The sequence below is a fragment of the Cinclus cinclus genome, chromosome 4 (assembly GCF_963662255.1).
Source record: "Cinclus cinclus chromosome 4, bCinCin1.1, whole genome shotgun sequence".
NCBI lineage: Eukaryota > Metazoa > Chordata > Aves > Passeriformes > Cinclidae > Cinclus > Cinclus cinclus.
In genome coordinates this window covers 40,223,560-40,462,565 of record NC_085049.1, presented here as the reverse complement: position 1 = coordinate 40,462,565, position 239,006 = coordinate 40,223,560, and the positions used below count along the sequence as shown (strand labels likewise).

Here is a 239,006-nt window from a genome sequence, read left to right as displayed (position 1 = left end):
AAAATGAGAAAAGAAGGGGAAATAAAGAGAAAGGAGAAAAAAAGCACAGAGAAAAAAGTAAAAATAAAAGGAGAATATGCTTTATTTTTTTTAAGAAAAGGAGAAGATAAAAACATTTAAAAAAATATATAGGCTTGTTAGTATGGCAGATTGGGGTTTGGAAATCTACTTAACCAGACAGTATTAGGTGACATATCTCTAAGAAAGTAAAAATGTGTTTAATTATTCCTTTAAACCCCAGGAGACCTTTAAACAATTCAAAAGTATTAGACATTTGTTGACATTTTGATGTAAATTTTACCACTCACAGTAGAAAGATGAAAACATTTTGTGTGGTTTATGTAATCTGTATATGAATATACATATTTTCCCTGTACATAAATTCCTTTGGTAAATAGGATTTAGCTCATAATTTAGACTGAATAAGAATTATTTGGTATTTTTAATGCAAAGGATTAATACACAAGAAAATACGCAAGTTCTGCTCAGATTTTGCCTCCCAGTTACTTGTTTTAGTCCCTCGTAGATGATTTCTCAAAAGAAAGAAAAGACTTCACTTGCAGAAATGACCTTGTAGCACTAAAAATTTAGATTTGCCAACCCAGTACAGAGGGTGCAACATGGAAAACAGTTCTGTGCACCACACAAGAATCTGTGAAACAAATTTGTGGAAAATTGATCCCCAAAATAGATGATGTTGGTCCTTTCTTCTGCATATTGGAAGCAACAAGGAGTGTACTAGTACAGTGTACTAATGGAGCTTCCAACCATTTCTCCTCCAGATCCTCCTACCAAGAATTAAAAAAGAGGCTGAATTCAACCAGGAGAAAATAAAGGGTGAAATCCTGAACATTTCAGTCAACTGCAACCAATTTTTTTTCCTTTTTAAATTTACCTTCTTGCCTTTCCAAACCTTACCCACTGAATCCACTCCACCAAAGAGGAAAAGTCCCATATTGTCCTGTTGAAGTGAGGTCTACCTGGAGCTCTAATAGGCAGACGCCCAAAGTTGTGAAGTTCCAGTTTCTCTCAGTGCCTGGAAAGCTCCTTCCTTGACCCCATCTCATGTTGCTTACCAAGGAAACCCCAGGCAGAGACACACACAAGAAGTGGCTTTCACCAGTTAGATCTCAATGCACGTTGATTTTACAGGGAAGGAAGAACCTCCAGCAACTTAAAGTAATGGCAGAGGAACTCTTGTGGAACTTCCCTTTAGCAGCAGATAAGGAAGCAGGACTACGCAGTAACTTTTAAGGGGTCTGCTCATTGTTTTCCCTTCAAATGAAAAAACTGGTTCTGACCGTAAGTTCTGTGTGCTGGATAATAATATATTTTTGTGTTGACTGGCACTTAGAGGTTGTGTGTTCATTACATTTTCAGTTTAACATCTCTTCCTCTGTCTCTGTCTGCAAGGAGCACTATTTCCCCCCCAGAAAATAACAATCCAAATGCAGATTATTTTTGCCAAACACTTGAGTAGAAACAGTTTATTTAATTAACAGAAGAAATGGTCCTATAGGTCTTTACAGGACCCCATTTGGCTGTGGAAATAATCTCCTCATGTTCAGTGTGCTGAAGTAAGGGAACTTTATTCCGAGTGTGTATTTTGAAGCTTTTTTTCTCTGCTCTCAGGCACTGAAAATGTGTTATCTCTGTTTTCAGTGAGGCAGACTGGTACTTAATCTACCTCACAAGACTGCAAATCCTTTTGTAAATAAAAAGAATTCAGACTGGATACAACCATTATGCAGAAATTATTCAGATATTTGATTTTGCCTACAAGGGAAATGTTGTCTCATGGACTACTGAAAACAGAGGAAAGTTAGTGGTGCTCTCTCTCTCTCTCCAAAGTTCTGGCAAGACTTCCCTCTAACACAACACAACCCAGGGAAGATATTAAGTCATTCTGCTTCAAGTGTAGAAGTAAGAGACATTTTTGTAATTTTCTGAACAGGAAAATATTTACTGTTACACATTTTGCACCTTCATGCTAGGAAGAGAAGATCCATTATTTTGATCATTTCAATGTAAAGTTTTGAGGATATGATTAGGTTAGAAATGGAAATATTGTCATTGCTTTTTATTCTGTCTAAGCAAATAATTGTCAGTTTACAAATATTGAAGAGACAGTCTAAGCCTAGGGCACTGACTATTGAAGAGGCAGGCTTTCCTTACAGGTTACCCATAGTCTTGAAATCCTTTCGTGGGCAGATGTCTTGCTACCATTGATACACAGAAAAATGGTGTGGCTTTTTTTCAGGATAAAAAAACCAGACTCTGGATTTCCAGGAAAGGAATGGTACTGCTGCTTTCGGTTTTTACACTGTAACTTCCAGTAGATGCAAGCATTTTAGTTTGGTGTCACACCTGCTTGACTATTGCAAGTTGAGTCCAAAGCAAGTTGAATTAGCTTTACCATATACATTCTTCTTCACTTGGAAGCTGCAGTCCAGGATTTTGGCCACAGCTCTGTGAGAAACCTGCCCACAGCCCTGAATGATTGTTTGCCAGCTGTCTTGTCTGCTGGACTTAGTGTGCAGCCTTGTGCAAAAGCTGTTCCTGGAAATGCATTTACTGAGTTCCATTGTTGCAAAGGAATGTAACAGGATAAGAGGCTATAGCTTTATTTTTTCTTCAGGCCTCTTCATTAGGCAAAAGATTGGACTCTGCTGTCAGACTGTTACAAACTGGTATATGTTACTAATCTAAGTGTATTGCTATGAGAATACATATTAGACACTACATCATGCCAAAGAAAAGCATCCTACAATGTTAGAATTTGTGTGCTTTTGGTTTCTGCATCCCTTTTCTGTTCTCTCCATCACCAGAAATGAGATACATTACCCCTGATAAACTCTGTTCTGGGCTCTGTGAGCAGTCACTGTGTTCCCTTCACTGCTGACAGTGAGAAATACTTCAGCTAAAATTTGAATACATTATTGGAATTAAAATTTACAATGTAAGTAAAAGAGACTTTGTGATCCAAGATACGCAGCAAGGCTTAACCTGGAGAGTTTGCAGAGTTTAATGCTGGGGAATTGTGCAGAGTCTTTAAGCTTTCTCTTATTTATTTGGAACACTGCAAACTGAGGAAAAAAATAGGTTGGGTTTTTAAAAAATTATTTACAGGAAAGTGCAGTAGAACAACTGTCTAAGTGACTATTTTACTAATAATAGTAGTTATATAAATATTAGAATATATCTCAGAAGTTACACATTCCTTGTTTACAAATGCAATGCTCTTCTTCTGTTCTGTAAGAAACTTAGTGTGTGTTTACACTCCTGCTCTCCAGACCCCTGCATCATATAGAAGATTTTCAAAATAACTACTTCCTTTTCAAAACTTGCATAGACACATAGGTCAAGCCCTCATGTCTAGCTGAAGAGATATACACTGGAATAAAACTTACATGTATAAACTTCCAATTTCTGTATTTTTCAAGGTTTATTATTTTTTCTAAATATGTTGTATAGTTTTTATGTATTTTATATATACATGTGCAGATTGGTCTTATTCCTAAGAAGAGGTTTGTTATTGTTTTTTTTTTTTTCCGCAGAAAAGTTGGGAGACAGACAAAAAAATCTGCAGTCACTTATTCTGGAGTGGATTTTTATATTCTGAATGTCAGTCTGCTGCATGCCAGACTGATGTCCAGACAAATACGTTATGTGCCACTGAATATGGACTGTTCTTTCTCATTGAGGTAGGAAACTTGGCACATATGGTTTTCTCTGGAAAACACCAATGTCTTCAGGCCAAATGAGAACAAGAAGTCACATAACATACTGCCCTGAGGAGCTTAGTGATTAAAGTGAATTGCATGGTATGAATTAGCAAAGAGGAACAAAATTGGCTGATTACAGCTCTAACCCTCATGCTCCAAAGATCATGCCATCTGAAGATGTTATCTTTCCCCTAGCTACTGAATCATTTACACCAGATTTCATGAGGCATCTGGGTTGAGCTAGACCATAAAAAATAAGAGCACAGGTCCCCCTTAAAGCAGCACATCTCAAATTCTAACTAAATTGCTCCTGAAATGGGGTCTAGAAGACTTAAATGATGATCAGGAAGCTATCTAAGGTTAACCAGTGGAACAAACAAGGCAAAAAAAAGCTTAAACTCATTACTTTTCCCTTTTGTTGATGTATATATTTCAATACTTCATATACCATTTGTTCAAGAACTAAGAGCATATTTCAAGCCCTCCTCTATGTGTTAGGTATATTCATGATTTAAAGCATACAGTGTTTCCTTGGGGATTTCACCCACTGCTCAAAATAATTTCTGACTTTATAACATTTTATTTATGCAACAATTACTTTGATTCTCATTTGAATCATAATTGTGTTGTTTCGTTGTAGTTAGTTTTCCTACAGTTGGAATAGTTAGGTTCAGATTTTAATTGACTTTGAATTGCTAGCTTCATAAATTTTCAATAAAAGCCTAAAAACCTGCAGAGTTGTTGTTTTCTTTCAAGGCTGCAACATATGTTCACCAATCACAGACAGCATGAAGTAACCTTAGATGGTAAAGTCTCTTTTTTCTCCTTATGATCTGTTAGTCTCTGGTCACTTTGCTCGCATTAAAGTGGGGAAAAAGACAACTACAATCCTGGATATTTGAAACTCTTCACTGACAGATAGAGAAAGCTATTTTTTTAAATGCCCAAGTCAAATTCAAAGTGGAACAGAGTTCTATGTCAGAGAAGAGGTTACTTTTATTTCACTCAGTACAGATAAAATTTAAGCTCAAAATTAAGGCAGACATGCATATTCCTGCACTAGAGCTGCATTGTCATTAGGAATCCTTGACTATAATTTTGGTGCCTTTGGTCTTAAGGTAAATTGCTAATGGTGCTGCTACTGGAAAGTGCCAGGATCAACCATATACAGCTTCTCCAAGCAAAGCTTTGAGATGTATCAAAGTTCAGGTATTATATTGGAATACATGAGGAGTTCAGTGTGCTTTCCTTCCCTACTCATGAAAATTGAGTTAAAAATTTTAAAACACAGAGAAACATATTTCTCAAAATAACTTGAGAAAATTAATTTAAATTTAAAGGATTACCATGCTTTATTATGTTTGAATGATTAAATTAAATGTTGAACCACTAACTTTCAAAAATGGAGGATGAACACCTAGTATTACTGTGAGAGGCAGCAAATGGTGAAATCACTAATAACCTTGGCAATTGCCTTGGTTTCCCATCTTTCTCTAGCAGTCACAACAGAGATGTCAGTGAAACAATTTGTCTCTTTGCTTTTCATGGCCACTTCCTCCATTGTGCAGCCTGGCTTGCAGTCCAGGCTTGAGTGGTCTGGAAATGTGGATGAGATCATCAACTGGCTTTAGCAGCACCACTGCTGTGGGCTCAGTTTTCACGCTGGGCAGGGAGGTCTCCACCTGAGTCCTGCAGTGAGACAGCCACAGCTCAGTGCAGTTTTTGCTGCCAGCTGTGGATGTTGGACCAAGCTAAACCAGTTCCATATCTCTCACCATCTCCCTGGCCAGCAAAGGGAAGGCTGCATAAGAGAATAGGAGTTTCTACACAAAGCCTCTTTGGGAAGAAAGGTACCCTGAGAAGAGGACCTGTTCTCCATCTACCAATCAATCTTTAACTAACCACAGAAGGAGGGAGAAAATTGTAATTTTTGCAATTGTCCTTGTCTGCAACTGGCAGAAAAGCAGGCAATGCTGCTCCATTGCTTTTGTTTGCTCACCAAGAGCAGAGACCAGCCCTTCTGTCCCTCTGGAGTCCCCAGGCAGGTCAGGGCCATTCTTTGTTCCCATCACCTACAAGCACATACTGATAAATGCCAGGTCTGAATGATGTCACGCATCACACATGGGAAATTTTCCCTTTTATTTGAAGTAAAAATATTTTTTTATTTCTGCAAAATTAAATAAAATTAGTAACTTTACCAATATTTATTTTGGTTAGTATTTCTGTTTCCCATTTTAAAGGCAAAACACACACTTCTCACAGAGTAGCTTCTCTTCAAATTATTTTGTTGGAAAACATTTTGCTTAGTCATTAAAAGAGAAGTTGGAAAAAAAAAATAGGTTGCCCATTGGAAAAAAAAATAGGTTCTTTTTAGAAATGTGTTTTGCCACTTCCAGAAAGCTAATCAAATTGTTATTTATATCTACATTTTATTCTTCTAACAATACAAAATGGAGACAATAATAAAAGCTCCTTACCTGCAAATAAAGTTTAATATAGCAACATTTCAAATGCAGTGTTCTGGGCTTACAACTGCAAGCCTATGAAAAGAAGTTAAATAATTATTAAATAAGCTGTTGAGCTGCTGATACCTGACTCCATATGAGTTCATAACTTATAATGAATTATGATTTAACTTAATTAGTCAGATGAAACATTAATTACACACATAAGTATTTCAGGGCTATACTAAAAGTGAGAAATCTCATTCACTTTCCAATAAAATTTTTGATCTGTCAGTACTGGAATCTCAGACACTGAACGAATAAATTCTTTGCTTCTCATATGCAAATATTCTTTTATTGTGATCTAACAGATTAAAGAGGTTTTCTTACACATAGGTTTTTCAAGGTCAAAGGTTAATGATAAGTTATGATAAATATTATTAGCTAGATATGACATTTAACACACATTAACGCCATTAATCTTTTAGGACATGTAGGTAAATTGTGGAGTTTATTATACAAGGATGCATTGCAAAGCTATTTCATACATGGGGGAATTTCAAAGTCCCGCATGATGACATTGATATAGTGCTACTACTCTGTTATAATCTTTGTATATTATTTAAGTATAACAAATACTTCATTCACTGCCTGGCTGAAACTTTGCATTTGATGACATTCTTGCTGCTGTGTTAATATCGGGTCTATTAAGCTGGACCTCATGGTCCATTACCCTTTCTTTAGGCCTGACCCCATGAAGTTTAAGGGTCTTGAGCACAGTGTGAAAAAGCAAAGGGTTTCACTCTCACCCAAGGAGCTCATTAGGACTTTATAGAAACACAAAAAATACTCACACAGTACCAACATTTGCACTGAGGGATACTCACCAGACAAACAGCCTGGTGTCAGGAGGTGTTCATTGTTCCCTTTTTCCAGGCCTGCACACCAATTTAGCAGGCTAACTAAAAGGATCACTCATTTGTAATCCCCCATTTCAGCCTTTGTAGCAGAGATTCATTTACCAGCATCTTTTAACTCTGCTTCCTTGAAATTCCCATTTCACTTAGGGCAGTGCATCTGAAATCAACTGGCTATTTGAAATACACTGGCTAGGATTACACTTGCCAAATACTACAGTGGGATTTAGAGGTTGTCTTTGTTTGCTGCCTCAAGGCAAGCAAACAGTCACTCACAGTACATCTGTAAAAGGTCTTTTCGCAAATCATTTACTGTCAGAGGGCCAGGTTCTGCTTTGTTTACCTGCCTTGAATAATGCTCCTTTTCTCCTATATTGTAGCTGACCTACTGAAGGAGTAAGGAACTGCAAAAGCTGCAGAAGGCTGTCAGAGTCCAACCCTAAACAAGATAAGAATAAAGAACTTCTCTCTCTTCTGCCACTAATGAAACAAGTTTGCTTTTCTTGGGCTGGAGTCTGTCTGTGCACCTGTCTCCACCAAGTGTCAGCATCTTTGGCAAGTATGCTGTGTGCTGTTAGTGGCTGATAGCACAGTTCACTATGACTTTGGGTGCAGTATAAAACATCTCCCTATATCATCAATAGATCATTAAGGCTTTTACAGTATTCAGTCTCTGAGCATAACAACATAGGCTGTGTCTAAACCATATTTTAAATGTGTTTTCTTTTATATTTAAGATTCTGACATGAAACCCCAAAGTACTGATTTTAAATTCATTCTCATTTTTTGAAAATTGATGCTCATTGCCTTGGGCAGCAGCAGCCAACTGTCTGGGTGGCAACTTTTCAGAATTTCTATACTTCCCATAAACCAGAAACAACAGATTTTCAGACCAAAGGGACTCACTTTACACCAAATCCAAAGGGCTCTTTTTCTTTATCAGGCAAACAGAAAAAATGTGCAGATATTTTTTTCCGACAAAGATTCCTTTTAATATGTCACAGTAAGGTATGTTTACATCAGGAGAAGCGATTTACCATCCTAGCCATTTCTTACATTCTCTGTGAGATGTTTTGCTCTAAGAAAGGGCAACTGACACTAAAACACATGGGTTTAGCCATGTGTGAAATCTGAAGTAAGGAAATTGTTTGCACATAAATGGCATTTAGGTGGGTATTCCTACTATTCCCTTACGCTGATATACATTGCACTATGAAATCAGTGGAGAAACTTATATCAAGAATTTTCTAATTAGTTTTAATATAACAGCAACAGAAAAGTAGCACCTCATGACATCTGTATATTTTGGTTATGAGCAAAACTAGTTTTGTTAGTCCATGTGTAATTTTTCTACTTCAGAAAGAGCTATCATGTAAGTCAATTTGGTGCCATCAGTAGGTATGATGTAAAATAAATACAAGAAAAACAGTCTGCTAAGGAAATATCATATCCCTTCAGAATCACCAGAATAGATTCGGGTCACCACTATAGCTCAAGAATGCTGTATATTTGCTGACAAATAAGTTCACAGTTAATTCTTGGTCAATAAGCCCTGAATGCAGTATTAGGTGGGATTTATTCACTATTACAGCCTAGTATAGAAAAGCTTGTGTACTGCTTGTTTGTCAGCCATTTCAAAGCTAAGTCCTCCAATCTCCATGGTCACAGTTTGGTTACTTTTTAGTTCCTATGCCACCTCTATGTCATTTTCTCGACTCATAAATTTACATCTCTGGCAGTTTCTTAGCCCCACCCACAACTATTTCATCTCTGTTTACCCTTAATTAAAATAGCGAATATAATTTTGATAGGGATTACATCAGGGGATGAAGAGGCCAATGAAAAATTCTGCACCTCATTCAAAAGCAATCCAAAGGCCAATTGGAAATGTTGAAAAGGAAGCAATCAGATGAGGTAGAAAAGGGAAGGAATCACTGGTCATCTGGGTCACATGCAGTGTAAATGGTGATTTTTTGATGATAGCAGCCACCTACAGATTTTCAATGCCTTCAACAAGTGACAGGGCCAAAGGACAAAACATGAAACCAGTTAACAGCAATTTCAGCATAGCCTCTAACAACAGCGTGTCCAAAATGGCTCATGTGAAGACTCATACTGTCCTCATTGTGAAGTCACTGAGTTTAACCCAACAGCTTTTTGCCAACAATTAAATTGCTGATATTTGGATTCAGGAAGTTGCAGAGCCAGTTACACAATCAATTTTGGCATCTCTGGTTTGGGGATGTAGAGAGAGGGGGCTTGAAGGGGCAGTGGTATTTAAAAAGTGTAACTTCTCCACTGAATATCTGATTGTGGCCTAGGACTTTGGCCTTTAGCCTCCAAATTTATTTAATCTGAGACATGGTCAAGACTCTGTAAACAGGAAGGCTCCTGAAGCTATCACATCAATAATCTGTAAATTTCACTTTGTTCTCTCACAAGCAAAACAAACAAACAAATGTAGAAGCCATTCTTCCAGCTGCTGTTGTTCTTAATTACAATGCAGAGGAAGAGTTGAGTCAGCAGTTAATTGAATGGAGTCCAGTAAAAGTCATTATTTTTAACAGTAAATGTATACTGCTTGAAAGCATGTTAGATAAAATATAGCATAAAAATCAACTATAGGTCACTGACAATTTTAATATTTCCTGTATGGATTTGTTTGCATTCTTAAACAGTAAGAGGCTGTGTGTAATCACCTTACACACATTTATCTTTCAACATTTTTCAGGGTAGTATTTGTATCTTCGATGAAATAATTTATTGAAATAAGAGGCATCTTTACTTCTGGTTTTGCTGTGTTCACCAGAACTTCATGCCCAGGTGCCTGGGGCCAAGTTCTTGGTGAGATGGGAGAAATTAAAAAATAGCTCTCTATCTGACAGAACTGCTCAACCTGAAAGTTTTCTTCAGACTTACTTGAAAGTAAGTAGAAATAAAATGAGTAAAGCCAAGGCCCACCTGGAATTAAATCTGACCAAAGATGTCAAGGACAACAAGAAGGGCTTCTTCAAATACATCAATAACAAAAGGAAAACAAAGGATGGGCCTATTACTAAGTGGAGGGGAGGACCTGGTAACAGAGGACACAGAAGGCAAATGGAATCCTGGGCTGCATTGGGAAGAGCATTGCCAGCAGGTCCAGGGAGGTGATCCTGCCCCTCCACTCAGCCCTGCTGAGGCCACATCTGGAGCACTGTGTCCAGTTCTGGGCTCCCCAGCACCAGAGAGACATGGAGCTCCTGGAGTGGGTCCCACAGAGGGCAACAAGGATGATCAGGGGAATGGAGCATCTGTCTTAGGAGGAAAGGCTGAGAGAGCTGTGCCTGTTCAGTCTTGAGAAGAGATGATGGAGGGGTGACCTCACCAATGTCTGTCAGTGTCTGAAGGGAAGGGGACGAAAGGATGGAGCCAGGCTCTGCTTGGTGGTGTCCAGCAATAGGACAAGAGGAAACATGAGGAAGAACTTCTTTACTGTGCAGGTGGCTGAGTAGTAGAACAGATTATCCAGAGAGGTTGTGGAGTCTCCCTGCAGATATTTAAGATACTGCCTGGATGCCATTCTGTATGATGTGTTCTAGGATGATCCTGTTTGAGCAGGGAAGTTGGATTAATAATCCACTGCGGTCCCTTTCAATCTTACCCATTCTGTGATTCTGTGAAATTGAAGTTTCTAAGTACTCTCAATGAATAGTTGCAATGTATCCATGGTTAAATATAACTCATACTGACTTTTGTGATTGCTCTTTGTACAATGGACCATGACTAGCCAATCTCTAGACCTTCCATTATTCCATATTAACACCAAAAATGTAAAAGTAATAGAGTATAGTAAGAATAATATAACAGCAGTACTTAGGATAACTAAACCAGAATAGGTGTAAAATAAATCAATACTTTCCAGTGTTAATTTTGTAAAAAATAAACCAAATGTGCAGTACCTATAAAGGATCATATACAAAATTCAACAGAACCTCAAAAAATGGTATGGTCTCATTCAATAATATAAGAGTAGTAGATATTCTAGTGTGGTATCAAATGGCAAAAAAGACCATGAAGGCCAGTTTAGACAAGAACAAAGAAAAGGATGATTACGTTAGATTTGAAGTGAAGAAATTAATGCATGAAGTGCAAATATTGGGCTAAAGTCTAATAAGGGCAAATGATGTTGGGATAATACAAAAGCATCTTCAAGATGAGTTACTATACTAAAAGACAGCTATGGGTTTGATACCTAGGAAAAAATCAGAGAGGTAACTAGACTTTGAATCAAAACACCATAATATTTTTAAGTTGGACACAATAACAAAAACCCCCGTATTGTCAGAAGCTGATAAATGTCAAAGAAAAACCTGTAAGTGACAAAAAGAAAATCCTGTAGCCGTGGCTGGCAATAATATATTTCAAGTAGCTTGAGAATAAAAATGACCTCCTGTTAAAGATGGCATGAGGACAGTCAGAAAAACACACAGTCATAAATCCTGAAAGCGGTCTATTTTCTTGATCACTTCTGACATTCATAAATTGCATTCCCAACCTGGGACATTAACAGTTCCTACACAGAGAAATTTCAGGTAAGTGTTGACCCTGGAATGTGTAAGTGATTTAATGTTTCAAAGTGTGAAATTTGGTATTTTAGCATCAAATCAAATGTTGATGGTAACATAATACAAATTTTCAGTTTTGTTAAAGAACTTTTAGGCAAAAATGATAGTGGTATTTTCAAGGGAGTGTTGTCCAACTTAAACCATTTTGTCAGCAAGTGGTTCACAAGCTCTAATGACTCTTACATGACACCATTAAGATGTTATTCTCTTCTTCAGAGTATAAAGTAAGGCATTTAAATGACATGAGTGTGTGGCAAAGAAAGAAGTGAAGAAGTAATTTTATACAAAGGAGTAGGTGCTAACCAAATACCTGGCTAGATTACAATCTCGCTTAATTGAGTAATTGATCACATCCTTTTGACTTATATTTCAATGAGTTGAGAAGAGGGTTTAAAGAGAGGTTACTCGGTGCAGTAACGTTCTTATAGGGGGATAATGCAGAATCAAAGTTTATGTACATGGGACTGACAGAATTACCAACAGTGATAGGTTAAATAGCAGGTGGTAATGATGTCAGAGTGCCTTTCCGTAGCAGCTACACTTCATTGTAACATTAGTGTATCCCCTAAATAATTTCTTCCTGTTGGCCCAGAGTTCCAGTTATCTGATCTTCCAAATACGTTCTACCTAAGTATAATTTGTTTGTTAAATAAAAACCTAGCAAACCACAAAAATTATTTCAGTAGTTACTTGGGAAGATAACTGGCAAACATGAACGGATACACACTAGTCAGCATGGATATAAGGGAAAATTGTGCTTAACACAATTAACTTCTCAATGGGAAAGACAATGACAACTGACAGGTGTGAAGTAGGAGACATCTGAAGTTGACCATGAAGAGGCTTTTTGATTTAGCATCACATAAAAGATTAATATGTACCATCATTAAATGTGGTATTGATAGTGGCATCTCTACACTGGGGAAAAATGGTTCCCTAAATGAGAGAACTGTATTAAATGGATATAAATTTAGAGATGTCATAAGAAATGTAATGAGAATTAGGTTTAGAATTTCCTCCAGTAGTATATAAACACTCTTTAAGATATGCACACTTGTGCAAAGCAGAAAAAAACCATAAGCTTGAATTCTAGTGAAAAGAATGTTTGAAATATTGATATTTTAAAGTAATGAATCTTAGACCATATTTATTGTCAAAATTTATTCTTGCATTTCTGTAAAAATAATTAGAGAAAATATTTTAGAGTAATAACAGAAACTCAAATACAATACTTGATACCTGTAAAAATTTGGGAAAGGAAATATCTTCTTTGGTTTTCTTGGAGACAAAAATATAAATGAACAGCTACAGTTTGATATGTTAATTTGGCCTTACTTCAAAAGCAGACAGGCAAATAATGCAAAACACACAGAGTATAGGTAGTAACACAGTGTATCTCATATATGAGGAGCTTCTAATCTACAGAAAAGGTAATTCTTTCCACGGCAGCCTGCAAGGAATAAAAAGATGAAAAACATGATTTCTTATATACAGTCTTGTATTTTCACCATAGCATAGTTTATGCTTACAGCTTGACATTCTGAATCTCATAGTTTTAAAAATATTTAAGGTATAATCTTAATCTTAAGTGAAATCTTATCAGTATTAACACATGCTTGAAACAAGGGTCCATGTCAGGAAAAGGACATCAGTACGCCAATAAAAATGAACCAACTTTTTGTTATTTGAAAAGTATTCCTAAAATAGATAATAATATTTTCATTAATTTTGACTTATGAATTTTCTAAGTGAAATTCCCAAACTGGGCATAAGACCCATAACAGAGGTTAGACAGAGCCTTCATTTTTATATTTGTCTTCATAAAGCCTATGTAATCCTGTGGTTAGGACAAAAAATAGCAATGCTGGTTCACATGGCTTATAAAATAGTTAATTTCCAAATGTAAATACCCTCCTACGGACTATATTTGTTTTTTGCCATTATTAGTTCTAGCAGAAATCCTTGGAAGTTTTAATCATACAGTTTCAGCCAGATCCTTACTAGACATGGTAAGGATGGTAACCTTTGAAGCATGATTATACATCCCTGTGTGTATGGCATTGGCCCAAACAAATCTCTCACCAGCTTCTGGGCAACTACAAAATATGTATTTTCAAAGGTTAAACACCTCATGGGCTCTGAGTTCTCCTGGACTATGGGGAACTGTCACCCCAAGGTGGAGGTTGTGACCCCCATGTTGGTCACAGGCCTAAGCCTTCACTGGAGCTCATACATAGAATCTGTTTCACGGAAATTTCATTAAGTGTCCTTTTTGTTCAACAGGATCCAGGTGTGTATAATGAATGGAAAACCAGATTAAACATAGTAGTTAGGGCCTCCTTTAGCCAAAAGACATTCAGTTACAAGACGATACCCATTTTTATGCCTTAGCCAGGTGTACAGCTAGTCAGCCTCAGGTCAGCTAATGCTAAGCCCAGAAGCAATCCCACAGCAGAATGTGAGGAGATATCCCCAGGTCACAGACTGGGGCTTTTCTTAATGCCTTCTCTCCTGTCCCACAGAATTCCTAGTCCTCACCATGCTCAGTTTAAGTGCCATGGAATGTGACGCACAAAATAAAACAAAACTAAACAGTATTTTGGTTTAAAAAGGGTTATCTGCAAAAATAGGAATTAATATTTTTTACCTAGAAGATGCCCAAATACATTAGGACTTGAGGTTTTGTGGATCCTTGTCTTATCACAGTACAAGGACCCATAAATAAAGGTTGTACAGAAAGATCTAGACATACTGTCTCTTTACCACCTTCTCTCAGCTCAGGGAGCTTCCTCTTGAGGTCCAATACATACTGTAAAGCCTATTGTATGGAATACTCACAATTATAAAATGATTGAAAGTTGGTTTGATGTTGCAGCCCAGCCTACACAGACCTGTCATCGGGAACTTTGCTCCTGAATACTCGAATAAAATCATAGGATAATTCAGGTTGGAAAGACCCCAGGATAGTCCAACAGTCCAATCTCCTGTACATATCAGGGTAACTTCTCAGTTCAGACCAGATTGCTCACGGTTTTATACAGTTAGGTCTTAAAAATCCCTGGGGATTGAGACTGCACAGCCTCTCTAGGCAGTTTCTACCACTGCCTGATTGCCCTCATGGGAAATTCTTCTCTTTCTATCCAGTCTGAATTCCTTGTTTCAATTTATACCTGTTGCCTCCTGTTCTCTCTCCATGCTCTGCTGTACCTCTCCCCAGAGGTACTGGGGGTTTGTTGCTTCCCCCCTGAGGCTGTTGTCTGTTTCAAGCTGAACAAGCCCAGTTCCTTCAGTTTCTGCTTTCTGTGTAAGTGCTTCAGACCCCAATCAGCTTCAGGACAATGCTGAACTCACTCCAGTTGATCAACCTCTTTCTTGCATTGGTGTGCTCAAAGCTGGAAGTAGTACCTAGATGTAGTCTAACTAGCACGGGGGAATTGGGAACAAATCCCTTCCCAAAGGCTGCACCCCTAATCACACCCGAGGCAGCCTGGCTGTCCTTGCTGCCCGGGCACACAGCTGCCTGCTGGGCCCCCAGGGTGGGCCATTCCTGCAGAGCTGGTCCCCAGCCTGGGCTGCTGCAGGGCTGCTTCACTCTTGGGGACAGCACTTCAACTTTTCACTTGCTGAATCTCACAAGGTCCTGTTAGCTCTTGTAGTTTCCCAGACTGTCCTTTTGGGGGATGGTTGCAACATTTGCCTTTCTTGACCTTCTCCAGCTGTTAGGGGCCTTTAAGTCTCTAGGACCTATGACAACAGATAATAGAGAATCATGTTTTAAACATGAGGACATAGTTAAATATAATTTGCTCCTATTTGCTCCAGAAGGGCAAAAAAAAAAAAAAAAGTTTAACCATGGTGAAATCTAGGCTCTCTGGAAGCCTCTGACAAAGATCCTGCTGCCCCCAGAGGGAAATGTAATGGCATTGATACTTTGGTCAGGGCTTGAGTTTCCTTGCTCTGAAGCTGTATTTGTCAAAATGATTGAAAGCAATTTTTTTTTTTTGAAAGGTACTTCTGTTTGCTTCAGGCATAACTCAAAGTCCCTGCCAATGGAAAGACTACTTTATTTAGGTTAGATTAGATCAGATATTTAATGTGAAATTTTCTGTATTTAATTAACCGTGTTAATTAAGGGAAAAATAAAAAATCTGCAGGGAGCTTCTTACTGCTGTACAAAGTTAGGAGGGTTTGTACTGTGTACTGTGTCTTTGCTGTTAGGTATTATTTTAATGGCAAGAACAGAGGAAATTTTCAGGAGAGATTAAAATGATGTAATGAGTCCTATTTTTCCAATTAATCTCACAAAACTATGAAGATTTTACTGCTGCAGGAACTCTTGGGCAAAGCGTATTTATTTTACTTAGTCTAAATCTAAAAGTTACTTTATCTAAAATTGTCTTTCTACCTGACAATCAAAGATTTTGTGTGTTCCTGTAGGGATTAAGTCAGGAAGCAGTTTTCAACAACAACAAATTGAAACGTTTACACAAGGAAGTGTTGCTTTTATAAGTGATGGGAAACTTCAAATTTGATTACAAGCAACCTTTGGCTTCCTATCTGTTCAACAATAGGCCATGTTGTTAAGGGCAATTTCCATGCACAGCATGTGGGTCCCATTTTTTCATCCTTAGACATGGTTGTTTACTGTTCAGAACTGTTTATGCATTTTAATCAGGCTTATTCAGCAGCCCTTAATAAATCACCACTAAGTGAATGTACCAAAACAAGAACTATTATGCAGGATTTGTTCCCCTTATGCAGCATTTGCTGCCCTCAGGTTCCACTGGATATAAAAATAAAGAGTAAATGGGTAATTGAGTCAAAAGAATAATTACGAGACATATGATTTTAATGCCTTTTGCTGAGAAGTTGCCTCCAGCAACTTCCGTTAGCTACAGGAGCCTGCCTTTAAATTCAGCTCGGGCCAGAATGACTTAACAATTGGAACCTGCCTTCAGCTCATGGCACTGGAAGGCTTTTTGACGGGATGAAGCTGACAGCCCAGTTCCTTCCTGGCAGACGTTTACGTGAGACAAGGCAAAAGTCACAGAGATAAGTGCTTAAACATTCAGGTATCTTGGGGTCTGCAAACAACGGAGGAAAGCACTGTTAGTAAGAAACTGTTGCGAAGATGAAAATAGATTATTTTAGTTACTCATATAAAAAACAACCAAAGAAGAATTCTTTTTGCATAGTCTGGTGAACAAAAACTTTCCAAAAGAGTTTCAATAAATAGCAATGGTTGCATTAATAAATGTTTTCTGTGATAGCTCTTCTGCATAAATAGAAAAATTTCCAGGAAAGAAGGAGTATTTAATCTTGAAAGATTTTTTTTCAATCCGGCTTTAACTGGATTTCACTGGATTACTATCCCTTCCTGTGACAAACAGGGGAATTTTATAGACATATAGATCATGTGCAGGAAAGATGTGACACACATGGCATGGTGCCCTACATATGTCAAAAAGTAATGTCTGGGAAAACCAAAGTAAAATAAAAGGACAAAAAAGGCTTGTACTATGTAGGGCAGAGCTTCCCAGAAACTACTGTTGAAATGCAAAATAAAATTTTGGAGATTATTTTGCAGGTTTCTTGTCTTGATCTGACAGTTTGCCCTACTGAGGCCACTAGGAGAAATAAGGGTGGGTAAGTTTGGGCTCTATTTCACTTACTCGCAGAAATCGTGCTTTCCTTTGGGTCAGAGTTCTTGGTCAGACTGGCCAGTCCCGATGCTGCTCGTAGCTATAAAAGCTTTGTCTAGCAGTCAGCAGCCATGCAAGATTCCTCATCTACTTGCCTGCTGGATCATAACCCCTACTGCAGCTTTGCAGACCTTTTCTCCTCTCCCCCAGCCTCCCAAATTTTTTGGGTAGCACTTATGCTGATTTCCTAAGAAGCAGAATATTTGGGGCTTTTGCTTCAATCTGTTACTGTGTTAATGAATGTTTGTGAGCAGAAAAAATGCACAACATAACAAATGTGCCACAACATAACAAAACTCAGATAGCTAAACAGTGAGATTTCCTTTGGGAAATGATACAGCTCACTGTTCCATAAGCATAACTATTATAAATTATCATCTTGACTTTAGTGGTGCTCAGTTATCATGATCAGCATGGAATCTAACTTTTCAGCTAGCTGGATCAAGAAGGCTCAAACCTTTCAAGTATACCACACCAAAATACAGTTTTCTTCTGTAACACTTTGGGTAGACCTACACAAAAGATGGTCCCTGAATTGCACAGATGAAGTGCTCAGTTACCAATATCAAACTGGCAATTGTGCCATTCTTCCTTTGAAAATAGGTTACAGTCATTTCACCCACAGAAAAAAGAAAGGATGTTGTCCTTTGATAAATGAATAACTACTCAACAATAATGCATTATTAAATTGTTTGTTCTTTGGCAAAATGTGGCCAAACCTGTTTCTTGTACATCATTTGCAAACCATGCCCAACTCAGACCATGTTGGGCTCTTTGCCCTGAATTTAGATTTTTTTTTTGTTATTCTAGTAACAGCCTTGCTTCCCTCAGTGAAATAATCACAATCTCCACTACTCTGTTCTGTGTGCAGTAAAGAGAAACTGTCAGAAACCAGTCCACCAAGTTTCATGCAATGTTACCTGAGTGGGATTTTACTTAACTAATGGACCTTCTAATTGTATTGTAATTGTTAGGTTGAGACCTAGATGTCATGATTTTACTTTTTTCACAACTGCAAAAGCTGTATGTGTTTTTCTTTGCCTTGAAATTTCATTATATTACCTAACACTTCAGTTAGGAAGTGCCAGAGTCATCCAAGTCAGCCATTTGGGACCTAACCAAATTGTGAACCTTCACCTCAGTAAAACACTTCTGAATGCAGTAACTCACCTTACATGCTCCCCTGCATTATGTTACAAAGTGTAAAAGAATTTAGTTAAGTGAATAAGTGGACAAATATTCTTTTTTTCATAGATAGAACAGTACTTGAAACCCAACTATTTTTTGGGAAACAATTATTTCTAATGTTTATGGACAATGTTTTAAAAGATCACTGAAATTTCTCATTTCAAAGGAAGCATGAAGAGAGTATGCACCCTCTGATAATACGATGGTGACTGATTTGTCTCCTAACAGATTTATCTGCATGAAGGGCACTTCCAGGTACAGTAAAGAAATTAGTACAGTAATTGAAATATATAGAGGGAATAGAAAAAGACTGTTTATCTGTCCCAGTTACTTTGAGACAGACTCACCTGTGATGGAGCAGTGTAGCAGCATGCTATGCCCTTTGATCTGAAGATGTTAAAGCTTTGGAAACTCTGTCAGCAGCTGTAAAATAGGAAATATGGGACAGGTAGGCCAAAGGAGAGAATGGACAGAGGAAGTTGGTGGGAAAGGAAGGAGAGTTGCCCTCTCACATTCTTTAAACTACTAAAATAAATAAATAGAAGAATATTTAATAATTAAGTCTTTTATAGAAACATAGCTTGAAACTATGATAGGTAAGAGGACCATGGTGCTCTGATCACAGAAGCAGCTGAACTTTTGACCACTACGTGGATTTCAGCTGGTTAATCCAAAATTGAAACACTTTCCCTAAAACAATTACACAAGTTTCTAACACCATCACTATCCCCAGAGGACCAAAGTACACAATAGAAGTTGTGTGAAATACCCAAGACACTCAGAAAACACCTTGCTCTGATTTTTATATCACCAGATGCCTGAAGTATCAACACTGCTGTAAATCATGCCATGGTGTATGAAACAGTACTGGACAGACTATTGGATAAGCTCTGCATTTCACATCAGCCGAATTGTAAATATGACTTATTCTTAGGAATATAAATCATCTTCTGAGAAAACATTGTATGTTTTAGATATTTTTTTCCTGAATCCTTTGTACCAGAGTGGGAAAATAGATTGTGCTACTGTCTAATTTAATACGAATTACAAGTTCCTTTATATAAACTTCCTCACATGCTTTGTGCTATTCCTGATATATCACAAAAGTGAAAAAAAAAATCCAAACTATGAAAATGAAATTTCCAAATAAAGTCCTGTAGGACTGAAGCATTCCATTGTGGTTTCTTCAGGAAGAAGGATAGTTTTAAAAGTTTAGTCACATCCATATATCTAGCTTTCACCACGTGTTAAAATCATGCACAGAAGTCAGAGTGCAGTAAGATTTTGTGCACATCTGCAACATAACTTGACAGGGAATCAATTTCTTTTCACACTTCAATATTTCACTTCTGTGTATTTTTTTGCAACTTGCTGAGCTCTAATGCCAAGCCAGATTTGACGGAAATTACTTCAGTCATTTGAAACTGAGCTCTTGAAGCTTTTTATGGAACTGGATTGAAAGAATGCTAATTCCATCTGTGTTTGTTCAGAATGATGGCGACTCCTAAGCACCGCAGTTTCCTGGTGAATGGTTGAGTTCAGCCGGGAGTGCTGTGAAATTCTTCAGCTAAATCTAGATTTCTCAAAAGCCTGACTAACCTGGCAAAGTTTATATTCCTTTCAGGATGTTAGGACTGCAAAAAAGAAACAGCGGGAGGTAGGAAGAGAAGGAAGTGTCAAGGCAAACCGCCTCCTCAGAAATTAAAATGGCAACAACAGGGTGCCCCAAATCTTCTAATGTTGCGGGCTGGATGCCAGTTTTGCTCCTCCCTCATAAGGCAGCTGCGGCTTGCAAGGATTGGGAGGCTTGCAAGTGGCTTGTGTGGGCAGCTAGAGCAGAAGCCAGTATCCAACACGAGCCCACCCAGGCTCTCCCCGAGGCTGCCCCTTGCTGCTGTGTGCAGAGCAAGACAGCAGCATAGTTTCCTACTCTGTTTTCTGAATGTGGACTACGTCTCCCAGTGCACAGAAAATATTTACAAGACAAACGGAGAAAATACTGAGCTGTGACAGGACTCGAGCCTGATCAGAGTGCACAGATCTAATTTTCCTCTCTTTTCACATCCTTCCTTTTCCTTGAAAGACAGACCAAAGGTTTCCCCAGGCCACCTGTGGTACACCCAAACTTAAAGTGGGGCAAGTAACACTCATAATACCAAAAGCCTGCACAGTGCAAGTCACCACAACATTTTTTGGTGCCAGCTATGCTTAAGAAGTCAGCTTATAATGGGTTGATGCCCCACATCAGGCAGGAGTCATAACTTTTATTTGAACTGTGTCCTAAATTTCATGGTAAACAAAGCAGCAGGTGTAAACCAGATTACTTTGGGGATGGTACAAGAATGTAGAAATTAAACTTGTAGTCAAAACTTAATTCCCTCCTGCACAGCTGGAGTTTTGCTCCTAGTTTGCTGAGTGTTATTTTTACCAGCGCTGTTCTGAGGTATCTCTGAGTTGGAGCTTATCTGAGTGGTTTGCATCCAGGTTAGCATAACCTGACAGTGAGCTACTTTCTTGGACCAGAACACCCACCAAATGCTCATCACCAAAATTTCAAGGCAGCATTTCTGAAGGTGGAAATTTAGAGCAAAATTTGCCTAAAAGTTTGCAGCAGTTCTGTAGTGATGACATAACCCAGACTCAGATTGCCAAACTTGGTAATACTTTGAAGAACATACTGTAAAGACTGCTGTCTAACATGCTCAGGTTAGACAAAACAGTGTGAGACAATTATTTCCAAGAGTGTATAAAATCAATCTAACTGGGAAAACAGCAGATAGCTATGTTATTACAAATACATTTCAATGTGTGAGTCCAAAGCATTTTTTGCCAGAGAAATTCAGGATCAATGTCAAAAAATGCTTTGATAGGATTCATGTGTAATTCCTTTGGCTAGAATGTATCACTCCAAAGCTTACAAGGAGAAATGTAGAGAGCATGGTATTATTTTTACTGGAAAAGCAAAGTTGGAAATAATTAATGTGTTCAAATAGATGTTTCCAAAGTGTCGTACATAGAGTCCAGTTAAATTATGACTGCCTTTAGCACACCTAAGCAAAGACAGCCTTAGAAAAGACCTGCATTCAATTACCTCATCTCTGTCTCCTGCAAGTGTGCATCTGTTTCCATACCAAGATCCTTGTTCTTGGCTTTGTGGAAGCTAAATGGCTTCCATAAAGTTTGGGCATCTCAGGCTGCTAAAGAGGAACATGGTGTGGACGCATGGAAGCAGATGGCTCACACAATGTCAAGTCTTCACAACAGAAATGGCAGGTGTGCAGAAGCTTTTGCTTATCTGAATTTAATAGAAGGTAAAGAGTATTTAAATTACCAATTTCTCTTCTTCAATCAATTTTATGCATTTTATCCATGCTGATTGGAGGTGCCTTTGGGAAAACTTGTAGTCAGGAAAAACAGTGTGAATTTGCCCGGGGCTAGATAGGACCTCCCCTCTATTTAGATTATTCTTTTGAATTACAAGGTTTTTCAGCTGTTGCTGTCACAAGCTTTCCAGCCTCTCCTGAGACACCTATGCTACCAGTTTCCAGCACATCTTATGCAGTAAAATAAAGAAGCCTCTCCATTATCCTCTGGATACCTTGAAGTAATGTCATTGAATCACAGAATCATTAAGGTTGCAAAAATATCTGTAAGATCATTGAGTTCAACCATAAATCCAGCACTGCCCACTTCACCACTAAACCATGTCTCTCAGCACCATATGCGCATGTGTTTTAAACACCTCCAGGGTTGGTTGACTCAACCACTTCCCTGGACAGCCTGTTACAATGCTCAACAACCCTTTCACTGAAAAACTTTTTTCTAGTATCCAATCTAAACTTCCCCTGGCACAACTTCAGGCCAATTTATCTTGTCCTATTGCTTGCTACTTGGAAGAAGAGACTGACCACACTGTGCTACAACCTCCTTTCAGGCAGCTGTAGAGAGTGATAAGGTCTCCTCCAAGCCTCCTTCCCTCCAGGATAAACAGCCCCAACTCCCTCAGCTACTCCTCAGAGGAATTGAGCTTCACCCCCTTCACCAGCTCGTTGCCCTTCTCTTGATATGCTCCAGCACCTCAATCTCCTTGTTTTATGAGGGGCCCAGAAATGGACACAGGACTTGAGGTGTGGCCTCATCAGTCCCAAGTACAGGGGGACAATCACTGCCCTGGCACTGCTGATAACACTCTTGCTGATACTGGCCAGGATGCCACTGGCCTTGTTGGCCACCACACTGCTAGCTCATGTTTATCAGGATGTTGAACAGCATCCTCAGGTCCTTTTCTGTCAGGCAGCTTCCCAGCTATTCTTCCCCCAAGTGTGTAGTGCTGCATGTGCTTCTTGTGACCCAAATGCAAGACCCAGTACTTTGTACCTCGTTGAACTTCATACAATGGACCTTGGCCCATCAATGCAACCTGTCCAGATCCCTTTGCAGAGCCTTCTTGCCCTCCACCAGATCAACACTTCCATCCAATTTGGTGTCACCTGGAATATGACTGAGAGTGCACTTGATTTCCTTGTACAGATCATTGATAGTGATATTAAACAGGACCCGCCCCAATACTGAGCCCTGGGAAACCCCCACAGTGACTGGCAACCAGTTAACATTAAACACCAGTCTCTGAGCCTAACCATCCAGCCAGCATTTCACCCCATAAATAATGCACCTGTCCCAGCCTCGAGCAGCTCAGCACCTTTGAGTGGATCCCATACACCCCCAGGGACTTGTGTCTGTCTTAAGTTGTGTAGCAGGTCACAGACCATTTCCCCTTGCATTATAAGGGCTTCATGCTGCTCCCTGCCCCTGTCTCCCACCTCAGGAGGCTGGGTACTCAGAGAACAGCTGGTCTGACTACTTAAGACTGAGGCAAAGAAGGCATTGATTACCTCAGCCTTTTCCTCATTCTTTGTTACTGCATTTCCCCTCCCATCCAACAAAGGATGGAGAGTCTCCATGACCCTTCCCTTGTTTATCACAAAGGTATTTATTGAACCATTATTATTGTTTTTTATCCAGTAGGCAGGTTAAGTTCTAGCTGGGCTTTGGTCCTTCCAATTTCCTCCCTGTAAAACCTCATGATATCCTTGTAGTCCTGCTGAGTTGCCTGGCCCTTCTTCCCAAGGTCATCAACTCTCCTTTTTTTTTTTCCTGAGCTCCAGACAAAGCTCTGTGTTCAGCCATGCCAGTGTTTTGGCACATGGGGACAGCCTGCTCCAGTGCCTTCAAAAGTCCATTCTTGAAGAACATCCAGCTTTCCTGGAATCCTCTACTCTTCAGGTCTGCCTCCCAAGGGACTGTACCAATGAGGATCCTAAAAAGGACAAAGCCTGACTTTTGGAAGTCCAAGCCAGTAATTCTGCTGAGCCCCCTCCTTAGTTTTCCAAGAATAGAAAACTATCATTTGATGACTGCTGTGTTTAAGACTGCTGCTGATTTTCATATCGCCCACATCACTCTGTTCACAAACGGCAGGTCCAGCAGGGCAGCTTCCCCAGCTGGTACACTCACCAGCTGTGTGGGAAAGTTATCTTCCATGCAATCCAGGAAGCTCCTTGACTGTTTCCTCTACACTGTTTTGCATTTCCAGCAGACATCTGATAAGCTGAAGCCTGCCACAAGGACAAAGGGGAGAGATGGGGATTTACTGGAGGGCAGACCTAAACTTTAACTGTTTAAATCTTAAAAAAGTAGAGGCTGCTAATATGTATGCTTCCCATTAAGCATCAGAAAGGTTTGTAAGAAAAGTTCGAAGTAATGGCAGGATTCAGCTTCATGGGAATTGTTCTAGGGAAGGAGTTGCAAAGGAGAAGGTCCCTGGGTCAAGGATGCAAATGCCATCTGAGAAAGGGCAAAGCTGAAGTAGAATAAGGATCACTGGGGAGACTTTGATGTACTTGCACAGATCTTGTGCTTGGTATGTTACATAAATTGTCTGCCCTGTCAATAAGACTGTACTCTGAGTAGGGAAGGCTTAACTGAGTGCTGAGAATTTAATGTATGTTCCATGTACCCCATTTTTAAGTTTTGCAACCTGAGAAGCATATCTTTATGTTTTCCAAACACCTGATACAAGCCAAGATACCCAGTGAAGGCAAACTTTCTTCTCCTTTAGTCTGATTAAGGTAAATTAATACATTGACAAAATCCAAATGCAGAGCAACTACTTTCCGAGTTTGCATATTTAAATGAAAATAAATGAAAGCTACTCAACATGTTAATACCATGTCAATGTTATCTTTACTTTCTGAATGTATCTGGATGTGTATTAACACATCCAACAACTTTTCAGGTCTATGGCTAAGGATCCATTTGACATGCAATTCCAGGCTGAATTCACCAGAAAGGATCTGGTGATTTTACTCTAAAATCATTCCATACTCCAGGATGTATTTTCTTGTGCAGTGCTCTCCAGCTTTTGACAGCTAGCAACTCTTGGGCCTGACTATACCAACAATCACATGCCCAGAATTTGGTAGCTACTCCTCAGCAGAGCTGCAGATGTGTATCCAAAGGACCAAGTGCTCAGAGGCTGCCCTGGTTTAATGAGTTCATTTCACTATTCTGCTCTACCACCCTTGCTTAACATCACACAACCAGTTTGAGGTCTCCACTGGGAATCTCTTGAAAAAGAATATTTCCTGTCTTATTTAAAACCTGAGTCCTGTGATTTGGTTCACAGTGTTTTTTTAGCACAGCTGTGACAGCAGGGTCAGAACAAGGGTGAGAGGCCACTGATAGATGAAAATCAGAGAGAAGAAAGGGACTGCTTAAACACACATTGTAAAGCATGGGTTAAATCCTGGAACTAGAGATGCAACCTTACATGAATTGTTGACATCGCGTGGCCGATCACTGTCTTCCATGCAGTCAAATGCTACTTTGGGGGTCCCTTCTCCAAATCAGAAATGTGTTGCATTATATTTCTATGTCTTGTGCTTATATTTCACAGAAAAATGCAACTTGCTAATCATACTTTACCAAACTACATAGCTGAGATTAACACACTAATAGCCACTCTGGCATTAAAAGTAGCCTTGGAGGAAACCAAACCCCAAGTCTGTCTTTGAAGGCTACGGTCTTTGACAACCATCATTTCCTTGGTGAATACCTTTTATTCATGCAGCACAGCTGGATGGATTAACTGCACTTCCCAAGTGTTGAATTATGGTTTTCAGTATCTCAGGCCCTTGGGAATTCTCTGAGAATTTGATCAGTAAAATGAAAGACAAAATAAATCCTTAAGTGTGAATAAATTTATGAGGGGTAATTGGAAAGGCAGCTACTTGCAATGCTCAGAAGCGGACGCCCTCCTGGGAAGACTTGTTTCTTTCCCTCAGAAACATAATTTCTGCACCTTATACTACAACAATGCATAGTAGCTTCAAAGGTAGTCTGGGATACACAGCTTGGATTCTGTCCATTCTACAGCAAGAAGCAAAAGTCTCAAAATGCTCACAAGTAAAATACTGCATTAATATCTTTCGGTGAAGGCCTTCAGATTTGCAAATACAAGTGCTCAAGCTGTGGAAATTGTTTAAGCTGAGAATAGTTATGGGAATGTATCGGGGCAAAACTATCAGACTCTTCTTGGACTTCTTCCTGCTTACAGCCACTGCTGTAAGATGGAAGGTCAGACTACATGGGTCTGTGGCATGAATCAGCCTTATAAACTCTTAGGCTCACATTCACCACATCTTAGTATCAATGGAGTTAAGTTCCAAAACTCTAGCAGGGCCAACCTACTCAAAGATGTAAAGGAAAGCTTCAGACACATGAATATAATTTATATATCCCCAAGGTATTACTTAGTACCACAGCAGTTAAGACATCCTTCCCATTTCTCATCTGAGGGCAGAGATGATTCCACTAGTCCAGCTGGTTTTAGCTTTGAACCACCCTGATGTCCAAGGGTTATGTCTCTGCTGCTATACAGAAATAAGGGATGCACCTCCTCCAGAGGATTTTGCAGGAATTATCCTCAAGATTAGAGTGGTGAGCAGCTGCTTTGGAATAAAAGGATTTCTCTGCAAAACAGGGAGGTGCTTTCAGGACTTTGGAACAGCATCCACTTTTAAGTTTCTGCATGCATGTTTGAACTGCAAAATGAGACATCTTTGCCACATTACGTGATTTGTAAGTAAATAAAGAGGAATACATGCAAGGAAGTAGAAATGGACTAAGCTATTCCGGACAAAGAATGTTTATGCCCACACAAAGCTTCGTCCAACATCTCGAGAAAAACATGATTAACAGTACGGTGCTGATCTTAATCAGATTTATTAAGACAAATGTTGAAAATCCAGCGTGCATGTTGTGTGTGGTTAAGTAAAGAAAAAAAAAAAAAAGGGCGAGATAAAAATGCCCAGAGGGAGTGAGCTAATGACTATCTTCCCATTACCTCATGGGATCATTAGGTCGACATGATCTCTCCGCGGCCAACACCGGAGCCACTTCCCCGCCGGGACGGAGGCCAGGGGCCTTTCCCTTCCCCTGCCGTCCCCTCGCACAGGTGCACCCCCGGGCTGGAGGCGCGACCCGCCGCCATGTCGGGGCGGGCACGGCGGGACAGCCACCCCGGCTCCCGGCCCTGCCCCCGCCCCGGGGGGCTGCTGGGCAAGGCGGCATTGTTGGCCGCGTCCATCACTCCTCATCCCCGGCTGACATAATGAATGCGCTTGGACACACCTTCCAGCCCGGCGAAGAGGCGCCGCGTCTCCACGGACAGCCTCGCCGAGCTCTCCGCTCCGCTCCCCATAGCCCTCGGGGAGGCGCCCCGCCAGCCCGCCCGGCCCCATAGCCCGGCGCCCCGTCCCAGCCCAGTGAGGGGACGCGGCGGCCGGGCCGGGCTGGGTAGGGCAGGGCAGGGCGAGGAGGGTAGAAGCCCTCGCTATGCTTCCCAGCGCCCTTTACTGGGACCTGGTGGGCTCCTCGGCTCTCCTCAACCTGCCGGCGGCGCCGGGCTTCGGCAACCTGGGTAAAAGTTTCCTCATCGAGAACTTGCTGCGGGCCGGGGCGCCGAGCCCTGCCCAGCTCCGTCCCCTGCCCGCCAACCCCGTGCCCCTCAAGCTGTGCCCCGCGGCGGAACAAATCAACCCCTCAGGGGGTTCCTTCCCGGCAAGATGGGCTTTCCAAGCGCTTAACCCCTCTGCGGCGGACGGCGGCCGCCCGCCAGCGCGGGCCGCGGCGGCGGAGAGAGGCGGCATCTTCCCGCCTGCAGCCACAGGTGAGCGCCGGCCCTCTCCCGCGCCCCGCCGCCGGGGAGAAGGGACCGAGGAGCTTTTTCCGAGGGCTCGGCCCCGCGCTCCGCACGGCGGAGACGGCGGCTGGAGAGGCGCGGCCGCTCCGAGGAGCCCGCAGGCGGCGGCGGGACCTTCCGGGTGCCGTGAAGCCAGGGCTGCCCTCGGGGATCCGGCCGAGATTCTCGCCCTACCGCGGGTAGCGGGACGCCGAGGCGGGGCCGGGGGCCGGTGGTGCGGGCCGCCGGGCGGCGGCTCCCGAGTGCGGTCGGCCGGCTCACCTGTGGTGCCGAGAGCGCGGCAGAGCCCCGTGATGGCCGCGTCGGGTGCTCTTAAACACCCCTAATCGCAGTTCTTCCAGGTCTTGACGTCCCGCAGCTTCGGGGGATTGGTAGAAGCTTCGCCGCCAACGGGCGCTCCGAGAGAGTCTGAATCCCCAAGTTTTGGGAGGAAGGCGAGCGGACCCACCCTCCTAAGTAGCGATAGCTCGGGAGGTAGCAGCCCCTTTCTTCACACTCCCTACCTTGCGGGACCAGCAAGGCGTAGACGATCTGGCTCCTCCTGCCAAAAGGAGAATTTAGCCATGTAGAGCAGGCAGTTTTCTGGAAGTTTTGTCGAAACCACGGACGGGGGGAAAAAAGTTTTAAAGCGGTGTAAAGGTGCGTTAGCCGTTCGGCCCGGTGTAACGCTGAGAGCTAGCGCCCTGCAGGGCGGCGGGGACCAGCTCGCAGCCGCCGGGGGCCCGCCGGAGCCCGTGCCATCAAAGTGGAAACAAACAGGTTTACAAAACCCATTATGTTTCTTGAATGTGCGCATTTTCGTATAAATACATTTTGAGTGGGCACGAGCAACATATTTTAAGAATTGTGTGCTTCTGTTAGTCAGGGAGCTGATTGAAGTTGTAGTCAATTCATTAAATTCGCTATTAGAGTCGTTATTTATATTGTATTTTGATTTTCTGTTAGAATACGTAAATTTATTTTGATACTATGCGGTATTTTAAATTTTTTTATTTATGGTCACACAGTTTTAAATGCATTTAAAATTAAAATTAGACAAGCAGAATTGTATTTATTTAATTAAGTCTTTGATATGTGAAACCAAAAGGCTTGTTTTGAAAACAGAAGTAATTGTTTTCAAATAATTTTATTTCAATTAAACCCTGCAAACTGTTCTTCAGAATCCAAAGCAGTATTTGATCCTTTAGCATTATGTACTTTAAAGGTAGGCAGGAGAGAGTCAAAGTGTACATTAACGTTTCTAAATCTTCCTGACCTCTCAGGTAAGTGTTATCTTAAGCATATCAGTTACTTAAACATGTTTGTTTTAACTACCTGTAGGCTAGGCCAGGGAACAGGACAAGTATCATCTTCCTGCAATTCGATGAATATTATCCCTACCTGCCCTTTGCCCTTACCCTGAAAAAAGTTCTAGAGAAACTGTTGTATTTATTTCTGAAGAGAGATAGCAGATGCCTCAGCACTCTTTATTTGTGAGAGGTAAAGGTATTTTGTTAGGTTTTATTTGTTGTTGTTTGTTTGTCTGAGTTTCTGGTTGTTTGTTTTTAAAAGCTATAGGTAAATTGCTACAGAAGTTTCTGAATGTCGAGTTTTGCAAATGCATCTTGCTTCCAGAATTATTTCTTCTTTTAATTGACCCATAGTAGTAGTTGTGATTTTAGCGTGGTAGGTCTGCCTAGTGGATTGGAGTCCAGTCCTGTGCTTCTTCTGATTCCACAGCTCCCACAGATCTTGGTAAAAGGCTCTTAGATTTGAGCAGGGAGAAGAACTAGTGTTTCCTCATTGGTTGTGCACCCAGAAGAAAATTCTCCTGTGACTGTACTCTTGTGACAATGACTTTTATATTCTAACAGGGATCTGTTGGCTTGATCTGACTTGTATGTCTTACAGTGTTGAGAACGCTTGGTTGTCTCAATGTTCATAAATTTGAATTAGACTGGAACTGTCTTGCTGAGCCAGTTTGTGGTTTCTAAGGAGTCTCTTGTCTCTAATGTAGGCGTATACTGAGGAAACTGTTCAGACCAGACACTGCATTTGTGAGTAGGGTTGGGGTGGTCAGGCTCTGTGTAATGTTTCTTGTTTATACAGTAATAGGGCAAGGGAGCATTTTGGCTGAACAACAATTTAGCCTTCAGGGAATAGTGAAGATATTTTAGCTGAAGAATTTGTACTAGTTAGGGTTTTTAAATTTACTGAATTTTTTTTTTTTTTTAAGAATAAACTCTTCTTTGGAATCCCCAAATCACATGGCGTTTTGGAAAATATTTTTCAAAGTCTTTATTTAGATTATTCAAAATTATAAAGGAAGCTTTTTTTGAAAAATCTTTCTGAACTAGCAAGTGCTTTATAAATTATGCAGGGATTAAAAGTCCCCTAATAAACTAGCTTGGCATAAGCAAAGCTTTTTTTTTTAATAAAAAAAACTAAAGGGAATTGGAAAAGTATCAGACTTTTTGGAAATAGTAGTGTCTATTACTCATGTACTCCCAAATTCTGGTGAGGTCACCAAAAGTTCTCAAAAAGAAGGAAGTGTAAAATCACACCAGGGACTGAACTGAAAAGCTGAACCTTTTTATATGTATCCACAGTACCTACAAAGGAAAGGCATGAAGAAAGCACTCCATTTTAGGGTAGCTTTTAACACTCCATAAACGTGCTAAGAAATGTAAATCCTGTATTCTTTCTGTAAATTGGAAAACACTTCTCCATGGTGGCAAAGGAGACTAGGTGGGATGACATTCTTGATCTGGGCTGTCTGGTCATGGTAATTTTTCCTTTTGTAACTCCTCAGCAACTGAGTTGTATCAGCAAGTTTCCTTCCCATAATTTATAGGTGTCAAAGTATTAATCGTACTATTTCCAGTGCTTGTCTGCATGTGTATTTTACATGTATCTCCTACAAAATTCTGGTGAATAAAGAACTGAACTTTTCCTTTAGGAAGGAAAGGCAGAAGGAGCGTTACTGCTATACGATAAACTCGTAAGCCTTCTGCAGTGCTATGCTAATTTATATTGGCTTGGGATTCCCACAGGCTTCCTTGCACTTTGCTTGAAGCCCCTTTGCTGTGTCCTGTCCTCAATTTCTTCTTGCTAATCTGGGTTTTAGTCCCTTGACTCCAAGGCTGTTGTTATCTTCTGGATAAATTAGAAGACTTGACAGTTTTCTTCAGTGTTTTCTGACATATAAAAATTGTCCAGACCATGCTGAGATGGTCTGTCTTGTAGCACAGGGGCTGTAAACTCCACATATTTCCTCAAGACTTAGTTTCCAGAAGTATTGGCTGGCACTAGAGCTGAGTGACCTCCTTGGGAAACGCCAAGTAACTCTGCTACCTGAAATAATTTTTCTGAATGTCGCTGCTCTTCTTAAGTAATTTGCCCTGAGGAGTTTGGCAGCAAGTGCTTTACAACTTGAATATGGTCATGTGGAAAGAATCGGGTTTACTGCTTTATTTTTGGCTTTTTTATAGAGTAACAGAGAAAGAAGATTAAAAAATTCAACAAAACAAACAGTGAGATAATTCCCACTGAGAAATTTATCTTGGGGTATTTTTGCCTAAAGCATCAGAATACACTAGAGCAGAATGAAGGACAGCACATGAAACACAAAAGAAATCAGAAGAAATATGTAGTAAATTTAGATTTTACTTATGGTAAACTCTATAGATGTATTTTATACATATCCAGATACACTTGTGCTATAGACATGATTTCTTTCTGTAACATTTTAGTACTTTACATTTTGATGCAATTAAAATCACAATGTGTCAGCAAGATAAGAGAGATTTCTACTGTGTTGAGGAGAAGCTGGAGCAAAACGAAATGAGGTGACTTACCTAAGATAATACAGGAAACAGGTAGCATTGCAAGGAAATTAAACCAAGTCTTTTGCAGGCCAAGTCTCTGGAAAATATTGTCAGTTTTTTCCTTCTCAGGTGATGACAACAGTTCTATCCTGTAATACCTGAATCAAGCATATCTTATTTCCCATACTTAATAAAGTGTCTTGTGTTTCTTTGACATCCAGGAGATAATGAAATTACTGAAATTTAAGTGATATTTTTTTCTTTCATTTTGGACCTCTTCTTAGTGAATTAATGCTTATTAATTATTGATTTCAAGCCAACTGGCAGTCAGGGTGTGTCCTCAAGCGACATCTAACACTAGCATTTAGTAAAATAAAAGGCAGGAAAGAGCCCAATGTTTTGTCTTGACTCCCTCTAACTCAGGCAGCAGCTGGACTGACAAGCATTAGGATTTTCTTGTTTTGTTGGTGTTTTCTGAAGATAGAAAGCTTCTTTAAGGTGGGGAGATCTATTTGGCATCTTTTCTTACTCCCTGATTACCAGGAGTACTGAGACACTGTAATGGTTTTGGAAATTTGTCTTTGGAAGCAAGTAAGTTTTTGTAAGTATTAGAAATCACAGGGTCTGTCCAGCACGTTTCCTTTTCCAGTTTGTGAGCCATTTAATAGAATTGCCCTGGAATGCCCAGCATATCTTAAGAATGGCTGCAGAATGGCTTTTAAAGGACAAACTGTTGTCCTCATTGTGAGGTTGCCAGAGCTAGACTAGTGCCAGCTACTCTCCAGTCCAGCCACTAGTCTGGCAGTCTGTGCTCAGTGAGGAGTATGAGCATTGGCTGGACAGTGCTCCTTCCTTTGGCTACTCTAGTGTTGCCATCTCTTAGAAGGGAGAGATCCCGAGTTTGGTCCTTGGTAAGATTTAGGTACTGCCAGAAGATCTCAGAGCTGCGCTATGAAGACAAGTGGTGGAGTCTGTAGAAAAGAAATTGACTGAGGGGAAACCATGGAATCAGTCATGCCTACAGTTAGTGAGTTAACTTCTGTAAAATATATTTTCTACAGCAGAAAGAGCTGGTCTTCTGAAATCCTGTAGTACATTGCTCATGATTTTAGAAAACACATGACTATTTTAAGGATTAATCTCATTGGCAAGCTCAAGTGCAGATTACAGGTTTTATTGTGCTGTGTCTTTTTTTTTTTTTTCTGTTAAGAAATTCTCCTAAATTTTGGAAGGCAAGTTCTCTGCTTCCATTGCCCTCTGAAAGTGTTTTGTATTCTTTTATAAAGAAGCTCTGCAAAATAACTGATGTTTTACATGGTACTTTTGTGGTCAGTCATGACTCCACAGAAGAAAGGGGAGCTGTTCTTTTCAAAATGAAAACAGCTGCAGGTATATAAAGCAGTAGGAGACTGTTTCATATGCCAGATATGTAGACCCTGATATTTATAAAATCATGCATCTAAATATTTTCAGTAACCTGGACTATGTTTCTTTGAGGTGAGTTGTCACTTTGGAGAAATGGCCTTTGCTTTGTGCTGAAAAGCTTATGAAAATTTTTCATGAGAAGCTGTTTTTGTCTGCAGTTGCAGCACATAATTCTCTTGAGTTATCCTGAATGTACTGAGAATGTTACCTCCTTGTGAGTATATGAATATCTCAAATTTCAACTTGAAAAAATATTTCCTTGTACAAACAAAAATACTAGACCACTTGTGTAAAAAAAAAGAAAAAGAAAAAAGAATTCACCATGTGTTTTTATTCTAACACCATTTATATTATCTTGATACTTGCCTGTTTGGAGCTAGCACTACTGCAACAAGTAAAGACTGCTCCAAAGTAAAAAAAAAAAAAAAAAAAAAAAAAAAAGGCTAATCAGTGCATGCTGATGCACTAAATGGTGCATTTTGGCCTATTGTAAGATTTTGAATTAAGGCTGCAACAATGAAAAACCAGTGAAATGTCCTCTTGCAGCAGCTGACCCTAGTTTTGTCACACTTGAGGAAGCAATTTCTAAAGAAATTGTAGTATGTTGAAAATGAAAGAAAATAACTGATGACTTTGTAGCTGAATTTTTACATTTTTTAGAATTTTTATGGCAGTACAGATGATAGTATTCTTTTGATGTTACGTATGAAGAATAAGAAAATTGTCACAGTAATTCAGGTGTTTAATAAAAAGTGGGTGTCTTGTCTATTCTGTAGTCAATACAGAGAAGTGCCTCCAGAGGATGAGACACCTTCTGTGTGTGTTTTAAGGTGATGAATTGTTCTGTAGAGCTACTTATCTCTTCTTACTCACTGTACAGGAGGCCCAGATAAGGAACTCAGGCAAGACACTGAACTTTTAGACAGAGAACTGACAGCGATGCCTGTTTTGACAAGAACTGGTTATCATAAAGTGCTGAGGCACACACTAGAATATGGGCATCCTGAGGAAGGACAAAGCCAGAAAAAAGGCTGGTAAATCCACGGGTAGATTCCCATCTTCTCAACAGCAAGGCTGTGTACAAGGCACAGAGAAGGTAGAAGCCACTTTTACTCCTGACACCAGGGTGCCCACGGAGTCTTTGGCAAGCATTGTGGAGTTTGGTTGCTGCTTTGGGTTGTAGAGGTGAGATCTGACCATGTGTTGTCACCAGCCTCAGGCTGGTGTATTTCCTCAGGCCGTGAAAATCATGTACAACAAATTGCAACATAATAATTAGGCATGTGAATGATGCTTCTGAAAACTATCAGTGATTAATGTGGTTTTAGATAATCTGCACTGTGATGCTCTTGGCCATCACATTGCTGTAGATGCATGTGATGATTATGCTGTTAGCACATTTCAACCCCATTTTAGGGGCTGCTCAGCCGATTTTTGAAAGCCCCACCATGACCCAACATAGAAATGCAAGCCTGCTTCTTGCATCCATGTTTTGTGTAGGATTTATTTATATATGACTGTAAAACACTTTCTATGAATATTTGTATCAATTTTTAGAAATTGATCTGTGGATGCTACTCTGCTGCTTTGCCCTTTTGGCTTGACTTCCTTTGAGCATTTATGTGATTGTGTTTTACAGGAATAAATAGGAAGCAAATGGTAACGTTGGGAGTGCAGGAAAGCCATTTCTTAGAGGTCCTGCACCGCAGGCTCTTTCAGGAAGTTTTTCCAGTTCCATGTGATGGCAGTTGCTTTTGGGTGGGATGTGGAAGTGACTGCTGCTTTGTTCTTGCAGTTGGAGGCTCCACTTCAGCTGGTCGAAATGCTTTGGGGGTGCACAACTGCTGCTGGAATACTGCACTCTAAAGACAGTAACTGCTAGGGAGAGAGCCATGACTCATCATGAGGTCCAGGCCCTGTGGTTCAGGAACAGAAATGCAGCTCAGCTGGATCACTAAGCTGGCAGAGCTGCTGCTGGACTGTTTTCAGGGAGCTCTTCTTGACATGAAACTTTGCAGCTTTGCAAAAGTCTTCTTTAAACATTGGTAAGAAGGGATGTAGGTAAGAAATGTGGTAGTTGTACTGATAATTTATTTAAGTTTCCTGCCAGGGCTGAATCCTAGGCATCGTGGTGGAAAGCAGTTCATGTGGACTTAAAAATTCTTGGAGAGTTAGCGTTCATGCAGCTTGAGGTCTCTCTGGTCCTTGTTCTTAGTTTTGTTAGCTGGCTCTAGGCAGCATTCTGAAAAATTTTTTGGAGGTGTTCCAGCTCTCTTCACAGGCTGATACCACATTTTTATCAGTTATCCTTAAAGCTCCCCAACAGACTAGCAGCAGTCGTGGTGAAGGAGCCTGTATGAGTCATACCAGAAGTTTACCATCAGTTTCACTTTCCCTCAGTAGCCATTTTTCCTTCACCCCTTCCCACTTTCCTGATTACTGGAAGGCTACAGTCTTTTTACTGAGTTATTTCACAATAGTAGAATTAGGAAGAATAAACAGTATCCTTAATAATAAGCCATTTTCAAAGTTGCATGACTGAACTGGACTGTATTTAGGAACCTTATGGTCAAAATGAAGGATTGTTGGAAGGAAAACTTCTGATCCCATTGTTAGCATGACTTTTTATAATGGAAGGGCTTTTGAATATTTTCAGAGCAGGTGGTACATTTTAAAATACGAGTATCTGAACTGTTTTCTGAGTTTTAGCACTAGTTAAGCTTGAGGTCCATTTATACATTTAGTATTATTTTATTGTGTGTAAAACAATTTTTATTCACAAAGGTCAATGTAGTGAACATTATTACTAAAATTTTACATGGAGCACCAGAGTCAAAAGAATCTGTTTCGTGAAAAAAAAAACAACAACCTAGGTACTGAATACTGTTGTATATATGATCCAATACATTTTCTTTTATGGCTTATAGTACAGTTTTGGGAGGGCCAAAAGGCACTTACTAAGTACTTCAATAGTTGTGAATTAAAGACCTGTAAAGACTTACTTTTTGAAGCACTTAGTTCCACACAGTCTTGGTCTTTATGGAATGAGGATGTAAAGAATAAAAAGACTTGGGTGTCCTTAATACAAATTATTAGGATTTGGCCCCTGCTTTAAGTTCCTGTGCATCTTTGGGAGAAACAGCTGCCTTTTGGTTACTGTGTATCTCATTCTGCCCAAAAAATGGCAGAATTAATATTCTGACATCTCAGCAATTTTCAGCCTTATGTGAACAGCAGAGTGTTTGCTTTAGGTCTCTTGATCAACAGATACTGATAGAGTTGCTGTGATATATGTGAAAAGAAATTAATGGGTAGTGCTTCCTCTATGTTGTTCTTAAAACTGATAGGTATTATGTCATTTCTACAGATAAAAATTCAGTATGATTCTGAAATACATGTATATCAAATATATATTTCTCTGGACAATTTTAATTCTGTTAAATGGAGTTTTATACAGGTAGTGGAAGCAATTTAATGTGGTGAATTGTGTTGTTTTTATCAAAGATAAAAAAATATACTTGGATATGTTACATTGAAGCATTAATATTTTTCTCTACATAGAACTCCCAAGACAGAGTTGAGTATGCCTGTGTTATGTCACATTTTACTGATATAACTCTGCAAAACTGCTGCACATTGGTTTGAGTGCAACAGCTTCAGTAGTTGTAGGGATATTGTTTCATGTACATAATGTAGAATTCACCTGTGCATCAGTATAGCTGCAGCACATTAATGAAGGTTATGAACTGGACATACGTGTTGGCTATAGGCATAAAGAGGCATCATGGCATTGTTTGTTCCCCAGTATCTAAAGTAAATCTTGAGAAGTGAGCTCAGGAACCCCTTTGTTCAGAGTTACGTGAGGATATCACCTGCATCTTATTTCTTAAGCAAATATTCTGCTTCAAAAAGATATGTGCCTTGCAGGCAGAAAAAGCAGCAGTTGGTTGAAAGAATTAAGTAAAATGCCCAGGAAAGCCAGACTCATGATTTCCATCAACTTGAGCAGAATTAGGGTCAAGATCTCTTCTGTTTGCATCATGGTACTGTGCTAGTATATTAAATCAATGTCAGCAACTTCCACGGAAATATATTGCTTGTTTGAGTTTGCTTAAGCAAAGATTTCGCTTAAGTTTTTACTCTGATCCATCTTCAGACCTTTATGCTTGCATCTTACTTGTTGAGAGATGTGGTGAATGGGGGAAACTGTCCTTTCCTATTCCTGTTGTTACTTGCAGGAGCATGAGATCTATCTAAATCAATAGCTTGTTCAATTCTGGTTTATCCAGGTGTGTTCTGCTTTTATCTCATACCATTATGAACTGCATATTATCAAAACACAGCAAGAAACAAGAGTTACGAAACCACAAGAGGGAATATTGAGGACAGGACAACATGTCTGAGAAAAATTGCATGGCATTAATAAGGTGCTGGAGCAATGATTGGAGGGAATAGGGCATTATGGCAGCCAAGGAATATCCAAGACATTTAAGAAGAAAACTAAGTAATAGAGTGTGGCATCTTCTGTATCCTAAGTTATATTTTCAGATGTGGAGAGTTTTACCTGACTGTAAGGGCAATTTGATGAAAGTACAAGGCATGTGCCTCCTAAGGAAGGGAGGAAAAGCTCCTTCACCTGGGAGTCCAGGAGTTACAGAGGATAAAACATACTTCAATGATGAGCTCTTATGTCCGGGAGGTTGGCTGATATTTATCTTCTACAGCTCCTGTGCTTCTTGAGTTAGTCAAACCCTTTTCAGTTTACCCACTTCACCAGTTGCAGCATTGTAACCCTTTGGATACATGGGATAGGTAGTATTTGCTGTACATTCTTGACTATTTTAAGTTTCTAAGGATGTGGTTTCACATTTGATGGCCTTGTGTGGAAAAGAAGCTTTAGAATACTAATGCCTGGTGTAAATAATTCTTTTTTGTAAGTGTTTTGCAAGTATATGCCTCAAAACCAGGCAATTAATTTGTATTCCATTAGAAACAGCAAAATTTCAGTAGCAAGCTCTACCAGCAAAATGCTTATTATTCAGCAATTGCAAGTTAATACTTTAGAAATGTTTAGACTTTTACAGCAGTAGGTTTTTTTTTGTTTGTTTTGTTTTGGTTTGGTTTGGTTTTTTTTTGTTCTGGGATAACAGCAAATTTAAGGGTCAGAAAACTTATTTTGAGATCCTAATGTGTACTCAGAAACCTAATTTTGAGTGATCTTTATTTTTAATTCCAGTTGAAAAACTTCTAAATATTAGTCTCATGGCTTGGATACATGGATCTGTTTCCCTTTCTTTTTGATTGTTGATTTCTTAATTTTTTTTTAATATAAGTGTGCAGTTACTTTTTTTTTCACATAATAGGGTATTTCAGGAGAGTTGGACAACTACAATACAGGCTCTAGAGCCACTTATTTTCTGCCTAAACAAAAAAAAAGAAAGTGACATAGATGTTTTGATGTTGATGACATTTTACAAATACGCACTTCTAGCAAACATGATGTATCTTTGTTCAAAACAAAAAATATTCTAGGTTTCATAGTTGACTAGTATAAGCAGAAACTGATAGGTAATTAAGATTAAGGGAAAAACCCATGATCCTTACAGAAAAAAAAATAAGGGATAAATAGATTATGAAGACCTTTCCATGATTTGGAAGCACTTTTAAAATGAGAGACTTTGATTTTAAAAAATCTGTTAAAAATTTTACTAAATATTACCTAATTCTGTGAGTTGATTTTGCAGATTTTTTTGTTGTATCAAGCAGAGCATTCAGCAAGTGGTTTATTTCAATTTAGACCACTTTTCCAGCAAGACTAAGTTGACAGTCAGAATAGTAGAATCAGGCCCTGTAGTATGTCCCTGTAAAGCTCAGCTGTTTCATCTTATGGCATTTTCTAAATTTCTTGTTGAGGGCATTATTGGTTTGAGTGCTGTTAACAGCATTGGAGTACCAGCTGATTTTTTTTCCTAAGATGACATGCTTACTAGAGTTATTTTAAATAACTTTCAAATTCATTGCATTCATTATTTCAACAACATATTATTGAAACAATGTGTTCAATGCAAATATTTAGGAAACCCCCCCATAATTACAGCAATTACAGAAGGAAATTTCTAGTCAGCAGAGCATCATTCTTATAAATATAGGGAGAGTTTTGCATATTATAGCTAAGATACAGATGTAAAATAATCCTGCTAAATTAAAGAGCAATTAATTGGTTTATCATTGTTTGCCTTAAAAATATCACCACCTAGAAAAAAGGAATAAAAAGAACTTGTGGGGCAGGACTTTACACATTGACTTTTTGGGGGACTGTTGTTACGAATATCACCTAAACTCAATGGATAATCAATTAGATCTATGCTTTCTTTGCAGCTCTCTCCAAACACTTTTTTCTCCGAGCCCCACCATTCTACTCAGCATGCTGCGGTGGGTCCTGTCAGCACCCTGCATCCCCCACTGCTTTTCCAAGTAAGTTTTTATGCTTCATCAGTAATGCTTGAGTTATTCTGTAAACCAAAGCAGCAGGATTTAATGTGTTCTGGAAAACTAATTGGTGATGCAATGGCAGCAGCTAATTCCTTAGTAAAATCACAGCAATCCTATTCAGAGGGTTTCCAAAGATTTATCAAACTTAAGTACACTGAGCAATTGTGAGAGGTTTCTAATGGCATTGAGACATCCAGACAGAGCTAACCTAGAAAAGTGCCTTGTTTTCAGTTTGCTAGAAACAATTCTTTAAAATCAGTAACTCTTTTAAAAATCAGTGTCAATAAACATTTGCAAATAAGAAAAGAGCTGGAGGATCGTAAAATGCATGCTGCATTTTAATTTTATTACGGGTAAATTATGATTCAAGAAGGCTTAGCTTCATTTAAATACAACAGTCGTTCTTTTTGTAGCAGTCAAATGTGTGCACGTGTTTAATTTGTTTATCTTTTTTAATCATAATGTAAAAAATGGAAGAAGAAGTACGTTGAAGAGCATTTTGACCAGTGTTCAGGATTAAGAACTGGAACACACTTCCATTTAATCCAAAACTAAATTTAACCTTGATTGGGAAGACTGCATGCCATAGTTTAAGAATGGGCAGTCATGATTTTGTGCTTATGAATGAAAACAGAAGGAGCATTTCCTTTTTCTTCAAAACAGAAAAAAAAGGCACAAATTGCTTGTCAAATCCAAATGAAAATTAGAGGTTATACGTGGTCTGGCCTATATTTTTTTTATCACAGTTACATTCAAACCATTCCTGGTAAAGTGCATGCTTTTTATGAATGTTTCAGAAGGGCAGTTGCTAAGTTGAATGATTCTTGACAAGTGAGGCAGCAAATGCTGGCAGTTTAATGAGCTGCAAGTTTCTGAGCACCTCTTTAGGGGGCTGACACTTTCCCACAGAGCGTTTTACATGGCCTCGGCTCTCCCACAATGGCTGACAGCACCATGACCAATCACCACTTTCACTTTACTCATCCACACGCGACCTCACCACAATTTTTCACTGTGCAGATGAACTTTAGGAACCATTTTACATTGAAAAGGCCTGGGCAAGGGTCAGTTGCCCTTTTGTATGGCCATAAAGCAATACTCTATGTGCCAGTCTTTTCTCCTGTCTCACATTCCAAGAGATTTTCTGGACACCATTTAAAGCACTTGACTGAAAAATAAAGCAGTGAATGAAACTGACTTTTATAGACTCATTCTAGCTCATCTTCCCATATAACCCTGTCTACCTGAAAAGGGATTTAGTGGATGAGCTGAGTGTATACAGGGACTTGCTGAATACATAGGCCCATTATCAACTGTGGGGATTGTTTATTAACCAGGACTGATACACTACTATTTTGGAAGTGACCTATTAATTGTCCATTTAACTAGAATGTATTGAATTCTAATGAAAAAATGGAAACCATGACTAAAGCTTTTACTTGCTCCTTCGAGGTGGTCTCTGCCATGAAGGCAAATGAAGATTGTTCCAGAGATTAAGAGAACATTTATCAATATACATTAGGATACAGAGGAAAAACTTAACAAAAATGAAACCAGCAACATAGGAAATAGTTGGTCACGTTTATGTCAGCAGAACAGTGAACCTTCTGCTGCATGTTCAGGGTGATGAGCTGCAAATGGACGTATTTCATTTTGCTGGAATTGTTGAAATGTATAAATGACTGCTTATTCTGCTACACTGAAAAATCTTAGAATCCACAAACTGAGATTTAGTTTTTGTGTAACAGTTGGGTTGCATTTTAGAACATGGCTTATTTTTAAAGGGATTCTCTAGGCTACTCAATTAGTGGTAGGTTTCAGATTTTTTGACCCATAGGCTGTTTGTTAATGCTTCTGAGAATTCTGCTCATCGTTAAATTTTGTTTAGTTAATCTTTTAAAGTCCATCACATATTTTCCCTGTAGTGTAAAGATGTCTGTCTCACTGTTAAGTCTAATATAGGTGTTAAGCTGGACCCTAAGTACTGCCTGTACAGGAATTAATTGGTGCCTCGAGGCTCCAGCAGGAGGTTGTTTCCTTGTTGATTGACTGTTAACAACCAGCCAGGCAAGACAAATTTTAAGGGGTCACATAATTTGGCGTCCTCTGTCCTTGGCTGACAACTCCATTGTGGAGCAGAGGCTGGGAGGCAAGGACCAGCCCTGTTACGCCTCTTCCCTTGCTGGTGTCTCTCATCCCACAGTGGGAATGAGAGGTGTGAGTTCTGCTGCTGCCAGATTGTACCTTCCAGTAAACCTGGGAATGGCTGACAATTCAGCAGAAACTACTCAGAGGCTTCCTGGAAAAAGGTACCTAAACTCACTAAGTTTGAGCAAGAAAGAGAGAAAACATGCTTGAGGAAGGAAGGCTTCCAGTTTGCCCCCACTTTTGTGGGCATGATTGCAGCATGCAGTGGGGGCTATGAAGGGTTATGAAGTCCCCAGAGAAATATCAAACTGGCTTGCCCTTTGTGGAAACCTCTATTGTGGTATTTTGACTTTTGTTCTGCAGATTGTGTATTTTGGTTTGAATGAAGTGTGACTATGTATCACAGTGTAATATTAGGACATTAACCAATAGGTTACGATTTTTGTATCTGGTCTTAGATATAATTTTGAAAATTGAAATACATCTGTATAAATTAAGCATTATTTATGCTGTAACATCGTAAATCATAATAATTATTTTTTACCACACACTTGTTATGAGGGACAAATATAAAGAACTTGATTTCTTGACATGAAAGGTTCAAGAAAATAATTGACAGAATGCAATGGCCTCTAAATCAGTGATGTTTCAAGGTAGTCATGCTTTAGGGAATGGCCATTATAGACTTACTCAGCTTCTGATACTCTGCGGCTCTGAGCTGGAAGCAGGATGCAGGGATACTGTGTGTAATATCAAACCAGTAACACATGGCTACAAAAGTATTTAGTCAGCTTTGCAAGATATACAGATACACCCTTCAGTTTCTCATGGTTATCCTACAGTATACTCAGTATATGTGTGTTTGTTTTTCTGTGGGTATTTAAAGATATATATACCCATGTGTGTATATATGTATAATATACAGAAGTTGAAATGTGGCCCCAGTGAACAGTTCGTGGAAGCTGCATCTGGTTTTAATTAGTATTTTCAAGACCACTGTATCAATTGAAAAAAATGCATTTAATTTCCCCCCACCCCATTACAGATGACTAGAATAGATATACTTTTTCACAAAAAAAAAAAAAGTTTAGTATTTTAGAGAGTCTGCTTTTCAGGGGGAATTTGCTTTTGGCTTTGATATGAAAATGATCTGATCCTTTGTAGGAATTGAGCAGCAACACACCTTTGCAGCTGCTAACTGTGAGCTGGGAGGGCAGTCTAGGCCCATGGTCATGAGAAGGTGAGCAACAGGAGGGCAGCTTGCATCTGAATTGCCACTCCTACAGCAAGATTGTAGGTGTCAGTGGCTGTACAGCCATGGCACAGGTTTCTGAGCCAAAGTGCAGCTGTTTCCTGGCCTACTTGCATCTCCCCAATTACCACATGCTGTGCTTGATGATGATTCAGCTAGTCCATGCTCCTGCTTCCTGAGTATTTAAAGAAGCTGGGAGCACTGGAAGCATATGAAGCCTCACCAAGGACTGCTTCTCATACACCAAATCTTTCTAGGGGAGAGGGAGCATGGGAAAGCACTATGGCTTTAGGTTTTATTGGGTGTGAGGAACATGAGAGATTTATCTTGGGGTTTCTGTGCTCTTTATGTGAATACTTCTTCACTGCAGCTCTGTCCCCCAGCTTTGAGGCTGTTTTGCAGGGTAGGGCTCCCTCTAGGCATGAATTAAAGGGATGTGATTGGATTCGCTGAAAACTGCCCTCCCAGGACTTGCTCTGAGATGTCAGAGGATTAGAAACCAGGCTGAAAGAAGTAAGTCCAAGTGCTCTCCAAATCCTCTAATAAAGAAATTGCTGCAGTTTCCAGAATAAATAAGTGAATGATCGTGGATTTTCTAGGAAATAGTTCACTCTGAAAGCCTTTCAGTAGTTAAAAAATATAGAGGAAAGCCTACTTAGTTTCTTTGAGTCAGTATTACAGACCGCTTTTATGTGATCTTACATTCCACACAAGGAGTAAATAAACTCATAGGAAAACTTGTAGTTTACTCAATAGTGATGACTGGCAAAGGAAAATGTAGTTCCTCCCTGACTGTATTTGAATTTTGCAGTAGCATGGGCTCTGTCCTAATATTCTTCTATGAACTCATATGATTTACTTTATACCATGTCAGGGGGAGACTCTTGATTACTGACAACACCTCTAAATCCAAGTGAGGATTTAATCCTTAATGAACATGACTGAAGCATTACAACACACTTATAACACCAACAAATCAAAAGTGGGACAAGAGTCTGCAAGCATTATAATGAATAGCACTTAGTGTTTCTCTGATATGTGCTAGATATTATGGGAAACTCTCATTTATTTCCACCAGGGGAGGAAAGTGTGCTGCCGCTTCTGACCCAGGAGTCTAACTCCAAATCCCGGAGAGGCATATTAAGAAGAGCTGTCTTTTCTGAAGAGCAGAGGAAAGCTTTGGAGAAAATGTTCCAGAAGCAGAAATATATTAGTAAAACAGACAGGAAGAAACTGGCCCTTAACTTGGGTCTAAAGGAGTCTCAGGTAAGGAATGTCTTTTTGGGGAAAGATCTTTAAAATGGCTTTGAAGGAGGAAAATTGACCAGTGCAGGGGCAGCCTTGAGCTCTTTTACCTGCAAAGACCTCAATAAATCAATGGCAGTTTAAATTAGGGAATACTTGAACCGTTTTCTGGTTTATTTCCTGTATGTATACATTCAAAAATTGATCACTCCATTTTCACACAAAGAAACATGACCTCTGCATTTCATTTCCAACTCTCTTTTTTTGCTGTCTGACAGAGCCCTCTTGGAGGCTTTGGGGTAGGGAACTATGCTCCATCCCACTGCTCTAAAGGCAGTGGAAAAAACATGACAGCATAGATCATTCCTTCATTCCACTGGGGCCCTTTGCACTCACAGATGAACAACTAGGGACAAGGTAGTCAACAGCACTTCCTCTGGAACTGTTCTTCCCCAAGAGGCAGGCAACCATTCCTATGGAAAGACACTTGACTTCACGAAGAAAGAGATTTTCAGAGCTGAGAGATACCATAGGATGAAAAATTTCGCAGGGTGCCCTTCTAAAACACTCCCTCTTTACTTACCAATTCACATTTAGTGGGATTTTTTGCATGAATCTGAGTTGGTCTTCTGCAAGATTTTAGAGTTTAGCTGAGGGTCTAACACCTCCATTGAGCTGTTCTAACTTAATAATGCTGTTGAACAGCAGTAGCCCAGTCTGGAATCTTGGGTGCCCCACCTATCTGCAGATAAAAACAAAGAAAAAGTGCCTGGCTTGAAGAGCACAAATCTGAAAGAAACTGTGGAAAAAAAAGTTTGTGAGGGAATGTAACAGCAGAAAATGAACATGGTAGTTGCTGACAGGTGGGATTCTGAAGGTGCTGGAGTAGATGCAGCCTCTAGATTGCAGCTGAAATACTGAGAGGTGACAGTATAATTGTGTTTCTTTGCATGAAGTAGGAGTGAAAGATACGTGTGCAGAGGCTGTCTGGGAGACAGAAAAGCCTGAGAATGGTGATGAGTGCTCTCATCATCTTCATCTTGAAGATTTTCAGAACTTGGAATGGCTCTCAACAATTTGATCTAACTTTACAGTTGGCTCCGGTTTGCACGGGAGGTTAGATCTGGTGGTCTGTGGTTGTATCTTGCAACCTGATCACTCTGACACGATTGCAAGCACTGTGCAAGAATAAACAAAAACAAGCAGAGTGTGGTGTTTCTCAGTGTGATGTACAGAACTGTAATCTCCTCAGGAAAGCTATTTCAATGGAAATGTGCAATTGCACTCACCCGTGTGCTGCCTAAAAAATTTCCCAAAATGTAGTCAAATTCCTAATATTATAGTTATTTCCTCAAGATTATTTTCTGTGCTCAGTTATCAAGAGAGCTTCGGGTTGTAAAAAATAATGTAATGATACATAAATAACAGCTACTACTACAAGAATATAATTTCATGATAGTGACAGACCAGATGATATTTGTCTCTGTTTTTATTCCCCTCATGAAAGGAAGAGAAATTGCTGTGAAGGTTACTTCTTCAATTTTCTAACCAGTTATGCTGGAGGAGCAGTACCTGTCCTCTAAGACAGTGATTCTCAAACCTTTGAAAGAATAGCCCTTCTGTCTTTATGTCAACTATTTGAAGACTAGACCTAAGTGCAAATGTTTAAGGGAAAAGAGAACACAATGCGAATAATTTTATTGATTACCCTCACCTTTCTTCTCTTCATGTAAAACCAGTTCCTGGTTGTGTATTTGCCCAAGCTTTCCCCAGCATTTCATAAATGCGTTTAAGTGCTTGAGAGTTGCACTCAAAGTTTTCGAAAAGTTCATTTTATCTCAAAATCATGTGGATTCTAGGCAACTCCTGGAAAACTGTAGTCAGGCAGACAAAACACCTTTAAATCCTCAGTCTCGTCTCCTATGTCACAACACACTTTTCTAAGCTGTATGGCCAAGCTGATTTTAGCTGTTTGTGGAAGGGACAGTCATGCTTCTTACAGCCTCTGTTTAATAGAGGCCTTCACACGATCAGTAAATATCACTTAGTTTTCTTAATGTTGATACTAATTTTCTCTGAGAATTCTCTTCTGTCTAGAAGGATGTTGCTGTAGGAAACTCCTCTATCCCTAGCTATTGGGCTGTCCATTCTCCAGTCTAAGCTAAGTAATCGCTTGTTGTAGGTGGTGAAAGTCTAGGAGAGTATTTGTTCCAGGTGTAGTGGTGGGAAAATCCTCAGATAATGTCAGTCAACTGGCTTCACTGAATGTCTGCTGTAACAACATATGAGGAAGGAATATGAAACTAAGAGAATGGAAAGAAAAAAAACCCACTTGTTTGGGCAAAGTTGTTTATAGCAAAGAATGATAATGAACTCTAATTAATTTGCAAACAGGTGAAAATTTGGTTTCAGAATCGAAGGATGAAATGGCGAAACTCCAAAGAAAAAGAAGTGCTTTCTAACAGGTGCCTCCAAGGAGAAGGTCTTCAGGAGAACTACCTCTCACAGTCCACCGTGAATTTTACCTCCCCATGTCCATCTGTGTGGGAAATGTCTGAAGCACGGGCAAGTCCAAGGTGGAGGGAGAATTCTCCAGGAAATTCTGAAAGACTGACTAGTACACAACCATCTCCAAGAGCAAATTCATTACAGAGCCCACTCTATTTGTATCCTGACCAAGACACTGCAAACAAGGCATCGTCAAGTGTAAGGGGGTAGGGGCAGTTTCTAAATGGAGTGGGAGAGCACAGGCTTCAAATGAGCAGTCTTTTAAGATTAACAATACTTGAACATTGTAAAGCTAACTAGTTTATGCTTCAAAAATATGCTGAAGTCTAACACCATTAAAATTACAAACAACTAATGACTTAAGAAGTATTCTTCAATATTCAGTCTTTTCTTGTGTCTTTTCCAGTCTTGTACTGACCTTAAAAGCAAAATGTGAATTGATGGTCAGTAAAATGAATTGAAGAGCATGAAGCTGAATTTGTGCTCTGATTTATACATCTGTACTGTATGTGATGCTCATTAAAAACACACTAATAGAGAATCACTTTCATCTCTCATTGTAGTCAGTCCAGTTAATGCCTTCTGTGCATGAGATAAGAAGAACTCTGTTTCTCTTAAGACAATAAGTGGTTTTGAGTTCGTTTAGAAATTCATTAAATAACACACAGATTCATATGGACAAATACAAGCATTTTTGGTGTGTTTTCTCCATCTGTCCTCACCTATGTCAGTATTCAATTACCTTTAAATAGTATCACAGGTCAACTGATAACCTTGGTAAAGTATGTAATATTAAAAGGCAACCAACATACTCTATAAAATATTCCATGTTTAAGTAACTGATGAGAATGTGTACTGGAAAGTATAATTCACTGACTTCTGACTTTTTGCTCATGCATCAATCTACTAGTATTCTTAACTCTGAATTGCAGTGTCTTTTTTTGGCTAGAATCTTTTGTATTTCAAACCCATGATGACAGTGTGTAGAATTGTAGCCAGAATGCACTAAGCAACAGACCCATAACTGGAAGAATTGCTACTACAACCACTTCAGAAAATTACTTATGGAGATGACATACCACAGTAACATTATTCCTGACTTACTGCTGTTTAAACTAGTGCCAGTAAGGACACAGTAGCATATATCTGTATCAAAGACAGGACAGTATTTTGTGTAATACAAGTAGCCTCAAGTATCATTAAAGATATTTAAATTATTTGCTTGCTTAATCCAATTTAAGGAGATCAGTCTATGAATTTAGGTGTATCTTTCTTTGTTTTACTTGCAAATCTTTATAGCTCAAAATGGGACCATAGCATTCATTTTCTTTTTCATTTATGGATGCCTTTGTTGAGAAGACTAACGATACTTCATGTTATAGGCAAAACCTTTTGGAGAATATTATGGTTTTATAGGGACTATTTTCTTTCTGGTATTCATACATTTTTATAGGAGAAAGATTATGATAATATAGTCTGGCTTTTCTTATTATATATGCCTTGAATGTTCCTGACTATTCCTGCCTTGAGCTCCAAATCTTTTGAACTGTATTGTACATCTTTCAAAAAGCCACGCAATTGTTGTGGAGTAAATTGTTATTTAATGTTTTACCTTCTGATAGAGGATCTACTATTCCTCTTGTTACATCGTATTATCTGGGAGGTGAAGTTTAGATACATTTGCAGCTAAAAAACTTGAGATTTCAGTGATGATGCTTGTATCATAACATTTATGCACAATCAGGTGAGTTTTGTATCTTGCCTTCTTAGTGGCAAATTTGCAAATCACAAATTGAAAAAAAATTGCAAATATGCAGTCCTAGTCTTGCATTATGTGGCATTCCTTGCATGTGATTTCTTCTGCTTGATTTCAAGAAAAAAAACAAATTACAGAAGAATTAAGTTATCTCTTCCTGCATTTACAAATCTTCATTAGTGTAAGCTGCCTCAATATCTACCCTTAGAAAGCCCTTGAAAATATTACATATGGGTCAGTAATGAGAGGCGTTTATTCCTGTCTTACAGTTGAACTCCCAGAACCAACTCAGATTTTGTGATAAAACTTTGGGGGTGGGAGGGAAGTACAGACAGATTGTGTACGTATGGGAATGAATTTGGTGTTGAAGTTCTGCCTGAAGGACCAGCAAGGGTTAGTAGCCCAGATAGTTGTGAAATGGCATTGCAGGTACTTCCAGAGAATCATCAAATAATCAGGTGGTGGTATATATGTGTGCATATATTATTCATCAGTGGTTCCCATTTTGGAGGAAATCTGTATAGTAGGGGAAGTAGGGATTTTTAAATCTCACCTTTAATGGAAAGGTAGCCTCCCCAGCTGCTCATATGCTTTTATTGCAAGGTAATGAACCCTCAATGTTAGAACCAACACTTTTGGAGATGGAAGATGCGATTCAGAAATACTCCTTGGGAAATTCTTTCAGCTCATGGTGTTGCAAGCACAAAATGTGAACTACTGTCAAAACTGTGAGCTGATGTGCTGAACAGAATACATCTGAAGGTTGTCTCACTGAGGCAAAGATTGAGCAGGGCTCATGCAGAATTGGTTTCACAGTTGTAATATTACAGGTGCTTTAAATTCAACAAGTTCTGGTTTCACTGTAGCCTGTTAAACCATCTCGCGCTTCCCCAAATCTTTTAACACCTCCTAACAGTATTCTTACTCCAAAGCTACAATAAAATACTTCAGTATACCAGATAAAATGTTTTTTACCTGAAAATGCTGATCAAGCTTTTTAAAAAAACCTCTAAAGTATATGTGTAAATCTTGAATTATATCTAAATTATATCTGATTCAATTAAGATGTAGGCCTATGAAACATAGAACCTGGATTCCTCTGATTTTGTGCTATATAAAGGAGAAGTTTCCCTTCAGTCCATACTGTGAAAATTTACGGTGCCAATCCTTATTTGTGAAAGATCAAGTAATATTTGGTTTCTTCAAGTACGGTATGAATATGAGTTTTAGAAAGAATAAAGAAAGCACAAGTATGCAAAATGCCCAGCAGATATTTGAACTGCTTCATAATAGACACAGTGCAGAGGTGAAAAGTGTAGTGCCGCTGGTAGAAGGGAGTGACATGACGTACCAGTGACACCTAAGTTAAAACCAGCAACATGCTACTTGGGCTTCAAAGATGTGACCTGATGGATGATCTTGCAGCATGGTTGTAGGGTATCTGAGGTATTTCCTGTGTGTAGCATTTTGAGACTTGTTACTGGCTGTGGAATATTATGAAGGACATTTTTTGGGATCCTGGGACTGGGGAGAGTTCAGATACCTTAAACTGCAAACCACAGTTAAAAACCTCGTCTCTTCAGAGGCTGCAAACAAAGCAGATATCTCTACTTGCTGGACACCTCTCTGTTCTGGCAACTTACCAGTTCTAGTGTAATACAGAATGCAACAAGGAAAAGGAGGAAAGGCTGAGACTCAGTACTTGCTTTGTTAACCGAGCTGCAGACTTCTATGTTCTCAGGCTGTGCTGCTGACACAGAGATCTCACTGTCCAACCTGTCAGCCTCAGAAACAGAAGAGGCTTTTCTCATCCCACCTATTGAAGATCCTCTGTATGGGTCTGAATGTGGATCTTGAAAGTGTGTTCCTGAAGTCAGGCAGAGGAGCTTCCCTGATACCTAAGAAGAGGCTGCTGATTTCCTTCCAGACCTGGCTCTTGAGCTTTTAAAATGTATCACATGCAGATTTTTGCAGTCTGTATCAGGCACAGCCAGTCATGTTTTTCTGCATGTGAATAACTGTGAGCCTGTGAAAATGAGAGGCCTGCTAACTCCTCCAAGGGCCTCATATAACATTGTTCAAAGCTGGATTTGCTGACCACAGTGGTGTCAGCATTTAAACTTTGGTTGTACAGATTTACAGTATAAAATGATTTTCTGAAAGAAAATATGAAATTATTATCTTTTTTTTATTGATCCTTTGCCAAACAGAAGATGTGTTATGATCTGAGGAGAACAGGGCTGCTTTAAGGCACAAAACTGCATTACTAACTTCAGTGTCAGAACAGTAGTACAAAGATCAGATGTCACTCCTGAGCTGCAGTAATAAATCAGATTTGTTTTATCTCCTGTGATTTACTAGTATTGGGTTTTAAATACCAGTTGCCATCACTGTAGCCACACAGCTCCTCTGACAAATGTATGTTCTGCACAGTCGAAAGACCAACATAAATTAAGTACATTCACATACTTGAGCACTCTCTACCAACTAGATTGTTACTGATCTTACTTTTCACATACTAGAAGGAAGGACAAACCCATTTCATGATAGCTGTAAATTCACTGCCTTTAGAAAGAAACAGAGAGGAATTAGGGTCCAATTAACTTGAGACTCAGCTTTGAACCACGGTGAGACCAAAAAGTTCCTACAGAGAAAGATTCCCTACAGAGAAAGTGGATGAAATTGTTGCGGACTGAGGAAGTCTTTAAATGAGTGTGCTTCTAAGCTATGTACCTGGTGACTGCTGCTCACCTTTAGGGTAAACTGGCGTAGTTAAACCTGGGTCTAAAATTCTCCCATGCAGACTTGCATCAAAATTTATGCCCAGAAAATGACAACTCCATGTTTTTATGTTGGTTGTAATTTTGAGCACTAAAGCTGGGCATGGTGGACAGGGATGTCAGAAGGTAACATCTCTGTAGTGATCTTCCAGTGCTTGCTGAAGCACACATCTACCATGGAAACATCAGCACATAAAAGGTTCAGTCTAAATTTAAGATACCCTATCAAAACCATTTAGCACACTATGAAAGGAACAAAGTGAATTTTCAGTCACTGGGATTGTCTTTGTTGTATCCTTCATCATTCTGAAAAAAATTGAAACATTATGATGGGGAAATCTCTGATGTACAAAAGCCAGTTCTAATAATTGAAAAAAAAATAAAATTGGACTGCACAAAAATGCCAATATTCTGGGATTATCCTGCAGTGCTTCATGGAATAAGGTATGAAGAACAATGGAGAGGTTTTTAATTCTTAAATTTATTTCGTTGACAAGGAAGTTTAATGGAAACAGATTGTTTCACAAATGGAAATTATACCATTACTTACCTATTTTGTTGCACATGATGCTAGTGCTTACCTGGAAGCCAATCCCGATTTTCTGGCTTTCCATTATTTTACATAATTGTTTCTCCTAAATTAATATTCTGATATAAAAGTGATGGATTTTCGAACTCCAAAGCATTTGATAGTAGCACATGATTTTACATTATCAAATTCTCCTAATCAGTTGTGCTGCTGTCTTGTAGATGAAGTATTCCCCTGTGCAGAAAGCAACCATCTCTGTATTTCTGTTTGAGGCATCGGTGGCCACAGAGAAAAGCATGCCCTTTTCAGCCCACTGCTCAGTTGTTTCCTCAGTCGCAAGAGGAAGCAAGGCAATGCTAGCAATATAGAAAGGCTTTCGTTTTACCAAATGCCTCGTTTCAGCCGAAGGCAGAACTGAAAATATAACACTAATGAGGATGAATGACTGTGGGTAACACTTCGGTGCACAGTAGTTCCTCGTGTGCCACCCACTATCTCATTTTCTCTGTTTTCACATTTCTGTGCATCAGAACGTTCCCAGGGTTTAGCACTTGGGCGGAGATGAGAGGTTTTTGTATTACCTGCTCCGTTTACGACGTTTTCCGGCTGACCCCCAGCCGCACCCCCGGCAGGTCCCGCCAGCTGCGCGTACGGCTGGTTTCTGAGTCACCTTGCAATTCGCTTGCAATTACTTGCCGCCGAGCAGGACCGTGGGGGCCGCGGCCACCTCCCACGGGAACACGGCCACCTCCCACGGGAACACGGCCACCTCCCACGCTGTGGCAGCGCGGGGGGGACACAGCCGGTCCGAAGGGAGCTTCCTGCCGTCAGCCTCTGGGGCGCGGTGACCCCGCCCGTGTCTGTCGCCCCTCGCCTCTGATGCAGGGCGGATGCCGTGGCTGCCGGTTCGCGAGGCATTATCCTGCCGCCCCTTGTCTCCGCAGTGAAGGCGCGGTTGCCCCGCTGCCGCGTTTGGGAGCCAGCGGTGACCCCTCGCCAGCACGGGAGACGCATGCTGCCAGCAGGCTGCTGTATTCCGAGACTGCGGCTTCACCAGATGGCAGCACTAATGCTACAGCTATTAATTGCTACTACATCTTCTATGATCACAGGTAGATGCAGGCAGTGTGGGCATCCTGCTCTGGTTCCGTCTGTTTGCTTGGAGGAGTCTTCCTTTGCTCTCTTTGGAGCTGTGTTTTGTTTCCAGAATTCCCTCAAAATCTGCCCACGAATGCTACTCTTTCATTATGTTTGTTGCATTTTACTGCATAAGGAACTGCAGCTGGTAACTTCTTCAGGGCAAGCACAATGTAACCCACTTCCTTTCTACTATACCTCGCACAGCAGGGACCAGACGTGAATTGTGAACACTCACAGCCTCTGGCTGCAAAAGTACAGCAGCTATCTACCAGACAGGAGATATCTGAGGGCGTTTGCAGTTACGGGGATGTAATTAAAATGTTTCTCTGGTGTGCATAAATGATTCTTTGACGACTTTCTCTGCTAGGTTTCTCAAGCCCAAATTCAGTATAATTGTTAAATAATCATCAGCATTTTACTCCTTGTTCTTGCCTGCCTGAGTTCCTGCTAATGTCAGCAACCATCAAGATCATGGAAGGCCAGGAAAGAGCATTTAGGGTAATATTCAAGATATGTTAAATATTCAAGAACGTTAAAGATAAATCTGTGTTGATTATATCTACTTGTTCAAATCTCTCAGGCTCTGAATGCAAAGTTTTGTTGTATGCACAGCTAGGAAAATGTGATTTCCATAAAATATCTTACAACTTTCATATTTTTTTATTTGCAATGGAATTTGTCATCATTACTGTAAAACCCAAGTCCATGTGTCAGCATGTAGAATGGGAAAAAGACTTACTGCTACTCCCTGCTCAGACCTTAGACTGAAATGCTATTTGGACCAGAATTCTGACTTATTTTTCATGAACCTTTTCTTTAGGAGTTTACTGAAATCAGTGAAGCCATTACAGATATAAAAGAGCATTTTTCAAAATGAATAAAAATACTAGATTTTATGGGACACATATGAAAGCCCTCAGAAATCAGTAAAAGTATGGTGTGGATGTAAAAGTCTGGCATAAGCCCTGCCATTAAATGAGCTGATCAACATCAATGCCACTCTTCAGTGTTAAGCAATATTCTGCAGCAATACAGCAATATTCCTGTATGTGTGTAGAAATGGGGGGAAAGGTTTTCTTTAGGTAAAAATATACTTTATTGAGAGTATACGGATGTACCAAGGTTTAACAAATTGAATCTTACTTTCAGCTATGCTGTATACTGTAGGCTTTACACCTGGTCCCACTTGACACCCTCATCTCCAAACTGGAGAGATGTGTGTTTAAAGGCTGTACTATTTAAAGGTTAAGGAATGGGCTAGTTGGATGCAGCCAGGGAATTGTGGAGAGTGGCTGTTATGTCTAGGTGGAGGGTTAGTGACAAGTGGGTATCCCTCAGGGTTCTGTCTTGGGACTGGTGCTCTTCAGTATCCTCCTCAATGACCCAGAGAGTGGCATGGAGTGTGTCCTCAGCAAGTTTGCAGATATGAAGCTGAGCAATGCAGCTGACACAACAGAAGGAGGAGATCCAGAGGGACCATCCAGGGGAACCTGGACAGGCTTAAGAAGTGGGCCCACAAGAACCTCACGAAGAAAGTCTGAGAGAGTTGGCATTATTTAGCCTGTTGAAGAGAAGGCACCAGGGAAAATCTCATTGCAGCCTTACATTACTTAAAGATTGCGCATAAAGAAGAGGAAGAGTGGCTTTGTGCATGGATGAAGAGTGATAGGATAAGGGGGAATGGTTTTAAGTTAGAATAGGGGAGATTTAGATTAGATGTCAGAAAGAAGTTCTTTACTCAAGGGCATGGTGAGGCACTGGAATAGATTGCACAGAGAAGTTGTGGGTGGCTCCTCCCTGGAAGTGTTCAAGGCCAGCTTGGTTGGGGCCCTCACCAACCCAATCTGGTGGAAGGCATCCCTGCCAATGGCAGAGTGGGGATTGGAACTCAGTGATCATTGAGATCCCTTTCAACACAAGACATGACATTCTGTAATTCTGTGTATATATCTAAACTGTGTGAATCAGCCATAGTATAGTCTGCCACAGTGCAACATGCAAGAATATTTATTTATCTAATGCTAGAGTACTCCTTTTTATTGGTGTATTAACCAACATACACACATGAGGCTTTATTTAGTATTTCATCTGCATTTGTCAACTGTGTCAACTTCTGAAGGATTTCAAAAATGCTTTCCTATTAAAATTACTTCAGAAGTGATAATTTAGAAGTTATATTTTTTTAATCTTTGTAAGCAACATGCTGAAGACTACTCATCAAGGGATTAAAATTTAGCAACTATTTTCTGGCAAAATCCTACATTTGAGAATTTTTAAGTAGCTTTGTACTTTATTGGAATCTCTCCTAAAACAGTGAATGAAGTCAGAGTCACTCATCATGTTTGCTTCATTACTAATTGATAAACTAGTGCCTTCAGATGATGCCATTCCATTTAATGAATTGCTGATGATTCCCATTGACTGCATCTGTATTGAAAATAGGAAAATTAGTACAACTTGTAACTCCACATACAACAAGTCTTGAAAATACTACTGCAGAAGACAACTAAGGTGTCACTATATTGGGCTGTCCTACTCCAGATCTTTCACATACTTGCTGAAGATATATGTAAAGTTCCTTATATAGAATAACCTTGTCTTTTTATCCTTTTGGTATCTCTGCAACTTCTGAACTAGACTGAAATTTCTTGATAGAGTAGTAATGAATACTTCATCTAAGTGGAGGAAGTCCTGTTTTGTAATCCTTATTTCCTCTTAAAGTATTATAGAAAATCAGTCTTGAGATTTTTTTAGCCATTTATTTTAATATTTTATGTGGAGGGAAGCTCCTAACATGAGCATCCACCAGTGCTGTTTATTTAACCTGGTGAATGCTGCAGGCTGTGGTCACCTCTCAGAGTAGGTGTGAAGCACCTCAACAAAAGCAAATTTAAAATTTTCTGTTGTAACAGAAAAGCACAGATGCAAAATATGTAATGCATTAATTTTTGTAATTATATTTCTGCCTGGTGGGATATCCATGGTACAGAGAAGTCAATACTTCAAAGATTTCCCTTTTGGTAATACCTTCAAAGGTGTTTTAGAAAAAATAAAGTAGGTAAATATACCAGAAGTATGTAGCTAGTTTAGAGTTTGCTTCAGCTACAAAATGAAGCAAAGGTCAAGCTTTGAGGTGAACACTTCTGAACTTTAAGGCCGTTTTAACCCAGAACCATGGCTGCATTTGGATGGTGGAGTTTCCATTTGTAACTCGGAGTCACCCTAACCAGGATGCGTTTTATAGTAGGGTACAGTTCAGCCTATTCTAGTGATGAGCTGCTTACTGTTTTAGAGCTTGTATTCCTCACCTGTGTTCATAAAGTTCAAAGCTGATCTACTAGTGTAAGATATTTATTTATCACTTTGTTTATTGAAACAGATGGCCTGGAAGCGTTGCCACTTTAGAGAATGGGCACACAGATTTCATTTGTTCAGCCAAAACCAAGTTAATTTTAGTTATAAATTCACAAAATTTGCAAAGCTAGTAATGTGTAGCTAGTAATTCTAGCTAGTAATGAGAAGACAGAAATGGAAATAACAAAGAATTGCATCAAATTATTTATATATTATCTGCCATAATTTGGATTAGAGCATTGAAATTGTTTTGTGACTGACATCAGACTTAAGCAATGCTACTGTTGTCTTGAAGAATTTATCCCAGGATAAAATTATTGCCTTAGGAAGGAGCTCTTTGCATCAAACAGCAGTGATACTTGAATTACTAAGAATGCAAATCTGAATAAAACTTAACACAATTATTAAGCATTTATCATGCTCTACCCACATCTTCTCTATTTGCCTAGAAAACTCAAGTCATTGCTGGCTCATATATGAAGTTGTGGAGGGCTCTAGTCTTTGTACTCATGTGTGTTGTTCATATATTTCATATTAATAAAATACTGCCTCACAGATACGGACTCCTGTAATGCCATCTACATATCTGCCAATCTATAACTCAATCACATCCCCTGACAGAAAGATGACTGTATGTGTAACAAGTCCTGCATTTTTCTGAGACACTCTAAGCCAAAGTGGAAGCAGACATTGCCCCCTCCCCAGAGTCACCCATGCCACATAACTGGTATAAATAAAAGCTACATGAAAAATCTTGCCTTTTCTGTTACTTTCTCGACTCCAGTCTTCAGCTCATGTACCATATTGCTGATTTGCTTAGCCTTACTAAGGCTGTCATCAGGTAGCTCTTGATGGTGCTCAATATGCTGGTTAAAGTGGGAAAGTGGTTCCTTCCAGGCTTGCAAAAGTTTCAGTATCAGGTGAGTTAGTTCTTCTCTCTTATAAATTGAAACAGTAGAGAATGTCTCTGTTACTTTGCAGCAGATCATATGAATACTCTTAGTCTCATTGTGAAATCTCAGTGGAATTAAGATTTACATCTGCAATTCACTACTTAAACATCACTCTGTCTCTGGTTATTTTTATGCATATAATAACACCCAGAAGTTGTATTTGTCATGTTTTCAGCTAACACAAGCAAGGCCTCATCTGTCTTTGCCCTTCCAGGAGACCTTCTAGAAGGACATCCTGGGGGAAGCTCCTCATTCCATCACAACTAAAAACCAAAATGTTAACATTTGTCTTTGTCTGTCTGCTAGAGGCAAAATTTTCTCCCACTTGTGTATCCCCAACATCACAATTTGCTTTTTCTCTGTATGAACAAACTCTTCCTACTCTTCTCTGAACTAATGATGATGTTTTTTTCTCTTTGCCATCACAACTGTGATGTAAGCAAATTTGCTGTTCTTTTCCCCTTACCTAACTACCAATTCAGAGATTATGGTTAAGTCTTTATCCTGAATGCTTTTTGGACTTTGCAGTGATACTGATTAATTTAATTTCTTTGCCACACATATAAATTTCTAAATTTCTGTTTCACAGAGTTTGCCTCAAGAAAATCGAAGGATGTCTGTCAGTCATTCTGACAATGTAGTACTGCAATATCCTTATTATACCTAGTATATGTGATCCAAGCATAGGTAACCACATACAGATTTAAAATTAAACTAATTTAAGATTAATGTACAATACCTCTGTGATGTTAACCTGTTTGGGGTCAAAAGTTAGCAGCCTCTTTCATCCAGATTGTTGATGAAGCTGCAGAAGCATAAAACCCTGCCTATCTCCAACCCGACTGGAGTGGGGGACCATTACAGCATGATGAATGAGACATTTTGGGGTTCTGACAGGACAGAAGGTATATTCCTCTTTCCCCAGGGTGGGGAGAAAGAAGGCGACGTGACCCCCAGAGTCCTGCTCCCGCCCCGCAAGTCTCGGGGTGCCCCCTTCTGCCCCGTCTCTGCCCGCCGACGCCGCCGTTGCCCTTACCGGGATTTTTTGGGCGTATTCTTTGCCGTTGGGGGTCAGCATCCCCGACGTGTGGCACTTCCGAACGGGCCTTCCCAGCTCGTTGTCACGGGGAGGAAAGTGTTTTTCCTACGGGGGAAGAACACCTAAACGCACACCGAGAGCGCTACCAACCCCTACATTCCCCACCCCCATTTTCCCCTATCCCGCCCGTCCGCAGCCGCTCCCAGGGCAGCACAGCCCAGCTCCGCTGCGGCGGGGCCGGCTCGGCACTCACCAGCTCGGCGTAGAGCGCCGTGGAGAGGCTGTGGATCCTGCCCGAGTGCCGGATCACCCGGTCGAAGAGATCGGCCACGGTCAGAGGGTGACAGCCGGCGTCCTCCGGAGCGCAGACCAGCAGCCACAGCAGCGCCAGCGCCGCAACAGCACCTGCGGAGAGGCCGGCGGCGTCGGGGTGCGGGATGTCGGGGTGCGGAATATCGGGGTGTGCCCCGCCCGGCCCGCCCGTGCAGCTCCTCCCCATCCCTCACCTGCTCGGCCCACCGCCCGGGCGAGGGACACGGCCATGGGGCTGCGGAGCCCGTGCCTGGCACGGAGCGGCTGCGATCGGGCGGCGATGGCCCCGCATCTCCTATATATGGCGGGATCTCACGGCGATCACGGGTGTCTCCCCTGACGTGCGCAGCCCGCGGCCACCGTGAGCCAGCCCGCCCGGAGCGGGGCTCACGGCTTGGCGGGCGGACGGGAGCGTCCCTCTCATCGACGGGACCGGCTGCCCTCGGCACCCCACCGGACCCGGCAGGAATGGTCTCCCGGGCTCGGTGTTGCGGCTGCTGCCGACCCCCCCAGCCGCCCGCCCGTCACAGCCCTCCCGTGGGCAGAGCGGGGGGCGGCTCCGGCCCCTCACAGAGGCGGCGCGGCCAGGTCCGTCCGAGGGGGGAAGGGTCGGAGACCAGGAAAATTGCTTATGTCCGTGGTAATGGAGTTTACAAAAGGACAGGATGAGGGGTAGGAGAGAAGCCTGGTCTGATGACATTCATGTCTTAGCCATCTCTTCAAATCACAATGTTAAGATAAGACCTGCTTTCCCTGCTCTGTTGCAGGTGAGGAGAGGTAAGACTGCCGAAGATGTAATAGCTGTGGTTGCATGTTTGGTGGTGCAAATATAACTCGGGATGGTTGGTCCCATGAGGCTAAATGCTCAGGGAGTAGCATAGCAAAGGACTTAGATCAGGATCCCTAAAGGGATGCAAGTCCTGGGGGCATGGTTGGTGTCCTCTGTTTTGGGGCATGAGGTCCTGAGCAACCCTCAGGACACGTAACGAAAGTTGTGGTGCTGGTCACGAGGAAAATTTGTCGCCTCTGCCCTTCTTACTGGGGTTTTTTACTGCCAAGGGAAAAGTTTACTTAGAAATGAGGACACGTGACATATAATCTTTTCTCCCCAGCCATCATGGTGGAGTTATGTATCTATTCTCTAGCCCCTGAATCCTGATTTAATTTATGGAAAATGGAAGGAATTACCTCTGCCAGAATGATGAAGATCATCTCTCTCCCCATCTTCTAAGGACGGCTGGGTGACTAGAACTCATTCTGGAGGTAGAAGACATGAGTTTGACTAGTTTGTGGCCAAGGTGAAATGTAACTCTGTTACCCACACTCGGTGTGGATACTAAAAATAACCGGTAGAAAACAAGTAAAGAAAGGTAGCTACTTCTCTAGCCAGATCTTAAGTGTCTGCCACTGCTTCTGCATAAAGTCAAGAGGCATTTCCAAAGGACTCACTTTGTGAAAAGTTGATAGCCCAATGGGTCTGTAGGATACTTTTAACCCCTAATTTTTTAGAACTTCTAAAATTAATTTTAAAAACAGTTCCAAATGGGGACCATACCAGTATGACAATAGTTCTGAGCTTTCTGTTAGCTGATAAACTACTTAATGGCTTGTGGTCCAGCTGAAAGCTTGGAATATTAATACTAATTAATCATAATAATTATCAGAAAACAAGCAATCATGCTTATGACAGGATCTGAAAACCATTGGTAGTCTGCATTTAGAAGCACATGGATCAATGACTTATTTTTATTAGCCAATAGCCATTTTCTTTTATTTTTCATGTCTCTTGGAGAAATCCCAATATATGCATATCTTAAAAAGGTTCCTTAAAATATTAAATTTTTAAGTTTTGAAGGAGTAATGAACTTTAACTGTGGAAAATGTAAATTACTTGAACAGCATCTCTGCCTCTTCCAGTTTGCCAATGATTTATAGTGCAAGGTCAACTGGAGTTCATTATGTATTCAAATATCACTCCTGAATTTACACCATGAAGGAGTAAAAGCTGGAATGAAAATATTTGTTTCAACTAAATCCATGATCAATTTGAACATTTTCTTATAACAACAGGCACATTTTACAGCTCAAGAAAGGACACATACTTCTGCTCTGAAAGTTGATAATACAAGCTCTTGAATAAAACAGGACTGAAATTATATAACCTGGATCTTAGAAGGGAAATTGAAAAAAGAGTTGGCTATCCACTTAAAGAATAAACCGCTTTCTGAAAGCTGCAGCTCAGTTCTGTGTTTTTTCTGAGTTCTGTAAACAGAATCACTTCATGTAGAAGTGTTTGACTTTTCTCTTCTTACTTCTCTGCTCTTCTCTCTCTTCTCTATGGAAACAGCTGTGCAATTAATATTCTTTCAGGTAGTAATCACTTACTGATTTTGTCTTGTGTTGCTCTTGATTGTTGCAATCTTGGGACTTCAAACACATAGAGAATACAAGGTAAGTAAAAACGCATAGCATTTTTCATTAGATCTATTGATACAGCTGGGAAATGGAAACAGTGTTTTTAGGCAAAGTGAGCTTTTTCAGTGAAGCTGAAAAACTGTCTGCTTGATCAACTATCCATTTTAAAAAAATCAATTGTTTGCAAACCTCATCTTGCTCTGGGTTGTATATTTCTTGTCTTTGCATCTTTCTACTTCTCCTTCCTCTCACTCTCCACAGTATAAACTTCTTTTAGTCCCCTTATCTTAAAGCAACTGGTTCTTGTCTCCAGTGGTCACTCTTGGCAAAATCCTTCCTTACCCTCTGTATCATTAAATGACTTTACTCACTGGGAAGTTGCTTCTATTCACTAATTCACTAATCTCTGGTGGTGCATGGTTTTGCCTCTTGCTTCTCAGACAAGCTCAGGGTGATGAGTATAGACTGAGCTAGGGCAGACAAATCTCATTTTTTGTTTGCAAATGTAGTCCAGGAGCTGAGGGAGCATGTGCTTGACACATCAAATGGAGCAGGTGTGGTGCTTCTTTTTCTACTTCTCTGCTGGACAGCCTCCTGCAGATGTTGCATTTTTGACTCCCTTGGGGCTACCGAGAAGTCTGCTACTTGTGACTGATTGCACCACGCAATGAGAGAGAAACATGTTCTTGGAGCATCTGCTCTATTCCATCCCTCGGGAGGAGATTAGTGCCTTCGCTGGTGTACTGGCTACTCATGAGAATGAACTTCTGTGCTATTTTTGGCAAGACCTGTATGCACAAAAAGATTAAGTAATACTGAAGATACAGACCCACTTAAAAATTCAGGTACTTTAAGCTCTGGAACACTTCATTATTATTATTATGTGTTATTTTATGTCCTGCTAAACTGGTAGAATAACTTCTGTAAGAACAGATTGTGGTCTGTGTGTAGTGCCTCAGTAGAATATTGCCATGCTGAACACATATTACTGTAAATCAATGATTTTCACCATACTAAGCATCATGCAAGTCAAGTGGGACAATCAATGTCTTAATGCTTTATTTATGAAGTGTTTTTTTTTTTTTAGGATATTGTTTCAATTTATTTTTGAAGAGGAGAACATTTCTGCTCTCATCTCTGTTGACTTCAGTGGGCTTGCTTATATGTGTGAATTTAGATCTATCTGATAAAAATGTACTTAATATTTACTTGGAAGGACAGATTGAATCACAGGAAAAATAGGTGAAAACTATGATTTTCATTGGAACTTGAAAGGGTAATACACCCTGTAAAATCTTAACTTGGAATTTTAGGTCCTTTCCTTAGGTTAGACAACCTCTTTTTTGTAAAATTTAACTATTTTAAATTTACATTATCTATTTTTATATAGGATTTTGTATATTTCAGTTTTGCAATTGGTCTTGAATGTAGCCTGGCTAAACAAAATGTATTTGAGCATAAAAGGAAGAATCTATAATTAAAATATTTAATGCTATTTAGGCAATGAAACTTGAGGAGAAAAAAGTTCTGCATTCTGGGATGTTCAATTCCATTGAAGAATGTTCTTATTTATAAATGCAAAATATTTCTAAAATATATTAAAGCATTATTTTAAAAATAGAAATATATTAATGAATCCTACTACTTGAATATTGATGGATGTTCTTACTGTCTTAACATTACTGAGGGGGGTGAGGTGTCATATTTTACCAGCTGCAGATTTTGGGAAATCCTACAATGGAACTTCATCTTATCTAAACATCTGTAAAGGAAACCGGTCTTCTTAAAAGAAGTTGCACATTAGCTGTAAAGGTGTGTCATCATCTTTTCTAATTCCTACAGCATCCATATAGGATATTCTACATTGTGTCTGTGATGTGCCATAATAATACTAAGTATTTCAAGCTTAACTGTATTTCTCCTGATATGGAGTGTGTCACTGTTGTGTCAAGAGGATCAGTAGTAACATAATAAAAAGATGTGTTAAATTTTACAGGGGATGGGCTTGTATTTGAGCAATCACTTCTGTAGAGAAAAATAAAATTATGAATTCAGCATTTGTAAGTGTATCAATCAAAAATACATCTTATAGCTCATGATCAGGAATAAATTTCAGGCAAAGTCTTCACCTCAGTTCTAAGAATTTTGAGGAAATACAGATATCTCCACACAAAGGTGGCGATTTCAAGGCCATGTCCTGGTGCCCACTCAAGTCTCTAACTGGCTTTGGCTGACTTTAATAAACACTGGATTAGACCATCATGATGGTGTAGCTCCAACAACTTGGTGTATGTACTTTTGGTTCATTGATGTCACAAAGATGAGGTTTGGGTCCTGAGTCTATATTATTGATAAGCATTTGCAGTTGAAAATTAACTACAACCTCCAGGGTTTATTCTGTAATACCCATTTGGAAAGAATACATGCTATGTCCTCTGTTTAGGAAATCAAATTATTTAGAACATTTAGTGAAGTAGGGAAGAAGACACAATGACTGTCCACAGATATGAAATTATGCTTCAATTAAATTGTGACTTCCCACCTACCACCATATTGAAGTAATTATTATAGAACAGAATCTTGTCAGAGGTACCAAAGGTCCAAGTTTTCTATGAGTGTAGTATGGACATAACCTAACTGCAGTTAATTTAACATCTGGCTAGTGTCAGGTGTTGCCAAGGTGTGCCTTCCCCACTGACATAATAATATTTTACAGCATAGAGGAGTTGGCAATATCTCAAGATTTGTTTTTTTCATAGCAGTACTCACTGCTATGGAGGAAAAATGACATAAATATATAGGTCCTCCATTTTTAAAAATACTTTGTGGTATCTGCTACATTCTTTTCATACTCTAAAATATTATGAAGGAATTCGTTTTTATAAAATGTTCATTTCTGGAGCTGGAAATAATATCTATGCTATAGTATCTACTTTTGCCCTCTTTGTGCATAAAATCTAGTATGTTTAATGACATGACAGAATGGTATTTTTCTCATTGTTTCTACTTTGGCTTATTCAAGTGAATAAGTGGCCATTGAATTTTGGTTTGCTCCTGTTGTTCACTGTATGCTCTCATGGCTTCTTTACTACCCACTGTTTCAACCCATTCTGATTGCATAACCATTTTCCTTTTGGAATCTCTCTCTTGCTCCCAAATGTGTGTCTGTTCACACACTTTAGTTAATTTATTATCCCAGCATATTCCTGAGTTGGATGGATGAAATTACGTACTCATTAGGATAGTCAGTTTGTCATTCAAAGGATATGAATAGTACTTGAATAAAAGCCTCACATAAAATTATGAAAAGCAGTATCTTTACTGAACTCAGATATAAAAGTCTTTTGTTTGGGTCCCAGCTCTGATCTTCTGAAGATAACTTCCCTCACCACAACCACAGGTGAAAAATTAAGTAGCTTGACCCAGCTCTGGTTGGAACCCAGAGGTCTGTTTCCACTTTTTTTTTTCTTAAGGCAAGAAGTTGATAGCAGTGGTAAGTTGTTTTTAATCTCTGGGGAAAGGGTGAAGATATTTTCTGACACTAAGGTTGCACTAAGTGAGACCTGGGGATATTTTGCTCCATCTCAAGCCCTAAAAGGTCTGTGCTGTAGTTAGACAGAACTGTCAGTCTTGTTTCCAGTACTGAGGCATTGGTACATGGTAGGTATTCCCTTCACCAAATATTCCTAGTAGATGGATATTTTCTCCAGTTCTTCCCTGCCTTCTTCTTTTGAGGTTCCTATTCAACATCTCGCATGCTTTTTTCTATGTGTTTTATGAATCTTTCTCCTCAGATTTAGCTTCTAGTTATCCTATCTATCTCATTAATAACTAATCTTACTAATAAATAATATTAATAAATAATTCTCTTCCTTGCACCAGACTTTTTGCCCCATTCTATTTGCTTTCTCACTAGTCAGGCCTGAAGCTTGACAGAATGTACCTGAAGATTGGAAGGAAAAATTCAGGTCTGGTACACATCCTCCCTGTATTTGAACTGAGCAAATTCTTCTTTCAGGGTTTCAGAGTGCAGCATGGAAACAGAGACAATGCAGACGTGATGGTGCATGCTCTGAATTAAGTGTCATGGCCAAGATCTTTTATCCTCTGGTAGTTTAGAGCTGCATCATCTCTAGGATGAAGGGTGTTCAGTGGAGGGGCGGTTGCCTAGAAAGTTTCCAGCTAGTACCAGGAAGATTATATTGCATGTATACAAAGTGTTTTCCTTTTCCAAACAGTTACAAATTGGCAAAAAGAGGGTGAATTTGCACAAGAATAGAAAATACCTATTCGAGCTCATAGTTTACAGTTGAGTGGTCCATGGCTTCCGTGGAACAAGACCTGTTCCCTTAACTTAGAGGCTTTTCTATACCCTGTGTACCCCACACACAGTATTCAGGGGTTGGGAGAGGCAGTGAACCACATCTCATACTCCTAGGAAGTACTAACAGCACACACTATCCTACTTACAGGTTTGGAGGTGTGTTTCAATCATTTACAGAGGGAAAAAGCACTGAATGGAAAAGGGACTCTTCCCAAGATGGTGCAAGGAGTCTGTCCTTCTGGCTGGGAAAAACCTCCATGCCTTTCAGTTCCTGTGTTCTAACCTCAGGAATCCTTCCCTGGACAAAGTGCTCCATGCTGAGAAAAGACTAGTGCACATGCTTTTGACATTTATGTTGCTATAAATATTGTATAAAGTGTCAAATTATTCGGAATCAGAAAAGAAAAATTGCTCCTTCTTGTTCCCTAGAGGTTTTTTTTTTTTAGTGTGTGGGTCTTTCCAAATCACTGACTTGTACTTCCATTTATATTTACATGTTTATGAACTTTATTCTTGTGTCATCCCCTGACTGGGGCCATGTGACAGCATAGTGATAGCGAGAAACCCTGCAGGTTTTCTTAATAAACTGCTGCAAACCATGTAATAGATTGGAATAAGTGGCTAACCTTCCACTTTCTTATGTAAGATGATGAACATAGATTATTTATAGAGGCTGCTCTCTCTAAATTTGTTTACTGTCACATGGAATGTGTGTCTGTCTTTCACGTGTCTCTGTCAAACTCCTTGGAAAAAATAAACCTACCACCAAATGTAAGAACCCACTGGTCCTGTTGTGTGTTATAGTGGACAAGGATGAAATATGAGATACTTATAATAAAATTAATTGGAATGAGTAACGTATAAATATATATATAACTATCATGCTCATATGTTGACATCTAACTCTTGCCAAAGAACAAATTACTGTAATGTAACTTACTGCATCATTCCAGCATTTTCTAATAATCCTTATTGTTCCTAGGACAGGAATTATTTAAAATGGGTGGCCAGAATATCCTTTCAAATGGGAGAAGCAGTCATGCAAATTAAAATTTGCTTTCCTGTGTGTATTTGCTCTAACTGACCTTTGTTTGAAAGAAGTGCAAAGAAATAAAAATCCTCCTACCCTGAACAAGGTATAACCAGCCAGGAGTACAAAGACCCTTCCAGTCTGCTCTCCTCATCTTCTCATCTTTCTGAGAAAAGAAAGACATACACTCCATACTGGAACTGTAGGACCCATGGAACTGCAGGGTTCTTCTGGACTGTGCTGCCAGGACTAGTCTGTCACTTGCCAAGATCTCCACAGCCTTTCTTGCTCCAGCCAAGCTCAGGAGCAAGGGAAGCTGGAGGTAAAGCACTGCCCTTTCCTCTACACTGGTCCTCATCTGCTGGTCCTCATGCTCCATGGGTGCTGTGGCTTTGTGCTTGTCAGTGTGCTCAGTCCTGTAAGCAGACAGTGCTATTTGAATGGCAGAGTTCAAACCACAAGTGATGGGAAGAGTCCTTACCCCGACAGTGTTTCTGAAAATGCCTGATTATGTTCCTGATTTATATACCAGACACCCTATCACCTCTTAGTATGTATCTGCTGCCAGGGATGGGTTGTTCCAGCTGCAAGTAGGCAGGGTAGAGCCTGCCAGAAGAAAGGGAAATTGAAGCTTTAAAGCACACCAAAGCCAAGTGCAATGCTGTTACAGAGACTTCTGCTCCCCCTGACTCCTGTCTGATCTCCCTGACCACAAGGTGGAATAGAAGAAAAAACATTAGTACAGAGAAAGGGACCATGGAAAGATCTGCTATGGTTCAAAAGGGTTTGTGTTTATGACTAAATTAATGGTGTTTTAAGATTCCAAGCCTAATCAGTCTTGTGGTGTGGTATGAGGTCTAACTGCCCCATTCAACTTCATCCCTTTCCCAGGAGCTCCTAAATCTGTCTAATGTGTAGGTGACCAGCTGTTCACTAGCTCTAAAACATATCCCAGTAACATTCAGCTCTTTTCTTGTCAGTAAATCCAACAAGGTAAAGTCTGTGGTATTGAAAAAAAGTAGAAGAAAATTTCTGGAAAAAATTGACTTGTGCTGAGAGAAAATCTGAGAATGAAAAAGTAAACAGTGTTACAAAGAACATAAGCCCAGCCAGAAGGAACAAACAGCCATTCTTGCAAAAAAATATATCTAATTTCTTCTCTCTGCAATGACCAATTCAAATGTGAAGCTAGAAAAGCATGGGAGAAATAGGAAGGGAAGCCAGTTTGAGGCTAGAAAACCTGGTGAAAGGAGGAAGATCTCAGATGGTAAAAAATGTTCAGCATTTTAAACTCATTGCCCAGACTGCTCTGTCACTCAGCAAATGAGAAGAATGAGCAAACTTTTCTTCACCTCTGACACAGGCTAGAGAAACCTTCGTGTTCCCATCCCTTCTCATTTAAGTTTCCCATTTACTTGACAAGAGGCTGTTAATAGTATTGGGGATTTTCTTGGAATGTCAGTTGAAAAAAATCTGTAGGAAATAAAATTATAAGAAAATCTAACACTGTACTTTTCTCAGTTTTATTGTATGGATGTGTTATTGGACTTTTCAGTTGTTCTTAGGTACGCAGGTGTTCTAGTTGATATTTGTACAAAAATGAATGAACCATCACGTGGTCGAATGGAAAATTGTATCTGGCATTAAGAAATAGATTATAATAGTGCATCACCAGCTGTCAATGATCTTTAGGAAATGAGAATTTCTATCAGTGAAAACTTGTCCCAGATTTTGTAGTGGAACATGTGAACCCTGAAGGAACCATCACAGGCAGACTCATTAGCAAATGCCTCTTCCTTTAAACTACTGACAGAATATATTGACAGTGAAACTTAATTGCCAATAATGTATTTGATTTAGAATTACTGAACCAAAGACTGTGAGATTTTTATAAGGAAGTACATTGTCACACAATCTTTCTTATTTATTTGGGGCCATTAATCATCATGCTATAAACCTAAGGCTTAGCAAGAGCAGTTCTTGTGGGTTTTTAAATGTGTGTAGATTTTGAACTACAGCTACTTCCTCATTCTTCTCTGCTGACGTGACAGTAATATATTCCTCTCTGTCTCCCACTGTCAAGTCTATAATGTAAATGTATGTAAGTATACAAGTCACTAAATATGAGATTAAGTAGCCATACTAGTTATAGTAACTATTTGCTTGAATAACAATAAAAGCCTGAAACAATGTAATTAAAATATCGTGGTTGTCTGTTTATTTGTCGGTAGCAGAGCAGGTATTTAGAAGGGAAAAACTGTCAAAGAAAATGAGTATAATGACATTGGCTCTGCAGAGTATGAAAATATATCTGTGGCTATGAATGTCTGCTAGCTGGACTGATCAGTCTGACAGCTCCAGGATTATTTAAAGTTACTCTTGAGTACCTCTTGGAGTCCAAGCTTGAAATCTAAAGGGTTATATCCACATAAGACCTTCTGCATCTCTGGAGAATCCAGGCCCAATAGGGTGGTCTGAGGAACTGACAGCAGCAAGGAAATCCTGCAGAACCACCACTGATATTTTAAAAGATGGAAGCTGAAATTAAATACTCTCAATTGAGATTCGCCATTGTGCTCGGGATTCTCATTCACATCCAGCACTAATGCAAAACTAACTCCAGGCAAGATTTAAAACAAACTCTTCACTTGAAATAAAGACTATTAATAATATCAGTGATGTGACAAACTGTTGAAATTCGAATGAGGATTTTTTTAAGTCTGCAGGGATAGTGAATAGGCTGATTTGCAATTTTCTCTGTGAAAATGTGCGTTCTCTATATAATGTGCATTGTGTATCATTTAATGGCACAGAACTGTGCTTTGGAGTCACGTTGTTATCTAAATAGTCTGACATTTATCAGATGATATTTCAAAGGGACAAAAAACGGAGAACAGCAAAGAGATGGGAAAGTCAGTGGGAGCTCAAGTCAGGGTCTTTGATAATGCTATCTCTAATATTTTTTAGGTAATGTATAAATATTGTCTGAGAAGCTCAGTCTATTGTTTAACAAGTTAATATTTTGTCTTTGCCCATTAGCAAGTATTTGACTCATACAATTCAAATAATTAAATGTGTGCTTCAAGCATGAGCACGTGTGGAGCTAATTTTTGTCTAGTGTCCTTATCATGTGGTAGATTTTCAATGATTAGGAGACATTGAATGAGTCACTTGATAGGAGACATTGAATGAGTCACTTCATAATGCAAGGTTAAATGAGGATGATCTTTACCAGAATTTATACTGTCTCGAAGGGGAGGAGGTCGCAGCACAGGTTTTTCTCCATCATTCTATAAATTTACCTTATTTTTGACCTGTAGAAGTAGCCTCTAGTTAGGCAATAGGGAATTTTGGTTTTGTACTTCATTAATTTTTAGTTCTTATTTTGTCATTGGATGTTTGCCTCACTGTTCTTGTTGTAGTTTGTGGTATTTGTCTGCTACATGACAAAATGAAGTTGATATGAACTAAAGGCTACCAAAAGCCACTAAACTCAAGTCAACCATAAGCAATAAATACAAAGATGGTATAGCAGTAGTGGATTATCTGGTAACTAGATTTTTTTTCCGGCAGCCAACATATTTCTTATTTATTGCACATGGTATATATTGCCTTTACTGTCCAGTTTTTTATCATTGTAATTTGACACAGCACCACTGACCTCCATGGCCCTGTGTTTGCTTAATAGCAGTGGATCTTTCAATTCTGGCAGGAAGATCTGATAATTTGCCTCGTGGATTAGAGTTTCTTTTTCTCCATAACACTTCTGAAAAGAGGAAATTGAGGAGACCAGCAAACTGAGAGCTGGGTGTTGGAAAATAGAAGCAGGCGAAGGCTGGATATTAGATAGCAGATAATCTTTAGTTGTGATCATTTGCAGCCACCTTTACCCACACCTTAGTCAGCCCTTGACTGGCAAAGAGTGATGGCATAGCATTTTACACTCAATTTGAAGACCTTAAGGAGGATCAGTGACCAGGATGTCAAGTCTGAAGGTGATGGCAAAGTGTCGCTGGTGAACCAGGAACTAGTACTGAGCAACATAATGAATACAGTGACACTGAAGCTGACGAAACACAGCATCAAGAGGATTAAGAATAAAGTTTTATTCTTTAAAAAGATGCAAAAAACTGTAGTGGGAATGGGAAAGTATAACAAGCCCTGAGAAACAGTGTGACTGCCTGCCCTGTGGCATTGTCACAGGGTATTGTATCAGGATACCCTGACACAGAACAGGAGTACAGATACCCTCATCGGGGAAGCAGATGGAAGTAACATAGAATAGAAACTCAAAGGGGAGAGATAAGGCCATTCTGTCAATTTATTGGGATATTTGTTGACCAGGTTGGAGAGAAGAGCATTAAAAAATGGAGAAGTGGAGGGTTGGCTCACTTATGAGCAGAGTGGATCACTGGGAGTAGCAGAATTACTAGAGATGGACAGATAATGTTTGCTTTGGCTTGCTGAAGGCAGTAGGCCACCTGCTTTGATAAAAGTTGCACAACATTTTAGCACAAGTGAAAAGGTAGCTGAAATTATATGGAATTCAACAGCTGATGCGGAATCATTTTTTCAGTCCTTCTGGGAAGAATAAATCAAACCAAATAAACATAAAAATAAATACCAGTAAAAAGAAATAAATACTGCTACCAAATAAAAGTGTAGTTTCCAGGTGCAAAGGAAAGAACCAGTCAGTATTACTTCTACACAACCAAGTATTCATTTGGCCAAAGCAAAAAGCCATTCAAACAGTGTTTCCTTAATTGCATGCAAACATGCCAAGGCTCCATAATACTTGGAGATGTTTTGATTTAATGTGTATATATATTCCCTTTTCTTACACAGAAATGTAAAAGGTAAGAAGGGGTAAATTACTTCTAAACAAGCACTTTCACTGTTAGAAGAATTTAGCATTTATTCAATTACGAAAAAAAATATAAAAAATAATACGTACACCCATAAGGCTGTAATAGAAGTAGACTTCCTAAAATCTTCAACAAAGTGCACACTTTCTTCCCTTATCGATTACATCTGTCATTTACTGGAAAATGTTAGGTTTTGGGGGGTAGCTTTTTCAGCAGTGTATGCAATACAGAAAATAACAAGAAACACATTAAAGCTTTTGCAGACATTGTTATTACAAGCTGTGAATTGTGTGAAATGTTTCTAGAGAAAAAATTCTTTAACAGTTAAATGGTCTTGTTTTCTTTCAGCCAAATGACAAAAGAAAGAGCATTTTGATCTCTAATTCTGTATTGTGGTGACAGGCGACACTTGTGTTTGCAATCAAGGAGCTAAATGTCAGCATACTGCTTTTTATTCAGACATGAATTCAGAGGTCCTGGTGAGGGCTCTTCAGATATTGACCTACACATCTTGTGTGTTACTGATAATAGATTTTTAAAGACAGAAAGGCAAAAGAGAAATTGAGATTCAGACTTAGCTACAGCAGTTAAAGCAAAATGGTTGATGGGAAAAGGGTCATGGCTTCAGGAGTTGCTTCACTGCAAATTTGCACTTCCTGCCTGTAAGTACAGGTAGATAGTTAACAGACGATTGACAAAAGTGTAATGTAACTCAGAAAAGAAAAAAATCCCTGTGTCCCGAACAAGAAGATACATAGTTTTAAAATGTTGCATCTTTTTTCTTTGCCAAGCTTGGTAGTGAAGAGTTTGAACTTAATTTCCCTTTTCTCTCCTTCCTCCATTAAAAAAAAAAAAAAAGAGACAGGTTATTTTTAATTTGGAAAAAAACCTCCAGAAAATTAAGAGCAGAATGGTTTTTTTCCTCAAAAAAGTTGTATTTACATTAAGACATTCAGTTTTGTTTACTTTGATAGTCGCCTCCTTGAATCATGCAAAGTATCAGGGAAATACATAGGTATTTAAATGGCTGGAGCTTTACTCATTGTCTTTGATTTCTGTTGGACTCACAGGATATAAAAGTGCAGTTCTTTAGACAAGTGTTGGCTATGACAAAATATACAGTAAAAGAAAACTTCTTGGGAGAATTCTCAGCCTTGTTATTACTTTGTTTATATACCTTTGTTTATATTCTTTCCAAAAATGAAGTTTTAGTGGCTTTTTTCCCCTTTTCTTTTCTTTCTGGTTGCCGATCTTTTAATCCTGATGTACTAAAAGCATTTATTAATAATACTGTACTTCTATTCCATGACTAGATAATATGTCCTATCTCTCCCAAGAAAATGGCTATGACTGTTGTAAGGCATCAACAATTTTTATCCCCTCTCCCAATCCATATTACTCTTATCCTGCAATGTTACATTTAATTTTCACTTTTTCTACCTCTGTCCGTTTCTTTTCTGTCTTTTTTATTTTTCTTTCCCATTTTTTTTAAATCTGGTATCAGAGGGTGGTTGGGCACTGGAACAGGCTCCCCAGGGAAGTGGTCACAGCACCAAGGCTGACAGTTCAAGAATTTAGACATTGCTCTCAGGCACATGGCCTGACTCTTGGGGTGGCCTCTGCAGGGAAAGGAGTTGGACTTGATCCTTGTGGGTCCTTTGCAACTCAGCATGTTCTCTGATTCTGTGAAACATTGCAGGTATCTGCATCTGAATGAGAAAGATGTGGAAAGGATGGAGTCAAGGTGTGAAGACAAGCTGGTGTTGTGATCATCACACAGAAGAGGATGCTATGGGGTTTCTGGACTGGTCTGAAGGAAAGGTATCAAGTGTTGGACACACATAGTGTTGCATATGGTTCTCTGAAAGTAGCCAGGCTTTCCAAGAGTGCAGTGAATGCCAAAAACACCCTGAAGATGTGAAGCTGGGACTGTTTGTTTAAAAGATGGTACCTCAAGCTGCCTATATTGTCAAAAAGTCTGTGTGTTTCCACTGTTTAAATTATTGAAGTTTAAAGTATTTATGGGTTTGATGTCACAAGTCAATGGAATAAACTCTTGCCAAGAAGAGACCACCTCTAACCAGTAGGGAAACTCTTGGAGGAAATGTGATTAAGAGTAGAGAAAAATAATTATCTTCTACCCCTTCTTAATAAAAACTGTACCATTAATTAATTTTCTTTGTTTAATTTTTTTTATGCTTTTTGCTTAATTTCCGTCTCAGCTCGATTTTAAATGGCTTTTCTTGCCACAAGATGGCAGTGCAATCCTTTAGATAACAACACAAGAGGGTGGCAAACTTTCAGAACAAACCAACACTTTGAAGAGATTGTTTCTAGAGACTTTATAGTTTAAGGGAAAAACGCATGATAGCTGTTTTAACTGCTGTTATTCATAATTCTGACCAAAATAATTCACCTGATGTCTGAACATGCACCACTGCTGTTTAATTATTGGACAAATAAAACTAATTATATTAAATAGATTTGTACAGCAAAAGGAGGATTTTGTAGTGATACACTTTATATGCATCCCAGATGGTTGCAATATATATATGGCTTATTATAGTACATTTCTTTTGCATGTACCTAAATGCAATCTCCTGCTGCCTGGAAGAAAGTTGGATCTCAGAGTATGCCTAGCTGCTTTGTGGAATCAAGATACAAGACCACTTTAAAGCTTGACATCTGGCACTTCCTTAGCTTCCCCAACCTCCCTGCTGCAATGTAAAAATAACTGCAAGAGCATTGTTGGGTTATATTTTTCTTTTGTCAATGGCCCAGAAGTTTCCATCTAGATACCAGCTGGGATAAGCTCTTGGGAAAAAAAAAAAAAAAAAAAAAAAGAATCACAGCTCAGGAAATGATCCAAAAGCAGCAAGGCAACAAAATGGGTCCAGGACCACAGTGCTCTCCGTCATATGCTTCCTTCATAGAGCTGTGGCAAGCTGTATGAATTTAAAGTTCCATGAAGGAGCTTTTTACATACAGCCAAAGGCACAAAAGATAGTTTGAAAGGTGAACTTAAAAACCTGCTTTGTTGTTAAGAATTTAAAACACAATGCCTGTCATCATCATATAATCGGCATATAATAAAGGCAATTAAGGAGAAGCAATTCTATCTAATTAAGTATAATAAGGTATGTCAAAATGTCTAATTTTGTTGTTGCATTGATTTGCAAAAGCTTCTTTAGGTAGGGTATGGTAGAAGCCTGGGCTTGGCACTCTGAAGTAGCTGACTGCAATTCTGTTCACTGCCATGATTCCGTGTGACCTTGGTGTTAAGGAGATGAAGAGAAAAACAGGGAGAGTGGTCCTTCTCTCAGTGTGTCAGTCCTCATCTCTGAAAGGAGAATTACAATTCATCCCTGCTTTCTTATCTTAGGTATGTCACCTATTTTGAACATAAGTGCTTTAAATGCTATTGTTTCTGTACTTTTGCAAAATTAACTCAGCCAAATTGCATCTTCCAGCATTATGATGATACTGCTAACATTGTAATTAAATGCACTATCATTGTAAGAATTAAACTTGGATGTGACTTAGCAATCCTGTGTTAGAGAAGACATAATCTCATGGATTTATTATACTAGTTCAGTGTTATTCACTGTCCTTACTTAGATGCTTGCTGATATAGGATTATATTTTCCTCTCAGAAGACTTCAGTTCACCATTTTCTTCTAACAACAGCATACTTTTTCTGGCAGTACAAAGTGTTACAAACAGGCCTCTTATTTAGCTGAATTCCAATTGACAGTCAGGACAGGTATAAGTGAGGTTAACAGGAGATACACTGACCTACATGGAGGATTATAGTCTACTACTTGCCCTATAATTGATAAAACATTTCAGCTTTTGGGCATTGCTTTCATAAAGTTTATCCTTGTTCATAAAAACAACACACTGTTGGTGCATGAAAGGCACATTTATCTTCTAGTTTAAACCTTTCTAGGCAAGCAGGCCACAAACCCTCCTTTAGTGGCTGGCAAGGGCCAGATATCACAGTCCCTGCCCCACGGTCTGCCTCCATCTCCTTGACATATAGAATCATTTAGGTTGGAAAAGGCCTCCAGATCATAGTGTCCAGCCTTCAACTGATCACCACTTCATCATCGAGACCATAGCACTAAGAGCCACATTCTGCAGGACAATCCAGTCCTGTGCAGCATTCACTGCTCCTGCATCCAATGTGGGTGTGTGCAGATAAACCCTAGTTGCTGCCAAGAGGCTGATCCTGGCAAAAGACAGCAGTGGCCTATTAGTTACAAAATAATCACAGGGTTCCTTCCCAGCCTTCCCCAGTCTACTAGTTTGGGCAGGTCAGGGCCGTGGGATGGTTTAGCTGCACATTCCTGGAGACCCCATGCCACAACAGAAGATGGACAAGATATGGAGCAGCCATGCCTCAGGAGAGACAGTGACCCAGTGCCACCTCAGAATGAAATATTTACTCTGGGACAGCTGCTGGGGAGTATTCAGGAAGGTCTGGAAGGAGGAGGAATGTGGGTGCTTGTGAGGGTTTGAAGGCAAACCGGTGGGAGAAATTAACCCCACACAAATACCTTTCAAGAGATTTCAACATAGATATTCCAATTTAATAGAAATATTACAATAAATGTAACAATACAGAAAAACTGGCTTAAATACACAAAGACTACGGCCTGGCCCCTGTTTGTCAGGGTGGTGGTCATGGTCCAATTAAGCAGTGGTTGCAGTCCTGTTGAAATGGTAGTTGCAGTCTTGTCAAAAGCAGTTGTCCTGTGGAAAGTCTGGTCCTCCTGTGGAAGATATGTCCTTTTCTGGTTGTCCAGTGGTGGTAGTGGTCCCAGTCCCCAGATTATATATCCTCAAATCCAGGCAGGAATGTTCAGTACCTTCTCTGGGGCAGGGAGTTTCACAGTGCAGCTGAGTGAAGAGTGGTGTGAAGAAAAAACCATTCCCCTGCCTAGAAGGGTTGTCTCTTTTTCCTTATCTCACAAAAACACCCAGCTGGCAGCCTGAGGGGTGGCCTGTGCACTGGGCAGCTGTTGCAAGTTACCCACCATTAACAGTTCACCAGGAATAATGTAGATGGAGGTAGAAGACATAGTTTGGTTACTCCCATATTGGCACTCCTTCTGTAACCAGGACAGCATTGGGCATGCTGCGTTGGTTGGTTGGTTGGTTGGTTGCAGGCTCACCTCCTCTGTCTTAAGGAAATTGTTAAGCTGGGAATGGTTTATAAATAGAAACTAGAAGTTGTCAGGCCTATAAGTAATAATTCATATCCTTTTTCTCTTAACATTACCTTGTCCCCCTTTTTTGCACTGTAGGAGGAAGAGCATGAATGCATGAGACCTAATTAGAAAGAGCTGAGTTAGTGCCAAGTACACCTACACTTGTTAATGGAGTGTGAAATAAAATCACGTATTGCAGCAAAAGAAAATTAATATTGGCCATGAAACTTTCTGTTTTATAAATTGGAATAAGCACATCTGGTGCAGTATATCACTTTCAATAGATTACTTTGCTTCAGTATTCTTAGAGAAATGACTCTTTAGAATACCTGGGGCCTGTAGCACAAAAACTGTCTCTTTGTAAAAGACTATTTTAACAAATTTTTATGACCAAGTTAAAGTCTGTTCTGTTTGAAATCTTGTATCCTGAGATTACAGCCTCTCAGAAAAATTATTTTAAGAGTTTTGGATAAAGCAGCCTAGCCACTCACTGATATAGAGATTGTTTTGCCCACCAGTATGGCAAAGGAGACCGGAGACTAGGGAGTAGGGAGTAATTACTAGGGAGTAATCAAGGACATGATGAAAAGTTTGGATGATTCCAATACGAATGCTGAGACTGGATACTTCTTCACAGGAAGAGACAGACTGGAGAGAGATTGAAGAGAGGAATAAATTCTTCTGTAAGTAAAACTAGCACTGAGATAAGAAACTTGAGATATGGAAATGCAGATTTTCTGTAAAGGAAAGTCCAAATGTACTGAATGGAGAGGAAAGAGACTGACAAAATTGAGTGAAAATCAGAGGTACAGAAGTAGCAAAAGCACTTGCATTAGTTAGTCAAGAGCTGGAGAAGAAATAGCCTCAGGATATGAACAGGTCAGCAATAAGTAAGAAGCAAGTTTGGAGGAAATGGTCAAGGAAGATCACATAGCCCCTCTGTACTGGAAAGAGAATACCAAGACTAACAGCAAAGATCTTTAGTATGTCACCCATAACTTGTTACCAGTCTTATAATGTACAAAACTTCCTTTCACAATGTTTATTTCCCTCTTGTGCTTTTCTTAAAACAAAAACATATATATCAGACTCCAAAGGAAAGGTTTTTTAGGTTAGGGAAGGAATTATTAATCAGGGAGAGAGAAATACATACATGCAAAGGAGGTCTAATTTCCTACATATTCTGAACCCTCTCAGACAATAAATTTTTATTGTCACATTAAAACATCCCATATATGCAAAACAATCTTCACAAAAGTCCTATGAGATGGGACATGGGATAATCTTTTATTCCTCAGATGAAAAATATAAGCTTGAAAATGTAAAGAAAATGTACCCACAGGTTCTGAAAAGTTTAGGAACTGGTTTTCAGAGCAAAAGCTCTTTTCATAGCACTCTGACCAGCAGCTCCAGAATCTGCCTTATGTTTTGGCTGGAAGAATAAAGAAGAATTCTAAAATAGATGTAAAGAAATTAAAAAAAGAACTTCTAAAAGAAGAATAAAGAAGCTCTCCAATAGCCCTAATTTTTATCTGGCTTACCTCATGAAGCACATCCTGGCCCTATCAGAAATAGAAACTTTATTCTTTGGTGATGCCACTCATCATCATACCTGACAGAAGAGGAAAATACTGGATCCAAGCTCCAAGAGTCTGGCCCAAAGGCATGAGGTTGTTCATGTTGTTTCCTCCCTCATATTTGTAACTCTCTCCATGTTTCTTCACTCTGCAGGTACTCTGACTTTTTTGCTCCTGAAGTATTAGTTGATACAAATCACTGCAAGATGGTGTTTCCTGTTTGCTCAGTCTTGTTTCCCCTTTCTGACAATTTCTTCTGCAAGATTTTTCAGATGCACAGAACAGTGCAGGATGCATACAAACTGCCCATGGATGTTTGGCTGGACCTCTCCCCCCTCAACTAATCCAAAGTTCTTTGTCAGGCACTTGAATAAACATCCAAGCATTCCAAATATACCTCTCCTCAGATTTCTCTGTGATTTTTCCAGAAACTCCTCGTGTATGAATATATGTTGTATGCAGAGGATCAAGTCTAAGTAGGTGTAAAGAGCTGCCATATTCAGAAATGTACTGAGATTTGAAAATACCTGTTTAGTGCGCATGAAAACACCCACAGAGAAGAACATTAGATTTAAATTGCATGCATTTGTTTCCACTAATGACTTCTCTCATGCTTCTAGTAAATGCTGAGTAAGCAATAATGGTAAATTCACCAGGACTAAGACCAACCCCACACACCTTCTATGATGATCTTTGCTGTTTACTGGGCATTTGTCTTCTCCTTCACTGGCCAGCCCAGTCTGATGCCACCTGTGAAACATCCTCTTTCAATAAGGCTCTGTGCCAGCCAAGCCAGCAGGTTAAGAGACATCTGCAAAGCTCCTGTTGCATTTTGTTTTCTATCAATATCTACTTAAAAAACCCAGCCTATAGTTTCTAAACCCTACATCTATGTTAAACAAGGTTATTATGTCTAGAGGCTGAAACTTCACATTTAGTGACTTAGGTTGTTATTGTTTCTCTTACCTGTGAGCATGTTCCACACTAGCTGATGAATTTTTTTGCAGGAACTTCTGGTACTATGACATAAACATGCAGACATTTAGTAAAGGCTTCTAAAATTGCTAGATTGTTTTATTGTGGATCTAGTCATAAAATGACTTCAGAAATTAATGGCTGCATTGGCTTAATTTGAAGAGATTTTGCAGGAAATGGATAATACTTGGTTTAATTTTACCTCGTGTTGTTTCCGATTAGGACTGGGAAGATCATTAATTCGGTGTAGCCAATTAAATTCTGAGGAATTGCTTTTTTCCTTTCTGAACTAGAGCAATTATGCTGCTGCTGCATTGGCTGTAGTATCTCATGGTAATAAAAGCCTGGAAGACAAAGCCACAAAATCCCTGATGGTTATACAATATATTTTTTAATAGGAGGGAATTGTAAAGAAGGTGTATTGACCATATTCACCAGCATTATAGAGAAACACATAACAACTTCTGCTTTGTTTAGCTGAAGCGAGTTGAAAAAAACAAACAACCCCCAAATCTAGGAGCCCTCCCCTTACATCAGGGCAGCAGAACAAAACTAGGTTCATGGTTAACCATTGGAAATCTTTAAGCCAAAAGCTGATCATTTCAGTTTTCCTTTTCTGTACCACTTCTTGGTTTCTTTTCTTCAGCCACTCTCTTCCTTCATCTCCATTTGGGATATATTGGGGAAGACATAAAAAGCCCCCATAAAACACGAAATTACTGAAATGAGCAGAAGTATAGAAAGGAAAGGCAGCTGCAAGAAAACAAAACAGTCAAAGTAAATACACCATAAAGAAAAAATTCAAAGACCATATTAGAAATAATGACATGAATTCAGCTGACTTGTGATTTTTCATTTGGGACATGTCACCATTGCAGCTGAAAGCCCTTCATAGAATGAATTGTAAGTGTTTGGGTACAGCATTTGTTACCATTTCTAAAGGAAAGGAGATCTGAAAATAAGTTTAGTTAGTTCACAGCTGATATTTTCACTAGAGTAAAAATAGCTGTTATGGGGGAAGGGATTATAGAGAGTGGCAAAAAGCAGGGGCTAGTGGGTGTAAGCCTGAAGGACTGTTTGAGAAGTTGCTCTCTCTGCTGCAGCAACCTCCTTCCAAGGTGAACATATGCTGTGCAGCCTCAAAAAAAGCAAACAGTTTGTGGGAGGTTGTTTACAAATCACATTAAAAGATGTTCTAGCAAACCCTTTCCCTATCAGCAGCTGAGTGCACAACCTCCCTGCTAGTCTGTGACCCAAAAGGCTCATCATTGATTCACCACCTGGGACTAAAAGAAGCTGCAGGCTCTGGCTGAGGCTTCAGCAGACTGGGTTGGAGGAAAGTGAGGTGTTCAAATGACCTTTCTTTAAAATCTGGTGTGAATCTTTAGTGCACTCAACATTCAGTTTTCTCATGTCATTTTATCTCTGACACGCCCTTTGCCAGCTACAATTTGTTATTTTTTCTTAGAGGACTTTTAAAATGTTGAGCTTTTGGAGGTTCATCAGTGTCTAGTAAGAGAAAACTAGTTTTGCTTTATCTTCTCTAGAGCTTTAGGGACTTCAATCATTTAGTTTGCCTAGAAAACTTGGGAAATTTTATGCTTATAAAGACAATAATAATGGTTTCACCAAGGTAACTGGGCTGCAGAAGTTGACTGTCCAGATCTGGGGGAAAACTGAACAGAGTGAGTACTCCTACAGTATCTTTTCAAACTATCACTTTTTAGTTGTACTCCAGAGAGAAACAGCCAAAATTGGTACTTAGAAACTGGACTTAGTAGTATATACTTCTTGTTCACCTCAGTTTAAGGAGACACCATTTTTTAAGATAATATGGTGTTGATCAAAGCTCCAGTTAAGACCTTTAAAAGACTCAGTCCTTCAGAAAAGACCCATACATCTCTGGCAAGCACAGATGTCTCTGTGTAAGGCAAAGGTTGTGGTAGAACTTGGATCCATTTTATAACTTGCTTTATGCTGTAAAAACTTGCTCTGCCTGATGATGGATTTGTACACATCTAGGTCTGAGCTGGTGTCATGGTTTAATCCCAGGCATCAGCCAAACCCCACACAGCTGCTTGCTCACTCTCCCACCTGCAGGATCGGGGAGAGAACTGAAAGGGTAAAAACTAGAAACTCATGGTTTGAAATTAAGAGTAGGAAAAACAAAAGCTGCACATAAGCAAAACAAAACAAGGGATTAATTCATTATTTCCCGTGGGAAGGCAGGTGTTCAGCCCTCTCCAGGAGAGCAGGGCTCCATCATATGTAATAGTTACTGGGGAAGGCAAACTCCATCAGTCCAAAAGTCCCTACTTGCTCCTCTTTCCCCACACTGTATATATTGAGCATGATGTCACATGGTCTGGAATCTCCCTGTGGTCAGTTTGGGTAACCTGTCCAGGTTTTGTCTCCTACCAACTCCTCCCATGGGCACCCCCAGTCTCCTCCCCAGTGTGGCAGTATGAAAAGCAGAAAAGGCCTTGGCTCTGTGTAAGCCCTGCTCAACAATAACAAAAACATCTCTGTATTATCAACTGTGTTCAGCACAAATCCAAAACACATCCACATACCAGCCACTGTAAAGACAATTCATGCTACCGCAGCCAAATCCAGCACAGCTGGTCATCTAGACTTCCTTTATAAAGAGAAATTGGGTCTTCTGTGCTATTATCATTTTCACCCTGAAGCCAACATCTAAAGTGGGTCAGATTACTCAAAACCTAGAAATGCCTCCTCCAGATGAAGGGACTTTAGTGTGATAAGCTCAGATGGAAGCACTTGTATTGCAAATGTCTCGGGTTAGGTGAAATGAATATACCTATCTACCTTTTTTCCTGTGTTGTCCTGTAGAAGACTGAGAACTTTTCTCCAGAATTCAATCCTTAATTTATTTCTAATTTCTTTAGTTATATTGGGTCATGTTTCCCAGACTGTCTGACATCAATGGTTGTTAATAAGATCTTACTTCCCTAGAGTGCTCAAATCTCACTTATATCAAATTATTTTTGCAATAATCATGATACAGTTTATGTTGAAGAATTTTTTGTGGCATTCTTAATGTTGATCCATATTTACAAGAAACTATTCACTTTATCAGCTCTTCTGTGACAAGAGAAATATTGGAAAAAAAATTAATGTTTTCCTCCACTAAAAGATAAAGCTGCAAGCCAATCAAATGTAAACAGGAAGGTTGTATTATATCACAAGGTCTTATGCCCTGGAATGAGAGACATAAGTGCTGTAGCAGGTCATGCTGATGGTGAAGTAGGGTGGTTACAGCCCCTCTGAACTTTCCCTTCTAATAAATCCATACCTGCTCATCAATGGAAAGTCAATGTGAATGAGAGCTGGTATAAAAACATGTTGTGCTGTTCATCAGTTGCAGTGGGGCAAATACTCCTTCTTTTGGGGAATGCACAATGTCTGTGACCCACTTTTTTTGCCTTTATATGTAATCTATTCACTCCAAACTCATAAAAATGAAGTGTCAATCTACCTGACTCATCTTCCAAAGTGTACCACTGTGGCAGTCCTGATACCCCAATGGATGCAGTGATTAGAATCTGATATGAAATATTATAATCTTCCATAAAAATACTAACTTTCCACACAGGTTTTTAATCTGCTTTGTGTAATGTTCAAAGGCATGCATTTACTCTTTTTTCTCACAAGCAGCATTTGTATGACAAAGAAGTCTAAGCAGGTAGAAAGCTGGCACAAACAATGGATAATTGCAGAGACACTTAGCTGTCAGACAGGAGATCTAAAATGCAAAACTCTGGACATTCAGTGGATACCATGATGTGGTGTTCTTAATATTTTTAGAAACAAGTGCAGCATGTAGAATATATACTAGAAGATGAAACACACCTCTTTCTGAAGAAAATAGAAGTCACGTGGAAAGTTAACTAAATTATTTTCTTTCTTTCTTTCTTTCTTTCTTTCTTTCTTTCTTTCTTTCTTTCTTTCTTTCTTTCTTTCTTTCTTTCTTTCTTTCTTTCTTTCTTTCTTTCTTTCTTTCTTTCCTCATCTGCAAAGGAAAACAGCTTTTTTTCCTGCTTTCCTAAAAGATTGATGAAAACAATGTATGACATGCACATCAGGAAAATGCACCCTGACACTTTTGCACAGAATATGCATTGCATGTTGAGAGATTTTTGCTCTAAAACTGACAGTTATGGTGCAAGCTGTTCCTGCCATAACTACAGGGAATAGAGGGCAAAAGGGAAAAGTATGATTTACACTACACACATTTGAAATGAACCTGACAGGATACAAGGTGGCTCATGTACAGATAACGGAAGGTATCTAAAACTAGTCCCCATGCCTTTTAGAGAACAGCATCCCTAAATATTGTACTTGTAATGTACTGAACTGATTACAGGAAAATCACATATCTCTTTACAGATTTTCACATGTATTATAAAAGTACTGGTGTGGACCAGTCAGTTCAAGGCTTTCTGAGATTCCATTTCTTCCCTCAAACACTTGTAGCACAAAAGCAAACTTCCTTTAACAAATTTACATGAAAGAAGACTGCTTGTTTATTAAAAGATTAACAAAGCCATGCTCTGTCTGCATAGTTCTAAAGATCTTTTACAAGAAATAAAAATGGTGGCAGCACTTGTAGCAAATTAATCATTTGGCTGCAAGAATATATATTTATCACTTTTAAATGAGACTACATAAAAAATATTTCTTGTTGTATAAAGGTTATCATCTAAGCTATAATATATTCAAATTCAATACAAAATGTCATTTTACTAATAAATTCCTTATGCTTTGAAATTTCAAAGAAGTTAAAAGATCTCTAAAAAAAGCAATGACTAAATATGCAAATACAACCCTTGCAGCCTTTTTTTAATGAAATGTACCTTTTAGAAAACTATCTATTTGCAGAGAAATCTTCCTTTTTTTCTCATTTTTCTTCTCCGCCTCTTCCATTTTTAATGATGGATTGCTGTACAGTAGGCTGAACACCACACAGCTTCAGTCTTCCCTACTAAATTAATCTAGGGAAAGCATTAGATTTCTAATCTTGGACAGTCTCACTTCCATTCCCTCATTGTTTGAAGGCTCACCTGCTGTCACCTCAAGCTAAATCCTTCTGATTTATTCACATGAACCACCAACTTTCATGAAAATGCCAAAATAAATAAGAGCAGCAGGATATGGCCCCATATTTATTTCAGTAACTAATTTCTTTAGTGTAACTGCTACATCAAATGACAGTAGGGCTCTGTTCCTCACACCCACTAGTTTCTAGGACAACAACTTGATTTTTGTTTTCTTATAGTATGAAACTATTTAGTAAAGTTGTAAGAAATGTGTAAGTTAGAGATGTCTTCCAAACCCGACTCAATATTAGTTTTCCTTGGTATTATGGTCCACTGATATCTGCTCAGTACCTCCTGAGGCTCTCTTTTTCTCCTCTTTACTTTTACTTGACTGTTCTAGTTTGACTTCTTTCTAGAGGTCTTGCAATGGCCCATGTCATGAGTGACAGAGCTGCTCCAATGAAGTACCAGTGATTTAAGACTCAAATTTTAAAGCTCATTCAGATGGTGAGTGAGTATGACCAAAAAAAACAAAATAATAATAATAAGAAGAAGAAGAAGACAAAAAAGAAAAGGAAGAAGAATCCTTCACATTCAGAGAAGCTTCTGCACATTGTTGTTGGAGACCCACAAAAGAGCTGGAGCTCAGTTGCATCCTTTGGCACTCATCCCACTAGAGTGCTGGAAGTGAGTCCTCGAATACAGAGAAGAAAGCTGGGACTAGAACAATAAAGTGATTTAAATGCCTCTGTAGCAGCTTGGCATCCTCAAGACCTCATCTCTTGGAATCTTTTTATTGGGCCCCAAACTGTATGTCTACTCTACTAACCTGGAGGTTCTTCTGCACCTTGGGGGCTCAGCAGGCCACTACAGTCAAGGCATAATTGCAACAGCAGTGTTGGAAGTAGTGATGCACTTGACATTAAATTTGGCCACCTTTCCCTTCAAGACCCAGAGTCTGAATAGGAAAGGCAGCTACTGCCCAGGGCATGAGAGAAGGCTGAAACAGGGCAGAAAGGTACTCTGGACCAAGCAATAGCAGAGAGTCTTGGGCAATCCACCTGGTTGCTTTGCTTAATCACAGAGTTGTTCTCTGATTTACTTAAAGAGCCCACACAGGGTCTGTCTTCTCCTTCCTGGAGACACAGGGTATAAATCGGTCTCCCAGTGCTTTCTCTCCCTCCCTTCCCTTTGGGTTTTACTGGAGCTGCTGTGCTAAGTGTCCCAGTACTGGTGCCACCTCCATGCACCTCCAACACAATCAACAGCAACGGGACTGGGCTGCAAGGCACACAGCAGGGGAGGAAGGAGAGGTGGATTCAGCACAGCTGGCCCAGAGTGTGTGGGGAGAGACTTACAAAGCAAAATGCATCCTTAACCTTTGCCTTTTCCTGATGCATCTGGTCAACACACAGTGTTGCACCTTGCTAAAAGGCAAGGGCCAGAAAAGGTAGGACCAGAAAAGCTGCTGTTGCTGCCTGTCTCCACGTCTGATGTTGGGTTGTCTCTCTGCTAGGTGAGACCCTCTACTAAGGAAGCTGCTGCTAGCTTTGTAAAACCAACAGCAGTGGGAATGCAAATCCTCTCTCAGTCTATACCTCTCCCACAGGAAGTGATACAGTTTGAGGACAGCTAAAACTTTAGATTTGCCATTTGCTTCTGCAGAGCTGTAAGAAATAGACTACTGCAGGTCAAAATCAGAGGAGACAGACCAATACAAGACAGAAATGTGCTAAGCAATGCAAAAGAAGACAAATTTCTTTCCTAAAACCAGATTGCAATACTGACTGAAGAAATCAAGACTGTGTAGTAAGCTCAAAAATTGTTCAAAAATTATATTTTGAATGATATTGAAGTAAGGGATAATTATGAGTTAGAGAGCTCATTCCTCACTTTTCTGAGCTCAGTCATTACAGTAGCTTCATCTTGGCTACCTGCTCCAACAGGACTAGAGATTCTCCACGTCACCTACCTCCCTCACAGCACGTCACCCAGAGAGCAGAGTTACCCTGTCTCATAGGCTGGTATCCAAAACCATCTATGGCAAGTTACTGAGTTTTTGCAGAGCAATTATGAATGCAAGTCAGGAGGAGGTAGGAAGAAGTAGGAGAGGAGAGAAAGAAGTAATACTTATTGTCATGGAAACATTTCTCTACTGTATTTTTGCCCAGCACTGACAGATGTGGCTTATCAAATAGTGGCAGAATCCATCAGCACTGGCACATGTGATCCAGTGTCATGGTTTAATCCCAGACAGCAACTAGGTACCATGCAGCTGCTCCCCAGCTCCCCACCTTAATGCAACAGGGAGAACTGGAAAATGTTAAAATTTGTGGGTTGAAATAAAAACAGTTTCATAACTGAAAAAAAGGGTAAAATAATATAATAAATACTATAATAGTATCAATAATGAAAAGGGGCAGGGGGCAAGAGAGAGAGAGAGAGGAGGAATAAAACCCAAGAAAAACAAGTGATGTGCAATATAAGTGCTCACCACTCAGTGACCAGTGCCTAGTCCATCCCAAGCAGTGACTGGCAGCAACCAGCCAACTACCCCCCAATTTATAGACTATGGTATGGAATATCCCTTTGGCCAGTTTAGGTCCTGGCCATGCTCCCTCATGGCTTCTTGTGCAGCTCCTCACTGGCAGAACATGGAAAACAGAAAACTCTTTGACTTAAGCTAAGCACTACTTAGGAAAAGTTAAAACATCAACGAGTTATCAACATTATTCTTACACTAAATCCAAAACACAACACTGTATCAGTTACTCAGGAGAAAATTAAATCTATCCCAGCCAAAACCAGAACAGCATCCAGCTGTTATTCCATAAAATTTTTGTCATGACAGGTCCCAGGCTTTCCAAATATGTTGGAGCTAACCATCATCACACTTCCAGTCCTTTGATAGATATAGATATAGATATAGATATAGATATAGATATAGATATAGATATAGATATAGATATAGATATAGATATAGATATAGATATAGATTAGATATAGATATATACACACACTCATGTATATATATATTTACATACAGACAATCAGGAACAGATCATCCCTATTAGAGTTTGTTGAGTTCATTTAGTCTGTGATTTTGGGCTCTAGCTGGGTATCCACAGTTTTACTACTATTGCAATCAATAAACTACTTGATCCCAGTACTCCAAGACACTTGCAGTAACTTGGATACTTCACTGCTGATGAAGACAAATGTAGGATATCTGCAGACACCAAAATCTGCTGTGGAGCTGTTCTACATTCTAATGCTTGATTCTAAGTAATGTATTTTCTGACCCTGAGCCCTGCATTTATTTTTGAAGAAGCTTGAGAACCAGTTTCAAATTATTGGAGGCATAGCTGTAATCTCCATTTTCTTCCAAGCACATTGCTTTCAATTCCCATCTCTCCTTTCAGACACTTCCTCTATTAAATGGTCAAAGAAGATGAATAACAGTAGTGTGAATTCTTCAAAATGGAATTACATGTTATTCTGCTGTTTATTAATGTTCTGTGTTCTTTTATTTACGGTAACCTTGTGAACATTAAGGTAAGACGGCATCCACATGGTCTTTACATCCAGCTGAAAAATGACACAAGTGTATTAATAGCATCCAAGGATGGGAAAAACAACAAAAAAACTAGGAGAAAATAAGAGAAAGTATGTTTTAGGTGAGAAATTAAAGTAAGACTTTTTTTACTATGTTTTTGAATGAGCTGTTTCTTAGTTGTCCAGGTTTAAAATTTAGTTGTGTAATTAATGTAATTTTCAGAAGTTTATACACTTCACTTGTAACACCTATTGTATGCTATGTCTCCTTTCCAATTGATTTTATTCAGTCACTTAATACACACAAAAATGAACACTGCAAAATTTGTATTGCCTTTACTGGCTCCAAGCACAGTGTATCACAGAGAGCTTTGAGATCAAGGGAAGAAAGGTTTTGCTTCTATGTATTTTCTTCATATACTGGAGTGTTCCAGCATTTTCACCTTTAGGATGACGTGATCCATGTTGCTTATTTGGAGTGTCTTAACAGTATGGTAAACTTACCCTAGATGAGGAGCACACAGTAGTTGATTAAACCATTTTCTACATCACTGCACCGGTAATAAAATATTTCAAAGTCTATTACATGTGAAACTATGTTCTGTACCACTTTCCTGGCTTCTTTAAAACACTTTAAGGTCATGAAATCTGCTTCACCTCATGATTCCTGGTGCTAATGATAGAAGATAATTTGTAATTTTAATACAAGGACTGTGATCCTTCAGGTCACTTCTGTGCATAGGTTCACCTCTCCTTTCCTGCAGTACACACAGGCAATAAGTTGGCTTCAATGTCTGCCTCCATTTATCATGATATTGCCCCCAGGTTCAATTCTCTAAAATCATGGCTCAAACTCCAAGCCTCTTGAGGTTGTTTTGCTGGCCTTTAAGAAAAATAATTTCAGATATCTCCTCATTTCATTTCTTGCTTCAGAATTTTCAGCTGCATCTGAGTAATATCTTCAGGCTTTTATCTACAAATATGTGACAAACACTTTTTTGTTTCTTTTTTTTTTTTTTAATGAAAGCTAATAGTCTCATGTAATTGCTTGCTGCTAGCCACGGCCTTTATAAAACCAGCAAACATTCCAAGAATCAAAGTAAAATATGAGTGCTGCTGAGATAGCCATCAAAGCTTCTTTGTTTTTTAAGCATTTTTTTTAATGGGGAAACTGTATGAGCATGAAGGGCAAGAAAAGGTACTACTGAGTTGTGCAGGGTTTTATGGTGGGAATAAGGTACAGGAACAGAAGCTTTGTAATGAACAGAAGGCTCAGAGAAGAAAATATGTTTCTGTCAGAGCCATCTGTTGTGGATCTCCCCAGGCTCAGCTGTGGGTATGGGTGGAGATCTCTGTAAAGTGATGGAAGTATTATCTGTTGGTAGGAGTTTTTAACTTGTACATATAGTCTGGGAAGTTATGCTACCAGAAATTGTTAAGTCCTGGCATTTTTGGATGAGACAGTCTGCATGTTCTGCTATTAGGTCACTATATCAACCAGCAGTGATCCTGCTTTAAAACACAGAATCTTACAAAGCAACTGGCTGTCAAAATCATCTTTGATCAGGTGATTGTAAATCAGTTGAAACAGGTCAGCAACTAATGTTTGGATTCAGAATGGCAATTTTTGTGTGTGTGTGTGAAATAAGGCTTAGTGGAGTTAAGAGTTCAAAATTTTTAATGTGAAGGCTTGAAGTTAATTTAAGTTGGTGTATTATTTAAGAGTTTTCTTGTATATTGCAGACACAAGCGGAAAATGGTGGGAAAGGAAAGTTGACCTGCCTGGCAAAAATAAGCATCCTCCAAAAATGTTCAAGGGAAAAACTGCCTCTAATGGAAAAGGAACTGAAAGTGGGGATAGCATGGTCTCAAAGGTCAGAAAATGCAGAGATAAACTAAAAATATTCAAAAGCCTTGCTGAGCTGCACCTCATGAAGAAAACTAAAGAAAAGAAAATTGCAGGAGATACTGTGTCTTGTTAAATAAAAGAAAAGCTGATGACTGACAGATAGAAATGAAAGGTTAATCCCAGGTATGGCCAAATAGCAAATGAATCCCATTCCCAGGATCTGGGCTAGAGATAGCACTGGGATGTGAATGAGGATGGCAGGGTGATGGAAGTCATCCCTTCCCGAGGCAAAGCAGAGGACACGTTTATGCAATATGCTGCCATCAGGGGAGAAGCAGCTCTGCTGCTGCTGTGGCTTGGCCAGGTGAAAGGCAGCTGTGAAGTTGGTTCTGCTGGGCTTCACTGGTGTGGCTGTGGAAAAGTAAACCTTGCCCTCATGCAGCCCTTCCACCCAGCGCTGCCTGGCAGCTTGAGAGGCTCCATCCAATTTTGAGCCATCCTTAATGAAAACCTGAAGTAAGGCTGGCTTCAGCACCCACTTGGAAATGTGGGAAACTTTGTTTCTACCCAGACAAGCAGCAAGTGACACTTCCCCATCCCCAAACTCTAAGTTAGGCAGATGGCCTTGAGCAAACAGAAATTTTATTGTAGGGTCTGAACATATTGAAAGAGGAAACCTGAGCAATCTGCCATGATCAGGGCAAACATTTAAAATAATTTGCTGGCACTAATCCTGACTACATCTTCTCCACTATTGTGTCAGGTGAGGTGAGAAGTGTTTGCTGGCTGCCAGGTTGATAATTATACTGGGGTAGTGAGAGGCTTGGAGAGTTGATGCTGCCCTAATCTATACAAACTAAGGCAGCTGCATATATATAAAAAAACTCAACAAGTCCTGAGCTGTCAGAGCCCTGCATATGCATCTGCAAGGCAATTCAGCTGACTCCCACATCCAGTGGAGGAGCACTGGATGTAGAAGTTGGGCCCTTTGAACTTCTCCTGCTCATTTTTTTGGTGTCATTTGTCATTACTATTGTCATTACCCAGCAGTCCTGTCCTCTCTCCACTCTCTATTCTCTAAGTCCTCAGGCTGCAGTTTCATGCTGCTTTCAGCATGGCCTGGCCTTCAGCCCTTCCTTTCCCAAGCATCTTCCCCTCTATGCCCCAGCATTCTTTCATTATGGAAAAGCTGCAAGGATTTATATGGAGTCCTTGCCAGTACAGGGAGCTTTTCCTGAATGCTCTTTTCCTTCAGTAAGACTCTTTCAGGTTCTTTCAAAGAAATGCCCCCAATAATATTGAACCTGCATGTTTTTAAACCTATTAAAGATTCAGTGAAAAAAATAATCAAAAAACAAACAAACACAAAATTAGGATTGGGTGATGGCCCAAACATTACTTCTATCTGTCCTGACACTTCACCGGATCAGTAGCTTCTTTTCTCCCCAGGAGATGGTGGCAGAGTTCTTGTCCTCTGCTAGTAGTATTCATAGAGAGAAACAAACTGCTTTGTGACAAAAGCAAAAGAAAAGAGAAGGGAGTGTTTGAGGGACATAATCACAAATCCTATTTGAACACCAGAGAAGATCTTAGGGAAGAAATATGGAAGATAAAAGCAAATAAAAAGTGGAGTGAATCTCCCTCTCTCCTTAAGGAAAGCATTGAGACTGGGTGCTCTTCACAGGAACTAATATTTGAGTAAGAAATGACAGGGGATTAATTTTGACCTTGTAGAACAGAGGAGGCTGCTGGACAACAGGAGTGCAGAGCAATAGCTATGTTGTGTGTGAGGGCAACCGTGGGTCCAGTCTGGCTCGTTGTTTTCCTTTGTGACCTTGGTGTAAGAACTAGAAATGCACTTACAAAACCTGCCAATGCCACAAAGCTGGTATGTACAGCTAACACAGTCCAGAGGAAGACTTGATTATTATGCAGGAAAAATTAGATGACCTTGTGGAACAGCAGAACAGAAACAGCATGAAATTTAATAATCCAAAGTGCAAAATCATGCCCTTGAAGACTAATCACCAGAACTTCTGCTGTAGTAAATGGGTTCCTGAATTGGAGGAAGGAGAGATGAACAAGCTGATTGACCATAGCATGGCCATAAGATCCCCCATGCTATATGGCAGTGAAAACAGCTACAGATGATGCTCCAACATGTACCTGGTGAGAATATGCTGCAGAGTTGTGAAGGAATCAGTATCAGGGTAAAAGGTATTGAGCCCAGATCATATGCATTTCTGTGTTCATCATATGTTCATCTGTGTTTAAAAGATAATTTACACTGTAATAAATGCAGGGAAATGCAGGTATGTACAAGCAGGAAAGGTCAGATGAGGTAGCAGTGATTGCCATTTCTGTGTTGTGTGCCCTTTATTTTCCTCCCCCCCCCAAAGTTTTCATAAAAGGTTTACTGTTTTGGGTTAATGTTTTCACTATTGAGTTATTTCCATCCCCTAAGGAGCAGTTCAGTCAACAGGCAAAGAAGTGAATTCCCCTTTCCATTGGTGTATAATTTCATGATGGGAGTGAAAAAATGTTTACCATTATTTCATTCATTAAACCATAGTGACAGTAGGATATTAAGGCAAGAATGTAGAGCCTTCTCCTAGTCCTGGGAAATCAGTCTATGCCTGTCAGCTGTATCCTATTTCTGCTCAGGTTTGCACAGGTTTGAGCAGGACAGATGGACATGCCAGAAACACCCATATTGTGGGGCTGGGTGCTGGCAATGACAGCTCAGGACCTAGATGCTGGTCCTTCCACATGCCGCTCTCCGTCCCAGCCCTATTGCTGGACTTTGTGATTTGAGTCCATGTTTCCACTAGTGCAAGGAAAAGAGGCTCAAACCCAGCAAAAGGTTTTCAGTGCAAGTGCTTCTGTATTTTCCTGCTCTTTCTTCCGCCTTTCATGTTTTCTGGAGTTGCTCAGGGTCAGAAAACGGGAAGGAAATTCTTCAGTGGATAGGCCAAGAGGAGCTTCTAGCAAAGCCCGTTCCAACAGCACCGTAATCTGTGAAAAATAACTTGCCATATGGGAAAGCTGTTCATTTTTTTCCCTCTGTGCACAGTTTGGCTTGCCCCACGTTAGCAGAGGCTATCTTTAGCATGTCGTCGGTGTTTTTTATGAAGAGATATAAAAACTCCCACAGCAGGAGTCCTCTGGCTCTGAGACAGGGTGATGGAAGGAGGCTATGACAGACTGCTTAGCTGGTCCCACTGTTCAGAACCGTCTGCTTGCCAAGGTTTCTCAGCTCTGAAGAGAGAGGCAGACACTGCCCTTCTCAGCAGTGGTATGTCACTGTGAATATGGAGTACTACTCAGAGAGTAGGAAAGATTCAGACAAAATTAAATCCAAACTATTTGAATAGACAAACAGGAGATGTTTCCTATGGCTTTCTATTGTAAAATAGTCCCTGTAGCTGTAAATTAGAAAGAAAATATAGTAGTTCTCTCTTACATGCAATTCAGCAGGGCTCTCCCATAATTTGTTCAGAACCCCATTAATGAGTATAAGCAGTTTAAGCAGTTTGTTTAATGGCCATATCTCTGCAATTGCTTATGCTGAACATAATTTCCTTTCCTGTTGCTAACTTTGCAACAAGTCACAAGAGTTATTTACAGACACCTTTGTTTTATTTAATTTAACAGCTTTGTGTTGTCAGCAGTTTTGCCATCTCATTGTATCCCCTCTCTTACTGGTCATTAATAAATAGACAGGGCTGGGGAAAGAGTGGAATTATCCCAGCAGTGATCCTCTGGCACAGTACCTGTGGCATAACACTCTTACCACCTTTTCATCACAGCTCTCTGCCATTTATCCCCTTTCTTTTCTCTCTCTTTTAACCCACAAAAATCCTTATCTCCTACCCCAGGGCTACTGAGTTTCCTTAAAAGCCGGGTGGTGAATGATACTATCAAATGTCTCTGTAAATGCATATCTTGTGATTCTCTTTTAGTCAATATTTTGCTACCGCTTTATAACATTTGAACAGGTTAGAAAAGCACAGTTTATCCTCACTGATAAGTATATCAATTTATCTCTGCTGAGCAGTGCTGACTTGCAATTTATTTACCCAGACTTTTTTTCTCTCTCCTACATAACACCGGTAGGCATTTTGTAAGTATTTTAAATGATTTTCTCAACTATTTTGCCCATTAATAAATTAAGGCTTTTTAGATTTTTGTTTTGAGGGTCAGTCTTAGAGCTATTTTAAAGATTGCTACAGTATTGGCCATTTTCCAGTTACCCAGAAGAGTGGCTGTTTTAATGACGAATTACATAGCTTTAATGATAAATTATGGTAGGCTGAAATTGTGCTCCATTCTTAGGATTTTCTCAGAGTCTCTGATGAATTTAATTTGGTACTATGAGTTACTGGAACATATATTTCTGACTTTGTTACACCAGTGAAAATTTTAATATCTTTTACCCAAAAGGGCTTTCACATCATTGCATGCAACTTCAGAGTAAAGATTCACTCTCAGCCCTTCTTTTCTGACACCCAAATGAATCACTTACTTTCACTGCAATCTTTCCTCACTCTGTGATTTAATTCTTTGCACTTGGCAGTCCGGTAAACCTACACAGGTTTCCATATGTGATTTACTTGCATTGCTTCTTTGTCATCATGCCTTTGACTGGTTTTGTGTACTTTCTGAGGTTCAACTTTTATGAGTTACACCTTGCCTGTAAAATCTTTCATTTTATTTATTATGCTTTGAGTATCCTTTCCTCAAAAGATTCTTTGGGGGTAAAAATTAATCCTGGAATCTTACCATTTAATTATCCTATGCCTTTCCTTGTTTCTTTGTTCTGAGCTGTGGAGTTCTGCTAAAGCACAGGTTATAAATAGCCTCCACTCTAAAGTTATGAATAACATTTGAAAAAAAAAAGGAATTATTTCACTGGGAAAAAAAGGCCTGGTTAAATGCTTATATTTTATCTTAAAATGCTGATATTTTGCTCAAGTTATCGATCTTGAACATGAGTCTATTCACCCAGACTTGTAATACTACCAGCTTCAAGGTAAATATTCACATAAATCAATCATAATTATTCTAATTGTAATTATTGTACTTGGGACCATACTGTCTGAAACAAATTCAGTAGTTAATGAACTCCATTACACGTAGTGTTTCTTCATGCTTAATCATTTTGCTTCACGGTATGTGCTGTGTTTACAGCACTGGGTTTGGTTTTTTTCAGATCTAGAATTTTATGCTAAGACTCAGTTTTTCCTACACACTTTGAATTCTGTTCAGTGGGCTAGGTAGCACATTTTAACTCTTGCATTTATCTTCCTTTAGACAAGCTAAATAATTGGATATCTTTAGATATTCCCTTCCAATACGAGTTTTTTATTCAGATTTGCTTCATTTCTTCCCAACTTATTACTGGTTTTCCAATCATCAGTAACCCTCCCCTCCTCTATCTCTGTACTTTTTGTTATTTACACACCTGTGATGAATCCTCCTCCCCTCATCCAAGAAGGTGTTATTTTACATGTCTAATTTATTTCGCAAGATCACACTGTTATTAGATCTCAAACCCAAGAAGGCAAGGAATTTCCAGCTTCTAAAGTTGTTTTTCCATCAGTGGTTACATACTGAAGACATTGACCACCTCTGTCCCAATTAACAGTCTGCCTCCCACACCCAAGCCTGCTAAAATACACAATCTCTAGATTTATATGTGCTTGAACAAGTAGTGAGCAAAACTACAAGTGATGTTCATGAGAAATGCCTAGTGCTCAGACTTTTGAAAAACAGACCACTTCGATTAGGACTAATCAAATATTTTATGGTGAAAAATTTTCTGCTAGAAATAATTGAAGAGTTAGGTGCTCACTAGCAATAGAGACAATCCAGGATGAAGCATATGTGTTGTAATCAGATCAAGCGGGTACTTGAAACTGGTCATCCTAGCCCTAGATGCATTTTTGCTCTTAAGGGTAGAAGGAGTGGTATCTAAAATATGTATCTATGGATGATAGTTTTCAAAAACATACAGGCATAAATAGTTTTTTCCTTTTGTTTTTTTGGAAAGTTAAATAATGGAATTTATTTATTATCACATTCAGTAATGATTTTCCTATAGGAATTAAGAATTTAAATTTTGTGGCTTAAAAAGCAATGTCAAAATAAGGTAACATTTGCACTCTAGAATTTTGTACGAGATTGTTTTGGCTCTTTGGGATTGAGGTTTCTTTTACTCCTCTAGGACTAACCCAGGAAGTGTGGGCTGAGGTACAGCGTGCATTTCTTCTTCCTAACGATGCAAGTCAGGGTTCCTTTTGGCTGCAGGGAGATTTGGTGAGACTGGGATTGGGCATGTTTAGACTCTGCAGTGACACAGGGTTCAGAAATCTCCAGGCACTGCCAGAGTACAGTCCACTTCTAAGGCACCTCCTGGTGCCTGGCAGCCAAAGCTGTGTCCCAGCACTGCAGGACCTGAGCTGGCACGGCTTTAGAAGTCTCCTAGCAGGAGAGCCAGATGTGGCTCAGGCAGCTGCACCAGAATGCAAACACATCCCTCACTACCCAGGCTGCTCCCTCTCTTCTACATTTTTCTCATTAGGCAGGAGAAATCCAAAGTCCTTTAAGAATTGGAGTTTGATAATGTTACTGCTACTACACAATACTACACCATTTGAAGGCTTTCTTAATTATTTGATAGACTGGTAGAGTCATTGAAACTTTCCCCATTTGCCTAATATATACAACTTTGGGTATGAAAACTCTAGAGATGAAGTTTGAAAAGCCTATTATTTGTCAGGCAGTTTAAGAGATCCTGTGATACTTTTTCTCCTGATACTGCAGAAGCAATTAGACTATACTAGGACATGTGATTTGTACCTTTGAGGTCACCACCATGTTTTAAACAGTTTTTCACTCTCTCTACATGCAAGAGCAGAAACCTAGCTTAGCTCAAAAGAAAACTAAAGGGATCATAGCTGTTCCACAGCAGTCCCACCCAGGACACACCAGATAGACTGGATTCTTTTAAACTATGAGAGTTAGATTTGGTAAATTTGTTGACATGGCAGCTTGAGCACATGGAAAGGAAAGGAGAGCCCAGCATCACAAGTGTCTGTTCTTTCTGAGTGAGTGGGGTCTGGGGATGGGGCTGAGGTGTTGGGACAGGGTTTGGATTTGGTCCCTGATCCAAAGTTGCCTGAAATCTCTCCACTAACTCTGACCATTACTAAAGCTGTAAAACAATCCCCTCGTGTGTATGTGTCAAACACAAACCTGTGTTCTCTAAAATGGCATCTTCTTTTAATGGCAATAAACCTGGAGAATTCCTTGAGCCTCTTGCAGTCATTAAAAATTCTGCTATCAAGTATGAATTTGTTCTAATTTGATTCTCAAATACTAGATGTGTTTTCCCTTTGCCTTCTACAGAAAGTCTTCTATTACCAGGAATTCCCTCTCTATTTTAGTACTTGCCAGTGGAATTCTTATTATACTAGGTGGTGGAATAAAATTACATCCACCTTCTTTCAGGGACTCGTACTCCAACCAGTGTTTGGCTGTAGTAAGGGCTGTATAGACTTTTTTTCTATATTAAAGGAAAAAACATACAAGATTAAAGTCTTTTTATGCCAGCTTTTTATCATAAATATCTCTGATGGATATGCTGATTCATCTTTTAATAGGGGATAATACTTCAGATGAGAAAATGATCAAAACACAGAGCACAGTTAGGTCAAGGTAATTCAACTCTAATCTTGCCTAATTGTTATCATGATCTGGTCAGACAGAACTGAGATAATTAAATCTTGATCATGAACTATCCTCTTCTTATTTCATATGGTTCCATGTGCCAAATACAATGCCAGCAATATTGTGACATTTTCTGTGAAAAGACGTTTTTAGGCATCACAATGTGTGAAGGCTGCCAGCAGGGCAGTCTATCACTTCTACCTTACATCAAAGGGATGTGCACTCTCTTGGAGGAAGAAAATAAAGCTACTATAAAAAACAAGACTTTAGCAAGGAAGGTTAATGTGGGGACCTTGCAATTTGGAAGATTCTAAGTTCAAATTTGGGAAAAAGGCAGCACAACCAGCACTTTCAGATTTTCTTCCTTGCCCTGGAATCAAAGAAGAATCTTTGGGAAAAGTCTGAAAAATACTTTCATCTCTACCTCTCATTAATGTAATTGCCTCCATTTCTCTTTCTGCACTCAGAAGAATGCAGCTGTAAAACAACCCTGTGATTTCCACCATGTCTAATGCTGCTTCTCCACTGCTGACTACACCAGTCCACTTGCCAAAGCTGCAACCTTAGGCTCAAGGTGTGAAGCATAATCAAGTGAAGATGGTGTAAAATGTCAGGAGGACATGAAGCATTCAGAAACTTATGGTGTGTTCCTTAAATAACTATAGTCTTTGTTTCACTGCTCTATTTTCTGATGGCAAGTAAATTTTGCAATTACAAGTAGGGTGATATCAAATAAGTATGAAACATTCATAACTGTAGCTAAAACTGGGTGAGGTCTCCTCAGCTGATGCATGCTTGAGAGGGATGTCTTTGATGCCAAAGCTTTTTTACAGGGCTGATACTGTCATCATTGGGTGTGTAGCTTACTCAGTCTGTCAGTCTTTGCTGGAGCTTTGCCAAGTGCTGGATTCAAATCCCAAGTTCTCCTGGTCAGAAAGGCAGAGTGTAGCTTGCAGTGTGCAGGATGCTAATACTGGTACCAGCTCTCACCTCAGGGAGGCTGCAAGACTAACAAATTGCAAGGAGAAGAAGAGCAAAGGAGCTGCTGTGCATGCAAGTTTGTGTGTGAGAAGGAGGGAAAGAGAGAGCACCTGTGTGAGAGGACTTTGCTAAAGGGCAGAAAGTATCTGGGGAATTGGGAAAAGAAGACTGTGCACAGTCCTCTGTGCTTTACAGATACAAATATAGGGGCATATGCGCTGAAGGGAGAAGGTACTACAAAAGAAGTTCACAGATCTAGTCGGGAAGCTGACAAGATAAAACTATCTGATAAACAAATGGGGTTTATGCAAAAACAGCATCTGAGCTTTGTTCCTCACTGCTGAAGCAACCATTTAGAAAATGAGTGAAAATGGGTATGGCGGTCTCACTTTAGTCTCTCATAGCATTTTACACATCACCCAACAACTGCACAATTTTTACATACGGCTGTTTTCATAGACAGAAAATGTGGATCATAATGATATAATGGTGAAGACCGAAGTCCACACTGACGGGTGTTAACAGAAAGTGCTGCAACATAATTTGCCTCTTGCATTTTCCTTGACTATAATACAAAATCCTCATACTCAGCAGTATCAAATTTACTCAAATTAAAAATCTGCTTTTCTGTGACAACAGACTATTCGTCTTGTTCCACTTCAAAAAGTATTAATTATGGAACATCATGTTTTACAAATATTTTTTGTATAAATGCCGCATTAAAGCACTACTATATTGTTGAGTAAACAACTCTTTGTGTTTTGCAGTACACTCTCAGAAAATAGTTGCATCAGTGTTTTATAAGTAGGTCAGTGACAATTCCTTATGTATTTCATAAATTCACAAGATTCCAGCATTGAAATATATGGATAAAACTACTGTGAATAAAATATTCATGTTTTTCTTTAAAAATAAATAGACCCACATAAGCTGAAGTAAGAGGTAATGCTTTCCTGGTGCAGGATTGTCTTCTGCATGCTTTAAGAGCTCTACTTGGTTCAGTTTATTACCATATAATCAATATGAGTGTAATTAATATGAGTGTAATTAATATGTGCATAATAAATATGAAATTCCCTTTGCAATGGAATCATTCATGAATTTGGGGATTGTAACATATCACTTATTTCTTCATTTGATGAGAAAATCTTTGTAAATATTAGATAAGGTGACTGATTCCAGAGTAATCTCCTCAAGAAGCCTTTTTGCTTATACTTAGACAAAATGTGTCTGTGTTATTGTTGACATGTCCATTGCTGTGGGATTACAAGATGCCATTTCATCATTTCATCAGAGGTTTTGTAAAGAGAAGGTTGTTTTACTGTAGATGTAGCAATACCTGTAACCAGGTGGTATTTCAAAGGAAGGCCCAGGAGAAAAATAGCAAGTGCAAAAGATTAGTCTTGTCTTCTACAGATGTTCCCTTGAGTAATTTCACTCTAGCATTGGTGGGGTAAAAACGATCTTAGCTCATCACAAGCCAAACCAACCAAACTAACAAAAAAACCCAAACCAACTCAAAAAACCCCTCATCAATCAACCAAAAATCTCACAAAACCAAACAAAACCCAAATTACCTCTAATCTACATCTCGTCTCTGGAGAGCCTTGACAATTGCTGAAACATGAAAAGGTTAGTATCGGAAACGGGTTTCTTTAGACATAAACTTTGCTTAACATAGAAAACACTTTGGCTGACGCATGGTTATTGGAGATATATGCCACACCATTTCCTTAGGTCTGTCACCCTTTCCATGTGTGGAGTATATGAGGGTGAGCCTCAGTATAAGTTTTTGTAGTTCTCTTGGCTAAAACACATATTTTCCATCAAAAGGAACAGCATTCCAGCCATCTGAAAATATTTTCTTTCAGGTATTTTCATAATATTCAAATTTAAGAAGGGAGATGACCCCCAAAAAAACTGTGAAACTGTATGTTTTTGAGTGATCAGAAAGTGATTCCATGATAAGTATTTGAAACATTTAATCGTCAATATAATATTCATTGTGTGGGTAGAAATCTTCCTATTCCTGCTCACTTACTTCTTGGTTAGCTGAATACTGTCACTACTGACATTTCACACAGCAGAAACACAGCTCCATATAACATGTATAATGTCTGCCCTGGGCTCCACATAGATCTGGGGGAATAGGTAAAGCAGGTTGGGTAGTGTTTTGAGTGATTTTTTATGTATGTCAGTATGAGTGGCCACTCCTTGGAGACCTTTTCAGAAAGAAGTAGATTATTAAAGGGATGGGCCTCCCCTGATTTACATGCTTATGTTTCTTTGGCAGCCTTAGCAAATGGAAAATGTCATTGTCTGCTTGGAGCTGCAAAGGACTTAGGGCAGATGTTTGTCTCTTTTGGCTTGTTCTCTTGTATGCCTGACCCAACTGGCAGCGTGGCTCATTATGCACCATTATTGTTCTAGATATTGAACCTATTTCTTCTCAAATTAATTGCTTCTGGCCTGACTTATCTGTAACCAATGTGATTGAAATAGCATGAAAATAATCAGCGATATGTGTCTATCGCCTGTTAACTCTCCCAAGGAAACCTTTGTTGAGACTGCTTTGGCAGCCAGTGAATTTCATGAGTTTGGAAGTGCAGCTCCATGTCAGCAACAGGCTGTAGACAAAGCTTTGGTGCAGAAGAGGTGCTAGGCTGGTTGGCATGGCGGTGGGATGTCATTGATGACTATGACTATGCAAGATACAACATCAGGGATATTGTGTGACCAGTTATGCATGCGGTACAAGCAGCATTCGTTCCTTTACTTTTTGTTTATTTCAGAACAGTTGCAATGTGAAGTGGCTGTTGGGCACACTGGAACTGAACTCTAATGCCCTTTCGGTTGAGGGATGGATTGCACTTCCCACTTTCATGTATAGACACTCCTCTCTATTTTTTTTTCTTTCTTATAAGAAAGAGGATGTTTGCTTAGTATGGTGCTTAGTATCTCAATTGGTTAATTTAGTCCAGAAAGGAGATTTACCATAGACTCCCACGGTGATTTTGGTGGGGGGCAGGGGGCGGGGACAAAGAGATGCAAAGAACCACTTTCACTTTCAGCCTTCATAGTTATTGTTGAGAAAGATGGGAAAGGTTACTTGTAAAGATTTGATCATTTGTAAAGACCATAGAGGATGAACCTACGGGGCGGTGTGTGTGTGTGTGTGTGTGTGTGTGTGTGTGTGAATAAACAATACTGGAATCACCAGGAATCGTCAGGGTCTTACTGACATGCATGCGAAATTAGGGAAAAAAAAATCAACAAACCCTCCAATGCTTCATCCTGCAGAATTTGACAATCTGGCAACAAGACATTTCTGCCCTGCACATTGGGAGTCTATGAAAGGGAAGGGAAGAATAAGGCTATTCTTAGCCCCCTTTATAGGCACACAAAGTACGGCACAGAAATGTCACTTGCTAGCGGGAGGAGGGTTTGTTAAAGAGGACAGGACCGCTGTGCAGAATCGCCCTTTACGACAGGGCAAACGAACCTGCCGCTGTGAGCCCCGCGCCAGCTCTGCACATTCCCATCTCAGTCAGCTATTGCAAACGTCCTGATTTCTTCCCTTCCCCCCCGTCTTTCCCAAATTGTTTTTATTCGTACTCAAAGATCGGGCGAAAGCTTCGCCAGACCCTGGACGGCACCACCTCGGGACGGGAACCAAACGGTGACTTCAGCACAGGCAGACGGGAACTGCCGACAGACAGGAGAGCGCTCCTGGGACACCCCGGCCCTCCCCGCCCCTTCCCCCCGAAGTTCCCAGCGGACCCCTCCGCCCCCCCCCCAGCTGGTCCCTCTCCCTGGCGCTCCCCCGGCGGACGGGGCTGTGCGGCGGCGCCTCCCCCGGCCCTGCCCAGCCCTGCCCAGCTCTGCCCGGCCCGGCGGAGGCGGTGGGCGGCTCCCGTGGCCGTGGCATAAACCGGCGGCCCCTCCCGCCGGTGCCTCTGTCCCCGCTGGACGGCGGGGAGGAGAGAGGCGCTGCCCCGCGATCCGGGCGGAGGCTGCGGCTGCCGCTCTCCGGCGGAGGGGCTGCGGGCCGGGAGCTGCGGGGCACGGGCGCGCCGCCTGCGGCTGTCGCGGCCTCGCTCGCACGGCAGCGGCGGGAGCCTCCGCCGGGCTTCCCCATTGTCTGCCCGCGGGCGGAGAGCTGCGCTGCCCGCACGCCCCCCGCCCTCGCCTTTGTGTGCTCCGGCCGGCGGCGGGGCGGCGCGGCGCTCGCCGTGATGCGCTCTGCGGGGCGGCGCGGGGTCCGCGCCGCTCGGTGAGAGGCGGGGAGGGACCCAGCCTGTGCCCCGGAGGCTTTTCGCCCGCAGCAGCCGGAGCGGGGGGGGGGGGGGGGGGACTATGGACTGAGCGCATCGCTGTACCATGGAGTCGGGCATCCGCTTGAGCACGCTCTGCCTTCTCCTCTGCCTTCTCCTCTGCCTGGGGCCAGGTAGGCGGATGGACCCGCCGGGAGCGGGGCCGGCGGAGCTTCGCAGCGGCGATGCTCTGGCCGCCGGGCAGCCGCAGGTGCGGAGAGCGGCGGAGGGGGGCTCGGGAAGTTGCGGTGTCGGCGGGTGGGTGACGGCACTTTCCGGGTCAGTTTCAGGCTTTGGCGTGGACCCCTCGCTGCAGATCGACGTGCTGTCCGAGCTACAGCTGGGAGGCTCCACGGAGGGCGTGCGCCAGGTGCCGGGGCTGCACAACGGGAGCAAAGCCTTCCTTTTCCCAGGTACGGGCGCCCCGGCCCCGCAACTCCGGCCGTGGCCGTCGAGCCCCCGCGCCGCGCACGGGGCGCGCCCCCGCCCGCAAGTCCCCCCACCGCGAGAGGTTTGCTCGCTTTGGACCTCCCTTCCTTTCCTTCATGCTTTTCTTCCCCTCTTCTTTACAGCTCCCCTCCCATTATTTTATATATATATATATTTCCCTCTCACCCCATTTTTTTTTATTTTACTGGTAGACGCTTAATTAAAGTACAGCAGGAACGGGGAAGGCAGATGGCATGTTTTGCGAGTCGTGGGGTGCGGTGATGAATAATAGCACCACCCACTCTACTGCTTTACTTGGGAAACGCTAAACATATCCCAGTTCCAGCTAAGGAAAACCTCACTGAAAGTTTTATGTGAATCGAGCAAAATGCTGAAATGAAGTGCCCTGGAGGAGAGGAGGCTGGAAATAAGAACATCCTTTTTTTTTTTTTTTTTTTTTTTTTTTTTTTTTTTTTTTTTTTTTTTTTTTTTTTTGCCAAAGGAAAGTGGCCTTTTAGAGCTTCTGTGACATGCCCCTCCTTAGAAACAATGAATGAGTTTTGGTATTTCTTTAGTGCATGTGATTGTTTCTTTGTTAATGTTGGGAAGAAATAAAATAGTAGTCTTCTATCTTCAATAAATAGATTTAAGAGTTTTATTAAAGATTATTAAAAATTCCTAAACATTCTTATATTGTAAGTCACAAAAGACTGTAAAATAACTCTTAGTATCTCGTGAATATATTGGCATTGGTTACATTCCATACACTTGCTCATTGTAAGTGTGTTTTTGAATTACACTTTAACAATGTACTGATATGTTAAATGAAGCTGGAGTCAACAATATTTTTAGGGAAAAAACCCCAATGCTATCTTAATAAAAAAACCCCAAAAATGGCCTTTAAAGGCTATCTTAATAAAAGAAACCCCAAAATTGGTCTTTAGAAGCAAGTCTCTTCTCTGGAAGATGACTAAATGCTCCTTATAATCTATGACTAAGCAAGAAGAAAGAATGTGGCTCAACATCTGATGAAAAGCAAGCAAATCTCCGCATCAGGTTGTACTTTTAAGATAGGGGAACTTAATCGTTGGCTTATTGTGTCATGCTAGGAGTTCAGCTTGAATCTGAACAGATTTCTAGTGCAACAGGCGAGGCTGTGTTTCACATACAGAAGTTACGATTCAAGGGAGACAAGATCGGGAAAGGGCATTTCTTTTTCATGTTTGCGTTAATGAGATAATTTTTCAGGAAGCTAATAGTTGCCAAAGGCGCTTTTTTCTTTTTTTTTTTTTTTTTTTTTTTTTTTTTTTTTTTTTTTAAGGTGACCTCTCTAGCGGTGCTCTTCCCTGGAACCGCCAGCGTGTGTCACTAAGGACATGAATGTGGAGACACATGGGCATATGCATTCAGAAACACTAACACTAAAGCCACTAACTGGCTTTAATCATCTGTGATGGGCTTGTGGCTGCAGAGCAGAGACCTTTGTGAAGGGGGTGACTGCTTAGAATGGTGATGCATTTGTGTCCCAGTGGGATTGGGGTCCTAAATAGGTGTAATTTTTAAGGCGTGGTTCTGAGTTGAAGCCCCATTGTGCTATAGTGGATTGGGTTGTGGGAGTCTGGGGAAGTTAAAACTCACTTTGCCTTCAGTGGTAACAGGATTCGAGGCTTGGAAGAATAAGATTTTCTGGTATATTTTCCTAGTATCAGGACAAAAAAATACTGGGTTGCTAAAGAATTTTTTTTTAAGATTTCCCTCTTTGCAATTATAAGTGTACATAGTTCCCAAATGGGTTAGCAGTTTATTTGCAACAAAAGAAGGCAGGAGTTCTAAATTTTCACAGCATCCTTTTTATTTTGTTGAGAACAATCAGAAGAATAACAAAGGATGAAAATACTTGTGTCTAAATGGTGGTTGAAGTCACTCAGTGTCCCTTAGGAAGTCTTCAATGCCCTGCAGGAGTGGAGATAATTTTCCCTGCTACTGCATAAGATGACTACTGATTTTCTTATAGTAAATGGGGTCCTTACTGAGCTGAGATTTTCATTTTTGAACTTGCATTTATAAATAGAGAAATTTCCTTCCTTGATCAGACCACTGGGTCCACTTAGTCATTTTGTTCTACTCTTAGAACTTACACTTTGGGAGCACTGCTGCAATGTGTGCCTCTTAATGTATGCATTTGCAGTTTGTGAATTTCAAATACGTGTCTGTTGCCCTGAAATTTGGTCTATGAGCGTTTTTCCTTATCCAGCTAAAGCCTTTGTCCTAGACACAAAAGATTTTGTGAGAATAACATATAGATGATCTGTAAGCTTACTCTGGAAGCTCCAGCTTGTGATCCTTTGCCTCTTCGTTTCTTCAGATAGCAAATCTTGTCTTGTATCATATACGTATTTGCAACATTTTAGTATGTTGCCTTTTGATAGACCACATTATCAACTGATGTAAAGCCTTACCTTACATAAGCTTAAACTATTCAGATGTCCTAAATGCTGTTCTCTATTTTAGAAGGAAATTTTGAATGTGGTATGTTGAACTGCCAACATGTAATAGACAAATATGTATGATGGGAAAATTATACATATAGTTAAATCAGAATAGTCTCTTTACTTTAGTTTCTAGGCAAAAAGTCAATTTTGACTGCTTAATTAGATGTAGCATCAATTTTCAGTACAGGGGTTTAGCATCTGGTTGGCTGTTCTGGCAAATTCTTACTTGTATAATTGACTTTTCAAAGGTGCTTGTATTTCTAGGCCATATAAAACAATAAGCAGTTACTGTAAAGATAGTTTTAGTCTGCCACTGTCCAGTCAAGGTAATTTAGATTATGCTTCTTATGCAGTTTCTGATTAAGAAATAATGTTAGCCATTTGAAGTTTGCTGTAACTTGGGCTTTTGTGTGCTTGTGCACTTGACTTCAGCAGACTTGGGTGCTGTGTTCTAAAGCTTTTTAGGTGTCTGATGCTCCTTGGTTATCATGAATGATAGCAATAGAATGCCACTGTAATCTGTGTCTAGTTAGCTGCAGGGACTTCTTTTTCTGGAAATTTGATTTGCAAAGGAACTGTGAACTGTTCCAGTGTAGCTTGTGGGAAGATACAATTATGAATAGAAAACAGGAGGAAGTCTTCAAAAATGTTAGTGTTGCTGTATGTGAACATCTGCCAGCGCTTTCTAGCCAACAGCAGATATTATTATGTCAAAATATGTTGAGAGGAAAATTATTCCTCTGCTGGTCAGAGCAGCAGAACAGAAGTCAGAATATCTATATCACGAATGTCTCTCTGTTGGCAACTGTTTACTATAAGTCAGTGAAATTTTCAACACCTTTGTTCAGCCTTTTGCAATACAGCGATGACATTTGGGTAAAGCCCAAACCAGATGGGTAGACTGAAGTGTAATTAATGTAGTTAAAGAAGGCTTTTGGAGAAATACACATTGTCATTCTTATGATTCTTTTTTGTAAGTATACTGCATTAATGCAGTTTGAGGAGATGGGTGAAGATGAAAGTCTTTACCTATGCAAATATGGAAATCGCATTGCTTCAAGAGGTTGCATATATAACTGCAGGAGAGTTTGAAGAAGCAGACAAAACCACAACAAGAGAGGCTGAAGAATGATGAGGGTTTTGGATGACTGTTTCAAGTCTGTGCTAGGATATATAACATTAAGCTCATGCAAGTTCCCAGTGAAGATGGATATTTCAACTGGCAGTAGGAAATGGTGTTCTGAGGTGTGACAGTCTAAAGTAGGGCTGCAAGAGTAACTTGGTCTCCTGGCATTTCACTAGGAAGTAACATTTTGTCACCCCCCCCTTTAAATTCTGTATTATATGTATTTTATAGGTAGCGTATTTTGATCGTCTTTCTGGGTCTCTCTTGTTGAGAGCAGATGCTATTCATCAGACTGTTCAGGGAGTTTGTATGTGTGTGTAGGTACACTGTACATCAAAGGATGAGAGGCTGTAAATATAAAAGCCAGGTGATGTGTAAGGACAGTATAATCTCAAAGGCAAGGCTGAAAGGTGGTCAGAAGAGTGTAGTTACAGATGGTTACACACACAGAAACATGTATTTAAGGAAAAGATGAAATGGACATGTCAGTCATGAAAATGTGAGAGTTTGTGTATCTGAATGTAGGATTTGGAATTTATTCAGCGGAAGGACAATTTTAGAGGCAAAATATGGTAAATTCTGATGGGGATCAAAATATGCTATAAAACATCAGAAAATCTGTTGGTGGGATGAATGAAAGGACTCGGCAGTACTGTTACTTTAATTAGTGGGGGGTGGCACAAAATGCTGGCAGAAAAAAGCCCCTGAGAATAGACTTCTTGGTATGAGTGATGTGTTATGTGTTGTTGCATGACTGGATCATGAGTGTGTTTTTTAAAAATACTAGCATGACATTATTACTCTATCTTATATCCCTTTGGGAAGTTCACTCTATTTGGTGTCATGATGTCATCTTTGGACACTTACTAAATAAACAAGCTGAAAATAAAGCCTTAAAAGCAGTGGTGAGTAAACTTTTTGTCACAGAAATATATTTACATTGCCTATGCACTTCACACACACTGCTTTTTCCTTGCCACCTGTCATTGAAACCATGGACAGATGCTTTCTCCAGGTTCCAGCTGAGCATGCTGAAAATATTACTGTTCCCAGCTGCTCATCACTGCCCAAAAGCTAGAGGTTACTGTCCCCACAACTCTTCCAAAGCAAGAGATTGAGTGTTCCCATGTCTGCTGATGGCAAAATCAGCCAGCTTCAGGAGTGGACCTGGCTGACTGCAGTGACATGGATTAGAGAGTCCTGTAAAATCCCCTTTTTTCCAGCTGTATCCATCTCCCAGAGGAGTGGTAACAGACATCTGGGAATGATGATGTAAATGTTGCCGACTTAGCTGACTGCAGAGTGAATACCTATCTGCAGCTTTTTCTTGTCTTGCATACAAGCTGGTTTCTCTCAGAAACACTGAATCCTCAAATGTGCAACCTCCATCATAGAGATCATCTGCAGATAACAGAAGTTTTAATCAAAGTTTAATTTCAGTAAGCACTGGCATGTTTTTGATGTTAGAAATGCCTGAAGTAAGTAATTGTTCTATGCCCATGTGATAGCCAGAAAAGTTTTGGTGTATCTGAAATAACAGCATAAGGTTTCCCTTTGCTGTCTTCTACTTCTGGAACTTTCTAAAGTCATCTGTGCACCTGTGCAAACAGTATCCATTGTGGTAGAGCACTGCCAGGGTTGTGATTAATACTGCTGGGGGGCTGGACTGGGTGCTGAAGGAGAGCAGGAGAGCCCTGAAAAGCTGGGCTGCATTTGCTGGTCTCGCTGCTCTTCTGAAACATACACTTGCTCCAGAATAACTTAGTATTCCGCAACTCCTTCTGGGAAGGAGGAGTAGTTGTAGCAAGAGGAAGTGTTTATGAGGTGTCTTCTGCTTGAAGACCCTGCCCCCCCCAAAAAAAACCAAAAAAAACAAAAAAACCAAAACAAACAAAAGGAGATAGCATGTGAGGATCCTGCATCAATTTTCCATCCTAAACCATGAATTTTAATGCATGGAGAATTGGCACACTTACCTATACTGAATATTCCTTAACATGCCCAGAACTGGAGATTGTGTTGCTTGCTAACTGGTTGTGCTGGTTTATTTGTAAAATAAAGGGGAAAAAAGGTATGGAATAAAGAGTTAAATATCATGAGCTTCTGATTGATGCTTGTAATTGTACAGTAGAGGGTAGGGCTGAGAAGTGGAAAGTGAATGGGAACCTAATGTATGGCAGATACAGAAACTGAGAGAAGAAAAGCTTGTGGTCCCTGAATGTAGTCATTAGTACAGAGTTGATACAAAATAGTGTTCAAGAATGACATAAGACTTAAAAGTGTTCAGGAATGACATAAAACTTGGCCTGTGGCATTTGGGGATTTGCAACTGTCTTATGCTGAAAGTTTCTAATAAATAGTGTTGCTGAGACTCTGTATTAGGCATTACTATCACAGAAGTATAACTGTTAAGCAACAAAGTTGTTTTAAGTACAGCTCTAAAAATTGTTGTTATTCATCCCAAGGAAAGGTATTTTACACAAAATGTTATTTTTGTTGTCTTTTTTTTTTTTGTTTTGTTTTGATTTTCTGCAGTGGATGTTTTTGGGGAGGGAAAAGTAATACCCACAGAGATTAAATATTCCCTTTAAAGCCTGTAGGGTTGCTTTTCTTTTTCTCTTCCTGTTCTCACCTCCATGTGTCTTGATATGGGCTTTTGTCACCTTCCAGTCTGTTAAATTCCAGCATGACTTTGGTAGCTTTGCCTGGGCTTGGTAGGACAGCTAACATCTCCAGTCTCTGATACTTCAGCCTTTGGAGCAAATTAATACCTGCATTTATTTATCAGCAGGATGTGACTCCATTTAATGTTGTGTTTACTGTCTTCTTATGGACTTGAGCCTGTGCTTTTCACAGCCAGGTTGTATCTGCAGTACCTGCAATAAATTGAAGTCCTTGGGGGTCTATTTTCCACTGGGACAATGATGAATCTCTTAAGTTTTTTTAAAATGAATGTCTGGTTGTTCAGGTTAATACAAATAACCGTGTATTGCTTATACATTCAGTGTTGCCCCAAACAATTCATGCTGATTAGCATCAGACAGAATTACACTTGCTTCTTCCTGCCTTTACAATGAGGCCTCTTCTAGAACATTGCAAGTACAAAATCCTTTTGGAGGCTTGTATTATCACAGGGCTCAAGCTGGCATTTTTGTTGGAAAGGTGGAGATGAGTATGATGTACAGCTCTAAGGCACGTATGAAAGGGGAATACATTAAGACGGTGTCAGTATGGGGATGTGGGGCAAAGCCCTGGTTGGGCTGTGAGAAGGGACCTGATGGTTGGAGGAGTGGGGCCAAAGAGCCTCTCTCCATGTTGATGTCCCTGTCAAGAGCAGGCAGGTGCAGCTGGCTGCTCACCTGGCAGCCTGTCCCGGCAGTGTGGCAGGGGGCAATGGTGTTGGCTGAAGTTAAAAGATGTGATGTTGACAGCAGGACAGCATTTTCCTGTGTGCCAGAGAGAACTAAGCACGTGCAGCACATGTGCCCTAAGAGAGAGGACAGTGACCCTTCTAGGTAGCTGTCAAGTGCATCTTTCCATATTGCTGGGGGAGGATTGCATTAGCAAGAGGAGGTGATGGGGGAAAATGAGGTCTTGCTACCCTTATGTAATTACTTTTGCTGTGGCATAGTTCTGTAGTCACAAAGCATGCCTGAGATTTGCCAGGTTAATTTTTTTTTTTATGGTTTCTTCCCCCTCTGCAGCATGGGTCATTCTCCAGTGAGATGTCACAAAGGACAGTAGCATTTCCTACACATCCCTTTTAGATCAATCACAATGTCTGTTTTCCTCCTACTTTTTGCCTATAAGATGTGGGAAATAGGTTTTCTACTCTCCCCTCCTCCCCAGCTTATGTTCTTGTTTCTAGTCTGTATCCTCTAGGGTATACAGGTGCTACCTTGGAAAAACAACTCCAAGTATGGTGAACTTCACTGTTTCCACTGAGTGTTAAGGGTGGTACAGGACTGAGTTCATAAGTTATTTAAAACCATTAGATAAGGGCTGGAAATTTTATATAGCTGTCATGGAAAACTGTCCTTCTTTGCAGTGACTCTTCCCTATATTTTGTCCCATTTGGTTTTGTGCCAAGGTGCAAATCCACTGAGCAGCTGTATTCTCCTACCTCTACTGTTAAGATACAGCTTAATAAGGGGTGAAAAAGGTTTTTTCACAATTTGATTTTTTTCCCCTGTCCCATCTGTTTTGCCTAAATTCCTCAATATTTTGCCTCAATGTTTAAGAAATTATATTATTGTCCAAATGATTTCCTCTCAGGAAAATCTGAGAAACATAAGAAAGGGTACTTTAGTTTTTAATTTTTTTGTGCCTAGACATGTTTTCCATGATAAACACCTACTATGAATGCTCACTTAGATATTTCAGATAGAAAAGAAGATTCTGTAACCATTTTCAACATGGAAGAATTTTACAGCAAAAAATTCTTCTTATTTGTTAACATTTTGTTAGCTTTTCTTTTTTTGGTGCATACTTTGTTTTTGGGGGTGTGTGTGATGCTGGTGACTTCAGAAGGACACGCAAACTTAGAAAACTGACTTTTTAGCTTGAGTCATCTCATGAGCTGCTGCTCACAGCTCTGGGCTTTTGCAAGGTGCTAAAGCAATGGGGATGGTCTAAAAGGACCAGTAGGCTGAAAGAGAATTCTGAAGACATGATGTTCAAAAGACTTTTAGCAGATTAACATACTTGCTGCAGCACCAACATTGCTATGATAGACTGTAATGTTTCCAAGGGAGCTGTTACAATCAGTATTGCTAGCGATCCATAACTGAGAACTCTTTTAGTTCTCAATTCCACTCAAATTCCACTGAGAGTGGCTATTTCCTTCTCTGAAAACATGGAGTATAATAAGAAAAAGGCCTCCAATTGTAGAGTTAGAGCAATGTTTATACTCTGTTAGAGCAATGTTCGTACAACTTCCCCAGCATAAATTCTTATTTAAGTATAATTAGAAGGTGGTAACATTGTAGTGTTTATTGTAAAAGAGAAGATGGTGTGTACCAGCCTTGACTCTGTCTGGAAGTCTGTCAGTCTCTAGATACAGCTGTGTAATGGTCCAGAAGGGTTCTAAAGGCTCTTTTCTAGTTTTGAGGTCAATAATCTGTGTTTTAATAGCTCCCTAAACATGCGTTTGCATATTGTGCCCCAGCTGTTCCAAAGGCACCATTAAGATTTTTCTCTAACGGTCCCTAGATTTGCTCAGTTCTCATTCAAGGAAGAGGGTAGACTGGAGGAAAACTCTGTGTACCCTGTTCGGTGTTGCTCTTATTAAGAATCCCTGCACATACCATTAGCATAAGGATAGCATGTGGGAGTAAGAGATCTGGGAGGTTGAATTTTTTAAAAAAATAGTGTCTGGGTTATTGCATCACTCTGGGCTTCTGCATTTCAGAAAAATATCAATGAATTGCAGGGACTGAAGAGAAAAACAGCAAACCTGATTATACAGTAACAAAAGGCCTGGCTTAGTAAGAAAGCTTTTGAAAGAACTTGACCATGTACAGCTTGTCCAAGAAATGACAAAAGTGATGTATGATAAGTGTTTAGTATTAGACGATTCTTAGTAGTTTAAAATGAAGGAATTATTTAGTATTCAAAGAGCTAGAGGTAAGAGTAATATAATGATTCTACAAATGGAGAGGATTTAAGATAAAAGGAAACTTTCACAGGGAACTAGTTTAGATTGTGGAATAGCTGCTGAAAAGAAGTGGTGGAAATCACCATACTTTTTGATTTTTTTTTCTAGAAGATAGCATGAAATAAAATATCAAGGAAACAGTTCCTTGTAGTCACTGTACATAGTCATTTGGATATTGGGCTAAGGAGTGGGGTGGATGACCCTTTAAATCCTTCTGTACTCTGGAGGGCAGGGGTGTTGGTGAAATTGATCTAGTACAGGGAGAGTTTTTTCAAAGACACAAAGTAGCATCAAATACCTAATACACAATTATCAAACCAGTGCCTTTGTATTCTACCGAAACTTGTTCTTTGATGCACTTACATGTATTTTGATGATGCCTGGCTAAAATAAGCCTACAAGAGCAAATTAGAGCCTGGAAACATTTTATAATTTTAACTCATCGAAGCTTATAAATTTGGCATGAGTTTAAACCTGTAGCTGACTTGTCAGGACTAGTGGGTGCAATCGCAGAAACATGGATTCCATTAATACTTGACTTAAATAAGAACTTCTGGAGAATCTGAACTCTGGTCTTTCCCAGCTTTCTTGAAATCTCTGGCAATGGTTGGCTTGAGTCTTCCATGTATTTTCTACCTGTCTGCCCTGCTCACAGCTGAGTTGTGTATATGGCTTTCCTTGGTATCTCTCCTCTTTGACGTTCCCAATTCAAAACCTTCAAATCTTTCCTTTTTCTGGTATCAAAACAGATATTCTGTGAGTAGAGATTTTCCAAGTATTCCAGTATAGCTGGTGGCACTGGTGTCCTATCACTACCCTCAGGTGTGGTCTCTGTCACTTTCTGTTTCTGCTAGCTAGTGCTTGAATTCTGTTTACAGTTCAGTCTCCTGCCTCCTCCTCCAGTCTGTTGCTGTTTGCTCAGTCTGCTGCTGGAGACCTGTGGCTAACAACAGAGGTGTTGGATGTATCTGTATTCAGATAGTTTTTTCCGGTGGTGGCCTCCCTCCCCCTGCCCTGCTCTATTTTTGCTGTTAGGATACAGATTTAAGTTTTCTGGTGCTTTCAATCTGTGTCAGTGACTGTTGGCCATTCTCTTGTGTCAGAAGTTAATCTTTCATGCAGACTGCGTGGTTGTGGTCATCTGAAAAATGATCTCACATTAATGCTTTCTTAAGCTCACCATTGTGTTGTGTGAGCTCTATGTTCTTAACGCATAGAGTTTTAGTCAGCTGAACCCAGTTAACCCTAATGTGGGCAAAAACCAGTTATACCCTAGAAAGTCAGAGATGAAGAAACTAGGATCAGAAATCCAAGTCACTACCAAGAGGGAGAAACAGATTCTCCATGGAGAAAAAAAGTAAACCTTCTAGGTCATCTACAAATTATTACGGTTGGGCTAGGTGATCTCAAGAGTTTCTTTCCGAGAGGTTCTAAATGAGTCTGTGAGACACAGGCTGTAGGATTTAGGTCCTCAGGAGCAGCATACTTGTCACAACAAAGGAGGTTTTGAGAGAAAATGACTGAATGCAGAGCATGAGTAAGTCCTACTGACATTTGCACAGTAAGAACCAAGTGAAGGGGAGATGTGGTGTGTTGCTGAGAGAGTATTGGATTGCCTACACCAAGCATGATCCTAATTCAGAGGTGCCATGGTAGGTGCTGATCTTACACTGTCTATCATTTCATGATAGTTCACCACTGGAATATGATATATTTGAGAATTTGAGTTGTGTCATACCTTTAGAGAGAAGGGTAGGGCATGTAATGCAGCTTGATCTATATCTAGCATAATCTGCTTGCATGATTTATTATTGCCATTAAGTTTGTACTTCATTGGTTTTAATTGATTAAGCTTTGTTTACCTTTGGTAGCCTGCCTTTTCATTTGGAAAAGGCTGGCAACACTATCTCCTTATCCTCCTCCCGTCCTCCCCTTTTGCTGTGAATTGAATAACTCTTAAAATCCTGGCCATGCTATACAATGAGGGACTGAAAATAAAATCAGTCTTCTAGCAGTTCTCATGTGTGTCATGCCCTTATTACAGTACTAGTAGGGCTGGAAGGCGATTGTTTTTCTTCTGCTCTGCAGTGTCCCAGTGTTAACAGCATTTCTTGGTGTGATATTTTTTTTCTTGTTAGGTCAGTTTGACACAAAGTGCTCATGTGACAGTATGCAACCAAGCATAACTAGGTGCATATGCCACAGATGGCAGCTTCAAGGAAAAAAAGGCAGGCTTGATTTTCTCCACAGGTTTCAAGGTGTTCTCAAAGCAGCTTCTAGAAAGCTCTTTTGTGCCTAAAGGGAGTTCATGTTTATATACACATATATATTTATAGAACTACAGTAGTTGTAACTTTTTAAATATAGCTGGAACCTCCAATGAAATGAAGAAACAAAAGAAATCCCACTCTGTGCTACATGAGTGTCCTTGTTTAAATATAGCAGGTTTTATAGTGGTATTGGCTGTGAAAAACCCAAACAACGCAATTTTAAGTAGCAGTATGTGATTCTACCTATGGGGGGCACATACAAAGCATCTTCAAAACTTAAAGGATTTAAGAATAGTGTTGGAGTATAGGCTAGGAAAAACCGGTAATTAAAAAAGCTATTGCATCATATAATTGATAATCTGGAAACCTGTAAGTTACAAGAAATCATTACAATAATAAATACATGGTGCAGAGCATGCAGTACGTAGCACACATTTTAATTTCCTAGGAGTGGAATTTCAGTAACAAGAATAGAAGTCTTTTCTCATTATTTTGCTATCATGTAATAGGTCCCCACTGAGTAGCACCCTCTCTCCTGGTGATAGTATCTAGCATGATGACAGTTTCTCTGAAAGGGATGGTATTTCTGGTGTACAAAGAACAGAAGTTTTCTGTATCATGTATGCCTTTAAAGATTCCTGATAGTACTTTTGCATGTATGGTGCTTCCGTGTGTGTTGATCTATAAATTTCTAAAATTCCTTTCAGAAGTGTTCAGGAGGGCACATTCTCTTCTGTTGCAGTTCAGTAGGAGTTTTTATTGACAGTCTAGTGTGGCAGGATCTTCATTGCTTGTTAGCAAATCAGCTGTTTGAGCCTCCTGTGCTGAGAATACAGACTTCTAATCTGGAGTCCTACATATTCAAAGTTCAGATTTGCCTGTAATTAGGTTTCTTTTCCTGTAATTTGCAAAAATTTTGAAAAATTGTCAGAAATATGATATTGCAGATACAGTAACTAGAACCTTTTTTATAACTATTTAGCTTTTATTTACTTTTTGCCTACTGAGTCCAAAATTCATGAAGTCCTTGTTCATGGACCTGACATTTTTGGAAGACCACTCCTGACTTTTTGCGGTGCAGCTGAGCTGCTTTACATTACAGGAAATTATTCCCACTTGTTATCCTGGTGCAGATTCCCTCTTTGCTGAAGGGACAACAGCCCAAGGAAGGATGAAACATGCCTAAGTGCCTTAGCATTGTGCTCTGGCAGCTTAAGACAGATTGAGATCCGTTGCAGAATGATTCAGTCCCATCTGACTTGCTTTGGTTTCTAGAGCAGCTGGTTGGTATATAAGCTCAGTGGCTTAACCCAGCCACTAGTATAATCACTTCCAAACTTCTTTTGTATCATCTCTTGCAGAATGCTTCTAGGCAGATTTCAGTGGTATTATTGTCAGTTCACAGGGAATATGTATTACATTAGAGCTGTTGCTTTCCGCAGACAGTCTATTTGCAAAGGATTTGCAAAGTCTATCCTAGTTGTCCTGATTCAAGCCTAGTTGTCCAGGCTCTCAGCACCTTTCCTTCTTCTTGTCCCACAGTGGATTTGTGTTCTCAGCTGTGCCAAAATGACTTTAAACATCAAAGTATCTAGCATATAGGTAAGCCAGTCTTGGGCAGGTGTGATATAATTACCATTTTTTAAGAATATAAGTATGATCAGCCAATATAACTGGGGAAAAATGTGTTGACAAACAGGTCTTCTAGTCTTTTGTGTTAGTCCATTGTGACTTGTGGGACTTTGCATATGGTTTGAGCTGGAGGAAAGCCCTTGCTGGATGACACACCAAAGCTGTAGTTGACATTCAGAACAGAGGAAGCTATGAAGCAAAGGCAGTTGGAACTTCCCCAAATGCTGCAAGAACAAACTGTGACATTTCCCCCCTTGTTTTTATTTGATTTATTGATTTGGCTTCAAGTCAGTTTTTGTTTCGATTGTTTAGTTTTAGCTGAAGACCATTTTTCCCTCTTCCCTTTCTCCTTCTCATCTACTGCTTTTCTATCTGCATGTATCTTTGCTGAAGTATTTCTTTAGTGGAAATAAGGAGGCAGACACACCACACCATGGGGGTGTCAAAACTACAAGGGCTTTTTAGTCTGTGGGCTATGTCCCTAAACAGTCTGTGGGGTATCCCAAAGTGCTGATCATGCCATTTGGGAAATTAATTACTGGAGTCCTTGTCCCTGGCATTTGTGAGAGTTTGTTCTGAGGAGACCAGGTTGGATCCAGTTTACGGGGGGCACTTAGGTGCATAGAGGTCTGGATATACCTGGTTGTGTCCTGACATAGATTTCAATTGTAGTCCTAGAGTTCACCCAGGCTTGGGAACTGGGCAGTGCTCCTGGACTTTGTCATCTAAGCTCTTGGATGGCCTTTTGGGGACGGCCCCAGTGGGAGTATTACAGGGTTAGTGCTTACCCTTTATTTTGTAGTCTTTTAAACTTCAGGTAGAGCTGCAACACCTTCCCACAGACTCTTGCAGGGCTCCTTCCTAAAGCCTTGGAGAAGCCAACTCAGGTTCACCTGGGTTTGGAAAACTACAGCTGCTTATTTTGCTTCTCTCTGAAACAACTGGGAATCTTTGCGAAGGGAATAGAAAAATTTATGGGTAAAGTAGCTCAAAATATTTTATGAGCTGATCTTATATACAAGTTTAAATAGCAAAACAACCAGCCTTTCTACTGAAGGATTTAATGCATATCACGTCTAGCAAGGCTTTGGTCTAATAAAGGTTGTTTTACTTCTTTATATCTTTATTTTTCATTAGAGGAATGCAACTCCTGAATTTGAATGCACTGTGTTACATTTAAAATTATGCTGTACTCTGTCAGCCTTGTAAAGATTTGGCTTTTGGGTTGACTTTGCTTGCTGCCCTGCTGGTTGGGTGCACCTTCACTTATATTTGTTACCTAAATAAAAGAACCATATAAAGTAAACAGTTGCCCTTTGAAGGCTGTGTGAAGGCCCTAGTTATGAAAATATTAACCAAAATTTTGAATATGGGAAAGGGACAGGATATGAATATATGCTTGTTACATTTGTCCCTCCTAGTTTAGGAAATGGAAATAAAATTGAGCCAATTACATTTTTCAGCCTCATTTTAGCCTTCAGCCCTCTTTCTCACAAACCACTAGAATTTCATTTGGATAGTTCAGCAGAGCTACAGTCAGATGCAGAATTGATTTATAGATGCTGCTATTAAAAGCTGATTATGTGCACATGAAACAAACTGTGGAGCTCAATTAGTTAGAATGCCTCCTTCAAAGACTATTCTGCAGGAATTTGTTTCATAATTCAGTTCATGCTGTGTGTTTACTTTTAGATGATCTTCAAAAATTTGAGCTCACCCTTTGCTAGGAAAAGTTACTGTTCCATTTAATAGTTGTTTTCTTTTATTGTGGACTGGAAATGAATGTTAGTGAATGGCTTGTCCTAAGTCTTTCCACCTTACCTCCCATAAATTGTTTGTGGCTGCTTGCAGTAGTTCCTCATATGCTTTTATGAATGCAGCTGTCAATACAGGGATGATGAGAGCAGTTAAAGGCTGGTGACCACAAAGGGTAAAAACTGCTTCTTTCTCCAGCACCCATTTGGAATGATGGAAGTCCTTTGGACTTGTGGAGTGAGGACTGGTGAAAGTTCCCTGCTACCTTTGTTAAAGTGCAGTAATTATTATTTTGTGAGCATGACTGAAATGACAATGTCTGCTCTTGACCTCCTCCAGGTGTGATGTTGGTGTTTGCTGCAGAGCTTTGACTGCAGATTGTCTCTGAGAGGGGAAAATGTGTCCTAACAGTGGGGGCTTTTTGGGAGCACAGGCAGATGCTAAGCTTATCTTCTGAAGGGCTGAGTTCCTGCAGGTCTTATGGAGTGTTTTTTTTCTCTGGGCTTTCAGGCTGCTTTGCAGTGTTAGATCTTAAAGGATCTAGTCTGAACAAGGAGTGAGACATGTTTTGAGTTTGGATTTATGTTTCTTTAATTGTCACTTTAATGTTTCTGTAAGTTAAAGATGGAGTGATGACACTATGGATTTGTGAACTGTTGTGGTGTGGTCAAACCAAACACATGTAATATTCTAGGAAAATAAACCTAAAATACATGTATCATGGTTAGAGACAAATTTCTCATTTAAACTAATAATTCTCTCCTTATTTTTGCGCTCCAAGTTGAAAAGATTTATGCCTTTGGTTTTGTGTATTAGAAATGTTCACAATATGAGGTTTTTATGTAACTATTCAGAAACTGCAGATAATTGTCTGAGATATACCAGTTTGAATTTTCCAAGCTATTATGGAAGAAGCCCAGTTCCGGTAAAGTATTTTTGTTGGGTCTTAAACTGATTACTAGGAGCAAAATATCAAGAAGAAACCTGAAGCAATATTTATTGAGCACAGCCGGTGATCTATCAAGCACCTATTGCTAGTTTTCAATGGCAATTGGAAGGAGGGATTTGCACTCTTGTGTTAGTGTGAAAGGAATGGATCTGACAGATCAAGGACCTTTCAGTCATCTTGCTTTTAAGAAATGCACCTGGTGCCTGCCCTGAGCAAAGAGTGTTTTGCTTCATAAGAGTAGTAATAATTCAAAAGTCTGTGTAGCTTTTTTTGAGCAGCAAGTATGATCTGACCTATTTGCAATACCAAAACTGAATGGCCGTGTGTTTTGGCAGTCCAACACTCCAGCAGTTAGTGTGGTGGTAATCTTAGTATGTAGGCTGCCAGCATGATGCAATCAGGCCTTGATGCTATTGTCTGCATACAAGAAGGTTATCTGAGGCCACAATGAATGGCTATAGGGTACCCAGATAAGGTTTTATAGAATAAAGGATGGAAAATTCTCATCCAGTGTAGTGATCAGGTAATGATTCAGGATGACATAAATTATTCCTGTCTGTGGGTGTTGTGGCAGCTTTGGGTTTCCCCAGACTCTCACACAGTGATGAGAACTGGGGTGGCTCTGGAGAGCTCTGTGTGAGGCAAGGGGGTTTGTTTCCTTGCTAAAGCACAGACCATCTGTATCATAGTGTTTGCATCCCAATAGCTTCAGTTAGAATAAAAGGGTCTGTAGGAGGTGGGGGAGAATAGTTATAAAAGTATAGGCTGGCCTTCTTTAAGAGTAGGGGTGTTAAGCATGTACTTTTTCATCAGTTGCTTATGAGAATGTAATAGAAATTTGGTAGAAATTAACTTTTTCCATTTTTTTCTCTTGGGCTTCCCTTCATGAAAAACAAATTCAGCTGGGTGTGAGACTGTTCAGGAGCTTGGTTAGGACTTGAGTTGCACAGGTTGTTGGATTTCCTAAACAGATGTTAAAATATTCCTGATCCATAAACCAAAATAAACTGTTTCTGTTAATGGAAAGCAGTGTCTTCATAGGTCCAACTTAAAGAATAAAACTGTTTTAAGAACAGTGGTGTCAGCTGAGAGTGGTGTACTTGAGAGCTCAGCTCCAGTGCTGCCAAAAGAAAATCACCAGTTCTATTGCTGGTAGCTCTCTACTGCTGTTCCTGAGTTAAGTGTCCCCAAATAGAGCAGAATGGTCAAATTGCTGTGACAAGAAGCTTGTGAATTGATTTAGTTCTTACACAGTTGATTACACATGCTAATGAATGGATTTTGTGCATTAAAAATGTATATTAAATTTTTTGTGGTATAATGTATCCTGGATATTGGGAATTATTTTTCTAGCATTTGACATCTTAATTATAAGTTATCTCTCTAGCGATTTTAAGCTTGGGCCTTTTTTATTCTCTATGCATGTTACATGCAAATTCAGCAGAAATACTGCATCACTCTAGACTTGGTGTGGGTTTTTGAAAGTAAAATCTTTATTGTATGTGTGACACTACTCTAAACAAATGCTCATGACATCCTGTGGAAGAAGCAGCAGGAAAATACCACCCAACTGGAATATGGAGCAATTAATTACTGTTAAAATATTTTGAAATTTGGTGAATTTTTAAACTTACTTAAAGCTGACTCATTTTTTAAAAAATTAGTTTACTTATTTATGTATTTATGCTATTAAGTATAACCTCTTTTAGAAGTCATTAAAAAAGTTGCTCGGGTCACGTGGCAGAATTTAGGTTCATGTCTGGTGTTGTCACTGTGCTTCACTGCCAGTGAGCCCAAACTTTGGATGAGCTATTAAAGGTACCATCTGGCCATCCCTGAAGAATGTTAAGAGTTATGACCCTGGATCAAAACAAAACACCACATCTCCCCAGAACAGAATAGGTGTCCTAGAAACTATGTTCTCTTTCATTGAAATGGCTCCCATTGCATGCATTGTATTTAAAACAAATGTTTTAAACACTTTTTCCCTGTTTTTGCCTGTCTGTTCAATTGTGCTTCTCAGAAATAGACTGTTATTTTGTAAGCTATTTGAATGAGGATGTAAAGTAAAAGAAGATTTTTATACTGAGTGTTTTTTTTCTCTTATGTTTATTTTAGATACTTCAAGAAATGTGAAGGCATCTCCAGAAACAGCTGAAATCTTTTTTCAGAAGTTAAGAAATAAATGTGAATTCACAATCCTGGTGACTTTAAAACAAGCCCGTTTGAATTCAGGGGTTATTCTCTCTATTCACCATTTAGATCACAGGTAAGTACTGATACCTGTCTTCTGGCTAATGAAAGTATATGAATTCATGCATTAAAAAAGTGAACATAAATTAGAGCAAAACTGTTGTGTAGCAGATAATTTGTAAATATTTGTAGTGTTTGGATAGGCACACTGTCCAGATTCATAGAAAGTCACAAGGGAAGGGCAAGAGGGGTTTTTCTTTGCATGTTTCTTATCAGAAGGGGCATGGAAAGCCAGTTCTCTATTGTTTGTAACCACAAGGACCAGGTTCTCAGCTGGTGTAAAAATGTTATGTCACTATAGCTACACTGATTGACAAAGCCTGGCCCTGTAAGTCCACCTCTTCATTGTTTTTAATGCCAGCAGTCTTACAAAAGAAAAAAAATAAATCCTCCTGTTATGGGTTTACATCTTTCCATGAATGGCAGAGCACTTAACTCAAAATGTTGTCAGCCTTAAAAAACTAAAGTGAATGACACATAGAATTTAAGGATTATCCTTTTGATAGAATAAAGACTGCTAGAGAAATAAGATACTTTTTATGCATCTGTTTGAGTAATAGTTATTAAAGATAACTTCCCTATGATTCTCTGACAAACAGGAGTTTTCAAATGTGTACTTTTTAAACAGTCATTAGCACAAGAAACGGATGAACTCTGCTTTAGGTTCCTAGTTATTTTTATTTTCTTGCGTAGAGTCCCATAATTCTTTCTTGACAGTCTCACTACAAAATAGCAACAACAAAAAAAGGAGACGTGTTCAAGCACAGCAAAATGTCTGTTTCTTTTGCACGACTGTCCAAGTTTTCATTAGCAAACTTGGTGACAATTATTTTGTGCTGGAAGATGGCTCCAAGTCAATTTCTCCTCTGCTTCCTGGAGGCCCCATCTTCTGCAATTCAGCTGTTTATAAAAAACAAATAAAAACACCAACCAAAACTCAAACCACAAAACAAACAAGAAGAACATTCCCAAGGATCATTATGCCAAGTTTATAAAAGGATTTTCATACTTGTAAAGGGGTAGTTGAATGTCTCCTGGATGACATTAGATGTGTCCTTAGGCTTTTGATAAACACATTCAGGCCTCTTCTGTGCTAGGATGAATGGAAAGATATCTGTGTGCCAGAGTAGTGTTTGCTCAGTTTAACTGTGCTAAAATGAGGGCTGACCTAGGTGTGGGTAATCGTGCAACCAGACAAGCATCTCGTGTAGTTTCTCTTATGGTGTTAATGTTCTTTTATGATGAATGACAATAAAGACAAGAGAAAGTAGATGTTAAAAGGAAGCATTTGGATGGCTTATATTAAATAGTTGCCTCTTCAGTGCTGGATTTCCGTCTCTGACCTTGCCCACCTCTGACCAGGGACTTGGCTGTAACAGACCTTTTAGTTCTTTAACAACTTGTGAAGTCTCTGTCAGTGAAGCAGTCATCATAGTTAGTGGGGAAAGTAGCAGTGCCAGACCTGACTCCACTCCTTTGCACTAGCTTTAGCCTTTTATCACGCTGATGTCAAAAACAGTTGCACTAGCATTGAACTGCTGCCTTGCTGCTATGTTCCTAGTTTACAGAGGTCATTACTAGCTCTTATGTTTCTGCAGTGAGGAGCTGAATGGTGGTGAGGAAGGCTGAAGGTGGCAGTAACTGAAGGGTGTAATTAGATATCACACAAGTACCTTTCATGTGCTTCATTTTACAGAGCTTTCATGGCAACTAATGGTTCTAGGGTAAAACCATTTCTATGGTACAAGAAAATAAAAATGTTTAAAAACTGGGAAATGGTGCATTTATTCATACTTCTTGTTTTGGAAAATCAGAGTAAAAACTCATCCTCTCTTTGCATGGGTCTAGTGACCCATGCAAAGTCTAGGGATTGGTGCAAATAATGTGAATTTACATCAAGGGGATTTCCTAAATTGTAGGGATTTTTAAAATCTCTAATTTTTTTATAAATCTAAAATAGTTTGTGATTTTATGTAGTTGTTGTTTTTGTTCCTTTTTGCTGGCTCCCTTTTGAGAATCATCAAAAATACATACTTCCACTGAGACATGGTCATGCAACTATTTAAGGCTTTGCATCTTAAGAAATTGACGGGGCTGGTCTTACAAAATTTCCCTTCTAATGTCATGTGTTGAATGCTATCCTTGGGCTATCAGAGAGATACAGAAGTTCTCCATGTAAGTCTCAGCCTGGGGCATTTGCTAAGGCTGGGCTGTTGCTGTCATCACAAAAAGATGCTCCTGAAATGATCTGCTGAAAATATGCTAATCTTTTCATACTCAAATGCTTTTTTCTTTTCCTAACTATCAAAGCTGACTCCCCCTCTTATAATGATTATGCATTTCTCTAGTATTTAATGTATTAAAATATTTTTAAAATTAATCTAAAAGTGAAAGAACCTGAAACAATACCTGTAACTGTCCTTTCCTAACTTGCATATACATTTCCACAGATGCTGCTTTTTCCCCCACTGATTAGAGCAGCCAAGGAGTTCAGACTTTGGTAGTTTTGGGCACAGTGTGGAGGCGATAATCTCAGAAAAAATTCTTGTGGTGTTGGGGAATTCAAATTACACATCAGTAATTGTTCAGATGAATTTCAAGCAGCTGAACGCATCTTTTATATATGGCAGATTTATATGGCATATGTCTGAAAGACAGAAATTATAAATGTCTCCTTAACTTCAGGGCTTTACCTTGACCACAGACAGTGCCCTGCCTAAAATGTGTTGTACTTCATGGTAACAAGGTAAATATTTTTAATTGTTTTAATGAAGAGATGCCTTAAGTCTGAGTAGAAACACAGCTAAACACTTATTTCTCTGTGTTTCAACTCTCAGTTTAAGCTGTATTATCCTTTTCACTTCTGAATTTGTCTCGCCTTCTTCTTGATGGTAGAGTCAGCAGAGAGATGATTTTACTCTGTGATGGGATTGTAATATATGTTTGGTCTTGCTGTTCCATCATATATTTTCATTTAATCATCAAGAGTGATGATAAAGCTTTTTCCTCATTTTGTGGTTAGATGACTTTATGTAACTAATCTTACATTCATATCTCTTGAGATACTGCATATTAGGCCCTTAAAGGATTAAACTGCTGGGTTATAGTTTAATGATTCTTCCCTTTGGTTAGTGCTTTTTATATCCTGTAACAGAGAACTGAAATCAATAGTATATTATGGACAGGCATTTCTTACACTTAATTTGTATCTCTACTAATTTATTCAATTTCTGCCCTTCTTAGCATTTGTTTTCACAGCAGTTGGTGTCCTGTGATTATCTGCTGTCAAATGGGCTGTACTGTACAACAGTTTCTAACCTCTTTCAGTATGTAGGAGAAACTCATCTGTGACACTTTCTCTCATACTGATTTATGCTACAAGGAGAAATTGCCAGAGGTGAATTCCCAATGCATGAATTCTGTTCTCTCATTTGACCATTGTATTAAAATAGAGGTGGAACTGTATGTTCCCTGCTTTTGATGTATGAGTGTCAGTATTTCCTCTCTGACACCACAAAATCTGCTGCAAAACTCTTACACTGAGAAAAGCTTTCAATATTCACCACTTAAGCCAATATTCACCACTTAAGCCAATAAATAATTGCAGAGCAGATCTTGGGTAATATGGGATTAATTTTCAAATATTAAAGCTGTATATGGCTGTTCCCTTTGCCAAAAGAGGTAGTCGCTTATTTCTTCTTTTTAGAACACTCCATGTTGTTCTTTGTTGGAAGAGTGGAGGGTTGTAGTGTTCTATATTTTGTTTTTTTGGTATTAAATCTTAGTTTCTGTTTCTTACTGGTCTGATAATAATTATAAATCCTCTGGAATTTGTTCGTAACGGTCAATTGCTTTTGAATTCCTCTAGTGATTTTAAACTTTTCTGGTGTCAGTCTTCTATTCTTTTGATGCAGTTTGCATGTTTCATCAAAGGTGTCATAAAAAAAGGTATATTCATTCATTCATTGATTCATTCATTCATTCATTCACTGCTTTTCAAGTGTGTGAGAAGATTCTGTGGGACAAAGGATTCTCTGTGTAGACACTGTTAGCTTGACCATGCTCTTTATCCCAAAAGAAAAAAAGTTCCTTGTTTATGTTGGTTTGGGAGATTTGACTTCTATCCCTGAGTATGAGGGTGGATGGGAATATTTTTAAAGCAACTGTTTTGTTTTACACACTGTTTAATGCCTTTGTGGTGTTAGGAATGACCTGTTTCTTTAAGAGTTGGCTATAAAGGTTATAATAAAATTGATTTGCACCATGTCACTCTTGCTTGGATTGTTTTTTTTTTTTACTTAAGTTTATACTCTGACTCCCCCCCACCCCACAAAAAAAAAAAAAAGGCAGTAGGATGTAAATTCCTGTAGTTCATGCACCTTACTGTTCCATAACTTTTGTTAAATCAAGTGAGGCCAGCCTGTCTGGTGTAAATCATTGCAGTGTCAGCTAATCCAGGGTGAATTGAGAACATCTTGCAGAATGCTTATATGCACATGAAACCTATTGAACTGAGACTAGTGACAGGCCTTCTTGAATAAGAGACAGAGGATTTGTTCCTTCCTATGGTGTTGAAAACCCCCACTGAAATGGCTGAAATGTGAGTTTTGACTGATTTTGTTATTCTTCCAATATTGTTTATACGGCTTTCTATGAGCAAACAAGTAACAAAGAAATCTGTATTCTTTTGGGATAGGAAATGGAAATAGTTACATTGAAACAGCCTTTATCTTTTGCTAATACATTTACTAGAAAGTTGTTTATTGTATTTTCAGTCCTCTTGCTCCTTGGAGAAACTGTCAAGAAAAGGGAATGAGAGGCATGGTTTATGCCATTTTTATTTTTTACAGTGTGTTTGAGTTGAGAAAGTTCTTTCCTTGATTTTTAGTCGAAGGGGAAGCTTCAGGCAGGCAAGATTGATATTCCTGGGACTATGTGCTAGTGAGAACAAAAAGGAAATAAATATATTGATAAATGGGGTTAGTGAGAGAGATGACTGGAATGAGAGCAATTGCTCAAAGACATGAATTAGTGTTTCAAAATTATTTCTTAATTTGGGAATTTGATTTCATTTCCATGGTTCAAATAGGAATGGCATGGGCGATGTGCTGTAATACTGGGGTTGAATTTTTCCAAGACAAGCCAACACCTTTTGCAAGAATAGCTTTCCTTGGAGTGCTTTGAAGATCTTGGTGAGACCTCAGTTCTTGCTTCTGGCTCCTTCTATGTTCCTGTAAGTGTTGTGGAAAGGCTAACTGGGAGCCTTGCCTTGTCATCAGCTGTAACATTGGATAGGCTGGAGTATCTTGCTCTTGTGATGGCCATGGGCTCTTGGATCATAGCACTAAACCCAGCAGAAGCTATGAAGACTACAGTGGGGGTAAGGCAAGATTTTGCCTCTCTGATTTGGTTGACCTCAAATTTTGGGAGGTAAGCAAAGAGATCTCTCAGGTTTTTTTTTCCACTTGAGAGAAGTGCCCTGAGGAATGTAATTCTTTGTTTTTATTTTTTTTTCCTCCACTTGATGCAGTGGTGATGCAGATTTGTTGGCAGTGCCTGGCAAGGGCTTGCTAGTAAACCAAACAGTGTCCAGGCTGGAGCACTGGCCTGCTGTTGTCCATTTTCTGCAATTGTTAGCATCTTCCTTGGCATGCTTTTGTCTCCTGCAGTTAGTACCCTTGCAGATAATGTCAGAGCAGTGTGTGAAGCAGCATTTGCCCAGGCCTGTTCTCACCAGTCAGTATCTCCACCAGTTTCAGCAAAAAAGTGTGAGAGATCACCAAGATGTTAAAGAGTTGGAGTGGAGCACCAGTTTTATAATACCAGCTTGAGAGGATGGTTTTGCTTTCCTGCTTTTTATGCCCTCTGTGTTGATATGGGTAATACCCTCTTCTAATTTCTGAGCTCTTTTCACTTGGGGTGTCTGCTTTCATATAGGTAATAATCATGGCATTGAAGATGTGTGAGAAAGTATTTCAGATAATCTTATGTTTGCGCTCTCTCTCTCTCCCATTTTAGCAAGCATGTCATCCTAGACCCCACAAGCTTTGCTGTAGCAATGTTTGTTTCTGTCAAAATATTTGGTTTTAATGAATGGATCAACGTTTTTGAGCAAAAATACCTTAAGTCAGAAAATTTCAGTCTGGCTTTAAAACTGTATTCATCAAAAGGAAGGGACAGAAACTGGTGGCTTTCCTGCCCATTGTGCACTTGCACTAGGGGCTATAACTTATCGAGAAAAGTGAAGACCATTTTGAATTAATAATTCCTTGATAAAAATGCTAGTCTTCTCTTGTCTAAGTAGAGCTCTAGATGGAAAAGTGCAAAACCAGTAAGATCAAGCAGTAAAGTAAGTGAGAGGTGAGAATTAGATTCTTACAGGTAAAATGAGGCTACCACTTGACTTTTCATATAATAATAGAATTGTTTAGGTTGAAAAAATTAAACACACACTACTGCTGTGTGCACCAGGACCATCTGGAATTTCACCTCCTAAATCTCTTAACTTTTTGCTGTGCATCCTGACTTTTACTTCCACAGTCTCCCTTAGGCTAGTTTATCACCTCCCAAAGAGCAGGTCCTGCCTAGGCTGGTGTGACCACATGCCCTTTGCCAGAATGGTCATTAGAGCTCCACAGCTGAGTAGATCTGCTGACTCCCAACTCCTACCTAGAAGTTACAGTAGATCAGTGCTGAGCAGCAGAGCAAACATCACTGTTTTCTGTCTCAGAGTCCTCTGGGGCATTTGAAACAAATTTCTTCCTCTTACGAAGACAGTCTCATCCTTACTCAGTACATTAGGGATCACTGTCTGGCTGGTTTACAAGCAGAGCAGCTGATCTGATGCTGTGGCCTTGGCTGTTGCCTTTGCAATGATTGTGCATGCACAGAGTGATGTACAGGGATGTAGCAGCCTTTTTTCCAGGTTGGCATTTTCTTTTCTCTTGGCATGTCCAACATAGAAAAACCTAAGCACCTATGATCTCCTCATGAAGTTTAATCCAAGGTGGGTGTGTTGTTTTTTTTTTTTTTTGAGGTGTTAAAATGAAGTAGGCTGATATTGATTAAACAGCTGCAGAGAGTGCAGATGTTAGAAAGAGAGGTGCAGGTTCTGCTGTTTTATTGGGTTTCTCATTGTGGTTTATTTTTTCACTCCAATAGTCATCTGCCTTCTGCAGCATAGAAGACCTTGGAGCTGTTGGGAGAAGCATCAGTGATGTTTAAAAAGGGATATTTTTGGCTGCTGCTCTCCCTGTGTTGAGTGGGCTGGGCAAGGCTGATGTGGACAAGGAGCTGGTGACTCAGCTGATGAGGTTACCCTGAAGCTTTTCAGTAATGAGATTCTTGGCTAGGAGAAGACTGCAGTGCAATGCGGTCTTTCCTTTGGGAGCAAGTCCTTCAGGAGTTAAAAGGACTCCCTCCCTTTTATCTCAAATGATTAACAATACTGAGTGTACAGAGAGGTATAGAGTGTTTTTGTCACCAGACATGAATTTCTAAAATCCAGGTCTGTTAATGCTTAGTGTGAAAGACTCTTCCAAACCTTTGGAAACCATGCACCCAAGTGTTACAGCCTCACAGATGGAGCAGTAAGCCTCACTGTGGGTGGACTTAGCATTTTCAGCCAGATATGTTTGTCAGTGCTGAGTCTTGTCCTGTCTCCTGAAACTCAAGAGGCTGAGAGAGGGAGCCATGTAAGTCCAGGCAGTTAAGCAAATGTAGAAAAGGGGAATAGCAAGCACAGCATTTTGTAAAAAATTGCGTGGAAATTATTCACTTTCACTTCTGTGTTTCAGCATCATGGCACTTGTTCAAGCCAAAAGCAATATTGCTTTGGCTGTCATTTCACTTGCTTTTCTAATAGTGTTTTGCTGCTGCCTCTACAGATTATTAATAAACCATAAATGATTCTCCTAATAATTCTCCTAATGCCTGTTAATTTCTTTTTCATTTTGATGCATGTTTTCTCATTTCAAAAGTAGTTATATTTGTTAGTTTACCAAACGGAAGAACAAAAGATATTGTCTGTGAATGTCAAAACAGTGTGTTAATCACCATTCAAACAAAACCACAAGTGTCCACAGTTTCTGTGCAGCTTTGTGTAGGACAATTTCCTTGCTTATTACAGCATCATCGATTGTCAGCATCCTCTCTCAGCAGTTCTTAATTAGTGAAATTTGTACAAAAATGTCTTCTTTTTATTGGCAAATCCATAATTCATCTGCAGAGGTTTCATTATCTTACATGCATAAGGGCCACACGAGTGTTTGTTTTATACCTTCTGTAGTGAGTGTATGTCTAATAGTGCAGTTTGCTCACTGCTTGCCTGCATCTTTGTGTGCTGCCATCAGTCCTGCTATTGACTTGGAATGAAGGAGAGCTCTTAGTTCTACCAGGAGGTAATGTTTCAATATATCCATGCCTTTCATTTTTCATTTATTTTCTGCAGCTGGGTGGAGACACTTAGAAGTTGCTGGAGAAGTCAAGTTCTCTAATGTTCCCCTTCTCTTTTGGGTTGAGAGTAACCTTATTTTTATCCTTTAATTTTGAGTTATGAAGGGGGTTATTAAATTGACTGATGTACTGCTGCTATTGTGCAGTTTTTCCAGCCAGGCCTTCAATTAGTTTCTACTTCTTGCCAATGCAAAAATTATTTTTGGGCCATGAGGGAGTAAATTGATTATAAAATTTATATCTGGCTCTGGTTAACTGCTTTCTTAATACTGGGAAGGAAGAAGAAATTGTCCTTTGCTGGTTTTTCAGAAAACTCATTGTTTTTGTGCTGTTGCAAGGTGTGTTCCACCAGGGGGGAGCACCCTGAAGAAAGCAGGGATGTGCAGTAAGCCCAGCCTTCTCCCAGGGATGATGGCTGTACAAGATAGTTTTGATTTGGTCTCATTTGTACTCTTCAAAATCACAATCATTGTCTTGTCTATTCCTTAATACAGACAGCCTGTTAAAGTAAATTACATCACCCAGGAGCATATGTGAACTCAGGTTACAAGCAACTGCCATGTCTGATTGCAGGTGTAGCCACAAAAATAGACAAAAATGAATTGTCCGCTCTCCTAGTTATGTATCTCACCTCATCTGTTATTTTCCTTGCTCTTTAGATGTAGGTTGCATGTGATTATTAAAGAATCTCTATTTCTTTTTCTCTTTCCTGTGTAAAAATCATTTTCTTGTGATATTTTACAATGAGGAACTTAGTACTTTAGAAAGACAAACAGTTAGTCAGGCTTTTCCCCAGATGATGTCCAACATGTGAGAGACACCCTGTGTAAGAACCAGGTTTGGTTGTGGAGTGCTTTTTAAATTGAACGGCTGTAATTTCACCATCAAAGCTTGTGTTTGCAATCTGCTAGGTTCTCTTATCTCAGCACAGCTGCACTGCTGGGTTTTTACTCTATATATATCCCTATTTACATAGATATGTGCTTTCATATATAGATGTGTATATATATGTGTGTGTGTACACCCACCCTGCAAATACACATACTAATTTAACAAAGCAAATATGTAGACATAGATAAATGGTTCTGAAGAGTTAGCATTTCTTGATTGTGTATGTATTTGGAGAAATTTTATTACAGAAAATGAAAGATATAACAGTACATATAAAAGCAAACAAAGCGGTGTTTGGTCCTTACTTCCCTTGGTAATTACTAATGATGTCCCTATTGCAAAACCTGGGGCTGTCCTTTGTGCATTCATGCCTTCAGAATACCCCTATTGGGCTTTCATTGTATGAGGCAATTATTTGTAATAGTGTAATTCAGATTGTGTTATGGAAAATTGTTTTGTCAGAGGAAAGCATATTTGGCTTGGAATCTTGTGTGGTTACATGGAAGTTTGAACCTGCCACTATTTGTTGCTGAGAAGAGAGAGGCAGTGGAAATCTGAAAAGGGTCTACTTTTGCCTTTGTATATCTGCTTGCTTTTCTTCCTCTTTTAAATAGCTCTTGCATGATGATGATGTCTTATGTAAAATGGTGCCGCGCTGATAAGAATGGCTCATGACACGATGCTGCATTTGTGGTACAGGTACCTGGAGCTGGAAAGCAGCGGTCATCGAAATGAAATCAGGTTGCATTATCGTTCTGGCAGTCATCGCTCCCACACAGAAGTGTTCCCGTACATTTTGGCAGATGATAAATGGCACAGACTTTCCTTAGCAATCAGTGCCTCTCATTTGATTTTACATGTGGACTGCAATAAGTAAGTAAAGAGTGTTGTTTTCTAAGAAGTTGTCGTATTTGGAATATTTGAGCTTTGAGTAAATTAAATTATAACAACTTGGGATTCTATTTTCCCCTTCCTTTTCAGAATTTATGAAAGAGTTGTGGAGAAGCCTTTCATGGACTTACCTTTGGGTACAACCTTTTGGCTGGGACAGAGGAATACTGCACATGGTTATTTTAAGGTATACATTCCCTGAAAGATAAAGAGTGAACTTAGATAAAATGATAAAGGGATTGAATCATCTTTTATATGATGAGAGGCTGAGAGAGTTGGAATTGTTCAGCCTGGAGAGGTGAAGGCTCAGGAGGTGTCAGGAGGATCTCATCAATGTGGATAAATACCTGAATTTGTGAGGGGCATGAAGATAAGAGATTCAGACTTTTCTCACTAGCACCCACTGGCAGGCCAAGAAGCAATGGGCAGAACCTCAAACACCTGAAATTCCATCTGAACATAAAACAGTTCTGCTGTGAGGTTTGTCAAAGAAAGACTACTATAGAGGTATTCAAAAGCTGCTTGGACACGTTCCTAGGCAATCTGCTGTGACTGGTCCTGCTTGAGCAGGGAAGTTGGAGTAGATGATCTCAGGAGGTGCCTCCCAACCTCTACCAGTTTGTGCTTCTGTAATCATAACACAGCTTTTGGATTGCTTTGGAATTGCTCTTTAGCCTTTGCTATTGGAGAGCAGCAAACTGGCTACTAATTATATTTTAACTAAGCATGTAAAATCTGGCTGAAAGCATTCCAAGCAAGAATGGCATCTGTTCTTCTGGGTGAAACTACCCCTTTCCAGACATCATATTTGAATTTCATGCTGAAATCTCCCTAATTTCTTAACAATATGCAACTCTGCAGCTGTGTTACAGACATGTAGTTTCTCAGCATTTTGCAAGCTTTATGGAAGGATCCCCATCAGAATTTTTTGTGGTTTAACTCCAGCTGGCGCCACCTGGCCACTTGCTTACTTCCCTCCCTGATGGGATGGGGGAAAGAACTGGAAGGGTAGAAGCTAGAAAACTCATGGTTTGAGATAGTATTTAATAGGTAAAGCAAAGCCACACAAGCAAAACAAAACAAGGAATTTATTTGCTGCTTTCCATGGGCAAGCAGGTGTTCAGCTATCCCCAGGAAAGCAGGGCTCTGTCACCTGTAACAGTTACTTGGGAAGACAAATGCCACCCCACTCCAAATGATCCCTGTTTCCTTCTTGCCCCAGCTTTAAATGCTGTGCATTTAAACCCTATGGTTAACCCTATGGTCTTGGATATGACCCTTTCTTTGGTCAGCTGGGACAGCTGTCTTGGCTTTGTCTGTCCCAAACTCCTTGTACAACTGCAGCCTCCTCACTGGTGGGGTGGTAGGAGAAGCAGAAAAGGCCTTGCTGCTGTGTAATTTCTGTAACATCCCTGTTATCAGCACTGTTTCCAGCACAAATCCAAACCACAGCCTCATGTCAGCTACTTTTCTGTGAAGAAAATTAACTCTACTGCAGCCAAAACCAGCACAAACTCATTAAGGTTTTGCATTAATGTATTTTTCTTGACTCTGGTGTCTTTAATCTTCAAATCTATTTAAGAATTATAGCTTGTAAAAATTTGCATTTTATTTAAAAGAGTATTTCTAAGTAACTGACACTGCAGCTGTTTTCAAATTACTTTTTAAAGGTCATTTTCAAGCTTTTCTGCAGTGACTAACTAAAAATAACAATGAATTCAAAACCACCAAACTCTGCCACATAATTATATCTTGACATTTAATCTTACATTTTTAGAAATTATTCAGTATGCCTGTACATATATCTATTTTTATTTCTGTTTATTCTTCTATCACTGAATTGAGTCCAGACAAGAAGCTGTTTATTCATAAGTATTGTTTTTATCAGGTAGTTTTTCTGTGTGGGCTTTAATGTTTTACATGGTGAATGAAAAAAACATAATTTTGACAGGTGAAAATAATGTATCTCTTTGTTTTCTCTCCACTTACACATAGGGCATAATGCAAGATGTGCAATTGCTTGTCATGCCTCAAGGATTTATTTCTCAGTGCCCAGATCTTAATCGCAGTAAGTCTATTAATTCTTCTATCATAAAAAGAAAGGCGTGCTTTTTACCTTCTTTCTGTCCTACAAGCTTTCTTGAAACCTTGAATTTAAGTGTATTGTCTGTCAACTTTGGTATGATTGAACCTATTGTGAATTAATTTATTAACGCGTATTGTATTATTCCAGCATGCCCAACTTGTAATGACTTCCATGGACTTGTGCAGAAAATAATGGAACTGCAAGACATTTTAGCAAAAACATCAGCTAAGGTAATGTTTACTAGGACTCTAGTCATGGGAGAAATGAGGACTGTCAGTCTTTATTTGCTGTATTTTTAGATTGTTTATGCTTGTATGGGGTTGTGCCCATGGCTGTATGCAGAACATCCCTACGTGGTAGGTTTTCATCTTTATATACCCGTGCCTAATGTTTATATGTGCAAATTCTCACTTCAGAGAGTTTTATTGTGTTTTAATATTTTTATGGAATCATGTATTTTAATAGTAAAGATCATCCAAATCCCCGAGCAAGGAAAAGGCTCATATATATCCAAACTCTACTTATAAGGCTAATAAATCAATAAACCTAGAATGAAATAGGTAACTGTTCTTATAATGCTTATTACATCAAGACTTACCAAGACTTTTCAAGACCTGAACTGCCAAAAGCACGTTCAGACAAAATATATGCAAGACAAGGAACTAAGACTCTAAACCAGGACTTTATTCTTTTTTTCCTTTAGTATAGTACACCAAAAGAATCTGTGTCTGCTGGTGAAAATAGACTATTCTGATTTTAAATGTCAGTTCTTTAAATACCTGCAGGAATGCTGTTACCTAGCTGCTTTGATACATTAATGTTGAAAATACCTTGGTTGAAATTCAGAAAAAATTGCTAATGTTGGTTGTGAGCTTCACTTTCATTTGGCCACTCTGTGTGTGAGTACTTTATGGGGAGCCAGATTCTTGATCAGTTTGCACATACAAAGATGAGAAATCAGGAGCTGTACCCATCTTGACCTGCTCATTTTGTTTCATGACGTCCCTGATATCATGATAATAAGTAAGACAAATGAAATGCATTGTGTCTTACTTCTCAATTTTAGTCTCTGAATGACTAGTGGTTTAATCATGTTGTATTTAACAATAGCTGTTTTATTGTCTCTGACTGTGTTTTCCTAAATCTATTCTCTCATCTGTGTACTTGATGATAAGGGGGATGGTTTGAATTGTGTTTTTGCTAATGTGGAAGCCACTTAAAAATTGAAAACATTTTTGTGAACTGTAAATGCAGTTGTCTCAAGCTGAGCAGAGGATGAACAAGTTGGATCAGTGCTACTGTGAAAGAACCTGCACAATGAAAGGCACAACCTACAGGGAGTTTGAATCCTGGACGGATGGCTGTAAGAACTGCACTTGCATGGTATGGCTATGGTTTGAGTGGAGAGTCAGGAACTCCAGTGTTTCCTCTGATTAGTTTCATTGAGGCAAATAGTGAGAACTTCCAAATGTCTGTTAGATACTAATAAAAAAGAACTTTAAAATCTGTTCTAAATCTAAGGAATAGTATTAATAAATATGTTTTCCTATGTTTTCAGCATCACTAGCATGTGTAGCTCCTGTATTTTGTGCCACCATATGCAGGAGCTACATAATATACTTAGCTGTCATGTTATTCCCTTGCATTGAGCTGCAAACAGTTTCTCTGGAATTCTAATTCCTTGGTTTTTGTCACTGTAAATACAGACTTTTTCTTAGCAAATGATTTAATAGATCCCTTATGTCTGAATTCCTTTGGTTGCCTTTGGTTACATTTCAGTAAGTAATAAAAAGCAAAATGTCAGGGTCATAAGCAAGCTTTGTTATATTGCAAATGAAAAAGACTTGGTGGATGGAAGATTCCCAAAGCTGTCACAACTCCAGATGTGATGGGAAGAATCCTTTCAGGTACTAAACTAGGGTGTCTGTATTGTTGTCCATTCATGTAAAACTTATATGCCTTTGGGACTCAATAAATGCTTAATCCAAAGGCCATCAGAAGCCAGTCAAAAGGCTGTTGTTGTCTGTATGGCACCTTAGATTGATTTGCTGCTATCTATAATTGGCTAAATGGGTCTCTTTAAGCTTGGTATTTTATTGACCTTTATATTTCTGGAGGGATATTAATTTTGATTTTAGTATTTTATGGTATCAAACCTGGCTGATAAATGTTTAAAATTGTTAGAATTTAAATTCATTGCTTATTTTTGTCTTGGATTTTTCCCTCACTATAATATTGCTACCTTTTAGAAATATAGTCTCTAACATAAAATCAGAAGGCAGAGTATTGTTCTGTGCAGTTGTCATTTCACAGTAATCTGTCAGGCTTTTTGCTGATTGGCAGAATATTTTGCCCCCAAATAGATTTGCCCCTAAAAAAAAATGATCATTATCATTTCAAAGAGCACATCATTCATGTTAAAAGATTGTATGTGTGACATTCTGAAGGTATGGTTTCTATTCTTGTAGTTATTAAAACACACATGTTAAACTGTCTTTTTTGGATGTTGTTAGAAAGTTCATTGCATTTAAAAATAGATTTTCCTGTTCCTGTGTTTGAGAATATCTCTACTATTGCTAAATAAATCTGCCAGTTTCAGCACCTTTTGTTCTCCTAGAACGGTACTGTGCAGTGCGAGGCTTTGATTTGCCCCCTTGCTGACTGTCCACTTAACTCTGCCCTGGCCTATGTGGATGGCAAGTGCTGCAAGGAATGTCAATGTAAGTTTTACTGTTGTGCCTCTTGCTAATGGGTGCTTTGAAATCTTAAATAATATGAACCTTTCTCTAAATATGTTGGTGAAAGAACTGGTCATTAAATAGCTGGGTTTGAGGAATCAGGGAACTTGGACTTTGCTGAAGCGTTCTGGGAAACTGATAACCAGAAGGTTTTAATATTTCATGTGGGATATTTTGTTTCATTTTAGTTATGTTACTTTTATTTAGCACAGATATTTATACCAAAATTTAAAAAGAAAAAAGAGTTACTTATAAAGATTTCTGCATACTTTCATTATCTGTGTTTTAGACCAAATTGCTAGAAATTCAAGAACAATTGCCTGGTGTTTGACCAGTGTCTCCAACACCTTTATCACATGAGTAGTGTACTGGTAACCTTGTTATTGATCTTAGAAATGGAGGTTCAGATTTAGGATTCTTCTTTCTTAGCTAAGAGAAGAGAAAAGAAGAAACCAGCAAACCCCTGACACCTAGAAATGTTATTTTGCAAAAGGTCATAAAAGAATTAAAGGAAAAATGCGATTTAATATTGTCATTTAGGATCGGATACATGATTAACTTTAGGTCTTACAGTATTCTGATTTTGTTGCAAGTAGGGCCAGAGAAGGGGGATTTCAGGTTAATCACCATCTAGATGGACTCTATATAGCATTTCAGATAGATTATGTATGTGTATTCTGTATATGATGGTCAGTAATTTCAGACTGTGGTAAAATCCATTCTTGAAATTGAGTATGAGATGCATGCACTTCTTTATTCTGTAAATGTTGAGATTTTTCTGTGTGGTTTCATCACTGTTCTGCCGCTGTATAGAACTTCTTACAGAGTATAGAGAAATACATAACTGGTTAAAATGACATGTTGTAAGATAAAACTCAGGAAGACGTTTTGTACTCCATTGATCTAGCTCCCACAGGAGATTATTAATATTTAATTGTGTTAGAAGTTAACGCAAACCATCCCTTTTTATGAAACCTTATTAACTTACTCAAGTAGATTAATTATAATTAAGAGGAAATAAGAATTCAGATACATTTTTTAACCAGCTACATGGAATTTCCATGCATATTAGATGACTCAGGGTAATTGGTAGTTCAGGAATATGAGATGTGTGGCATTCAAGCCTCTGTTTGAGGTTATTTGAATCTCTGATCATGCTGGCAGAATTTGAAAACTTGATTGTCTGAAGAATGCTTTTGCAATGTGTTGCCTGTAAATTGAGTTGACAACTCTCTATCCAAGTGTTAATGGAGAAGCAATCACATCATATGACTTCTTCCAAAGTTGTTTTCATTGGGAGTCTTGACAAAAGTCAAGAAATGTGAATGAGCATAGGGACACTGACCTTGTCATAGAGCATTGGTGCTTCTTTGAATTAAGATGCAGTTCTAGTACAGAACACTGATGTTTACTCTGATATTTCCTGTTTGATGTTCTTAATATTATCAAAGTGTCTTAGCTTTCAGTGTTGCTAATTTGATGCCAGTACATAATTCAGTTTATAACTAACATGCACACATACTTCTTTCTTGACAAAATACCAGAAAAATAATTAGATCAGAGAATATAAATAAAAATTGCTTTTGAAATTTTTTTTCTAATTTAATCTAGGCTATTTAAAGTCACTTTTAATATAAATCACACAATTTTTAAAGTGGCTAAATTCTGGGGGCCAAAGGACAAAGAATGTAAATTGGAGTCTCATTGACAGGGTAGTTAAATTCCAGTGAAAGAGTGGAAGTTAGAGGCAATGGAGGCTGAAAGACTCTCACTTATTCTCCAGGCCAATTTGGTAGAAATGCTGTTGTCTCTGAGTTCATGTACATGTGCCAGATGTATTCTGTCTTGGTGTCTTTGGGAAGGGTCTGAGCTGATTGAGGTTAGTGTACCTGTTGAGCTTGGTTCTTGCTGGAGGGGTTCAAAGCTGAGTTGCTCCATTTGGACAGGTTCTGAGAATAACTTGTTTTCAGTGCTCAGGGCAACAGCAAGGGATGTAGCTTCTGACTAGATAATATAGAGTGAACACAGATGACTTATAATTGGGAAAACAGCTAATTAATTAAGGGGTGTTGCTCATGGAGCCATATTCTTGGTTTTGGACAAGCAGTCATAAGTGCTGAGAAAAAAATGATGCCTGATAGACTGTTCTTCTGCTGGATTTAGTATTTCTTTCACAACAGAGCATGTATGGATATTGATGTTTCTGTCCTGGTATTTATCTCATACCAGATGATGGGTTGTTTCTACCAGACTGTTGTTTGAGTAGAAGTGCCCAGGCAGTGACAGCTGCTGGAGCCTTGTGGCTGTCTCACTCCCCCAGGGCTGAGTGCTTCCCTCCACACTTCTTCCTTCTGCTGGTGTTAAAACAAAGCCTCCAAAAATCAAACGAGTGAGATTGGATTTAATGACAGCTGGAAAAGAAGAGTTAAGAGTACAGCACTTCCTGCTCTTTCAGTGACCAGCAAGCAGGCTTCTTTTTTTTTTTCAACCCCTCAGTGATTGAGGATGGAGTTGTTCTGCATGGCTTTAGGCATATAGAATTTGGGAATACAATCTGAAGTGGCTTCACTTATATGAGTAAATAAAATAGGGCAGGCACAGTCCTGTGGCTCACATGGCTGAAGTCTCTTCCCCTTTCCCACCCCAAGCAGATTATCTGCATCCAGATGGTTGAATGTGCTAACACTCAGACTGCAGGGAGAGTTACTTGTTGTAACCAAGCATTTTCAAACCTGCTGTTGTTTGCTGTTTCATTTACCTGTTGTGTTTCATTTACTAGTTGTGGACATCACCAGTTTGGCTCTCTTGATAACCAACTGCAAGGACTGGCACCTCCAGAAGGCACTTGATGCTGAGAGGGGCTGGAAGGGATGGGATTAGCTGCCTTCTGGAAGTGGACATCTCCTTCCATGGCTTGTATACAGAGTCCAGGTGATTAGATCAGATACTGAACTTTTAGACAGCTGAAGTTGAGACTAATCTTACATCAGTTACTGTGATGCATATCAAGTGTATAGGATAGGAACGTAAAGTGCTGGATTTTTAAGCCTGATTCTGGCATTTAACTGTTATGCTAAGAGACTGTCCCATGCTGCTAATTCCTAGGAAATAAATTTTAGCCCAGTCCAGCATTTACATTTTGGGCAGTGAAGCTTTTTTACCTCTTGTTTGATTTTCAACCCTTTGGAAATTTCAGCACAACTGACTCTTCGTGTTTTCCTTAAATGTTTGATTAAGGGAGGAACACTTAGTAAGGAATAGTTTAGATATGTTTTTAAACCAGTGTTACTTTGACTTTGGTTTTTTCTGTGAGCTAAAAGAAAAAAGCCACAAAACAAACCAAACCCTGATCTTCTCTCCTAACTCCATACCTTTGTTTTGGGGCATTCAGACAACTTGTACTGTTTTGTCTTGTGTGAAGGTCGATGCTGGTAGCGTGAGGAATGGCAATGAATGCAAATTATCACTGTGTTTTCTATTAGCTGTAATGGCCTAAAAGAAGCAGCAGTCTTCCAGGGCAGATGAATGGGCCAGTGTGTTAGATATATGTTTCAGCTGTAGACAAATGTAAAAATCAGTCCAGCTACCATAGCATACATCTTACCTCAATGGGAGCTTCCTGTGCAGAATTGTTTGGAGCTGGAAGGCAGAGACTACTTTTTTCTATGCCCAATGCAATTTTAGAGAATTCTGAGAAGGCATGTGTGAAAGATCATTAATTTTTTTCTCCTCTGCAGAGACAAATGCTTTGTGTGGTGATAGGCACCAATACGAACTGTGGAGAGATTAAGCTTCCCTACTGACCCTATAAATATTGCTTTAGACCACAGACTTGGCTTCAGAAGTACAAGGACGAGTTCATTTATTTTAAGTGAATTGTGGAAGGACTGCCAATGTCTTAGCAGCTGAGAGAATTGGTGCTTGGTCAGCAGATCTTATTATAGTAATGTTTTTATTAGTCAGTGTATTAACACTAAGGCATCACCTCCAAAAGCTACTATGCATTCTTTTTAAAATGGATCTAGTATATTTTAAACAAACTACCTGATTCTTGTTTTTATAGGAAGTGATATTTGTGCCAATATTTGGTACAGTAATAATTCCTATCACCAAAGACTGATTTCCAGGAAGCAGTTGCTCTCTTCTCATTGCTCTCTTCCTCCCAGTGACACTGCACATACTTATTAATCTAGTAGCAAACTATTTAAATCCATCCTAACAGATTCCAGTAGAGATTAAAATCATCATGCTCATTATGCTCAAATCAGCAGGCTGTGATTTTTTCCATATACCTGTTTGCCTGGGGCTTTTTTTTTGGTGTTTTTTTTGGTGTTTTTTTTGGTTTTTTTTCTGAGACAGGAGATTTGGTGGATTTCTGGTGCACTGTAGTCAAAACTTCAGTCTAACACAAGTATTTTAAGCAACTGTGAGAAGCATTGGGTTGTACTGGATCAGCTCCCAATTCTGGTGCTAGCAGGTGTGGAGAGAGAGCGTGTAAAGGGACTCTATAACTTGAGAAGGATTTTTAAACAAAATAATTGAAACACAAATATGGACATTATAGATCTTAGTAACATTCATGGTTTTTCTATGCAGTGATCTGTCTTGCTATCTTGCAGACACTTTTAATTTTATGATTAAAATTAAAGGGATTTCCCCTCTTGCTCTTCATAATTCATCCATTTTTTCCCCCCAAAGCTAGACACTCTTCTGCAAACTCCAGCATTTGTAGCCTACTGTCACAGAGAGAAGGATCTGTGAGATCCCGTCTCCTTTGCAGCAGCAATTGACCATGAGCAAGAGTGCAAAATTTTTATCTAAAAACTTAAGGAATATTGGTAAAACCTACTCTGAAATTCATAATTAATCCAGGTAGTTTCAAGCATTGTGGACTTAAACCTGTGCTGTTTACCAAGTTCCATATTTTTACACAATTGCCACTTTTTCCTTTGGGCTTTCATCCTCTAGCCTTAGGTGACTTCCATCAGTAGCAGAGTGGGATGCCAGCCCCTGCCTTGTTCAGCCAAGTCCTGGAGAAGTTTCTGCATTCAGTGTGGCACAGAGAAGAGGCTGCAGCTTGGAGAAATGCTTAGTCACTGACTGAGCAGGTCATTTCACCCTTGCAGTAGATCAGAAGACAAATGGAAGAGCATCTCCAGCAGGCTGGCTGGAACATGGCATGAGGCTGAGGGCTGTGGGCAGCCAGCAGGCTGAGGGTGCCAGAGCAGGCATCAGTACTGGAGGAAGAAGAGGCCGATTTTAGCAGTAAAACCATGATTTCTCATTTATCATAGTTCTTTAAAAAAATAGAATATAATATTTAAAATATAATAATATTTTAGGCATATATTTTAAAGTATATATTTTAGTATATAATCTATACTAAAAATAGAAAAGAACACTTTAAAGAAGCAACATTCTGGTTAGTACAAAAAATAGTTGCTTTTTGATTTTAAATACTTATGTGTGGCTTTGTAAAGAACATAAGTTCAAATAAAGCATAAATTCCCTTCTTCTGAGGTTGCTTTTCAGTATGAAAATTCAGATAAATTAGCCTACTTCAGAATAGTATTTAAAGATATCTTGCATATAGCCAGCACTGAATTGTTTTGTAGAGTTGTGTTATTTACTATAACCTCTTGTAGTCAGCATCCAGAGCTTCTGAATGTTATTTAGCAGAAGTGTCCATTCAGCCATTCAGCCTCTTCTTTCTGAATTTTCTGTGCTGAAGTGACTCACGTCAACCTTATGTTTCAGATTTTTGAATTAAGCTGAGACACTCAAAGAATGTTTTGGGGCCTTTCCTGTGCTGAACTCCAAGCCAGCTGAAGACAGTGGAAGGAATCCCCTTGGCTTTGATAGGCAGGGCCTGTCTAACCCTTGACCCAAAGTGCTCAGTCTGTGCTATACTTTATGTTGTAAAGCTGTAGAAGTTCTCGAACTGCTCTTACACCACAGCGATATTTGGTTTATCTCTGTTAAATAGGCAATGACAGAATTGTTAGGGGATTTTTGCTGCTGAGCATGTAGTCTTGGGTAACCTTTGTTCTTTGTAAGCTGGGCAGTATTCCTCATCAGAAGGAAAACAGTCTTCTGACTTGTAGATCCCCTCTGAGTGGGAAACCCATTTCTTGTATGCCTTTTGTTCTCTATAAATTAAAATATAGCTTACATTAAATAGAACTACAGCTTACAGTACTTGGACTTCTCAAAATATTTAGCTTCTATTTTGTTTCCTTTCCTACTTCCCCATATCCTTTGAATTTTGTTGTTCCTTGTTAGCAAAGGAGGACTGGAGGAGTCAGTGCCTGTGCCTGTCTCAGACTTTTCATGCCTCAAAGTGTGGCTTCCTCCGAGGTGAGTGGCCTTTTAGCTATTCTGGACCCCATGCATTATGGAGCTCCACTAGAGGACTCTAGATCTGGAGGCAATGTATCAGTATACAAGGAGAACTCCAGTTAATGGTAAAGTCATCTAGGTTTAGTCTTACTGTGTGCCTGAGGAGTGAATACTAAAATCAGGTATGCTTAAGAAAATCCTTATTTATTAAAATACATTACACTGGATATGTAGCAGTCTGCACTAAAGAAGAAATTGGAAACATAATATTGGTAATTTTATTGGTAGAGAATTAAAAATATTTTTTTACATGGAGAATTTTGCTGTAGGCCATGCTCTGCTCTACTTACAGCCTATTTTGTTGAGGTTGTGTGGGAAAAGAGCTAATACTTTCCATTCCTTTTTCATTATATTCTTACCAGGGAGTTTATCAAAACTGGTATTGTGGTGTATTATTATTTATTTCCAGTGCAAATAAAACATTAACATATGCTAGATATGAATATATTTGCTTTCAGACAGCTGGGAGTGGACAGATTGGCAGTGTTCCAGCTTCCAGTAAGTTGGTACCCAAACTTTAGTAATGCTGACAGAGAATTCACTAAGGTAGCTATGAAATAATAACTTTAAAAAAATCTGACAATTATATCTATAATTTTAAAAAAATCTAGGTTATGTAAGTATTCACATGCTTGTGTGTTGATTTCAATATGTATGTTCTTAGCAGTGATGTGCTTATGTCAGTCTATATGTGTGTCATTGGTCTGTGAAGTTCATTTTTCTTTGATTTGATTTTTGGGAGGTCATGGTGGGGTTTTTTGCATTGTTTTAGGGTTTTTCTATGGGCAGTTGTTGGGTTGTTTTTGGGGTTTTTTGTCCCATAACCAGAAGCACATTGTCAAATCAGCAGCTTGTAGCTGATGTTCTGGGTTTTGCCTGGACCTTTTATTCTGTAGATCTTGGAAATATCTATAGTATCAGAAGCAAATATCGTCAGTGGGTATGTGCTGTGAAAAAAAAGAGAAGTTTGCCTTAGCTGAAAACCACAGGTTTTGAACAAGTTGGAGGAAGAAAGTGCTGATGGAGTAAAAGCTCTGCAAAACCCAGCCAACCAACTAAATGAGATTCTTGGCTTGTACAGTTTTGTGAAGACCAGTTTGCACTTGACATGTTCTTGCTCAGAACAGGGTTGCCACATTGACAAGGATTGTTTGAATGGAGAGCTGGCCTAGGGGAGACAGCTGGTAGGAGATATGGAAGTGTATAAGAAGGCATATGTACAGTTTTTTGACAGTGCCTATGTCTGTGAAATGAAAAAATGGGAAGGTTGTGAAGGCTGAAACTCAATAAATAAATTATTGGAAGAAAACCCACCACAAAACTGTCAATAATTTGATCTTACTTCCCCTGGAAGGGATGGTAAAATATGAATGAAGTTGATTCAGTGAGATTAATATAAAATGATGTACACTGTTATCCTTTATTTGTCTCTTTGTGATGATAATGGTTTAAACCCATGGCTCTCAGTCTTCTGGACTGCAGAAGTTTGACATTTTTTCAGTGGGAACATGTAGTGAATTAAAACATCTACTGCTTGGTTTACTTCTCTTAACTACTGCTTGCAGATGTCTGAAGTGTGATGTATAGACCTCCAGGCTGTTATTGATCACTGTTTCTACATCTGTCAGCTCATAAAATATATTCAGCTTCAAATAATGGTCACTTAGTCCCATGTGAGACAACTTCAAAATGAAAATGTTGGCTGATATGATGTAACAGATCTTTATCCTGCTTTTCTCATCAGTTGCCTTCAAGTACATCGTTGCAGTCCTCTTTTTTTGAAGTTTTTGCAATTTACTTTTGTCACTGTATCAGTCACAGGATTGTCTGTGGTGTTTCTGTAACTCTGTTCTGCCTTCCTGTCAATACAGAGAATTTTTGCTAAATTTTGCCTTTTTAGGGGTTTTTATTTGTCACCAGTTTCCACTAAGAAGAAAGCCCTGTTCATTTGTTTGAGAGTGCAGTTGACCATCCTGAGCCTTTTTCTGTAGGGTAGCTGTCTAGTTGATTTTTCACCTTCTACTTTTTGAAATTATTTGTGTAATTTCCTGATTGTAAACAAAAATTCAGGTCTTCCCCTTCTTGCTTTAACTTATTTTCAAGTATAATTTGGACTGTTTTCCTGATTTCATTTTAATTTGTGATGTTTGGTTAAAATCCCTTTATATTGTTTTGCATCTAGAATTTTTTTCCTGACATGAAAAAAATCTGAAGATATTATTAGGTGTGCTTTTTTTTTTCTGATCTCCAGTGTATACATATGTAGTAGTGTTAGAATTACAGTGATATTATTGCTTGATATAATAAATTGGTTCAGAAAATACCTGGTTTGAGTTGTAACACCTGAAATCAAAGCAAGTAAATATGCTCGACTCATCTGGAAAATAGGCACATAACCTGGTTTTTCTAGCAAGTGAACACTTCAAATACTTTGAAGGTAGGGAAGATGAACAGGCATGCTTCTCTTTAAATCATTATTACTTTGACAAAGACATGTGAATTCAGGTATTATTTCCTTAAGATGTCTCTTTAGGTTATATTCATATTCACTATAGTGCAGTATTTCTCTCTAGGCAAATTTTACAGGCTTGTAAAGGGGGAGTTTGTTTTGTAGATGTTTTCATCATGCTTTATCTGGAGACCTTGTAGATCCTTAAGGCATCTAAAAGAGATAGCAAATCTGAGCATAGTATAGAAGAGATAACAATCTTGCATATGGTTGTTGTGAGTTTCTCAGACAGGCTTCTTAATAGTAGTAGTGTATGACTTCAGGATGCTTAAAGGTTGTCCATTGTCTTCTGGGACTCTATGAATAGAGTTGGTACTGCAATGTAATTCCATAACCACACGTTTTTCATTTTACTGATTTTGCAGTATTCTGTTGGTAAGTTGCTGTGAAGAAATGTGGGAATAAATGAATACATTCTAGAAGTAGAAAGTTAAAACAGACATAGAAATTAATAAAGGAGGTGCCTACTTGGGATATCACTGGTTCTATCAGTGCAGTGCTAGTCACTTTTTAAACACCCTCTTATAAGAGCACAGGAGCAGGCAATTCCAAAATGTTGGAAGTCAAGCAGATGAGGCAGAAGGTCAACTTGACTGAAAGGGGATCTTCTTTTGGATGAAGCTAGGGCAAAAAAGGAAGATATATGCCCAATGGAAGCAAGGTCAGGTGACATGGGAGGAATACAGAGATGCTGCTTGCCACTGCAGGGAGAAAATTGCTGCAGCTGAAGCTCAGTTGGAGTTGAATACAGCTCCTAAACAGACTTAATTGCACAGTGTGTGAAGTCTGTCTAATGTCTAGAAAGGTCCTCCTAAAGACATTAGGAGTATTAACAGCTATGACTGTTCTTTAATTATCAGCAACTGTAAAGCTTTCTTTCAGTAATGTACTTCCCAAAGAAAAAAAAGAGTAGTTACATTAACAGTTGCTATGAACTCCAGCTTACGTTTTTCCAATGTGAAGAAGTATCAACAGATATATTTGGGAACTGTGGCACAGCAGAATCTATGAACATCTGATCCAGCTGCTTTTAAATTTTTAATTATTTCAAATCCTGAACTGACCTTAGACATGAAGTATTGTATTATATAGTATATAAAGTAGTAACTATAGTTACATATAGTATAGTATATAAAGTAGTAACTTCTAGGAGCCTTGAGAAACAGCATGTTAGATGTACATAGGTTTCTTTTAAAAGTTGTCTTTTGAAAATTTCCCAAACTTTTGGTAATAGCTGATATTTTCTAATGTTAGTTTTTGGTTAAATAGTATTAGATAATGAACGTTGGGAGTGAGTATGTAAAACATTTAGAAAGCCAGTTTCCATAACCAATTTTAATCAAGACTTCCAAAAATGTTTACACTGCTGTAAAAAACCTTTTGCTGAAGTAATGCTAAGGATTTAGCTTAAGAATGTTAGATACAGTTATCTGGAGTGTTTGTGATTATGCCAACTAATCCTGTCATTCAGGCTGAAGGGAGGGATGGAAGGATTGGCAGATTTCTTATGTGGGAACAGAAGCGGATGGAAGAAGAGTTGGGAGCATGAAACCCTGTCAGTTGCTGTACAAAGCTAGATGCAGGTCCTTTGAAAGAAGTGAGATCTAACAGCAGCAGTGGATGTGGTGCTCCACTCCTGGGAATGTCTGAGCACATTAAACTGGCCTGTGTCAAGAAGGTAAATGTGAGTATTGCTGTAACAGCCAACTAAACCAGGGGCTGCTGTTCATAGGAGAAGTGGAAGCACATGGATTTGAGAAGAAAATAAATATGGTGAGATGGATGCCAGGTCACAGGATGCTGTACCTTCACTAGGGAGGTGTGAGCAGCAGTCACAGTGTAGAATTTCTAGCTAAAATATCTGTGGAAACTGTTCTGGACCAAGGAGATTCTGATTGAGAATGGAAGCATCTGTAGGGTCCCTGATAGTTAAATATGAGTGTAGCCTGTGAGTACTTGAATAAGATGGCATGCTGTTGGAGGTAGTGGTACATGTTTGGAACAGAAGCTGTGTGAAACCTTTGACTTGGGAGTGTGGAAGCATCACTTGCAAGTTTTTTTCACCCTAATAAATGCCAGCTTTACTGTATAGTGGTAGAGCTTGTAGTATTGTAGTCTGCATAGGATCTTTTTTAATGCTGTCAAATTGAACTGTCAAAATCTGGGAAAATGCTGCTGCTCAGAGGCACTTGCCTTTTACTGAACATGTTCACATGTTTTGTGTCCGCAAAGCTGCAGAAAGCCACCATCTCAGTAGTCATGTGCAAAAATGTGTCTTTTAGAATTATGCACAATTGCTTCACTCTTTTCCTTCATGGCAAATCTGGGCAAAATATCCTAATAAATAAAATGCATTACTTTATTTCCCTTCTGCCACCCATTTGAAGTCTCTGGGAAGCAAAGTAACAGTAACACCCTGCAAGAACAGCTGCAGGAGTAGGTGGGTAACTTCCCATCCGTGTCTTCTTCATGTCCGTGGATGGTTTTAACTTATGGCAATGGAGAATACAAACCTCTTTTTATGTAATAAATTAGGGCTGCTTGATGATATCTGCTTAGCTCTCCTAGATTTCAAAATACTAACTCAAAAATGTGCAAATCTTTAGCAGTTTTTCATTAATTTCATAAATTCTCAATATTCTATCTGAATATTCATCTTGTGTATGAATGCCTGGGTCTTGAGGCATTCTGATGGGTGTATGGGTGAATTTAAGCATGTCTTAAAGTATAAGGTGCTCTAGGGAGGTGTCTAGTTTTCTAAACTGTGCTATTTTTCTCTTAACGAATCTTTCAGAAAAATATCTTTTACAACTAGCCCAACATTCCAGCTGAGAGAAGGTGGAACAAAATACAAAAGTCATAATTTGATAAAATATCTATTTGCACCTTCACTAAATATAGCTGCATCACAGGTGTTACAGATAGAATCCTTATGTCAGCTATCAGATAATGTCTAATCCCATCGTTATGGGGATTAAACATTCCTGTAATATTTGCTTTGGAGCTCTCTTGGTCTGTCAGACTGTTGTGCTATTTATAAACTTCTAATAAAATTGTAATACAGTTGTCATTTAATTAATGTTAGCCTCAATTGCTTTTCTTCTCTTGACACTCTCCAAGGCTTTTGTCTAAGGTGTTTGATTTTATAGTTTGACATTTCACTGTGAAAGTTATTTGAGTACTGGATTGTCAGCATAATGAATTTGTCATAAAATGGGTGAGCATTTTTTTTCACATGCCCAAGATTATTTTTCTATAGTCCAAAATATTCCAGTTCTCTTTAACAAGCAGAATATGGTCCATTGCACTAAAGCCAAAGTTTTGCATGTCAATTGGTAGAACTGTTTTGGCTGCTCTGTTTAATCAAGCTTAAGCAGTAATGCCCTTTTTGAGGGAAGATGACATCAAACGCATTATCCAGATTGCATCTTTGCTTACCAAGAGATACCTCCATTTGTGCAGTTAGTGTCCATTGGCTCTGATGGGCCACAGCCTCTTTCCCAGACTCTCTCTCTGCCAGCCTACTTCAAAAGTTTTACTCATCTGTTAGGTCTATTTGCCTCAGCTGAACTGCTGTCAGTAGAGTTTTTAGTCATGTTTTCACTACTTTTTCAGTGCTCAGATTGCCTGTTTGGCCTTTAAGGATGACTCAAGGAGCCCGTATTCCAGGATTCATATGAATTCTATAGGAGACTTCTCAACAACACCACACAGGATAGATTAATTATGTCCTTTCCTGTTAGAAGTTGATAGAAATATAGGAAACATGGGAGGTAGGGGAAGGAATTTAGGATTTCAGATTGACTCCTTGCCAGTGTGACTGAACAGCCTGTTGGTGTTGTTGGTGTCTCACATTGCAGATTCTCTTAAGTGATTCCAAGACTAGTGTAGAACAATGACTTTGTGTTTTAAATGTAATAGAAACATTTAGCTTTTCCAGCTAATGAGAAGTAAGACACAAATAGTAATTGGTTCCTTGTCATGATAAAATTTAAAATACATTTTTCTTTTTTCAGCTGAGGAAGCAGAAGCAGATATATGCAGCTTTTCAGCAGTGATTGACTGGAAAAATTTGCAATATATTTTTCAGCTTGAAATTTGGAATAATTTTGAGTTGTTGGGGGAGATGGCTTGAAATTAAGTAAATCTGCAGTCTCACTGACTCCAGTAACAGAGGAGTTTGTACTTTCCAGAAAATGAGCAAAAAAGAAATAATGCCCAAATCCCTGCAAAGATAAAAGAGAAAGGGGTGAGAGCAATGTCTAGTAATGATGTGGCTGTCAAGAGAAAGGAATTCAGGGAAGGTGACGATTATCTCTGTGTGTACTTCTAAAGGATAAAGCCACAGTGTGGTTTTGCGCTATGAAGGCTTGCAAAGTAGGATTAATGGGACTTACACAATGCCTAGGCCTTCGTCTCTGAACAGTAGAAAATGTAATCAGAGATTACAAGGGGGAGGTAGGAAAACTAAGTGAAAGAGACAGATTTGGGGGTTTTTCTGTGTGAGATAATTTTGGGTGGGTTTCCTCCCTGCCAACCAACCAACACAAGTGAACAAAGAATGAAACAACATGGACTTAATTACCAGTTTTTAGGTTGTCTGTTCAGAATTACTGACAAAGTTCACAAAACTTCAAGTCCTATCTGCAACTCATCGGCCAGTTGTGAATACAAGGAATTAAAGTGGCTTGAGGAGCTGACCAATATGCTGAACTTTCTGTTTTGCCTTGGTGATAAGTCTGAATCCAAACTAGCTGAGATACCACAGGGAAGTGTACATGCATTCCTCAGGGGAAGGCTTGCACAGTCTAGACAGTGAAAATGATAAATGAAGAAATGAGGAAATGTACTACTTGACATCCTGAGAATTTGGTGAACAGAAGGCAGGAATTCGCTGGGTTGTGGGTTTTGCATGGACATCTAAAATATACAAAAGGAAAGTGCCATTTGGAAGCCAGTGAGGGGAGAACAGATTGTGAAGAGAAGGGATGGTTTAACAAACACGGTGCTCTTGCTTGAAGAACATGGAGAAGATTCCATGTCATCACGATGTGTTAAATAATACTAAAGGACAGTTGCATTATTAATACAGCTGTGTAAATATAAGCAGACCTTGCTAATATATTTTTAGATCCTGTACACAAATGCTAACCAATGTAATATTTGATCACTTTCTGCATAAAAATAGATACAGAGTAGTTGAACTTCTAAGCAGATTTGGTAGGCTTCCTGTTTCATCTTCTTAGAAACCTCTGCTTTGACCAACATGTATTATTTTAGGTACTGGGGGAATGCGGAAATTTGATGGCAAGAGGAAATGGTTGATGTAATTCAGCTGTAGATTAAATCCTACATAGGCAATAACTATCAAGATCTGGGAGAGCTAATCATCAGGTAATGTCTTGACTGTGACTCAGTCTATTTAATGAAAGGGTTTAGGAAGATGAAGGATGATACTCTTCCCAGAGAGACACCAATCACAAACTAATCAAAGTATTCTGGGAAGCATCTAGCCAAGCAGAAATTAAATCTTCACTGGACTTTTCCAATTACACAGTACTAGTCCAGGTGTTCATGTTGCTGAAATATCTTTATTTCTGAGGGAAAATAAAAGATGGGAATCACCAGGATGTTTACTGGCTATGACAGTTGCTGTCAGGAGGTAGGAGGAGCATTCTGTTCCACACTGCCTGAGATGTGGATGTCAATGTCTTAGGATGAAAGGGGTGCAGAAAAAGGTTAGCAGATTTGTCTTTCTAGGTATCTTTATAGGTTAATACCTAACCAAACAATCTTAAAGTTTTTAGAAGCCTTCAGGTACCCTGATGCAAATCTTCCCTTTGCTGTTTGTCAGGATGCCTCCTCAATGAGCGGTGGAAGAGGAGTGGGCTTGCAAGAGAGAGGGGAAGAAGAGGCATTTGTGGCAGCACTGGGAGAAGAGAAGGCATTGTGCACTGGCAGACTTATACCACTGCTAAACCCCTAGGTGTCTCTCATGATAAATAGACATGGAACTAGTGGTACTGGTGTAGATGAAGTGCCTGTGTTTCTGGCATGGTTGAGAAGAAAAGAAAAACAAGAGGTAGTGCTCCAAATTAGAGCTTCAGCACATACCTTAGTCCTTGCTCCTTTATAATGGAAGGAGATGCCCAAATATGATGGAATCCTTAATGTTTTAGAGAATGCTAGTAGGAAAGTACTACTGTTTGATAATTTTAAGAAATACCTCTTTTGAATGTTGTCAGTGAGAGCAGCAGTCCACAAGGCGACATGCTTAAGCTTGTGCTTAGATTATTCATCTTAACAGGTTTTCAATTCAGTTTCAATTACTTCTTAATTGAGCATTTATTGTTTGTTGGGTTTTCTCTCTTTTCTCAAAATAGTTTGGTCATTCTCTATGGACAGGTCTCTGATACCTTTAGACATTATAACATTGCTGACAAAGCCACAGCAAAATGCTTAAATTGTTTATTTAGGGGAGTTCAACAGATGAGAATTTTCTTAGCTGCATGATGGCCAAGTGTTGTGGTTGTGGAGGTGGGCATATGAGCTCTGCTTGAAATTTCTGGCACCCACACAGGCTTGAATCATGCACTCTGGTGCCATATTCTAACCTTTGAGAAACAATCTTTGGGTGCGTGAAGATACATGGGAAAGGGTCAAGGGCCATCTGGGCAGTGCCATCTCTCACAGACCTAGAATTTTGAAGTTGTTCTTGTTTCCAAGACTTTATGGAGAGGAGCTGATTTTCTTTTTGAAAGCAAGTGTTTGTGATACTGTGTCACTGCATTAGAATGGTTTCATATGTACAGACTTCCAAAGCCTTGGTGAAATAAAAAAATAGCTTCATGATTTCACACTAGGCTGGATGCGTTCTTTTGATGGTTCTTCTGTGTATGTTATTTTCAATGTTTTTTTGAAGACTCAGGTTTATTGCCATTGATAAGGAGACTGGATTCAGTGGACTATGTTTTGAGGTATTTTGTTGTTTTAGTTTTTTTTTTTTTTTTAAGATACCTGGGTAGTCTCACTCATATTGTTGGGAGTAGTTTGGCTTCAGGAGCATATTTTCTTCTAAGATAGAATGACAAGTGATTTTGATGTCTTTTGCCTTTCTGTGAATAGTCACAGTCTGCCTGTTGAGAACATGAGGATGTGTTAACAGTTCATTGCCATTGTGTGATCCTCAGGCATTTCTGTACTGTGTTTTTCCCTGTCACATGTAGTTGTTCTTAAAAACTTGAAATGTATGGGACAAGGGGAAAGGCTTAATATTTGAATATTTCAGTCTTGTGTCATGGCCTGTAATGCATAGGACATGATATGTATGACTGGATGATTGTCCTGTCTTGCCTAGATTCAAGATCTACTAGTCCCTGGTAAAGATTTATATAGAATTATTTCATCTACTTCCTTCTAGAAGAGCTTATTCTGGGGAGAGAAAAGAGACACAGTACTGAGCTTTTATGCGTCTTTGTGAGTGACATGCTCTGCATGTAGTGGGTTGATCCTGGCTGGTCTCCATGCACGTCCCCCGCCCCAAATCCACTCTTTCACTCCCCTCCACAGGTGTACAGGGAAAACAAAATGTAACAAAGGATTAGTGAGTTGGGATAAAGGGCTGGGAGAGCACTTTGGATGCTTATATCTCACAAGATAATTTGTATTTAATAACATAACTGTAATTAATATTTTTGAATTTCAGAGATCACATTTTTGTTGCTATACCTATCACTTATTTTTCATCATCAGTTCCAAGACTTTGCTTTTTTTACATGCTAATGAAGTAGTAAGAAAGAGCTGCAAGTTAAGAAAAGAAAAGTAGAAATGAAAATAAAAGGAGTAATGCTAATTTATATAGGTCATTCAAAGTAAAAAATAAATAAAAGAAAAAATCTTGTACTTTTAGATATTTTTTTAAAATTGTCTTCAACCTGCAGTCTATTTAAACAGAATAGATAAATCTCTCTGTGAAAGTATAATTGATTTGCATCTCCAAATCAATGATTAGGAACTTGCACCTCTAACATGTAATCTGGAACTTGAAAGTTGTAACCTACTCCTATGTTTTCATGATTATGCTTACTTCATGAGCCTTGACTGTGTCCTAAGCAACAGAGACAGACATCTGATTTTCTGTACCTAGCAGTTATGTTACTCAGCCATTCATGGACCCATAAAAAAAAAAAAAAGGCAAGACTGTTTGTGAGAATGTTTTATGTAAGTCTTAAATACTGAATAGGCATTTTAGTGAACAGTCCAGTATGAGCTGTGTCAGCATGCTGTTGCAAAACCTGGTGCTACTGGGATGCAGGAAAGGCACCAAGGCCATGGTGTGACAAACATTAATCCTAGTGACATCCATCTGTCATTTGATCATTGTGTCCACTTGATCTTGTTTTTGTTGGGTTCAAAAAAGAGACAGTCATGAAAAGTCAGTTACTGTACAGTAAAATTCATATCCTTTAGTATGCTTCAGCAGTAATAATAAAGAACTGGGATAATCAAGATTCAAATCCATAATGTTTAATTAACCATGTGGGGTGATGAAACATCAAAGGACTGTGATAACAAACAAACATGTGGCTTCAGTGATCACCCTTCATCGTGCAACATTCCTCGTCAGGAAACTAATTATGTATTGATGTCACTGGCGCTGCTCTCACAGCTCCATTTTCCTGTGCACCCCTGAGCTGTGCTGTAGGCAGTCACCTTTCTTGGTGCCACCTAAGACATGTCTCTTCTGCTGTCCCAGTAGCTCTCTGTACTCCATATTGCTTCAACATCTTTCACCCTTCTACTTACATGTGCTTTTTTGGGTACTTTGTGGGGTTTTTTCCCTCCTCTAATTTTTTTCTTCTTATATCCAAGAGTGCTGCCGATGTGTTTTGAATATTCTTACAGCTGAATCAGTTTTTTCATCTTGAAATGCAGTTCTCTTTAAGAAAAAGTATAAATTCTATAATAGTGTGCCAACACATTTATACAAAATCATTGTGTTGTTTTGTGTTTTGTTTTTTTTTTCCCCTCTGAAGCGGTGTGTATATTTGAAGGCAGAACCTATTTTGAAGGACAAAGAGAAACTGTGTATTCAAGCTCAGGGGACTGTGTTCTGTTTGAGTGCAAGGTAAGAATACTCTTGATGGAATAAAAATTCTTGCATGTTAGAAATATCAAAGAGACTTTTGAAATGCAGACAGGTGTACCTTAGGAAGTGACAGAAAAGGCATCTAATAGGTCCTGTGTTTGTTTTGTCTGAGTTCCACATCAAATTTTTGCAAATGAATTTACTTTGCATAGCTTCAAGCTTTGATGATGCAGCTTGACAATTAAGCAGCATTCTCTCCTCCCTAGGTATTGTCCCACCATCAGTAATGAAATATCAACAGATTACATTAAGTTTCCATCTGCAGTGTTACTGTTCAAAATTATCTGCTCAGGTGTAAGACATAGATGAATGTGGTAGGGGCATAGTTTGGAATTCAGGATCATTCTTAGAGGAAAAGCTAGAGGAAAAAGAAGAAAAAAGAGCTGGTATACCAGGTATCTGATATTTCTAGTGATGAAAATGGGGTAGGGTAGGGGTTCTGATTTGTAAACAGAACATACCTTATGCTGAGTCAGTCTTGCCCTGCTGCATGAATAGAGCTGCTCTTCAGTGCACAAATACGCTTTAATAGCAAAATATACCCCAGGGACAGCTGTGGGTTAAGAATTACACGAAGTGCTGCAGTGAGTATTGTGTTGTCTATCTAGTGAGGGATGGGGAAAAATCCTGTCTGGTTAGAGAGCTGTAGGCTAGAGTTGAAAACCTGAACACACATTTCTAGAGCAGAGAAAAAGAGGCAAGCAACTCCTCTTACCATGCAGCTGTCCATCAGACAAGTTTCTGGGAATCTCAAACAATTTCATACAGTTATTAAAAAGTGTGTCTTCCAAAGAAGAACTGGGAACTCTTGTCTAACTGCTATTGATTTTAATCTTTATGAGCTTAATTCCTGTAGTAGGGGATTTGAAACCCTTTTGAAAATGGCAAGGAGAAGCTGACCAGAAATAATTTTGGGTTCAGCTCTCGGCTTCTCAGGGGTATGAGCTTGTGTTTTCAACATGGCACCCAGGACATGAATTCTATGATTAGTCAATGGTTAATAATTAGCAATGATCAAAAGTTATGTGATGTTGCCTTGTGTTCTTTGCAGCTGAAAACTGTGATACTGTATGAAAAAAACATGCCTCTGCTGGCTGGGCTAGTGTTTTGTTGATTAGACTTTTTTTCTGGTAGGCTGCCTCACTGTCTTGGTAGAAATAGTAAGCAGCAACTTTGGCTGATTGAAATGCTGCTTTTTCAAGGACTGAAGTACACACAGTTTCTGCTGAACAGCCTCGTGAATGATAATTCAGAGCATAAAATCCATATACTGTAAACTTCGTTCATCAGTTAGGAATTCATAGATGGGCATTATTTTATTACTACCAGAGTTCTCATAAAAGGATATAATTAATGACTTCAAGTCAAGAGGTATTAATAGGAATGGCACAGGTACTGGTTTCATGCTTGAAGGCTTATAATGATGTTATCAAGGCAATGTATGGAATTTTTTCATTTTGTCTGGATGTAATTAAAAGCTTTGTGGTTTGTTTTTATTGGCTGCTGCACTTACATAGTGCATGCTGTAGGTATGCACTTCTCTGAATATTATAAGTAAATTGATGAAAAATTATCTTCCAAATTAGAATTTATAAAAGATTCAAATGAAATCCAGACTACCTTAATTGATGTTATTTCTATCAAAGGTTAATTTATCTTACGGGATCACTGGGTTGTTTGTTCTGGTGTACACATCTGTCTGGTTTGCTTTATTGTATTGTAAAGTTAGGGCTGGTTTCTCTGTCAAGATTGTTTAAGATAAAGTTTGAGCAGTAATTTTGATATTGGCCACTGTGTACATGTTTATCTTTATATTTTATGCTTAAAGAGGATTTAAAATTAAATGCTAGACCAATAATAGTAATAGTACACACATAGATACAATGGCATATGCATCATTTTAGATGCTTTTCTTGCATGCAGAAATGCAGGGTCTTTAGTTCATTGAGGTCTTATTTCAAACACATCACTTATTTTATGGTAGATGCCTCTGAGGAACAAGCTGTTTGCCTTGTTTTATTTCTTTGCCCTATCATGACTAGATCACTGCAAGACACTCTGTGGCTCGAGGGAGCCTAAAGGTGGTACACCCGTGGTAGCCAGGTTGCTAAGGCAAACATTTTGTGTGGCCATACTGCAGTGATTTCATGTGACCTGCACTGAGTGCCTGAAGATACTAAGATACCATCTTGTGCTATTGTACACTTCCAGATGCTTGATCCAAACTTAGCTGAGAAACCCTCTCTTTCCTAATAGGGACTCAGTGCCAGTTTCTTTCAGTGTTACTGCCACAGCAGTGAGATCAGAGGTGTTCAAGTTTGAATTCACTTGGCGTATATATAGCAAGCTTCTTTAGAGTATTCATTATGGGGACCCTTGACTCTGGAATCTGCTGCCTCAGTTTTTGAGAAATAATTGTAACTCTTTCAGGCATGATACTAAGAGAAACTTCTGAAGCAAGTTAGTTGACAGCTAGGATAAGAAAAGAATGAGAGTTGTTGCCATACTTCTGCTTGCTTGAAAAGGTGTGAGTATAGGAGAGTTCCTGCTGCTTTTATCGTGCTATGTTGTCCTCTCAAATAGTTTTTGAAGGGATCTGGAGTTTAGCCTAGGGTTTTTGTATATTATAATGCTGAAACTCCAAGAAAGCTATAACTTCCTTTCCCACTAAAGTTGTAACTTCATTTATTTCCTATTTCACACTATTAATCAATTGCCTCAATTAACAGGACCACAAAATGCAGCGAATTCCAAAAGACAGCTGTACATCTTTGAACTGTCCAGAATCTCAACAGATCCCCTTATCTCACAGTTGCTGCAAAGTCTGTAAAGGTAAGGTAATAGCAGGATATATACAAGATCAGTGTAATCTTTTATTCTTACAGATTACAGATGGACTTTTTTCCTGATAATTTTGAATAGGACAATCCTACCAAAGGAGAGTGTGCTGGTTGTGCATTGAAGGCACCTGAGAGGAGGGCATACTCAGAAAGTTTTTCTCTCTGAGAACTTCCTCTGAGTTGATGGGACCAATTGGAGGCTGGTTTGGTTTTTCACAGCCTGAGAAACCATTTAGAGAAGTCACTTCACCTCTGTGAATTCATATTTTGAAGGAAGTAAAACCCTGGGAAAGCCTCTTTCTTTTCTGGCCTCTCAGAAGGTAACACAGACCAGCCCAGGCTGGGCAGGGGTGGGCTTAGGAGCGTGCTGGGTCCCGATTCCAACCAGGAGCCCCGACAGGCAGGGGGAGGAGGAGACCACAGCTGAGATCGCAGCCCTCCCTCCCGGCTGAACTCTGCCCTGTCCCCGGCCCGGAGCAGCCTGCGGTGGCCGAGCCTGCCCCGCTGCCCACACGGCCTGGGGTGGGGCTGAAGGCAGCCGAGCCCCGCTCTGGCACAGCCCTTCCATGGCCTGGATTGCTGGGCAGGGTGGAGGGAGCGCGGGTGCCCGGGGCAGCCCTCACCCGGCTCCCGGTGTGAGCCGAGTGTCCTGAGATCCCGGCACAGCTCCAGCACGGCCACAGCCCCTGCATCTTCTGTGTGAGACTGTAACCCTTGCAGTGCTCAGATCAGCCTCGCAGACCTTCGATCATCCCTTGGGGGAGAGGGAAGAGAACAGAGGGGATACACCAAAGTCAGTGATGGAGGAGCCAGGTTCCAGATGGAAGGAGAATGAGAAGACGCTGTGAAAATTGGCTGAAAAACCTTCTGTAACCTATAGGGATGGACCGTACTACACTAAAAATTCCTGTAAACCATGGAAAAAGACATGGGGGATTGAAGTGTTCAGAAGATCCTTTGCCCAAAGGAAAAAAAGGGATCTCTGTTCCTGGGGATGAACAGAGAAAAAGAGATGAAGAGGACTTTTGCTTTTGAACAGTTCATTCTTAAAAGTAATACCCCATGAGTTCAACATGGCCCACAAACACAGTTCGGGAGAGCTGTGAAGATGGGAGGAGTTAGTGAAAAGTGAAGCCACCAGAGATCTGTTTTTTTCCTTCTTATGGAAAAAAACACTATAGCTGAACAAAGAGGAGACTCCTCTGTCTAAAGTGAACTGAAAAAGATTATTTAAGTTGATAACTGACTGAAGTGTTTCTGTATGTTGTTGTTAAGGTGGTGTAGGAGGGGGAAGGAGGGGATGGTCTGAAGGTTTTATTCTGAATTTATTATTTTCTTTGTGTTGTTACTGAAGTTTTTCTTTATGCCCTTTTAAATTTTAGGCCTGCCTTGCTTTTTCTCCTAATTCTGTCTCACAACAGAAAATGAGTATATTGAAATTGGCAAATCTAAACTATAACAGAGAGACATATAGGAAGTTCTCTGAGTTCTTGGCCCACCCTTTTGGTCTGGACTAACACGGATATCTTCAAACCTATTTGCATGTGTATCTTCAAGTGGCTACATCTATTTCTTCTATAGCTAAATAAGATAAATTGATACCTGGCATGAAGGGATTTGTTAGGCTCTTGGACTGATTTTAGGTATACATCAGTAAAGATTGCATCTATGGGTATTTCTGTGCTGCTCAGCACAAACATGAAGGATATGATTAATGATATCAAGCAGAGGTATAAGAAAGAAGAAGAACTTAAAAGTAAGACTTCTCTTCAAGAAGAAAGTCTTCAAGTCTGTCACAGTCCAAAAGAATTTTTAATGATAATTTTCTATAAAATCTTCGGTAGTTTAGATAAAAGGATTATATGTTTCTTGTGCCTGGTATAGCTACAAAATTTTAACATATGTTCGTTGAGTGCTTTCTGAATATTTTCAACCCTCCCTGAACTATGCTAGCTTGGCTTCTGTGATAGGAGGAGCTTATTCTTTAAACAAGAAGCTGCTGTAGGTTCACTAGCATGTATTTTGTTTATTAATACAGCTGTTGTATGAGTGTTGAGAATCAGTAATAATAATCACTGTGAAAGCCCTCATGCTTTCTGGATGACATGTATCTTCATAGTTAATGTCAAAACCTGATACAATACAGGCCACGAAATCCAGAAGAAAGCCTGTTGCTTTTCCATGAATACAGGATGAGGAGGGCAGCAAAAAGGCAAAAAACTGATGTCACCATAGCCAGAGGTTGCTTTTAATGGACACAGTTCTGCTGTCCTCAAGGTATATTGGAGACCCTCTACCACAGTTGAAGTGTAGAATATTTTGCTCCTTAATGTCCTATGTTAGATTCCATCACTGTGGTAGCTGTGGTGAATGATAATATCTAAGTAACATATACCTAAGCATACCTTTATTTAGAGAAACAACTCAGAGCAGGAGGAAGAAAAACTTTAGCCTGTCATATGACAATAGGTCTGTGATGTATCTATCATAACCATGTCACTGGGTCTCAGTACTAAAACATTTTGTCTTTATGGAACGTTCTGCTTCCTTGTCTTCTTTTGTTTCATTCCTGTAGCTTCACGCTGCTCCTGAGCTGTCAAAGTGCAAAAGACTTCTTTGACATGACCTCCAGCATCTCTGCTGTCACTGCCATGCTTGGGATCCTTGTTTACCTAAGCATCTGTGAAGTTAGGGTTAGAAGCTCTTTCACAGCAAAATATAAGCAGAAACCAGGTGCAATGATAAAACTAAAAATCTTTACTTCCAAAAATACATTTTTGCTTTTTTGCAAGAGGCTTGTGTTGCAACTGATGCCAGCTTACATTCTGGACCTGTTGCTGTTACACCAGTGCTGGTCCCCTGAACCTAGCCCACATTCCCAAGGTCGTCTGTAGTTCTGAGAGAAGAAAGTAATTATTGGAAAACACCACTGCTACTTGATCAATTAAAGCTTCAGTGAAAGAAGGAAACATGATACAAATAAAATAAATGAGAAAAGAGGGAAGGAGACAAGTTCCACACCTTTATATACAGATCTGGAAACTGTGGAAGCTTCAAGCCAGTTTCTAGAACCATCTAATGTTGTTCAACAACATTAAATCATTAAATTTCATGAGAGCAAACAGAAAAAATTTAAAAAGAAACCTACTGAGTTGAAAGGTTCAATCTAAATTTTCCAGCCTGGAAAAGAACTTTATAGTCTTAAAATTTATAATTAAGGTGAAATGGAAAATAGCTACACTCAGGAAAAATGGAAAAGAAAAACTAAGGAGATAGGAAATAGGGATGGCTAACAGGTGAGATTTAAAAATAAAATTCTCTGTAATGGAAAGAATTATGCAATAAGGGAAGAGTTATTCAGTTAGTGGATGAAGGGAAAAGATAGGGGGAGAGTAAAGCAAAACAAGTCAATGTTAAGCAAAGAATTTTGGTTAAATATAAAAGGATTTTATAAATACACCTGGGAACTAAAAGTGCTAAAAGTAATATCGCTAGTAAATGAGATGCTGAGTGTCTAAGCTGTTAAGCTCTTTTATAAATGTGCAAGCAAACAAATAAACAAAAAAAGAAAATGACAAGAACTATATGATTAAGACACGTCCTGTAAAAGTAATTAACAATGACAAGGAGACAGTAAGGGGATTTAAGCAAGCCTCCTATCCATCTGCTTCAGTGCTATAACCTGAAATTGAATTGAAGACCTAGAGACAGTCTGTTCGGGTGGCCTTTACTACTCCTCTCATCCATTTCATGCTTGGTACAATTTATTTTTCTGTATCTCCCATACAATAGAAAGGTATTCTTTGACCTAACTGAGAAAAAGATAGGACTGTCTTTGACGGGTATGCTTTATAATCCCTGGATTCTTTTTAACCTTCAATCATGCTTGTTTCTGTACAGGCCATGACTTTTGCACTGAAGGACATAACTGTATGGAGCATTCTGTCTGCCGAAACCTGGAGGACAGAGCTGTCTGTAGCTGCCGAGATGGCTTCCGAGCCCTTCGAGAGGACAATGCCTACTGTGAAGGTGATACCTTGTACACAGGCTTAGCACTTCTGTATAAATTACTGTGGGATGAGTGTATTGATTCATAAGCTGTCAAAGGGATAGACATACTCAAGATGTTGATTTAGATGTGCAGCATGTTGATCAACTAAAATAATCTCTCCAATTAAGTTCTTTAAAATAAAATAATCTGATTGGCATGGAGGTGACCAGTTAATATGGCTGAGGTCTTCAGTTAGAAACGAGATTCATTATTTGAGTTGCTCTGTTGGTATCAGGGAGCAACAAGCTACTTAATCAGAAGAGAATCATCTATACAATCTAGCATCATCAGGTGAAAGGAAACCATACGCACTCCAGCAGTGAAAGCCAAAATCCTCTGCACAGTCTCTCTGTGTTGCACTAACTGTTGCTCTGCCTCATGAAAACCCTGATTCTGTAAACACATAGTACCAGTGTGCTGTCAGGCCATACATACCATGAAGCGTAAAGCTTAAGTGCTGGTGGGAGGATGGGCTTTGACTAATAGATAGTTCTGTTCAGATTAAATTGAAAGTCAAGCATCTGTGAGTAGATGTAGTTTAAGGTACTCTGCAGTCCCACCTAATACCTTTATTATTCTCTGGTGGTGCACAATAAATGGGATAAATTGAGGCTTTTTAAGATTGTTCCTTTGGCTGAACTCTGCCAAAGTTAATGCCCGCAGCTAGCTTGAGTTAGTAGCTGCATTAATGTCAGTGAGAAGGCTCATCTGTAGATTTACATTTGAGAATTTGTCTGTTTTTAGGAAAGGAGCATATAATTAATTCAGCTTTATATACATCTCTACTTAATTTTTATGGTAAGCCTTCTGATGTAAGCTGGTTTTGAGCAGCAGAACTAAAAATCTTACAGAAACAAATCCCTTGCCCCTCGTCATGTTCCCGGAGGTATCTGACATCAGGACCTGCTGTGTAACTTGTAGCATCAGCCACGTTTTATCCCATAGTCCCTGGAGACTGCTGTGAATTAGACTGTGGATCTGTGTTCCTGGGATCTGATCAGCCATTCCCTGTTTGAGGGAGTGACTGGAGCAGTGGAGCTATGGTGAAATTGGGGGCTTTAAGAGGTGCTTTTTTTCCCCTGAAGCTCTATTGTCACTCTGCCGAATGAAAGCAAAAACATATTATGCTTTCTTAGTGATCTCAAGGTCTCTCACATTAGTCTGTTGCTTTGTGTATAACTTGCAAGGCATGCCATAAGCAAAAAAAAAGACAAGAAACTTTTTTATCAGCATTGAGGGTGAAATGTTTGATGAGGACACAGTAGATTATCTTATGTGAGACTGATGCTTTCTTATAAGAGGATTTACCAGTTTGTGCAGTACCTGATTTCAATATGATGATTTTTTTGAGAAGATTTCTTGGCTCAATTGTTTCTGTATGGGCAATATTACATTGGGTCTGGGTGATAAATATGAATCTGCTTAACTTCTTTCCGAGAACATGCACAAGTGAATAAAAGATTGGGACACATTATTTAGATACAAATAATAATTTTGCTTATTACATTTGAAGGCATTAAGTTGTCACTTAAAAATGTTCCTGATCCAGGAAGACTTGCTCATGTTGAAGGTAATAGGAGTAAGCTGCACTAGGAAGATATGCCCACATGAGAAAAGCTCAGGAGGTTGGGTCATGTCCCAAGAGGTTCTCCCTGCCGGAGGTGAAGCTGCCTCAACAGGCAAACCAGCCTGGCGTTGCTGTGGTTCTGTGCTGTAACTGTGGTGTTGGTACCACACTTGAGCTGTGCACAGTTGGTACACAGGTCCAGACCTGGCCTTGGCTGTCCATCCCTGACTGACTGTGAGGGTCATCTGCTAGGAGGATGGGAAATAAGGCTACAAATTAAAACTTTAGGATTGTTTTTGTGGAAAGGACAGGGGACTGAAATACCCATGTTTCTTCAGAGTTGTGCTTTTATTACTGTATCCCTTTTCTAGTTCTAATGTCTCTTTGAGCAGAGGTTTTTATTTCTGGAAGGAGACTCTTACTTTATGTACTGAACTAGCAAACAGCAAAAGGGGCAATAGCAATGGTGTAACACCAGCTCTTTTCAAAAGTCCTATTCCTCAGCTTGAATGGCTGAAATGGTGCCAGCCTCCCTTTCTCAGTGGATGCCCTTTTTTCATTCTGCTATTATTCAGTCTTTAATTGCAAGCAATGCCAGGTATAGTAGTGTCAAGTTAACACACAGCCTTTCAGAGAAGGTTTCCTTTAATGGCTAAAGCCCATAGATATGAGAGCTGTTTGTGTTGGCACTGCACAAACTTCAGGTATACTGCAAAATTGCATGTCATTGGCTCTGTGTTAGAGCCAAGTTTCACTAAATAGAATCCTGATTTGTGCTCCAAGACTATCAAAATTGAAAGAATAAACAGAAGTAATGATGCTCCCATTTGCAGAACTTCTCCTTAAGGAGAAGAATAAAATAAGAACACTTCAAGCTGGTTTCAGTGTGGGTGTGGAAAAGCTGCATAAGTTTTACCTGAATGGCGGAAGAGTTTGGCTTTTGTCCTAGAATAAACCAGTGCTTTTCCAAAGCTGTGTGGTGTCTCTAGATACTTTTATGGTGGATAACTTTCTGTTATATTATAATAACATTTGTTAATATTTACATCACATTTAGCTCCTAGTACAATTAGCACATTTCCCTCATAGTACTGTGTAAAGCAATACTTAAAGAATTGGTATTTTTAAATTTACATGCTGGAAGCCTTGTTCCAAATACTTTAAAATCTATTTTCTGCCTCAGGCTATTATGCAGTTTGAGATACTTGGGCAGGTTGTGTAATATGGATTATGCTGTGCTGCCCAGGTGTAGGTGCTTTTAATGCAGCATGCTACCTAACATCAACAGCTTACTAAAACAGGTGTTCTGGTGAAGTGTAATTAGTTTTTCCTAAGGCCACATCTGCAGTAGTCTCAAATTGAAGATTATACTCTGGAATACATTTCAAAGAGTGTTCAATACCCACTGCTTTTATGATGGTGGAGTTATGCTGAAAAGGCTTTTAGGAAAAAGGTTGTGACACTTGGCTACCATGGTAATCTGATGAGGAGCATTGATTAGAGCATATTTTAACTATCTCTGTACAAAATCTGATTTCAGTGTAGAAGTACTGCCAAGGATTGCTGATTAAATAGAGAGCAGAGGAAGCTCAAGAAAGAAGACAGGAGAATACAGTAATTTTTGTGGAGACCAAGACAGAACATGACTTGAGAAAACTGCATTATTTACTTCTTTATCCAGAGGCTTTTGTCTGATGCAGAAGCTATTTTACATCATGTATCTATCTTGGCTGTGATAGAGTTAAGTTTCTTTGTAGCAGCCTGTGTGGTGCTGTGACTTAGGTTTGTGATGTCATTCTCAGTAGTGAAAAAAGGAGTACTGTGTGGCTATTTCTCAGGTTGGTTGGGCTGGTCTGCTGGTGGTAGCTGGAGAATGGTTACCTTTGAGTCCATTTTTTTTCCCTATCCCCCTTCACTTATTATATGGTCTTCATATCAACTCATTAATTTTTTCTCACTTTCACTCTTATTAATTAATTAATTAATCCCTCTATCCCATTGAAAAGTTGAGCAAGAAAAGAGCTGCTGGGTGCTAAATTGCTGACAAGGGTCAGCCCTCTACACATCACAAATGTATGCTATGGGTGTGTGGACCAAAATGATTATTTTTTGATCTTTGGAAATTTAGTTGTACTATTTACACAGTATACAACATAGTTAACTTAGAACATTTTTTTGTGAAACGATTTTCCATTTATATTCTAATTTATTCTTTTTCCTCAGTAACTCTTCTAGTTTCTCTGCTGTTGTCATGTTTGTCCCAGTTTCAAGTGTAGCAGATGAAATTAGACCAAAGACTGAATGACTTTGTCTGTATTTGAGAGTTACATCAGCTTCACTGGTGATTGTCCCTTGAGGGGAGAAGGTTTTCAGTTGAGAAATCTGCTTTTGAATAAGCTGGCTTGATTTGAATCAGTGGATTCAAATGGAGTCAGTGGAGGGAAGTAAGCTGTCTTAGAGGAGAAATTGCCTATTTCCAGAGATTTCTGGAGCACGTCAGAAATGACACTTGGTTAGACCTTATCAGGTGTTCCTTAGCTCACAGTTGTATGTTATTATTCTGTTTACAAAGTTTTACTTAATTTATCCCTGTGTATGCATAAAATACTAATGCATTATTTAACCCTCTTCCTCAGCAATATGAATATTGCACTTCTTCACTTACCTAAGTAGTACAATCTGTTGTTAATCTTCTTGTTTATTTTGTTGGTTTTAACTACTGGATTACAAAAATAAAGTACACTTTCAAAATTCATCTGATTTTCACAGATTGTAATGAAGAGAAGAAATCTTGTAAAGGATAAATAGTTATAATCAAATTGCAGTGGGATACGTGTTGCATTGTATTGGCCAAGTGCAGTTATCAGCAGCATATTTTTTCTTAAATGTAATATTGGGAGAGTGTAAGTAAGAGTCTCCCATAATAGAGATAAACCTCAGAGTAATAGTATATATTCTATTAAGTCCTCTGGATCTTTAATACACAGTATTGGGCTATTTGCTAGCTTTGCTGTCTTCATGGTGTGAACCATTTTTTAATTTTTTTATTTTTTTTTTTGTTTTGAGTAAGAGTCCTACTTAAAAGCTCACAATACAGTCAGCTTTGTGAAGCTGGGAAGGCTACTCACACTTCCCCCTTCAAAGAAAAAGTATTTTTTGGAAGTGAAAAGTGTCAGTAGTATCACATATAGCTAAGAAATAAATACTTCCATCTCCATCAGCTGGCAGTTTGCTTGAGTCAGTACCTAGTCATTTGGAGTTGGGTTGCGAAACCAATCAAGCAGAAACTAGAACTTTCACTCCAGGAGGGTGGAATGTTATCTCCAAATTTCTATTAAAAACTAATTAAATAGTATTAATATAAAAATTAAATATTAATATTAAATAGTATAAATATATTATTAGTTGTTAATGTTTTCTCATCAAAAACACTGAATGTCATCTTATTTCCATCATTATGTTCGTGAGAAATCTTAATATGAAGAATTAGAGGAGCAGTTTTAATGTGTCAGTGTGTCGGAGCAGGATCAATCCATCTTGTCTGCATTAGCTTTAATTGAGGAAAATAGTAAAGTTTATTCCTAACTTGAAGTGCACAAGCAGTATCCCTGATACCAGTTCATAAATTGTGTTTCATACTGAGGTACAGATTGTGCCACCACTTGTAGCAGTGGGATAGTTTGCATGTGTACAGATTGTAGGATGTGTTTCAGTGATACTTGATTTTATTTACTTTTACGTTAATTATGTTTGGAATGATTCTATCATCCAGCCATAGCCAGGAATGAAAATTATGTTACTACAATTAAGGAAAAGCCAAACAGCTGAAACTAATAATATGAAGGGATCATCTTGAAAACTCTTTTAAACTTCGCTACTAGTATCTGGTAAAGAGAGGTTTTATTGCACTGAGAGCAGCCCTTTTCACTAGCAATAAAAACATATGATGTAAATTGTCTTCAGATGAAAAATTAAGGTGAAAGTTTCTGTACAAATTAAGTAGATGTGCAAGCAAAAGAGAAAAGAAAATAAGGCTTTAGTTTTGTTCTTATTTTACTTTTGGTCCAGTTTTCACTGTTAGCTGAGAGATGACTACTGAAAAAATTAGGTGCTTTCACTGTGTGAAAAGTATGCACAGCCAAATTGTTGGGTTTCTTTTGTGGCTTTTAAAACTTCAGTCTAAAAGAGTGACTTGTCTTATAGCATCAACACTGGATTCCCAAGAGTTGTAGCAAAGACACAGAAGTGCCTTGCATTAAGGCAAACTGAATTTAAAATAAGTATTCTTTCATGAAGAATACAGAGCAATAACAGCTACAGTGTTTGTATCTGTTACAGTACTCATAACTAGTTTGGCACAGTTTGAGACAGCTGAGTTGTGATGTCAACAGTTCTATAAAAGAGGCAGTAATTTACCAGGTAGCTGGCAAGAATATGCTGCATGGTTTCATCCCAAATGCAGTCTAACCACACGTGGGGGCCTTATCACTGCTTACAGGTACTGTCTTTACTGTCTTCCAACAGGGAGTTTTGAAATACACTGGTGCAGTACAATCTGTGGCATGCCTTCCTGAGAAGAACCCAGCAGACATTTGTAGTCTCTGTATAAAAATATTAATGCTTCTTATTGCCCTTTTAAAATAGGGAGAAACAAAAACAGGATGAGTGGGTAGCGTTTGCAATTCTTGACATTCACAGTTCGAAATTATGAGAAGCTGTCATATTTAAATAAGAAAAGAAAAATATTACTTTGCAATTCAGATTTAAAGACCTATTTCTAACTAAGTAACTAGGAAGGGGATTGGATCATGAACTGGATTGTCAGTAAGTTATTCTGGTTTTCGGAATTGGCTAATTAATCATATACAACATCCTTTTTTTTCCTCAGTGTGCAACTGTGTTATTTGGAACCTAAGGAAAGGCCCCCTGGGATGCTTTCATGTCTGACAATTAACTATGTATAATTACTTGTTTCATCACATATACGCGACTATATGAATTAATTATAAGATATTAAATAGCAAGAAGATGCAGTTTGACAAGTAAAATATTCCATGATGGCGGACATTGTTTGTTTTCAAATTTTTCCTGTGATATGTATTTTTAAAACAACATAATGTGTATGGAGTCCAGTGATGTTTTCACAAGACTGAGATAAAGACTTCAATTTCTTCCAAGAGTCTCACATTCTTGAGTAGCCGTTGAACAACATCTTCCACTACATGTTTTAACAAGGACAGTTTTATCTCAACGGTCTGTCTTCCTTTCCAAAAACTGGGGCAAGTTGAAATAAAAATAACTCTTTGTACTATTAAAAATTATATTTCTGAAATGCTGTAATGTTGAATTTTGTCCTTGCAAAGCTATATAGAACTTTTGTCAAGGAGTGTAGACCTTGAGTGACTTTGATTTTATTTTTAATATTTTTTTCCTGATGGCCTCCTCTTAGGCTGCAGGAGATGAACAGAGAAATCATGCAATTAAGCAAAGATCTGAGATTTAAAATAGCACAAAGAGAAAAGCACCAAGATGTGTCCAATATGTATGTGTTACCAGTGCAGTTTAGTTATGGGCTAGGAGAGAACACCCCGCGTGTGAAGAACCAATAGCTGGAATTTATTTTTAGTCTAATGAATGCCTTATCAATCTAGTCAAGGTGTAACAACCTCTTATTAGTTTACTTGCAAGAGTGCTAACTAATACTTATAATCCAACTCTCCTAGTTTCTCTGCAGATCTGTTAATAATTCAATAAAAATCAATATTCACTAGTAACTGCCTAATTCTTCTTACCCTCCCTACAAGTTACTGTATGAGTTGTTAGTGACCAGTTTCTTTTTTGGGACCAGCATGGTGGGGATAATGGAAGTTTGTTTTACTCTTTTATTCTTGGTCTTTGTGTATACTTGAGGTAATTCTTTTATGCTTTAACTCAGTATGAAGGATATGTTCTTATAGTTGATTCACAGGGCTAGATTATGATTATGATTGCTTAGGTTCTAGAGCTTTTCTCTTTGGGGGAGCTGAGACACACAGGTCTGAAAAGGTAGACAAAAATAAAAGTAATAAAACTGCCCAAGAGCAAAAAACCAGTTTTAGACATAGATCGTATACAAGTTAGCTCTTGATAAATTTGCTGTTGGAGCCAGGCTTTTTACTGGCTATTGGTATACCAAAAGCACGGGGTATAAAGAGAAGAAAAAGTTAAAAATTATCTATAGAGGGTAGGAGTGATAACAACTATGGTGGCTCTGTCAGCTGGAGTAAATAATGTGGGACAGTGTGAAAAAATACACCATTTTGGCTGAAGTTGATGGTTACATCCTTTGTGGAATATGTCAGTTGGAAAAACTGCTGCAGTGGATTTGATAGAGCAGAGCAAAACAAAAGTGCAATGATTGTTTTGTGACTGACTGGAGGTAACAGCAGTAGTTAAACTGTAGGCTTCACAGGTAGACTCCATTGAGTCTAGAAATAGTAGTGGGAGGAGGAGGAGCAAGGGCTGTGCCAGAGCCCCAAGATATTTTGTCATCTTGGACAGTATGTGATAAAGGGTTTACACAAAAAGAGACACGTAGAAGATAGTTACAGAAACCAAAACACACAAGATAATGAAACTGGGCTGTAGGTGAAAATTAAGGGAAGCTGAAGAGAGTAGGAGCTTGGAAATATGGTCAAGAAAGTGTGAGACCCTACTGGGAATATTTTTATTAGAGCAATGAGCCAGGAAGTTTTAGGGTACTGAGCATTTGAGCTGTTGGGAAGGTAGTGTGTCTGGTGGTGGAAATAAAAAAGCCAAATACTTTCACAGGTGGGTAAGCTGGTGGGATCTTGCTTTAAAGTTATGCTCTATTCTTTCTTTGAAGGCATAAGTGCTGATGGGTGAAGGGATGGGTTGAATACAGGAGGGATGAAGTGAGCAAGATCTGAAGACAGGACTAAACTTAGGTAGAAAGTGGTGGTTGTGGGAGGAAAACAGCAGAGAAGCTTGATGTCAGAGGTAGAAAGTGAGAAAAGTAGGACTTGGTGGTGGAGGGATGACAAAGTAAATGGGCAGAACTTCTTTTCCTTTGTTCCAGGTGCAGAACAGGTTGTGTTTGCTCTAAAGATTTTAAACCCTCATTTGCCTTTTTAATGGTATTGATTGCTCTGATTAATCACTCTACATTTTCGTAGTCCCTTAATTATTGAGTAGCATCTGCTGATTTTGTGATGCCATTTTTCTAGGTCAGGGTCTGGAGAAGAGTCCCCATATTTCCCTGCTTGTCTTTCTGTATGAGTCAGTTTGGTAGTCATAAAGCTAAGTGCCTGCAAGATCTATGTTATGATCATTGTTACTGGGATCCATCCTTGGAATTTTCAGTGGAGAGGCCCATGTTTCACAGGATTAGAGAGCAGTGATACCAGCAGAGCCCTCAGATCAGGGTGGAGGTGTGCTGATGAAGTTGTGTGAGAGGTGAAAACACATTAGCCTCTTGAACATGTAAGTGTGGTACCTGATATTTATAGACTGTGAAGATATACTGTTTTATTCACGTAAAGTCCATGGGGGTATTATTTGTGTTATATACTGTTTTATTCACATAAAGTCCATGGGGGTATTATTTGTGTTATTTTAAATTGTAGGTCTGATCTACTCTGCTCTTGTATTAAGGGTAATTTTTAATGTATTTATTCAATATTTTTTTATTTTAAATAAAATTTTTCATGTTCATGTTCCCTTTCTTCCTGGATAATTAATGTTATTTGTTGCAAAAAATCCTGCAAGGGTTTTAGCACTTCCCTTAAAATGTGATAGTGTCTAACACCAGTGATCTCCCTGGCTACCATATACCTCTTTAAGTTTGACCAGGGAGATCACTGGTGTTAGATGCTAATGAGTTTTAAGGGAAATGGCTGGAGGCAGGACACTATCCATAAAGAATCCTCTGTTCTGGTAGTAGCATCTTCTTGTAACAGCACGTAATTACTGACTTAGTACCAGACTCATTTGTTCTGGCAGGCTTTTGTGGTGGATAAAGGCTGTGATGTATAGGGAGGCCTAAGGAGAGGCTTTGTTTGTTAGTGTGAGGCTTTGGTCAAAAGTGATTTATAGATTGCAGGTCAAGTTCTCACCTTATTAATGGAACTGTAAAACATAACTGGGAATTTTACTCTGGGGAAGCAAACTCATTAGGGTGCAGGAGGAAGGGATACAGGGAAACTTTTTTTCAGTTATATATTTTGCATAAATTTTGTTTGAGTGCTCGAGGGAATAAAGAAAGGCAGGTTTTTTGGGGTTTTTTTGCCCCTGTTTTTGATGTTTTTGCAAGTATATATAAATCATTGAAGTGCAGATTCCAAACACTTTTACATTAACCAGTTTTCTCAGAGGTTCCCCTTTTATCTGTTCCACTGGGAATAGAGCAGGTTGATGATCTCCATGACTATACTGTTGTCAGTACATCACAGCTGGTGGCTCAGTATCACATCACAGACTTCAAGCACACAAGTCTTTATTGTTGAATGTGTAGAGACATTGGGATGGTGCATTCATCCTATTGAACTGATTCGGTATCTTACTGGCTGAACAGTAAGACCTGAATATGCATTAATATGCTAACTAGGCTTTTTGGAAGAAGAAAATTAAGATAAATGTTGTAGGATTACTTGCATATGGAAATGCATAAGGTTTTCTGTTGTGCATTTCAGTCTAAACCTGGCATGCTTGTTTTGGCTGTGGTACAATTGATTTTCTTCACAGTGGCTAGTACAGGCCTGTGTTTTGGATTTTTGCTGAACACAATGATAATAGAGATGTTTGTTTTTCTTATTGCTGAGCAGGGCTTACACAGAGCCAAGACCTCTCCTGGTTCTCTACTGCCTCACTGGGGAGGAGACTGGGGGTGCCTGGGGGGTTGGGAGGAGACACAGCCAGGACAGGTGACCCAAACTGACCACAGGGAGATTCCAGCCCGTGTGACATCATGCTGAGGTATACAGTGTGGGGAGGAGAAGGAAGGGGGACGTTTGGAGTGATGGATGTTACTGTGACACCCCCAGTAACCATTAGGTGTGATGGGCCCTGCTCTCCTGGAGATGGCTGAACACCTGCCTGCCATTGCAAAGCAGTGGGTTAACCCCTGCTTTTCATTTGCTTCAGTGTGCTCAGCTTTTGCTTTCCCTATTAAACTGTCTATATATCAATCCACAAGTTTTCTACCTTTTATCCTTCTGATTCTCTCCCTGTTCCCGCTGGTTGGAGAGTGAGCAAGTGGCTGCCTTGGTGCTTGGTTGCCAACTGGGCTTACACCATGACAGGTGAATAAAAGGGTACACCAATGTTTTCAACCAGTAAACAGGATGAAAAAGCTTTTATTTTGGTAGCTTTGAAAGACAACAGTTGTTGGGCTCATTCCCTGCCCTAGTTCAGTACTCCTTGATCTGTCATACCTTAACCTTAATGTATATGAAGCTTGCATGTAGAGTGCCAAAGGAGGAATGGAATTGCAGGCTTTTAGTATGGTTAATCCTTGTGTGACTAGTTGTCATTTGACTGTTATTTTACTCCTTTTTGTATTAATTATCTTTATTTGGTACTAAAGTTGCAAGTTGTTTGTAAAAGCATCATCTTATTGGCTGTGTGTCTGTGGTGTAGAGGGTCTGTAGGTGCCAATGTGATATAATCTTATGATAGTAGCAATAACAGAGTTGGTTGGGAGTTTTGATTACTAGTGAACATTTTAAAAATGTGAGCAATATCTTTGCAAATCAGTTTGAAAAACCAGTAAATCAGATTTGTCCAAATGAACACTTCTATGTTAACCTGAATAGTTGTGGGTTGGGTTTGTTTGGGTATTTTTTTTTGTTGTTGTTGTTTTAGTTAGTTTGTTTGTTTTTTATCAGTTGAACAAGCAAGGTTTGGGGAAGAAAAAAGACAGTTATAAATAAAACATTTTTCAAAATCTCAATATGTGGTATGTTGGCAAAGTGAAAGCTTTTATTTAGAGCACTTCGAAATTAGGAGGTTTGAATAGAAAGAGCTTTGACTTTAAGATTTTTCCTGCAAAACAAAAACCATTGGCATTTTGCATCTCCTGTGGCTATTTACTTGCCAAAGCAATCAGTACTATAGTTTTCAGAAAGTTCTATTTAATGGTTCTGAGCCTTTGGATTTTTAAGTTTCAGAATTTTCTGAGGGTGCCAGAGCTGGTTTCTAGGCAATCTGTTGATGCTGAGAGCCTAAGACCTTTAATTACTCAAAGACTGATGCTGTTACATAAATACAAATCAACACAAATAATTTAATATGGAGTTATTAGCTGGGATTATGAAAGACAAAAGTTGCATTGTTTGTTGTAGAGGCTGAGCTGTATGTTGTAACTGCTGGCTGCTTTTGTGAACTTCATACTTGTGTTTCTGCAGAACATCTGTAAGTCAGGAGATCTGTGCCCTATACCACTCTCTGTGCAAAACCAGCTGTGGTAGTCTTATGATAGCTTCACTTTTTTTTTTTTTTTAGTGTTCTTAGATGAAGTTCACAAAATTTGTTTGGAGCCTTATTGTGCTCACTGTGTTCACTGTATGCACACTCATCTGTGCAAGTACAGATAAAAATAAAGTCTTGCAATGAAGATTGCAAGATTAGCTTTTCCAAACTAGCACCTTAATGTACCTATGATTCTTTCGTGCCTGCAGAGTTTACCAGGTAAAAGGAAGGAAACCAGCCAAAGTACATCAGCCATGAAATTCTTTTGCAGTGGACACCTTCATGTTTGGTAGCCAACTGCCCCCAGCTTCTCCAGCAGAAGACCTGCGGAAAATTATTTTTTCAAAACTTAATGAAATTAGGAACTTAATACAGAATCACTGATATTCAGTGTGTCACACTGTTTTGTACAGGAAGGCAAATTATCTCCTAAGAATGCAAAGGGGGGGAAAAAAAGCAGTCAGCGAGTGGAGTTGGTAAATTCCTGTTCTTAAAGACACAGGGAAGATAAGAAGAAATGAGGGATAAGCATACAACCTAAGCAGGAACAAAGTACAGGACTTAATGTTGACATTCAGCATTGGAGCATTAAGAAATCAACCCTGATTTCAGTTTATATAAACAGTCTTTTGTCTTGAGCTATCGTTAGACTCTGCAACAAGGTGCTTTTGCATAGAGATTTAATTTCAAGACAGAAAGCTACAACATTGAAAACAAGAAAGAAATCAAAACTGATGAGCAGGAACAAAACCAAACCAGCAATCCGCCCATTTGATTTTTAGCATACTTCAGTAGCAAGGTTCAGTGACACATTGCATGATAATATAAATAGGTATACTGAGCATCTCAGTAATGATGTCTTTATTGTTACTATTACAGGAATAGTGTGCTACTGAGCACTTCCAAATCAATATAGCTTTTCTTTTTTGCTCTATAATAATACTATGCAGAAGGTTTTTTGTTATTTGTTATGCTTTCTCTGTCTTACCATTAAATTATAACCTGATACAAGAAATAAGTCTAATTTTGAAGCCCAAGAGAGTACCAAAACAAATAGGTTTTGAATTCTATGCCTGTAGTAATTTTTGTTGGGAGTTTGCTCTAGGACCTTATACTGTAACAGGTGTTCTGCCCCAACAGGTATTTTACCAAGTTACATTTTGTTCTGTCAAAACAGATCTTTATATGAATGAGATTCTCACAAGTTCCTTTCAGGTTCAGTGTGTATATCTATATCATCTATATACCTACATCTACATCTATATCTATATCTATATAATCTATATCTATATCATCTATAGCTATAGCTATCTGTATACATATCTATATCTATATACATATGTATGTAGATATTTGAAAATACAGATATACACTATATATACTAAAAATACTGATTGACTACTTTATTGTTCTAAGAGAAATTTATACTAACTTTCAGGATCTTCCCAGATCTTACCATGTTCCTTGCAGTTTCTTCCTAAACAATGGTTCCTGTTAGATCAAAAGCATGCAGTGTGCATATAATTGTGTGTTTTGTGTACTGATGACTGAGGTAAGTGCACAGCGTGCAGTGATGGATGCCATTGCAGTGCTAAGGCCATTGGTCAGTTGTTTGGGACCCTCCTTTTTTGTTTTTCCTGTTCTATTTAAATAATAGGAATAACATCAGAGGTACTTCAAAAGGGAAGATATAAGCCAGTGTAATCTTCTTTGTAACTCCACTAACAGCTGTTCACAGAAACTTGTAGTGCTTCTCTTGTTTGAATATTTCAAGCAGTTTTTTTAAAAGGGGAAACCCAAAAAGCTTTCCAAAATGTACTGGTATTTAAGTAACTCTTTAGTCTAACCCACTGCTGATGGAAGTGAACAGCAGCATATTGAGAGATTGTAAAAAATACTGCTGAATTTGACTTGTGTTCTTCTTTGCCTTGTTCACAGATATTGATGAGTGTGCTGAAGGACGGCACTACTGTCGTGAGAACACCATGTGTGTAAATACACCAGGATCCTTCATGTGTGTCTGCAAAACAGGATACATACGCATTGATGATTATTCATGCACAGGTAAGAGCTGTGTATTTCTGGAAGGAAATAACAGGATGGTGGTATTTAAGAATACTGATATGATTCTCCTGAAGTTAATCTTTGTTGGAGTCACAGAACATCTAAAGGAAATGTTAAACAGAATGAACACCAAAATCTGGTACAGAAAAGCTAATGCATTTTACAGATTATCAGTAGGTCATATTGTTTGCCAGAAATTGTCAAGTAGGCTGGATTGTCTTATGGGTCTGCATGGTTTTGGGTGATGATTAAAAAGGTGAAAGGAGGAGATTGAAGAGGAAAACAAGTGAGCAAAAATAGTGCTGTTTTACTTGGTTTTCATGTTCCATACTAGTACAGTATGAACAAAGTAGTGTCCCTATTTTGTGTGCACAGGGTAACAAATTAGCTTTTTCTTTAAAAGGCTACCTTTTCTCAGTAAAGCTTTATTGAAGTTCGTATTATCTAACAGAAATTGGCTGTAAATGTATGAGAGTATTTGCAATATGAAGGCAGCACTGTGAAGTTCATTTCTAATTTTGTTCTGTCCATTGTTCCTTGGCATTTTTAGCATCAATGCTAAATGTCTTGGTGCAGAAACAGCTTCTTCATAAACTGGCATGATTTCTTTGCCCGAACGTGCACAACACTCAGGGACGTGGATTTCAAATCACATACATTTGATTTTTATCAATACTGTCTTACCTGTACTTGCAATTCCTCTGATACATTGGCAAGCATTGTTTTACTGCAGTAAGCCCACTTCTTGTAGGCCCAAGTTACAAAGTCTGCCCACAGCAGGTCCTTTCTGAAGCAACCAGTATGTTTCTGATAATTCTCACACATTTTCCACACTCTCTGCAGAGTAAAGAAATTGTTTCACTACCTCCTGAGTGTGAATATTTGGATTATTTTAGGACCAACTGTATCTAAATCTGTGTGATACTTTTTCTGCTTGGCTTGCCTTAACTTGCTGTTCTGATTGAACTTCGCAAATGGTAAACCATCACAACTTCGTAGGGGCTTTGGATGCCTATAAATATAATAAAGGTAGTTCTTGAGACTCCTCATATTGCATTCTTCATACTTGCTGAAACATACTGTCATGAAATACAGAGTAGTTAAGAGCGTTAGACAGTCAGCTTCTGTAGAAGATGCTGGAAATCCATTTTAGATCTCACTCTCTAAACTGAATGTGGTTCCACATTTGTAAATCATAGTTTCCTGTGAAATCAGCCTGATGGCTGGCAAAATGAATTATTATTTCTTTTCCACCTTTGTCTCAATCAAGCTGAGAAAAGTTAGTGCTAAAAAAAGGGAATTAGATAAAAAAGTTTTGCAAGACTTCAAGTCTTAAGACCTGCTAGGACATCTGAACTGCGTATCATGCTGTGTATGGATGTCAGAGACTCTGTATGTATGAGTAATGCCACTTACCATTATTTGGGACCTGGAGTTCTCCTGGAGTTGCATTTTGATGAATTTTGTCTACAGGCAGCCATGATACAGTCCCTGCTGGATGACTGCATTTCAGTGAATGGCAACCTAATGTCATAAAGTGTGTATGCCACAAAAAAACTGCATTATTTTTCTGGTTCCACAAGTACTGTGTGAGCACCTCCGGTGGAGGCACTGGTTCATTAATTAAGTTAATAGGTATCCAGAACTATGGTGGTGGGGTTGTACTGTATGCACTTCTGTCCAGACCTCTCAATACTCATGTAGAGTCCAGTGCACTTTGAATTTTGTTGATGCCTGAAATAAATGTAGTCTTTCAGTGCCTTTTTTTCCCCTTTGTAGATTTTAAAGTTCTTAGCAAGTCTCTATTTGCCTTATTGGTAACTCTGGGTTTAACTTGCTGGCTGAAATGTCAAGGAAACCAAGGAGGAGGCTGTTTTTTTTAATCCAGTTCAGGAATAACAAGAATAGGGCAAACAAGCAACAATTGACTCTTTGTGTTACTATGTGTTAAAATTTAAAATGTATATTTCAGCTCACAGTGTCTTGTAATGCTGTGTAATTGAATCCAGTTATGGAATTGTAGTTGTGCATAAAATATCTGATACTGTAAACTGGAGAGGAAGCTCTGGTACCACATCCTTTGGAATATCACTTAGCGGGAAAAAAAATGTTATGTTGCTTGCCATTAATATGTCATTGTTTGCACAGGATAGCTGAAGCCCAGGAAGATGTTGAAAAATTTTATGTGAACCTTGATTAGGCAGGATATGACGTAAGTGATGTCCACAACTTGCTGGCAGACTAACATACCTTATTGTTCCATCCTATGAACATACATATGATTTAGCACTCATTGATCAAAATAGAAAAGAGCCATAAAATCAGTGATATTGAGGAGTTTTGCTCCTGTACGAAGCATTTGGAAAGAAATCTGTGCTATCTATCTCTGTCAGAGTCATGCACACGAAAGACTGATTTAGACAGCTTATAGCTGCTTCCAAAACAGCTCCAGTTTCTTTTGTCTTGGCATGTTTAATGCAAGTTTTACAGTAGATCTGAATTACATTTTTATTTTCACAACAAAGTATGTAATGAAGACATCAATTTCAAATATTGTTATTTATATTCGTATTGGAACCAAGATTCTCAGGGTTAGATTGAGTTAGTCACAATCATATTTACACAGAAATCTGTTGTTCATGACTGATTTTTATGTTTGAAATCAGTCATAGCAATGAGAAGGAGAGATGACTTCTAAGCTGCACCCATATGCCAAATGGGTGCACAAACTGCAAATTAAAGGCATAAAAGTATGCCCTGGGCTACCATGCTTTGATATCCTACAATGTTATCATCTCATTCCCCTTCCACTTTGCTTTCCAGAACCTGGAATGTAATGATATTGTGCCAGGGGAAGGAAGGTAGATAATGGCATGAGTCTCTGCTGGGGTAGTTTTATATGTGCATGAGTATGCTGCTGCACTGTCACTGTTAGCTGGGATCAAACTGGAATGCTTTGATTATTTTCTGAAATAATAACATTCACATCTTTACTTTGCATGGGATTAAAGAAATTCATGGGTTGTTTTCTTGGCTTTGAAAAAGGAAGTTTTCCTTCCAGAAACAAGGAAGAACCCAGTGTTACGTCCAGTCTTTCAGGCTGCTTTGTAATTTACAGCTGGTAGCATTGCTCTGAGCAGCATAGTGGATGTCTTTTCCCCCACAATTTGTTATGGGAGAAAGTAGGAAATTAAGGAGACGAGCTCTCTTTTTCACAGTTGGCTGTAACAGTGAAGAGTTCAAACCAGCCACAGTGACTGGTTAATCATGTTTAGTCTCAGCAGTTGTCTTGAGTTTTCTGCATAGGGACCACTCACCTGAGTAACCCAACAAGAATTGAGCAAGAGATACGAGACCCTGTGAGACTCCATAGACCATATTAAGGCAGAGGAAGGTGCATTCCCTGATCTGGAGAAGCCATGGATTTTCTGAGACCCACATGACTTCTAAGGCTCTGTTTCTGTGCAAAATAATGGGCCACTTTTTTTTTTTCTTTTTTTTTTCTTTCTTTCTTTCCATTTGGCATAAAAGGGGAAGTTGCTGTGATGGAAGTGCTGGTGGTGTGCTCTGCCTCTCCTGTGGTTTGGAGTCACTGAGATGATGTGGGGGAGGTAATGCATGATGTTACCCTCCCAGAGACTTCCTCCTCAAGGTCTGTTTCATGTTTCACATTTGGTTGTACTGGAAGGACAGGTGTGGGTGCTCTCCAGGAGCACCCCAGGACAGTATATTCAGTTCTCCCTGTTCCCCTGGTCTGGGCAAGATGATAAATGACTGACTGTAAGAAGGACATATGAGGTATTAGTTTATAAGCCAGAATTTTTGAATTAATGTTTGTACATGCTGTTGTCCGGGGTTTATGAAATTATGGATTACATATTTCTGGTGGGTTCTTTTCTGTTTGAGTTTTGTGGTTAGGATTTGGTTTTGGGGTTTTTTTTTGAGAGAAGTGAGTATTCTATAACTTTGTACCCAGACACCAGTGAGACATTACAATTGTGCTGAACTTTGGCAGAAAATAATGCATGTGAATTCTTAATGGATTAATTATTAAAAGCACACCAGGCATGTTGCAAACTGTGTGCTACTCCATCCAAGCATGCTCTGGCCACATTAGCAACAATGTCCATCTGGGCTGTGTGGGACCACTGGCATATGTGGAGCTGGATGGCTACATATGCGTTTTAAGCATCTGCAGACCATATAATGTTTCTTCATAACCATTTTGTCCATGCATTTCATATTATTTTGACTTTCCTTTTCATTTTCACTTTAGCCAAGTTGTGCTGATTTTTTTGCCACTGCTTTTAGAAAACAGTAACTTAGAAGCCAAGGGATTTGGCAAACCAAGGGGAGATTTTAAGTCTGTGAGGCCATTAGTTTGCATTACAGCCTGGTACCGTCACATTTGTGCTCCTGGTTTGTTTTTCTGACTTCTTAAGAAAATGGCAAAGGATTTTTATATATCATCATGACTAGGTTGGGTACATTTCGGGTTTTTTCTTCAGAGTCAAAATAGAAGGGATGAAGTAGTTCTTTAGAATCATGGAATTATAGAATGGTTTGAGATGGAAGGGACTTGGAAGGCCATTTAATTCCACCCTTCTTCCATGGGAAGGGACAGTTTCCACTAGATAAGGCTGCTCAAAGCCCACAGCTTTGGTCTTTGGCCTTTTTGATTTGGTCATATGGAAAAACTGTTCAAAGAAATGAGAAATATGTTGAATTCACTAGGCAATAGCTAGCTGTATCCAGCTGGACCTCCCTCCTCCTCTGCCCCAGCCTATGTGTCTTTCTGAGTGTCAGATTTTCCTAACCATATTTTTCTGAAAATGGTGTCAATGAATTCAGCATAGTTTATTTTTTTTTCTGCGATAGCCTCTCACAGTAAACTGAAGTCTAATAATAGCTTTCACATAAATTAACAAGAAACATGGTTGTAATAAGTTGAGTGACACCTGAAATGTTAATTCTTGGGAATACTGGCAGCTCTGCGTATTTTGCAAATCAAATTAAATCACAAATCTGTGGCAAATTGGAAGAAATTCCAAGATCAACATTAAAATAATTAAGAGTCTAGGGAAATTGGTTTGACATATGGAAAAGATTTAAGGAGAAAACTACACATTTAGCTGCATAACAATGATGAATGTGCATAAAGTAGGGATTATGATAACAGTAATATAATTAATAATTACTTGGGAGGTTTCAATAGTAGGAGGAAAATGTAGAGGAAAGTACCAGCCTGCAGACAGGTGGCCAGTAACTTTTGACATCAGATTTTCAAGTCTGACCCATATTCTTTACTCTCTAATGATCCTGTGGGATGTGTGGGAAAAATCACATTGATACAATGCATAGAGTGCTGATTGCCATGCTTAACCCATTCAGCTCTCATGCCTCTGACACTCTTTTGTCCACCTTTCTGCCATTTTCCCTATGCAGCCATTAATGTTTTCCAGCTGGCTACATCATTGGGATTTATTCTACATTCACTTTACCTTTAGCAATCAAAACTGTCTTTCCTAAGCTCTCCTGTTTGGCTCTATTCTTCTAGCTATCTGTGACTTATAAACAACCTACACATCTGCTTGCATTTCAGCTACTGTCACTTATTGATGCCCCTGCTTAAGAAAGATACCTTTTGGTTTGGTATTTTGCTCCTTTTTATTTTTTTTTTTTCATACAGTGTGTAGCCAAAGTTTGGGCCTTATCTCCTTTTCTTTCATTAATTCTTTGTTTACAATATAACACTTCTGAGAGCGCTTACAAGAAAACAGAGGTGCTGTGTTTGCAGTGGAAATGCAGCCCATCCTAATCCCCCAAGCACAGATGCCTCCACTTTGGGAAGCAGCAGTCTGGTATCTGGAAGGACTTTAAAATGCCACTTATAAGAACCTGCAATTTTTTTTGGAATTACAGCTCACACCATTTGTAATTCAGATGCCCAGATTATCAGGACTTTAGCTTTTTGCCCAATTGTTATCCTCTGTTTCTTGCAGGCTACATTTGTTTTTGAGGGGAATTACAGTCCCTGTCACATGGGGTTTTTTATTAATGTAGTACTCTGACACATTTTGGAAATACGATTCTTCTTGGCGTCTAGAAACTCAAGTTCATAGAAGTGCATCTGCCTCTGGGCTTCTGTTCAGATTTCGTTGGTTTATTTTTTGACTTATAAATCCATCAATTGTTTGGGACATAAACAGTCTGAGAAATCTTGTACTTTTTTCTATACTGTGCAGTATAAGTGATGTTTAGTAGCAGGGATATTTGAGAAAAACTTTTGTTGAATTTCTTGTGAGAATGCTGAAGCTAAAATCCATCTTTATTCCCTAGAGCACAGACCAATTCACATGTTCCGGAAAATTTCATTTCTGGGTTCTGATGTGGGGTGGAAAATGGTTTTGTACCAGTGTACATTGGTAGGATTTCAGCTAGCTGTGAAGTCTGGGTATTTTCCAATAACATGTATTGCTAGTTTTTTTTTTTCTCCAACTGAACATTTCAGATCCCACAAATTAATTCTGAGAACTGAAGAGGAATACCTCAATGTATTTAATATGATAAATAAAATCTAGCTTACATGTGAGGCATACATACTGTGGTTTTGCACCAACACCAACCTCTTCTAAGAGTAATGTAGTTGTCTGAGTTTCCATGGACAAAAGCTTCTGTAAGACTAAGATGTAAGATGTAATCCAGAGTTGAATGAAGTCATCCATCTTCTGTTTAAAGCTGCATGCTTGTTCTCAGTTAATTAAAGTATAAAAGTGTATTTGCTTTTTCAGACACACAAGTGTATCCACAAGTCATCCTGAAGATAATAAGAGCTGATAGTGCTTAGGACATTGGTAAATGAGACCACATTTTAATAAGTGACTAAATATGGCCTCAAGATGCAATTTTATTCAGCACTGCTGTATGCCCTTTACCCTTCACTGCTGCAAAGAAGTTAAAAAAATAGAATGCTACCTCAGAGGAGTCATAGGCCTGCAGTGTCCCAACGTGGCTACATGAAAATTCTGTAATGTGAGACATGATAACAAAAAAGCTAATTTCTTCCTGTTTATTTCCCTTGACTTATTTTTAATGAATTCATCAGCATTTAAGTTTTCCTCAAGTTCTGCAGCTTCTAGAGGAGCTGAGTTTATTGATGATGCTTAAATAAAAGCAGAATAATTGCTCAATATGGTGCAAGGGACGGAACAATAAACAAGCATACTGACAAGGGCAGACTGTAACATCACTGTAGTGACATACCATGGCTTGAGTAAGGAAATGTCTTAGTCACCAAACCACCTGAGAATATAATGATGTGGGCAAATGAACCATCTGTCTCTCCATCTCCAATTTTGGTTACACACCCCCCCCCTCCCCCCAGTTGTGTTAGAAGTAATGTGTACATGCATTATCACAAGAGAGTAATGCACATTCCTCAGGTGCGATGGTGTCCAGCTATACTGCCAGGGTTGCTATTAGTAATAAGCACTGTAGAAGTCAGCTTGTGTGCATGGAGCATTTTTAACTCAAAGCCTATTTGATTCTGGTTTCTATTACTTGGCCCAGTTTCCATTCTGCCTTATAGTATGTCAGCCTACACGGAGCTCTCAGTTTTCTTTGAGGATAAATTCTCCCCTATATCCACTTTCTAGCGGTACAACAATTCACAAAGCTAATAAAGGAATGATCGTTCAGACTGAGCTTGTTGCTATGCAACCACATTACTAAGATAACAACACAAGTAATTTTTATATATCTGCTGTATCTTACACAACTGAACTCAATTATGCTTTATTTGGATTGAATCAGATTATCCTTGGCAACTTAGTTTGGAGTCTGTTTCAACTTGGAATGAGAACTTTTTTTTTTCGTAGAGGATACCTTTTAGGTCCCATTTTGTCCTTGGTTGCTGACCCAGTTTGTGATAACTGCATAGCCAGATGAACAGTTATAGCAGGATGGATCTCTCAGCTGATCAAAATCCAACGCATTTCTAAAGGGTCCTTGGTAGAACATGATTTGAGTTAAACAGAAAATGTATTCCCTTGACCAAGACGTGAATGCATGATTTTCAGTACTAAATGATTAATTATTTTACAGAAATCATTGTTTACCAAATATATATGTATTTGGTATATGTGTGTGTGCATGTATGTGCTTGTCTGTGTATCTATCAATGCATTACATAGCATGGATTCCCCGTTGGCCTTGGGAACAAAGGTCGGTAAAAGATCAGTAATATATCAAAAGCGATCTCTATTTTGCATTTCTACAATTTCCGTATTCTGTTTAAAATCTATCTTTCTGCAGAAGCAGACACCAGAATTGATTATTTTGTTCTAAAAGGAATATATTTTACATTCTTTGTGTAATGAGGAATTTTTCAATATGTTAAAGGAGTCCCAGATGTCAACTTAACAATATACTCAGCTTACAACTATGTCAGAAAAGCATGAAACCTTTTTTTTAAATGTAAAAAAAATATTAAATTACAATATTTCCAAGCACTAACATTACGTGATATAAATATCACAGCATTATGACAGACACCCAGTGTACCTCCTGTTTCTTGGTGCCCTGAAGCCCTCTACAGCTTTTCAATCACCCAGCATCCCTCGCCAGCTTTGACAGTGCTGTTATGTGCTGTGTCAGTACAATATGATTGGAAACCAGAAGTGTAGGGGTATAGAAAAATTAACACAGTATATTGTAAAAATAGAAAATCTGACAAATCATACAGTGCTAAATGAACTATTAATTCCTAAGGTAATTACATTGACTGTGTTAAAACTTCACTGATGTTTATGCGGGAGGTTGCATTTAGTTTGCAATTAAGACACCCCAATGTACCTCTTCACCTAAGCTTACATTCTCCTCAACAGAGGTCAAGAAGTCAGCTGGACCCAGCTCAGTTGTCTATTAACAGGTTCAAGGCAATCACCACGATAGGATTAGCAGATCCAACACAAGACCTTGATTCACTGCAGTATGACATCCCTTCACAGCTGGACCTCCCCTGGCCTGTCCTTCTGTGGATGATCACAGGCTGTGACAGATAGACTGTAAAGATCAGGAAACACAGCAGGCAGCCCTGAGGACAGTTTGTTTGAAGTCATAAGGATCTTTCTGGTTCAGGAGATGGGAATCTGCTGCTGTCTTACTGAGCAAGCCAGAAGTGAGGGAAGTTGGATGGCTTGCATCTATCATGTCTGAGCCAGCTGGTGATTGCCTCATGCCGGGAGAGCGTTGCCTGTTCTCAGAGGGACTCCAGCCAAGGTCAGTGAGAGATTCAAGCTACTACATGAAGCAAGACAGTTTTTAAAAAAGGAAAAGTGGAGTTATTTAAGGTTATGTGATCATGTTGTACTGAAGTCAGTTGTTTTCTATACATTCACAGTAAAATGCCTGTAGCTGTAATACCATTTAGCTGGGGCTTAAGGGTAGTGTGTACTGCTGGCAGTGTATGGAAATCATGTCTGTCTTTTGGCATTCTACTGTTGAAAAACATTTCTAATCTAAGACAACACAGTTTTTAGAAAAGACAGAGGTTAAGGAAGCTAACTTCCTAGACTGGTAAGGGGCGACAAAATATATTTTAGTACTGTCTAGGGCTTCAGAAACGTTTTATTTTAGTATTATATTGTGAGTTTTTTCTTAGAAAGAATATGGAAGATTCCTATTTGGATAGATAGGAATTTCTGAATTATTTCTGTTCAGACAATCTGTGGGCATGGAAACCTTTAATTCTTTACGATTTGATTCCTACTGCATGCCACATGTCACATCTTCCAGTCACTGACTCCTGAAACAACTTAGACGTGTCCTTTGTTTTTCATGAAATGTTTGAGACATTAATTTGCTTTATGATAATGAAAGAGTATTTCCTTAACTCCTGTTATATACTGTCAGTCATTACAATTTAGTATGTCATCCTCTTTGACAGTTTGTCTCTGCAATAGTTCCCTATCAGTATTGCTACCTTTTGTCAGTCTTTTGGACTGATGATTATTGACTTACAAAACCTCGTACTTCACCATATCAAAATTCTTGTGGTACAGACTCCTTGACCACAGAAGGAGTTGCATCCTTCCTAGTCCTTTGCACACAGAATTATGCTGAAGTCTACCTTGGAATGCTAAGGGGTTTTGGGTGAAATTTCACTTTTGTTAGTGAAGTTGCATTTTGTGAGTTAATGTTTCTGAAAGTAATGTGTCTGGAAAAGACACTAGATATTTTTCCTGAGGACATTATCAATACATAAAACTCACAGAAATTTTCTGTCTTGTTTTTTTTTTTTTTTTTTAAAGAAAATGCTAGTGCATTTGTGGCATGTTAAGACTGAAGAAGAAAACTGAAAATTGAAATTTTTTCAGGACAGCAATCAATTTACCTTCTTTAAACCATGCCCTTTACTGTTCATGTAGTCAGTCGTGCAAAAATTGACATACCCCCCACCTCATCAAGTAACAAAAAAAATTTGGACTATGTTGATGTTTCTGTCAAGAACCAAGAGCTCTGTCAACAAACTTATCAATAAAACAGCAATCTGCTTTACCTAAATAGTTCGTAGGAGCTTTTGTGGGAGTATTTGTTCATTATGACAAGCTTCCAAATCATCTCAAAAAGACTTCTTCTTCTTCTTCTTCTTCTTTATGTTGTTATGTGCTGCAGTCTTTTCACATCCTCTAAAATATATTCTTTGGAGAAATGGTGCAAGGAATTGTATCTGTTTCATATTTTTAAAGTAAAAGGTATTCCAAGGAAAATACATTCACTGAGCTAGCTTGATTAGCCCGTAACACACACTGCTCAAAATCAAAAGTCACTGTTATCTTCTGTAGCTGTTCTTTAAAATCGTCACAAGAACAAAATTAAAGTATCTAAATGTCTTATCCTTTTTTTTAAAATTCACGCTTTGCTTTCAGAATGAGCATTAAAAAAAAACCCAATAACCTCATTTATTTAGATTTTATTAATTATATTCACCTGTTTGAGCCTCCCTTCGAATATACTAATAAAGGTGTATTTAATTTGAATGGGGCACAGAATTTAATAATGAATAGTTACTTTCTAATGCAAAATAATATTAGTGGTAAACTGCTTAATCATGCAATAAAAGATGAATTTACACTCTCCCAAATATCTGTCTTGGCAGATATTAGAACTAATTTGTAAATACTTCATAAGATAATGTCCAAGTCATGTAGAAGTGGAAATTTGGAATGGACTGACAAAGATAAGCAGCTCTGAGTCACACAGACCAATCACCAGGAAAAATATATTGTCAGCAACAGTAATTACAGCAGGTAATGGTGTCATTTGCCCTGTTACAGACAAGAAAATGTGATGAGTTTGGAACACACCAGCTGTCACACAGTGTTAACTTTGATGGTTAGGGTTTGGAAACCTCTAATAGTGTCTTTTAATGACAGCGTATTTAAAGAAGCGAAACTAAAGGTTTTGTGCTGCTCAAAGTGGGGATAAATGGCCAGTCTTACTCAAGATAAAATTGGTTTTTAGGAAGGTGAGGTTTCATCAAGAGTATCTGTTCTAATTTGTTCAAGTATTTTTAAAAATCTGGAGTGTGCAAATACTTGAAAAGAAGAGTTTGTTACCTTGTTCCTAACCCTTCACAAGGTGAAATTGGATTAACTTAAATTCTGTCTGCATCATTTTAATGCCTGAGAAGCAAATAAAGTTTGTTGTTGTTGGTAGTCTGAACAGATATTCCAGTCTGTTTTGAATACCCAGGGTTTACCTTAATACACCTTCCATAGGATGGGCTTCATCTTAGCTTGAAGTACTCGAGTTGTTCACAGCATCTGTGCTTAAATCCTGACTTTTCCAAAGAGCAGGCTTGTGAAGAAAGTAGGGTTACAGAGGTGAAGTCAGTCTGGGATGATACTAATAGTAGCAAAATGGAATATCTGGTCAAAGTTTACTTTCTTCTTAACTTCATTGATTCTAAATTCATATTTTGACTTTGGGACCTGAACAATACTGTAGACTTCTTACCTGTGGTTCTGCTTGTTTGAACAATTCATGGTGTTCTTAAACAAGACAGCAAATTTGATGACAGAATTTTTCAGATATGTAAAGTTTGCTAAGATGTGCTTATGCAAATATTTATTTATTAATTTAAAATACACATAAGTATCTTAAAGGTATTCCAATCTTAATGATTTTATGATTCATTTAAGTACAGAAATAATTATTTGTAAGCTTGATAGACACTAGCAATTGAACTGTGGCAACAAAAACATGGTGTACTCTGGAAAATCTATCCACGAAACAAGGTAGCCAGTGTCAAGCTTCATACCATTACAGCAGTGGGGGAATGAATGTGAGAGCACATTTCATTGCAACTCCTTTACTGTGCTGTGCAGCTTTTTGTTAGAATCAGTTCAGACAGCTCTGCAGGTTTTCTTCTGGCATCAAGGGCTCTGTCTGAGCTGCAGAGCCAGGAGCACTTGATGGCTTTCAAGGCCGTCTGTGTGTTAGCTCCTCCCTGGTACTGCACAGTGGTGAGGACTGGCTGTACCATTCTCCTTAAGTGCTTTTGTGTCCAGGGAACATGCACTGTTCACGAAGGATACATTTGCTGTGCTGTTCTGGTGTGCCTTTGTAAACTGGTGAGGGGATGTATGCTAGGGAAAATTTGGTATATTACTGGAGATGGTGTCAAGGCTGACCAAAGGGAAAAGCTGCAATATTGTTCTACCTTACCATCACTGAAGTATAACTTGTCCTCATTTTTGAGTAGAGAACTCTCTTCAAAATCAGGTGAGCAGCACTTAAAGAAGGCCTCTTCTCCCTAGAGAGCTCAAGCATCCTGTCTTCTTAAAAATAGCGCTGTCCTTGATATACAGTGAGTGACCTGAGTGTCTGAGTCACAGCCCTGCCAAGGAAATGAGAGGAACTACTTCATGCATTAAGAATCTCTCTGCTGCATAAAAAGAAAGAAAAAAAGCCCATTTGTTTCCTAGCATTTGTGGTTAGGTAAGTTGCTCCAGATTCCTGTGGACAAGAGTGGGATCAAAGCAACGGCAGCATTTCATCCACCACTGTGGTGCCTTTCATTTTCTTTGCCAGACAAGTGCTAACTTAGGTAATGGAGCTGTAATGTTGTAACTGATTTTCCAGGAGCCCTGAAATGTGTTGACAAACCCTGGTCACAATGCTATTCTGAACAGAATACAAGCAGCACCAGCTGTTTCTAGAGAGTTTTGAGAACATTACTGTTCTCTAGCAGTTTTGATTGTTGAGACATCTTTCTTCTATCACTTTGTGCATATCCGCCTTCTGTTAACTTTGTGCTGAGAAAGTGTTCAGCGTTCTTATGGAGTCTTCTGGTCATGTGGGTAATCTCTAAGTTGTTACGAATGAAATATGAGAGCAGCCAGCAAGTTACCATCCTCAACAGCAGTCAGGTTACTTTACAGCTTTTATTTGTGTAACAGAAATATGTGTGGGAGGGAGGCCAAATATCCAACGGGGTATCTATTGCTAGTGGCAGACTTGTTACAGCATGGAGCCATTTAGTAAGGAAACAGTAAATAAAAAGAGTTGGAATTAGAAGAACTAAAATAAACATATTTTGGTTGGCGGAAGAAATTATATTTGCAGCTCTAGCCTGGCTATTCTACTAGCAATGAAGTAGGGATCACAACTAGAGATGCAGAATTTGCTATCATTATTGCTTTTGACCACATAATAGAAGATTTTGAAAGCATCAGTTTATCATAATTGTATGGGAGGTTTTGTATACAATAAAAGTTGGAATTAAGTACAATTTACCTTGGAATAAAGAGTGCATCTGGCTAGATTAAATTTAAAAAAAAAAAAAGACAAAAAAAAGGATGAATCTGTGGAGAAAGTCTAGCAAGTGTACAGAATAAAATGCCTTTTGAAAGATAGATACCTAATTTTAAATTTTCCCTGGTTAAAGATATTACAAGATCAGTTTGAATTAAGGCAAAAAAGAAGTGGGTGACAAGGTCCTTGTCAAGGTCTAGACTGAAATCACTTAAGGTGGGATTTTCAAAATAATTTTGCATTTATGCTACAGTCCTGCCCAATGTAATCAGTGGGAGTTACAGATGTTCCTTTAGGGGAAACAGTTGGGACTCTGCTAAATGCTTTAGAAAATCCTTCCTTTAAACTTTTCTGTTCAAGAGGGTGTATAGAAAATGGCAGATGTGAAAGAAAATGGAGATAAATTAAAGCTTTTTTAACTTTAGCTGTCAGGCAAAATATTCTTCAATATATTTACTCTGCCTAACTGATTGAAAAGTGTAAAAATTCACAGGATGTTACATGGTGTAACACTGATTAATATTGCAGTAGAAGTCCCCATGATTGGAATGTATTTTGCAAAAATATGTATTATTCCATGAAATTGGAAATTACAAAACACATGTTGAGGAAGATGAATCTTAGGTGTGTTTGACAAAGTCTAAGTGATTGGATGAAGAGCTGTAGAGGAGGATGGAGGGAATAAGGGTAGGCCTGCCACAAAATACGTATTTTATCCATCAACTTGTCTTTTTCATCTGAAATTACTTAGTATATCTTTGTCTTCCCAGTGTTCCAAGAGATCTTGGCACAGACTTCTTCGTGTGCAGATCCCGCACAAAATGTGGACTGGTCAACATTCAAGTTATGTGTTAGTCTTTTCAAGTTGAGTCCTAGTTGAGGGTATAGCCTGTTTAGAGCCATAAAATCCATTATTAGAGCTACAGAATTTGGAATTACTAGTGGAAGATTCAAAGGGACTTAAAACTAGGACTCGTGTATTCCAAAGTCTAGGAGGAGAATCTAGAGCAGGAATAACCAAAAAGTAAAGAAAAGAGATTTTTCACAAAGAAAAAAAGTCTCAAGGTCAAAGGGTAGGAAAAAAGGTATGTGCTTTTTGTAGGCTTGGGTGTGCAAAATAGTTTTCTTTAGATGAAAGTCTGTTGTGAAACAAAACATGAAATTGAAAATCTTCTTAGTGTATGTGTTTTTTAAAAACTAGAGCTAACTACAGTTAGAATGTCCCAAGTTTTTGGGATTTGTATTCGCATATAAATATGCAGAATTTCTCTAGTCTGTGTCCCAGTATCTTTCTTGTGTTACCTATGTTGGTAAAGAGCATTGCACACATCAAGGTTTTGCCTCTCCTAGAAAGTAAAAAAGTCATGATTGGAAATTTGAGGTGTTTTAGCAATGGATTTCATTATCACATGCAGTGTCATGATTTGCTTCTTTTGTGAAACAAATTATGTCAGTTTCAAAAGTTCAGCTCAGTCTGTAGCTCTCTTGGGTCTTGTCAGAGCTACCGCCACCTTGGAGCTTTCTCCAGAACCCTGTTAGCCTCACAGGCAGATGCAAAGAGAATGAGAGCTTGTTCTTTCAGTTTCTTTTAATCCCACATCAGTAACTGCCAGTAATATATATTGCCTTCTTTGTTTTCCTAGTAGTATAACTAGGATGCAGTTCTGGAGATTTTTTTTTTTTTTTTGTACGGATGTGAAAAGAACACTGGATTTCAGATGCATCCCCAAGTGGATTTTCTTCCTAAGGTTTCCTTACAGTTGCCTTATTTTTCCTTTTGTACTATATTAAGACCAAATATAGAACAAGTAAATAAGCTAATAGCTGGAAGAGAGAAAAGAGATCTAGATGAGTTAATGGCATCTGTTCTCCCTGAAGAGCAGCAATGGACTAAGCAATTGCTGTCAGAAGCAGCATCTCAGAAAGCAGGATGACTTCTAAAGCAGACCTTGAGAACAGAGCATGCACGTACTTACACAGAGCCAAGACCTCTCCTGGTTCTCTACTGCAACACTGGGGAGGAGACTGGGGGTGCCTGGGGGGTTGGGAGGAGACACAGCCAGGACAGGTGACCCAAACTGACCACAGGGAGATTCCAGCCCGTGTGACATCATGCTGAGGTATACAGTGTGGGGAGGAGAAGGAAGGGGGACGTTTGGAGTGATGGATGTTACTGTGACACCCCCAGTAACCATTAGGTGTGATGGGCCCTGCTCTCCTGGAGATGGCTGAACACCTGCCTGCCATTGCAAAGCAGTGGGTTAACCCCTGCTTTTCATTTGCTTCAGTGTGCTCAGCTTTTGCTTTCCCTATTAAGTTGTCTCTATCTTAAACCATGCGTTTTCTGGATTTTGCTCTTCTGATTCTCTCTCTGATCCTGCTGGTGGAGGGAGCAAGCAGTTTCTCTACAGAAATTGCTGTTTATGGCTGCACTGAAGAAGGAATTAGAAAGTGAAGACCAAGAACAGCATAGATATCTGGGAATAGATGAAAATAAAAATTAGTCAAATAACAGGATTAGCAGGGAACAAACTCTTCTAGACCTGGGTTTTGGTGTCCCCAGCTTTAAACTGAATCTGCTGGTGGTCATTAATGATTAATGACTCAAGCATTAACTAAGTGTAAACTGTGTGATGGTAACTCTTAAGAGTGATTAAACACAGGTTCTATTTTGCATTTAAATTAAGAAATATCTATAGAAAAAATGAATTGGGGAATATCAATCACAAATTTTAACATAATATATATGGAAATATAAAATCACTCTTTTAGGTGGAAAAGGCCTTGAAGATCATCAAGTCCAACCCAACACTGCCAAGTCCACCACTGAACTATGTCCTTAAGTGCCACGTGCCACATATACATGTCTTTTAAATGCCTCCAGGGATGGTTACTCAAACACTTCACTGGGCAGCCTGTTCCAGTGCTTGATAGCCCTTACAGTGAAAAATATCTTTCTAGTGAACAATCTCAACCTCCAAGCACAACTTGAAGCCAGTTTCTCTTGTCCTGATGCATGCTACTTTGGAGATGAGACTGAGCCCTCAGCTGTGTACAACCTCCTGTCAGGTAGTTGTAGAGAAGGTCCTCCCAGGCCTTTTCTTCAGGCTAAGCAGTCCCAGTTCCCTCAGACGCTCCTCGTAAGACTTGTTCTCTGGCCCCTTTTCCAGTTTCAGTGCCCTTCTTTGGACACTTTCCAGCAAATAGTTCAATAAATTTACAGCATTTGCTCTTTAAAAATAGTGTGCATATACTGATTTAAATTAACTCTGCCAATTAGAGTTTAAATGAGTTAATATGAAGTCTTATAAATGAGTTAATATGAAGTCTTAAAGAGATTAACCATCTGTCAATTCTCAAATGATCTTAATGGAACAAGTCTTCCATATTACACATATAATTGCTACTAATTTTTGTCTTCTATGTGAACTGTAGGTGGGGGGAAAACACTTTGTAATTAAGATAAACTGTAAGTGGGCATTTAAGTGTGTTGGCTATTGACAATTCAAGTAAATCTTACCTGTTGTCACAGCCACATCAGATGGCCAGCTGGTCATCATGGTTCTGTAGTTCTATACCAAATCAGTGAGGTGGAGATGGAAGACTGAAGTAATTCCAATTCTTGAATGCAGAGAGATCAAAAGGGAAAAATTTATTTATTTATTTATTAATATTTTTATTTAGTCTGGGTTCACAAGTTCTCCACACAGCAGTCTGATCTGTTACATAATGTTACAAGATTACAGTTGCAGGGATGTATTCTATTTGTATTTTTGGTAACTTCCATGCATTTCTGCATTTTAAGGATGATCTCAGCTCTTATTTTCCAGTGTTGTTAATGGATGGTTCAGGAAAACTGCCAGCATAATACATTTCATCCCTAAGTAAGGAATGCAGCTCAGTCATCATTCCTATTTGCTATTGGATTAGATTATGATTATTTATTTTTTCTAAGACCTTTGCAGAATTTGGATAGACAAGGCAAATATTGGGAAGGCTTGCAGCATGCATGTAGGAAATGCTATACAGACATTTATTTTTAATCATAAAATACACAGTAGGAAGGATAGGTTGTTGCATAGTGCAAATGAGGAGGCAGGTGCCACACCTTGTGGACAACATATTAAATTTTACCAAGTTCAGCAAGAATCTCTGCACAGATAACAAATTTGGTGAGATGGGTCCTCCAGCTGTCATTGCATTGAGATGCATCACAGCATCTAGTGGGTCCTGATCAGTTTATGCCACCAGTGCTACTTTGTAGTGTGCAATACTTCACCCTAGATACCCTTCCGAAGTAACGTTTTTCTCAACCAAGCAATATGGAATATTCTGAAATAGTATTTCAATATAAATCAGAATAAAATAAAATTCTTCATGTTTACTCTATGTGCTATATATGTAGATATGTATATGTATGCATATTTTTGTGTCTATATAATGTATTTACACACACAAAGATCTTAAAGTAAATCAATTACATCATCACATAATTTTTGCCCTTTTAAGTTGTCTGTGTCATAAGAACTATTTAATGAGACATTCATATGCACTTACTGCTACTGTTGTTATGACCATGAGGAAATAGCAAATTTTGGAGTTAAAGCTTTTTCTCTATCTAGAAAGATCTCATGTCAGACATAGTTTAGTCAATATAAATAGAGTATTTAAAGCTTTATTTGATTACCAAAAAGAGATGTTATGAATTTTAACACTGTTGAGCATGAGTCCTGGACAGTGCAAAATGGATTTCAAATATATTACATCATAAAACTTTAGAATTCATCATTGAAACCAGTGCATTTGATCTCTTTACAAGATGTTTATGCAAGTTCAGGTTGGTAAATCATTAAAATTTATCTGCAGAAAATAATTTTAATTTCTTTGCCTCTATAATACAATTGTACCTGGCCTGTTCCTATCTTAATTATGGTGTGCAGTGAAATAAGTATGGAGTGTTCATTAAATGCGTCACATGATTTCTAAAGATTTTTTAAATAAATGGCCTTGAGAAACAAAATTTCAACTTTTCTAAATTAGGCAAATAATGTTCCTAAACTGGTTTTTGATCTTAAAAGCCATTTTGCAGGTTTTCTTTTAACGATTCTTTTATAAATTGCTTTTTTGGTTCTTTATAGCGCACGGTCCAATCTGCTTCTGCAGTTTCTGATTTGGTATTTAAGACTGCTCAACTCAGCTCTGCAATTTTCTCCTTTTTCTAAGATGACTTTCCAAGTGTTTGATTAAAAAAAGAAACCAAAGTGATAGGCATGAATTAAGAGGAATTAATAATGAAGAATTATGAACAGACCACCACCCTTTTTATTAATAATTAGTATTTCTGTGTTAATAAAGCTGAACAATCTGTCTTGTTATCACTAGTGATAAACCGGTTTCTGGTGGTCTCTTTAAATTGGTGTGCTGAGTGCTGCAAGAGTGGATGTAGTGACATGGTTTATGTACAGGATTTTTTCAGGTGTCGTTTAATCCTGTAATGAATCCATAAAAGAGCCTCTCCTGAAGTGTAAGCTGTCTTCTCTGTTAGGTGTCACTGTAGAAAGCAATATGAAGAAACACTGTGTTTAAATGTTTTAAAGTGTGTTACTGAAGCTGAGATGATAGAGAGAAACAAATTTAGAGGGATTGTAAAACACACTGGTCTTTTTTTTTAGCTGTTTTTTTGTTTTGTTTTGTTTTCCAATCATATAAAAATCTCCTGTATTTGAATTACAGATTTTCTCCTAACTCTGAAACATTTTCCTCTTTAAAATGACATACAAACTTCAATCCAGGAATCATTTATCAGACTATGAATTTTTCATGAGTCAGTAAGATGTGATTTCAATAAAAATAGACCTAAACCTTGAGCAGATAACTACAGAAAAAGAAGGTGATGGCTGTTTCAATACAGTTTGTACAGAAGCATCCTCCTTTAAGAAACCCCAAAGTTTACATAGGTTAGGATACCAGGCATATAACCTTTGCATCCAAGTACCGTTATTTAGCTCATGGAAAGTTAATTTTATTTATAATGTATGCTTTAATAAGAAAATCCATCTTGAAAGTCTTTGTAGTTTTTCTTATCCCCAGAAAAGCAAATGTTAGGAAGGCACACTCAAATGTGGCAGCCATCTCTTTAAATGAAGGACATACAACTGTGCAAATGATCTTCAAGGCTCTGGTCCTTAGTGGGCTTTCGAAGCTGCTCCAGCCACACACACACATCCCTTCCTCGTGCTGTGGCAGCCTGCAATCACCTGCTGCCCTCTAATACACTCTTTTCCCTTGTAAGAGCTGCAGTGCATGCCAGGGGTGCTTCTGCATTCCTAAGGTGTAAGATGGATGACTATTCCTCTTTGAGCATGATACTTAATTTGTCAAATGTAGTTATTTAAACTGAGCTAACCAGTGTGATATATTTTTTATTATTGTAGGGACCCTTCCTCCTGAGATACCAAGATAATGGCTTTGCAGGGTATTTTGGCCTGCTGAATATGTTTTACACATTCCCATAGTTATTTTCTTCTTGTGTGTTATTTAAAAATTACAAAATAATTAATAATATTTAAATAAAAACATATTTAAATAATACCATAATATTAAAATAAAATAAGAAAACCAGGATAGTGTTACAGTATAGGTTATACTTTTTTCCACAATTTGCCTGGCCATTACTTTCTCTTTTTATTATGGAGTTGTTTCATATAAATACTGTTTGAACCAGCATAAGAGATTTCACTGTGTTAGGAGGTCAGAGTCAAATACTGTTAAGTGGATTTTAGAGGGGCTGGATCATTTGGTGAACAATAGCAATTTTAGTTGTTCATGCTGAGAGCAAAGTTATTAAATCTCATGCTGGAGGGCAGAGGCCTGCAGCCTGTGCTGTGCTGCATCCAGTGGGGGTTGAAGAGAGCATGATTGGTGATACAAGAGACACAAGTTCTTGTTTAGAAGAGAGGCATTAGGTTAATGTTTTTAAAAACCAAACAAATAAACGCTCAACAACAGCAAACTCACAGAAATTAAACTAAACTTGTGGAGCATTTACAATTTATTAGTTACATTGAGGTGAATGCTCCCCCCTTTTAAACAACAGGTCCTTGCCATTTCTAGAGGAAAGTTTACCTCTACTGATGGATTGGATATGTGCCATTCTGCCAGTTTTATACTCTTACAGTTTATGGCCACTGTTGACATAGCAAGTTTTTCTTGACAACACAGTGGGATATATGCAGTCATTATTCATAAACAGGAAGAATCAGAGCAGTCTTCCCCCTCGAAATGGGGGAAGAAGGAGCATCTGATTCCAGATTTGAAACTTGTGCTAAATAGCCAGAACTGGTCTAAGCTGCACTAATAAAATTCACTGAAACCTGGGTACAATGATAGCTATGAGAACTTCACATACAGGTTAGTCCATGTGTGCTAATTAAAATTAGATGTCTTTATGTTCCCCAAACAGCTGGTTTTCCTGAAATTTTCACTTCAGGGCTCTGAAATTATATGTGGATAGATGAATGCTGTTGATTTAACAAAAATGCAAGGAGTGTTTCCAGTAAGATGGAAGCATTTTATTTTGATGCATCCAGACTAATAATATAATAGAGCTCTTCATGTACCATTATGAAATGACACTTTAGGGCATCTTATTTTAAGATCCCATTTTCTGTTTCTTAAAAATCACAAACTAAAGCATAAAAATGTTCTGTAACCTAAATACTTAAGCAATGGATTTGGTTTTATTTTTTTCACCTGAAATAGTGCACTGCAAATCAACACAAAATCACATTCTTCAGACTCCTAATTTATTCCCAAAAGAGATGTTTTCTAGTACGTCCCAGTCACCAGACTGAGGAGTCTCACCCATCACACTCTGGTGCTAGGACATGCCATGCTAGAAGTCCCTTGAAAAGCAGGCAGACCTCTGTTTTCAGGTTATTTATTTCATATAAATGAAGTGCTTTGTATGGGCTGAAGGGAGGGGAAACATGGGCAGCACTTTGACCACCTGCCTTCTGCTAACGATGCCGTTTGCAGTTTGGAGCGTGTGTCTCGCACCATTAGTCAGCTTTCTGAAAGAAACCCTAAGAATCCCACTTAAGATAAACCTGCGTGAATAAATTATACAGCAGAAGTAGCATATGGATTTTCAGTATGCTAGCCAGAACTTTGGCAAATGTTTATGAGAATACTTTAGCCCACATAGAAAGTGTAATGATGGTGGCTCCCTGTTAATGAAAGTGGAATTATGCTGCAGTGCAGGTATCACATGCTAGTATGTGATAAAAATAGATACCCTGGCTTTCCCATGGTTACATGTTCACATAACTATTCCTATTGCCAGTAAATACTACTCTGTTTCTCTCTTTTTGATCTGGAAACCTATACAAAGCTCCTATTTCATTGTGGTTTTAAAAATTCAGGACCATCCCATTCTTGCTTTCCTTTTCAGAGCATGACGAATGTGTGACAAACCAGCACAACTGTGATGAAAACGCGCTCTGTTTCAACACTGTGGGTGGGCACAACTGTGTCTGCAAGCCAGGTTACACAGGAAATGGTACCATCTGCAAAGGTAAGCTGCTGGAAACCTGAAGGAAATGCTCTGCCACAGCTGATGCAATTCTTGAACAAGACAGACAAAAATGCCAGGCTAGACACTTGGGTCTTTCACTTATATGATCTTCCAGGCATATGCACACTAACTTTTCATTTGGAAATCTGCAGTAATTTAAAGATGATGCATACATAGATAGTAGGCTCTAAAATTTGAAGTAGTTATGTTTCATTTTTTGTGTCAGCAGTTTCTGTATATGGTACACCATTCAAGGAAGCCTACAGCTACCAAGAAAGTTATGTCTTGAAAACACTGTCTGATTTACATTGTCCGTGGTCAGTGACTTGTTATTTTACTTGGATGAACTAAAAATTGTTTGGTATGTCTTGTTATAATAAGGGAGAAAAGTAGTAGACATGGGCACATGGAAACTTCATTGCAAGTGAGGTGGTGTCATGTTTTCTAACATTCTGATTCACTGCTAAACATTAGAACTTAAATTTTTAGTCTTATAAAGATGCTTTCCCAGAGGTACAATGCTGCTCTTATTCCTGTTGCATTTCACTTCAGAAGAAATTATACTTGGTGGTAGTTGGGCCCAAATCATTGGAAGTTCTCAAGCTCTGAGCACAGGATATAGAGAATGCTTGAAAATAAAAGTAGTATAGGAGAATGAGCTCAGGTGTGAGAAGTGCAGCAGTATTACACCTAATGTTCCCCGAGGTTGTACCTCAGTACTGTTGTTGATCTCTTAGATGTCAGAGGGTTCAGAGTTAACATTGGTAATGTCACACACATGCCTTCTGCTGCTGTCTATCGCCAAATATAAGCAACCCCGAATTTCTTTTAATTGCTAAGTCTGATTAAGGTCTTAGCAGCAGATATTCCATCACCTGATTAACAGTATAATTTTTGTATATATTTCAAAGACAAGATCTTTGTAAAACACGGCAGCCTGGTTCACTTCCAGTCAAACGCATGAGTAGAAGGAGACCTCTCAGTAAATACGTCCTTTTGTGCTGGGCTCTCTAGGGAATAAGAAGAAAGTCTTATCCTGATGAGGTTTAAACTCAACAGCATCTTCTTTCAGAAAAGCACAGCTCACTCTTGTGCTGTGCTTTGTAGTAGTCCTAAATTCTTCTGCTGGAGGCGAGTCAGCTACTAAAAAGAGAAGATGCATAACCCTACAGCACTCTGTTCAGCTCTTCTTAATAAGAGCTCTGACTGAAAATCTGACAATTCATAGGGCACCTGGCCCCACTGTGTAAGAAGAGTATATCCCTGCCCTCCCTCCTCAGCATGGAGAAGACAGTATGCAGGAGAAGGCTCCTCTAAGCCTGTGTTTTGAAATCTGAGAAATGCACTTCTCTGCAGCCCTGACTTGGATGCCAGTATCCTTCAAAGAGACCTGAATGTGCTCCGTACCCCGTGCCTTTGGCAGCTTTTCATGCACCGTGCTGCCAGCTGCAGTCCTGTGCACCGTGCACTGCTGGATTGGGAAGGTTAGATGTCTTAGTGACAATGGTCTCACACCACAAGGCTGGTGTCTCAAAACTGAGAGCTGGATAGCTCAAATCTGTAACAGTTTTCTCTCGGATGACCCCTAAGACATCATCAGTGGTGCTGTTAAACAGAGCAGCTGCAAGCCAAAGCCTGGCACCTTTGGCTGGTTATCAGTGCAGGGCTAGACCAGTGCCCTGAAGCAACTCTGTGTTGGTTATAACTTCCATCTGCCTAGTTTATTCTTGCCATAGCATTTCCAATTCCATATTGCAGATGCAATCAGAGCAACTAACAGCTACTATGTTTTCAGTCAGAGCTGGTTGCATTTCTGGGTCCACAGAAGTGGCTCTTTAAAGCATACACTCCTGGAGAATGCTACACCAAAGTATGTAAATGCAGCATGACAAAGAACAAACCCAAGGATTGACTTTGTTGTAAATGCAAAAAGTTTTGAAATTCTTCAGAATCCCTTGAGACAGAATTAGTATTTTTATTGTTTCTATTAAATTACTTAATAAAGGACAGAGGTAGCCAGACAGTTTAATATTCAGTTGTGCCTATTATACTCAGGCCTTTATTTGGGCAGCAGAACAGACCAGCACTTCCCTAGGAAGAGTCTGTTCCAAGGGAAGATGTTGTCTTTCACTGCTTCCCAGTGCATGCAAAGGAGCACATATGGGAGCTGTTGTCTTCAGATGATTTACTCTAATCTCCTTCTGTAGCTTGTCAGCCCATCTGGCCAGTGAGGCAGGGGGGCCATAAACCATCTCTTTGTGACCTCTATCCTTAGGAGAAAGCAGTCTCTGCACTCTGTGCTGCATGGACAGCGTTCTGTGCCAGCCTGCTGGCACACTGTGTCCACCTGCAGGATTCCTGAGTGTCATTCCCTTATCCATATATTGTGATTTTGCATTTTACAGCATTTTGCAAAGACGGGTGTAGGAATGGAGGAGCCTGTATTGCTTCCAATGTGTGTGCCTGCCCACAAGGCTTCACGGGCCCCAGCTGTGAAACTGGTAAGATTATAACTAAATTTACTATGAGGATAATCCAAAGAGGGTGTTTTAAGTAATCCAAGAATAAAGGAGAATTTAAATTTGTGCCCTGAAAGAGGAAGTTGTCACTGAAACGTTACTCACTTTTCTTATATGCTTCCCAAGAGAATATATTACAGCAATTCTAATTAGAAGCACATGGACTGCAAAAATTAGAACATGAATTAAGACATCTTGGGTTTTGATGTTCCATAATTAATAAGATTATTATGGACTTGCTTTTCACCTCAAGTGGCCTTTGGTGTCTCATATAAATAACAGATAATCTGACATCTGGAAATAAATTCGAGTAACTGATTACTTCTGTACTGTGTGTGTATTCCTGGTTCAGTAACCCACCTTCATTTGAAGACTTGTGATTAACCCAGCTTACTTTACTCAGTGTTAGAGCAGGTTTCAGTGTTTCTACTGCTTTCACCTCCTTTCACAAGCATTCCTTTATCTTCCCCTGCTACCCGTGAGGATGGCAATACCCCAAGGCTTTGTTTTAGAATTTTATTTTTTTAAGTCTTGGATCTAATCAAATTATATTGCCCAGCAGAGTATGTAGAATGTTAATTCTTAGCATCTCAAGTGCCCGTAAGTAATTTTTCAAAGTTCAAATGAATAGCTTCAGCACTTTTATTTATTGCTGCAGAATTTTTAAATGCATTCTAAGCATACTTGCCTCCAGGAGGTAAAGGGAGAAAGCTTGCTTAGATTAATTGGCTTCAGTATGCCTAATAAAAGGGCAGTCTGCCATCTATGATTGACTATTGTTGCTCTTCTATATTGCCTTCAATAAATCTTCCAAACAGTAGAAAGGAGGTCATTTGAACAAGTATTGCTTTCATCTGACTTGTAAACATATCCAGTTTAATGAAAAACACAAACCAGTCTGAATTCTGTATTATCTGGTCTATTTGAGAGGTTAGAAATGTAGCTGTTTTCATTCTTCTGTGTTTGAGCACAGAGCACTCTGCTGTGTGAAACGCAGCATCCTAATTTCTCATTTATTTCTAAAACAATATTAAAAGAGCAAGTTTTCAAGTATTGCTCACTATTTCACTGGCTGCAAGTACCATGGTACAGGGTACCAAGGTCTCTCCATTGTAACACTGCTTGGAACAAATTGTTTGCTAAGATAATGCTCAAGTATTAAAACAGTTAATTTGTTTTAGTAATAGCTATTGTATATGCTCCTTGAACAACTCTCCTATGCTCAACTAAATATAATGTATAGTTTCAAACTGCGCAATCATGTTTTGCAGCTTTATACTCCTGTCTGAAGTGTGTAGACTAGAAGCATATTTGCTTTAGTGTCCTTCTATAGTCAATATTGATAGCCACTATCAAAGAGAGATCTTACTGTCTTTTCAGAATTGTCCCTGGAAGTCCTATTTGTGCTCCCTTCTTTATAGGACAATCCAGGGGCACTCAGTCCCCAGTCCAGTAAATTCAAGTACCTTAAGCTAAGTTAAGTTAGATTAACTGCATTCAGGTCCAAATGTCCTTCAAAAGAATCTCAACTGCTGGCCTAACTTCCCATTCCTCCTGCCCTTCAGGAGACATATAGAGAGGCAGGAAGAGGCTTGGAGCACATCTTATGCCTTTCTGAATACCTGATCTCAATGTTTAACATCAGGTTAGTGTGGTGACCTGGTACCACGGAAGTGGTGATAATGTTGCTATGATGTGTGGCCAGTTTGCCATCCCCAAACCAATTTCATAGCTCAGTTTTCTGAGAAGACTCTCTCCTGTTTAATTTCTGTTGAATGTGTTATTTTTTTGCCTACTGTATAAATAAATAATGCTAGAGGTCAGCCACAGGAGCACAGGTCTGGTCACCTCATATGGAGACTAATACGCAGAGTACGATTGTCTTCTACATTTTCATGGCTTTGAAACATACAGTCTGAAATACGGTGAGAGTAGCAAATGGAAGAGCTATCTGATCAGTAAAAAGCTGATTTTTTTTGTTCTGAGACTGCACTGTCAGAAAAATTGTGCTATATACAGCCATAAAAGAAAACTGGAGCTTCAAACAGTACACATTCACTTGTAGGGAATGTAACAGAGTTTGCTGAAGGTATTTCTTGTTAGGCTTGAAATGTTTCAAGATGTTTGTACTACAAATAATTTAGGCTGGAAGCTTCCCTTTGAACAGTCTCTATATCTACAAAGGTGACGCAATCTTCTCTAGGCAGATATCTTCCATTGCAGTTGCATACAGAGAAGGAAGAAGATTGATGTAAAGGTGCCAAATCTGTTTTAAAATTGCACATAACTTGTTTCTGTTTATGCTACACATATTTAAAAACTTCTTATTGAAGAATCTTGTGTTTTTTAACTTAAAATATGCAGTTATGTCGACATTGTCAGCAGCTGCTGAACCTATGAATTAATTAGCAGGAGATTGAATCCACACCCCGGCAATAACCTAGAAAATGCAATCATTAGTTTTTACTGTCTCCTTCTGTAATAGGTGGTTTAAGAGTTTTGTTTAAATAATTTCTCAGAATCATAAAAAGAAAGGACAAATTTGGAAGGGACCTCTTGAGATCATCTTGTCTAATCCCCCTGCTCAGAGCAGGGTCAAATACAGCTGCTTCTACAGCTGACGTACAGGACTGTGCCCTGTTGGATTTGGAGTGTTTTCAGGGTTGGATACTCCACAAGTTCTCTGGGCAACCAATTCCAGTGTTCAGTCACTCTCAGAGTACAAAAAAAATATTATTTTCATTTTGTTCACATGAAATTTGCCATGCCCTAATCCTTTTTCTGGACATGACTGAGAGTTTCTAGCTTCCTTCAACACCGTTAGGTATTTATACACGTTGATAAGTTTCCCCTCAGCCTTTTCATTTCCAGGATGAACATCTCAGCTCTATTATCCTCTCCTGGTATGACAAATGCTGTGCTCCATTTATCATCTTCACAGTACTGCACTGGATTTGTTCCATGTCTCTCCTGTTCTAGGGAATACAGTGCAAAATCCAGCACTCTGGAGAGGATCCTAGCAGAATGAAATAGAAGGGCATGATCATGTCCCATGACCTGCTGGCAATACTCTTCCTAATGCAACTCTGGAGGCTGTTGGCCACCTTTGCTACAAGTACATAATGCTGCCTCATGTTCAGCTTATGTCCACCAGCACCTCCAGACTTTTCTCTCAAGTGGCTTTTCCACTGCACTTCTGGTGCCTCAGATTGTTTCTTAATAGTTGTAGGACTTTGCATTTCCCTCTGAACTTGAAGATATTCCCAGTGGTCAGTTTCTCCAGCCTGTTGAAGTCCCTCTGAATGTCAGTAAAACTATCTGATGTAGCACCTTCTCCAAGTTTTGTATCACCTGACAACATGCTGAGGGTGCTCTCTGCCTTGCTGCCAGAGGTTAGGCAGTCCTGGCCCAGTAGCTGGTGTTTACCCAGGTGTATGTGGATAAGTGACTAGTCTCCAAATGGATGTTGTACAGCTGATCAGGGCTCTCTGACACTGGGCACTCAGCAGGTTTTCAGTCTATCTCACTGTTCATTTCTTTAGCCTGCACTTTTTAGCTTGTCTCAGGATGTTATGTGAGTATCAAAAATCGTACTGAGATAACCAGCATGTACTGCTCTTCTCCTGTTCACCAAAACTAGTCATCTTACTTGAGAAGGCTATCAGGTTGGTCAGTCATGATTTCCTTTTCATAAATCAGTGTTGGCTGTTCCAAATTACTTTCTTGTCCTTAATCTGTTCAGAGGATACCATGGTTTTCCCAGGAGTGGAGATGAAATCGGCTAATCTGTAGTTCTCTGGATCCTTGCCTTTTTCCAAGATAGGAAAGACATTTTCTTTCTTCCATTTCTGAGGAGCTTCTTTCAGTCACCATGACATTTCAAAGACAATTGAGGTTGGCCTCAAGTGTGACAGAATCCAGCTTCCCCAGCGTTCCTGGGTGCGTCCAGTCAGGTTTGACTGGCCTGTGTTTTTTTTTCTTCCAGTTTATTTAGATATTGATCCTTCTCTACCCATGTACCCAGATTTTTCTTGTTTCAGATAGAATTTTCCACTGGTCTTGGTGACCTGGAAAACCTGAAGATAAATCTTACCTATAAAGACCAAAGTGAAGAAGGCATTGAACACCTTGTTGGGGAAGATGAATTAGGAAAACCTTATTAATATGATTGTCTGGTAAAAGATTTTGAGAATATGGAAACTATAAGTGAGATTGAAATGAAAGCCATTTTTGAGATACTAAACTTTAGTTACTGAACAACTGGAAAACAATAGTATGGTTTAACTGAAAGTAAATTCTTCTTGATTAATTTCCTCTGTTTAGAGACAGGTTCAAGGGTCAGAGAAGACTCTACTAGCTTGGCTGAAGGGATCCAAAGAGTAGTTTTTAGGGTTTAAAATGTAACACAGTATGGTAATGTAATGATTCTTATAGGCTGTATGTAAATGTTATAAGATTTGTATTTTGTATTAGACTGGTTAGTGAAAATTAGAATATTCAGCCCAGAAGAAGATTTATTGTAACAGGAACCTCTCTCTCTTAGCTCTTACCTCTTTTTACACTCTTGCCCTTCCTTTTACTATTGCTCTTACTTTCTTAGCTCTTTACTCTTACTCTCTCAGCCTTCTTCTTACTCTTGCTCTCTCTAGCCTGCTCCAAGCTGTGGCTGGCAGGTCCAAGCAGGGCCCTTTCACCCACGCCCTTTGCAATAAACCACAACCTGGCTTCTGAGATTTCTTGTCTCTGTCTGTCCCGACCATCCTACCCCTCAACGCTCCTACGGTCCCTCACTGTTTAGAATTTCGTTTCCAAAACCCATCCTTGCATACTCAATCATTATCTATATTTCTCCCAAATCTTCAGAAGGATGATGCTGTCCATGCTTAGGTCCTGCTTGTGCAGCCTAGACTCAGTGCAGCTTTTGCAAGAAGTCCTGTGGAAGTAAGATGGGTTTAATAAGATTTTTTGCTTCCAAAATGGTATTTCTGGGGTGTCAGTAGGAGTCTCATTTCTGTTGGGAGCATAAGGAGGATGGAATCAACTGTTACTGCTGGTCAGATATTTCAGCGTGCTGTATTCACTGTGGACTGTCTTGCAGTTAACAGAGCACAGAGCTCTTACAACACCTTTGAATGATCTCTTGGGAGCTTTTTAGATTAATCATGACCTGTGCCATGTGGAAATGTACCAGTGGAATGAGGCAGCAGCTGGAAGAATCATAGGCAGATATATTAGCCTATACCACCTTTTTAAAAAATTGGTATTAAGCCATAAAAATTAGACTAGAAGTTATCAAGTCACAATAATGAGTGGGAGAAATTTTATGCTGCTCCCAAAGGATATGTATTGAGACATTATTAATGTTGGGGTTGCATTCATTGGCTTAAGGAGGCGGGGTTTATATGTTTTCTAAGTCTGAAAAGGCACAAGAGCCGTGTGCCTTTAAAGGGAAGCTTTCTGCAGTGCAGAGATGAAATCTAAAAAGTATTTGTGCCTGGTAAACTTTTTCAAAGTGTCTGTCTTAATACTATCTTCTTTAATTGCAAAATTACTAATTCTCCAGTCAGCATTTTTAAGTGCTGTCTTAAATTGTATTTGAAGTGTGTTATATTTTAGAACTCAGAACAGGATGGCTTTGCTTGATTTGCTAAATGTTACTGCAACTAATTTGGTGACAAAGCTTGAAGAGTGGATTTTTCTCCTACTATGTATGTGTATCTACTAGTGTATGCATACAAGATTACTGCATTTTTGCTGCTTGTCAGCTTCTTTTTTTTTTAGTTTCCACACTTGTTTTGTGCCTTGAGTATTCCTATGGACAGCTTTTAATTATGCATGAGATCAAAAAGCAGAGTTTTGCTACTATTAGTGTTTTGGTGTAGTTTTTGTTAGCAGGTGGCTCCAAGTTTTTGGGTTATTTTCTGCTGTTTGAATTTCCTGCTAATGAATTTTCCTTGGTTATTGCAAGAATCATGTCCACCTGTTACTAAACAATCCATGTTAAAGCTGCTGAAAATAAACTGGCAGACAGAGATGTTAACCTTTGCAAGCAACAACTGAGAAAAAGTTTAGCTTATGGATTCTACATTAATACAGCCATACATCATTACTCACATTTGGCTTAATTAAAGGTGTAATTGAATTTATGGGAAAAAAATAGTGAATGGTGGATGAGGGTGAGATGATCCTCTCTTACCTGAGCTCTTATCAGAAATAGCCAAAGTCAGGGAAAAGATATTATTTGGTTCTCTGATACTATTTCATTATTTATATGATATTAAAAGATATTATTTGGTTATTTTTGTTTTCTTTTCCATGTACGGAAACATCCCCTTCAAGGGGAAAATTCTTCAAACTCTTGCAACATTTGTTGTTCAAAATACTGAAATATGACTCAGACGTGATTTTGATAAATTATTATTATATATTATAATATAATATAATATATGTATAATATCATATATATATAGATAGGATTATAAATCAGATGTCAGTTTTGTGCTACTTTCTATATGTAAGCTAAATGATTAAAATACATGGCTATTACTCTTCTCAGCAAATCCAAATCAATTTGTTTATGTGCACTGACCCTAATAATAACAGACGTCAGGTTATTAAAAGCTATTATTATTCCTATTTCAAAGAAAGCATGTGAAAATCTTCTAACTATGATTTACTAGTTATTAGGAAAAATATTTTATTGGCAATGGAAAAGAAAACTTTGTTGAAGTAACCTGAGAGATTGGTAACTTGGCTGAGTTTGCAAAAATGAAGTGTTTTAATACTTTCAGCCTGACAAGATGTACTGGTTTGAAAAGCAAAACCAGTGAGACTTCAAGTCAGTAATACAATTTTTAATAGGGAAAATAAAAAGGAAAAATAAAATACATTAAATAATACAAAATAAAACCACTGACAGAGTCAGAATACAACCTGATACCCTGTCAGTCAGGGTGCTGGTGCAGTCCGATTAAATGGTGGCTACAGTCCTCCTGGATTACAGATGTGGTTCAGTTGAAGCAGTGGTATTGTAGAAGGTTCAGTTTTCCTCCGAAGGGTCCAGCGATGATGTGGAAAAAGCCTGGTTCTTCCTCTGGAATCCAGTGGAAAAAGGCAGCTTTTGGCGTTCTGAACTTCAGTTTTTATCTAGGTAGGAAAGACTTGGCTCGTCCTCCTGGCTGGAGCATCTCCCAATGGGATGATGTAATCTTACCAGTTACACTGTAGGACTCAATGGCCCATTAACAGAAGATACTTCCCACAGAGATAAGGATGATCACCCTTCTCAGATGGTAATAGAATATATATTTTGTATTGTAAACCAGGACACAAGAGAACTGCTTCCATTTAAGGTCTTGATCTCCTGTGTTCAGTTAAAGCAACCACAATCATCTTGTGGTCAGGTAGACTCTGAAGGTAAAGCTGTGACACAAATGGTATTTGAAGCCTATAGAATTTGAGCCAAGGCTTTAAGAACCAAAATTACTTTCGACAGAATTCTTAAGAATTCTTGGCTACAGTATCCATAAGCTGAGAGAGTATCACAGTCAAAACTTTCTGAGCAACTCAGGGTTCTGCCATTTGCTCAATTTTAAATTACTGATAGCAGATTGGAATTTATAACAATAATACCAAAAGGCTCGAATTTGTGGGATAAGTATGCAAGGTCCTGCACAAAGCTAGAGTAAGAAGTGTGCCCTTCATAGTCTAGCAGGGGAAGCCAGTTGTGTCCTGGGGTAGATGAGTGTTACAGCAAGCTCTTTGAGCAGAAAGCATATTAGGGTTAATATTTTCATTCTCTGAAGTCTTTAAGGGATTGCTGGGGGGTTTAATGAACCCAGTTTAATGAACTTCTTTAACAAAATAAGGGAGCAAGAGAAATACAATAAATATAAAGGCAGCACAGGCATGGACTGTGCAAAGCAAGTGTTATATGAAGAAGGGACACCTCCACAATTTCATTTGTTTTCATAGTCCGCTTGACTTATTTGGAATTTGGTGTCTTGAGTATTCAGGCTCCTGGTTTTGGGCTCCTAGGTTTGAAACTCAGAAGTTAGAGGATACTTTTGTCCAGGAATGTTTTATTCACATTAAGAATCTGACTTCAATTCATGGAAATGAGATAAAGTTGAGCTACTCTATAGAGTCTGGAAAAAAACTTCTGCAAACAAATAGTTCTTTAGCACGATTTGCAGCATAAAACATTTTAATCGATACCAGTGTGCCATAGGAATTCATTATGCTCTGAAAGTCAGCCTTTGGAGTCACTGAAGTCTGGCATTTCAACAGCAGCAATTTTCAAAGTTGATGGGCTATTACAAACTTTTCCTTTGGTGCAGGGAAAAAAAAATTGCCCAGGACAGAGCCCAGAGAAACTCAGTTGTACCTTGCAAGTAGTTGAGATCCAGCTTGGATGCTGAGCTGCATCCTGCCATTGCCCTGCAGCAGCGCTGAGGCTTTGGTGTTCAGGTCTGTGTAAACCAGAACCCTGGCTGTGTGAAGAGGTGAGTAAGGAGAGATGCTGGAACTACATGTCCAGCTCATTGCAGGACTTTGTTGCCATTGCCTTGGGGAATCACTGCCATTTTTCTTCTTTGAGTGCGTCCAAGTGCTCTCCATTTCATTGGTAAGTCTCCTAGCTTCTGCACTCTTGAAATTTGGGTATGTGGCATGTTGGGTTCAGAGGTTTTGCCTTTCCAGCTGTAGCTTAAATGTAGATGAAAACACAGAGTTTTGAGTACCATGTTTAAACAGGCTTAACTTTAACTGCAAATATCTAACTGTGCTTTTTATCCTTGGGAGCTGAATCTCTGAAATGAAAACACTTCTGAATTACTCCTGCATTTAATTAATATCTTCTGTTTCCATTTCAGCAGAAAGAGACAGGACCCAGCTGATAAAAATAATGTAATGGTTTTGCTGAGGGTATTGAAACAGCCTTTAAAACTTGCATCTCTGCTACATGAAGTCACTACTCAGCTTGCGTAGGCTAAGTAGTGAACAGTCTGCCTTATAGTCTTGCTCTTCTCAGAGATGGCTATGTTGCATGTCAGCTACTTATTTCAGAAGCTAGAACAGTGTTTGAGCTAGCTTTGGTTTATTGAGCTAATGCATATAACTAGTGTTTTTAGTGTTGCCCATAGGAAAAGCAGATGGTAGAATCATGAGCAAACTTATGGGAAGAATCCTATAAAATCAACTTCTGTGTCTTCTTTAAGCATAATGACTAGTTCTAACTTAGACTATTATGTCACTATGATAAATTTCTGGTAAGTTGATACAGAACCCTAATAATGAATTTTGAATATATAATTTGTATTCTGCAGTCCTGTTACTGAACTACAGTTATGCAATGTGAAACAAACATCCTCAGGTAGAATTTTTTTTGGTAACTTGAGGAGAGGTTAGCAGGATATGACTGTATGAGGTATTTCCTTACAAGTCCGTACCAATGTATCAGTCATCTGATTGATAACATTACTGCTTTCCTTGTGGTTGCAAAACTTTTTCATGCTTTCAAAATATAAGGTGACTTTTGAAATTTAAACAAGAACTTGTAAGGGGTAGGCTAAAATCAACATGGTAATTTGCACAGTCAATTTACTATAATATTCATGTTTCCCAGGGTGAAAGTTGTAAAATGTTACCTTCTGAACTACTGTATGTAGGAGCTACTTAGGTTCTGTATGTGCATAACAGCAATGACTCAAATACTGAACTGTGCTCCCATGAACTACCTAATCCAGTACCTTGGTGGTGCCAACGAGTCCTTTCAGAACATGGAAATTATATATACGGGTTTTTTTTACTTGCCTCAGTTTCAAAGAAATAGTTTCTCAGAACAGTAATTCTAGGAATTTGTATTTCTGCACTGCTTACATGCTTCTGGTTAATGTAATTTTCTGATGTATTGTATAGGGCACAATATCTGTATCTGTTCCTGCTTGGAGATAAATAGGGAGAAATAGCCTAACTCACAGAGCATGACTGTTCCAGGCAGACAGGCCTAATTTGTACTGTCAAATCTGATATTCCTAGAAAGTTTCTGAAAAATCTCACTTGACTGCACTAGAGCAGAGAGTGCTTTTGGTTCTTGTATGTTTTTACCTGTGCTCCTCTTGATAAGCCTTACATAAATCATGAGGTTAGGAGCCATCATCTTTCCAGCTTCTGTTCTGTTGACAAGATATACAGTAGTTAACTGTGCTGTGACTTTTTGCCCTTCTTAAATACACTATCCTAGCTTGGGCTTAGCCAGTGACAGATCTGTCTTGGAGTTCACTGGCATTGGTTCTGTCGGACATGGGGGAAGCTTCTGGCAGCTTCTTACAGCAGCCACTGCTGTAGACTCCCTGCCTTACAAAATCTGGCCATGCAAACCCAACACAGCGTCTTTGTTCCCTTTGTCTTGCCTGAACATTCTCCATTTGTTAGTAAGAAGGGCATGAAGTGGTTAAAGTTTATTCTTCAGCTCAAAAAATTTGGAAAATCCTTTACAGAGAGTACCAGAAACTATAGCAAAGAGTTACTGCTGAAACCCTTCTCCATGAGGTTTTTTCCATCATGGAAAAAATTAACAGATCTGAAGGTTTTTATTCAGACCTAAGCATAGAAACCTGAGTCTGTGATGTTTCTAGTCCAAGTTTGGATTCAGAAGGGACTGTAGCTGAAAAGAGAAATAATACTGCATATTCCTCAGTACTGATGTAAATCTAGCACATCATTAATTATTGTAATTTCAGTTGTTGTTATTATAATTAATAATTCCAGCTAACTTCAGCTGTGTTCCAATAAAAGCAAAGTCTTTACTGTTAAGAGGAAGTTCAAAACAGAAAAAGAAAACATGATTGGCAATCTTAGAAACTGCATTCAGCTAACCCCTGGAGAATGTGCCTTTCCTGCAAGGAATGCTCTGTGTTAACAGTGTTCCAAGTGTTAATTAAGGTTGCAGAAAAATACACATGTGCAGCCAATGGATGGGTTGCAAACTTGACATGAATGTTATAGATAAGCTGTTTGTGAAATTCTGAAACCCGTGTTTTTGTACAAAACAACTTCCTGCTCTTCCCTTTCTCCAAATATTTTCCTTGAAAATGTATAATAATATGAAGTGAATGAATGATGCTGGTGCTATATCAAACTAGTATTTTAAGTATGCATAAAAATCAAACATCCTTACAAGGCAGCAGATCTCTGTGGGGGCTACTATACTTCTACAAAAAAAACAAACTTGTGGTCTATGTGGTCAGATCTGTCTGAAACAAATAATACAAGATCACAGTATCACAAAAACATAAGAATGGTTTAGACTAGAAAGGACCTTTAAGACCATCTGTTTCCAGCCCCCCCCCCCCCCCTCACCCCCCCACCCCCCCATTGTCAAGGACACTTTTCACTATACTGGGTTGCTCAGACCTCTGTCCAACCTGGCCTTGAACACCTCTGGGAATGGGCATGCACAGCTTCTCTGGGCAACCTCTTCCAGGGCCTCACCACCCTCATCGTAATAAATTCTTCCTAATATCTGATTTAGACCTACTCTCAGTTTTCAAGCCAATCCCCTTTGTCCTGTCACTATATGCCCTTTTTAAATAGTCTTGTCCAATCTTTCCTATAAGTTTCCTTCAGGTACTGGAAGACCACAATTAAGATGCCCTGAAGTCTTCTCTTTTTCTGACTGAACAATTCCAATTCTCTCATCCTTTCCTCATAGGAGAGGTGCTTCATCCCCTGATCGTCTTGTTAGATCTCCTCTGGACTCACCCCAGCAGGTCAATGTCCTCCCTGTGCTGGGACCCCAGATATGAATACAGCACTGTAGATGAGGTGTCTCCAGAGTGGAGGGGCAGAGTAGGGGCAGAATCACCTCCCTTGACTGTCTAATCATGTCTCTTTTGATGCAGCCCAGGATGTGTTTGGTTTTCTGGGTCGTGTCTAGCTCTGGCTTTCTGGGTCATGTCCAGCCCTTCCTCCACCAGAACTCCCAAGTCCTTCTCAGTGGGGCCCAGCCTGTTCATCCCCAGCCTGTGTTGATCCCAGGGTTTGCCCCCATCCAGGTGCAGCACCTTGAACTTGGCCTTGTGAAACCACATGAGATTCCCATGGGCCCACTGCTCAAGCCTGTCCAGGTCCCTTCTAGATGGCATCCTGTGCTTCAGGTGTGTCAACTGCATCACTCAGCTCAGTACAATCTGCAAACTTGCTGAGGGAGCACTCGATCCCTTCATCCCTGTCATTAATAAAAGAATTAAATAACATCAGCCCTAATACAGACAATTACTATCAGTGAGTCTCCTTGTGACTTCTGTGATCTATCTGTGCTACCAAATAAAGCAGGTGAGAGAGAAAGGCCAAGGGATAGATGGTAGAAGCACTTTCTCCCCATTTTACAGATTTGGAATCAAGTCACACAAGGAAAATTGAGTGACAACGTTTGTATAAGAAGACAGCAGCAGAACTCCAGATAAGATGTAGGTCATCTCATTTTTTCTCCCCTTGCCCCTCTGTTAAATATGTCAATAGCTGAAAGAAAACTTACAGCATACTGTCTGACAGTAGAAAGTGCAGTGAATTTGTAAAACCTTAAAAAGCCCTTAGATCTTTAAGGGGGAAATATTCAAATATGGCTATCTCATTATATAGGAAAAAATGGTTTAAAACTTGTCTGTGAGAGTAAACAAATGAGATCTGCAGCAATCAAAGAGGAAAGCCAGGGTTTTGCAGATCAGATACTTTTTACTTGGCTGCAGCATTTGAAAGGGAGGTCACTCTCACTGTTCTCACCTGAATTTTTCGCAGATATTAAAAATAAGCTCAAAAATAGCAGTGAGACACTGATGACTTTAGAAGCTCTAAATGAATGTTTACTTGCTTTACTTTGCTTTACATTTTTATGTATAATTATTCACAAGGAAAATATTTGAAAGAATTTAAACAAAAAATGCCTATATTGACTTTAAAGTGCATTCTGGGTTCAGGCAGGAACCCTACTTACCTCATCCTTCACTTTTACAGCTTAAGATGCCCTGTTGCTTCATCCTTCTGTGTCTTTTTCTCTATTTCTCTAGCCTGACACAGTATCTTGGGTACATATAATTTCTTTCCTCCCACAGTATCATCAGTTTTAAATCACAGAAGATTTTTACTTTGCTGAAGAGTCACGTACTGGTGCTTATCTTTTTCTCTTTATATCTTTCTTTAGCTTGTTGCAAAACTACAATCCTATATGTAGCAGCTTAAGAAAAAGGGGAGAAAGAAACCAGGGAAGAAAGAATACTACAAAAGAGCTCTAAGGAGACTCTTGTTATTTGCTCTTGTTATTTGCTCTTGTTATTTGTAAAAACATCAAAATGCATCCACTATTTAGCTATTATTTGCTAAGGGGAAAAATGTCCTTTATTAAACATGAAAACTAAAGTTTCAGCTGCATTCTTAAAATACAGTGGCTATAAATAGAATGTGAATAGTGCAGCTGGGCAGCATTATAATAGAATTTTCTTCTGTTATATAAGGGAGATAGGGATGACCTTCATCACTCACTGTAAGCTCTCTCATGAATTATGAGTCATTCAACTATTAGTGGAATTAAAATCTATAACACTGCCAATCATTGTCCTGTGTTCCTATGGAGCTGTTCCTTTTGCTCTCAACATGAGGACGTCTGCAGTCTCTGCACATATCATGCCAATGATATGTTTATAGCCCAAGCAAAGGAATAGTGATTTAGTTTCAAGCTGCTTCTACAGCTTATTCATATTTATATTGAGGCTATTTCTTGTTTTCTTGATGAGTTGTCAACTGTAGCATGAAAGAATGATGTGTGTGGATTTTTTTCCTTTTTCCGTGCTTCAGCAATTTTGTACAATCTCCTCTTGACAGTTCAGGAGTAGCAATACAAATTAGTTGTCTATGGACTAAGAGTCCTGGTAAGAAGCCACTGGTAGAGGACTACAGCAGGAGACCAAGCTCAAATCAGGGTGTCAAAAACAATTTCTAGTTCCTCAAATTGTGTTTGAGTTGATTTGAAGGCTCTTTTGTTTGTTTTCCATAAATTGCCTCTGAACTAAATGCTTGGAAATTTACTGTAATTCTTAACAGAGCTGATCTGAGCTTTTACAAGGCTGAGAATATGGTGGTTGCATCAGTCTTTCATATGTTTAAGCATCCTAACTCATGGTTATGACTGATTTGACTCCTCACTTGAGGAAACCCAAGACCTTTTGTCAGTACACTGTGCAGGTGAAGGCTTCCTTCACACCCACTGGAAAAGAGGTAACATTTGGTAAAACTAGCTCTTTTCAAATTAGTTCCCTTTTGTTTAGAACTCAGCTACCCTTATCCATCTTCAGCAGCTGGCCACTAATGTGTTAGTTCTGTTTCTCATGTGCAGATGGAACAATGTAATTTTCAGATGCTAGTAGGTATCTAAAACAGGTACGTCAATATATTTCAAGGTATAAGAGTGTTCTTGCTATCTTGGAGAAAAGAAGTGCTTTTATTTTTCAAGATAGGACTAATGAGGAAACAGAAGCATGTGTTACAGTTAACATGAGATGCTGTACTGAGAATGATGAACACAGTGGAAGCAAAACCACCTCTTTCTCAACAGCTACAAATAGAGCCCAATGGATTGGCACAATCAGTGTCACACAGTAGAGATGAAAAATATATTATTTTTGTTTTATAGTATTCATGGATGCACCTAGTTCATCATGGCCAATTAGGTGCTCTGAACTGCAATTGCTACAAATACCAGTGCCTTTGATGATATTGGGTGTGCAATGGGAGGCATAGTTTCAGTTATTGGTGTGATCTGTAATTGATCAATTTTTGACAACAAAGAATTGTTAGCAGGACCACATGGTGAAGCAGTCAGTGGAAAATTCTCTTTGATAACGTTTCTATCTAATTTTGGAGCACCGCCACTGCCACACATGAAATACCAACATGATTGAATTTCTTTTTGCTGGCATTTAGCAGGACCTATGGGGGTGTGCAGAAATCAATGGGGGATCAGGAGTCTGGAAAATTGCATACTTGAAGAATTAATGAACTATAATTCTGTATTACATTCTCAATCACATTTTGCTTCCTTTTCATTAATGTAACTAAATTAGTTTTCCGTGGACAGGGTACTTTATAAACTGCAATCATGGTCTTGCTGGGATTGAGGGGAAAAAAAAAAAAAACAAAACCAAAACCAAAAAAGCCTGTTATAATAGTAGCTGTATTTTCATGCAACATGACAGCTGGACATTTTCAGTGAAGAACATATCATCTGCAACACTGACTCCACCTGTCGAAGCAATTTAAGATGACCTAACCAGAAGTTCTACTAGGTCTGGGAGGTGTTGATATGGAAGCAGGAGCTCCAAAGATATTCCAAATACTTCTTTTGTTTTTTTTCCAAGATGGGCCTAGTTCATTATCCATGGGAGCAGGGAGGGGAATGGCCATGGTCTTCATTCTTTTCTGAAGGCTGTATCTGAGATAGCTGGTGTTTCTGTGCTGTGTAGGGAAAGTTCTTTTGCTCATGGAACTGTGTAATGGTAGGATAGAATTGTGGGTGACTCCTCTCCTTGCTGTGTCCCATCTGTAACCCTGCTCTTTATGATTTAAACTTGTGACTGAGTAAAATTTTGGCATGAAATTGCAATTAAAATCAAGAATATTCTGTGGTTTAATGACAACTTTGATGTGAGAACCCATACAGTGAAAAGAGTGCCCTAGTACTCAAGATATGATATATCTTTAAAGAGTTCCTCAGAGATGACAGATCAAAGTGAGACTCTAAACAAAGTCAGGCTCTAGGACTGTGATTGACAAAGGAAGAAAGTTCTTTCTGGAGTCAGGCGCAGTGCTGGGGAAAAAAAGGAGCTGATCAAACTTTACAGAATAGATTTAGAAGTAATTCCAAACAACTTTGGTTTTCTGGTATAACTGATATCTTCCTGGATTATGTCAGCATTCTTAGCCACTATCTTCTTGAGGGGTTTATTCCTCTTTATGATATTTATATGCATATGGTATATGAGAATGTAGTGGGATGGAAGTCCCAAAAGCTGATCTTTTGTTTTTGTAAAATAGCTCCAGTATATTGAACTAGTTTCAGGATCTTACATTTCTTCACTTTGACCTGTTTTTGCAGAAGATTTCAAATCAAAGATCTGGTTGAACAGAGTGTCTTCTCAAGTATCATCATACTAGAAATCTGTTGTCACATGAAAACCAACACCAACACGTTTTGGTTCTTAAATGCAAGAGATGGGACTACAGAATTTTTAGTAGATATGAACCCTTTTCAAGTCTGGTCCAGGAAACTGAGTCATTGATAGCAAGTACTTCATGTAGTATAGTGAACTTTCACTTAGTCCTACTGAATAAGGTGTTTTTCTCCTTCCATACATATTAGCTAAAATTAGATAAACCAGATATCATCTTAATCCTACTGTATATTCTGTTATCTGAGCATAAATCTGAATAGTTGAAACATGACCTTTTAGATACAAGCCAGACATAATATCCGTGAAATTGTATTGACATATGCAAAGGCACATCAGAGTCTGACTGTTTCAAATGTACCCATGAAAAAACCCCAAATAGTGAAGGTTTATCCATTTAAGCAGCTTCAAAGTCTCCTAAACCACTTCTTCAGTGATCTGTTGCTGAAATTATTTTTCTTTCAGTTGTTTGCACTGTATTTATACTGTATGTGGGGCTGGGATGTAGATGGCTCAGGAGGTTAGCATGAGGCTGGAAAGGCTCTTGCCATTGAAATGGGATCTCAAATTTAGCCTGAGTCAGGAGTGACTGAACATTTTGGAAGATGTCGGCTGCTTGTTAATATCTATAACCATATCCATAGATAAAACCCAGTTAGGACTGGAACAGATTATTGCAATTGGGAATCTCTACTAATTGGCAGTCTTAGCTAGGTGTCATGTATTATTCTGTCACAGAAAAAAATTCCAGTATGGAGACAACTAACTTCTAAATATTCACAGCTTCCACTCTGTGGTGTTGACTTCTTGACAAGCAAGTGCTTTGGTTTGTATGGATCTGGATAAAACAGTTTATGACAGAAAATATTTATAGGCTGTGTTGTGTTCTGTGTCTCTGTAAGAATGCAGGTTTTTCTAAGAGGAGGACTTGGTGACTAACATTTAAGCCTTGAAGTGGATAATATAAAATGGTAGCAACACCCCTTCCCCACATCATGGTTCTTTGTTGAGTGCAGCTTGACTACATTAGAACTTGATCCTGTTGCTGGATGAAGGAGAGCTCCTATCTTTCTAATTGGCAATTTTATACCACTTTTGGTCTTCAAAAAGTGTTATTATACAGAAATTCTCTAATAATATGAATCAGACAGCTAGTTCTCCTTTCTTCTTTTTGTACTAGTGGAAAATTTGCTAATGATCTTATTTTACTCTTTAGGGAGCAGAGTTTTCTGAGTGTTCCCAAGAGAAAAGTGTATAATAGTTAAAACTGTTGCTACAGTTAAGGAAATGAGTGATCTTGAGGTATAAGGAAAGTATTTGGGAGAGCATATGTCGTGTCAAGGGGAGCTAGGCATACAGCTACAGGTCTTACGTTCAAAATGCCTCTGACGGTGCATCTGCTTCATTAGGGTGAGGCCTCAGCAAAAAAAAAAAAAAAAATTAATTGAAAAATAGGTAACAAAATATGGAAATAAGAAAACTAACTGGTGTAAGTGAAAATATAATGCTTTTTGCTAACTTTCTTTTATAGAGTAATATTCCATTTTCCATGCTTTGCTAGTACAGCATCAAACAGGACTTCATTATATCACTGTTCATATTCCATATTGCACACTGATAGACCATAGCCACTGGCCAAGCAAAACACCTATCAGTTTTTCTTCTCTTGTCAGCTCACACCTCTGACTGAGCGGTTGATGCAAGATGATTCATGCAAGAAGGTTTCACCATAGGACAGGGGATAATGATTCCTCTCTGCTTTTCCCATACTAACAAGATAATTTCAGTTGTGGATACTGCTGCAGCACTTCCTGAGCCATGCTATGCCTATTTGAAAACAGAAATCTCTTTATCCAAATGTCAATAAATTCTTCCATGAAATCAGTGCTTTTGCTTTGTAAGACACATTTCTGCTGCGGTTTCTTGTTTAACAGAGTTGCAACAGTCATATTTTGTCCCATTACAAAGCATGTTTCTACTAGAATTAATAATCAGCATTAGCTGTGAGAATTAAAACAAGATTCTGTGCAAAAGGAACATCTATATTCTGAAACCTGCTGACATGTGCTTAAGATGTGATTTGCCTTAAAGGTTAGTGGTGAGAAGTGTTTTAGATTTCTTTTCTTTGCTGCAAAATCCTGAAAGGATTAATGGCTTGTTCAGCATGGATGCAGCAATGGTTCCAATGCAATGGCAAACAATCTGTGGAGAGTAAGACATTCTTCAAGACCTGCAGCATGCTTCCATACATGCTTATGATGGGAGGCTTTCATATATAACTCCACTTCAACTTTGCATGCAGTCATAACAAAACTAGAAAAAAATGTTTATTTTTTATTGACATCAGATAAAGCACTTTATCCCAAGTAATACTTCTTGTGTTACAGATTCATCAGCTAGTTTGCAAATAAATACAGAGAAGTTGGTTTTGTTGTCACTTTACCAGTACTGATGTGTCATTCATGTGTTGTTTTTCCTGAATAATCAAATGAGTTCATCTGAATGCATTTTGCTTGTGCATGTGATACTGCTCTTACACTTACAAGGTTTATAGATTCACAAATATTTTTTTCTGAAGAGAGGAACATAGGCTTTCTATAATTAATATCTGTTACTGTGGCCTAAATAACACTCTTTTCTCCAGCTCATCAGCAATAAATACATTCCACTTTCCCAAAGAAGTATATGCAATTGAGTGCCTTACTGCAATGTTATTAAGTAGCCAGTATGAAGATCAGTATCAAGTCTTAACAACAGCTCCTCTCTTTCAGCCTCTGAGTGGACATGCACTATTGGTTCTCGGGGGTTTGTAGCTTTAGCCAAGTCCAGAGTTATGTTGTACTGAACAGGTGAACCCAAGCGTTTAGGGCGGTCACTTCTGTTCTGCCTGGCGTGCTGTCTGCCAGGCACCTATTCCCCAGTGGTAAGGGAACTTCCAGATTGCAGTCCTTTCTTCTTTTCTTTTCCTTTTTCATGACTAATCTGTGGCTTTCTGAGCAAGTAGCAGTAGATAAGACACAGACTGCAAGCCAACCTTTTCTCACTACTGTAACATAATTTTCATTGATCTTTCTCTGATCTCTCAAACACCTCTGAGGTCCCACTGGCTCCTGGCTGCTCACAAGAAAAAGGCCAGAGTTTATACTGATTTAGAAAGAAACACACTGAGCAGTGGAAGATTGTAAAGGTTTGGCATTTCTCAGTCCTGCAGCACAACTACTCAGATGATTATCTTGGTTCATAGTAGAGTTGAAAATTCTGTTTTAAACCAATAGAGATTTGTGACTTAATTTGTGGTGCACAAAGTAGCAAAATATACACTTGCTGCAATATTGCAGCAGGAGTATTGGTAATTTTTATCATCATAAATAATGATAATGTACATCAGGGATGCCTGTTTAGAGATAATGTTGATAGAAAATCAGACTGATGCATCATAGTGAAAATTTCTAATGAGGTTTTATCAAGGATCTGTAAAGCTTTTAAAACCCAATATGCTCATGATACAGTTATACAGTTACTCCAAAGAAAATTTAAAAACAATTATCTGGCATGTAATAAAAATACCCAGAGCACATCCCACATACCCCCTGTCATGTATGAGGAAAACACAACTCAGAACCAAATGTGGGTGACTGTGCTATACCTTGTAGTTCATGCAGGTGTTCCCCACACACTAATATTTTTATTACCTTCAAATGTGGAACAAAGTGTTCTCAATGGATAAGGAAGCGTCACGGTTTTATAGTTTTTGTGTTTGAATAGGTTTCACAAAATGCTTGATAAGAGTGTGTCTATCTAGCCACACATTATTATTATTCTCAGAAAAGAGATTCATTACTTTTTTGTAGCTCACAGTTTATTTTCTTAGCCAGTTTACAGTTCCTCATATGAAAATAGCAAATTACATAAATGGGAGATAACGGGGACTGTGGGCAGAATTTTGACATATATCACATGTATCTCAGTAGTCACATCACATCTCTCCTTCAAACCTGTATCCTAGAGGATACTAGGTCTACTGCTGATGTACTTTAAGAGTATGAGTCTTAATTTGTTTCTTCAGTTCTTAGTTTTAAAGATTCAGCCTTTAAAGAAAGGTTGAACCCTTGCTATAGCCAGAGTGGCCAGTATACTGAGACTTTATTCATTTTTCAAATTCATGGTGGAGGGTGATTAGAGCTTTTTGTTTCTAAAGGCAGTTTGCACATTGTGCCTCCCTGTGTGCTGGTTCTATTGGCACCTCTTTGTCAGCTTGATGCTCAGATAGGTATGCTACTTCTGGTATAAAACACAGTGATAAGGCAGTGAATCTGATAGGGAACAACTCAGTTTTACTCCTGTTTGACTCCATACTCCTGGTGTTCCCTAACTGTTAACAGGACTCATACTCTGGGACCTATTCTTTAGTACAGCTTACTGTGTACCTGAAGGCACTGGAAATGAACATGTCACAAAGTTCTTTGCATCTCTGCTAAGTCTGTGAGTTCATGTGTATTTAGAACATACTTCGGTGGATTTTTGATCTAGTGAGTGTATAAAAAAGAAATCTATGATAAATTGTTACTGTAAAGTTTAGTAAGTGGAAGTTGTTCATTTAAGAGACACATTTCCCAAGGGAATTTGCAGGAGAAGGAGAATGTGCTGTGTTTCACCCTCATGATTTAAGCATTTGTTTGGAAACCCAGTTGTTTTCTTCTATTATTATAGAGTAGCCTGCAGTGAGTTATGTTGAGATTCAGAGGTGGTGGTATAAATCTACAGGAACTCCACAGGATAGGGAAGCCCTTCTAACCTAGAACTTGTGTCACCAAAAGCATAAGCAATGACCAGAGTAAATATTTAATATTTTTATATACCCCTAGAAAAAAACTTATTTTATCAAGCAGCCTGCACTACTGAAAAGGTTAACATCTTATTATATGAACTGGGACCTAATTATTTTCATCATATTACGGGCAGTTTAAACAGATGACAGATTACCTGTCATGTATTGTGACGAAAGTAGTTGCTACTATGTAGGCAGTAAATTTGGGTTAGCAGTACCTCTGCTGCAAAATCATTAGCCAAGTACTTTTATGGAAACAATTCAAAACTTTGCTGCAATTAATTCTGCAAATTCATGTGTCAGTAATGAAAATAATTCTGTGAAACCCAGAAACACAAGGGATATTGTTCTTTCCTTGGATGAATATAGGAATATAGTAATTTACTCTGTGTGAATTTTCTATTGTTTTGTTTTTCTTTATAAACAGACATTGATGAGTGCTCGGATGGCTTTGTTCAGTGTGACAGCCGTGCAAACTGCATTAACCTGCCTGGTTGGTACCACTGCGAATGCAGAGATGGCTACCATGACAATGGGATGTTTTCACCAAGTGGAGAATCCTGTGAAGGTCAGTATCTAAAAAGGGTGGGGTTCTGTTATGGTTAACATGAAGGTGCCCAGAAAAATGTCTACTGTTTCAGATTGTACTGGTCAAGCATTGTCTCAAAAATGGCAGTGAAATTTAAACTTTGACCCAAAAGAATTACATTCTAAATAATCATCATCAAAGGCAAAATAATATAAAATATGAATATTCCTATAATATGGAGTATTAGTGGAACATTACTTTGTTTTATCAACATAATATGTAAAGTCAGGCGTGGTGATTAAAATGCAGTTTCTCTGGCCCTACATCTGCTTCTGTGCTTGTCCCTTGCATAAGTGATTTCCCGTGGGCCGATAGCATGCACTGTAATCTGTCACTCCACAGTAATCTGTTTATATGTCAGATTCTTTGTATATAGAAATGTGCCTCAATCCAGATCTCACTTCCTCCACTTTGTTTTCCTTGTACACTGAAATAGTTCATGATAAAAGCTTTTTCCATTGCAAAAAATCACTATGCATCTCTGAGACCCTTACCTATACCTTGGTTAATACTGTGGTGTTTCTCCTGTGTAATGGCTAACTGCTTCTAGGAGACTGCAATTTGCAGACCTACATTACGAACTAGGAAGCTCCGTGGATGTAAGGCTGGCACAAGGTGTAGGGGACAAGAGAGTGACAAGGTGGACAAGGAGATGGAAAGGTTTTCTGTATTCATGAATGATATTAGAGAGAGCAGCAGATTAATAAGAACACAATTATTTTCAGACATAGATCTCTTAGTACAGAATGTTATTCAACTCTTGAGATACTTCATGCTGCTGCTCTTAAATAACAGAACAAATCAGTCTTTTTTTTTGCCATGGACTTCTCGGGGCAAAATTATCACCCTTTCTCCCTTCTTTCTCTGAGTGGTGAAATATTCACAGTGCTCACAGTGTAAGCTTTCTTATTGCTGTTTAAACTTACATTATGGGCGGCATCGGTCCCAAAGGGAAGCAATTGAATTAATTTCTCTAAGGCAGACACACAGACAGTTCTCCAGGAGTGAGAATGACCTTTCTGGTATACCCATCATCAATACTTTATTTCAACACATTTTCATCACAGCTGAAAGCCTGTACTCCCAGGAGGAATCAGCAATTTAAGGCAACCACTGCTTTCGTAAGTCGAGCTTTCTCTGTCAAGAACTAACTAAATGTCAGTGTTAGCTGGTCTGGAGTTAGCACAGGAAGATGCAAAGAATAAGTTGTGATCTCTCTGATTATAACATTTCACTTCTGTCACTCATGGCACAGAAAATAAATACTCCATCCAGGCATTTATGGAGATATTGTCAATATCCCAAGATTTATCTTCAGTGTCAGTATAACACTTACCTGGTGAGTTAAAGATAGTGGTTTAGCACAGGCATTCTCAAGAGAGATACATGATACAAAGTGACTGTATTAAGATGTGTGCAAACAAGTATCAATTAAGCAGCAATTTCTAAACAAATGAAAAGCCAAGGGAAAAGAAGTGTGGGGATTGCTACATGTATACAGAAGCGGCAATTATTAGACTGATTTGACCTTTTCTACAAAGAGCCAGCAGCTCTTTATTAAACGTACACAGAGAATAACAAGTAATTAGAGTTAAATCACAGATTCCAGGAAACTATCCTCATTGCTGATTCAGTTTGATTGATTGCTGCTCCAAACGTTGCGATCCTTAGCAACTTGAGAATCACAGAATCATAGAATGGCTTGGATTGGAAGGTACCTTTAAAGATCATGTAGTTCCAACCCCCCTGGGCAGCGACACATGCCCCTAGACCAGGTTACTCAGGACCCCATCCAGCCTGGCCTTGATGGGGAGGAAGGTTAGATATTTTATTAGTTTTACCTCATCACTTCTTATTGGCTTGGAGCTTGTGACATGTTGTCTCAGATAAAAATCAAGCCAGAAGGGGTGTGAAGAGACAACCTAAAATCCATTGCAATGTGGAAAGTTGAACTTGCAGTAACACAACACAGTTGTGCAGAAACAATCGTCTTCTCTGCTGTCAGATCTTTCCACTGTAAGATATTTCCCTACTGGGTTTAAAGACAAAAGAAAATGGATTGCTTTTGATAATACTTCAGTAACCCCTGGTAAGATGTGATTAGATTGAGCTGTTGGCGGATGGTCTTTTAGACACTCACTTTAATGGGGCAGCAGCTTCCAGGCTATACTAATCTCAAATTTCAAATCGCAGTTCTCCAGTTCTCACTTTCAACTCTATCCAGAACCAGCATCCTCTGAAACTTTCTGTCTTGTGCAGGTGCTTCATCTTGCAGAGCTATAGAAGAAACAGTGGAAACTACTTCAAAGTAGTGTTCTATATAGAGTGCATAATAGGCTTGACTTGGCTCATCTTTTGTAAGCTTTAGTTGCTTTGAAGTAAGTTTCTTGTTGTAGAGGAAGAAGTCTGTTAAAGCCAAGAAAGTATGGATTTAGATTTTCCTTCGTGATTGTTCTACATTGTCTTCCTTAAATCTGGGTCTGTTTGTGTCCCCTGAATATGTGCTGATAATACTGCACGAACTGTTTCAGTGATTAGTGTAATCAGTTCTTTGTTTCCTTCATCAATGCCTCTGATTTTAAAAATCCGTGTGTGAACACCTGTGCTAAAATCACAGACACACAGGATAATTTCCTTAAAAGCCTTATTTTAACAGAATTCCAAAGCTGCATGTACCCCTTTTTGGACATCATACTAAATATTCCTAGCTTGACCTGGGCTGCTTGGTAGCACTAGACTTTATCAGCGCTTGATAATGGAATAATAGCTACTGAATTGCCTATTTTACACATCTATTGACCTTGGCTACTGCTGCTTCTTTGGCACAATTAAGAATATTGAGTGTTTTGACTAATGTACTTGAATGCAAAAATTCATAATCCCATTTTATTGTACCTACAGGCAATGGAAGACCTAGAGATCCCTTTGCTAATAGTTTTGATTCACATTGTACCCCTAGGTAGACCTATGGTGTCTATAAAATTTGCGAAGAGAAATTATGGGAAACGCAGCTGTAGGGCTTCAAGCTCTTAGCAGCACTTACTCTTTTTCCCTTGGAAATAGAATTATGTTATGTCTCATTGTATTTCCAAAAGGTGAAATATCAGCCATGTAGTCCTTGAGACTGTATTGCTTTGGGAAGTCTTAAATTTTATATATGTAAATATAGCATTCAGTATGGTATATTAACTGGTATCTTCCTCTTTGCCCCTGACAGCTTTTCTTTATAGTTTCTTTAAACAGTGTTATTGGTACTGAAGGTTGTCTCTTATGTACCATTTCATAGAGAGAGCTGGGCTAAGGGAGTAGATATTGCATCCTCAGGCTTCACTGCAGTATGAAAACTAGAACAACTGAGGGCAAAATCCTAAAATAAGAAAGGTCAGGCCCCATTAATGTTTTCCCTGCAGTTCTGTGTAACACCCTGATTCCTTTGAATTTGTCCTTTGCAATGTCTAAAAGCTCCCATAATCAGTTGAAGAGGGAGGCTATATTGGTTCACACCAGAATAGTGCAGGTTATGCCTCATCAGTTGTTGGACATTTGGCACGTACCCAAATCCAAAGAAAGCTCACCTAATTAAGGCAGCCCCTTAGGATTTACCAAGAGTATCTGTCAGGTACCAGCTGTTGTTAGCACAGAATATGAGATCAATGTACCTTCATTCTCAGCAGGTACTACATTCTTTAAATGAGACAGATGCAAATGAAAGATTTGGATAGATCAATCCAAAGTGCCCAATTCATAAAAGAATCTTTTTTGGTTGTAAGTTCACATTGTATCCATATGTGAACTCCCATTTAGGTTTTCTTTTCTGAAGTATCTTATACTTTTTTCTGCCATCCTGATTCCAGAATTAGTATCACTTAATTCTCTGTGTGACAGAACAGTCTGCCTGACAGCACAGAGGCTGAGTCTCTACTTGAAGTCTGTTTTCAACAATCCGGGATAATGAGGGATGGAGGCATATTACAAGCCTCAGTATGCTCCCCAGCCTTACTGACTGAGCAGAGTCCAAAATGGTCACTCCAGCATCTATATCTCAGGATCTGGAAGGCAGAGGAATTACTGGCTGTCAGGATGTTTCAGTTTATCTCACACTGCATCCAGTATTTTAATGAGTACATGAGGTTTCTTGAAGTTGAAAAAACACTGTCAGTTTGGAGTCCTACACTTAGGTTTATGAGAAATTATGTTTTTGATAGCACTTAAGGGAAACAGGAAATAAAAAATCTTCAGCAGGAAACCTTACTAGCACTCACAGAGCTCCATCAAAATCCTTTTGCTTTTATTCATGATCATTAAAGGTCAGCAAATAAAGTGACTTCTTTCTTTTTTCCATTTATCCCAAATAGAGGTTTAGGCATTAAGGCTTCAGTATTGAATTTGAGAACCCAACATAAGCATCACTAAACGGAAGGTAGATATAGAGACACATTAGGATTTTAGTATTCTGGAATGTGGGAAGAATAAAAAATTGTCAGAGTTTCTGGTCTTTTATAAAAGGACTAATAAAACAGAAACTTGACCACTATATTTTATAAGACAGTAATTTGAACACATTTACTGTATAGGGAAAAAAAACATTTCTGTCAAGCTGATGTTACCAACATCTGAAGTCTCAGCTCTTCATCTTTCACATCTGGTGAGCACTTTCACAGGTGGCTTACATGAACTCACATATAAATTATTCACAATTCACTTGCTCTTTGAAGAATGATTACACCAGTCAATAGATCTACTCAGGGCAGAAGACAACAGAAACAGAACTTTTTGCTCTGATGAGCTTGGGTTCCCAAGCAAATGCACTCCTTCCTTTTTTGCCTTAAGCAAAAAGTACTCAGGTATCCTGGTGCTTGCATCTTGCTGAGCTAATGCTGTTCCTCAGAGCAAAAGTAACTGAGAAACTTCGGTTGCTTCAGAGCAAAGGAACTGTTCACCCTCCCAAGCCATCTCTTCCAATATTTCTCAGTGATACAAATGTACACCTTTTCTTTACAAAAATGGGAGTCCAACCAATATCAGAATAATTTTGGTCTCAGTCAGACCCTTTAGGGCTCTGTAAGAGTCTTCTCCATGTAGGTGTGGATAGTTCATCAGAGGACAGATAGCTGCAACTTTCTGTCACCTGTATCACAGTGGGTCCCCGAGCCTTTTGTCACTTCCTAGCAAGATGTGTGCCTTTGGTTTCTTTTTGATTTCTAATTGTGCCTTGTTTGTGTTCCTTGTGAGTTTATGGTGAATTTTTGCATCAGCCACTTACGAGCTTTTTGTCAATATAATTCAGCTATTTTTTAAGATCTATCTACAGTAGTTCCAAGATCTTTGCCCACAATACATCCAAAGGACTGATATGGTTTTTGAACATCTATTTCCCTGTGTACTTTTCAATCGAATCTCATCTGACGTATTATTGTTTGCTCAGTCAATATCAAAATACTTCTGTATTTCACATTTAATATTTAGCTTTAATACTTTATTATCAGCAGTGTTACTCATTGCACTGTTCATCCATTTATCCAGGTGACTAAGTGTATTGGGCAGCACACATTCTGGCACAAATTCCTGGGGAACCTCCTTGGGACAGCTCTCCATTGTGACAAACTGACCATTTTTTGCTGCCTTTTATTACACAATAATTTTACCTTTTTATCCCTTTTGTTATAAATAATTATTTATTAATAATATTAATTTTGTATACTATACTAATACTATTACTAATGAATATTATTATTAATAATCTTTGAGTCAATGACCACTTTTCTTCCATGGCACATAGTTCCTTTAAGACCATGCATTGTGCAAAGAACGTCATGAATAAAAGTATTACAGTATATGAAATTATCTCTCTTTAAAATATTTTTAATTAGTGTAGTGTACTTTGAATCTGTGTCGTGGTGTCTTTAAACAAACATCTTTCTATCTGAAAATGTTGTCATTTTGGTTGCTAGTTTTAATTCATATTTAAAATTTCATCATTTTAATGTAATAGCCTCTGAATATAAGCACTACCACAGAGGATTTTTTTTTTTTTGCAGCCTTTTACATTCCTTGAATGATACTGAACTTGTGGTCACTGTTGGTCACCAATGTAGGGTAGTTACTTGGTAGAGACATTCTGAATCAGAGGCTGCTTGCTGCTCAGGGCCAAGTAGAATGGTGCTTTGTCCCTCTGGGTTTCTTTGACTACCTCTTCCAAGAAACAGTCAGTAAATCTCTTAAATGCAACCTTGGGTCACAGCCTGGAGCAATTGAAGTTCACATTTTTATGTAGTTTTCTGTCTCTGCAGTCTCACAAATACTGCAAATGGAGTTTAGTCGTTCTAAGTACTGTCACCATATTGGATAGATTTAGTCCAGTATTTTTTCTGTGTAGGGAGTGAATTATTTATAATAGAATTAACTCCTACTTTTCTGTAACATGTATCACTATTTCTTCACCCATGATATTCCTTTGTTATTGCAACATTAAGTTGTACCTAGAGATGATGGTAGGAAAAGGAAAATCCTTAAAAATGAGACAGATCAAAGCTGAGCACTTTTTTCATGTAAGTTAGCTAAATAAGAAATTATTCTCAGTTTAGCACTAGATAACTAGTTACATTTCATTTCTGGTTTGGTTTTTTTTTTTCAGTTGAGGCAAACCTCCAAGTCTTTTGAGACATTAACGTTCTAATGTCCTAACATTCAAGCTGCTTGGTTCTTAAGCAGTGTGTTGTAAATAGCCTGAAGTGAACTTCTTGGTTTTGAGTGGTTTATGGGGGACTCTGTTTTTGTTTTTTAAATTTTTTTATTTTGGTTTCTTTTGAGAGTGGGCTGAGGGTTGTTTTTGGGTATTCTTTGTTAAAATGGCATGAGAGCAGTAATAAAATGGCACTATGGCTGGATATAGTGGAATATACAATCTCTAATCTTACCATCTTCCCTTTTCAAACACAAAAGATACAACACCCAGTGTCCCTTGTCCATAGCTGGTTATGGCTGTAAACACAGTTTCAGTAACATGATTCACCATCTATTAAAAGTCTAAAATAAAAAAACAACCTGAACAAAGTTTTGTTTGGTATGGATGATTTGTGTGCAAGTTCTTTGCTGATATGGCCTGAAGTTTTGATGTGGATGAATAATGCAGATGAGAGTTTCATGCATGAAAAGTTGGTGTTTCTCTTCCTGCATCATAAATACGCTGCTGTTTCTGATTAGGTTAGAATCAAAATGTAAATAGCTCCTGCTGTGACTAGGGATATTTAAATTGGCCTATACAGAACATTTATTTTCATGAATCAAACAACTATAAAAAACAAGGTTGGGAATTTTCAGAAGTTCTCAATTCCATATAAGCTCAGCTCAATACCAAAGTCAATGATGAAACCTCTATTATTTTCAGTTACTCTGACTGTGTTGAAAAATAAATCTCAGAAGCCTTTTTCTCATGGGAAAATTGCAAAGTAGATTTGTATGTAAGTGCCAAAAGCAGAGTCAGTGTTTACAGGATCACCGTTTGTTGTATAAAAGAAACTTTTTTTTATTTACATGACAGCTGAACTTTGTCCAGTTATCTCATTAAGTATGTCTGCCTTCTGTTAAGTGTCTAGGTTGCTGAGAAATTACATTATAAATTTATGACAGCTGTGTGAAAGTTATGTACAAAAGAGTGTTCTAAACAAATGAATGCAAGTTTTGGAAAATAATTTATTAAAAATTACTTTGATAATAAAGATAATCTTGCTGTGAATCTGAATCATTATATTTAAACTGAACTGGTGTCTGTTCTTGTTATTGCATAATTTAAGAACAGCTATACCTTAATTTAAAATTGCCAGATTATATTACTTTCCAGGTGGAATTAAGAGAAAATACAGTAAGGAGAGAGCAGCTCTTCCATCCCCCTGCTCTGCCCAAACTGGCATCACTCAAACTTGTTGAATTCCTGTTAGCTACTTTTTTAAAACCTTCAAGTTTAGATAGTGGACAGCCTCTGCAGGCCTGCAGTTTCAGTGGTTATGTATCCTGACTGCTGGGGTGGGTTTCCCTGTCTGACGTGCTGGTGCTGGTTCAGCTGTTCAGCCACACTGAATTAGGTTCATGGTCCAAGTTATCTTCTGCCCTGTTACAACGGTGACTGCCTCCAGATGCCTCAGAAGGCAATGAAGTAGAAGATGTAGAGATCTGAGATGATTTGCCAGTTCTGGATTATCTGATACATAAATAAGTCTACCACGGGCCCTAATGCCTGAAATATAATCTGTCTCCTAAAATCTGTTAGTATTGAAAGTTGAATATTCTTGCTAGCTTTATACACTTTTGGCTATGCAATTGGTTTTTGCCTCTTAGGATTCTGTAGCAGTGAGTGTCATAGTTTGTTTATTGTTTTTTATTTGTTTATTTGTTTTCATACAATGTTTTGCATTGTATGAGAAGTTATTTCTTTTATCAGGCATAAATTTGTTGTCTTTCTGTTCCATTCAATAGTAAATTAATTATTTTACCTTAAACTGAATGTGCTTGAGGTGGACTGGAGGTTTTGTTTCCATTGCTGAACCCAAAGCTGAGTATTTTGTTTATTAGGTTTTTATGCTGGTGGTTAAAGATACATACATGACCATATTGTTTATTTTATCTCACTCCTCTGGTGGACATTTGATTATTACAACACTGCTTTTTAATGAACTTTAATCAAGAACATGGACCATACTGTTGAGAATTTGTATTTAGAGTTGAACTCAATATATCAATATTTGCAGTCATCATACTTCTAGTCTTTACTTTGTTTTCCCTCTTTTTATTGCATATATCCATTTACTTCATATCCCTTTGAAGCTTCTTTTCATGGTAATTTTTCTCCATTTGAACAGCTGAAAAAGCTAAATAAAAACTATTCAAGTAGAAGTAGTGAGTGCTGCTAGCTTACCTTTGCAAAACAGTTGTGTGTACCTTGATGAGGTAGGCCTTTAAAGTACTTTTTAATTCTTTGAGATATATTTGTTTGGAAGTAATTTATTTTTATTCACTGGAGATACAATTTTTTTTTCTTTATTTTCTATTCTAGACACAAGGGCTATAGCTGTCACTGAAACTTGAATATTTAAAATATTCTGGTTTTCACATTCCAATAAATGATGATATTTAAAGCACAGTGTGCTTGTTTGAATGAGCTTACAGGTCAGACATCATCTTTCACATTAAATTCTCATCCAGTGAACTCAAATGTGCTAGACAGAGCCAGCAGAAGGTTTTAAGAACAAGATCTGAAGCTGTTCTTGCTTCATGTAACATCTAATGTATGGTTGTCACAAAATAAGGTTCCTTAGGGAGCTAAGAATTATTCTTTCTCTCATGTTTCTTGTGGTTTCGTCATTCCATCTACTATACTCAATAGCATTCGCTTAGAAATGTATAGCAAAACTCAAAATACCAGGTCAAAACATGATCAAACAAAGCTGATGTGACTTGTAAAATATTTCTGAATTTTTAAGTTCACCCCATTCTGCTGAAGTACAAATTAATTTTCAGCTGAAGGCCTTAATGGCTAAGAATCATTTATATTGACTGCCACAAGATCATTTTTGTTAATTGCATGTGGTCTAAGAGCATTCCATGGCATGTTTTTGCAGACATTGATGAATGTGGAACTGGAAGGCACAGCTGTGCCAATGACACTGTTTGCTTTAACTTGGATGGCGGGTATGACTGTCGATGTCCTCATGGCAAGAACTGCACAGGAGACTGTATCCATGAAGGCAAAATCAAGCACAATGGTCAGATTTGGGTGCTGGAGAATGACAGATGTTCTGTCTGCTCGTGCCAGGTCAGTACAAATGGAAGTAGCTGGTTCTGCAAGGTGGTGGCAGGGATGAGAGCGGAGCATCAGGATTCAGGAGAAATTCCTGTTTTAGCTGCCTTCTTGGGTGCATGTGTAGAGCTCAGAAATAAAATTGCATAGGGTTTTGGAGATAGCTTCTCTCTCCAACCTTCATGAGCGAAACATTCATTGGAATTTTTTTATGTGATTCTGGGAGAAGGATGATAATACTTTTTCATTGGCAGAGATGCCACCTATGTTCTCTGGGTGGGAGTAACAGCATTTTCATGCATATAAACTGTCTAGACACCTATTGGGGTTGGAGACTGACGCCAGCATCTCTAGCAGATGGCTATAAATAGAAGTAGGTTTTGTGTCTGCAGAATAATTCAGCTTAACTTTCTCAAATGTTTGCTGTGTGAAGTTTGGTCCCAAGCTAAATGCTGATGGAGAATGAAGGGCCAAAACACTGCTGACAGTATCCTGAGCATTTCAGCAGCTTGACTTTTGTGTACGTGGTTTAGTTTCTGATCGCCTATTGTCTTCCTATGTGAATAATTACAGAATGGAGGACCTGATCTTCCTTGACACCCTCCAATCTGGTATTCTATGGAACACTGGTATTGTATGAAGTTTAAAGCAAGATTCATCAAGCATCTATATGAGAATTACAAACTCAGCGCAATGCATTAAAACCTGACCCTTGGGAAAGATGCCCTTGTGTTTCTCCACCTCAGGGGAGAGCTGCCTGGAGATTGGTTGAATGAAGGATGTGTATAAGACAACAGGGGAACTTTATGGTTGTTACTGAGTGTGTATTGGGGTTTCTGGCTTGGTTTGAATTGTATTTTGGCAAAAATACTGTGTAGTAGAAAGCTTGTGAACTGTTAATGGCTTAGAATCATGGTAAAAAGTAAAATTTTGGCTGGAATATGACTAGACTTGTGCAAATTTGTGCCATCGTTGTATGTCTCTCTTCTGAAAACAGAACGGATATGTGATGTGCCGGCGAATGGTCTGTGACTGCCAAAATCCCACCGTTGACCTCTTCTGCTGTCCTGAGTGTGACCCAAGGCTCAGCAGTCAATGTTTACACCAGAATGGGGAGCTTTCCTATAACAGTGGTGACTCCTGGATACAGAACTGTCAGCAGTGCCGCTGTCTGGTAAGGTTCCTGATTACAGCAGCAGAGACAGGAGGGAGAAACAATATGAGATATTCTGATCTGTGAATAGTTTCATTTTCATGCATTAGCATCCACTTAATCTTCCCTGAAGTACATGTATAATTAAAATCTGGTTTTCCTGGATTTTTGTCAGTATTGTCCAGTTTCTGTCACAAATGCATGTTGACACAATAGACATAATATAAATTACTTAATCATGATAGTGGTTTCAGCAGAGTGGAGGTCATTTGGATAATCACCTACTCCACATCACTCGTGTTCACTTGTTCAGAGACAGATGAAGCTCTGTAAGGAAATTCTAAGTATGTATTTATTATCACAACTGATACCACAAGGAATCTGGTAAACTAAAACTTATTTATTCATTCAGACATTGTGAGTACAGAAAAATAATAAGATTCTTTTCATTTTTTAAAACAGTGAAATGAAGTTTTAAAAAAACTCACATCTGTTAAAGCTTGTCATCCTTTTCCTAGGTATGTATTTCAGAGTCGAAGCAAAAAATATTCTGCATAATGCTGCTCAGGAAGTTTCTGTGACAGAGAAAATCCCAAGATAAAAGCAACTAGCTTTTATCACAAGTTAAGTCTGAATATAAAGGCTGGTCCATGTAGCAGCTTCAGCTTGTCAGGGTATCATGAATAACAGCCAGAAGCCCGCTTCTGTAGACGGTGCTTTCAATGTTACCACTGCCAAAATCCAATGAAATAGATTACCATGTGCTTCATTAAATGTCTTTAAATAAAAAAAAAAAAAAATCAACCTTCAGTTTAGGAGCTCAATAGATGTTTCTCTTATTTTTAAGATGCTACTTCTGTAGCAAAAGTCTGCTTTCTTTCAGTGATCATGGATTTTTTGGGGTGACAAAGTATTGTCTACTCCTTATACTGTCCATTACTGCAAAAAATAGATTGAAGTATCAAGATCAGTGATTGGATTAAAAGATCACTTTCATTCTTGCCGTCATGAAATTCAAAAAGAAGAAAATTGATGCAGATGAGAATTTTTTAAAAGACTAACTTCATAATACTTTCTGCAACAAGTGGAAGAAGTTTGGAGCAATTACGAGTGTCTGTGATTTTTTTTTCAGCTTCTGCTTTGGAGATACCAAGCTCCTCATTCTCAAAGTCTTAAGTACATTTTTTTGTGAATAAACTGAATTCGTAGGGCTAAATGCTGCTCTTTTTGCCCCCCATAAGTCCAGACTATTAAGTCTGTGCTCAAGTGAGCTGAATAAATTGGAAGTCAGAGATGGACCTGCTAAAAAACAAACAAACAAAAACAAACCAAAAAAAAACAACCCAAAAAGCATTATTGACTTCTGTGAAGTCTTTTTTTTTGACCAATAGATCTGCTAACTTTGCCCTTTGTCCAGAGTGAAGGGAAGCTGATTCCAGCTTCTGGTAACTGCTATGATTCATTAAACCTCTTTAGATTTAACTTCAGGCATAAAGTAACTTCCCCTAAGGATATGCTGGCCCAATACAAGTCTCTGCTCAGACCTTTTCTTACCCTGAGTGTACTAAGCCCCACAGTGCAGAAGGTGTGATAAAGTTTGGAACGTCTGGTATTCTGCTCATAATATCCTAAGTGGATGGTAAGTGGGTGGAGGTCCTCTCATTGAAAATGTGGTGGTGTTCCCCGTTACATTGGGCTGCTGGTGGCTTGGCGCCCTTAATCCAGCCAAAGCATTTGTAACCATGGCAGAGATAAATATGAGGGCTTCCTGTGGCAAGCCACCAGTCCAGATTGTGAGTAAGAACTAGGCTAAACTGAAATTTTTGGCACACTTTTTGCAGTGCAGTCATGTTACAACTTCTCTCTCTTGAAGTAGGGCCTCACAAGGACAGGCCACAATCCTGTATTACGTAATTTTATGCAGAAATTTCAGCTGCAGCTGGATGGAGAATGTACTGAACTAAGTTAAATCTAATATACTTCCTGAATGGCATTCAGAAAAAAGCACCTGATCTGCTGTGTGTCCCACAGTCAGTGAATATCAGTGTTTTCTGTGCTGCGTTCTGAACAGCACAAGATGGAAAAAAAAATAGCCAGCTAGAAAACATAATGCTGATTCAGAGGAATGGGTGAGGAACAAAGTAAGAGCTAATAATGATACCTTGTTCTTTCTGAAAACAGCAAGGAGAAGTTGACTGCTGGCCCTTGCCATGCCCAGAGGTGGACTGTGAATTCAGTGTCCTCCCTGAGAGCGAGTGCTGCCCACGCTGTGTCACTGACCCCTGCCAAGCTGACACCATTCGCAACGACATCACTAAAACATGTCTGGATGAAACCAATGTCATTCGCTTCACTGGATCTTCTTGGATTAAGCATGGCACAGAGTGCACCCTCTGCCAGTGCAAGGTAATAAAGGTTGTAAAGATGAAGCTTCTTCCCAGCTTGTTGTGTGGCACATACATATTAATGCACTGAGTCCGGTCAGTGAACAGTTGGTGTCTTCACTTGTTTTAAAGCAGCAGAGGTGACAGTAAAAGTGTTCGGCTTAGTTAACTGTACTTTTGCAAGTGGTAGAAGTATTGTTTGATGTGCTAGCAGATCAGAAGCAGGACAGCAATCCATGCTGCAGAGTGCTGTGGACACTGTACTGGGCTTTGCTTTTCCACCAGGATAGCTCAATTCAAGTTTAAACATGGAGCTCCAAGCTCCATGCTATCTTGGAAACATGCAAGTGTGGCTATGTAAGCCTAGACTTTGCACAAGGAATATGTTCAGTGTGATACTATAGTGTTACTGGAACTGACCGAGCTGCTTTTTGAGAATAGTAATTGTTTTCAGAATAAAAAGACTAATTATATGGTTGTATAGCTTGTGTAGTTAAAAAATAATCAATGTGTTTAGAAAATTTACTGGTTTTGTACTCAAAGAAATTGATTGTGTGAGGAGAAAAGTTATGGCTTTGTGCATATGTGAATTCTGGCATCTCTTTTTGAGGATGAAAAAGAAAAAGGGCTTAACATAAGTGTTTCTATTCAAAATAAGATCATAAAGTGAATTGTTTTTCCTACTCCCCAGTACTGAAGAGTGATAATATGTGTTTCCACAGCAGCCAAGGAGAGAGAGCAGGATTCATGCATAGTTCTTTAATTATTACTGAAATACACAGTTGATTTTGGGCTTTATTCTGTATTCTTCCCAAGCAAGATGCTTCCCAAACTCAGATACATGGTACAATTAATTTTTTGAGAAGATACTCATTAAAAAAAATAAATCTGTCATCAACATCTCCTGTGAGAATTCAGTGTGATCAGGCAGCAGAAGCTGTCAAGCATCACTTCCTTCCTCTACTCCTGCCTGATGCAATACTGTGCAATAGGTGCTGCTGTCAAGGCATAGTCCTTTTTCAAGGAAAGTGGTATGCACCCAGTAAGTGTCAGCATTTGTCCTCATGTCAGAATGGGTCAGTGGTTAGAAGAAAATGCTGTGATCTGACAGACTGGCTAATGGTTAGAAACCCAGCTTCTGCCCAGAGGATGTTAAAACAGGCTTACAGGCAGAAACCTGTACTTCTGGGGTCCATTGCTGGTGCTATGCACCAGCTCCAATGCTAGAAGTTACTTTTTGCTCAGGCTAGTTGCTAAGGTTCTTATGCATCTGGTTCCCCGTCTGTAAAAGAAATTGTTGTGTGTGGTTCTTCCCTAAAGCACTTTTGAGACTCAGTGATGGAAAATGTGCTCTTGCTGTACTGCAAATCAGTGGCAATGCAGAAACCATGTACCAGTTCTGGTCATGGCCACCTAAGTGCTGCTCCCATCTGGCCTTTTGTGTTAAGCAAAGACTGAACCGTAGGAATTGACTAATTGTTATTCAGTGTAAATACACTGTAAACATACACAGATCACCAAATCCTAGAACATAGTGAGGATTAAAACAAATACTCTGCCAAACTCCATCATTTGAATGACTCAGGTGTGACTACCTAACAAAGAAGAGGTACCACTTTGTCCCTAAACAAGCCCAAATTATATTCAATTATTCTTACAGAGAAGAATTTCATTTTGAAATACACTTTCTGCTCATATCGCCAGCATTTTAATATTGAAGTTCTGCATGCAAGCAGCTCACTCCCTCCAGATCAGGGTAGTGGTGTTCCCAGTTTATATAGTGTTCCTTCTCATTCATCCTGTGTCACCCCACTCTTCTCCTGTAAAGCATCTTATGGAAGGTCAAAGCTCCAGTCTAAGACTTTCTAAACAAGCTGTAGCAAAATAGGTTTACACAAATCCCTTAAGAATTCAGAAACCTGGGCATCAGCTAAAGCAGACTTAGCCACAAAAACAATTCTAATCATAAAAAGAAGGGGGAGGGTAGGATTATAACCTCCCATAACAGAAGGAGTGAAAGAAAATGCTTGAATTATTCAGACCTTGGTTTTAATAAGTCCTGTTGGTTTAGTCAGTTGAATGTATTTTGAGTAATTTATAAATAATGCTCAATTTTAATTTGCATTGTAAGAATCAGACTTAAGAAGTAGTAGACATGCAGAAATGATTTCTCCAGTATTTTAATGATGTCCATAGACAATATGTTCCCTTAATTGCCCTTAGTATTCTCACAAGAATGTCTGGACTATTTGGAAAAAGTTTATGGATTAATGTTTGCTGGTGATACGGCCAGGATGCATGCAGTTGAAGCATTCAGAGTTAAATCCAGAATTCGTTCTGCCAGATCTGAATAAAATTCCCAAGTGCCTTGTGTAGTTCAACAGCTTTATGTATTTGGGCAGATGCCTGATACCTTTATGTTGGGAGGATTCCTCCCACTGATCCCAGCTTCTTTCAGTTTGAGTGTTGTAGCTCTGGGACACAGACTACAACAAGCCAAGCAATTAGAGGAGTCATAATAGCCTGTTCCCTCGGGCAGCATAAGGACATGAGGACAATGTCATGAATCTCATCCAAGTCTGTGCATGTATTGTATTTTGCAAGTCTGTACGTTCCAATCTGATGGGTATTTGGAAACAGCTGAGCTTGTTAAATTTACTTGTTTTGTTCAAAATACAAATTGTTTCAATTCTTCTTTCTGTTTTTCTATCCTTTAGAATGGCCATGTCTGTTGCTCAGTGGATCCACAGTGCCTTCAGGAACTGTGACACCAACAACTATCTCTCACAAGCAGTTTCTGGATATAGAATTTTCCTTCACAGAAATAGACCTTTAGACCAAAAATTGTTCAAAATTAAAACAAAATTAGTTTGGTTTTGTCTATCTGAAGTGCAGGTATGTGATGAACCCGGTTACCTGAATCAGAGTGAAATTTATGGGACTCGAGACAAGCTTAGATGTGAAAACCTTTGTATGAGGTTAGGCCCACGTTTTCTGGCTATTTGTCTGTCTGGCATCCTTGTGCAGAATATTTAGGTTAGTGCAAAGTGACACGTTGTAATGCTGTACATAATGATGTCAAGATACAAAATCAACTAGGATCTCTTACGGGGTCTTCTGAAGCTTTGAGAGTCCAATGCTTGACCAGATTTATCTAATCGTATTTGGAACTGCACAAATGTGTTTGATTGCTTACTGCAGAACTTAGCAGATGTTTGAGTAAAAGGATGAAGCCTTCAGGAATAATGAACCTAGCAGCTAAGATGTGATATGTACAATATGTGAGCTGAAAAAAAAAAAGAGATAGACGTTATTGTAAAAATCAAAAAAAAAACAAAACAAGAAAAAACAAAAAAAAAGAAAACCCGTGATGCACAGGCATGGCTTCTTAATGTTTTCTGATGGGAAAAGTCATCAATATTTCCTTGTTTTACTGCACTTACTATTATTTCTTGATTGACTTTGTTCAGTATAAGCTCGTTCTTGTGCAAATTTAAATAAATATTTCTCTTACCATAAGTTTCTGTTTGTGCCATCTTTCCTTTTCAAGGACTCAGTTTTCATGTCTGCTGTTACTTCTTTGCCAGTATTCCTGGGAACGTGAGCAATACAAGTGAAGTATTGCATATCTGACTCCTCTACATGTGGGAGCTTATGCCCAGCACAGTCTTATGCCTATTATGTCTTGTCTTTGTAAAGATAAACATAAGTAATTTATCATTTCAGTGGATTAAACAGCAAATTCACAGGCCTAAAGATCAGATCTTGTGTACCAGTGGGGTGTTGTCACCCAGAGTCAGTAGAGACCATTTGTGTGTGACTTGGATCTGCTCAGATTTACAGGGGATCTTCTCCAAATTCCTCCTCTCTCCAGCTGCCAAGGGTTGGTTTGTCTTCCATAAGCTCTGCAGCTGTTTTTGCTGTTTGTGTGAAGTATCTTAATGTGTGGGGATTACTTCAAAATGCAAACCCTATTGTCAATACT

General features: G+C 38.9%; 3 protein-coding genes across 3 annotated transcripts; 2 read left to right on the top strand and 1 right to left on the bottom strand.

Annotated features, from left to right (window-relative positions):
- Window positions 1-27,481: 27,481 nt before the first annotated feature.
- On the top strand, window positions 27,482-46,934 carry DBX2 (developing brain homeobox 2). The gene is made up of 4 exons (XM_062492504.1): window positions 27,482-27,815; window positions 39,458-39,553; window positions 44,050-44,237; window positions 46,611-46,934. The coding sequence occupies exons 1-4, from the start codon at window positions 27,482-27,484 to the stop codon at window positions 46,932-46,934; spliced, it is 942 nt and encodes a 313-aa protein (XP_062348488.1).
- Window positions 46,935-55,161: 8,227 nt separating this feature from the next.
- On the bottom strand, window positions 55,162-58,818 carry LOC134043083 (prolactin-like). The gene is made up of 5 exons (XM_062491154.1): window positions 58,782-58,818; window positions 58,529-58,680; window positions 58,273-58,380; window positions 57,042-57,221; window positions 55,162-55,356 (listed from the first exon to the last, which is right to left on the bottom strand). The coding sequence occupies exons 1-5, from the start codon at window positions 58,816-58,818 to the stop codon at window positions 55,162-55,164; spliced, it is 672 nt and encodes a 223-aa protein (XP_062347138.1).
- Window positions 58,819-102,542: 43,724 nt separating this feature from the next.
- Window positions 102,543-237,789, top strand: NELL2 (neural EGFL like 2). Its single transcript, XM_062491153.1, has 20 exons — window positions 102,543-102,609; window positions 102,760-102,888; window positions 120,903-121,053; window positions 131,082-131,255; window positions 131,364-131,460; window positions 133,269-133,341; window positions 133,507-133,589; window positions 134,614-134,742; window positions 135,977-136,079; window positions 154,041-154,132; window positions 156,883-156,985; window positions 160,894-161,022; window positions 175,017-175,142; window positions 197,413-197,535; window positions 199,941-200,036; window positions 221,530-221,670; window positions 231,306-231,499; window positions 232,482-232,658; window positions 234,819-235,043; window positions 237,739-237,789. The coding sequence occupies exons 1-20, from the start codon at window positions 102,543-102,545 to the stop codon at window positions 237,787-237,789; spliced, it is 2,463 nt and encodes an 820-aa protein (XP_062347137.1).
- The last annotated feature ends 1,217 nt before the right edge of the window (window positions 237,790-239,006 follow it).

Coding starts and splice junctions, on each gene's coding strand:
- DBX2 (XM_062492504.1), top strand. CDS start 27,482: ATGCTTCCCAGCGCCCTTTACTGGGACCTGGTGGGCTCCTCGGCTCTC. Junction 39,554..44,049: donor ATCCCCCACTGCTTTTCCAA/GTAAGTTTTTAT, acceptor TATTTCCACCAG/GGGAGGAAAGTGTGCTGCCG. Junction 44,238..46,610: donor TGGGTCTAAAGGAGTCTCAG/GTAAGGAATGTC, acceptor ATTTGCAAACAG/GTGAAAATTTGGTTTCAGAA.
- NELL2 (XM_062491153.1), top strand. CDS start 102,543: ATGGAGTCGGGCATCCGCTTGAGCACGCTCTGCCTTCTCCTCTGCCTT. Junction 156,986..160,893: donor TTGCTGCAAAGTCTGTAAAG/GTAAGGTAATAG, acceptor GTTTCTGTACAG/GCCATGACTTTTGCACTGAA. Junction 232,659..234,818: donor GTCAGCAGTGCCGCTGTCTG/GTAAGGTTCCTG, acceptor TTCTGAAAACAG/CAAGGAGAAGTTGACTGCTG.
- LOC134043083 (XM_062491154.1), bottom strand. CDS start 58,818: ATGGCCGTGTCCCTCGCCCGGGCGGTGGGCCGAGCAG. Junction 58,681..58,781: donor CCGGGCGGTGGGCCGAGCAG/GTGAGGGATGGG, acceptor GCCTCTCCGCAG/GTGCTGTTGCGGCGCTGGCG. Junction 55,357..57,041: donor TCGAGAAAGTAACAGAAAAG/GCAAGATTTTTC, acceptor TTTTCAATACAG/ATGCAGTCAATGGGAATCAT.